Source organism: Dipteris shenzhenensis, chromosome 2 (assembly GCF_047967505.1).
Source record: "Dipteris shenzhenensis isolate YYH24624 ecotype China chromosome 2, Dip_SZ_1.0, whole genome shotgun sequence".
Taxonomy (NCBI): domain Eukaryota; kingdom Viridiplantae; phylum Streptophyta; class Polypodiopsida; order Gleicheniales; family Dipteridaceae; genus Dipteris; species Dipteris shenzhenensis.
This window is the reverse complement of record NC_141597.1, coordinates 58,250,431-58,538,788: the sequence shown is the minus strand read 5'-3', so window position 1 is coordinate 58,538,788 and position 288,358 is coordinate 58,250,431. Positions and strand designations below refer to the sequence as shown.

Here is a 288,358-nt window from a genome sequence, read left to right as displayed (position 1 = left end):
CCTACAGTAGGCTAGAGGACAAAAGAAAAATTTCCAAAAGGTCCCACAATGGAGGGAGAGGGCAGTTGGACCAGAGCAGAGGAGTAGAGAAAGGGGGAAGACCTACAGTAGGCTAAAGGACAAAAGAAATTCGTCCAAAAGTTCCCACAATAAAGGGAGAGGGCAGTTGGACCAGAGCAAAGGAGCAGAGAAAGAGGGGGCAGACCTGCAACACACCTAAGGACAAGAGAAATTTGCCCACAAGGGCCCACAAAGATGCAAATGAGATTTGGGGATGATCTAGGGTGGGTGCACATGGGAGGGTGGTCAAGCATGGGTTAAGGGGGGGGAGGATGGTTTGGGTGGTTCCCAATGTAAGAGGAATAGCCAATAGGGGATCTTTGCATGCCTGCCATCCCTCCACCTCAACATACCATTGCCCCACACAAAGGAGCACTCTCATTGGTACACCTCAAATCCCTCTCTAATCCCTTAAAATTAGGAAACACTAATTGGAGGCCCTTTTGAGACCCCATTTCTCCCCTAATGTTCATCTGAAAACTCTTCTCTACTACCAACCTCTATTCCCTGCTCTTGTTGTTTGCTCTTCTCGACTTGCATAGTTTCTCTTATCACTTGTTGTTGCTGCTGCCTGTGACCTTGGCCATGACATACTTTGATGTTTTAATGCACTGGGAGTTCTTGTTTTTCTTTCTTATGTTCATTTTTTGTGGCTTCAGCTTATCTTTTCATGCTCTTCTTCTACGCTTAGACCTTACTTTCCTTTATTGAGTTATTTTCTTCTACCACCTCCTCTGTTGCCTCTTGCCTTAACGTCACCTCTACACTATTGGAATATGACCCTCATGGGGAGGGGTCTTGGATCTAAGGTTCAAACATGTTGGATGATAGGCTTAGTTGATGTGATCGCATGGAAGCTCATTGGTTGGCTGATATGGAGACTTGCTGGTGATTAGTCTTTGAATGGAAGTCTTGTGATTGGCTCCCACACGTAGTAAGGGCGACTATGGTAAGCATGTAGTAGCTCGTGGTTGCTAGCAAGTTCCAGAGGCAGCATGCAGATGGTGATGACTCTATGTGACTCTTTAGGATCATAGGCAACAAGAGTATTCATCAAAGCACTGAGCTGCGAAGGAAAAAGGTCCTTTTGTTCGAGCAGTTCTTGCTCATGAGAGTCAGCTGTTTGGATTGTTCCTCATAGTAGTTTTGATACAGTAGGCTAGCTGCTCGTGTGTAGCATCCATAGTCGAGTCTTTTGATCTTCATTTGTAAAACTTGCAACAAGCACAGTAGTGATGTGCAGGATGTTTCGAGTCTTGTACAAATTCAATGATGTCCATTTTATATATTTACAAGTCATATTTATGTCACCATGTTCATTTGAGTTAATGCGGGTTGTGTTAATTAACGATCTTTGTCTGCCCTTCTTATTTCATGTGGGAAACCTCCAAATTTAAAGATTGCATGATCTATTGTGTGCATCTAAAAGCCAACAATTGGTATTAGAGTAGGATTGAATTGAGCCCTTTTGTAATTTTGCCTCAGTATTTGGTCGAATTAATAGAGATTTCATTTGAGTAGCTCATGAGGACCAGTCTGAGCATTTGGTCTTCATTGGTTCTAAGAAAGTCAGCCTTGAGGTTTTGAAAAAGATATGAGAATTATAGAGAGTTTTCTCTAGCAAATTGTCAAAGGCTATACATGACTGTAGTGGTTCATGGAATGGATTTCAGCAGAGCAAAGGAGCATGAAATGAACTCAAGTTATGAGGATTTGGTTGTATCCCAGATACATGGTCTTGGATCTAAGGTTCAAACATGTTGGATGATAGGCTTAGTTGGTGTCATCGCATGGAAGCTCATTGGTTGGCTAATGTGGAAACTTGCTGGTGATTAGTCTTTGAATGGAAGTCTTGTGATTGGCCCCCACACGTAGTAAGGACAGCTATTGATAAGCATGCAATAGCTCGTGGTTGCCAGCAAGTTCTAGAGGCAGCATGCAGATGGCGGTGACTCTATGTGACTCTTCAAGATCATAAGCGACAAGAGAATTCTACAAAGCGCTGAGCTGCGAAGGAGGAAGGTCCTTTTGTTTGAGCAGTTCTTGCTCATGAGAGTCGGTTGTTTGGATTGTCCCTTGTGGTAGTTGATATAGTAGGGCAGCTGTTCATGTGTAGGGTCCATAGTCAAGTCTTTTGATCTTCATTATAAAACTTGCACAAGCACATTAGTGATGCGCAGGATGTTTTTAGTCTTCTCCAAATTCAATGATGTCCATTTTATATGTTTAGAAGTCATATTTACGTCACCAGTTCATTTGAGTTGATGTGGGTTGTGTTAATTGACGATCTTTGTTGCCCTTCTTATTTCATGTGGGAAACCTCCAAATTTAAAGATTGCGCGATCTACTGTCTACATCTAAAAGACATCATACACAAGTTTTGTTTGGTTTCTTCTCATGGGCTACAACTTGGTTTGTGCCACCCTGGTTGGTGTGCTTCCTGTTTACTAGTGCTGCTTGCTTCATCTTCTTGGTATGATCGCTTGCTCTTCCCTTCTACTACGTTAGCTCCCTTGTTTTTGGTCCCTTGTCCCCTACCCTTATTGGTTGCTTTCTTTCTCTTTCCATAGAGTCCTTTAGTCTATGTACTTGTTTACTTGTCTCCATATATATATATATGCTTTGTTGGGCTCTTTATATGAATTTATATTTTTATTCACACAAACACACACATATTCTTACATATTCTCTTTTTAGTGCTTTTCCTTAAGTCAATACAGTTTAATGAAAGCGCTTGTCTAGCTAATATTTGGCATTCACCTTACTATACCATTTCTTTATGTGAACCACTTTAGATTTCCCTTATTTATATCTAGGTTAGCTTTAATTAATTAAGAAATTTATTTTGATTTTTGATTTTGTTATAGTTTTTTTACTTATGTTTATTGATTTTACATTTCAATTTATTTTTCTTTTACATAAATCTTATCTTCAAAATATCTCTTATTGTTAATGGTTCAAATTTCTTTTTTTCTTATATTGTCTTCAAACATTTTATGATCACCTTTTATTTGTTTATTCTAACTTTTCTCCTTTTCTCTAATTTTTGTTTCTAAGAAAAAAAGAAAGAACCCATTAAGCCTATTTATTAAGTCCCTATAGAATATTCCCTTACCCTTTCCGATTTCTAGTAGCACCTATGGAAATAGTTATCTAAGTATCTAGTTAATTCTCTCATGGCATAATAACTTTGCTTTTTCCTTTATGAGTTCTTTTTTATCCATTATTATTCCAATTTGCAAGTTATTTTACTCTCTTTATTGGAGTGATCAATTATTTTTAAACCTTCACTAACCCTCTTTGAAATTTTTCACATAGATTCTCTTGGTATGCTATAATAAATCATTTTAGTTTTCCCTAATGGGTGTGGTTAGCTTCAAACCAATGTTAATTTTCACTAATGTTTTCAACTTGGTCAGCTTTAAGCCAATTAATTTATTTGGCCCTTAATTACCACTCAGGGTCGAGGATTATACCCCCCTTTATTTTTTTTTCACTTTCTCAAATTTCTTTAGAATGTAAAGCCCCACCATTTCTTACATTACGAAAGGTGTGTTCTTGTTCTTTGGTAAAGTGATAACAAGCTAGGGGATACATGCATTACCTGTCTACCCAAATTCAACTTCATTGTTCTAATAACTGGTTGGTTTAAATGGTGGCAAGTAAGCGGACCCTGACCTCAGAGCCTTGACTACCTGATGAATTCGACACTTTTGTATTGATTCTTTGCTTAAGTTTGCAAACTCAATATAAAGAAAAAATTTATTGCCAATCCTCTTGCTTTCTTTACAAAATCTTGGATTGCTATAATGTCAAAGGTTACTTCAATTTAGTTTTCCTATAAAAAATTATTCATTTCTTATATGCAGCTTGTTATAATTATCCAAATGATTGAATTAATTGTATGGTTCATTTATTGATGGCATTATTAAATCTAAACACACACATAGGGGGAAGATGTAGAAAGGAGACAAAAAAGAGTAGGAAGGAGAGATGGAATGATGCAAAACGGAGACAAAAAAGAGAAGGGGAAAGTGAAGGGAAAAGAGATAAAAGAGAGAAAAAGAGAGAAACGAGGGTGAAAGAGAGAAAAGAGAGAAAAAGAGAGGGAAGTAGAGCAAATAAGAAAGGCAATTCGAAAAGAGAAGGAAAGATGTAGAAAGGGGATGGAAAAGAGGTGGAAAGGAGACAGAAAAGAGAGGCAAAAAAGGGAGGGAATGAAAGGGAAAAGAGATGCAGAAAGGAGACTAAAAAGAGAGGTGGGAAAGAGGGGAATGAAGGGGAAAGAGAGGAAAGACAAACTTATGAGGCAAAAAAGAGACTAGAAATAGAGCAAATGAGAAACAGAGAAGATAGAAAAAGAGAAGCGAAAAGAGAGAAATTGAGAAAGAGAGAGCAAGAGAGAAAAGAGAAAGAGAGAGAGAGAGAGAGAGAGAGAGAGAGAGAGAGAGAGAGAAGCAAAAGAGAAAAAGGAGGTGGGAGAGCAAAAAATTAGAGGAGAGATAAAGAAAGGAAGCAAATGAGGAAGGCAATGCAAAAAGGTAGGGAAAGATGCAGAAAGGATGTAGAAAAGAGAGGAGCACAGAGAGGGGATGAAGGACTAAGAGAGGGAAAGACAAGAAGATGAGGCAAAAAAGAGAATAAAAAGACAAGATAAGAAAAAGAGAGGGGAAAAGAGGAAGAAAAGAGAAGAGAGGGGCAAAGGGAAGGTGAAAGGGAGGGACTAAAGAAAATAGAGAGGGAAAAACAAGATAGAGAGAAAAGAGAGAAAAGACAGAAAATGAGAGAAAAGAGAAAAAAAGAGATGACAAGAGAGGAAAGAGAAAAAAAAGAGAAAATGAGAAAATGAGAAAGAGAGAAAAAAGAGACGAGAAAATCTTGCAAATGAGAATGAGAGGGCAAGTGCAAAAAGAGAGAAAAAGAGAGAAAAAGAGAGAAAAGAGAGGACGAGAGAGGAAAAGATGCAGAAAGGAGGTCGAAAAGAGAGGGGAAAAGATAGGTAGAGAGAGAAAAGGAGAGCAAATGAGGAAGGCAATGCAAAAAAGAGAGAGAAAGATGCACAAAGGAGGTAGAAAAGAGTGAGGAAAAAAGAGGGGATGAAAGGACAAAAGAGTGAAAGACAAGAAGGGCAGGTGGAAAAGAGAAGGGAAAGACAAGCGAGGGGAAAGATAAGAGAGGGGTTGAAGGAAAAAGAGAGGAAAAGACAAGAAAGAGAGAAAGTGAGAAAAAGAGGGAAGAAGAGAGAAGAAGAGAGGGAAGGAGAGAAACGAGAGAAGAAATAGAGAAGAGAGAGAAAAAGAGAAGGGAAAATAGAGAAAACAAAAAAGTGTTGGAAGGGAGAGAGAGAGAGAGAGAGAGAGAGAGAGAGAGAGAGAGAGAGAGAGAGAAGCAAATGAGAAAGGCAATGCAAAAGGAGTCAGAAAATGCATAAAGGAGGTAGAAAAGAGAGGGGATGAAGAAAAAAGAGAGGGAAAGACAAGAAGGGGATGTGGAAATGACAAGGGCAAGACAAGTAAGGCGAAATGAGAGGGGAAAGTCAAGAGAGGGAAATAGAGAGGGGATGAAAGGAAAAGAGAGGGAAAGATAAGAAGAGAAAATGAGAAAGAGGGAAGGGAAAGAGAGAGAAAAAGACAGAGGAAGAGAGAGCAAAGAGGGAAAGAGAAAGCAAAGAGAGAAAATAAAGAAAGAGTGAAGAGAAAAAGAGCAAATGAGAAAGAGAGAAGGGAAAAGAGAGCAAAGGACAAAGAGACAGAACGAGAGAAAAAGAAAAGGAGAAAGTTTGCAAATGAGAAAGAGATAGCAAGAGAGAAAAAGAAAAGGGAAACTCTTACACAATGCAAATGTTAAAGAGAGGAAAAAAAAGAAAAGAGAGAGAAAGAGAGAAGAAGAGAGAGAGAGAGAAAAGAGGAGAGGAGAGGGAAATCTATTCCCATTTCGTTTGCTAATTCTTAAGGCATTGCAAATGGCCAATATAAAACATAACATGAACAAAAAGGAGAGGAAGAGAAGAATTTCTTACCTAGAGCTCGGATTGCCATGAAAAAGGAGAGATTAGGGTTCCCAGTGAATGCTTAGAAAAGAAAAAAACACACTAGTTTTTGTATGAACTAGTGAAAGTAAAGGAGCATAGGAAAGAAGAAAGCAAAGCAAGACAAAGGAGTAGAGCAATGAAAGACAAAGAAGCAAAGAAAGATAAAAAGCAAAGCAAAGGGAAAAGCAAAGCAAAAGAGAAACAACAAAGCACGAGCTATTTTTCTTCTTGTTGCTTGTTGCAAGAGGGGAATCATGATTCTAAAAAATTATGTTTCTTTCATGAATGTGAAATACTAGAGGGAAACATGTTTGGAGGCTTAGCAAAGAGACAAAAAATCAAATCTAACACCTAGAATACAAAGTAGGATGAAATAATTACTTACATTGAAAGAACATGGAGAAGAAGCTTGGTGGAGAGCAAACAAGGTCAAGAGGGAGCTTGGTGGATGGGGATCAAGGTGAGGAGGGCTCTTAAGGAAGGGGGAGCAAGGAGGAGGCAAGGTACACAAAGTACATGAGGCAAAGATGGTGAGCAACTATGCAACAAGAGGCGATTTTTTTAGAATGAGGTGGCGAAACATGCTTGGGGTTTTTTTGTGTTCCAAAACATCAATATAGTAGTCTTGGTATTTCTGTAAAAAAATTCCAACCCTCAATGTTGATAATATTGATGCTATTTTCATCTGTATATACATATGAAAATGTTGATAGATATACCAATGCAAACAAGATTTTTCTCATATTTGGTTCAATTTTTGCTCTTTGTGGGTTTTGATTTTGATCTTTGGTATGGTTTTGAATGTGAGCAGATAGATAGGATGTGTGGGACTTCATTGGATGAAGGACCAATGCCCCCCGGAGCCCAGAGTGGCTTAGCCAAAGGCTTCCCTATCCTTGCACACATTCCAAGTAACAAATTCAACATTAATACTAGATTGTCATGTGCCAGGGGTAGGCGTATGGGGAGTTTTCATGAGATGATTTTCAATTCTAAATGTTACTGATGCTAGATCATCGGTGATTGAATGTTACTGATCTAGATCACCAGTGAGTCAATTTGTGATTGCATGCATATTGCAAATACTAACATTATTTATACAAAAGCACTATATAGGATAAGGAGGGCACCAGAGGAAACCTGCACATTCCATGGCAACACCTGATGTGGCCATGCAGATGGGAAAATTTAGGAGAGCTTCAAGTAGTGTGGGTAGGAGGCATGCACCATGCTTGCATCCTAAGGATAGTCTCTCAGATATATGAGATGATGATACTCTCCCTGATGCATGAGATGATGCGGGTATGGTTGATGTGATGGATGCAATTTTTAGAGGCACGATGTCACATGTGCACAAGATGTCTGAGTCTAAAGTCATCATGAAAGAATTGCAATCAACACCCTTGTATAATTGTTTTTGGATGTCAAAACTATGGGCTGGCCTATCAATCTTAAATTTGCAAGCAATGTATGGTTGATCAGACATGAGTGTCTCAGCCTTATTAAGGCTAGTGCACTTATATATATTAAATGTTTTGATCTTATTTAAATAATCATAAGTATCGTACTTTTAATGTTATTTGCATATGTGAATTGCAATAGGTTGCTGCAAAAGATGTTGACAAGTGTTGGGATGGATTATAACGCTATCCATGCTTGTCCTAATGATTGTATTCTCTTTCATCATAATCATGAAGATTTTGTTAATTGTGATGGATGGCATGAATCCTTTTGGGTTATGCTTAACATCTTGGTCAACATGGCCCATGCTTTTGGTGAATTACTTAAGATGCCATCATGGCTGACAATAAAGAAGGGACACTTCATGCTTTTCCCTCTCATGCTAGGGAAGTACAAGGCAAATAATATAGACGTGTACATGGCACCCTTGATACATAAGCTTCAAACCCTATGGAGAGGCATATGTGTATTTGATATTTGTAGAGCTCCGAGGCATGCTAATGAAATTTTGATTAGGGGGATTTTAATATGGACCATGCATGACTTTCTAGGATATTGGAAGTACTCAGGTATGGGCTTGTAGATCTATGCATGCCTAATAACCTTTTTATGCTTTAATTTGTGATTAATTGACGCATGTATAATGACCTCTTTATGCATATAAGTCTTCAAACAAGTTGATACCATGCTTTCCCTATTTGTGTTGATTGTTTGAATGCACAACACTCCAAACATCTGAGGAAAGAAGTTTATGAAGGGCATACATGATATATTTTGCTTGACCATCTTGCATGTGAAGGTAAACTTGGTCATAAACCACCTTCTTTAAAGGCAAGTGTGAAGTTTGCTGTTTGATGCACTATTGTAGGTTGTAGTTGCCTTTGCATGACTGTGCTCCTGTCTTTGCCTGAGCTGCCTAGTCGCTCATTCCTTACTACTATTGCATTGAGACTTGGTCACTGCTGTTGGCTTATAACTCATCTGCTTTAGTGTCAAGCTGTGCATTTGTGTGTGGCCCTTGTTGTGATAAAGAGCATTAGCTAGAGTAGACAAGTCAAGTCTCTAGAATAGGATAGGTAGCAGTTTCACTTACATATCTCTCTCTCTCTCTCTCGGAATGATGAAGACTCTAATTAAGAGTGTAGATACAAATAGCTCTCCGTCACACAAATAGACATTGGCATTTCTCAAACAATAGAAATTATCACTCTCTTTCACAATGGAAATTTCTCAATAGGTGGAAGAGTAGAAATTTCTCTCACAAGAAAAAATCTTAAACTCTTAATCCCTAAAACTAAAATTAACCTAGGAGAAAACATAAAATCCTTAGGAATGCCTACAACTAATCAAAGGAGAGCTAGACCTAAGCTTTGATACCATGTAAAATCGAGAGATCGAGCTCCCCTAATCATGAGACAATATCCTAATGAAACACTAATCTAAGGAGGATGCAACCTAAGTGCAAACATGATGAAGAGAGTGCTCATGACATGTACCTCAAGTCAATTAGGTTCCCAGATAGATTAGCTTGGACTCATAAATAGAATCTTGAGTATATGTGCATTTCTCTATTCAACAATACATGATAGGGCTCTTATATAGAGAGAGCCCTTTGAATAGTCAACACTTGTGGGATCCTCTGATCCACATCTCTCCTTGTGGATATCCTTAATCCACATCTCCACATCATGTAGTCCACATCCTAGGGTGGCTACTTTAATTCTTTCCTATACCAAACCTTAGCTCTAATATGTGCTCATGGCACCATATCTCAACATTCTTTGGGTCTAGCCATGGCACGAGAGATTCAACATGATGGTTGCGGTGTTGTTATTGAATAAGATCTGTTTAAACACTAATTAGCATTCCCTCAAGTAAAGCTCAATGATGCCCATGATGCTGTAACATGGCTTATGACCAACCTCTCCACAGGGACACAATCAACATTTAATAGTGTAGCGATGAGTATTCCATGAGGTGAAGTGAATGAAGTGCAAAGGAGAAGTAGGCACAATTGGTGAGCACTAAAGGAACTCATAGCTTGCACAACATATGGGGTTTTCAAACAACCAATCCTCAAAACAACAAACTATGCACTAAGTGCATCAAAGGGGATTATGAAAATTGTGAAGACATTGCAAGTGTGAAGAGATGGGATCCATTGACAAAATATGGAGAGAGGAGAGGAGAAGAGTGGAGATGAGGTGAGAGGGCACAAGTAGAGAGCACACCACAAATGACTAATTGTACACTAGATTTAGTTAAAAATGTAGAATATATACAAACCCGTTTAGATTTAGGGTTAGGGGATTTAACCCTTTGCTTTATAACACTAGTAATATACTAAGCCTCCTCTCCCTAGTGGAGAGAGATAGGCTCTTCGTAGTGAGGTAGTGTCGACGGCAAAGGATCAACGTCATCATAGGAAAAGTTGGGGATGTTGCATGGGGTCAACCTTTATAGATGAGATAGCACATTCTAGTTGAGAAAATGCTCCTAAGATGTAGGATGCCACTGGCTCCATCACACCTTTGCCATGGACTCTACCCCTCAACACTCCATCTCTACTCCACCTACCCCCACTCCCCACCCCTCACATGGCCCCCACCATTCCCACCAACACAACCACCCCTTCTTCTAGCACCATAGGTCCATCTAGGCACTTTTGGAATCCCCCCAATGAAAGCTTGCATTACAATATCAATAACTTAAGGAAAAACATAGAAGGTGAGAAAGAAGTTATCATGATGGGTCGCATGGGACAGCTTTTGCATGTCACATTTGACAGGGAGATTTTTTATGATTAGTACAAGCAAGGTGAAACAAAAAAAAAAGTAGATCTTAGACAATGCAAACATAGGTTTATCTACCATCATACATGCGTGGGTGTATGCATGCATGTGCATGAGTGCACACGCATGTTTTTGTTTGTGCATGTGTGCATGCTATTAGCCTTGCATATGCATGTGTAGTAGGCATGTGCATCTCTTAGTGAAAGAAAGAAAGAAAGTTCATGAAAATTCTTTGAAAGACCAAAGGGTCTATGAGACCGAAAAGAACCAGAAAAAATGCACAGACTGGGTGGAGCCTCTAAGTGGGCATCTACACTCAATACAACATAATCATAAAACACTAGTACATAAAATGTATGAGCCCAAAATAGTCATAAATGTTAAATGAAGGGTTCATAGAATGATGCCAATGTTACCTAAATAAAAGCATCCCTAGCCTTTCCAAATCATTCCATCCTCTGCTTTCCTAGATGAAGAATGTGTTCAAAAATGCATTAAAGTTTCTCCATTTCTAAGGTGATACCAAATAGATTTTACTTTTATGAAACTATGTTCGATCAAAGTGGCGTCTACTAAAATTATTGCAAGCTATCATATGCACTCGAAGCTACAAATGCAACCCCAATATACTAGAACTTTAGATATTTTGTTGCCATCTGGCAGAGTGGATAGAGGGAGACACTGAGAGAGAGAGAGAGAGAGAGAACATACATACATGTATGTACGTATGTATATGTATATATATATATATGTATGTATGTAGAGGAGAGAGAGAGAGAGAGAGAGTTTAAGATATTTATTTATATTTTAATCTTTAGTGTTTTGTATGTGTGTGTTTTTAGAAGTTTGGCTTCAACTAAAATTCTTGAATATCTGTGTGTGCGCTCGCGCGAGTGAGTGCAATTTGGTATGTATGTATATGTTTTTCTCAAATTTTCTTAAAATTCCTGAAAGTTTGAGATTGAGAAATGAAACCATTAAAGCCTATCCGTGATTGCAACTTTGAAAGCCAGCGCAGCGGAGCGGAGTGGGTCTCTACCTTGTCGTAGACGGGTCGGGTTACTTATCTGTCATGGAAGCAAACAAGTTAGTCCACACTGCACAGTCCTGACTCCTCAGTGTACAAAGGACAGAGGCGAGCGATCAATGCCACCATCCATGCATTGGAACTTGGAGCCCTCGATGTCGCACTTCGGAGCCAGGTTGGAGCATTGAAAGTTGAAGGTAGCACTTTGGTGCAAATTGCAATTGATGATACGCAATGGCGAATTGGCGATCGCCACAAGTCTCGCCGACACTGTTGATGGATATCGTTGTCAGCTCGTCACCATGCTCCGAGCCAAACAAAACCATTAATTTGAAGCGTCGTGACGGCGGCACTGAGCAGCAGGCAGCAAGTTATAATTTTAGGCACGAGGCGGCAGTCCGGTGCCCACTCCTTCAAAACTCTCCTGTCCACGGTCTACCGTCCACTCTGCTGTTGGGTGACGTATCCCTTCATTGACATCGTGTTGGCCAAGTGACAAATTGCAAAGCTTTTTGTGATGTAGCATTGTGGCGCGGCTGCTCAAAGTCGAGACTCGTCTGCAGGCCGCACTCGCAGTCTGTTCTTAAAATAATGCAAATCTGGCGGCCCACGGACACTTCTGACAAAGCGTAAGTTGGACGATCATCGATCATGATCATCAGGGTCCAGGGATGATGGATGCGTGACATGCGTCGACCTTCCAAGTTCCCATTGGCCCTGAAAGGCCCTTAATCCTGTAATGATATATTGGAACTGGTAGCTCCTTGTGTTACGTGTAACACTCTACACTGTACAATCCAGAGCGTCTAAAGCTCCTTTTCGATCTAATCATGGGTTGTAATTTGTAGGCCACAAAAAGCTTCTTTTCCAACATTTCAAAGACAAAAATGATACACGATGCTCCAAAACATTAACACAGCTAGGGAGCAACCAAGCCCTGGGCAAGAATAGCAAGAGAAATGATCACCTTGAACGCACCAACCATGTAATTGCCCCATGTCAGGACATCGTTCTTTCTGATTTGAAAGTTAAAATCCCCCAATTAGAGGTTCTCTCCAAACTGGTGCAGACTTGGAAGGGAAAGACAAGAGGAGTTAAATGGACTGGCCTCTGCAGTCTCTATGGGGATGCGTCACTAGGAAGATCTATATGGATTTCAGGCTGGGCTTTTTCTGTTGGCATAGCAGTAGTAAACGAAAACCCCATAATAGTGAGAAGTATCTCGAGGAAGGGATTCACTGTATACAGGCAGATCTCGGACCCAAGATGCAATAGAGATAGCTGAGGAATTTGGCCTCAGCAACAGGGAACAACAGCTACTTGAAAGCACAATACAAAGAATTAACTCCAGTTGGCCAATGAGCAACCAGCTCAGAGACGAAAGGGAATTCAAGGGTTTCGTCAGCTCCAGTGGCAAACCCCTTAACCGACTGACATGCAAAGATTTCCGCAGTGTGAAGGGACCAACAAGGGCAGGGAGCCAATGGAAGTTCCATGCCCCTATGGCTGTCAAGACTGAAAGGAGTGTGGTCTGCTACCCAATCACTTAGACTCAACATGTTGTTATGGAGAATAGCGATAGGAAAGCTGCCAGTTAGAGCGAGGCTCTCAAAATAGAACCCTCGCATACCCTCGAAATGCCCACTCTATAGTAGATTTAGAGAGACACACATGCACTTACTGTGGGAATGCTCTATTTCAAGAGAACTGTGGTCGGCCGTAGAGAAGAAACTATCTGAAATGAGCTGCATATCAAGTTTCACTGGAGAACTGCACTCCTCGATGATAGAGGAAAGTTCAATGAGCTGACCCACTAATCAGTCTAGCCACTCAGGGCTGTAATCCTCTCCATCATATGGAAATTTAGAAATGGAAGAGCATTCCAAAGGCTGCCTTAGGGGATAATGCCGATCCCAATATACATGGAGGAAATTCAAAGGATCTTGACCTCTTTTGGCGACAAGAACGAAGCCTGTAAAGCCATGGCAAGGCTTTGGTAGAAGGAACCTTTGTCTTTTTCATCTTTAGAGATGGTTTTAGAACTATTAGAAAACGGATCTGTCAAGGAATGTAATTTGTTTTTTCCCCTTTTTTCTTTTATCTAATAAAGTCGATACTTTCACCCCAAAAAATATATATATTTCAAAATCGACTACATTGCGATTAACTAGACATTAATTTTTAGCCTGCCCTTTTGGGGAGAACTTAGTGATATGCTAATTTTATTTTTTATTTTTTATTAAACATGCCGATTTGAGACATTAAAATTTAAACCCTACAAAGAGTCATGACCCTCCTACACTGTCTTTCTAAACTCATGTTAGAGAGCACGAGTGAAGAGAAGATGTCTTCTCAACCTCTACTTCGTTGTTTCTTCCCTCCTTGACATCATAGCCATACATATCATAATGAAGTAAAACTGGAGAAGTTATCATATCCACCTTTACTTTACAAGTACATGTTCGACATGTGCTTTCTCAAAAGACTATTCACAAGTTTCATACATGCATAACTAATGTTTAAAAATTCATTAATGGCATTAATTGTGGGCCCTAAAATCCATCATATTAATACCAATTAGTGTGAAGTACAAGTGGAGAAGCCATCTTCTATACCTCTACAAACAAGTAAATGTGTGACATGCTCTTATCCCCCAAGCTCTCAAGAGACTAATCATGAGTTTCGCACATCCACAATTGATATTTATGAATTCATCACATGGAATAATGGCATTAATTATGGGCCCAAAAGCTGTCAAGCACAATCATATGTCACTTGTGCATGCTTATGAATCTATATTTATAAAAGATTTTATGAGCTTCTTTGTCATGGTACGTGCAACTTACAATAGGTTGAAGCTCAATTTGAGGCAACTCACAACTGTTTGATGTCCAATAATGGGTTTGATCCTTTGTAGAGGGAATCTACTATCTCTACTAGGTGAAAAAGTTTGTTGCGAGATATGGGAGTGACTTTTCATAGGAAAAACTCTCTTGGAAGTCAATGTCTCTCGAAAATAGGTCCTTATTTTTTCTATCTATTACCCCTACTATTTTATTAGCATAGGCCAGAAGTTACAACCAAGGATAACATTAAACCTTACAATTTCTTAGAGGGATCAAAATTGCAATGGTTTTAAGTCACAAGTCCATAGACTCCTCTTAGACTCCTATGCTCAATATAAAACCACATCAAATCTTTGTGTTAGGTTTATAGGTTATAATTAGGGATTGCACCCAAGGATTGAAAATCCTCGACCTAGGTTCAAATGGATGGTTTTCTTAATCTATGAAACTCCCTTAAATCTACATGCATAAGGGGTATTGAGTTCATAAGATTTAAAATTTAAGGGATAATAAGTTGGGAGCTATCTCGGGGGGAATGTAGATAGGATTCTATTATTACTATGAGCACATGTTTTTTGTAGTTTTGCAATAGTGAACCCCTAGGGGGAGGAGTCTATTATTATCTATGAGCACATGTAGGTAGGGTTTTATTATTACCTATGAGCACATTTTTTCTGTAGGTTTTTGCAATAGCGAACCCCTAGGGACACTATATTCCCTTAATTTCCATATATTTCTTTGTAAGTAATGTACTTGTCTTCTAACTTTAGTTCACCCTTTTTTCCATGTCAATAAAGTGTAGATCAACAATGTATGGGATTTATGCTATCACAACATTTGGTGTCATAAGCACAATTGTTGTTATTGTGTGTGTGCGCACCCGCACGTGCGTGGCCGCGCACACGCTATGTGCCCACTTGTGTACATGCACACACGCATGCATATGTGCATGTACGTGCACATTCACATTCATGTGTGCCCTCTGTGTGCCTAAGTGCATGCATGCGTGCATGAATGTCTGTGCTTTTGTGCGTGTGCATGCATGTTTGCTTGTTTGTGTGTGTGCGTACATGCATGCATGAGTGAGTATGTGTGTGTGTGTGTGTGTTGTTAAGAGTTCATGCTCAGCATCATGTGATCATATGTGCATAGCACTAACCCAATAGAGTGCTATAAAGGAAAGGGTTAGATGCCTTAACCCTAACCCTAAATGGGTTTGTATATTCTACATTATCAACTAAATCTAGTGTACAGTTAGTCATTTGTGGTGTGCTCTTTAGCTGTGCCCTCTCTCCTCATCTCCACTCTTCTTCTCTCCCCTCTTCATATTTTATCATGGTATTAGAGCTCCCTTGCCTTTTCGCTGAGGCATTGTGACTCTTGAGAGAGTGAGAGTGATTGAGAGTCTGAGAGTCCTCTTGAGTGATCATGAGTTCCTTCCCTTCACTTCTATAGAGAGAATTTCGTCCATCTTAAGAAGAAAATTCCATCCATTGAGAGAAGATTTCCATCCCTTGATTCCTTCCATTGCATTGAGAGGAAATTTATATCCACTATTCTTTCTTTGAGTGTGAGAGAGAGTTCTTTCGATTATTTTATGAGAGAAATCTTCTAAAAGAGAGCATTCTTTGAGTGTGAGGAGTGTGAGTTCATTGAGAGAAAGAGACTGAAATCCATTCAGTTTGAGAGAGGTTAAGAGATATAGTCTTCAAAGGTCGTCAACAAGGACCTTCAAGAGCTAAGGCCACCCAACCTTCAAGGGTAGCTTCGAGCTCCTTCTACAGCAACTTTGTAAAGCCAAAGCATAGTTTCGAGCTCCTTCTACAACAACTTTGCAAAGCCAAAGCCTACAAAGCTTCATCAACCAAAGGGCCTTTCAAAGCTGTGCCTCTCCAATGACCAAAGCAGTATAGCCTCTCTACGGCATAGCCTCTCTAATCAACCAAACCAAGAGACAGTGGCTCCAACGAGCCTGCACAAAAGACGCAGTGATGTAGCTCCTCTAAGATCTCCAAGCAGATAAGATAGCCCACGATTGACAGCTCCTAAGGCACCTCTACAGCATCTACTCCATACGGGTAGCTAGACATGGTGTGATGATGGACAGCTAAAAGCAAGAGCACCTTCAGCAAAGTAGATCAACCTGCATATGCTACAGCAACGACCTCTCTTAAGCCCTCGTAACTCCAGCGACGACTAGAGACTCCAACGACCAAAGCTATGTAGCCAGGACTCTACGAGCCTCCAAAAATGGAAGAAGGCAAGAAGCGACTCCCATGACCTACAAAACATGCAACATAATCGTCAACGAGTAGTGTCAACGAGCCTCGACCGATAGCCTCGAATGCCTGCCTCCATCCAACTATGCCCAGCAACTACCCTTCAACAGTCATGGGCTGCATTCCTGCAATGAAGCTCCAAATAGCAGACAATGGTAGAATATACCCCCATGAGCTTCTATAATAGCCCACACTTAGCCACTGCATATCTCCAATGAGGTGGACCTCCAACCCTTACCCTGCTCCACGCCTCCATCGACCGAGACGTAGTCTACAACTAAGCAGCTCCACCTACAAACGTGAACCTCCAAGAGCAAAGCTACACACAATGCATCACGGACCGAGGCTCCAACAAGCAACAGCGCCTTGACTTCAAATGATGGAGAAAGATAGAATCTTCTTGATTTTTTCACACCTCGAAAGATTCTGTCCATGGACCCTATCCTAAGGGCTATTGACACACAAGTACGATGAGAGAGTTGACATGTGTCAACTCTATCTGCCACGTGGCCAACCTTATCACATGATGCCATGTCACACCTGCGAAACTTGCCATGTCATCACTACCGATGGATGCCACATCATCTCTGACTAGCTAACTACCACGTCTGCCCTATCAATCCATAAGGCCACATCACTTTGGATCAAGTTAACTCGAGTATAGTAACCTTGGTCAGCAAGAGAATAGGGTTGGTTAAGCCAAGCCTCGAGTCAGGTTACCCCTAGTTTGGTTACTCAATTGCCACCTCATGAGTGCCACATGGCACACTATCCCCTTCCAAGCACACTAACCCCTTGCAAGGCACTTCATGTGACACATAGCTACCACCTCAGCACAATGCTCCACAGGCACAATCCCTGCTAGGCACAGTCATAGCATATGACCCCCTGACTGCCACACCATCATTGAGCACATTCGCACTCCTTTTGTCCCTCCACTTAGATTAGGTCGTATCTCTTGATCTAGGAAGAATTTGAGGGCGCTCCAAAAATAAAAAACGATTAATTTTTCATGCTCTATATGCTTGTCACATCATGCACACATTTTGGCAAAAGTATCACTCACTTTTGAGCTTCGCCAACAAAACCACTTTCTACATGCACATCAACCTCTACATCGACGCATCTGACCTAGCACATAAAAAAAGAACCAAAGAAAAGAAATTATTTGCTATTCTTTCATCAATTGATGGTTGGTATATATCTAGATTAAAGTAGACTAATCTCCCCAAGTTGCCAATCTAGGCCATGCCCAAAATTCCCGACTAGTACCTACTCAGAGTCAGTCCATATGCTCACATATGATTTCACATCATCACATTACCTGAAACTTGATGTTCATCAGTTCAGTGAGAAGGCTTCAAAGTGTTTAGAGGCATTGTTGATTGTTCAATGGGCAAATAGCACATGATTTGATTTCACACACACATGCCATTATTGTAAAGCATATTCGGCCATTTCACGGCATTATGCACATCATTTCAGCCTTGTAAAGCCTCTTGGCTATTCCCGACATCATTTGCCACAAGCCTTGTAATTCAGATAGGATTATATATATTGCAGTTCTACCTTCAATGACAATTCAGATTTCACTTGCCACAATCATTGTTTTGCAGTTAATTCAAATAGTGATTTTTCATGACACTTTGAGTACATTTCTTGCACCATGTCTATGACTAGCAACCTCAATCTGGAGGCATTTGCTAAGCTAGACAACTCCAATTACAGCACATGGAAATACTGAATGGAGACCATTCTTGTACTTTAGGACAAGTGAGAGTATGTTGATGGATCTACACCTAGACCATTGGACGATCCAGCCAGCAGTAGCTCTAGTCCACCTATTGTCACAGCAGCAGCAGTAGGATCTATAGCTACACAAACAAATTTTGCACCTATAGCAGATCCTGCCATTGCCCGAGCTCAAGCAGAATGGGATAAGAAAGATAAGTATGTATATCATCTTATCAAGCAGAATGTGCAAGATGTCATGCTAGGCCAGCTCAACATAGTCAGGACATCGAGAGAAGCATGGGATATGTTCGTAGCTCTATACGAGTCAAAGAACACTTCCATGATTCTCACACTGAGAAACCAAAATCAACCAAAGTTCTTGCAACAGTAGTGAAACCGGTCATGCTTATGAACTTCGGATCAAAGACTATAACAATCAACTCGCAAGCAGTAAGAGAGACTATGAATCCAATAAAAAATGTTCAAGTCATCCTGAATGACTAGGAGAGATACAAGAATCTAGTCTAGAGTATTGCCATCCAACAACAAATTTTGACATTGGAAGAACTTTAGTCAGTCTTACTAAAGAACTCAGGACTTAAGTCATTCAAAGCACGCAAAGGTCACTCTAATGATAAGGCATTCACAGCTTCAGATAGAAGTAGAGGTAGAGGCAGAGGTAGAGGCAGAGGTAGATCATTCTAGAAAATTGGTCATCATTAGCAACAAAATCATCAGCAAAGCCAAAATCAGCATCAACATCATCCTCAGCATCATCAACATCAGCAAAGAGAAAATCATTCAATCGAGGAAGGTTCCAAGGACGAGGGAATGCATCCACCAACATGTCAAACCTCTAGTGCAAGTACTGTCATAAGTTTGGACACTATGAAAGAGATTGTTGTAAGAAGCAGTACAACCAAGGCGGTTAGACCAACAGTAATTGAGGGAATTTTCGTGGAAGAAAAAATCATCATGATGGATATTCTATAGTCATAGTCATTTTGCAAATGAACATGGGAATATGTTTCTTGCAAACAAGGAAATGCAAAAGACTCATACAATGTACCTAGACACTAATTACAATCCCAAAGAGGATTTCAACTATCAAGTTGACCAAGTAGAATAGGATCCTTGGTATATCAATAGCAGTGCATCATCTCACATGACAAATCATCAGGAATGGTTCACACAGATGAACCATTAGAAGGTCAAAAGAATGTCATTTACATAGTAGATAATACACTAAATCTAGTTCAAGGGACAGGTGTTATCTCTATGAACAATTTCACTGGTACGAAAGGATTGGTGAAAGATGTGCTCTATGTTTCGAAGCTCAGCAAGAACCTCCTGTTAGTAGGTCAAATGACGAAACACAACTGTTGAATCATCTTCAACGGAGATGAATGCATTATCAAAGGTAAATCTAGATGTCAACTAGTAGCAAAAAGTGTCAAGGAAGGATGCTTGTACAGAATGCTAGCTACAGTATCAGATAAGCATGCCATGTTAGCTCAATCACAACAGATGCCACTATCTGCAAAATGGCAATGAGGTAAGGCCTACTTCATGATGTTGATCTTGAGGGAAGGTGTTGAGAGTTCATGCTCAACATCATGTGATCATATATGCATAGCACTAATCCAATAGAGTGCTATAAAGGAAAGGGTTAGATGCCCTAACCCTAATCCTAAATGGGTTTGTATATATTCTACATTTTCAACTAAATCTAGTGTACAGTTAGTCATTTGTGGTGTGCTCTCCAGTTGTGCCCTCTCTCATCATCTCCACTCTTCTCCTCTCCCCTCTTCGTATTTTGTAATGTTTGTGTCTCAAGGGGTTCTATAAAGCATTCTATACTTCCATCATTTAGGAAGTCTACTATCTACTGATTGTTCTACTTCACAAATGACTATGCCTATGTTTGATGCTTGTAAATAATTCACCTTGAATACTCTATGAATCATTTGGTGCTTCTTTCTTTTGTTCTCTTTCCTAAGGACGATAGAGGTTTGCTATACTTGTATGTTCCTTTTGTTCCTCCATTGTGTACTAGCAAGAGTGTTATTATATATAGCACTGTTGTAGTACTATTTACTATTTGGGTGGATGCATGGTTAGGTGGGCAAAACTTTGAGAGCCTTTGTGCTAAATAGAACCTTGAACTTAGTAGCTAATTGGATCATGATAAATAGAAACTTGAACATAGCACCATAATGAGGCATTTACAAGTGTGAGGCATGTATAATAGTTCAACTCACTCTCCCACAATCTACTTTCTCCTCACCTGAACACCAAACTTCTAGAGAATCCTATCTAAAAGAGCTACTCATACGGCTCTTGGGCAAGGAGGATACAAGTGGAGCCTCCATTTCAAAGAAGGTTTCGCCATCATGTTGAAGAGTTCCATGATGATTATGGCCTTATCTTGACTAGAAATCTACATGAGATTTCTAGATCTAAAGATATAACCAAAGAGCAATTGCTTTCTATGTTTTTTTATAAATCTCCAAAGTCTAGCCACAAGGTGAAGGCTCATTGGGTTTGTTATTGTTTTTTAAAGGAAATAGTATTGCTCCACTACAAAGTATATCAGGAAACTTTGATAAGGGGGTTCACCTTGCGAAGAAGAAAGTTGCAATATGACATTGAGCTTAATGAGAATTTGCTCTCCATCATTATGTAGCCATAAATACCAACCACCAACAATGAGGAGTTAAAGAGAAAACTTGAAATTTGCAAGGTATTAATCATGAATCTATTTTAATCTTTTGACATGTATTGTTCATTGACTACCTCTTGCCAGTAATTAATAACAAGAAACGGGAAGTTGTGAATGTGTATTTTGAAGTGCTAAGTGGTTGTTTTGGTGTGGCAATTAAATTGTGAATACAAAGAGAAATAGCTTAAGGAGGCAAATGCTACATGTGGATTTCTACAAGAAGCCATGCAGTTCAAACAAGCATATGTTGTTGTTCCCTACCCCCTACCTTGTTCGTATACAACCACTTTCTCTTAAAAGTGGCTTATCATTATTGTGGATTTGTTGGTATGTCCTTGTAATCACATGCACCATTTTTTCTATTTTATACAAATGCACATACATGGGGTCAATATTTGCATAATAACTTATGCAAGGCAATTCGACAAGACACCAATATCATGCTTGGATTTAGTATCGCAAAATTTAAGAAGACTCTGACTATGATAGATATGAGTTTCATGTGCCATGTTTCTTGATATGTGCTTTCCCCTTTGTATTACATAAATAGAAGGGGTAAATACCTACTAAATAGTAGTTAACAATGCTCTAGTAGTAGTGCTTACCTATCAATTAGAACTAGCATTAGAACTCTTAGACTAAGGGCCTTTTTAAACCTACCATTATGCTATAATAGTGCATTTAACATAACTATTTTAGCTCTTTTAAAGTCACTACTAGCAACATGATTTCATCCTCATTGGTACCCAATATGCTATGCATAAAGTTGTCTTAATAAGAAATTTTGAATCTTTTTTGGCATAAAATGGTATATCGTTACATCATGATGTCATTCTCTAAGCTTACAAGTTCAATGGCCTCTTCTTTTCAAGGGATCTCAAACAAGTACCCATCTTGTTTTGTTTGTACTTGGTCTTGACCTATTAAAAAACCTAGAAAAAGCCTTAACTAAAGTAGCATTCTGACTATCTACCTTTAAGTCAAACCCTTATTTCCTATATTTCAACTTGTTGCTCTTCACAATAGGACCTTAAAAGCCATTATTTTTGGGGTGCTAGATTTCCAAGCATCTTTAAAATGCATTAAAGATATTTTATATAGATAGACCCCCTTGAAATCCCAATGAGAATACACACACTTTAGTCAAAATCATTAACTAGTCCTTGTTGACTAATAGTGGGAATGGGCCCTAGTAGCTACATATCCTAGGAGTTAGAAAAAGCATAGTAGATGCTATTAGCTAGCACTACAACTATATACCTAAGAGTACTAATATCTATATACCAATATTAAGATAGCCAAGTGCTATGTAAGTCTATCATAACACTTCTAGAATAGCATATGTCCACTACTAGGCATTGCTAACTAGTACCATAGCACTTCTAGAGTAGCATTATAGAACCATGCTAAGATAAACTAGCTACTACAAAGCTAGCATGAGCACAAATCTTCTAGGAACTATCATTCCCAACTTACTCATGCTAGTTCTAACATTGCTAGCACTAGTAGTAGTAGTGCTAAGTGCTAGCATTGGTAACTACTAACCTAGAATTAGTATTGATACTACTAATTTCAAGAATTACTAAGCAAAAACATAGTAGTAGCATACACATGCTAACAATACTAGCTATGGTAGTAGTACTATGATAGCACCACAAGTATAGTCTTGCTAAGTACTAGCATTGCTAACTATCATTAGGAGAGAAAAAGTTATGAGAATGGATTAAGAAGTGGATTTAGTTAATTAGAAGTGAACCTACTATGGTAACCCATGGGCTAAGGGCCCCCAAGCATTGACTCAACTGACATGGGCACCTTTATTTTGAAGTTGGGCAACCTTTGCCTTTGGATGGAGTTGTATGGATGGATCAAAGGCCTGGGATGCATAAAATGGGGTGATACTAAATGGAGGCTCCTTGGTAATCCACAGAGAGAGAGAGAGAGAGAGAGAGAGAGAGAGAGAGAGAGAGGCGAGGGGACCAAGTGTCCTCTAAGAAATATGTAAGATAGCACCTACGATCAATGGTGGAAGAGGTTTTATATTTTATATGGATTTACAGAAAATATACATACATAAGGGGTTTTTTAATCCAAAAAGTGAAAATTTCTATACATAAGGGATACTTGAATCATCTCAAAATTTAAATAAGGTTATGAAAATACATAGGTAGGGGGTCTCTTTATTCCCCCCTGATTGCATAGGATATATGGGGTTTTTACATAGTCGCCCCCAATATATATATATATATATATATATATATATAGAGAGAGAGAGAGAGAGAGATTTTAAATGTTCTTATTTTTTAGTTTTGACAGTGTTTTTATTAAAGTACATTTAGGGCAATGTGCCCTATATAAAGTGCATAACCTTGTTGTCCACACAGCCTATGTTTTTGTCTTCCCTAGCATCCTCCCACACTCATGGCTTCCCCTAGAGAAGCCTTTTCCCAATGTTTCATCCACATATTCCAACTTAGTAGACCAAATTTACCCTATCTTTTGCAAGCCACTCCATATCAAATCACACTTGAGATCTGTCCTTCCTACTGATACTCCCTCTCTTTAGTTTATTGATAGAATTATCTATGGGCAATCTTTCATGATTGCTACCTCCCCTCATCAATGGATCCCATTGGGTATTTTGAGCTCTCTTGACCAAAGCACTCAATTCAAGAAGACTCTAGGTAGGGCCATGGATAATCTCTCTCTCTCTCTCTCTCTCTCTCTCTCTCTCTCTCTTTGAGTACATTATTCCCATCCATAATGCTTCATCTTCGCTCCTTCGTTTGATAGAGAGAGATGTAGGCCTTGCTACTCTCCTTGCAACTAGCAACTTTGATGAGGATGTTGAACAAGAGCCCGAGGGTCCTTTTACATCCACAAGTGGTAGAGCTGGTCCATCCACAAGGGTGGAGTGGATGAGGTAAACCTAGACATAGAACCTGATGAGCATGTTATAGACCTAGCGAGAGAGCAAGCTAAGAGACAGATCATCCTATTAGCATATCTGAATCATGCATACCCATACTTTACCTCTAATCCTGATGAGCCAATAACCAAGCCACATCTGGCATCGATTCATCCAATCACTATTGAGGGTGAGGAATACCTTACCCTATTAGAAGTGATGGAGGAAAACTAGTCTTCGAGAGGATGAGGTACTACGCTAGCTTGCAAATGACACCAGTGAGAATATCATTGACTTTGGTGCTCCCATCGATCAAATAGTCAATGAAATCGAATTCTTTGATGACTCGAGACCCAATAATTTAGAGGCAATCCACTTGACATAGAAGACAATTGAGGATGCTGAGCCAGATTACTATATGTCTGATGAAGAATTCCTGGACTTGTAGAGGTCATTTTTCAGGGACAAAGGTGAAGAAGCTAGTCCTTCAAGTCAACATCAAGTGCAAGACCGACCAAAAAAGGGATTCTAGTTGAACACTATAGATGGCGCCCTTTGCGAGATGAGGCAAAAAAGGGATGTATCCTTGACTACTCAAGATTTAGGGTTTTTTAAATCATTTGATTCCATATCATCCATACACTTCTTAAGGCTCTATTTTAAGTGGAAAATTTCTATCTATCTTCACCCAGTAGGAAACTAAAACTAGGGTTTTGGGTTTAGCATAGCAAAACCCTAAGAATTAGGAATATCTTGAACCTAGATGCTCCTATAGAAAATCTAAACTATGTGTTGTATTTTCAGCCCAGAAAAGGTCCTAGAAGGATGAAATTTGACATCATGCAACTAGGGCCTACCTTTTGCAAAAGCTAAGCCTTGCAAACTATAGGCCCTGGTGGCATGATGTTGGATTTCATGCTTCCAAAGCCTTTTTTGGGCTAAAAATACACCACAAGGTTTGGACGTTCTGTAGCATCACTTGGGTTCAAGGAAATTCCAAAAGAATAATTCTTCCCTTGGTTAGACATCCAAACCCTAATTTATCAAACTAGGGTTTAGGGTTTAGCTTCCAAAAAGTCAATAAATCTAAATTTTTTTAAACCCATGTGATTACTTAGCCCATCTAAAGCATGGGGTGATTTTTGAGACCCAGAAAGGCCGTGGAAGCATGAAGTTCAACATCATACGACCAGGGGCTACTTTTTGCAAAAAGTAGGTCCTCGTCACATGATGTCAAATTTCATGCTTCTAGGGCCTTTCTTGGTCTGAAAACTAAACCCATGGCTTAGATATACTATAGAAGCATTTGGGTTCAAGGAAATTCAAGAAAAAAACGTCTTTCCTTGGTTAGACATTGAAACCTTGAAGTATTAAACTAGGGTTTAGGGTTTAGCATGTAAATAGTCAATAAATCCAAATTCTTTTAACCCATGTGATTACTCATCCCTTCTTAAGCATGGTGTGAGTTTTCAGACCCAAAAAAGCCCTAGAAGCATGAAATTCTAACATCATGTGAGTAGTGCAAAAAGTAGGCCTTAGACTCATGATGTCAGATCATGAAATTCTAACATCATGCGAGTAGTGCAAAAAGTAGGCCTTAGTCTCATGATGTCAGATCTCATACTTCTAGGGCCTTTTTGGGTCCAAAAACTCACCCCATGCTTTAGATTTGTTGAATAATTCTGAATGATCATGTTTTAGGTAAAATTTCCAAAATTTGTATCATAAATCAAGGTTTATGTTTTTTATGTAATATGTTGATTTTTGAATGTGTTGTGGCTAGATGAATATGCTACGTGCAAGGATGGAACCAGAGGATCTTTTGGGGGAGAGATGTCTTCAATCACTCACTACATCGACAAAGTGGATCAACACATATTGGTCTTCCATCGGCAATTATCAATAGATGGAAAGTTAAACATTATGAAGTTTAGGGTCCTTAGTCGGATGGTGAAGATGAATGCCCCATCTATCACACTACAGATCGCATTGTTTTGATTAACCAAAAATGGATCCGAACCCCTCCATAACATCATAGGTGTTGTTGTAGAGCTAGTTGGTGTCACTGATCCCCATGAAATTGGGAATGAAATTGTTCAACCTTTTTTTCTTAGACAAGCTAAAGAGGGTGCAGAGCCTAGCAAACAGAAGCATAGGCTAGAGTAAAATGTGCCTGAAAGGGTTGATCCATGTTATCTCACTCCAAGTCAATAACGATTACAATTTTCAATTGATTTCTTTCTTGTTTTACTATATTCTTTCCTTTCTTTAAATTTCATGTAAGTTAATTTGAGGTTGCAAAATGAATATTATTTTCTTATTTCAAACTGCATGCAAGAAAACTAGAGATTGCAAAGACATAGAGTACAAATTATGTAATAAAAGACACTTTTATTATATTCATAGGAACAAAATACAAGATTGAGAAGCACTCAAGGCGTAGTACACACACCATCCCTAACCATCACCTAAGAAATAGTACATAAAACAAGCCTAAGTACACTTAGGTCTCCTAAGGTGTATAATGAGCTATATCTTTTGCAATCACCATGATCCTGCTTCTGTGGTGGATGGTAGCCAATTGGACATCATCGATGAGGTCTACCAACAAGTAGGCCTTAGCTACATGTTGCAAGGAAAGTAAGGCATCTGTTGAAATACACCAAGGGGCCTCCACGACCCCTCATTTGACGAACTTGGACATAGAGATCTAGTTGAGATCTTGCATGATCTCACGTATCAATTCGGCAAAGCTTGCCTTTAGGATAAGGAGATTGATTGACTTTTGAGACCTACGGTTTCCCTAAAGTGCCATAGTTCTTGGTTTGAACCTAGACTTCTTCATGAGAGGAGGACCTCTTTGGCCTAGAGGTGGTTGCTATGGTATCCTTGGTGTTGGGTGTGGACTCGGTGTGGATGAGGTGGCTATTGTGGTGGAGCTTGTCTCTCTTTTTGCGTGCTTGCTCCTCACAATGGAGTTGTTCATTCAATTGAGATTGCTTCATCCTCTACTCTATTTGTCGCTGGAACTCCTCTTTGATTTCTTCTTCAATCTTTGACTACTCATCTTGGAGATACTTCCTTGACATTAGAATCTTTTTCTTATGTGATTGGTGGGAGATTGGGATAAGGATTGGAGGGGATTGTTGTGGGTGTCCTCATCATTTGATGGTACCTTCTCACCTAGCTTCTTTGCCTTCTTCTTGGTCCTACCCATGGGGGAGGAGACACAGAGGGAGAGGGTACGCAACGGTGGGATGGGGAATCAAGGGCAAGTGGAAGGGCATGTGGGAGTTAAGAGCTCGTAAAACAATGAAATGAAAATAAGATCCAATTCCTTTATATAGCGCTCAAACCCTAACTTCTAAAAATACTTGTTTTTAACTTAAAGTTAGTGCAATGTTGAGCTAATAACTTAGAATTATCCTCCAACAACTCAAAATTTCCCTTTTGTCCTGTAGTACTTTTGCTTTATATAGGGCCCAAAATCGAGCCAAAACCCTAATTCTTAAAATTTCTTATTTTCAACATAAACTCCAAAAGCATAGAATTGGTGCAACCTTGAGCTGGAAAGTTATAGTTAACATTGAATTGGTGCACCCTTGCACTAAAAACTTATAATTAACATCCAATAACTCAAAATTTCCCTTTGGTATTACAATTCATAGCCTTTATACACTGACTTCACTGCATATCATATAACTAAAATTGTACATAAATTCTAAAACTTATGCATGGGCATCCACATTGGAAGAGTCTAAACCTTAGAAAGTAGACCCAACAATATATGCTGTAGTTGTCGATGAAAGTCAAGTAGTAAAGTGAACTCCACCTATATTCTCCCTTCTCTATGGTGGGTTGCACGCCACCTTGCATGATTTTGTCGTACATTTGACGAATTGTATATTCTTCTTTTATGTTCAGTGTGAACATCTCAAATGCAGCCAACCACCAAATCTCCTATTCTGATTGCATGTTAAACTGCCTTGCATCATCAAGCTCAACTTGAAGGTCTGTTATTCTATTCATCAAGGTCAAACTAACTCTTTCTAATTTTTGACCTCTTACTACCTCACTTTCATGAACCTTTAGTATGATCTTTAGTTGACCATTGCATTCTTCCATATGAAAATCATAAAATTTCACCATGGCAAAACTCTTTGAACATCTATTATGAAGTTGTTGTTTACTACGAGTTCCACTTATTTGGATTCTCCAACCTTCCCTTTCATAGCTAGTGTCCTACATACATGTTGAGGCTCGTCGACTAAATCAAGTATACCCAAATTGAGAGCATGCCTTGCCTTATTGATATTGGTTGGTTTTGGAAGTGGGGCTTTAGCAATTGTTCCTATAGAAAGACATGCTTTCTTTAAGCTCTTAAATATGACCCGAGATCTTGAAGTATCACAAACTCCCTATGCATTAGTTAAATTGAATTTCTCCATAACTTTGTTCATTGACTCAGATGTTGTCTCTGATTTTAGACTTTTGAATTTGTATGTTGTATGTCAGACTCCAACATTTTTTTGGTAAACACTTCACACATAGTAGCAGAGTGTTCATCATGGATAGACATGAGTTATGAAACAACCCTACAAGCTCTCACTCGACGCTTTCAGTGACCACTTTTCTTGGATATTTCATCCATCGGATGCAATTTTCCCTTACAAAGCCTTGGACACATAGGAGTATCCTTCATGAATGCTAATGTTTTTTCTAATTTCCTGATCTCATCTTATAGAGATGTGTTTTGGATCTATAAGTGAATTGCATTTTCAGTGCTCTTTCAACAACTGAGCATTTAATGTTTGAGCCTTTACCTATATTTCCTTATTTTTATGCTCTATGCCATCATACCATTTTTCTTTCATAGTCGTATAAACACTTGTAGCTTGCATAGGTGAAACCAAATGTTGATTCTAGGACTCTAGCATTGCAATCATTTTGTCTATTTTGTTAAGCAAAGATTGGTAGTGGATGAAAAGGCTACTTGATCCATGAGCCATCAACCTCTGACAATATCCTAACAAACCATCCTAACCTATGGAGGGGGCGAAGGACCCTTAGAATTCAAGTTCTGCCATTGGTTAGGTCCTCAAAATCGCCCCAAGTTAGAGAGGGAAATGGGAGCAAAAAATTGTTTTAAGCTAGTCAATCCATGCAATTAAGGAGCCTAAAAAGTTTCTAGATCCAGTGGATATATTTTCTCATCTAATCACAAATCTAGATGTGTTTTTCCTTGATTTCAAAGAGCACTAAATCACTTTCACTTGCTAAGGAGGATTCATTCCTCTTTAGAAATGGTGGATTCTCTACATCAATTCGAAAATAGATTTCCACCTTTTTCTTTTTCTTGAGGTCCTCCATGGTTTTATTCACTTTACACCTAACATAATATAATATTGACATTAGCAAAAAACATAACAAAATTAGAATCCCTACTACATGCAAAATCTAATGTTTGAAATCTATAAATCCAACAACACATATACTTAGCATCAAGTAATAAATGATGGTTACCCAAAACAAACATGCTAACATGAAAATAAAAATGTCAATAACATCAACACATATAACATGGTAAAATGACAACACACAAAACTAATATCATATACATAGATCACATAGATAACAAATAGAATGACTTACATGAGAAAAATATAGTAACACACTTAACTTAGTAAATTACATAGAAAAATATAGTAACACACTTAACTTTGTAAATTACATAGAAACAACACATACTACATTTAAATATGACAAACATTGTTAAAGTATTGGATGTAAAATAAATCAAAATTTAAAACAAACTATATTAAATATGCTTTATGAAATTACGAATGCCAATAGCATCAACACATATATATGGTAAAATGATAGACAACAAAACTAATATCACATAAAAAGATATCACACAAACAAATTTAAACAAACTGACTTGCATTTAGCAAATTTAGAGGCTGGCTTGACTTTGTTAATTACAAATAAACAACACAAATGACCTTTAAATACTACAAACATTGTTAAGCTATTAAAAGTAGAATAAATAAGAAACTTGTGATTGAACAATACTTGATTCTTGTAACTAGGGATCTTTGGAGGAAAAATGTGATCAAACTTGCTCTCCCCAGTGGCCCCTCTTGTATTCTAGGATGCTGAAGTTGATGGATCTTGTTCCAAATCAAATTACATGCTCCCAAAAATCTCAAAATCTATTTCAAACAATCTTCTTTAGAAAGCTGTACATAGTAAGAGTGTATGTGTTTGAAACAATTTATTTACTTGAAAAGATACTTAAAGTGACTGCTTTTTTACTGTTGCACTATGATTTCTTGTAAGAAACCCTCTAGGAGCTCACTTCTCACAAAATTTATCTTTAAAAAACAAATCTTTCAACATTTTCAAAACATGTAGTAAAAGAAAACAACTCAACTACACACAAAAAACTACAAACTAACTATTTTTTGAAAGTTGCATCATTAAATCTAAAATCTCGCCATTTTCACTATCTTGCATTGCTACAAAGGATATATCATCTCAAACTCCATGAAAGATGCTTGCATAGACCCCAAACTTCACAAGTGCTTTGAGATAATCCCCCCCCATAGACTAGTGTTGAGAGATGGGCAAAAGAAAGATTGATTTTCATGCATATGCAAGCGTAATGCCTAAAAATCAATCTTCTTTCATCCTTTCTCAAATAATCTCGTCCAATAGCTCCTTCTAGGCTTGAAACAAATTGCATCATTCATGGTTTGTCTAGAACATGATTGACTCAAGTTTCTACATGAAAACAATTTGAGATTGTAAGAGAATCTTATATGAGAGTAGAAGTGGTGAGAATTGAAAGAAAAGCGCCCAGAATGAAGCAAGAAGAAGACAGGGAAAATCTTGTTTAAAAATCTTGAAAGTTTTGAAAGAATGAAAGTAAAATGGGAGGGAAATGCATATAGAGAAGGGAAATGCTGAGATTGTGGCATGAGATTTCATCCCATGATAGGGAGAATAGAGAAATGTGCTTCCCGCTCAAAAGAAATGTAATGATTGCAAGAAGAAAATTCTTGGGAACATAGAGTAGAATAAAAAAGCAGTTCTAGGCATTGGTTATTGAATAACTATGGAGTCGGTTGAGTCTTCCAAATAAAGACCTTCTTGAGAGACTAAACTAGTTGAGAAATTGGTTTGCAACAAGTGAATTCTCATTTGAAATAGAATCTACGTCAAACAAAATAGCCAAAACTGGCATTGTGTTTCTCGTTTTATGTCACCTGTCAAGTCACAAAAGTGGGCCAGGTTTGTCATCACTTGGTGTTTAGTCCCACCAACAATATATATCAAAGAATGAAGTTTTGAATGGAGGGATTGCACATTATTCTTGTTATAAAGTGTTAACCTAGAAACTTGCCCTAAATCCAATTCTATGTCACCCCTCCCTTATAATCCTTACTCCCTCCTCATCCTCTTTTTTTTGAAATTCTTCTCCTTCCCTCCTCCCCATCCTTCTCCTCCCATCGTCCTTTCCCTTGCCACCCCCCCTCCTCCACCAGTCTCTCCCCATCTCCTCTCCTCTCCTTCCTTCCCTCTTTGCCTCCTCTAACTTGTCCCCTTTCCTCTCTTTCATCATGATTTGAACCTGTAGAAATCTTCTACCATGTTTCTCTTGTTGTTGCTCAGCACAATTTGGACCTCTTCCATAGTGTTCTACCAACTCCTCTTGCCTATGTAGGTACCTCCTCTCTAGCCAAAAGCAATATGGACCTTATGTCAATAATATTCTATGCAATCATAGCCTTACCGATGAAAGCATACCAAGAATACAAGTATGCTCAAGTATGAATGAAACATATGTGTGCATCTCTAGTTGTATATACATACATACATACATACATACATACGTACATACGTACGTACGTACATATATATATATATATATATGCATGACCTTTAGTACCATTTGAAACACTGAATTGCCACATGTAACATGACCTACAAGTCGTGCCTTAAACAAGGCTTAAGCCACCCACAGGGCCACATGTTAGAGATCCCACACCTTAACTACCTAGCCACTCTATGAAGGCTATCAAGCCTACTGCACAATCATGGTTTACAATTGTGAGTGGCATAGGAATTAAAGCTAGAGCTGGCATGCCACTTGAAAGTAAATCAATTGGGCATGATGACCAACTCCCATAGTAAGATTCTATCAGAAGTAGGGACATTCAATTTGATTCATTCCCTCATCTAGTGGGGGCATTTGATGGACGACATAAGGGGTCAAATGTTGACATTTTGTTGAGTTTCAACTACCCAACAAGAGCCCAACAATCAACTCAAGTTGCATTTTAGAGCTTGAAAAGTTATATATATGGCATGAAACGGAAGTCCATTGGAGTCTCCATCTCTCCAATCATTAGAACCTTCATTGTCTCTATGATGGAAATTTGGGTAGACATGGGTATATGAGGACTCCTTACAATTAGGTGCATTATATGACTTCCATGTTAGCTACCCATTTGCATGTGGGATTAATCCCTTTATGGCCACTTCTAAATGTCCTCCTCATGTCCTCCAAGAGTGAGGGGCATTTTAACGTCTTTTACCTCCAACAGAGTGCCTCATCTTTACTAAGATATGTTTAGACTTTCGAGTTTAGGACTTAGGGTTTACGGTTTTATCAACATTATCATCATGGTAGTAATATTGTGTGACATTATGATTTGAACCACCTTTGTCTTATCTTTATAATTCAGATGAGTTTACATTAGGGGAATTTTGGGCCCAAAAAGGACCTCATAAGGAGGCGAATAGGGAATGGGAAGTTGGGATTAGTTAATGGGTAATCTCCATAATTTTTTAGGAAAACCCCTTAGTAAGATTCATTAAATGAGTGGATTTTATAGCATCAATCCCATTTGTCACTATTTGCTCTCTTTGATTGTCAAGATGCATCAAAGATAGTATTAAAAATGTGATCCAAGCCAGGACCAGATGGCTCACAAATGGCACCTAAAATTGGGGCCTTAGATCATTTTCCATCTAGGACTTATAGTTATTGCTAGATTTGAGCCATAGTATCTCATCATGCATCTAAAGGTGCAAAATTGCAAGGCTTTTGGTGTGTGGGTGGCATGTGGCATCATCTTGGTATGTGGCAGGCATCTGATGTCTCTGCGATATATACCAATTCCCGCTCGTTGGATGAAAGCCCTCATCCAATTTTGCACGATGAGTGCCATTTTACAACCATTAGATTGGCATGGAGATCTAACAGTTCTAAGGTACTCGAGAGACATACTTAAAAGGCCACCCCCTAAACTCGCACAATCGGGGCACAACCACACAATCAAAAATACTTTAATCGCATGCATTTAGCACCGAATTTACATTGTGGTATATTTTTGCTCATCCAAGTGCCCATGATCACACTGCTTCTTGCTAGCCATTAGATGTTAGAGAGATCTAATGGTTCCAAGGAACCTTATGTGAGCTACCATCATCATCGCGTGATCCATAAGAACACTCACCGTGATTGATTACCATAGACTTGCAACCCCCCATAGCCATTGTATCATACATGCTCCATTGACAAACCAGATAACTCAACTTACTTGGGGTGGGACCATTTTTCTCCACCAATGAGAAGGTCCATTTTTTTCATGCTAGAGCCTTCTCATTGGCCTAAAACTTAATCCAAGTTCTTAAGATCCTAATGCAAGAGAACCTTTTTGAGCCCAAACTTCTCCTAATGGAGTTGAGGGTTTACTTCTTAGGGTTTTACCAATCATTATATCATCATGTTACTAACATTATGTGGGTTATGCTTTGGAGCACCAATGTCTTATCTTTACTGAGGTAAGTTTAGAGTTTGGAGTTTGCAATTGAAGTTTTAGCTTTTATGATTAATACTTAGAAATGATATTTGCATCCTCAATAAGTCCTACATTCCAAAGAATTCAATCTCTATCCCTCTCCCTTGCTTTCCTATGTTATTAGGATCTATGGCAGCTAAAACTTTATCCTTTGATGGTGATGATAATGCGATAGAAGCAGTAGAAAATGTACTACCCATAGATCCCTTAGAAGACGATGAATTTTCTGGCAAGAATTTTTGTCCAATAGTAGATGGACTAACTAGAATCACAATGTTAGTCACACAATGATATGATTGTTAAACTACTAATTATTATCATGTCGCTAACATTGTGTGAGATTATGACTTGGAACCCCAATGTCTTATCTTTATAAGTTTAGTCAGAGGAGGGCTGCGAGGAGACGACTGGATGCCATAGGTACTTCGCACTTTGGTGCAAGCGGACGGTTGGCATTCGAGGCAACTGTGGTAAGTCTACTTCTTCTCATTTAATGTATTGTTCTATTTGTTTTACTACATATTACATGCACTTTATCTAACTCTCGTAAATTGGATCCATAGCAAGCTACGATTGGTCATCTTCCTACAGATACAAAGCCGTGGTTTATTGAGCAGGAGGTAATGGGAGAGATGGTTGATTGGGTTGAGGTGGCTGCTCGCATGGTATAAGTCTACTCCTACTTGTAATCTCACTTTTTAAATTGTTTTATTCTTTAAGTTCCAATCTAATTTTCAATTAATATGGTTCCATCACCGGAGGCGAGCGATCACGAGGGCCAGGGATTAGGTTTGGAGTTTAGGAATTAGGAATTAGGGTTTAGGATTTCATTAGTCATTATTATCTAATTTTTTGTGAGATTATGATTTAGAGCAACATTATCTCATCTTTATTAGAGTTTACAAATTTAGAATGTAGGTTTTAGAGCTTAAAATTTCGGGTACAGGTTCTAGGACTTCGTTTATCAACATTTTTATCTTTTAAACCATAAAAAATACAAAAAAGTCTTTTCACAAAAGATATACAAAACCACTTTCTATCAAATTTTAAGTAGTCTCAATGTTGGTATAGATGCCAAAATTTTCATTGATATATGCCATGATCGTCAACAAAAACATTGATGTTTATACTAATAAAAATACCATGAAAATGCCAATGTTGAAAACTTGGCCACCGATGTTGCACTATTTTTTTTACAAATCATCTTTTTTTAGTTTTAAAAAATCACTAAGTACCAAAAAGCATTACAAATAAATGATAGAAATGGCCTCTTGCATAGTACTACAATCCATCAAAAACTAACTTTCTCGAAGCATTATCAATTTGTAGGGCTTGTATGGTGTATACATACATACATACATCTAGATTCTATGTGTGTGTGTGTGTGTGTGTGTGGAGAGAGAGAGAGAGAGAGAGAGAGAAAGAGAGAGAGCAATGGCTATCACTTTGTCTGGCCACCGGTTTCGGTGGTGTAAATATGCCCATGGATGTTCATGCAGCTATGCCCATCGATGTGGGTAGGGATATGGTCACGGATTTTGTTCAACCAATGCTGGATATGACTTTAAATGCTTAGGAGCTGAGATTGGATGCCCTAGAGTCCCATGTGGTAGAGTCTTCATAGCATATATCAGTGCCAAAAGCAACTTGTGATACTTCCTTTGATTTATAGTTCTTTCACACCCTTATGAAATCGACATTTGACCCATTGCTTCAAAAATTCAGAATACTAGCTATCATTGACAAGAGTCTAAGGGGTTCAAATGTTTTTATTTTGATACTAGAGAAATTGTTCCTTTGCATACTTTTCTAGTAAAACTAATGTTGATTTGATCCTTGTGCCTCACTCTAGACCCTCTTGAGGTTTGCCTTTTACCTTGTAGTCTGGAGTCCTCAGTATTTTGCCAAGAGTTGCTAGTTGAAACTTTAAGCCTTTTCTACTTCATGATGAGTTTTCACCTATTCTGAGGTTTCACACACATTAATATAAAGTATTATTGAAATTTGTGTGTGCATGCACACGCGCGCACACACACACGTTAGTAATGATTGGGAATTGCAAGATTGAGGCGTAAGTAGAGTAATTATTGTAGCTTAATGGCAATCGTTAAACTTGATGAAGCAATTGCGCACCTACTCTCAACAAGGAGAAAAGTGCTTTAAGGACTTTCTCTTTTTGAACAAGTTGAATAAATTCAAAAGGCCTGCCTGGAAGCTGAGAGAAGAAGAAGAAGAAGAAGAAGAAAAAGAGAGAGAGAGAGAGAGAAAGGGGGAGAACAAATTGGGGACCAAAATAGCAAAAAATCCACATCATTTTCCATTCCTTAAAGAGAAACACTTTACTAAAAGCCAAAAAGACATAGTTGGTGCAAATGAAAAAGGTGAACAAGATCATTTTGGTAAGTTATGACTGTCCGAGCTCCAATCATTCCACTAGAATCTTGAAGCGTCTATGTTTGTATGAGTGGCGAGACTACTCGTTAAGAAAATCCGTAAGTTAAATATATATAATATGAAGTAGCTGTTGTGTGTGTGTGTGTGTGTGTGGAGAGAGAGAGAGAGAGAGAGAGAGAAAGAGAGAGAGCAATGGCTATCACTTTGTCTGGCCACCGGTTTCGGTGGTGTAAATATGCCCATGGATGTTCATGCAGCTATGCCCATAGATGTGGGTAGGGATATGGTCACGGATTTTGTTCAACCAATGCTGGATATGACTTTAAATGCTTAGGAGCTGAGATTGGATGCCCTAGAGTCCCATGTGGTAGAGTCTTCATAGCATATATCAGTGCCAAAAGCAACTTGTGATACTTCCTTTGATTTATAGTTCTTTCACGCCCTTATGAAATCGACATTTGACCCATTGCTTCAAAAATTCAGAATACTAGCTATCATTGACAAGAGTCTAAGGGGTTCAAATGTTTTTATTTTGATACTAGAGAAATTGTTCCTTTGCATACTTTTCTAGTAAAACTAATGTTGATTTGATCCTTGTGCCTCACTCTAGACCCTCTTGAGGTTTGCCTTTTACCTTGTAGTCTGGAGTCCTCAGTATTTTGCCAAGAGTTGCTAGTTGAAACTTTAAGCCTTTTCTACTTCATGATGAGTTTTCACCTATTCTGAGGTTTCACACACATTAATATAAAGTATTATTGAAATTTGTGTGTGCATGCACACGCGCGCGCACGCACACGTTAGTAATGATTGGGAATTGCAAGATTGAGGCGTAAGTAGAGTAATTATTGTAGCTTAATGGCAATCGTTAAACTTGATGAAGCAATTGCGCACCTACTCTCAACAAGGAGAAAAGTGCTTTAAGGACTTTCTCTTTTTGAACAAGTTGAATAAATTCAAAAGGCCTGCCTGGAAGCTGAGAGAAGAAGAAGAAGAAGAAGAAGAAAAAGAGAGAGAGAGAGAGAAAGGGGGAGAACAAATTGGGGAATAAAATAGCAAAAAATCCACATCATTTTCCATTCCTTAAAGAGAAACACTTTACTAAAAGCCAAAAAGACATAGTTGGTGCAAATGAAAAAGGTGAACAAGATCATTTTGGTAAGTTATGACTGTCCGAGCTCCAATCATTCCACTAGAATCTTGAAGCGTCTATGTTTGTATGAGTGGCGAGACTACTCGTTAAGAAAATCCGTAAGTTAAATATATATAATATGAAGTAGCTGTTGTGAGATTAAGATTCGAAAGCCTGTGTTTTTGTTTTTATGAGAGTGGTAGCAATCGTGTTCGCCTCGTGATAGCAAGTGTGACGTACGAGTAGAGGGGACAAAGTCCGTCAATGAATGAATAGTGACGAGGAACGGAGCGCTAATGGCAAGAAGCATGCATGGGCACCCCCTCGTGAATACGAGACATTGAAGGTTTTTACGTAGAAGCTAGCGAAATTACAAAGGTCTTGTTATTCTTCTTCAGCTTGGTGTTGCTGCTTATTCTTCTTGTTGCTCTTCGTCGAGCTTAGCTATGGCTTCCTCCTCTGCTCCCCCGTCCACTGAGCTTCTCGACCTCCTCTCGCCCCCTCTGCCTTCCTCCTCCTCCCTCCCTTCTGCCCCTCCTTCCTGGTACTTCTCCCACCTCGACCTCCCCCCCTGGCCTCATGACCCTTCCTCGATCCTCTCTTCAACTACTTGGCCTCACTCCGACCACCTCCAGAGCTCCACCCATCAGCTCCCTCCCCCCCTTCCTACCTCTTCTCACCTCCCTCCCCTTCCCCTCCCTTTCCTTTCGGCCCCTTCCCTACCCAACCTCAACGACCTCTATCCCGGCCCCCTCGCAGCTGGCTTCCCCTTCGAGTTTCCCCTCACAACCCCCCTTGGAGATGAAGTAGCTTTCGCCCGCGCCTGCATCTCTGCTCTTTCTCCCCTCCCCCACCGAACAGGCTACACTCTCTCGGACTTCCTCGGAGCCGGGCGCCGCATTTTTAAATCCAAGAGTGGTGGTTGTGTGCAACGACCCCGGCATGTTGTCTCCGAGAGCCTGCGTCGAAAGCAAATGACGCGCCTGTTCTACACTCTGCGGGCCATGCTCCCCACGGACGTTCCTCAGGTCCTGAGGCATTCTGAGATTTAGTAGTTCGGATGTCTCGGTTCATTCTGTAACAATAACAATTTGACCGTAAAAAAGCCTCACTGGATCGGTTGCCTCTCAGGCAAGGTGCCGGAATAGGGTGTATGAAAACCAGAATTGCTGAGAAGTAACTGGTCACGCAAATGCCTGACCATGCGTTTAGAGATGTTCTGCGTGACCTATTGAATTGAAGGAATCATTCTCCCGGTGTTCTCACGGTAACGCTTAAGCTAGACCAGATCGATATTGCTGTGCAATGTGAATCACAAGAGTAGTGCTAGGCCACACAATATGTATCAGCAAATGGAAAGTCAAATTTGCGATCTGTCTGTGTCTCACTGTTTTGTCTGGGCCTTGTGCAGAACGATCGATGCACCGTCATCGAAGAGACGTGCGACTACATTCGCTCACTAGAGAAACAGCTACGAATGCTTAAAAGGAAGGCGCAAATATTAGCCTCAATTGAAAAATCACAGCCTTCGCTTCAATCACTTGGGATCACAAAAGAATCCCAGGCCGGATCAGAGCCGGAGATCAAAAGGGAACCCGAAACACCGTTAAGCGCTTCCGTTCCCGATAGCCTCGACTTCGAGGCGCCACATGTAGAGACCGTGATTGCAGCAGACAAGAGCATCAACATCATTATTGGTTGCTACGAGAGGACGCCCGGCTTATTTCCCGACATATTACAGATCTTGGAGCGACGTGAGCTGGACATAGTGAATGCGAATCGCTCACAGAGTGGAGAAACTGTACTGTACGCGATTCACGCAAAAGTGAGAATCACTGAACTGTTACTAATAATCTCAACTTTCAACACTACCGGTTTTGCTCATTGTTACTTATAGTCGACATTGTTGCTTTTTTTTTTTTGTATACATTGTAGAGAACAAGGTTTATAGGTTTGTCAACCGAGATGGACATTGCTGCATATTTGGATACATTCTAGAGAACAAGGTTTATAGATTTGTCAACCGAGATGGGCTAAACAAAGATGCATGAAACGCCTGCAGGCACAACATGCAAGTTTCTCGGAGGTAGCTACGGAGGAGCTCAAAGTGGAGCTGTACACGCAGGCAGCGTCTAAGTTCTAACTTGGAAGCTACAATGGCAGCTCTAAATTGCGACCTGGAGCACCAAAAGCCAATAGAGGCGATCCGGGCAGTCTGGTAGCGCAGTCTTCCGTACTCAACAATGTAATTTGCAATATTTTCCAATAATAAAAAATTATAATATCACGTCAGCGTAATAAATTGCAATGGATTTCTCTCTCTCTGTCTCTTGCCCGCGCGCGCGCGCTCTCTCTCTCTCTCTCACACACACACACATACACACACGCTCGCATGCACACACTCATGAGCACGCATGCACGTTCGGAGAGGCACTATCACACATCCACCCAAAAGATAACAAAATTGTAGTTACAAGTGTTGCATCTTGTCAAAGGATAAACAAAATCTACTTGCTTTTTGCCAAGCTAACGTAGTGTTCGAGACAAATCATTCACCATGTCCTTGTAAAGAGATATTTATCTCAATCCGTTTTTAAAAGTGACCATATTTCAAAACTTCCAAATGTGGTAAATAACCAGTGCTCTCACCACTTGCCAGAGACTAAAAAGCATTTCATTAAGCTTGGCTCTCTCACCAAGACTAGTGATTTTCCTTGAAGGCTGAATGATAGTCAAGAATCTCTCGAGCCATTTGTTGATTTTTCACCAAGCACCTTTAATAACACATGCAAATATGTCTCTTTATTTGTCTTACACAATGGGCATAGTGGCAAAATCTTTGAAGGGATTTGAGTTACTTGATCTAAATAAATTTAGACTTTTGTTTTGAAAAAAAGCGATAAAAATAACCTTCTAATCAAGGACCTTTTTGTTGGTAATTAGTTGATTCCATAACATGGCATTTCTTACTAGCAGAAAATAAATACTAGCGTATGGTATATCATGTTGTGAAATGAGATATTAAGCCATATATTGTTGTTAGCAATCGATTCCCCGAGTGTTGGCCATAAAGATTAGAGATGTTTAAGGATTTAAATAGTTTGAATGGATTTAAATTGATTTAAAGTATTTTTAAAATTGTAATGTTTAATAAAAATCCCACCTCACATCTCAATGTTTGTACCTACATGGTAAGAAGTTGGTGGCTCTAAACATAATGATATAATATGAAGTGGGACCAATATTCCAAAATTTGAGCATATACTTAAAATCAAGAAAGAAGGAGCATGTGCAAGGTATCCATCACACACATAAATGCCATCCATGAGATTTAACCATGCCTTTATGGGAATTGGAATTTAAATGCCCTTATCTCAATAAATGCACAATTTAGCCAACTCTTATACTTGCCATTTTGAGTTTACCATTTTTCCATATGATGTTAAGTTCTAATATACCATTCCATTCAAAAGTAATGCTTATTAAGTAGTACTCTATGACAATCATAGTCATTTTTGCTCTGCGATGTATGTGTCCCTCTATCATAAATCATGATATGAACTCGAATCAAGTTACAATTTATGGATACATTATTGTGAAATAAAGGTCCTTAAGAAACTATGTTGAAGGATCTTTTCTTAGGTTTTGATATCTTAACAATTGAGGGAACCATTATAAGAGTGTTAGGCATGAGCTTATAGTTAGTTTTAATGGCCTCTTCCTAATGTAATCATATGACCATTATGACTAGTTATGATTTTGTGAAAAGATGGTCATAACTTAGGATAGTATCCAATCACATCTTGCAACAACATGTAATGCTTTAAATTGATAGAGAGCCGCCCTTACTCGCATGGTTTTATACATAGAAGGCCCTTAGATTAGAATCTTTTTATTTTATTTCTAGAAACTAGAATTTTAATGTTTTAACTTAGAGTTTTCACTTAATACTGTACCATTTAAAGATTCATTTGCACACCATCTTCATATCATATTATGTCAATGATGACCTCATCTCTAATTAATAGAAGCTTGGTATTTTAATAGGACATGGTAGTAGCATCCTTTTTAAGGGTTCCTTTGAATGTTTCCAAGGATTTCAACAACCCATATAGTTTTACAATTGCTACTTAAACTACGTACTCAAACCTATTGATACTTGTAAAAGGAAAATCTAATTTATTTTCATCTTACATATGTAATTTATTTTGTTGGAATCATAAGGGAACACTATTTCCAATGTTAGAAAATTTCAAAAAGTCATAGACTTCAAGTCATAGCTACAAGATGCATGTAATCTATGAGGTGTGAATACAATTAATGTACATAGATTTATTCACTTACATGTGCATTTGGGTTGCCTATGCTTTGGGATTTGCGAAGGCAATCTCGTATTTCCCATATTGCCTAATGGAAAGCTCTCACTATTGAAAGGATGGGTTTGACATGCATCACAACCCCTTGTGTAAAATTCTCATTTGTAAGACAGATCACATAGTAGATGAATGCGAGTTCATAACGTTAGAAAGTGCATTACCTACATAGAGATGATATCTAAAGTGTTTTGACAAAAGAGGAGTCCCATTCATTACCTTCATTATCAGCACAAGGAATTATGTTTTGCATTACTATACTCAACACACCTATATTCCCATCTGCACTCACACTTTCACACATCTATTCACCTTGGACCCATCAATTGCTAAGTATACCGCCTCTATTATTTCTTAACTTTGCAAAGTAGATCTTAATGGACCTACAACAACTACAAGGTAGCTCTAAGGGTATTAAAATCCTAAGTATGATACAAACTTGGTATGATTGTCTTGGAGGTGTACCATCGTCCAAAGAGTGTTTAAATTCAGTCCCATGTCTTTGACATGTGCTTCAATGTACCACTATTTGCATACCAACCTTCACTCATTGGAGTTGCCACGAGTACTAAAGAATAAACTTGCTTTTATCTTTGAAGTGATTGAGCAAACCTCAAAAAGTTATAGTCGATTCTTTAATTGTGTGGAAACTAGTCCAAAGTAGTAAAAACTTCAACTTGGAGTAGAATGGTGACCAGAGGGGAGTCTCCTAGAGATCAAACTGAGTGAGGTCGACTTGTAAAGAACTCCAAGCTGATATCTAATGCTCTAGGCTGGGCCATGGAGTTCAGCCCATGGAGTGGGCAGAAAGCGCCTTTTTCTCTCTTTCCCTTCATCCGGCCTCTCTTTTTGCATCTTTCCCTCTCTTTTCACCTTCATTCCCTCTCTTTCTACATCTTTCCCTCTCTTTTTCTCATTTCCTTCCCCATTTGCACTCCTTCCCTCTCTCTCTGCCTCTCTTTTATCTCTTGCCCTCTCATTTGCTCTCTTTTCCCTTCTCTTTTGCTCTCTTTTCCCTTCATCCCCTCTCTTTCTCCCTCCCTTTTCCCCTCTTTTTTGCCTCCTTTCTGCTTGTTTCCCTCTCTGGTTTTGCTTTCTTTACCCTTCATCCCCTCTCTTTCCTCATCTTTCCCTCTCTTTTCCCTTAATTCCTTCTCTTTTCCCTTTATTCCCTCTGTTTTTCCCTCTCTTTCTAACATTGCCTTCCTCATTTACTCTCCTTCCCTCTCTTTTATCTCTTGCCCTCTCACTTGCTCTTTTTTTCTTTCTTCTCCCTCCATCCCCTCTCTCTCTCCCTCGCTTTCCCCCCCTTTTTTTTCCTCCTTTTTAAATATTTTCGTCTCTATTTTTGCTCTTTTTTCCATTCATCCCCTCTGTTTTCTTCATTTTCTCCTCTCTTTTCCCATTGTTCACTCTTCTTTCCTTTCTCTTTCCGCATGTTCCCCACTTTTGCATTGCCTCCTTCTTTCCCCTCTCTTTTTTGCATCTTTCCTCTCTCTTTCTGCTTCTTTTCTATTTCATCCCTCCTCTTTCCCTTTTCTTTTGCATTGCCTTCCTCATTTTATCTCCTTCCCTTCATCTACTTCCCTTTTCCCCTCCCTCTCATCTCTCTCTTTTCGGCTAGATCAAGAACATGACTACTCATATGAATATGAATATGAAGTTACGATCATAACTGTGATTACAATTAAATGCGATGAGTGATTTTATTTTGTATAAACATGATGCATAGTGCATTAAGTTTAATATGGAAGTGTGTGCACATGGTTAGGATCAAGAGAAAGAATGCTCAGGAGCATGCAGTAAAATTGGTAAGAACCAACTTGAGGGACCTCAGGAAGCTTTCGAGAGACACCCAACATCTCCAAAGAGTTTCACATGAAGGACATAATGGCTTGTGTGGATATGTTCATGCTGTGGTCACACCATCCATGAAAAATACCGATACATAGAGGAGGATGTACAAGAGGAGTTCGCGAGTGAGCCCCCTAGCATAACAAAGAGAATGACAGTACGAGTGACATTAACATAGACTACCTACAAATTGTAATAGCTCATGGCAATCTTCACATGGCTTCTAGGATGACATATCTACTAACATTAACAAATCTCAAATGCCTTGATCTTGAGGCATCTTTGTTACGTGGACCACCATCAATCATTCTTATCGTATAGACACCTTTGTCCTTTCGATTAAATGAGAATGTTGTCTAAGATTTGCTGGTAGTCTTTAATGACAGCATTTTGAGACCCATATGGGGTGACTTTGGTGGTCTCCCATCATGGGGAGAAAGTCCTTGCACAAAGTACATCCCTAAGTACTTTCTCTAAGCTTTGGTGGTGGTCTTAAATGACATGATTTTAAGACCCATATGGTGTAACTTCTGTGGTCTCCCATGAAAATGAAGATTTTAATTAGAAATTAGGTGATAAGTCTAAAAATATTAAAATCCCAGTTTCTCAAAATATTTTGATAAGTGGGACTTTCTATTGATTATTAAAGTACTCAAGGGTCACTCATAAGTATGTAGGTGTAGCACATGGGTTCAATCGAAGGGCTTTTAAAAACCCAACAAAAGGGGTCTTTTTTTTGTGGAAATTTTTTAACATACAAAAGGGGACCATTGAAGGGGGTATTCACAGATTGTACACAAAAAGGGTGTGTCTAATTCATGAAAAATAAACAAACAAGGGCCCTTAAAATGAGGCCTTTAATGCATGTGATATCATGATTTACATATAATGAAGCCTCGATTTAAAGCATCACATGTTGTTGTATGATTGGGTAGTGTGGCGGCATCGGTAATCATCATTGGCACTACTATGGATGTTATCCTTTCTCACATTTAATTGGCCAAAATGTCAACTGTGATGAGGGATTCAATGTAGGGCTACATCATGAAAGTGAAAGTATTTAGAGATCCAACTTGCAGCACTTGGGTTAGAAATTAGAATTGTCCCAAATTGACAAATTTGAAATAGGTGTTGAGCATGCTTCCTCAAAGTGACAACAGGTCCATATGACCATGGCAATAAGATAAAGGTCGATATTGGTGGGTAACTTCAAGGAACTAGGACCTTTTCTTTTCTAGGAAGAAGCTCAAGAGAAGCAACATGGCAAATCCAAAGACAATGTCTTCTTCGTAAAAAGGAATGGAAAATGGAAACGTATCAAGAACAATCTATGTAAGGGTTCTAAAATAAAAAGGCCAGATTTAACAAGAGGCAGAAAGTGTGTTTTAAATATGGCAAACAAGGACACCACTAGAGACTGTCAAAGCAAGAAAGGGGGTCCACAACAAAATGGCTTCATGGAATCTAAGTTGGATACATAAGAAATGAAACATGGAGGGTCTATCTATTGTGTTTTGTCTTCTAAGATAAAGTCAAAATCGCTACCATTTGGTGGTGGTGAAAGTGGCAATAGAGGGGGTACTGGCAAACTGTGTTTTCTTTTATGGGGGACAAGAAACAAGAGAAGCATCCTTCATATGATGCAACAGTAGCTTCACCTTTTCCTAACACTGGGCAAAATGAGGTCATTCTTCTTCTACAACAATAAGTTATCCATCTAAAAAAGGAGAACAGTGAGCCAAAGCACAAGTTCCATGACCTTGAAGAGAGTGCAAAAGTGGCTGAGAGAAAACTAGAATAGGCAAGTCCCACTACAACTCTAAATGATGAACATGTCTTTAGTCAAATGGAAGAGATGCATGAGAAAATCAAGGGAGAGATCAAAGAGAAGCTCAAAGGAGAAGTAAAGAATTCCTTAGATACACAAATGTCTACTTGACTATAGAAGAAAGTTAAAGAGCAAGCTGGCAGACTGTGCAATTCTAGAATGCTCTGGGTTGGAGGTTTACCAAACAATTGGTACATAGAGGAAGACTCTTATGAAGAGACTCATGAGAAAATCAACAAAGCTTTACCCCAAGAGTTGAATAGGAAGACTTAGAGATTAATATTGCAAAAGCAGGAGTGCATGCAATCCTTACCTTCCAGTCAAGAGCTGAGAGAACTTAGGTTGTCAGACAATCGAAAAGCTAAAAGGATTAAGAGTGTGGATGGAAGAGCAACTCACAAAAGATCACAAAGGTAAAGGCGGCCAGAAAAGAAGGAAAATGGGCAGCCTTTTAGGATGGTAAGGCTTTGATCAGAGACTTCAAAGCCAACTCCATGAGTCTTAGTCTATAGCTGATGTATGATTTGCTTTTCTTTCTATCTTAGTTCTTTTGGTTAATCTTTTTTAGTTGAACAAGTTGTATATGTTGGAAGTGATATAATCCAACCATCTTTCTTTTGAAAAAGATAGAAAAAGGTAGAGGAAAGAAAGAAAAGAGAGAAAAGGAGAAGGGAAAAGAGAGCAAATGATAGACTTAGGAGAAAAAAGAGAGAAAAGGAAAGAAGAGAAGAGAGAGAGAGAGAGAGAGAGAGAGAGAGAGAGAGATGCAGAAAGGAGGTGAAAAAGAGAGGGTAAAAGAGAGGGAGAGAGAGGGAAATATGCAAAAATCAGGCAAAAAAGAGAGGAGAAAAGAGAGGCAGAGGAGAGGAAGAGAGAGGGAAACATGCAGAAAGGAGGTGGAAAAGAGAGGGATAAAGAGAGGGAGATGAAGGGGGGAGAAGAGGGAAAAAGAGAGAAAAGGAGAGGCGCAAAAAGAGAAAAGAGAGAAAAAGAGAGGGGGAAATAGAGCAGATGAGAGGTTAAGAGAGAAAAGAGAGGGAGATGAGGGGGAAATGCCCATCTCATTTGCTAATGCTTAAGGCAACACAATGTGAACAAAAATGACAGAAAGAGAAGAGTTTGTTTGATACACGGATATATACATATACATATCCAAATAGTATTTTACTTGATTTTTGTATGGGCATCTTAGTTTCTTTTAGATAGCGATGGTCACCACTCTTCGAGTGTATCCCTTCATATCCACGCATGAGAGATGTGTTAATGTGTATGATGAGAGATGTGATTCTACTATAAGCAAGTCTGAGAGCATATTCTATTGAATGATGATGACTATTTTGGGCTCATACATTTTATGTACTAGTGTTTTATGATTATGTTGTATATGTCTTGGGTGTAGATGCCCACTTAGAGGCTCCACCCAGTCCGTGCATTTTTTTTGGTTCTTTTCAGTCTCATAGACCCTTTGGTCTTTCAAAGAATTTTCATGAACTTTCTTTCTTTCTTTCTCTAAGAGATGCACATGCCTACTACACACGCATATGCAAGGCTATTAGCATGCACACATGCACAAACAAAAACATGCATGTGCACTCATGCACATGCACGCATACACCCATGCATGTATGATGGTAGATAAACCTATGTTTGCACTGTCTAAGATCTACTTTTTTTTTGTTTCACCTTGCTTGTACCAATCATAAAAAATCTCCCTGTCAAATGTGACATGCAAAAGCTGTCCCGTGCAACCCATCATGACAACTTCTTTCTCACCTTCAATGTTTTTCCTTAAGTTATTGATATTGTAATGCAAGCTTTCATTAGGGGGATTCCAAAAGGGCCTAGATGGACCTATGGTGCTAGAAGATGGGGTGGTTGTGTTGGTGGGAATGGTGGAGGCCATGTGAGGGGTGGGGAGTGGGGGTAGGTGGAGTAGAGGTGGAGTGTTGAGGGGTGGAGTCCATGGCAAAGGTGTGATGGAGCCATTGGTTGGTAGCCTATGTCTTAGGACCACTATCTCAACTAGAATGTGATGGATCCAGTGGCATCCTACATCTTAGGAGCATTTTCTCAACTAGAATGTGCTATCTCATCTATAAAGGTTGACCCCACGCAACATCCCCAACTTTTCCTACGATGACCTTGATCCTTTGCCATCGACACTGCCTCACCACAAAGAGGCTATCTCTCTCCACTAGGGAGACGAGGCTTAGTATATGGAGATGCTAGAGAGGCATGAGATGAGCTCATGTGAGACTAAAGAGCTGTAATGCCTCTAGCTGGGAAGGACTCATACTATCCACAATCTCATCACGGCTCATCTGGTAGACACGTGTCAATGGCTTGACTCTGAATCCAAAGATCGACATGAAAACATATCTAACACATACTAATGTTATAAAGCAAAGGGTTAGATCCCCTAACCCTAAATCTAAACGGGTTTGTATATATTCTACATTTTTAACTAAATCTAGTGTACAATTAGTCATTTGTGGTGTGCTCTCTACTTGTGCCCTCTCACCTCATCTCCACTCTTCTCCTCTCCTCTCTCCATATTTTGTCAATGGATCCCATCTCTTCACACTTGCAATGTCTTCATAATTTTCATAATCCCCTTTGATGCACTCAGTGCATAGTTTGTTGTTTTGAGGATTGGTTATTTGAAAACCCCATATGTTGTGCAAGCTATGAGTTCCTTTAGTGCTCACCAATTGTGCCTACTTCTCCTTTGCACTTCATTCACTTCCTCATGGAATACTCATCGCTGCACTATTATATGTTGATTGTGTCCCTGTGGAGAGGTTGGTCATAAGCCATGTTACAGCATCATGGGCATCATTGAGCTTTACTTGAGGGAATGCTAATTGGTGTTTAAATAGATCTTGTTTAATAACAACACCACAACCATCATGTTGAATCTCTCGTGCCAGGGCTAGACCCCAAGAATGTTGAGATATGGTGCCATGAGCACATATTAGAGGCTAAGGTATGGTATAGGAAAGAATTAAAGTAGCCACCCTAGGATGTGGACTACATGATGTGGAGATGTGGATCAAGGATATCCACAAGGAGAGATGTGGATCAGAGGATCCCACAAGTGTTGACTATTCAAAGGGCTCTCTCTATATAAGAGCCCTATCATGTATTATTGAATAGAGAAATGCACATATACTCAAGATTTTGTTTATGAGTCCAAGCTGATCTATCTTGGAACCTAATTGACTTGAGGTACATGTCATGAGCACCCTCTTCATCATGTTTGCACTTAGGTTGCATCCTCCTTAGATTAGTGTATCATTAGGATGTTGTCTCATGACTAGGGGAGCTCGATCTCTTGATTTTACATGGTATCAAAGCTTAGGTCTAGCTCTCCTTTGATTAGTTGTAGGCATTCCTGAGGATTTTATGTTTTCTCCTAGGTTAATTTTAGTTTTAGGGATTAAGAGTTTAAGATTTTTTCTTGCGAGAGATATTTCTACTCATCCACCTATTGAGAAATTTCCATTGTGAAAGAGAGTGAGACCTTCTATTGTTTGAGAAATGCCAATGTCTATTTATGTGAGAGAGAGCTATTTGTATCTACACTCTCAATTAGAGTCTTCATCATTGGGAGAGAGAGATATATATATATATGTAAGTAAAGTTGCTACCTATCCTATTCTAGAGACTTGACTTGTCTACTCTAGCTAATGCTCTTTATCACAACAAGTGCCACACACAAATGCAAAGCTTGGCACTGAAGCAGATGAGTTATAAGCCAATAGCAGCGACCAAGTCTCAATGCAATAGCAGTGAGGAGTGAGCAACCAGGCGACTCAGGCAAAGACAGGAGCAAAGAAGTTGGTTTAGGACCAAGTTTACCTTCACATGCAAGATGGTCAAGCAAAATATATCATGTATTTTCTTCATAAACTTCTTTCCTCAGATGTTTGGAGTGTTGTGCATTCAAACAATCAACACAAATAGGGAAAGCATGGTATCGACTTGTTTGAAGACTTATATGCATAAAAAGGTCATTACACATGCATCAATTAATGACAAATTAAAGCATAAAAAGGTTATTAGGCATGCATAGATCTACAAGCCCATACCTGAGTACTTTCCATATCCTAGAAAGTCATCCATGGTCCATATTAAAATTCCCCTAATCAAAATCTCATTAGCATGCCTCAGAGCTCTACAAATATCAAATGCACATATGCCTCTCCATAGGGTTTGAAGCTTATGTATCAAGGGTGCCATGTACACGTCTATATTATTTGCCTTGTACTTCCCTAGCATGAGAGGGGAAAGCATGAAGTGTCCCTTCTTTATTGTCAGCCACAATGGCATCTTACGTAATTCACCAAAACCATGGGCCATGTTGACCAAGATGTTGAGCGTAACCCAAAAGGATTCATGCCATCCATCACAATTAACCAAATCTTCATGATTATGATGAAAGAGAATACAATCATTAGGACAAGCATGGATAGTGTTATATCCATCCCAACACTTGTCAACATCTTTTGGAGCAACCTATTGCAATTCATGTATGCAAATAACATTAAAAGTATGATACTTATGATTATTTAAATAAGATCAAAACATTTAATATATATAAGTGCACTAGCCTTAATAAGGCTGAGACACTCATGTTCGATCAACCATACATTGCTTGCAAATTTAAGATTGATAGGCCAGCCCATAGTTTTGACATCCAAAAACAATTATACAAGGGTGTTGATTGCAATTCTTTCATGATGATTTTAGACTCAGACATCTTGTGCACATGTGACATCGTGCCTCTAAAAATTGCATCCATCACATCAACCATACCCGCATCATCTCGTGCATCAGGGAGAGTATCATCATCTCATATATTTGAGAGACTATCCTTAGGATGCAAGCATGGTGCATGCCTCCTTCGCACACTACTTGAAGATCTCCTAAATTTTCCCGTCTGCATGGCCACATCGGGTGTTGCCATGGAATGTGCAGGTCGCCTTTGGCACCCTCCTTATACTATATAGTGCTTTTGTATAAATAATGTTGGTATTTGCAATATGCATGTAATCACAAATTGACTCGCTAGTGATCTAGATCAGTAACATTCAATCACCGATGATCTAGCATCAGTACCATTTAGAATTGAAAATCATCTCATGAAAACTCCCCATACACCTACCCGTGGCACGCGACAATCTAGCGCTAATGTTGAATTTGTTGCTTGGAATGTGCGCAAGGATAGGCAAACCTTTGGCTAAGCCACTCTGAGCTCTCAGGGGCATTGGTCCTTCATCCAATGAAGTCCCACACATCCTATCTATCTGCTCACATTCAAAACCATACCAAAGATCAAAATCAAAACCCACAAAGAGCAAAAATTGAACCAAATATGAGAAAAACCTTGTTCGCATTGGTATATCTGTCAACACACCTGCCCTTCTTGTCTTTCCCTCTTTTGTCCTTTCATCCCCTCTTTTTTCTTCACTCTTTTCTACCTCCTTTGTGCATCTTTCTCTCTCTTTTTGCATTGCCTTCCTTATTTGCTCTCCTTTCCTCTCTCTACCTATCTTTTCCCCTCTCTTTTCGACCTCCTTTTTGCATCTTTTCCTCTCTCTTCCTCTCTTTTCTCTCTTTTTCTCTCTTTTTCTCTCTTTTTGCACTTGCCCTCTCATTCTCATTTGCAAGATTTTCTCGTCTCTTTTTCTCTCTTTCTTTCTCTTTCTCATTTTCTCATTTTCTCTCTTTTTTCTCTCTTCCCTCTCTCTTGTCATCTCTTTTTTTCTCTTTTCTCTCATTTTCTCTCTTTTCTCTCTATCTTGTTTTTCCCTCTCTATTTTCTTCATTCCCTCCCTTTCACCTTCCCTTTGCCCCTCTCTTCTCTTTCCTTCCTCTTTTCCCCTCTCTTTTTCTTATCTTGTCTTTTCATTCTCTTTTTTGCCTCCTGTTCTTGTCTTTCCCTCTCTTAATCCTTCATCCCCTCTCTGTGCTCCTCTCTTTTCTACCTCCTTTCTACATCTTTCCCTGCCTTTTTGCATTGCCTTCCTCATTTGCTCCTTTCTTTATCTCTCTAATTTTTTGCTCTCCCACCTCCTTTTTCTCTTTTTCTTCTCTCTCTCTCTCTCTCTCTCTCTCTCTCTCTCTCTCTCTCTCTCTCTCTCTCTCTCTCTCTCTCTCTCTCTCTTTTCTCTCTTGCTCTCTCTTTCTCAATTGCTCTCTTTTCGCTTCTCTTTTTCTATCTTCTCTCTTTCTCATTTGTTCTATTTCTAGTCTCTTTTTTGCCTCGTAAGTTTTTCTTTCCTCTCTTTCCCCTTCATCCCCCTCTTTCCCGCCTCTCTTTTTTGTCTCCTTTCTGCATCTCTTTTCCCTTTCATTCCCTCTCTTTTTTGCCTCTCTTTTCTATCTCCTTTCCACCTCTTTTCCATCTCCTTTCTGTATCTTTCCTTCTCTTTTCGAATCGCCTTTCCCATTTGCTATACTTCCCTCTCTTTTTCTCTCTTTCACCCTCGTTTCTCTCTTTTTGTCTCTTTTATCTCTTTTCCCTTCGCTTTCCCCTTCTCTTTTTTGTCTCCTTTTTGCATCATTCCATCTCTCCTTCCTACTTTTTTTTGTCTCCTTTCTACATCTTCCCCCTATGTGTGTGTTTAGATTTAATAATGCCATCAATAAATGAACCATACAATTAATTCAATCATTTGGATAATTATAACAAGCTGCATATAAGAAATGAATAATTTTTTATAGGAAAACTAAATTGAAGTAACTTTTGACATTATAGCAATCCAAGATTTTGTAAAGAAAGCAATAGGATTGGCAATAATTTTTTTCTTTATATTGAGTTTGCAAACTTAAGCAAAGAATCAATACAAAAGTGTCAAATTCGTCAGGTAGTCTAGGCTCCGAGGTCAGGGTCCACTTACTTGCCACCATTTAAACCAACCAATTGTTAGAACAATGAAGTTGAATTTGGGTAGACAGGTAATGCATGTATCCCCTAGCTTGTTATCACTTCACCAAAGAACAAGAACACACCTTTCATAATGTAAGAAACGGTGGGGCATTACATTCTAAAGAAATTTGAGAAAGTGAAAAAAAAATTAAGGGGGGTATAATCCTCGACCCTGAGTGGTAATTAAGGGCCAAATAAATTAATTGGCTTAAAGCTAATCAAGTTGAAAACATTAGTGAAAATTAACATTGGTTTGAAGCTAACCACACCCATTAGGGAAAATTAAGATGATTTATTATAGCATACCAAGGGAATCTATCTCTTTATGTGAAAAATTTCAAAGAGGGTTAGTGAAGGTTTAAAAATAATTGATCACTCCAATAAAGAGAGTAAAATAACTTGCAAATAGGAAAAATAAATGGATAAAAAAGAACTTATAAAGGAAAAAGCAAAGTTATTATGCCATGAGAGAATTAACTAGATACTTAGATAACTATTTCCATAGGAGGTACCAGAAATCTGAAAGGGTAAGGGAATATTCTATATGGGACTTAATAAATAGGCTTAATGGGTTCTTTCTTTTTTTCTTAGAAACAAAAATTAGAGAAAAGGAGAAAATTTAGAATAAACAAATAAAAGGTGATCATAAAATGTTTGAAGAAAATATAAGAAAAAAAGAAATTTGAACCATTAACAATAAGAGATATTTTGAAGATAAGATTTATGTAAAAGAAAAATAAATTGAAATATAAAATCAATAAACATAAGAAAAAAACTATAACAAAATCAAAAATCAAAATAAATTTCTTAATTAATTAAAGCTAACCTAGATATAAATAAGGGAAATCTAAAGTGGTTCACATAAAGAAATGGCATAGTAAGGTGAATGCCAAATATTAGCTAGACAAGCGCTTTCATTAAACTATATTGACTTAAGGAAAAGCACTAACAAGAGAATATGTAAGAATATGTGTGTGTTTGTGTGAATAAAAATATAAATACATATAAAAAGAGTTGTAAGAAGGTTGGTAGAATTTTATAGAGGGAGTTCAAAAATTTATGTGCTTCTGCATGCTGCATGCACACTCAAAATCTTTGCTTGGTATTGTGCATTGGACCTTTTGCTATAGTGCTCATCCTTTTGTGAATGGATGCTTGTAGCTTGCAAGAGTATAAACCTCACCATGAGTTTATTAATGAGTCATAAATGCAGTGGAGATTCGAGACTGTCGTCGCAAAAATTGCTAACAAGTGTACAACTAAATTGTCACCCCTAAAAAAAAAATTCCTTGACTGTTACACTTCGGAGTCCCACTAGCCAAGGTTTAAATGCACTTATTGTTGGTCTAGATGCATGTCTCCACTTCATGAAAGAGGGCTTCAATATGGTCCTCAGGCAATGGCAGGATCTGCTACTAGTGTAGAAACTATTTGTGTAGCTATAGATGCTGTTGTAGATCCCATTGCTAGTGCTGTGACAACAGATGGAGTAGAGCTACTTGTGGCTAGATCGGCCAATGGTCTAGGTGTAGTAGACCCATCGACATACTCCTATTTGTGCTTCTAGCGCTAGTATTTTTCCAAAGCGCCCACTCCATGGGCGGCCTTTCCATGGTGGACATCTTTGCTTTTCAAGGATCTCAAAAGCTTTAGCCACTTTATGTGGATTTATACAAGTTTTTTGGACATTTTGATGCACAAGAACAAACGAAGGAGTTTGCAGGTTTGGCTTGATTGGAATTGCCTCACAAAGCCTATGGATTATATGCACTTACAAAAGCATAGCAATTGGTTTTAGATGTACTTTCTTGAATCAATGGCTTGAGACAAACACCTTGCAGTATGGATATGGTTCTTCAAAGGAAATTATTGTAGCCTTGGATGATGGTCATGGAGCTACTTGAACTATATTGCTTATGAGCTAGCATAGCTAGGGCAGTAAGCTTCCTGAATAAGTAACATGCTTGTAGTGGTAGAGAATTAAGTGGGAGGTTTTGAATGGTCATGGAGCTACTAAAACTATATTGCTTATGAGCTAGCATAGCTAAGGGATTAAGCTACCCAAATAAGCAAGATGCTTGTCATGGTAGCGGATAAAGTGGGAGTTAAAATGGACAAATACCTATATATGCATTGCTTGACCAATACTAATCTTATAGGTTTCTGTCCATGAGGCACCCTATGATACCAATGCGTAAAATCTACAATGTATTGAAGAAGCTCTTATCCATGCTATAAAGCCCTGGATATTGACACGGGATGAGAAGGCCTTGAAGATACACAACAAATATGTGAAGAAATTTGCAAGGGCTATTGTAAAAGCAAAAGTCAAGGCCAAATTGGCGAGGGTCTAAAGAGGAAAGAAGAGAAATGGATTTAGATTGAGGTTTTACTATCCTTTGGTTATTACTACATCCTAAAGTTGTTGGTAAGAATAAATATCAATTGAAGACCATGGATTAGACCCTCAACATCTTGATAGAAAATTTCGTGCTAGCAAATTTCTTTTGTGTTTAGCATATCCTCCAATCTATATTGAAAACATTATTTCTAAGGAAATCATGTAGTTTGCACCTCTATTAATGTATTCAACGGCCTCTAGTAGGCTTGAAGTAGGGAAGAAAGTTGATGGGAGATTTCTGAAAAGAGGGTCCTTGGAAAAAGGTCTCCAACATACTCAAGGGAAGACACTCTTAGAGCACATTTATCTATCTATCTATCTATAATATATTGACGAGACTATGAGTTTTCTACATTGAATGTTGTTTTGGATTTAATCTCACATGTGCACCATCAATTACCATGTCCATCCTTCTCATTTTGCTTATCTACTTCTCCCCTATCTGTCAATCTATATTTCTCATTGGAATTCTTTGTTTTCCTCTATGATATATTCAAGGATATCTATGCGGTTGCAATGGATTTAAAGAAGCACCTTTTCAAATCAACGATGTGATAGCTTTACTTCATGGCTTGCCACGTGCATCCAACTAGTCCTATTTAAGGGGAAGCCACAATAACCAATATGCACGTTGAAGTTCCAAAAAGTATCAACGAAATCAAACTACTCTGTTGATGAAAAAAATACTTACCTCAATTGAACTCTTGCATGAATAGCATAAACAGTCAAAGATAATTGGCAATATCAAATCCCCTACTGCTCTCTACAAGATCTCTATCTCCATCTCTAAATTCATTGCTACCAAACTACAAACAATTTCCAATCAGGATCAATTGCTAATTTTGCCTCGCTCATTAATTTTTTGTGCATCACGTTTGATTATCCTAAGCATACTTTGATTAATTTTCTACGTATCCCTCCCTTTGCCTCATAGTTTTGAGATGAAGACTGGAGGACAGAGCTCCAAACAGCATGAAGAGGGCACCAACGAAGCTAGTGAGTTATTGCAGATTGAGGTTGAAGAGTTGTGACTTGGAAGATGGAGTAGAAGGAGGTGGCAGTGGAGGCGTAGAGTTTGAGGAAGCAAGTTTGAGGCTTCCTGCTTTCCCATCCCTTCAACTCGGCCAACCCACTCTCCCTCTCCCTCCACTCTTTCTCAGCACTCCTCTCCCTCTCCCTCCACTCCCTCTGCCCTCAGCTGCCCTTGCCTCCACTTTGCTTCTCTTCCTGCCCCTCTCCTTCTCCCTCCCCACTCTCTCCTCTCAGCTACCCTTACTCCTCTCTCCGTTCCCTTCTATATAGGTGTTTCTTGAAAAGGAAACTTTTGGGAACTGATTTATTAATCTTTCCATATCGTAGGTTAATCATCATCGCATGCCCTTCGACTAATTTACTAATACACTATTTTTCAATGTTGTGGGCACCTATCCAATCCATGTGCCATCAAATAGATTCTATGTTGATAATTGGGCATTAGACACTGGTGGCTCTGATGTATTTTACCAGGGGTTTCCACCTTGGATCACTTTCCGATGGTTATGATGATTCATGAGTCTCATTTGAGACGATCCTCTATCGATATAGATGCTTCGTATGCAAAAACCTTACAAAGGATGTGTTATGGGTTTATGTGTCTCATATGCAGGATGGATTACCATCTTCTTCACATGTGGCAGTAGCCCTCTCTGGCCTTATTGATTTTTATCAGGCCATTGATGGTACCAAGAGACATGAGATTCTCAAAGGAAGGTTGGCCTCTAATAGCAATTTAGAAACCCTATAGGGGGAGGAGAAAAAATAGCCTACAATGCTTGGATTCAAGGCCACCTTGCCCTTGCTGGAACAAGGAGCAAGGGTTCATGAGTCATCACGTCCCTACCTTCAGGCTCCTATACCTGTGAGCCTCCTACTTGGGCTCTGATACCATGTTAGAAATCAACCAACAGAGGGTACACACAGTGGAAGACTAATAGAATAGCCCAAGAGCTCACAGAAGGTGTGTGGGAAGTGGAATCACAAACTGCTTAACTTAATGTGAATGGCATAGATGTGCAAGCTCATCAATAGACAATAATCTAGCCATATATAGAAGCTACCAAAACAATATATTTTCATCCAAAACTATGGACACAACAAAAGAGAGATAGATCCAAAGTCCCACCAGAGCATGGTACTTTGATCTTACCACAATGTACTTCTACTATCTGCCGGATATCTCTAGACTTGAGCCCGCGTGCTCCACCTTGAGCGTTTGCAGACTTTCTGCCTAGATCCCTTCCACCTTATTGTCTTTGCACTAACCTAGGTGGAAAACACCTAAGCTAGGTCTGCAGTCCTACAACCCACTTGTCTTCTCTTGGATAGAGGCCCACAGATGGCTGGTCTACTGCTTCTTTTTCTCCGTGAAGTGTTGCTCCAAGTGATGATTTGTGAGGGCTGAAATTCTTGATACCTGCTCATAACATGCCATGTCTCAATATCTTGTTGTGCATTGATGATAATGCTACGCTTGAATTTTGCCCAGGTACGTGCATACATCTTCTTGGCGACCTTGTTTGAGCTTGCTTAGTTGGAGAGCGGGATCATCTTGTAGTCTCTCCGTTTGAAAGCACCTCTTGAATTCAGTTTACAACACATCCCATGTGGCTCTTTCTTCCACTAGGAGGTCTAGGTACCATTTTGAGGCTTCATCGGTTAAGGCCGTGGGGAACCAGGTGACCTTGGTTTCATTTTATTGATCTCCACCTGCTCGGCATGTGGCATCAAAATGCTAGAGGAATCGGGTTGGATCGCCATTATATTTGGGAAGTTCGATTTTGCCCAAGGGGTGCCTACCTTGATTGTTATTATTGTTGCCAAAATTGTTGCCATTAAAGAAATTGTTCCCCTCTGCATCGAGATCAATATCCCCATCATCGCCGGATGATGCATGGCCATGTTGTGGCGTGGAGGAGTCAAAGGGATTCCTGAATTTCAGGGGGGGAATCGGGGTAGAGGATTGTTGGAGGCATTGGTCACAGTGGAGTTGTATGCAGATGTGGTGAGCGTTGGTGTCGGAGGTGTTGGCTGGAGCATAGCTACATGTAGATTTGGAAAGTAGTGGAATAGGTGTCTCTGCCACAAGTGCGGGTGAAGATGTAGTTGTGTTAGGAGGGTTAGAGATGTGTTAGTGTTGTAGGGACCTTCATGTTAATAATGTTCCTAGGGTTGTCCCATGTGTGTACGAAATGTACCAGTGCAAATGGATCATCAATCAGAGGTCACAACAGAATTTTATGAGTGAACTAGTGCAAAAAGGTGCCCAAATGGGGGCACAAATTAACGAGTACTATGGACGCCAAAATGGTGTAAAATGGGTTGGAAAAATGCCCATAGTGTGATGTTTTTATGTGTGAAGCCGTGGTTAAAATGGGGTTCTGTTTGGCCGCCAAATGGATGAGTTAAGAGGGTTTAACTAGGGGTAAAATGGGGTCTTTTTGGTGGGGGGGGTGGTCCCTTGTGTACATCGCTTGAAGTACCTCACAACATCAAGAGAAATCTTTCGATGCTTTGCAACATGCAAGTCCATAGAGTTTGCTTGCAGCTTCATGTTAAGTTGATATTTACATTTTCAAGTTGATAAGAGCCCGCCGTTTGCATGTCCCACATTCTAGTGAGCCACCGGAATGACATTCAGTGCATAGGTTCATCTTGGTATGCTTTTTTACAAAATGAAAGCAGCCAAAGCAGAAACAAGCTCCCCACAATTGTATAGTTGCAATAGTTTCTGAGTAGAGTCCTTTTTTCTTTTGCAGAGAAATGATGGTATTTGCAATTATAATTCCTGAATGGTCATAACATTCAGTGCATAGGTCATACAAGGTAGTCTTCCAAGTGAATGGAAGTCTTGTGATTGCCCCCCACACATAGTAAGGACAGCTATTGGTAAGCATGCAGTAGCTCGTGGTTGCTAGCAAGTTCTAGAGGCAGCATGCAGATGGCAATGACTCTATGTGACTCTTCAGGATCATAGGTGACAAGAGTATTTTACAAAGCACTGAGCTACGAAGGAGGAAGGTACTTTTGTCTGAGGAGTTCTTGCTCATGAGAGTCAGTTGTTCCTCATAGTAGTTGATATAGTAGGGCAGCTAATCATGTGTAGGATCCATAGTCGAGTGATGTGCATGATGTTTCAAGTCTTCTCCAAATTCAATGATGTCATTTTATATGTTTAGAAGTCATATTTACGTCACCATGTTCATTTGAGTTGATGTGGGTTGTGTTTATTGATGATCTTTGTCTGCCCTTCTTATTTCATGTGGGAAACCTCCAAATTTAAAGATTGTACGATCTACTGTGTGCATCTAAAAGACAACATACACAAGTTTTGTTTGGTTTCTTCTCATGGGCTACTACTTGGTTTGTGCCACCCTGGTTGGTGTGCTTCTTATCTACTAGTGCTGCTTGCTTCATCTTCTTGGTATGACCACTTGCTCTTCCCTTCTACTACATTAGCTCCCTTGTTTTTGGTCCCTTGTCCCCTGCCCTTATTGGCTGCTTTCTTTCTCTTTCCATAGAGTCCTTTGGTCTATGTACTTGTTTACTTGTCTCCATATATATATATATATATATATATATATATATATATATATCCATGATGACCTCCAAAACTTTCTCGAGGACTGTCTCTCTTATAACCTTTGACAATACACTGGATATATAGGTCCATGACTTTCTTATGTGCGACAAGCATCCTTCTGACTGCTTCTCTTTCAAGGAATACTTTCGACTACTTCTTTTTCAAGGCAGTGTGGGAGATTTGTGTGAGGAGGGAGGCAGATTGCAAGATGGATGATAGCAATCACTTGAAACCACCTGAATAACTCTCCCATGCTCCGTGATCTCTAGCAATAACCTCTCACAAGCAAGAGTCACAAAAACAGATTGTACAAGATGAATCAAGAGCAGCTGATAGATTTTGAAGGTGAAATTTTTTTAAGACTTTTACATTCCACCGCTGCGGTGGATCATTGATCTATTTAATGCTTTGAAGGTTTTGGTTGCGAGCAACCTTCAAGTTTGTTAGCAGTTGTTACTTTTTGAAATCATATCTCTTTCTCTAGGTCTTGCCCTTTGTGGGCGACCTATTTTTTTCTTGGTTCTGTCCTGTGTGGGTAACCATCTATCTGTGTTTTGTGAACTTTCATTTCGATTTCCACCTCAGATCGGGAGTGAAAAGCCTCGACATGTCTTTTAAAGCCTTACAGAAGACCCCTCAGATGCATTGGTAGATTCGATGTATGCATGGTGCTCACGACTCTCCAATCAATAATCAATGGTTTTGGTTTATGGGGAGCTAATGAAATTCTGAGGAGATTCTATAAAATCAGCAATTAATGGTTGGGAGCTAATGCAGTTCTAAGGTGATTCCATAAAATAGCTACTTTTATGGAGGTTCAAAGGAGCTTGGAGGAGGTTTGGAGCAGGGACCGTACGTAGTGATTACCCGCAGCACAAGGGCAACAATGCAATCTCACAATGGCGTGCGGGAGGACGTGAATGGTCGAGAGCTATCAAATGACGACCACGTTAGCAATGGGGTGGAGTCATTAGATGATGACTGCATGCAGTCTGTCGTGATAATGCCATGTAGCTCAGGGACAGTGTGCCGCACCATCCCACCACATTGTCGCACCAAGCTCCAAGACTAGCTCCAAGACTAGACTATAGTTTTGACTAGCCAATCAAATCACACGAGATTGTCAGACTGCGAAACGATGACACATAGATACGCAAACATGTTGACATGTTGCCGATATGCACACACACACACACAGAGGAGTGTATATGTGTGTGTGTGTGTGTGTGTGTGTACATACATACGTACATACATACATACATACATACATACATACATACATATATATGCATACATACATACATATATATATATACATACATACATACATACATACATACATACATACATATATATGTATGTATATGTATGTGTATGTATGCATATATATATATGTATGTATATGTATATGTACATATGTATATATGTATATATATATATATACATATATATATATATATATATATATATATATATATATATGTATGTATGTATATATATATATACATATACATACATATACATACATATATATATATATATACTGATATATATATATATGTATGTATGTATATGTATATGTATGTATGTATATATATATATATATATATATATATATATATATATGTATGTATGTATGTATATGTATATGTATATATACATACATATATATATAGAGAGAGATATCTATAGATATACATATACATACATATATATAGATATATATAGATATACATATACATACATACATAAATATATATATATATATATATATATATATATGTATGTATGTATGTATGTATGTATGTATGTATGTATGTATGTATGTATGTATGTATGTATGTATGTGTGTGTGTGTGTGTGTGTGTGTGTGTGTGTGTACACCCACACACTCACACACACACACACACACACACACACATATATATATATAACATGTATATATATATATATATACATATACATATATATATACATATATATATATATATATATATATATATATTATTTCTTGATGTAGCTTGATTCATGATGCTTTGTTCTTTGTGTGCCTTTAATGTTTTATGTTTTGTGCTATGGTCATCTCATGCACTTGTGCTTTTGGCTTGCTTACGATAGCGATTTGTGCATCCATGCTTTGCTTTGTCATTTGTTGCAAAGGTCTTACCAATAGATTTCTTTCAATATTGGGAATGTCTTGCATACACTTATTCTAATGTTACAAGTGCATAGGGCTCAAAAATCTGATCACTTGTCCTTTTCGAAATACAGCAGGCAAATTCTTCTTGGATTGAAAGTTATGGCTTATTAAAGTTTGAGGGGTCCAATTGATGATGTGGCAATGTAGATATCTTCACATGCAACTTACAACTGTGCTTAACAAGTGGTTGTCTGTTTAGGTGTGCTAACGTTGATACTAACACGTGTGAAATGATGCATGTGTCCATGTGGCACTTTATTGACCACTCATGTATGAATCTTGGAATGAAGGTGCATGATGTTTTTGTAGGAGCTCCAAAGGACCAGCAAGTTCAACACTTGCGAGAGGAAGATGATGATATTTTCCACTGACGATACTACAAATCGTTGGGCGAGAGGATGGAGAAAGAGCCATTTTAGTTACAGTCATTGTAGTTTTTGTTTAGACTACTTGCCTCGTTAAAGAATTTAGTTTTCCATCTTTGCTACTTTGAGTTGCTGTTGCTTTGAACATTTGTCGAGGTGATCGCTTTGTGTGTAGGCTGTCTCATGTTTACCTTTGCATAGTGCGTTTAGTTTGCATAGCTTGTTTGTGTTTGAGTTGGCCCTCTTGTTACCCGTTGATGGTTGTAGAGTCGAGATTGAGTTGGAGCTATGTCCATTGTTGTGTATTGGCTTTTTTGTTGCTTAGTGCTCCGTCTTGTGCATCATCACAGCTCTAGATGATGATTCATGTGTTGTTCCCTCAAGATCACAGCATTGTAAATGCTATCATTGAGCCATTTCGATGCTGACACTAAGCAACCCTCCTCGAAATTCTAGTAGCCACTTGAGGCAAGGTCATTCAAGAATCGTTTGTTAATCAATCTTGCTTGGTGGTCGGCTTGCATATGGATGTTTGTTTGTCATTGAGTCACTCATGGGTTTGCTTGGTTGTTGATGTGCTTTTATAGTTGTAGTTGAGCTTAGTTGTTGTTGCCTAGTCTTTATTTATTGCTATTCTTCTCCCATTGCACGGGTTGCTATTTGCATTGTATGCTTGGTCGATAGTGTTGTTTGCTAAGTCGTCATAGAGATTGATGTCCTTTGATTGCTTGTATGTCAGGTCTTGGTCGCATTTTTTTCAACTATGATCTTCAAGGGAAAGGACTCTGTATCGCTTGGATGAAGAGGACACACTCTCTTTCTCTAAGGACCATTCACAGTCTCACAAAAGAGTAGAATAAGTCACAAATTTCTCATAAGAGGAATAGAAATGATCATGAAATGAATGGATAGAGATCTCTAAATGGAAATGAACTCTCAACAATCTTAAACTAATCTCGGAGAATGTGAGCAATCCTAATGAATTGATAATGCACTAAAAACTAAGCTAGGGGAGCAAGACCTCGGCTCTCATACCATCTAAAAATATGGATCATGCTCTCCTAATGAAGCACTGATTTAGCAAGAAGATCAAGGGGGATCAAACCATGGGAAGAAACTACATAAGAGACATAGGCACACTTGTGGTATCCTTTGATCCACATATCATCTAGTGGTACTAGGTAGCCCTTACTCCACATCATCTTCTCATGTAGTCCAAATCCTTGGGTAGCTGCTTCTTTTAACCAAGGGGTTCTCCTCCACCACTATTTTGTTTCACTGGTGCTGCTTAAGCCAAAGCTAGAAAAAAATACCATGATACAAAATTGTGGCCAAGTTAGAGTGAATGGACTTCCATTGGTGGAGCAATGATATGCAATTCTCTAATGGACCAAAGTCAACCTAGCTAAATTCTCCCCTTTAGCCTCATTAGACTTACCCTTGACAAGCTTGGTTGAATCCCTTAGGTAGACCTTGAGGAAAATCCATTACATCTTCTATTAACTCAAATTTAGTTTAACTATTGACCCAAGTTCTTGAATAATACAACAAGTAGCTGATTGTCCAAGTGGTCACTCTTTGAGCATCATGAATGGGTACAAGGAAACCACATCTAGAGGCCAATTAGAGTAAATGTTTCATAGTTCATTTTGGGTGGATTTTGAAAAGTTGGTTGGCTATACCACCCAAGTCTAGTATGTCAGGTCTATTTAAGTGTCAAATTTGATGTAGAGTGGGTTTGGACAAGTTGCCTAGGTTTGTCGACTTTAGTCAAATAGTCTAGTGCTATTGAGTCCTAATCTTATCAATCCAATGTAGCTTTGTAGAGATTGGTTTGTGCCTTAAGCCAATGTGAGTGTGTAAGATAGCACCAGCACCATGTTGCATGAGCACATGTGGTTGGAGCTATTTGTAATAGGAATTGAGCCCCTTGATTCTATGATAGTATAGGTGCTTAACTTTCCTTACATTACTCGTTCCCATTCTTGCATTTCTAATCCATTCGTATCCATATCGTTCTACTCATGCTTGCACAACCCCACTTAATATTGATAGTTTGACACCCGTTTCTCTGAACCACACAATGTTTAGGATGTTGTGTGCCAAAAAATTCAACAAGAGAAGGAATCTTCCCAAACCATGCATCGTGTTGCAAGCATTGGGCATTGAGCACTAGATACACTAGTAGGGGTGAGAGAAAAAAACCAGCAACATTTAGTGATCTTGCTAGGGAACACTACAAGAATGAGTAGAGGAAGAGAGGGGATTGAATAGGTCTATAAGTATGAGTGCACAATTCCTAAGAGCAATAGTTCATGATGACGAGCAACAAGTTATGGCAATTGCTTGGTTTGGTATATTATTACAAAATAATAGTTTGAGTTTTTGAAGATGACTTGGAGCTTCTAAAGACCTACATGACAACAAGTGTCTAGACAGAAGATTGTCCTAGGTAGCTTGCGAAGTACTTCAAGCCTTGATCAACATGTTCAAAAAGTTACCAAACGATATGTGGCTAGGCAAGAGGAACACCTAGGTTGAGGTAGAAGGAGTTGGCAGAATTTGGTCCTTTGAATGATTTCAAATCTAGGGATGCATGACCAACAACCAAGAATAAGAGTAGATAAGGACCCTCAGCATAGCGGAGACCCTTGGCATAGCGTAGAGCATGAGGATTGAGAAGACCCAACCTGGTATTTGACATGGAGAAATGGTATTTGACTACTACGCTGAGACCAGGAGTAAACCAATCCTATATTTCATTCAAGATATCTTGAGGAGCTAGCTATATATGGAAGTACGCTCGAGGTAGTGGCATGAAGGTTCCAAGTATTCATCTATAGAGAGCCAAAATTTGGAGACCATCCATGCATCCATGCATTGAGCCACAAGTGCTACCATTGATCAAATAAGCATGCATCAAGTCTAGAGGCAAGACATGCCTGAAACATGAACAAAGACAAGAAATACCTACCTGAGAAGGGAGGTGGTGTAGGTTCCAAGTTGAGCATGGCCACCTAGGTTCTCCTAGGTCTCAAGCCTAGAGTCATAACAAATACGAATTGTGAGTGATATGTGCAACACAAGCCAAGACATGCGAGGTTGAGATGAGCTTTTATGGTGAAAGGTGTGTCCAACCAATGGAGATGAGTGATCCCAAATATCCATGAGCACTTGCTCTTAGATGGGACCATAGACTAGGCATAAGAAAACAAAGTTGAGCACTGTCCTTAGTAATGAGTGCTAATATGGACCAGGGCAGCACCTAGGATATTAGTCAGATCATTATTGAGATGCAAGAAGATGATTTTGGATCACAAAGCGAGTTGAGAAAAAAGGAACCTAAACAAGGAGCCACAAGGCGATGATGAACAAAGTGAAATCTGCATATCTCCGTAAGGTAAAATTTTAGGACTTCTAGAGAACCAAGGATGAAGACCATTTTAGTTACTTGTAGAGCTTCTTGCAAAATTCTCATATCAATGGAGATACAAGTAAGGAGGACTACATGAATGATTTTTCATGTACCTTGGTCAAGACTGCTAAGGTAATTCAACCAATTTTTGATTGGTTATTTTATAGATTGGCTGCACATGACTGAGGCATGTCTCTGAAGGTTTAGACAATAAATTAATGTCTACACAAAGCTGAGTGAATCGAAGCAAAAGAAAAATGAGTCTACTATCTAGAGATTTGTGCTACAAACACACACCCTCATTAACTAGCTAAAAATGCCACATGATGAAAAATCTATGCATGCTTGGTTGATTACAAGTTGCATGCAGATGGAGTTGCACTTCATTGATATTGTGAATTTGACCAAGACATGTGAAGAACTCCTAAATTGAGCTATCAGTTTGGAGAAAAGTGGTGAAGCCAAGCCCAAGCAAGATAAAAAGGGAGGGAGATGATACTTCATCTAAGAAAGATAGTTGATGCTCAAGAAACCTTGGCAAGAATTGCCATTCGAGGGAAGCCCAAATATTCTTGACATGGACATCCTAAAGATGATTGAGGAACCAAGTACTATGATGCATGTTCAAAGTTTTGGCATCGTCAATCCAAGTGTTGGTATGTGTTCAAAGTTTGGGCATGATCACATTGAGTGTTGCCAAGAAATGTAGTGTAGATGTCAATTAGGTGGCAGAGTACACCAAGACCAAGGCTGAGCATCCTTCAAGGCCCAAGCAAGGCTAAGGAAAAGGATTAGATTCTTTTTTTTTGGGGAACATGGTCATACTAAGGTAGAATGGAAGTTATGGTTGGAGCACATCAAGATACTCAAAAGCAATGCTCAAAGATAGGAGATTGATCCCTACTACTAAGTAATCCTTGTGGAGGTGACAAATCCACTTGATGCCAACATTATCACTCGGTCTCAGGGAAAGGTGACCGATTCTGATAAGGGACCTTTCTCTGACCAAGGACATTAAGTAGAAAGCAAAAAAACAAGTCAGCTCTAGGTGGCAAAGGACTTGAAAGGCAAAGCCCTTGTAAGAACAAACTGGTTTTATAGCCACTTTAGCCAAGCAAAGCCTTAACAAGTAATTCCAACTCTGAGAAAAGACAACCCGATAACTCGAGCTTTAAAATAACCCAAGTATGTGACATATTCCATCGTATGAAGTTAAGCCTCACCATGGCAAAGATTTTGTAATTGGCTCCTTTCTAATGTGATACAAGCAACTCACCACCCAACAAACACCCACACCAATGGTGAAATCCTTAGTCATCATCCTAATGATTGATACCCCAATGGGTTGATGAGGTAGTACACTTATTATTGCAAAGATTAAAAAGTAGCAAATACGAGGTGTTATATGGTGACCATACTCTAAAAAACTATAGTAAAGCAACTAAAGCTCAAAATTTTGAATCATCCTCAATTTTGAGTATGAATGGCCTAACAAAAAATAGCTAGAGACCAAGGGCATGCTCTTGAATGTGGTCATCACAATTGGTGATATTCATTATACAATTCATACCATTTTGAGTACAAATGGCCCAACCAAAAGCCAGTTGAAACCAAGGGCATGCTCTTGGATGTGGTCATCACAATCAGTGATGTTCATTATACTATAATTTTTATTATGGCTGCTATGGAAATGAATGACTAACCTTTGTTATTGGGTAGACCATGGTTAAAGAGTGCCAAAGTATTGCATAACTCAGGGATCCAAGTAGATGACTAGGATATTGAAGTGACAATCTTGACTAATCTGATCAAGGTATCGAGTAGCTATCGACCCAAAGACTTGGAAGTGAATGATTAATTTCCATAGGACATTGAGTCCTATCTAATGGGAATGCATATTTTGCCTATTGTTGAGATAGCTCCTGTCCAAGTAGGTTTTGAATTGAAACAAAAGATTAAAGAACAACGCTAGAAGAACAAAAGCATTTGTATCATGAACATGTCACTGAAAAATGTGACTACGAAATGAGAACTAGATGAAGAGCCAAGGATGACTATTACTTAGCTTAGTTTTGGGGTCTCAGGCATTAAATCTAGGAACATCAAAGACACTATACACAATCCTAGTAAGTACAAATACGGTTGGTGACCAGCTCCATGCGGTGAAGAGTCTCTTTATGTAGTATAAGGATGTGTTTTCTTGGAGGTACACTGATTAATAGGGATTTGGTACCTTATGCTTGACTAATCTGCCAACAAAGGTATTACATGAATACAAACTATGCCAAGTAGGTCAAGGCAGAGCTCAATTAGTTAAGTAGGCTTCATCTATGCAATCGATTGGAGCAATTGGATATTTCCAATCACAGTTGTGCTCAAGAAGAATGGGAAGCTCTGAGTATGTGTTGATTACCAAAAGATCAATGCTTAGACAGATCCAATTTCAGAAACTACTTATCCACCAAGAGTGTGGATGCGTTGATGCGTATATCCATTGAGGGACCACCATTAAGTGAATTTGATTTCTCCAATGCAATTCAAATGTGGAAGAACAAGTCGACATATCTTCGGTGAAAGTGCGAGGTAAAGTATTTTATAATAATCGTATCAATGAAATCGCTTGTGCTTACTTACATATATACTAATATGTTTTATTATCATTACTAACATGTTTTCATGTGTGATTGTGTAGGTTGAGCGAAGATCATGACAAGTTTGCATATTGAACTCTCTCTCTCTCTCTCTCATGTGTAAATGTGATGTGTATGTGTGTGGGACTTAGGTATGATGTGTTGTGTTTGTGTAAGATTTAAATGAGTGGTTTTTCTTTATGTTTGATTGCTTGAATGTATGGTTTTTATTTGCTTAATCTAATTTAAAAAATTATAAACATATATGGCCAATGATGAAAAAAATTTTGGAGCCTCAGCTGGTTTTATTTGAGGATCTAATAGAAAAATCATATTTTATGATGTGTTTTGTACCATAGCTCCATCTTATTGTATACGACGTTGTTTTTTGTTCTTCTTATTTTGATCAGTCTTAAACATTAGCTTCTTAGTTATGTATAAGACTTGAGTATGTTTTAGATTGGTTTTGAAGGGATGTACTCTAGAGGATGGAATAATGGATGTGTAGTTGATGGGACTAACGTTGAGGTTCCTTTTCATTTGTGGCTGGACAAGAAGTAGGGAAACTGGATGAAGCTTACTTGAATTTCAATGAAGCACATAGCCAACTAGAAAGAGAAATGTCTACACATGGGAGTACCAACTTTGAGGGCTTGGGAATTAAAACTACCACTTCCCCAAAAGATGTTGTTAGGACCTTTGGTCTAGGAACTTTTACCTTGTGGAAGTATGAATTATGAGGACCATGATGCTGCTGTTTATGATGTTAGTTGTCCTTCTATGGATGCTGCTGGTAGCTTGTTAGCTCAAGCCCTCTATGAAAATCTTTTTGCAATATTCAGCTTTGTCTCCTACTGTGTGGAGAGATTTTCCAAGAAGACATTGTACAAATCCTGTGAAATAATAGAAGATCAACCTTTAACTTTTTTAAAAAAAAACTTGATTTTGGGAGTTGTACTATGGTACTCAATTTTTGCATGTCTCTTCCTCTTCTCTCTTCAATTTCTCTCTACTAGGGTAGATTCTCCTTCAATACCAAATTGGAAAGAAGCCTATCTATTTCTAAGTGTGGTTGGAAACTTTTGTATGCTTCCTTGCTTATGTTCTTTTGTGCATCAAGTGCGTATTACAAGATCTTATGAACGAGGGGAAAAAATAGTCTAGGTGTTGTTGAAGGAGCTAATAGTTCCACCAAGCTTGAGGGGCCAGTTGATTATTGCTTGCTTTGAGGTAACACCTTGAACTCTATGGGAGAATCCAAAAGACAAGGGCACAATCCATCATTCTTAAGATAAAGGCAAGAATGGTCTTGGATCGATATTTTATGTGGGTGCAACGCCTATGCAATGTCACTCAAATCCCCCTTCCCTACACAAGGAAGTGGAAGTGGACCATTTGGCAAGAGCTTGTAGGAATTTGATAACTAAGCCTTGCCCAAAATACTGGAAAGCCCACCTTGAGTTGAAAAGAAGAAGGGTTAAGCTCCATATAAGTGGAGGGCAAAGAACCCATAGCCAAAAACTCAAATGAGGCTGGTCAAGAATTAGGATATTCTTAACGAAGATAGTTAGCAAGACCAATGATAGAGACCATTGAGCTAGCAAATACAACCTCAATATTCAAATTTGAGAATTTTTTGACATAGAAACAACCATTTGTGCAATCTTTTGTAGAGCTTCTACCAAGTTTATGCCATAAATAGGAGAAACACCAAGTATATAAGTTATTCTGGTAAATGATGGAGACTAGTGTCTTACACCTAATCCTATGCTAGAAAACACCAAGCCTAGGTATACATATATTTTTCTAAAATGATGGAGACTAGTTTCTTAGACCTAAATCTACACCAAAAACTTTATCTAGGTTCACTGATGCTCAGTGTCTCAGCACTAGTGACATGTGAACAAGTAATCTTGAAATAAACACAAAATTTGGGGAGTGTTAACGATACTAAGTGTTCATTGCACCAAACATAGGTCAAATTATTACAATATTTGCATCCACCAATGGCCACACACCTGCAGGTAAGTCTTATATTGTCTATCTCAAATTGTTACAATATTTGCATCCACACACACCTACAAGTAAGTCTTATATTGTCTAGCTCCAATTCTAAGCACCTTTCTACTCCAAAATCTATCCTTCACCCTCCTATTGTGGTACTTTTGAGTGAGCTTCAATGGCTTTTTTTGGATTGTAGAATGATGCCACCAGGCACTATTTATATAGGGAATGGGATCCTCTATCGTTTGCTAGGAAAGCCTAACCTTGAGAGGGTTGACTAAACCTAGATCTAGCAAACCTTCTATGCTCCATTGACCCCCTTCTTTGGCCCACTACCTTTCCCTTGTCCTTGACTAATAATGCCTTCTTGGAAGACCCATCCAATCCAATAAGAGGCCCTAATTATTCCCTCATTTTCCCATTTTCTTGGCTCTTCATTAACAATGCTAGCCTAGGTTCTAACTTTTCCACTAGGGTTACTCAAATCCATTCCCAACTTGAATCTACAACTGAGAACATGTTTCCTATGTTATGATCCCGTATTGACATGAACATGGGAGCAAGGGAGGTAATCGCACTTCAAAACTTTGTAATGACATGATCCCATCTTGACATGATCTCATCTTAACATGAACGTGAATTACAAATTGAGGATTCACCTATCATAAAGCATTCATGCATCCACTATCTTTCATGACTTTTCATGAATCTTATATTCGGTTCAATAAAAGGATTCATGAAAGATCATATTCAATGATTTGATTCTTGAGAAATCTGATCATATGCAACGTTATATGTTTTTCTTTTTAAGTTCCACCTAAACCCTAAAAAACATGAATACAAAAAGTGGTGCATCAGTTATCATTCATCATGCATGCAATGTTTGAAAGAAAGGAATCAATCCTTAAGTGAATCTCACAATCACATGCATGGAAAAATTTAAACATAAACAATCAATCTCATATTTTTGCATGTCTGGATCGATTTAAACTAAAATAAAAAGAATTGATTCAAACGTTCATGCATTCATCATTCAATGTTCAAGCAACTTTCTCCCCGTTATAGAGTTAGCTCAAATGTCCACCTCTCAGTAAGTTACCCACTAGTATTATGATTAGTACCCAATTTATAAGGCTCCATATGAGAAGAAAGCATGATAGACACTGTGGATATCGGGAGGGTTCCTAGTCTAGATGTTAGACAGGGTCATAGTTTATGAATCAAATGGTTTTGAGAAGGCATTTGTGGACTTGACATTTAGTCGAGTGGGATAGAGCTTGCTACCTGCCTTAAGGTTAGGTTTGGGGAGAGTTAGCCCCTCTAAGAAGCAGGGGGTCTGAGGTTACAATAGCCCCCCCAGCAACTTCTAAAGGATTGGTAGGCGGCTAGTATGACTGACCCGCTAAAAGGCAAAGCTTTTGCAATGCATTTTCTCCTCTTTGGTCCCCCCAGCAACTTTTAAAGGATTGGTAGGCGGCTAGTATGACTGACCCGCTAAAAGGCGAAGCTTTTGCAATGCATTTTCTCCTCTTTGGTCCAAAGACCAAGGAAGAAAGCAACATTGCAACAGAAGTGCAATCATAATGCTCTTTGAACCCAACCTGATCTAAAGATCTAACAAAGCAAGGGTTCTAAAATTACACTTCTAAATACCTAAAACACATACACATCAACATTTAAGAGGCCATGATAACAAACTTTTGTACCAGAAGCCTATATGCTATCGATATATAAAGTTATACTACTAAGCTTATATCGCTAGGCTTATATTGCTAGGCTTATATTGGCGGTATGTTTTCTAGCTTCCAGGCCATCATTAAACACACCATGATTTCCCATTGCTAGCATGATTTTGTGATCACGCTAGTTAACAACATAAAAGTTTATCCAATTATGTGATTTGGAGATCCTTGACTAAGATGTGTCATAGGCTCACCCAGTCATTATCTTGGACATTATTATCTATTCATGTCGTATCTTTACAAATACCCACCTGGGCAATCCATATAGACCATGTTTATGCCCATGTGGCTTTACAACATGACCACATGGTAGTCCTATCATACACATACCTACTATAGGTGTGAAGCTCTTGGTGCACCCTCATTTAGGACTCAAGGTCAAATTTTGACTCTTCAAGTCTAGCATCTTACTCAATGACTCACGGGGTACCAACACTCCTTCAAATGGGTAATGCTCCATCACCCTCCATATAAGAGCTACTTGGAGCATGCCAAAGAAATTTTTGTGTCCATGTTAAACCTTCTACATAACTAGTGCCCCTGGTCCCCCTAAGGTCCTGCTTTACATTGTACTAAAACAAGTACAGTCATAACACCACGCAAGCGTTTGTGAGGTCAAAGGTGGTGTTTGACTAATGGGGAGGTCCCAAATGGAAGTCTAATCCTCACTTTCTATTTGCATGACAGTGCATGTCAATCATCATCACAAACTTGCCAAAGTCTTTAAGATGCCTAGCCACCTCCAATAAGGCACTATCAAACAAACACCAAGCATATTGGCTATGTTCTTGTAGAAGGCGATAGTCAATGAATAGCTAGATGATGCCTTTCTTGCTACATTATTGGTGGAAGGAGTGATTAAAGGCTTGGTTGAAGAGGATAGAGGATGCTTGCATGAAATGGAGAGAGACCCAATTAGCCCAAGAAGGTTGTCTATCTTCGAGAATATTAAAAGAAAGCATAAGAGAGAAGCAGTGGATAGGATGTAGGATGTGCATGGGAATGTGACCATCAAGCTTTGTATATTGTAGATGCACTTAATTCTGAGCTGAGTGTGATCCAAGTTTGCTTGATGCATGCGAAAAAGGTGTAAGGATATTCCATATATGATATATTGCGACTAGAGTGAGCATGCTCAAAGAGCCACCATAAGAAGGTCTTTTATTAAAAGAGGAAATGTAGGTGAAACGAGTTGGAAATCTAGGAGGCCCTTATGAGCATAGAGTTGGAGAAATCCCTTGAGCCTCTAATTACAAGATGTACTTCGAATCATCTTGAAACACTAAGCAAATATATGCTATGACCTTGGAGAACTTGTTTGTGTATTCTTCCATAGACAATCTTGCCTTCCTTAAATCCTCTATTACAATTTTGTGTGCTTCAATAAATGATGTCCGTTAATGCCCCCAAATATACATCTCTCTAATTGTATGGAGACAACATATACTTGTTTTCTCATCATGCCCATATCTTGTCTCAAACAAAGTACCTTAAAAAATCAGGTCACTATTCTTGAAGTCCTCAAATGATTGAAATAGATCTTCATGTCTGTTGAAAGTGATGTCTTTCAATTAAGGATCATCATTTTGAGATCCCTTAAAACATGAGACATAAAGTGATATTGGTTGCTGAAGGTGCTTTTTGTGTCCTTGCTACAACCTCATGTTTTTATTGAGAAAACCATTCATCAATCCTTCTTTACTCCCACAAAGACCTGAAATAGAAGAGGATTATGGAATTCATCATCTTCTGCTTCTTTACCTCCCTCTTCTTTTTCATTTGATTCCTCAACTTCCCTTAATTTTGTGGCACTTTGGTCCATAAAACTTGTTATTTTGGTCCATTCTTAGGTAAAGGCTTGGCTACCTCACAACCAATTCACTTAGATGTATTTGGTCTCCTATGTATAGGAGTTATCTCTTGCACATTTCCACTCCTCTTTTTCCTATCACAATCGTTGCATATTTTCAATGCTCTTGCCACTTTCAATTACTTGAAATCTTTGTTCATTTTCACTAATCTCGTCTCTTTCTCCACTTGGAAATGCCTTATATATAGCTTTGAGAGACTTTAAGCCATTAGATATTTGTGAAAAACTTCAAGAATACTAAATTAGATCATTGGGTCTCAATTTATGGTACATTTCAAACCTAATGTTTCTACAAGTTGTCTTCATGGTGCACCTGGAAGATCCATCTCCATGTCTAAGACCCCACCATATTTCTAAAACTCTCAAAACTATACAATGGCTTGTTTTTGTTAAATTCTCCATAAAAAACACTTGTTTCTATTCATAAGAATGTACCAACCATGACTAATGAATTTGGTGGTCAAGCTTGTTATTTCTTGACTTTGGTCTACCATTTTCAACAATAATGACAACCAAAATTAGTTTAAAAATAAAAGTGAAGATAACTCCTTTTTTTAAATTGATACTAATTCTTTTTCCAAATAAAATTAAAAAAATCATATTTTAATTCCAAATAAATAAAATGATAATTATTTTTTAAACAATATAGAAGAGGGCTCAACGTTAGAGGAGTAGGCAAGAGGGGGTAGGACGGTGGGAAGGACAAGCTAGAATGGGGAAAGGAGGGAGAGAGGATGAGTGGAGAGGAGGAGAAGGGAGTGAGGAAAAGAAAAGGAAGAGGAAAGGAAGGGAGGGGGAAAGAAGGGGAAGAGAAAAGGGAGGGGAGAGAAAGGTGAGGGGGATGTTGGATAATGGGAAGATGGGTAGAGGAGGAGTCTAGAGAGTAGAAGTGGGTGAGGAGCCTAGAGAGAAGAAGGGGGGAGCGAAAAAGGTAAGGTGGAGGCCAAGAAAAGGTGTTGCAATACCTTGGCGGGAGAGGCCAGGGAAAGGTGAGAGCGAGGGTACAGGTGAGGCTATGTGAGGGGAGGGCAAAACACTTAAGAAGAGGCTATGGGAAGCTAATGGTTAGGCTAGGTGAGGGAAGGGAAAGTTGTTGCACACACACAACACCTTGGGGAGAGGCCAGAGGAAGGTGAGGATGAGGATGAATCTTAGGTAAGCAAGGGAAAGTGATTGCACACACAACACCTTAGGGAGAGGCCATAGGAAGTTGAGGGTAAGGGTGAGTCTTAGTGAAGGGAGGACAATGTGTTGCACTTGCAACACAAGCCAGGGGCTGGTGAGGGTGAGTCTAGGGGAAGGTGACATTGAGGCAAAGAAGGAGTTGTAATGTGAGGGTGAGGCAATGATAGTATTGTAATGCAACACCTTGGAAGTGAAGGAAGTTGAGAGAAAGGAATGATACATTGAGGATTTCAATGAAGGCTAAGAAAGAGGAGGAAGAGCAAAAGAGGTTCCATAAAGGGGGAGGAGGATCACACAAGGAGGAGGAGAAAATGGTGAAGAAGAGAAGAGGAGGAAGCAGGGAAGGAGGAGGGAAAAGAGGACGAGGATTGGGAGAGGAATCAAGAGTGTGTAATGGGGAATGACCTGGTAGGGATGGTTATAAAAGGTATGGTAGGTTTTTCTTTTATGATTTTCACTCCAATTTTAGCTTTTAAACCTTTCTTCCTATGTTTCCCCCCCTTTTATAACAATTTCAGCCTTCTTTTACCTCCAACCTATTGCCGCTTTCAATTTTTACTGTAATCATGTACCAAATAAAATCTTACCCTAACTTGTTGCATGTTATAAGAAAAAATCAAAAGCATGCTACAAGTGAGTTCCTTCTAAGTAGTTGCATAAGCAAGATCTATACAAAAAGATTTTGAAAAAGATTTTCAAAACATAAAATCTATTTTCCCTTCCTTCATCCAAGGTGTTGCACATGCAATACCTTTTGCAGAACTAAAGTCCTCAATTTGCATGAAAAATAATCACTTTGGAGGAGCATTTGATTGTTGCATTGTATGCAAGAAATGAATTGGAAGGATTTGGAGAAAAACATAGTACGGATCCCACAATGGTTTGTTAATTTCAATGTTGTGGTAAGGAAATATGTGTGTAATAGTTACCAATGTGCTTCACCCTAAAACACCATGGAGATATCCACATTGAGACTTTGAAATATTGGAAGATTTTAATACAAGGTCAAGTTAAGGTCTCCAGCACAAAGAACCCTTGGTCAATTGAGAAGGAATTGTAACTAAATCTTATCTACATGATATCCAAGAATCATATTGGAGAAGTATTGGCATAAATGGAAAATTCAAAGGCTATGTTCAAAATTATCCTTGCAATGTAGAGGTAACAAAGCTCACATGGTAAGGCATCTTTGAGAGGAACACAATTGACATTTATTCACCTTTGGAAGTTCACAATACTATTAGATGGAAAGTGGAAGAATTTGTCTAAAGCAACATTTGATGTAGTGGAAGATAGAAGGAGCTTATCATGGAGAATATGACTGTACAAAAGAGTTCTAAATCCATGTCAATGTGTGGGAATATGAAGTCTATAATAGTGATGTGATCACAAGTAGTGAAGACATTTAAAATTCTAGAAGGATGTTCTTATAAGGATTAGAGGCATGGCTTGTGTTGAATGTGATAGCATGATCATCCGTATAGAAGACATATCTTGCCTTGAAAAGAACTCAAAAAGGAGACCATATATGCACGTACTAGCGAGATTGGCACTACTCTTCTCATTATATTGGAGGATGTAGATACTAGAGCAATCAAGTATGGAGAGATAGTTCATTATAATACAATATTAGGGACCTTCGGTGATTGATTGGCACCAATCACTCCATGTTTAAGATTACCATTTCCAAGGTTTACAAAGCATCAAATAGTCATGCGGATTTATCAACATTTACTTTTATGGATGAAGAATCAAAACATAGGCGTTCAAGGGATAATCTATTCATGAGCAACAAAAGAAAGTCGATACATTCAAAAATGCCTTCAAATCATGGCACCAACCTAAGAAAATGGCTAGGAATTCCCAGTTTTACCTAACCACAATCTTGTATCTCAATGTGTTCTTTTTCCTGTGTTGACCACCCACAAAACTAAATAGTGGAGGGTACCCTCCTAGTAAATAAAAAATTATTGCAAACTTTAATACACTTGGGCCTCACAATTTCATAAGAGATATAGTTTGCATATATGCCTCAATGACTCTAAAACATGAATGAATCAATATCACTATTACAAGAGTCTCAAGGGTGACCAAATTTATAGCATAATGAATATATTTTGTCTTGCAATATCCAATCTTAAAATTTTCATGTAGGGCATTGATCAAACCTTGGAGAAGATGTAGAATGACAACCATATATTAATTGATCTTGGAGATTCATGCTCAAGAGAGAATGATAAGTTTTAGGTTGGAAGAAATGAATTAAAATTTACGATATGACCTTGCAATTTTGACAAATATAGTATTATAAAATTCTCTCTACTTGACCATTTTTAGTATAAAACAAGGTGGGAAAACCACTACGGTCCTGCTTTTACTGAAAGTAAGAGTAGTTCAACTTTCACTTAAATGCTAAAAAATGATTAACCCTCTTTTGTGAAAGCTAAAGGAGTTTCCTACTCCAAACACACGTGATGCACATACCAAGAATATGACCTGCAGGATTACCCATCCTTGGGTATCCAATGCTTTGAGTGGGAAGTTTTCGGAACTATGTTTCTTCAATGGAGTACTCAGCTTTGATAACAAATACCTTAAAAAACCTCTTTCTGTTGAACTTTATGAGGCTGTCAAGGTAACATATCATTATTCATGATCAACTTTTTGAAGTGGGCCAGCTTGAACAAAAACAAAGGAATAGAGGGAAAACGGGCCACATTAGTGAAAAAATCAACCACTTGTATAGACCCTTAAGAGGTCCAACAAGGGAACCCATAATAAATGGGGACCAACCTTCCATATTGGATTGGTTATTAGCGTGGCTCATGTATTTATTGGCAAGAACCCTTCCATAACCAAGGTGAGGGTGGGTGGCATTGTTCGTGCAGAACTATATACAATGAACTTGCAACATTTTCATTACACAAGGTAGCCCATAGAAGGTTTTGGGTTTTCTCAACCCTCATGAAGCCACTTGGCCGCCTTGCACAAAGCCACTTGGCAACTTTATTAGGAAGAGCTTTTTTAAAAGCTCTAGCTTTTCTTCTCTTAGGTTCATAAATATCTTGGCCTTATCTTCGCCTTTAAAATAGTGTTCAATATAATAAATGTCTCTTTAACTTTTAAAACACGTTCAATTAGTTCCAAAGTTCTTCAAACTTAAAAAGATTTAAGAGTTGCAAATTTTCATCTTCATGAAGAGTTTCTGGTCATCAGAAGAATTTTGGAAATCATGATGGCAAGTCATGCCCTACTGCTTCTTGCACTCGCTCTAGATTAGTGTCGTAGCCCTGCACCGTACTTTTGCTTCTCCTTCCCAACTTCCTAATGTGCAACAACTTTGCTTTCATCTTTTGGGTTAGAAACTCATGCAGATGTGCTTCGACTAATTTGCCTCCCAAACCTCCTTCCTTGCCAATCGTTGGCCACCTCCATTTGATTAGAAACCCTCCACACCAGTCCCTTCAGAGTCTCTCTAGAACTCATGGTCCTTTGATGAGCCTACGCTTGGGTACCGTCTCCGTTATTGTTGCTTCTACCATTGACATTGGCTAGAGAAATCCAATGACCTTAACTTCGCTTCTTGACCCCGATTCACAACAACAATATATTGTTGCTTCGACTACATGGATATCACCACCTTTATCACATAGTTTGGAAGTTTTTGTGCTTTCATTTGGAAGGATGGGCTATGGAAAAATTTAGTGATGATAGTCTTGCGGACTGGATGAGTTGAAGGGCAAGGATTGGGCTGTAAGCTATGGATGAATGGATTGATTTGCAAGGCTATGTAAAATGCATAAAGTTCAAAGGGAAAAGTTTGAAATAAATCCTCCAAGAGCTTATCGACAGGAGGCACAAATAGAGAAAAGGGGATATTTTAAATGTACAAGCATGATAACTATAATTATTTGCAATACATGTATACATTAGTGCTGGGGTCGCGTTTGAACTTCGGTAACGATCGGAATGGACTACTTAGATTGAAGGTGACGAATTGAGAAAAAGGCCAAAAAAACCACCATCATTTTTTACCCTTTTCTCAGTTCTTAGTCCAGAGAAAAAAGAGTTGAGAAAGGCATGATAGAGCCAAAAGGATGGAGGCAAAGGGCACTTGGTCTTGAGAAGAAGCCATGATAAGGGATTTTCTGAGGAGGGCTAATTAGCTATTGCTTAATCATCGCTTTGCATCAGGTACGAAGGCACAATTGGTTCATTATCGCTTTGCATGCACATTTAGAGAATTGACTATTGCTCTAACTTTGCTCTTGCATATTGTAAATATCTTTGTGCTTCTTGATTGTGTCACACATTACAAGATTGAACTGGACATCATCGACCTTGTCTTACAATGTTTCATTACACACTCTTACCACCTGACAAACATTCGAAAATATAATTTTCTGTCGTCGACTATTACACTATTCAGAACCGATGGACCAATGGATCATTACACCCATACACCACGAGGGAAGGGCCCGTCCTTGAGCACCGCCTCTCCAACCACACACTATGTGGCTGTATTTTAATTTACTTTACACACACGCGCACGCGCACGCGTGCACACGCACACATTACTTGCAGACATCATCGACCTTGTCTTACAATGTTTCATTACACACTCTTACCACCTGACAAACATTCGAAAATATAATTTTCTGTCGTCGACTATTACACTATTCAGAACCGATGGACCAATGGATCATTACACCCATACACCACGAGGGAAGGGCCCGTCCTTGAGCACCGCCTCTCCAACCACACACTATGTGGCTGTATTTTAATTTACTTTACACACACGCGCACGCGCACGCGTGCACACACACACATTACTTGCAATATGGAAAAAAGTATATGTTAAATCAATTAAACTTCTATATTGATGATTCCTCTCTTTTCATGCATGTTCTCGATGCGAGCGAACATTTGGAGTCAACAAAGAAGATAGCCAAATTGGATGTAAGATCGAAGGATGACGACAACGTTATATAGACTGTACATCATTGATAAATTATAAGCTCTTTGAGCATATCTTGAATCATGTCTTTGTTGGGCTTCAATGCCCAAAAGACACAAATATTTTAGCATCAAAAAATCAATAATAAAGCACCAACCTTGACATTTGCAAGGAGGATCGGGTCCTAATGGACCCTCTGTCGTGTCTCATGTCCATAATTTTATCGTGGGAAGCGCTCATGAATGAAGGATACAATGACCTTTAAGTGAACCCGGCCGGGGTCATCGAATAAATATTATTTTCAACATAAAAGGGTCTTCTTCTATCCCCTAATTTTGCAATTACATAAATGTGAACTTTGATATAGGCAATACATAAACACAACTCCATCATTTTTTATGTGGGAACATTAAAAAAGTCTTGTTTTATTGACAAACTTTACAATTGCATGAATGTGAACGAGTAATTCAATCAGGTCTCAAGTACTAATTCAAACGGACACAAAGTAGCTTGCCCTAGGTCAATGCCACTTACTAGTTTGAACCACGCCTTGTGCAATACCCACTTATAAAAAATGTTTTCTCAAATTTGTAAGATCTACAAAATTATAAGCGATTCAGTTATATATTAGCTAAAGATATTTAATCATTCATAAGGCCTGCCCAAGATAAAAAAAGTAAACAAAAAGGAATCCACTAGAAATGGTGTGGAGGAAGCCTTGAGGAGATAAAAGGGGGGGGGGGGGGAGAGAGAGAGAGAGAGAGAGAAGTGAGGGTGTGGGAGAAAAGGTGGAGATTGTGTGTGAAAAGATTTGAGGAGATAAAGAAGGGAAGAGAGAGAGAGAGAGAGAGAAATCAACCACTTTAAAGTCTTCTTGAAGTCCAATGAAGAAAAGCCATTAGGAAAAATGCGCTTCCAAAAAATTAAAAAAATGCCTAATTTTTGGTTTCCCAAAATTGCATCATTGCTAAGGCTACCCAAAGGGCAGGCCAAAAATCTGCAAATTCTCAAGACGTTAAAATTTTTGAAACTCCAAGGTTTGTGATTAGTTGAGAAATTTGTTTTTGTGAATACTCGTGGCCCGTGGGTGGAGTGGAGCTTGCCTATTGTTGAGAATCGAGATTTGTGTGGTAGAAGCACGTGCACGTTTTTTGACTCAATATGAGGACGTGGCGTTGACAGCGTCTTGGTGTCGCGTTCATGGAAGCGCGGCTATGGCATTTGGGCGCCCCTCTTATTCTCAAGCTCCTCTTCTGAAACCCTCCAGCCAGATTGTTCTGCACGTTTCCACCGTATTCGACGCAATTTCATTTACAACAACATACTCTAGAGCACGCGCGTCCACGACCTGTATTTTCAGACAACATCCTTCTTCTTGATGCCCGATTCGGCTGTGCTGATCTTATGCTTGTCCTGGGCTTTTTGTTGGTATGCAGCTAATGGCGGGATGGATAAGGAGGGGAATAAGAGTCAGACTGAGGACTTTGTTTGGAAATCTGAAGGATAAAGTGGCCGTTGCGGGGGCTCGAGCAAGGAGTCGCTTCGCGAACTTGCATGTAGCCTTGATTTGCGCAACGAGCCATGAAGAGGCCCCGTCGAGCCAAAAGTATGTGCAATCTGTCCTGAGAGCAGGCACAGGCTCCCGACTGCGCATGTCGTACTGCATCCGATAGATTAAACAAGACAAAGAATTGGGCTGTGGCCTTGAAATGCCTTACACTGATTCACAACGGTCTTCGAAGTGGTAGTTTCATATTTCAGGACCAGCTTAGCTTTTACCCAGCAAGGGGGGGCCGAAATTACTTGAACCTCGCTAGTTTCAGGGATAAAAGCAGTCCCGTGGCTTGGGAAGCGTCTTCTTGGATTCGTTGGTACGCAAACTTCTTAGAACAACGGCTGATAACTTGTAGGATGGTGGGAAGTTCTTTTTCAGACTCTCAACGGAGTCACAGCAAACTTATTCCCGACAGAGTCTCTGCCTTGGAAAATAATGGCCTGGTGAGAGAGGTTTCGACGTTGGCCGATCTTTTGCAAGAAATTTGCAAGTGTCCTATGAAGGGAAGCGCGGCTAGGAATGAATTGGTAAAAGATGCCTTGCGATTCGTGATCCTGGACGGATTTAAGACGCAGGACGAGCTCAAAATCCGTTTAAGGGAAGTTTATCAGAGGCTTAATAGTTTGACGACTTTGGAAGTTTCGCGGTTTGTGCAAGTGTGCGAGAGGCTCTCCACGGAATCGGTGAGTTGGATCCATCTCATAGAGTCAGGCCTGGCTCTAAATTTGTTTGAGCCATCTCAATCTCCAGAGAAAGTTCTCTTCCTAGATTATGAGCTCACGGAGATGAAGGAAGCACTAAGGGATTCAGTATCTAGCGGGAAACATATGAGTCTTCCGAGTGGTTTGAGGGTTCTGTGTTAACCAGAATATATATTGCAGTCAGCTTATGATACGTGAGGTCAAAATTTGAATTGAGATGTATATATTTTAAATCCTTTTTGGGCTTCTTTGATCTTGATGAGAATTCAAGGGTGTTAGCTTTTTGGCTTGCCCTAGGCAAACGGAAAAATCAGAATTTTTAAAGTTTTTCTTACATGTGAACGATTTAGTGGTCCTGGTGTTCGTGTATTTAAGTGGTTGCATGCAATGTGCGATGGTTAACGAGAAGTTGCACATATAGCAGGTGCATTGAGATGCAAAGTCCCCTGCTGTCCAAGCAAAGTTTTAAGGAATGGCCGCAAGGATGTGTGCAGCCCCGTTTGACAGAGCTATAGGTCCGTGGTTTGCAATTTATTGTTGGTGTCCTGTGTTCCGTTGTTCGGTTCTCTCTTGGACGACGGGACATATTTACTACAATTTAGGAGCAACCTGCAGCGAACCGATTGGCCGGTGAAGGGTTGGAATGCCACAAACAGCTCGCGAGTCGCCATGCGATTGGGAGGGGATATTTTGTACAGCTCGTGGTCGTGTCTCAACCTTGGAGCTTCTAATGGTGAACTGACCGGAACTCTGTCAAATAGCTTCGTAATGCTCATAGAATTCAGGATGCTTGATCTGACCTCAAATAATATGGGGAAATTCCTGAAGTGCAAATTGTGGACCGTAGCGATGGTGGATTCATCGAGCAGATTCAAACCGAGCTAGGGAGTCTTGCCTACCTCGAGATTTTGGATCTTCGTAGAATCATTCCAAATGACTTTGGCAATTTGCAAAGCGTTTGTGTTCTCACTCTCATTGCCAATTTTTCAATCCAGAACAGTTCAGGAAACTGCATCCACTGCGACTTCTTGTACGTGTTTGCTTCCACCGCCCCCCTTTCCCGTGACCTCCCTTGCGTGTTTGCCTCACTCAGTCCCTCCACTTGACTTTACAAACCCTACACAATCCCTGCGTCTTGGATTATCTTTGAAGCCCGAATCAAATCATGGATCACATTCGGAACCATCTCCTTCCCTACACCTGCTACAACTCGCACACCAACCTTTAGGCTAAGAGTGATGGCTGGCAGAACATACTTCATGTAAGAAAGAGCCTTCCTTAGAACAGCACTTCCCAAGATTTTCACCGCGCAGTGTGGTTGCCCAGAGATCCTAGGCGGCTCTCCTTGTCTTTCACACAAGAATTGTAGCAACTAGAAGCAATTTAATTACCAATCTATCATCTTTGACAAAGAAAAACAGATGTGGTATCTGGCCATCTGCGCAACACAACTGAACTGTAGCTCGCCAAGAAAACCTTGATTGTTGGCATCAATCGATCTTGTTGTTTCACCAATGTTTGAACATAAAAATTGGTTTCCTTCACATCTTTAATTCACGTCCTTCCGGCCACTACCTGTGAAGGATCACTTTCTCTCAGTTCTAGGTGCATGAGATTTGACTGCGCTCTTGATTATCGATCATCATCCCAAGAAGAAGGCTCTAACTCTTCTCTCAGCTCCTCCATCTGCATATGCAGTGTTTCCACCACAACATTGTTAAACTCATGCAGAGAATGGAGGACTCCTCTGAGAATCTTTTTTGTGACTGTAAGGTATCTTCCTTCTGCAAATATTAACGACATCAATCCCATTTCAAGCATGTCTATCTTGTTGCTCTTCCATCCATGTTCCAAGCACATTTCTCACCTCATCGCCTATCCTATAGATCTTACGGGAATCCCATTACCTCCCTTGCGTGTTTGCCTTCCCCCTCTCTATTTCCCCTATTGCGTAACCTAGCCCTGTCTGTCTCTCTCCTCGACTCTATCTGATGTGTTGCTGCTTTCATTCCATGACTGTCATAATTTGAGAGCTTAGCCAATACCTCCTTTTTGAACTTCCCTTTGTGTTCTCACATTTTGGGCAGGCCTTACGAATGACAAAAGTCATTGATTCTTTCACTTGTTAGCTACTTTAATGTTGCACACTAAAGGTTTTTGCATTGAAGCATGGACTTTTATATGTCAAGTTCACCATAAAACCTTCTCTAGTGAAAGAGCATCAAATATGCATGTGCATACAACTTTTTAAGCAAGAGCACCATCCTAGGCTTAGGTAATGCCCCTTCATTTGTTGAAGCTACTAGCAATGAAGAGAGGAATGACAATTCTCTCTTGTTAGACCTCCCATTTTAATAAAAGAAAATTCACATTAATTTTTCCTACATAGTGCCTAGTTGTTTATCCTTCCTACCTTGATTCAGTACAAGACTCTACAATTCCATGTGCAGGAAAAGGATCATTTACCGATTCAAAGGTGCATGATATGACATCTATGCATGGAAGGATTTGGTGTGATGCAATCCAAACATAAGGTTGAAGATGATTTTTAGGATCATTGGGGACCAAACTATGAGAAGTGGGATGTAGTAGTAGGAGGTATCTGATAAGAAAAGCAGAGTGATTATATGCTAAACGATTTTTTTAGAAGGGTGTCATTAAATGTGTGTTACATATCTATCTAGACTTTGGATTAAGGTGATCCAAATGATGATGATGAGAATACTACCTACAGAGGATGCTAAAGCCAATGTATAATAGGCACAAGCCTAAGAAAAGCAAGCACACTCTAATGTGTAGCAAGCTCAAAACTGAAAAATCATGAAAGAGCAAGAGACATGGTTAACTATCAACTATGATCCTAGTGCCATGGAAGGCCCTGATGGGACATGAAGATATCTCGTATCTATCTCTATTGGATTGTCTCTCGATGCGGTGAGGGGTGTGGCCCTCGTGATCTCTATATCCAGAGGGCCATATTGAGACAGAGTTGGCTTTGACGGTCTCTGTCTGAGGGGGGGGGGGGGTTCTTAACACTTCCGGAAGTATTACCGGAGGCCTAGGGCCACTGGTGCGAGAAGTGAGTAAGACGTGCCATAAGTGTCACTGTTGGTACGTAGGTGAGTGCTTGTCGATGGTGTCAACTATGTGCAAGCGGTAGATGGTGTCAACTATGTGCAAGCGGTACAAGTGCTGAAGTGATGTGAGCAAGAAGAAGACCAAAGCGGAACAACATCATGAAAGCCATCCCTCGACATGAACAGCAAGGAACTTCAACCACATGACACAGATCCGTTGTACCAAGTGAAGGGAGAGGAGGGGAGGAGAACACAACGAAAAGAGATTTTAGAGTAGCGAGCAGAGATGGGAAGTAGCATAACTCATTAGAGAGCAAGATGACTGATACACTCCCCGAAGATACACACGAGGCGAGCTCTTGACTCTAGCCTCTCACTCCTTCACTCCTGCCTCTTGTCCTTGCCAGAATGTCCCTCCCCTTTCCCCTTTCCCCCTCTTCACCTTCTCCTCCTTTGCTCCACCCCCCGCTACCAATCTCCACACCTTCTTCCTATTGGTTGCCTTCTTGCACCCTTAGCCATCCTTAGCCATTCCACCGTTTGTGGGCCGCTCTGTCCTTGATGGCTTCCGCAACACTCCAGCCTGTCCTGGGTCAGTGAATCCCGTGCTCCATGTGTTCTCCTGCGCTCGTGACACTAGTTGGTTGAGAGGGTTGGTGCACCACCTATGCCTCTTAACTGATGGACTGCTTCCCATGTGCACCAACAGGTGTATCCCGCGTACCATTGCGCCAATACTTCCCTATGATTGACTTTGACCATGGTGAGTCGAGGTTGAGGTTTGGCACTCTTCAGTCATGTATTGCTTCCGTCATGTCCATGTCAAGTCCATGTCATGTCCAAGTCATGTCCATGTCAAGTCATGTCATGTCCAAGTCATGTCCATGTCAAGTCCAAGATGTGAACACATGTGAACACGCTGCGACTAGGTATGACCAAGGTCTAACAACTTGGCATGTTGCTGAGGTGACCATGACGTGACCCAAGTGTGACTCTTGGTGGGTCGCCATAAACTTTGAGTACAACAGATCCCCCGCCACTATCATTCACCGTCCCGGTGAATGACCTAGGATCTTGTGAGAGAAAGTTAAGTGTAAATTACAAATAAGAAAGTGACCTTGGGGTTGACATCCCAAAACTGAAAAGAAAGGGCTCATGGCCTTACAACTGTAAAACTGAAAAAAAAAAAAACTGGCTCATGGCCATACAACTGTAAAACTGAAAAAAAGAAACTGGCTCATGGCCATACAACTCCAAACTCCTTATTTACATGAGAATCCAAATGTACAAAGTTCGCAAAAAGATATGCCGAACTAAAAGATCCAGGAGCTACTGCTTGCTGGATGAAAGTCAGGGAGGGGGAGGGGGTGGGTGTGGTGGGTGTGCTGAGGTTCCGGGGCTGGTCCTTGCCTCTTCCTCGCGACTGTGTCCATGAGGTTGCGGATGTCCTCGTATTTGGATTTATACCTATGGTAGCCAGACCTGTACTGTTCACACCGAGATTTGAGAGCAGCATTTTCATCTTGCAGCCCATGGAAGTTGTCCTGCAACTTGGAATGTGAAACTTGGAGATGGTCTTCCGCCTCGCGAATCTGCTTCATTTGACTCCGCACCACCTCCACCTGTTGATCCACAGTAAGCTTATCCGCAGCCAGTGAGGTGTATCTGTCCTGTAGGGCGGCAAGCTCCCGCTGGCTTTGAGCCTGTTGGGCTGAATGGTGGTCCTCCAAAACTTTCTTGGTGGCTGTCCACTCTGCCTCCTTTGCTACAAGGCTTTGCTGAAACTCGTCTTGCTGAGTTTTCCAGCCAGCTTCCCTTGCCTGTAGAATTGCTCCCCACTCCGCTGTTTTCATTTGCAATGTTGTATCCCATTCTTTATGCATGCTGGCTACCTGCTTCTCATGTTCCAAGCGGAGGTGTTGCTTCTGTGATAGAAGCTTGCAAACCTGACCCGTAGTATTAAAGAGGGAGGCACCCATCTGAATGAAGCTGTCATCTATAATGCGTTGAGCCATATGAAGGGACCTTTTAACCCATGCATACCTGTCCCGATAGGTCATTCGGTCAGCCATGTCAATAAGTTCGCCATATTCCTCGAAGGCCGCTTTCATCCCCTCTTGCTCTAGGTCCTCGAGAGAGCTGCCACTGGAGCCAGTGTGTCGATGTCTAGGTAACAGCTTGGAGCTTGGGATACCTTCTTGTTGGAAGCGATTGTCTCTTGCAAGGGAAGTGTGAAAATTTGGTCCAAGTCCTCCTCCTCCATGCAAACAGGAGACCGCTTCCGCTTTAATGCATACAGCAGCCGTTTGTGTTCCTGGCTCTGTTCCTCTATCTGGGCCTCATGGGTAATCTCCCGAGGAGGTTGCGAAGTAGGTATCCAACATATCATTTTGAGGAAGTGGAGGACAATCCGCTGGAAAAGGTATCTTACCCCTAGCAAAAATAACCTCGCCAGGTCGAGTTTCCAGTAAGTCCTGTCCAGCAGCCTCCATACTTGGTTCAGGGGTCAGTCGTCGAGACACCCGGGGTGGGGTCTTCGCATCACCAGTGGCTCCCAAAGTAAGATTCAAGTTCAATAACCTGTGTCGTTCTGATGCCTCTCCATCAAGAGATTCCAGGGCAGAGGTGCCAGCAGCTGCCGTAACAGTGCCTGCTGCCGTACCTTTTGTGGAGGGATCCCCCTGAGTTGGGGGATTAATGTGCATATCTTTGCACCCTACTGACCCTGATGAGATGATCGGAGGGGAAATGGTCATGACTGCGGGTGAGGTAAGTGGTAATGTCCTGCCATGGTGGGTGAGACCTGAGGAGGGCAGGGGAGTGACCGGAAGAACATCATCAGGGAAATCACAATCTGCCTCGAAGGGGATGGATGGAGAGGCGACTCCTGCATGAGCAACTGATGGCAAAGCTCCAGAGGCTGGCCCAAGAGGGAATGGCTCAGAAACCTGTGCTACAGATGTGGGTGGAGCAAGAGTGGGAATGGAGACTGGAGATGCAGATGTGGAGGGAGCAAGAGTGGGAATGGGGACTGGAGATGCAGATGTGGGGGGAGCAAGAGTGGGAACGGGGACTGGAGAGGAAGAGAGGACAGAGACTGGTGCAGCAGAGGCCGAGGATGCTGGGGCCGCACGAAGGGCCAGTGGAGATGATCTCAAGTGGGGGATCATAGGAGCGGAGGGTGGGCGGTGAGGAGAGGATGAAGTATGTGAAGGTGGAGGAAAAAGTGCAGGCGTTGCAGCCCGCCACTGGTGCAAGAGGTAGGTGAGGTGAGGTCCACAAGTACATGTGTGTGTGCTTCGGCGTGTGCGATTTCGAACAGTGGCCCGGAATGTTGAATAAAAGAGGGATGCAAAATCATACTGAGTGATGGTGAATAGAGCATTAAGAGCAGGACGGATACCTTTCGTGATGTAGTAATGCCCGGGTGCTGAATAGAAGCGAGTGAAGAAGTAGCGTGTGATCACTGCTTCTCTGCTTCCACCTTCCAAAACCTTTTTGCAATCATATCCCCTCCTGTTGGGTTTGCACTGTGAAAGGAATGACAGGAGATGTGGTGAATCGTCGGAAGGAGGCTGAATAGGGAGAGCAGGGAGCCCCATGTACTGTGAGACCAAATTGGGTGTGAGAAGCTGCCTGGAGCCCATGAACTCAAAAGTGCCTGTGACATAGTCGTAAGATCTGATGAATCCTGTACACAGTTCCACATCCACCGGAGGAAAGATGACCTTGTTGAACTCAGTTAGACTGAGGGTCTGGATCTCGGAAGATGACAATACGGAGGATAGTTTGAGGTTCGGATCCATAAGAGGTTTAAACATAACCCGAACGTGGGAGAGGGGAGGGGTGGTTACCGAAGGGCTCTGTATCTCCGTTGGCCCACCCGACCCTTCTGAATGTGGTCTCCGTGCAGAGGGGGTGTAATCTGAGCCCCCATGGTCAGAAGAGGAGGCACTGGAGCTCTGGGAGTGGAAAAGAACCCCCCGCTGCTGTCTTGATTGCGGTGGCTCACCATCCGAGATGATAGTGATCTCCGGACCAAGATGGGAATGTATCACTGATGAAGTCGGTCCTGCTAATGAAGTCGGCCCTACCGATGAAGTTGGCCTTGCTGATGGAAGTGGCTCTGCTGATGAAGTCGGCCTAGCTGATGTAGTCAGCCCTGCTGAGGCTGTAGGCAGGGGTGAGGTCATGTGCACTGCAGAGGCTGCCTGAGACGTCATGGCGGTATAGAAAGGAATGAAGAGCTTATCTCTGGGCAACCTTGGCTTACACTTAGACTTCTTCTCGAGCATGAAGAAGAACAAGAGGTAAAGTGTAAGCTAATGACGAAGCAGGAGAGGAAGCTGATGACGAAGCAGGAAGGTGAGTGATGACAAGGCAAGAAAGGAAGCAGGAAGGGAAGGGGGGCTGGTGACGAGGTAGGGGAGCTGCTGTCGAGGGCTTGAAGCAGGAAGGGAAGGGGAGCTGGTGACGAGGTAGGGGGGCTATTGTCGAGGCGTTGGCAAGCCCACTGAGATAGAACGAGAGAGTGGGGTAGGTGGTGACAAGAGGGGGAGCTGATAGTGATGAGAAGGGAAGCTGATGGAGAAGCACGAAAGTTAGAAAGGAAGCAGGAAAGGAAGGGGCGTGAATGACGAGGCAAGAAGGAAGCTGGCCAGATGATAATCGAGAAGGGGAGTCGATGAGGAGGTCTAGAGAGGAAGCTTGCGAGGTGCTAGTGAGGAGGGGAGCTGGCCAGGTGATAACGGGAAGGGGAGTTGATGACGAGGTCCAGAGAGGAAGCTGGCGAGGTGCTAGTGAGAAGGGGAGCTGGCCAGGTGATAACAAGAAAGGGGAAGGAGAATTGCGATGAAGGTAGGGCTGCAGAGAAGGCGTTGGAGGGAAGGCTGTAGGGTTTTGCAAGATGGCGATGGAGGGAGAGCTGTAAGGTGGCGATGGAGGGAGAGTTGTAGGGTGGCGATGGAGGGAGAGCCGTAGGGTGGCGATGGAGGGAGAGCCTGCAGGAGAAGGAGGGATGCAGGAGAAGGTGTTGGAGGGGAGGCTGCAGGCTGCAGCAGGAGGGTTGCGATGATAGTCTGCAGGAAATATGCGAGGGAGGAAGAAGGAGGGAGGCTGTAGGAGACTGCAGGAAATATGCGATGGAGGGAGAAGGAGGGAGGCTGCAGGAGAAGCGTTGGAGGGAGGCTGCAGCAGGAGGGACGATGCTGTAGAAGATATGCGATGGAGGGGGAAGGAGGGAGGCTGCAGGAGAAGCGTTGGAGGGAGGCTGCAGGAGAAGGAGGAGGCTGCAGCAGAGGGTCGATGCTGTAGGAGATATGCGATGGAGGGGGAAGGAGGGAGGCTGTAGGAGAAGCGTTGGAGGGAGGCTGCAGGAGAAGGAGGAGGCTGCAGCAGGAGGGTCGATGCTGTAGGAGATATGCGATGGAGGGGGAAGGAGGGAGGCTGCAGGAGAAGCGTTGGAGGGAGGCTGCAGGAGAAGGAGGAGGCTGCAGCAGGAGGGTCGATGCTGTAGGAGATATGCGATGGAGGCGGAAGGAGGGAGGCTGCAGGAGAAAGCGCTGGAGGGAGAAGGAGGGAGGCTGCAGGAGACTGCAGGAAATATGCGATGGAGGGAGAAGGAGGGAGGCTGCAGGAGAAGCGTTGGAGGGAGGCTACAGGAGAAGGAGGAGGCTGCAGCAGGAGGGACGATGCTGTAGAAGATATGCGATGGAGGGGGAAGGAGGGAGGCTGCAGGAGAAGCATTGGAGGGAGGCTGCAGGAGAAGGAGGAGGCTGCAGCAGAGGGTCGATGCTGTAGGAGATATGCGATGGAGGGGGAAGGAGGGAGGCTGCAGGAGAAGCGTTGGAGGGAGGCTGCAGGAGAAGGAGGAGGCTGCAGCAGGAGGGTCGATGCTGTAGGAGATATGCGATGGAGGGGGAAGGAGGGAGGCTGCAGGAGAAGCATTGGAGGGAGGCTGCAGGAGAAGGAGGAGGCTGCAGCAGGAGGGTCGATGCTGTAGGAGATATGCGATGGAGGGGGAAGGAGGGAGGCTGCAGGAGAAAGCGCTGGAGGGAGAAGGAGGGAGGCTGCAGGAGACTGCAGGAAATATGCGATGGAGGGAGAAGGAGGGAGGCTGCAGGAGAAGCGTTGGAGGGAGGCTGCAGGAGAAGGAGGAGGCTGCAGCAGGAGGGTCGATGCTGTAGGAGATATGCGATGGAGGGGGAAGGAGGGAGGCTGCAGGAGAAGCGTTGGAGGGAGGCTGCAGGAGAAGGAGGAGGCTGCAGCAGGAGGGTCGATGCTGTAGGAGATATGCGATGGAGGGGGAAGGAGGGAGGCTGCAGGAGAAAGCGCTGAGGGAGAAGGAGGGAGGCTGCAGGAGACTGCAGGAAATATGCGATGGAGGGAGAAGGAGGGAGGCTGCAGGAGAAGGAGGGAGGCGGCAGGAGAAGGAGGGAGGGGAGGCTGCGTATGATTTCGTAGGCTGCAGGAGAAGGAGGGAGGGGAGGCTGCGTATGATTTCGTTGTCTGGAGGGGGGGGGAAACAGCCATAAATATATAACGAAGAGATCCAACTTTAGAAAAGTAAGCCAAAATTAGCATGAGTGGGCTGCAAGATGCGGTGGAGGAGGTGGATGAGCTGATCCCAAGGATCCACGCTGAGTTTAGCCAGATGCTAAATATAGCAGTGGTTGGAATTAGGAGAGTTTAGCCAGATGCTAAATATAGCACTGGTTGGAATTGGGAGAGCTTAGCCAGATGCTAAATATAGCACTGGTTGGAATTGGGAGATAAAGGACAGACGCTGAATTTGGTGGCTAAATATAGCCTTGGTGGGAGGGGGTAGGTGAGAGAAAAAGCGGTGTGGGCAAGAGGAAATATTTGAATGAACACGGTGGGAAAATTGGAGTTTGAATTTTACTCTCTCTCTTGTATAGGATATTGGATCAGGGTGTTATAGAGGTGAATGAGGCTGAATGAGGCTGAAGGAGGGATGAACCAAGGGTGAACCAAGGATGAACAAGGGGTGACCTAGGAGTGAACATGGGTGACAGAGAGGTGAACAGGGGTGACCTAGGAGTGAACATGGGTGACAGAGAGGTGAACATGGGAATTGACATAGGAGTGAACAGGGGTGACCTGGAGGTGAACAGGGGTGACCTAGGAGTGAACATGGGTGACAAAAAGGTGAACATGGGGAGTTGACATAGGAGTGAACAGGGGTGACCTGGAGGTGAACAGGGGTGACCTGGGAGTGAACATGGGTGACAAAAAGGTGAACATGGGGAATTGACATAGGAGTGAACAGGGGTGACCTGGAGGTGAACAGGGGTGACCTAGGAGTGAACATGGGTGACAAAAAGGTGAACATGGGGAATTGACATAGGAGTGAACAGGGGTGACCTAGAGGTGAACAGGGGTGACCTAGGAGTGAACATGGGTGACCTAGGAGTGAACATGGGTGACAGAGAGGTGAACATGGGGAATTGACATAGGAGTGAACAGGGGTGACCTGGAGGTGAACAGGGGTGACCTAGGAGTGAACATGGGTGACAGAGAGGTGAACATGGGGAGTTGACATAGGAGTGAACAGGGGTGACCTAGAGGTGAACAGGGGTGACCTAGGAGTGAACATGGGTGACAGAGAGGTGAACATGGGGAGTTGACATAGGAGTGAACAGGGGTGACCTAGGAGTGAACATGGGTGACAGAGAGGTGAACATGGGGAGTTGACATAGGAGTGAACAGGGGTGACCTAGAGGTGAACAGGGGTGACCTAGGAGTGAACATGGGTGACAGAGAGGTGAACATGGGGAGTTGACATAGGAGTGAACAGGGGTGACCTAGGAGTGAACATGGGTGACAAAAAGGTGAACATGGGGAATTGACATAGGAGTGAACAGGGGTGACCTAGAGGTGAACAGGGGTGACCTAGGAGTGAACATGGGTGACCTAGGAGTGAACATGGGTGACAGAGAGGTGAACATGGGGAATTGACATAGGAGTGAACAGGGGTGACCTGGAGGTGAACAGGGGTGACCTAGGAGTGAACATGGGTGACAGAGAGGTGAACATGGGGAGTTGACATAGGAGTGAACAGGGGTGACCTAGAGGTGAACAGGGGTGACCTAGGAGTGAACATGGGTGACAGAGAGGTGAACATGGGGAGTTGACATAGGAGTGAACAGGGGTGACCTAGAGGTGAACAGGGGTGACCTAGGAGTGAACATGGGTGACAGAGAGGTGAACATGGGTGACAGAGAGGTGAACATGGGGAATTGACATAGGAGTGAGCAGGGGTGACCTGGAGGTGAATAGGGGTGACCTAGGAGTGAACATGGGTGACAGAGAGGTGAACATGGGGAGTTGACATAGGAGTGAACAGGGGTGACCTAGAGGTGAACAGGGGTGACCTAGGAGTGAACATGGGTGACAGAGAGGTGAACATGGGGAGTTGACATAGGAGTGAACAGGGGTGACCTAGAGGTGAACAGGGGTGACTAAGAGTGAACATGGGTGACAGAGAGGTGAACATGGGGAGTTGACATAGGAGTGAACAGGGGTGACCTAGAGGTGAACAGGGGTGACCTAGGAGTGAACATGGGTGACCTAGGAGTGAACATGGGTGACAGAGAGGTGAACATGGGGAATTGACATAGGAGTGAACAGGGGTGACCTGGAGGTGAACAGGGGTGACCTAGGAGTGAACATGGGTGACAGAGAGGTGAACATGGGGAGTTGACATAGGAGTGAATAGGGGTGACCTAGAGGTGAACAGGGGTGACCTAGGAGTGAACATGGGTGACAGAGAGGTGAACATGGGGAGTTGACATAGGAGTGAACAGGGGTGACCTAGAGGTGAACAGGGGTGACCTAGGAGTGTCACCCATGACCTAGGAGTGAACATGGGTGACAGAGAGGTGAACATGGGGAGTTGACATAGGAGTGAACAGGGGTGAATAAATAGAAATTCAACTAATAGGAATGGAAATCCTTATCCAAAGAGAGAGTCAATGTGGATGATATTTCTTTACCCGTGAGCCATTTACAGGTGCTGGTAACTTCTTGCCCTCCAAGGTGGCCAAATAAACCCCTCCACTGGGAATAATCCTTGTGATAAAGAAGGGCCCTGTCCAACCACTGACAAATTTGGGTTTATGTTTCAAGAACTTACTGGAATATAACAAGACTAAGCTGCCAACTTGGAATTCCCTCTTCCTGAGATTTCTGTCATGCCATGCCTTCTGCCTTCTTTGCCAGACTTCCTGAGCCAGGATCGCTTCACGACGATGTTCATCCAAGGCTTCAAGATCCCATAATCTCTCAAGTGTGCATGCCTCCAAGTCATCATCCATCTCTGCCATGACCCTACCATTCGTGGAGGTTGTTGGGGTCTTGTTGAGGAGGGGTAGATGCATGGAATGTCTGGAGATCTACTTGGAGGCTAATAATCTATTGCTACATCTATTGGATGAGCATGTGGAGTCACTTAGTTTGATGGAGTTATTGTTCCACTTTGCTTCTAAGGCTTGCTTCTCTTCCTGTGCTCGTGTGTATTGCTATTAATCTAGAGTATCTTGGCATTTATAACGCATCATAATCTACCTAGAGGGTATCTTTGTGGGAGCATTCAATTGCAAGGGCTTTCTCTGTTTTTTGTAGCTTTTTACTCCAGCTCTACTAGCTAATTTCTATTGCCTTCTAGCCACTTGTTGTTGTAAAGTAAAGGAAATGAGGAACAAATTACAGCAAAATCATCATTAACATGTTCAAAATGAAGCATGAAATGGACATAAAACTGTTGACATGTATCGTGATATGTGGCTCTATCTGCCAGCTCACATAGGATAGGTAGAGCATGTAGATTGTCAATTTGTCTTATCTTGTTTTCTTAGTAGTTGTGTGTTGTACTTAGTGCCCACGTATGTAAGGCACATAAGCCCTCTCTATGTATGCTACATACTACCTATGTCTTCACTTTCATAACATCGTGCAAATCCTTGGCAAAGAATCTCTAGTTTTTGGCTTAAGTGTTGTCCATCATAAATCTCATTAATACACCCCAAGTGCATCTGCATCTCTGTGGTTATTGGGGGGGCTAACTTGAACTGGAGTCCTTAAATTCGTCATCTCTGTAGATAGGGATTTTATGACGCTTCGATGGTCTAGTTTTGAGGACGTCTCCAACTATCCTATTAATCCATATCCATGATCGACTTGTTAGTCTCTATGCTCTAGCTGGTTATGACTTGCTACTTTACAGGATCTAGTTCACATATGAACATCCTTTTATTCCCCCTTTGTAACCTCAGGATGGTCAATAATATCTAGTCCAATAGTAGGGTATATCTCCATCAAGGGTGAATAATAAAGGCTTAAAGTAATTCTATAGCCACATCAAGAAATACACGTTAATGTCAGTATATATATATTTTTATCCATTTGGCTATAGTTGTGAAATATAGATATATCCCTAATAATATATGCGTGAATGTATTAGTCTATATTCAAACCTCTCCATTCTTCCATGGGTCTAGTCCATATCATGGTACACCCTTGGATTATAAACACTATAACCATCCAAACTTGGGATTTCCTCAATACAAACCATAATTGGAATTCTGTGCGAAGGATACTCTAACTCATATTGCTCTACTACACCTAAACAACAGGTATATCCCATTACCGTCCTGAATGGGAGGGTGTATAAATGTGTGTGTGTGTGTGTGTGTGTGTGTGCGCGCGCTCGGGTAGGATACAACACACTAGGTGAGAAGTAGGTCATCACCTAGTGCAATGCCTTACTATCTACCTGAAAGGGATAGAAGTATCTATAAATTTAGTTAAGGCTAGGAAAGAACATGGTTAGAGAAGTAAGGGAGAAGTTTAATTGAGGGAATTAAGAAAATGAGCAAAGGACACAGAGTGAAAGATTAATGATAGCAATACTAGGGAGATGAAGGGAAGAAAAGGGGGGAAGTGGGCTAAATTGAGCATTGTTTGGGTTAGAAGATTTTTTGAAGCAGTGGAAATCAAACACTTAGTGGGAGAGATAGTATTGCTTAAGCAAGCTGCTTAAGCAAGCACTGAAGTGAGTCAAGAGGCAAAAGAGCCATAATGACTGAAATGTTCTATGTGCAACCATCCAGAGTTGTAGGGGAAACATGATTGTGTGTGTGAAGACTCGACAAAACCCCATTTCATAGTGAAATGAAAACAATTTTGGTAATGAATGCAAAAGACAAAACTATTATAATTTAACAAAAAATTCCCAACATGTAGGTGAAACCTTACACATAAATCAAGAGGTGGGTGGTTTGTAAAAGGTTTATAGGATGTATAATAGTACAAAAAAGTATTTCTTTAATAAGTCATAGTAAGCATCACTTTAATTGAAGAGGGGAGTCTGCATATACCTGCCACCATCCAACCAAAAAGATAGGTGAGTGCCAACTTAAACTTAAGTTGGGAAGATAGGTGTCATAAATACCCCTCCCTTGTTATCGAGGTCACAATAAAAATAAACACTTGGACACAAAACCTATCCAGCTTGATGAAAACATATGAGTCGCTTAGGTTATGGTAACTAGATAATTATAGGTGAAAATGATTCATAAAATATAATGAAATAATTAATAATTAAGGGTTAATAAAATGTAGTAAAAAAGAGAGAGACCGAAAAAAGTCACATTAGAGAGGTTAATAAAAAGGAATAGACAGTAATAAAAACAAACAAAGGGTTAAGCAGGCCTAGAAGTAGGTAGAAATAAAGGTAGAAGGAGAGAAAAAATGGATAAAAGGATAAATAATTAGGAAAGGGGAACATAGGAAAGAGATACTAAAATGATTATTAAAGAAAGGTAAGAAGAGATTAATAAGGAGGGGGAGGAGGGAGGAGGGGGGGGAATGGTGGAATAATAACCAAAAGTACGTTAAAACATGGGGGGGGGGAAGTATATGAGTTTTAGAACTTTAAAAAAAGGTTAAAAAGAACTAATAAAAAAGGAGGGGGGGAAATTATAAAAGGGAATGCAGGAGGGTAAGAAAATAGAGAAGTAAATTAGAAAAAGAAATGATAGAGTTGTGTATATAAAATAATAGAGAAGGGAGGTTTTAAGAGTAGTAAAGAAGTGAAAGAAGGAAAAAATAATGAGATAGGGAGGAATTTAGAAGAGGTGGTAACAAGCTAGAATTATAATTAATAGAATAAGGTGAAAAGGGAGGGTGGTGGAAATAGAGTTAGAGGGGGATAGAGGACAAAGTGGCAGTGAAGGATAGAAGGTTCAATTAATAACTGTGAGTCAATGGGTCATGTAATGGTAGTTGGAGGCCAAGAGTGACAAATAGGTGGAGCCCAAGGGTGGCACAATATAACTTAGGCACAATGGGGACATCAGCAGTAGTAGAACCAAAGGGTGCTCATAAGCACGACAGTTTGCCATCAAAGAATTCCACACAGGTCACTGCACAGTTTTGATGACGGGAGGATGGGAGAAGTAAATGTGTGCAAAGCAGATTGGGTGGCAGAATCTGGAGGTTAATCAATGGGACACTCGGGATAGAAAGGGATGACCAGGAGGAGTATGGAGATCAGGGGGTGATTAAATAGAGATGGAGGAAGTACAGTCATAGAAATCGAGATGGCTGAATGAGGAAGATGAGATGAATAGTCACGGGAGACGAAAAGTCAGGGGGTGGGGCAGGGGTAGAGAGAGAAGATTAGAGAGGGAGGAGATTAGTTGGCGAGAGAGTTAGGCTAGTTTGGGAGTAGGGAGAGAAATAAAGGGAGTATAACAAGAGTTAGGGTAGTGAAGTAAGGGAGAAAAAGAAAGGGTGGGTTTAGAGAAAATAAATAATGAGAGGGTGTTATCTTAAGCAAAATAAATTGAGAGGGGGGGGTTTTGTAAAGAGAGAGAGGGGTTTGGAAAGTGAGAGAGGATAAGTAGGGAAAATAAAAGGGATAAGTAGGGGGGTGGAAAGTGAGAGAGGATAAGTGGGGGGGATTTAGATTAGAGAGAGATGACTAGAGAGAGCGGGACGTTAAAATAGAGAGAGAAGGTTTAGAGAAAATAAATAATGAGAGGTGGTTATCTTATGGAAAATAAATTGAGAGAGCGGTGGGAAAAAGAGAGAGGGGGTTGGAAAGTGAGAGAGGATAAGGGGGGGGGGGTTAGAGAAGAGAGAGGGGGATGTTTAGGTAAAGGGAGAGATGATAGGCAGTCAAGAGGGAGGTATTAGGAAAATTATAGAAATTAGAGAAAAAATAGAAAGAATATAAAAAATAGGAAAAATAGAGAAAATGTAGAGAAAATTAGAGAAATTAGGGTACATTTAGGGAGAATTAGAGAAAATAGGGAGAGATTAGAGAGAGAAAGGAAGAGAGAGGAGGGTGAGAGAGAGAGAGAGAGAGAGAGAGAGAGAGAGAGAGAGAGAGAGAGAGAGGGGGGGAGGGGGGAGAAAAGAGGAGAGAGGGCTAAAGAAGAGAGGGGGAGTATGGTAAGGGTTAAAATTGGAGAGAAAAGTCAAGGATAAGATGTTAAAGGAAATAAAATATGTGTGTGTGTGTGTGTGTGAATTCTCATAGTAGCCTATCCATTATTCATCTGTATGCATTATCCTTTTTCCTTATTTTTACATTCCAACACCATGGTATTTGATATGTGCAAGAATCTACCCAACAAATCTTGGATAACAAAATTAGTCTTCCTCCTTACTAATCTAGTGTTGAAATGAATGGGTTCTTTAAACCCTGACTTTGAGCACTTAAAAAGACATATGTACAATCATGCGCCCTTCCAATGCTATAAACATCACAATCATCCACCACTTTGGATGGTCCCACTAGGTTTCTTAAATTATACACAACCTCTTGCAATAGTAAATGGTGTAATGCATGTCATCTTGGATCTTTAATAATGGAAATTGAAACTCTCTTCTTAATTGCTCTCTTCATAGCATAAAATATGTCACTCTCTTCCAAACAACATATCCATAAAGTTCTTACAAAGAGATGAAGATGAAATTAAAAAAACACAAGAGTTACTTTCTAAGAAATGAAACGTACATTTTAAAAGTAGAAAAGAACAAAAGTAGATAGTTTTTAAAAAATACACACCTCTTCCTTGATCCACCTCCAGCTCCCATTAATTGCGTAGCCTATTTATGGTTGTAATTGAGACATGTGCTTTTAACTATGTATGATTTAGAATTAATTGCTTTAAACTCGTGCTTAAGCAACATCATTTATATCACAAATGAGCCTTATTATTTCCCAATCTCATAATGACTTTTCCTTGTCTGTTGTATGTTTTTGGACCTCAACTTAATATTCCTTAGGTTGCCTATGAAGAGAACACATTATTTCTACTAGTTGTAATTGCTTTTCATGCAAATTTTACACAATACCTTAAAGCCTTTCATACGCTTCTTGCATCATATGTAGTTGAATCTTTGCAAATGGGGCTTGGGATTCATTGTGACCAATGCAATTGCAATAACAAAGTAATCCCTGAGGGATCTTTGAATGTGGGAGGTGTACTTCTATGAGGATTCATATCTAATTCAATATTTATTTATCTACATTCTTTTAAAATGTGACTTGACACATTTTCAAAAATGTGAGGTGCACTTTTACGAGTACTTGTAGCCAATTCAATGCTTATTTATCTATATTCTTATTGCCATTTCATTAACAAAATGTAGCACACTCAGATGCACTTTCCATGTGCATTGAACATTTTTATTTTTTGTGGTGACATATTCAAAAGGAGCCATGACAAGATGTGAGAAATATGATTTATGACGTTAATAAATTGAAGCAACAAGGATTAGAGATTATAAAATTTCAATAGGTGAGAAAAAAACGGGTTTGGGCTAGAAAATGATTTTGAAGCATATTTATGTGCTAAGGAAAGGTTTGGGATTTTTTCAAGTCCGAATTGAAAATTTTGAAACTCATTCAAATTTTGAATGAGGTGTCATATGTGACATCTTTTAGGGAAAGGGACCCTCGCATGGAGTAAAGAGAGGCACCTTTTGGGGCTAGGGGGTTTTCCCAAGTGGAAGGGGGATTTTACATTTTAAGGGCAAGTGGGGTTAAGCCAAGTGGGGTGCTTTTTTAAACTCATTTTTAAGGGAGTGATGGGACCTCTCTAGGATTTCTTAGTAACAATCCATTCTGTATGAGGCCCTTTTTGAGTATGAACTACCCTCATGATTAAGCATAAAGACAATTTTAGAAGTGAGAATGAAACGTTATTAAGAGACCAACCATAACAACAATGGAAAAGGTACGCCTCCCTATACTAGAACTACATGTCATTTCCTTAATAGTATCAATGATAATCAAAGCAAACTTTTTATCTATGTAAAGCATTTGTTGATGTCCTAGACAATGTTAGTGAGCTGAGGTTGAATCACACTAACCCTTTGCTCCATCTCAACACAATCCCAATAGTTTTGAGTATGGATGCTACACTAATTATATATTTCATAAAACTAACCAATACACCTCTTATTCTATTATTTCATATTCAAAGGCATGGCAAAAATATTTTCTCTATCAAGTCTCATCTCTAGGTTTAAGCATTAAACGTCTTTACTCAATTGACCTTTTATTGCTCAGCCATGTTCTAAATCCAAGACAGTTGATGTCATCTCAAATCAATTAGTATATATGTTGATTTATAATCTAAAGAGTAGGTAATGCTCAAGTAATGTAGCATTCCATTCATTTGGAAGCTATATAATTATGCATTCATATCCTTGCACATAGTATCTGGTCTTTTTCTGTCTTGTCCATGAAATTTGTTTTTTTGAGAATCCCCACCAAAATTTTATAAGTGCTTAATCTCCAATCTTGGGGTTTTGTCATTTGGTGTACAATAAAGAATTGGTGGACATTGGCCTTGGCCTATTTTGTGAAGTGATGAGTGGCCATAATTCTCCAAGTAAGGTATTGGAAACAAAGGATTACCCCGAGTTTACGATGCTTGAGTGAAACTAACAATTTTAATTTCTAGCTTTCTATCCTTTGGCACATCACATTTCCCCACATGTTTATTGGAGTTCTTGAATATGATTGATTGCCAGCAACAACCAATAGTTAAAATCTTTTGAGCGTGGTTTTCTTAGTAAAACAACTACCATGGGTTAATTATGGAAATCTTTCAATGGGAAATGAATTCCTTCAAGCATTACACAATCTCTATAAAAGGCCTTCCATTCCTTTTGATAGAGTACTCTAGATAATGATGTCTCAATGATGTATATCAAAGGGAATTAAGATGAAGTTCCCGTTTGTACTCATATCCCAATGTTTTAGAGTTTCATAGTGAATAGATAATTTGCTTCACCTCGGCTATTGTCATTTTGTGCTCATAACCCAATGTTTTGGGGTTCCATCATGAATGGATAATTTGCTTCACCTCGGGTGTTCACTATGTGGAAACTCTATATATCACGTGTGTCCAAGGGCTATTAAAAAATGCCCTACCTACGGATTTTTACACCCTATACACACACCTTCTATAGATTTTGAGATGATTAAAGTACCCTTTCTCTATGGATAGAAACCCTTACATATGTATAATCTATGTAAACCCCCAAGAAAATAAAACGTACATGCTACCTTACATTTTGTTTAGTGAGCTTCTTGGGTCCCTTCACACCAAACAAGGATTGTATTTGATCAAAAGCACGTGTGTTGATGGTATTTTTCTCACACCCTTGGTTGATTAGTGAATCCTATGCTAAATGCATAGATGAGTGCTCAATGCTAGACGAGAAGATACCCTCTCTTGCACTCCTACAGTTGCTTGATAAACATTTGCACTCCTATGGTTGCTTGATAAACATTGCGTAATCGTTGCTCGGAATGCAAAGCTAGACATCAAGAGAACTAGCATAAGGATTTGTACTGCGTGGGTGGAATCGTATGGAGATAAGTGGTCAATAATGTGCAAAAGTGATACAAGTTTTGGAAAAACAAAATGAAACTCAAGATGAACACCCACCACATTGGTATTAATAGAACTCAATTGAAATACAAAAAGTGATAGTAGCTACAAACTCAGAACACATACTTCACTCTCACTCGCCTTGGCTTGAGGCACCATACTCACCGAGAGATAGCAAGACTCAACTCTTTTTAGCTTGGATTGATCATAGCAAGACAAAAATACAGTATCCAACAGGCCCAAGGCAATCGAGTCACAAGCTCAAGCCTAGAACTGGTATACGGGAGTGAGTGGTTCCATCTCAAAATCAATTGAATCACAAGTTCAAGCTCATGTGCCTAGAACTGGAATACGAGCGAGAGAAGTAGAAGTAGAATTTTATTATCGTCCTCGGGGGGCCAAAAATGACCCATGGGACCTAATCCTCAGTACAAAAATCTCCTCCGCTGTGGAGGGGTCAAGAATTTTCAAGTTCTTGATGGTATAAAAAAAGACAAGTAACAAAAGATCCCAACACTGCCGGAGATGCAGTGGAGAGAGCTGACGAGATCTGAGTGGTGTCTGCCAGTATCGACTGATAGTCGTCTCCGATGTGTGCATATTGGGGGCAGTGGAGGGCTATATGTGCCTCTGTCTCTACTGTCTCTGCGAATCATAGAATCTACAAACTCTGACATGTCGTGGCAGATTTAGCCAAGCTCCTATCTCTATTGCCAAGGTATGTGACTGTGTGCGGAATCTGGCAATATTCCTGCGATAGAGAAGAGGTGTGGGAGTACTAATGTATGGCTGAGCAGGGGCATCTGGTGTCATGAAAGATGACCAGCATAAAGGATTTATTTGATCTTGATAGTATTCTAGCTTGGTCCTCTTTTTTGCATTCAACCATTGGGTTTGTAGAGTGAATAGTAGGGACAACTGGAATTCTTGCATCTTGACCTTTTCAGGGGGCATAGTCAGGTATGATTCCACTTTCCATCTGCTGAACCATTTCCTTATATCTGTCCCCCATCCTGTGCAGATGATCTTACTTTTATGATTCTTCGGAAGTTTCATACTAGCAGTCCATGCTCTATGTGACAATCTTTCTTTGTACTTCTACTAGGTACTGCATCACTCTGATCAGTGCATGGAATTCAATTGGCCGCCTGCCCATTTCCAATAAGAGGATTGAATAAGGGGTAGTTGTCTTGACTCCTAGATGTCTTCGTAGGAAAGCTTTCTGCATTTTTTCAATCTCATTCCATGTGGAGAGAGAGATGCTGCCCCCCCATACTTCTACTCCATATAACATTGTTTAGACCACATATGCATCAAACAACATATTCCGAATCTTCCAGTTCCGGGTGTCAGTGTGCCTACAGTCGTTTTCAAATTGATAGTACTTCCCCCAACCTGTATCTAGCCTTCTTTGTGCAAATTGCCACCATCTATGATCGGCTAGTATGTCAATTCTCAAATATTTAAAGGTATCGACATATTCAATGGGTTGCCCCTCAAAGCTGATAACCGGGGGATGTTTAGGTTAGGTGGTGCATACTACCATCATTTTGGTTTTGGCAGTGTTAACTTGTAGCCACTTTCCATGCAAAAGACCTGTAGTACATGTAATAGTTGATGCATGAGCGAAAAGAACCACGTCATCTGCATATAAGAGCAATAGTATTGTCCATAGCCCAAGCTTGGGCCCTTATATCCCTTCTTCTACTGCAAATTCATTAATCACAGAGAGAGAGAGAGAGAGAGAGAGAGAGAGAGAGACTCTACCTCTTGAAAAGGCATTATGAACCTATGTTAAAAGCATGCTTTTATGGATCCCCAATGGGCAGTGTCTACATCCCCCACTTTAGGGGGCTCTCTTTAGTAGGGGCTTTGCCTTAGTTCCAAACCTACTATTTTGAGTGCGTGTGTGTGTGTGTGAGAGAGAGAGAGAGAGAGAGAGAGAGAGAGAGAGGGGTGAACACCACCTTGGAGATAGTTGATCATTGAGAGTGACTTCATGAAAGATGATGACAAGCTCCATGTAAAGACTAAAGCAAGATTTTTCAACACACGCAACAAGTAAAGAGACGTCACACAATGCTGATGGACAATAATCTCACCGTGGAGGACAAATACCATTCTGTAGAGTGAGACAACCAGAGAGCACCAGGGGGTGTACCGTGCCACAAGTATACATATTATCGAAAGCCGTTATTGTTTGGCCATTCCACAGGGGAACGAAGACTCTTCAACTAGACACGTCCTCTGGATTTTGACGTTTTTAAGGACCCCGTGTTGGGTTCCCATTACCATTGCAACACAGTGTTAGACTCACGCTACCGGCATTGCTCTGGGGTACGGATGAGCTGCTATGTTCGATCACTCTCTCATGTCAGCTCAACTAGTAGAAAGGAGATGGTGCAGGAAGTGTTGAGGGATGTTCTTGATGGCTGAATTCAGCGACAGAGAATTGGGAGCAGTACTGCTGGGCATCGTGAGCCGAGGCCAAGCACTCATTGCGGAGCTCCTTAGGCTTGCTGATCATGTGCCTGCTGCCTTTGATGAAACCGCTGAGTCACGATACGCTCCTCTTCTCTTTGATTTCAAGTAAATATACTTATTTTCTTCCAGGTTATGCTTTTGCACGGTGATTTAGGCGTAGCACAAAACATGCTCTGTTCGAACGAACAAAAGCACATGCCCAAAAACGGAGACGAGAATAGTACACTGCATGTACTACGCTGTAAGAACCGACAGAACTGTTATACGCTTTTGGCCCCCCTGTTACTCTCACATTTTTAATATTTGGGGCTACAAAATGTGAAGACTTGGGAAATCTTAGTTCTAACTTCACATTTTAGACTGTGGTCACATGTGCCAAATGAGAACTTACTCCCTTGCTTTGAGAGAAATCAGAAACGCTTCTTTAGAATCATTTGCAATTTTATCAGAGGCTTTTTGATAAGATATTGCTGGATCTTTATACGTCAGGTCTGACATCAACAGAGATTTCAATCCGACCTTCTGCCTCCTTGCATTCCTCCATCTAGAACCGCTTGAGAAACTCACAAGAATAAGTCTCTTGGGAGATGAAGATGCTGTTCTTTCGTTGTCTGACTTCTATTTCGAGGAAGTAGTGAAGTCCCAGATCAGTCTTCTCGAACTCCTTCATCAAGAGCTTCTTGACTAGCCAGATCTTCTCCTTGTGATTACCTGTAAGAATCAGATCGTCAACATACAAGATTACGATCAACCTCCTGTCCCCCTCTGAAAAGAGATACAGTTTTACATTTGATGGACTTCGAAGCAATCCGCTTTGTTGAGGAAGTAATCAATGAGTTGGTACCATCCAGTTTCAGCCTTCACATAGCTTTCTTTAGTCTGCACACCTATATACCTGTACCTGGAACATGAAATCCCTCGGGCTGATCTAAACTTCTTTCTCTAGGTTACTGTTTAGAAACCAGACTTGACTTCTGTCTGAAAAAATGGACCATCCGAAAATGGGCAGCCAATGCTATGACTGTTCGTATGGTTGCCATGTGCTTTGGGGCAAGTCTCATTGAAGTCGAGACTGTTTGCCTAAGCATAATCTTTGACTTGGTTTTGTACTTGTCCACTCTGCCATCGGATTTGAAGTTTGCTTTATACACCCACTTACTGCTGATTAACTTCCTTTTGAGAGGTCTATCAATCAAGTGCCGAGTGTGGTTCTTCAGAATGGCATTCATCTCAGCCTCTATGGCAACCTGCCATTCTAGTATATCTTTTGCTTCTTCAAAAGACCTTGGCTCCACAATCTGAGCCACGAATGCAAAGTTCACGATAGGATTCTTTGATGTTCACTGAGATCTTCACCTCCCAACTTGACTCTGGAATGTGTGCCCTCGTACTACCTTAGAAGCTTCCTCTCCATTGTGCTGGGATCTTCTTTGGTGATTCTGGTGCCTCTGCCTCAGACTCTGACTACTCCTACTTGATAACCAATCTGGGTATCGATCCGGGTACCATTGGAGCTTCATGTGTTGCCACCTCTGGCTAAGGCTTTGTCTCCTCAAAGACAACATCCTGGCTTATGAGGATTTACTTCTTGTCTGAGTCCACTCTTCAATAGGCTTTTCACTCCTTGCTATACCCAACAAATACACACTTGCGGCTCCTGGAATCTAGCTTCTTCCTTTCATCTCTATGCGCATGAACAAATGCATTAGAACCGAAAACTTTCAAATGTGAAATGATAGGTTTTTTTACCATAGTAGGCGGGTCATATCTACAACTGCCTTGGCCTTCATCCTTTTTTAGGATGTGTATGGCTCACGAATTGCCTCACCCTAGTAGCCCTTGGTAAGGTTCTTCCCCCTCATCATATATATATATATATATATAGAGAGAGAGAGAGAGAGAGAGAGAGAGAGAGAGAGAGAGAGAGAGAGATCACACGGTTCTTCCTCTTGCAACCCCGTTATGCTGGGATATGCAGTCTAAAGTGAGCTGTCGACGAAAGAGAGAGAGAGAGAGAGAGAGAGAGAGAGAGAGAGAGAGATCACACGGTTCTTCCTCTTGCAACCCTGTTATGCTGGGATATGCAGCCTATAGTGAGCTGTCTCTTCGTCGAAAGCTTCTGAAGTAAACTCTGCCCCTCTGTTGGTGCGGAATATCTTTACATCTTTCCCGACATTGGCTCTTCATTCATTGAACTTGTCAAAACCTTGTGAGTTTTTAGCTAGATAGAATTCGGCTACAATCATCAATGAAGGTCAGCAAATAATGTGACGTTGCGAATGACCGAGTTGACATTGGTCCATAGATATAGGAGTGAACCAACTCTATTAGAGCTTTGGCCCTAGATATGGTCTTCTTTGGGAATGAATCTGCTGGAAAATGTAGAGGTAGGTTGCTTACTTAGGGCCAACACTATTCTGCAACGGAAGATGATCCCTGTGATCACGAAACACTTGATGTGGAACACAACTCAATCCGTGTGTTTATAGAGAGAACACTTTAGATATGGAGAGAATACACATAGATAGTCAGCCAAATAAAATCTCATAAATTGAGTAATGCCCAAGGACAAAATAGGGACAGAAATTGTGATGAAAACCTTCCGCAAACAAGCGCTTAGGTAAGCCACCAAGAACAGGCTCTATTTGCTGATCCTTCTGTCTTAGACCCTCCTAGATCACTGTGTGTCTCTGATGGATTTCAGTAGCTACTCTAGGTTTAGCACTCCTTCAAAATTCTGCTCTGAAGGTGTACAGCAGACAAAGCCTTCTTGCTGCACCCTTATATTCTCCTACAGTGTGTAGGTATGCACCTAGGTACGCTGTAGATATTATGGACTTCTGCCCTGCAAGAACACTCTATGCTGATGTAGATCCTCTAGGCTTGCTGCTGCATTTTGCCTGGTCTGCAGGCTGGAGTATGCTGGAGATATGCTCAGGACTGCTTATGATGAATTATCAAATGACTACAGAGGAGGCATTAATATAGCCCTTGATCTAGCCGACCCAGTCCGGACAAACTGGCTGATCCAGACCTGACAGACTGGCCGACCAGTTTGTCAGCCAACCAGGTCTGTTCTGCAGACTTGGTCTGCTCTGTGCTGTTGCAGACAATTACTGCCTCTGCCTATAAATAGGCCTGTTGCAGGCCCTTTTCTGGGCCTGGACCTCTGCCGCTCCTGTGCAGCCGGCGGCAGTTCTGACCTGCTGCTATCAGTCTGCTTCTGCACCGGCCTGTTGCTGTCCGTTTTGCATTGGCTACTGCTGCGCACGGCTCCAACTCTTGTGTACCTGCTGTACCAACCTCAATACCTTCATCCTTTTGACCTGTCAATAGATCTAGGTGCTGCCAATGTGGCAGCCATGTTGCTGCCCCGATGGCCTCACCCTTACTCCCTATAGTCCTATCAACCCATATATATGCTAAGGTGTCAACCCCCTGAGGTCTTGTCATTTTGGGGCCCACAAGTGGGGCATTGACCCAATTTCTCCAACACCCCCCTCAATGACATATTGTGGGCCCAACACCATCTCTATCAAAGAACTGTTTCATCAGCTCCTTTGCAGAAGCAGTCAGGAACATGTCAAGGATATTTTCTTGATCTGGTCTTGAATCCTACATCTCTAGTATCCCAAGGAACTTTCCTGCATCTCGAACAACTGGGTCCAGCCTGGAACATTGGTACACTCTTTGGTTCAAGTCACAAACACTTTGGTTGCTTTAGTAACCCAGGGCACCAACAACAGTATCGAGTGGTTCCCCTTAGAGGATAGGGACTGACCAAACCTTGCAAGGTACCAATGATCCAGTGTTTGCTTTAACTTGACCTGGGGGAGTTCTCTTTACTTCCAGAACTGTTTCCATTGGAGCTTTCACACTAGGCATTGCGCCACTTTGAGGTTGCAAGTCCCGCACCCACTCTGTAACTGTGTCCCTAACCTGTTCTTGCCAATCGATTGGCTTCTTGATCTTCTTGTTTGGTCGGCCAAATGGCAACGTGAGACCCAACAAAATCTTCATTGTCATTGTCACTGCACTGGTGGTAGCGCCAGTGTCAACGGGTTGGGAGCTATTGGATCATCGATGTCAATGATTTGCACATTGTGAATATGAGGTGTCGCAAGCACAGCCACGGGAATATGGGCATGCAACCATGATTCCCCGCACAGTGAGATCCTAGTGGCTGGTCTATGTAGATCCCCACTGGTGAGAATCCCTCCAGCCAACTCTGGAGTGTGTCTATCACCTGTTGATATTTCGGATCCTTCGTCTCCACCGTAAAGGTTTTGACAAGATCATCGTCTGGTCCTTTCAACATCATGCAACTAGGCCTGTCTGGAGAAGCCTCCTGATCACCTCCGTCGACTAGCAGTTGCTAATCTTAAGGATAATCTTCCAGCAGGCGTTGAAAGCCTCTGCAATGAGAGACCCCCCTCTGTTTGTACATAAGGTTTTCACCCTCCACTCTCCAATGGGTTCTCAGCACCTGTACATATACTGACCCAAAGGAATTTATTGGAATCTCGGGAATTTTTTAATGAAAACACATATCTTGGATGTTCAATGGGGTGATGCTTGGCACTGGAGCAAGCTAGGTACCTACCAGAAGTGTCATCTCAATCCTCGCTTTTGTGTTAAGTATGTGCATATGCTCCCCTCGGTGACTTCAAGCTCCATCTATGAGTGAGCCATTTCATCTTTGCCAGTGGTATTGAATGTCACAAGGGCGTGATGTGAGAGGGACCTTGGGAAACTAAGGGGTAGGGCCTTGGGATGTGGGTGTGCTAGTTTTCCCCCTAGGGATTGGTGCCTTGGGGGTGAATTTTTCAAAGAGGGGGCAAAATACCCTTAGGACACAAGTTTGTCATTGGTTAGAGGGGGGAAGGGGCAAATTAAGGCCCTTGGGGGCAAGCTAACACGTGGGCTACCACATGGCATGCCCATGCTTTTGGTTTTGGAAAGAAAGGCCTTGGAAGGCCTCAAGGAAGAATAACGACGGGATGGTCACGTAGAAGGATGACAGGATATCGCGGGAAGAGCAGAAGACACACCAGATGGATGGCTATTGTCGTACGGCTGTATGGAACACTTTCTGCTGCTGTCATACAGTTGGATGGGGTGGACAATCGTTGCTGGTACGGAGAGGTATGGCCCGTTGTACGGAGCATTAAATACTGCTGAAAGGGCTGTGTATGGATTGTGGCGCATCCACCTATGCCTATGGGTACGGTACGGATTGGCACACATGGAGTCAAACTTCCATACAGCAGTACGGACTGTACGGACAGCCCGTACACTGTAATTAATGCATGCTTAATATGGGTGTATGAAATGTGATTTGCAAGACTGTGTGCAGGTTTTAGGCTGTTGTACGGCCACAGTAAGCTGTTGTACGGGCATGGTCATTGCTGTACGGACAGTTACCAGCGTGGCAGCGTGAAGAAGTTGTCCTTCCGTTGGTTTGCTTTAGCTCATGTATGAGCTGAATACTTTTGAGTCTAGGCTGAAGAAGAAATCACACATGCTTTGTTGTGTTTGCCATTTGCATGGACTGTTTTGGAGAAGCCCAGTTGGCAGATGATTCTCAGTGAATGCTTGCAATTTTGAGATCTGTTCATTAATGCTTTCACCCAATGCTTCGATAATCCAGTGAGCCAGTGGACACATTGCCTGGGTTTGCAGCCATTGCCAGTCCCAAATAGACCGTGGGAGAGCATTGCCATGGATTTCATATTTGATCTTCCTAGGACACCTACGGGGAATGATGGTCTCTGGACTATTATATGCCGGTTCAGTAAGCAGGCACACTTCATTCCAGTAAGGAAGAAAGTCGCAGCGGATCACATGGCAAGGTTGTTCATGCAGAACATTTTCAAATATCATGGGATGCCTCTGTCTATTGTGAGTGATAGAGATCCGCGTGTGACGAGTCTCTTTTGGAGAGGGCTCTTTGAAAATATGGGCACCACGTTGAGATTTTCATCTTCTTTTCATCCTCAGTCTGATGGGCAGTCGGAAGAGGCTAATTCCACTGCTCTTGATTTGCTGAAATATTGTGTGTCTGAGCATAAGACACAATGGGAGCAATATCTGCCCTTAATAGAATTTGCTTACAACAATATTGTGCATACTTCCACTGGGAAACATCCTTTTGAAATAGTGGAAGGGGGCAGGAAAGTTCCGCCTATCCTGCATACTAAGGATAAGATTTTTTGAGGCTGATAGGTATGGTGAAAGCATGGATGTGGCGTATAAGAAGGTGAAGTAGGCTCTCCAGAAGACTTAGGCAAAGCAAAAGAATGCACCGTCGTGAATTGATATTTAATGAAGGTGATTGGGTTCTTTTGTGCTTTGAAAAGGCAAGGCTGAAAAAGAAAAGGGGAAAAGACCGGTTGTTTCCCAAGCTTAGCATGAGATATTATGGGCAATCCGTATACCAGTTGCGGAGAGTGTTCCCAGACTTTAATATTGAGGACACTGATGCCTGAAGAGGGAAGGAATGTCATGCTCAAGTTGAGGTAACATGACCTCGGAAGGGTCAGTGGACATTTTCCTTTAGAGGATCAATGTTTGTATTATATTTATTGGGCTTCATGTAAATGGTCAAAGGGATTAATGTCAAGGTCCTTGATGAGGGTGACAGGGCACGGACTAGATGGGTCTAAGGCTATGGGTCTTAAATGCATTTAAATGTGTAAATGTGCCTAGGGGCAAGTGAATTAATTGATATCCGAAGAGAGGGGTATAATGATGCATTTAAGAGGTATCCTAGAATGAGGACATGTGGCAAATTAGATCCCTCTAGGGAATTGTGGGCTGTGTGGACTAAGCATGCGGGAACTTTAACGTAAATCTGTCGTGGGCTTGCTCTAGAGAAAGGCTGGGTGGAACAAGAAGCATGCCATCACCTATGAATCCAAATATCACGTTCAGTTTTCGGAAAAGAGAGTGTAGGTGTTTGATAGCTGCTTATGCTTGGGCGCTGATGATGACGTAAGTGTTGCTTTGCTTGCTAAGTATGTCTTCCTTTTGTTTTTCAAAAAAGTTTTTGTTACCTCTTTTTCTTCTGTTTCGTTTTCTATTTTATTTTCTGTGTAGATTTTTGGACTTTAGAACAACAAAAAATCTAAATTTGTATGATTGGACATATTCTAGTCTTACAAAGGTATATATAGTCTTTTGTTGATGAGAACATAAAACTGCAAAAGGGCACCCTGTTTTCCAATGAGGAGTCAACTATTTATCTCTGTGCTTTGTGTTAGCAGATTGGTACTCTCCCTGATAGCAATGTTCCTTGGGCATCTCGTGATGCAGGTATTTCAAATCTCCAGACCTTTATGAAGAGCGTGTGGAAACAAGCTCTGAATTACTCTCCTTAGATGAAGAATTTCGGGAGAATTTTTCACATGTGCTGCACCGTTTCTACATGCTTTTTCATGGATTTGTGAAATACTATGAGGATTTATTACGCTACTTGGAAGATCTACAGGTAACCTGTCTCTCTTGATTAACTGTACATTCTTCCTTAGATTGTATCTTTAGCTAGCATATTCTCAATAAGTCATTCTTTATATTTTAATTCCTTTCCATTTCATGTGCAGTCGGTAGATTCCCAAATATGTTTGAAATATTTGTGAAATCAACATTTGTTTGTATGCAAACAATTACACTGGTTATTGTTTTACTTATGCGGTTCTCGTAATTCTTTCTTCACAATGTCAGGATGGAGCATATATTCAGAGCTCTGTTGAAAGTGTTCTGGAAGATGAAGATGGTTGTCAGCTGCTTGTCGAAGCCATCACCCTCCATGGAATCTTACTTTTTCTTTTGGAGCATAGGCTTAAGGGAGATTTGCGAGAAAAAATCATTGTTGCGTACAGTAGGTGCAAAGGCACATTGGATTTACCGAAGTTTGATACAGTCTGCACTCTTTGTCGTTCTTTGCCTCCACAGTCACAATCAGCACTGACTTCAGTCACTTCTTTTGCTTCTTTCTTTCAATCTTCATTACTGCCTGTTCCAGAAACAATGCTCTCAGTATACAAACCAGAAGACCTTTTTGCACGTCTTCCTTTACCAAGGCCTGTTGTTGCCACAGTTATTGGAAGGCTACGTGCAGATGATCTATACCACCAAATCCGTCACTATCCAAATCTAGAACATCGATGGGTAGCATTAAATGCTCAAGCTGGTTGTTTATGTGTGCTGCTGTATCATTTTCCAGATCTCCTTCAAACTGACAGTAAGATGATGCATGAAGTAGTGGAAAAGTTCTTCAAAGATAATTGGGTGATCCCCATTTATATGGGATTTACAGTGGATCTATCAGTTGTATGGGATAGATTTAAGGCGGCTAAGTTCTCTATTGCATCACTATTGGCTGTAGCAGCAGCTAGAGATATAGTTCACAAGCATACTTCAAAAGTAAGTCGGCTGTGTCAAACTAAAGTACCCTTGGGAAAACCCTATTTCAAGAACTACAACAAGCAACAAACAATTGAAAGAGAACATGACAGGAGGCTTTCCGCTATTTACTCATCTGAATTCCATATGCTTCCAAGTCCCTGGCTTTTGGGTCCTGTTTTACTCATATCTTTTTGAATGTTTGCAGGTCATAGACATGATTTCTGAGCTGAGTAGCTTCCTTTCAGAAGGAGTACTAACACAGGACTATGTTTTAAAGAATACTCAACTTCTTGTTTCTTGCTTGAGGAACTGCAATGTCACTCTTCGGTGGCTTCTTTTGCATCGCTCTGTAAGTCATTGATAATTGTAACCAAAAAATTGTGCAGTTTGTGGGTTAGTATTTGCCAGATATTTATTTTGTTAGCAGACAAGTACAAATTTTTCTCTCTGTAGAAAAAGTACGCCATGTGTGTCTGAAAACAACAAAAAAGTATGCCATGTGTGAATATACGAATATGTGCATGTGTGAGGGTGTTATGTGAATCTGTGCATGCTTATTGTTTTGTGTATGTATGCACTCACATGCATGCACTGGCACGTATACAGGCGCCATCGCATGCATATATGCACACGTACTTGCATATGGTTCATAATATATACATGCATGTGTGTGTATGCACTGTGCATGCATGCACATTTATGTATCTAAGGTCATGCATACATAAACGTGCATGCATGCACCTTTATGTATCTATGGTCATGTATGTTATTTGTATATATCATGTAATTGGTGAACTTCTGTAGATGTTCCTCCCCTTGTCTCTCTCTCTGTCCATGAAGGTATCACAAAGGCACTTGCGTGTGTACACACACACATAGGCAGGATTGATCAACAAATTTTTGGATAGTGCTCACCATAAAATTCACTCACGATTTTTGGACCATTGTTCGTGGATGTATAAGCCTTATTATACATCTTTCTGTGCTGTGCTGTCAAGTAATTTGTGCTGTATTTTTGCAGACAGCTAACCGAAAGCTGCGGGAGTTGTTGCTTTCAACTGGGGAGACCCAGGGTGTTAACGAGGACACACTTTTCTCCCTCTTCTTGGATACCTCTAGAGTAAGTAGGAAAATTTTAACCTGTGATATGCTGTATGTTTAAGCAATGTCTGAGACATATTGTTAGTCTTCTAGATAATTCTTACTCCAGGAAATTGTAGAAAACATATGTTTTGAGAGGCATGGTGTAGGAAATTGACCGATCGTTCCCATGGGATAGCAGCGAAAAACTCGGGACTCGAATCTCGAAAGCTTCTCCCCGGTCCCACACTCGACCGGTACCACAACAATACAATTGAACGACGATGCACACATGGAATAAATTCCGGACTCCAAAATAAGAACTTTACACCAAATCACAATGTGGATTACACACAGCTATTAAGGAGCTTTAATACTTCTGACCCTGCAGGAATAAACAGCAGCACTCTAGTTGCAACTAGGAAGGGATGGTGCAGATTTTGTGCATCTCTGAACGGGACTTCAGTAGGATCCTATGTGCTCTCTCAACCTTGTAGCTCCTTGGCTGCTCCAGCTCATCTTGCAAGGGCTCTCGTTGTGTAACTTCTCCACATGCCGCAGCGCCCATCCTCTTGCTGCTATTGTGCACATTCTCCATGCTGCTGCAACCTGACTCTGGACTTCCACTTGCGGCTGTGTTTCGTCTGTCGAGCAACATCTAGTCATGCCTTCTCTATTGAGTTGAACTCCTCCCCCATCCTGGTCCTGTAGTTCAATAGTGGTGTTAATCTTTGACCGACGCCTCAAATCACTCCTAGTAATCACATAGATTATCCCCTGATTTCTAGCCTGTGACTCAATCTTGAGTCAATTCTCTAATTCTCTTCGAGATACTAGCAGGGTTTCCATGTCATGTGGGCCCAATTGGGACTCTTGCCTTTTGAAACCAAGTCCGGGTACCTATCCGGAACCAAGTCTTGGATGCCTATTTGGGATCTAGTCTGGGTTTCCTATCTAGATCCTAGGTTGTATTGCCTATTTGGATCAGGTTTTTTGCGATTGCTATGCAACTTTCGTTCTCACAATAGATCTCCAAAGCTTCATGACTTTGGAAGACCTTCACGTCTTCCAGCATCCAGCTGAGCCATAAAGACTCGCATGACACCATACACACCGATTTGTGCTCTGCCTTTGTTGGAGACAGATCAATTACGGACTGCTTCTTGCTAAGCCATGAGATGGCGCTAGCACCTAGCATGAGGCAGCATTCGGAAGTGGATCGTGGTGTGTCCACATCTCTGGCTTGGAAGTCGATTCCATTTCAGTAGGTGATTCTATATCCGATGGTACCCTTCAAATGAAAAGGAAAGTAACACCAATAGCAGCCTGGGCTTGGTCGAAATCCTCTTTATTGAGGATGAAGGCTTATGCTTTGGATGCCTTCACCCTCAATAGTGGAAAGGTTGTGCACGAAAGAAGGATCGTCGGTTGATTGAGATGGTGGTCTCAAAATGTGACGTGGAAATAGAGGGAGTCCTAGAGCCAACCAATTGCAAATTTAGCTAGCGGGATCTTCTCAGAGGTCAGGACCTCTGTTGTTGCATGGGTCTGTTGCTAAGTTAGTGGATAATGCACCTGATAACATTCTGTCTAAGCCTGCAACAATGGGCTATGGAGCTTTTACCCATACGGAGTTAATTAAAATGAAAGGGCAAGTGGCCAATCATGATGTTATTGTGTTGTTTGGCTTGGCGTCAACACACAATGTAATTAACTCTAAGCTTGTGAAGAGGTTGGAACTAAAAACTAGTCCATCTGACTATGCATATCCAGTCAAGATGACATATGAAAGTTCTATTGAAGTGTGGGACCAAAGAGTTATTCAGTTACAACTTCAAATTTAGGACTATGCAGAGAAGCTAGATTTTGAAATGACCAGGCTTCCCACATAGATATGGCCTTGGGAAAGGCATGGCATTCCAAGAAGAATGCAACTATTGATTGGAAAACTAATATGATGAATAATGTGCAATCATTTTGTGAGGCGAAAAGGACTTGTCTCAAGGACTGTTAGTTTTCGTGATGGAAGTTTGAAAAACCCCGGAAGAATTTTTATTTCTTTATACAACATCGGTAGAGTCGATTGAGGTCCGTCGACTAGCACTGACGCTACCCAAGATGGAGAAGTGTAAGTTGGCTGATCAGATTGTAAAGTTGTTCTTTGATTGTTTTAGGGATGAGTTGCCTTATGGGTTACCTCCAGAGCGGAATGTTCAACAAAAGAAAATTGAACTTATCTTAGGGGCGGAATATATAAATAGGCCTCCCTATAGATTAAGTTTTACTGAAGAAGATGAGGTGTGAAGAACAACTAAAAGAATACCATAAATTGGGGCAGATTCAGCCCAGTTTCTCCCCTTTATGTTCGCCAATAATAGTGAAGAAAAAGAAAGATGATACCTTTTGTCTTTGTATAGATTGAACAATATTGCTATTAAGCAAAGGTATCCGATGGTTCATATTGATGATTTGATAGATGCATTACATGGAACCATAATTTTCAGCAAGAGAGATCTTAAGAGTGGCTACCATCAAATCCGGATTAGAGCAAGGATGTGCATAAAACCGCTTTTAGAAGCAGGTTTGGACATTTCGTGTTTTTGGTAATGCCATTTGAGCTTACCAATGCTTTGGCTACGCTTGTCATGCTTATGAATGACTTACTATGCCCATATATCGGGAAGTTTGTAGTACATTTTATTGACGATATTCTTGTTTATAGAAAAAGTATTGCTAAACATCGTGAATACTTAAGAAAAGTGCTCGATACTTTGAGGAAAGCCAATCTTTATGTGAATAGAAAGAAAATTGTGCTATGCATGGTGAAGCTTGACTATCTGGGATTCATTATTTCTCTTGATGGGGTGGAAATGGATTCGAAGAAAGTCACTGTGATATTATTATGGCTTGCTCCTCAGAATCTGACTACGTTACGATCATTCTTAGTATTTGTCCCGCTATCGAAGACATATCAAAGGATATTTTGAGATAATATGGCCTTTGATTGAGCTGACCTCAGAGAAGTACCTTTTGTGTGCGGATGGAATCAATAAGAGAGTTTTAACGCCATAAAGAAGGCCATGGCCTTTGGTTCGATGTTAAAAGTTATTGATCCCGAGAAACTGTTTTTCCTAGAAACCGATGCAAGTGGCGTTGCGGTAGGGATGGTTCTTCTTCAAGAGGGAAGGCTAGTAGCCTTTGAAAGCAAGAAGCTTTCTCCCTCTCAATGAAATTGGCGAATTCATGAATTAGAGTTGTATGCTGTTATTCATGCTTTGAAAGCATGGAGGCATTATTTGTATGGTGTAGAGTTTTAGGTGGATGTCAAGCACGATACTCTGAAATATTTTTATAAACAACCTGACTTGAGTGGCTAGCGAGGTGGGCAGAGCTCATACTTCATTTTAATATGAAGGTTTGGTACCGAAAAGGGAAGGAGAACAAGATTCTAGCCCATGGGTGGAACATCTAGGTGTTGAGAAGACATATGATCTCGTGAAGTGAGATTTCTTTTGGACAAAGATGGAAAATCGTATTTAAAATATGTGACATGACGTTTCTCGTGTTAAGTAAGGCAGAATGGGTGAAGCCACTTGGCCTTTTATAGTCCTTGGAGATACCATCAAGTAGATGGGAGAGCAGTTCCATGGACTTTATAGTTGGTTTGCCTACGACACAAGGTGGATATGATTTTATCCTTGTTGATTGACCGTCTTACCAAGATATGGTGTTGGTTGTATGGCATGGTTTACCTCTATCTGACGCAACCTTGCAAGGGTCAATCGGCATTTTTTCTTTAGAGAACCGAGAATTGTAAATAATCTACATTGCGCTTTATGTAAATGGTCAAAGGAATAAATGTCAAGGTTGCTTGGTGAGGGTAAATGGCACAGACTGGATGAGTCTAAGGCCAAGGGTATTAAATGCATCAAATGGTGAAATGTGCCAAGGGGCAAGTGAGCCCACATCTCCCTAGGTGAGCCTAGATGCCACACATGTCATCTCAATCTAGGTCTTATCTTTCCTCTCTTGGGATATGTGTCTAGCATGCATGAACAAAAAAATGTTTGTATTGTATGTGGAATGTGACATAGAGGTTAGCTGGGAGGCTATGACTTGCTTGAGCCCATGGTTTTTCTTGGGTTTTCATAGTATTCAGTTTTCAAAATTGGATTGGCTGTGACAGTCTTCATGTCGCAACTCCAATCCCATTCCATGCTAAGTTCCCTAACCTAGGATCACCATCTTGAATAGGCATCACACCACAACCTACACTCGGAGGCTTCACCTCATAGAGTTTTAGTGTACCACATGCATTCAAAAGGAGAGGTATTTTAATTCAACTTTAAGAAAAAATTCAACAAGATTACAATAACAGGAGGGGTCTTTCAATTCAACTTCAGAAAAAAACCGGTCTTTCTTTCATATGTTATTTATTTTGACTGTCAAGTAAGATAGTACCTTTAAGGCTTTTTTCTAGTAGAGTGTCCATGATATGTGGAAGGTATTTGTTCTAGTGTCAACTTCCATTGCATAGAAACAACAAATCAATGTGACATGACTCATGCTGTTTTCTTGTAGCTTGAATTTGAGCTGAAACATGTGTATGGGGATCTTCTAGATGGAAAAGAGATACGATGGCAAGAATGCAAAAAGAGAGCTGCTGATCGCATGCAAGAACTTTCAGATTTCTTCTCAGGCTCTCAGGTATGAATCCTTTGATGGATGTCACCCTTTTTCAAAATCACACTTGAGGTTCTTGAATATATTGTTTGCTTGGCAGAATAATATTGTAGTTGAAGCTTGGGTGAACATATTATGGACAAAGTCACAAGAAATGTTTTGTCTGTTTTTGTGGTTTCGTCATTTCGACACGTTTCGTTTCGTCTTTTTCAGATGAAACGGATAGGTTTCGAATTGATACTTATTATATACAAGGATAGGGGCAAATAAGATATGTTATATTCAAGCTTAGATTAAACAAAGAGAAATACAAATCAAGATATCTAAAATGGAAATTCAAAATACCAACATATTCTTCAAATTTATTTAAATTCAAGCTTTCAATCTCCTTTCTCAAGTTCAGATATGTTTCAAAATGAGACTAAATACAAATAAGGATAGGGGCAAATAAGATATGCTATATTCAAGTTTAGAGTGAACAAAGAGAAATACAAGTCAAGGCACCTAAAAAGGAAATTCAAAGCAAAAACACATTCTTCAAATTTATTTAAATTCAAGCTTTCATTCTCCTTTCTCAAGTTTCAACTTTAGACCATCTAATATTTTTGGAGCATGTGGATTCTAAAAAGAATGGGGGACAACAATGTATTTTGATTTGAGTGAAACAGAGGTTTCGTTGAGAGCATCCTGTTTCGAAACGTTTTGTTTATTTTGTCGTTTCGAGGTTTTGATAGAACGAAACGCTGAGACAAATGTGACAAGTCCTTTTTTTTGCATGATGGAGTTGATGGTTTCTATATTCTTGTGGTGTATTAATATCTCGAGCCCTCTAGAAGATGTTAATCTCTCTCATGGACGCCTCTGGCCCGATTTTCACGATGCGACCAACAATGTAGGCTGCCTGAGTAGGGGATATGTCGCACTTGCTAGGCTTGAGCAATGCTTTCTCATTTCAGGATCCCCAGACGAGTCTCTTCTCTTTTACTCCTTAGTCCGTCCAACGGGGGATATATGGCATCCCTTGTTGGGGGGCAGACCTATCAGAGATAGATTGGGGCTTGGATGTAGAGGCTTCAGGTTCTCCTGCTGTCATAGATTATCCACAGTAAGCCTTATGTTCCTTATCAAATAGCTATGTGGCTGAGTTTGGAGCATCTCCACTGTAGTTTTTCCAGCTAGATAGCCCAGACTAGCAGGCTTCAGGGAGATGGTGGATCTGAGGACCAAAGCGAGAGACTTGGCAGACTCGCCAGCAGTTGGAGGCAAAGATTAGACTAGGGGACCTTCCTGTTATGTCCATGATTGGACTAACAAGGGCCTAGGCTTAACTAAAGACAAGGGTAGGAATAACCTAGGATTGTGACCTGAGTTTAGCATGGATGAGGTTAGATCTTGTAGAAAGGCGTGGCATGGCTGAGCCAAACTTGGCAAACTGTGGCCCCCAAGTAAACTAAAGTCACGTTAGGGCATGCATTCCAAAGTTAAGGCTTACTGCTAAAGATAGCCGGGCCTATAAATATAGGCCAGGGGCTCATTATCAATGGTCCCGAGGAGTGCACTCCTTAGGACGTAGACCTGCTGGCCTGGGAGCAGTAGCTAGAGGAAAGGGTATGTGGTATGAGACACATGTTTGGACTTCGAGGTTGGTAGGCTCTCTGCAATGGTCTAGACCTCTGATTTGGGGGTGGCTCGACATACTAAGCCTACGGCTAGGAGGTGATCTGCTAGCTCCTACCCTTATGGGTGGGGTGCCATCATTTTCACGTAATTACTGGGGTCTCTCAAACCGACTGCTTGTGTTGCAATTTTTGAGTTGTCAAGATATATGCTTTGTAAAGTTTGATTTAAATTCTATGTTTGGCTTTGATTGGCTTGGATTTAGAAGGCTGCTGGCCTGTGTCACGTTGACCTATCTCCTGTAGTGCCTTGTGGACATAATTTTTGCCATCATGGATGTGCTATCAGCTCTTAACTGTATTGTATTGATGAATAAAGTAACGGCTCTCTTTTTTCTTTGTGCATTGCCCTTTATTATTTTTAGTCCTGTAGGCTCCCTTTCCGTGTTTTCACTTCCTGCTCTCACATAGTAGATTAGTGGGTTTTCCATTGGATTTTCATGCTATGTACTGTTCCTTTTTCATGTGCTCAATGTAAATCACTTTAAAGTCCCCTGCAACGTATGCATAATGTTCCTTTCACAGTTGATTGACATATAGGCATTCAAACTTTGATTAAAGACCTCTGCTGGCGTTAAATAATAGACTGAGACATTACCCCATCAGAATTGGAGTGTCTGCAGAAAGAGCATGTAGATTACTCATCATTGAGTACAGGGATTCATTTTCATAAGCTCAGATTTGGGTGACGTACATCTATTGCAATCTTTGTTGTTTTGGACATTGCATATACTTGCTTGTGAAGGTGAAGAGCACCGGCCCTTAGCATAACTTTTTTACGCAGCCTTTTCTTTGGCTCGCATGTGCTGTTTGCCATGGCTGTTAGAGACTCTGATCTTTCAGTACTCTTTGCTGTTGTCTTGTTGCAGCAAGTAGTCTCCTAGGAGAGTGAAGCAACTGTGCACTGAAGATGCTGTAATGAGACGTCTCCTGCTTGGCTTGTGATCCATGAGTTTTTTGCTCTAGAAAATTTTAGTGTATGGAGACTGCTGTCTGTGGTATTTCAAAATATGTGAACCTTGTCTTTTCTCAGAAGAATGGTTAGACAACCAACCTTTGAGTGTTAAACTACCTCATGCACTCGGTGTCAACCCTGCTGTTTGAGGATGATATAAAGCTAAAGGATCAAGAAACTACTTTCCTTATGAAGGGGACGACTCCTATTTGAACTTTTATTCTACAAGTCATTTTGAAGACTGTGTTTCCCCTCTTGTGTAGAGAGAATATTCACATTGTATTAGCACTCAAGTTTGCCTACTAGCTGCTTTCTTTCATGTTGCTCACTGGATGTTATGTGACCATGTAATAGTTTTAGTACGATGGCTATTGAAGTATCAACCTATTCTAGGAGGATCAGAAAGTAATTCTTTGAAAGCTGTTTTGACTTGTCTGAAGTTGTAATGCACAAATTAGGTTAATAATTCCCGGTGTATGAGTCTCCATGAAAGCTGTATTGACTGGTCTGAAGTTGTAGTACACAAATTAGGTTAATAATTCCCGGTTTATGAGTCTCCTTTATAACACCTAAATTATTTTAGCACAGAATCAACAAATTCATCGGTTTGTGCAATTCCTGTAACTATGCAGGTTTTATCCGTGAAAGCGAAAGATGAAAGCTTGCAACGCTGGTTCTTGGAGATGGTTGCCCAGGTATGGAATTGTGGTAAATGACAGACCCTTGTTTTGCCTCAAATACATTGGCAGTACTTCAAAGTTGAGTGAACAACTTGATAAATATAATAAGGATAGACTATAACATAGGAGGAACTTATACATAGCTAACAAACAAAAATGGAGATGATCCAAAGAGAGAACTTAGACAGGCACAATATGGAAGGGAGATTTGTAAAAGTACATCAATATAGATGGTGAAGAATGTAAGCACATTATTAAAAGCAAGGCAAGTCTTGCAAACGGTTTTAAGAAGAGAGGAATACTGAGCTCTAGAGTCTTAAAATTTGATTTTGTTAAAAACTACTTGTTTCAAGGGTCTGGGATCCTTATTGTGCGGGTCAGCCCCTTGCTTTTCGTGCGTTTGAGACTCCATGAGCAGGGGTTTGTAAGAACTATACCGTAGCAGGTATGCCTATCCATGATACTGTAAAAGGTGCTTGGAGGCCACGTTTTGTAAAAATCATTCACGATGCTCATAAGTCTTGCAAGAACCCTCCTAACCTTTCTCCTATATTTTCTCCCCTAGGAAAAATAACCTTTTGTATTAAAACTCAATAACACGATACAGAGTCATTTATTCATGATGCGCTTAGTGGGGATGTCATAGTAACTACTTGCGTGATGGAGTGTATGATTTTCAACCTTATGAGTGACTATCGTGAGATTGAAACTGCATGTTTTCGGATTCATCTAGATATATTCATGATGCACTCACAAGAAAGGAAAGTATGGCTACCTTGCTCACTGCCTATGGTAACCTGGCATCAAGCTTCATTAAAGAGCATGGCTAAGATTGGAGCAAGTATCAGACACCATGAGTAACTGAGTTAGGAGTTTTGCTTGAAGGTCTTTATTGTTAGATCATGAATAGTATGAAGTGAACACACCCTTGGAGCACTTTTCTCGCCCAAACTGAACCCCAACTCAACCGTGACCATGGGTCGGAATTGCCTCCACTAGCCAGCCTAAACTAGGCCAGCAATCAGTCTAGAATCTTTTCTCTACTCCTCTCTTGGGGTGGGAACACCCTCAAAGAAGCCCTCTCTCACTATGAGATGCCATAACTTTAACAAGAAGTTAAAGGGCTAGTTACATGAGGAGGTGGAGAAACTATGAGGATGTGAAGAACCGGACTTCTCAAGAATGCAAATGTGTGCAATGCCTGCATAATTTGAATGCCAATCGGCCCTCTATTGGGGTAAGAGCACCCTTGTGAGAGTACTTGTTTCTCTTTTGGACCTACATGCAAGGTGGGAGAGAGATGGTAGATGAATGCAGGTCAATAGAGAATGCTACGAGAGATTCACAACGAAGGGTGCTACCCTTTGATTAATGTCCCTTGAGATCACTCAAGTTCCATCTTCCCATTCAGACCTACCCTTAACCTATGACCCAGTACCATTCAATCACTCTAATGCACCCTCCCCTTTCCTCTTGCCCTTAGGACCTAGACATGTGGGTGCACATCTTTATTAATAAAATAAGTGTTACATGTCCAAATTTGATGCCGTGTGAAGCAGTGGCTCCAGCTTGATTAGCCCTATCTACTCAGATGATCCAACAATTTGGTTGGTGTCCACCATGAGTCAATTACGTGTTACACCATTGGCATATAATATATAATAATGTTCTTCTATATACTAGTCACGGATTAGTGATTTCTCTTGTCATGACACTCCCTCTTGCTTGAATGGGCAGAAGTCCTCTTCTACATCCTCTGTTGTCTCCTTCTCTTGCATACGCTTTCTCCATTACTTTTGCATTTGCATTGTCTCTTCATAATCTGCAAATCGTCTTCTCTTGATAGTACAAAATCTCTTCTGAATCAGAACTTAAATTTCATCTTCAAGTTCTGGTTTCTCTTGATGCTGAATCTTCAAAATGCAGAAGTATCACTGCAATGCCTCTTCATTATCTCTTCATGCTCAGAATCCTCTTCCGAATCCATGTTGCTGAAATTCCTTCAGAATAACATGCTCAAGAAGCTGAAACATATTCTCAACAAACTGGTAAGTATTAAAAAGGTTCTTACCCAAATGTGTTATTGAACTAGGTAGACCTTGGCCATAGATGATTTTGTGATGGAGAATTGCTTAGTGTATAGAAACTATAGATCATCACTCTCTTTTTTTCCAACTCTTCTATTTCTGCCCTATTCATCCTATGAGACTCTCTACATGGAGGAGAAGATTCTTTATTCTCTATCCATTCTCCATATTGAATATATATCTACTCTCTATCCAATTCACAAATCCATACACCAATGTTGACTGAATGGATAGCATTTCCTTTGGTTTTGTGTGGAGTGCAGATTCCTGAGATGAGGAGGTAGAAGCTTCACCCTCCTGCTTGGATGCTTTACCTTTCCCTTTTACAAAATCGGTCTTGGCAATTTTGGCTAATAGAGTAGGACATTTATGCAATGGGTGCCTTGGCTTATGTTTCTTACATCCGAAACATTTATCCTCCTTAATCAGCCTCTTCTTCTCTACAATAGCTTTCTCCTTTCCTTTGTTGAAGGGTTTACGAGGATTTAATTTCCTCTCAGCAATCTTGGCTGATTAAGTGAGGTTTCTAAGGGTGGTTGGGTTGAACATTTTAACCTCATACTTCACTTTTGGACGTAGGGCTGCTCAACACTTCTTTCTTCCATCATCCTCACTCTTCTTAGGTAATTCTAAAGAGAGTTTCCAAAACATGGCTGTAAATTCAACGTTATTCTCGTTATCAAATTGCCTAAACCTTTCCCAACGGAAGGTCAATTCTTCTTCATGCCTCGGAGGCATGAAAGTGGCCTTCAACTGCTCTACAAACTTGGACCATTGGAGAATAGGCTCTTTTCCCGTTTGTAATAAAGACCACCACATCAAAGCATCCTTTTGTGGATGCAATGTGGCAAGAGCAAGCTTCTCGTGATTGGTCTTATCTTGATGGGCAAACTATAGCTCAAAATGGCGAATCAAATGAAGGATTTTATCGTCTCTCTTGCTCCATCATATTTTGGGGATTCTATTCTCTTGGGGTTGGAATTTGGCTCTCTCCGAGGGGGTTCTTAAATCTTCATCCCCAAAATTCAGGACTCTCTTAGTCCTTAATTTTGTCATAATGGATTGTTCAATCATATTGCTAAGCTCACAAACCAACTTATCAATGGGAGACTCCTCTCTTGTTGGAAAGGTCACCTCCCCATCTGTAAGCCCCCAAATGAGGAGAGCGTGGGGGAGGGAGACCTAGGGCAGGATGTGCCCAAGAGAGAAGAAAGAGAGGGGGCTGCCACATGGGCAGCACCTCACATCAAAGACCATGGAAAATACCCAGAGCTAGGATGGATCTGCAGCAGCAAAAGGCGAAGCAGTTAAAACAGACTGGAGGGGAAATAAAACAACTAAGGCTTCACGTCAACGACGGAAATTCAAACTGTCCACCGCTCTCCCTTGTCCACAGCTCTCCCTCTCTCTCTCTCTCTGATCATACATTAGGGCCCAGGACAAATTGTCGGGCTGGACCCCCCCGAAGGTCTTTATTACTTTCAGAAAAAAAAAACTGTTACAAAAGTTCAGCAGGAAGCTGTCTCGTAAGTCTCTCCCTCTTCATACGTGAAAAGAAATCCTTCTTTACAAGGGCTTCAAACCCCATTCAAATTGGCAACATGCCACTTGTCTACAATCTAGACTAACTCTTATTACAAGCCACTTAGGGCCATTCTGGAGTCTTCAAAGCTCTCGGTCACACGAACCGCTTCCTAGGTGCTTGTCAGGCTCCCACTTCGCTTAGGAAAAATAATCCTTGCCAGTACCTGCAACAATTAATTAAAGCGCACCACCATGGTACCCATTAATTGTTAGCGCTTTGCATGCAAATAACACACTGTGGACTAATCCTAGTCACGGTGGGCGTCCCCACTGAACACATGTGCACATCTAAACAAATATATATATATATATATATAAATATATATATATTTTCTCTGGTTGACCGGAGTCAACACTCTTGATTATAATTAAAGAGCTTCGACCCAAGGTCAGGGCGCCTTAATTATAGCCAAGTCTCTCCAACCGAGGTTGGCACATCTTGGTTAACCGGGGTTAACCCCTCTTGGCGCATGCCAAGTCTTGTTGACCGAAGTCAACGCTCTCTGACCATAGTCAGGTTTACTTGACTAGAGTCAAGTATCTTTGACCGTAGTCAATCCTTTGACCATTAAAATAACTCTTTGACCGTAATTAACACATAAAACTCTTTAATTATGATCAAATAAATGGTCAACTGTACTTTGACTTAGGATATTTACATTTGGTGACATCCCCTCGGCTTCTATTCAGTTGACCTCAACTGAAAAGCTTCCTTGTAAACATCCAAAAGCTGTGGATGATCGGATAACATGTCTTCGTCCATCCACTTGGCATCTAATGCCGTATAATTCTTGAATTTTACAAGATACCTGTAAAATTCTTTACCCTGAGGGCCTTTACGTACAATATGGTACACAATTTGCTCTGGCTGAAGGACTTCCTCCAGCTCATCCACTTCTGGTGGATCTTCTGATACTGGTTCTGTAGGCTCTGGTCCCTGAAATTTCTTTAGAAGACTCACATGGAATGCATTGTGAATCCTCCAATGCTCTGGCAATGCTAATCTGTATGCAACCTCATTTATTCTTTCTGTAACCCTGAAAGGGCCATAGTATCTGGGAGATAACTTTGCATACACTTTCTGTTTGCCTTTAAACTTGCGGAGCCTAGCTTTTTCAAACTTTAAAAGTACCCAGTCCCCTTCCTTGAGATCCAACTGTCTCCTATGTTTATCTGCAGCCCTTTTATGTTTCTCTTGAGACCTTTCAATTGCTGTCCGGACTTGGCTGTAAGCTGTCTGGAGGTCTCTTACAAACTGATCAGCTGCAAATATTTCATCTTTAGTCCTCAATATAGGTGGCAAAATCACCTTCCCATATATGACTTCAAAAGGGGCTTTCCCTGTAGAGCTATGTACTGTATTATTGTAAGCAAACTCTACTAACGGTAGGTACTTTTCCCAGTCTGAACTTTGGTCACCCACGTAGCATTTCAGCATATCCAAAATGGTAGAATTTGCTACTTCACTTTGACCATCTGTCTGGGGATGGAAAGAAGAAGAAAAATTCAGATTCGTCCCCATGTTATCAAATAAAGCTCTCCAGAATAGACTGGTCATTCTGGGATCTCGATCACTAACAATGGACTTAGGCATACCATGATGTTTAAAGATCTGTGCCATGAACAGCTTAGCCATATGATCTGCCTTTATGGTTTTGCGAACCGGAATGAAATGAGCTTGCTTGCTGAATCTATCAATGATAGTCCAAATCCCATCATTCCCTGACTTTGATCTCGGCAAATCAAAAATAAAGTCCATTGTAATATTTTCCCATGGTGCCTGAGGCACGGGAAGAGGCATAAGTAGGCCAGGTGCCTTCTGTCTATCATACTTCATTTTCTGACACGTAAGGCATTCAGTAACAAACTGATGTATATCTTTCCGCATTCCTGGCCAAAAGAAATACCTCTCTAGTGCTAGAGTTGTTGCTGTAATTCCTCTGTGTCCAGCATAGGGAGGTGCATGGCATTCCCCCAAAATCTTTTTTCTCATCTCCTGGGTGATGCATAGGCAATCATCTTTCATTAAATACCCATCTTTCAGGGAATAGTGACTGGTGGATTGCCCTTCTTGCATCTGCTGTAAAATTTCACCAAAATCAGAATCATGAGCATATTGTTCCCTCATGCCTTCCAGGTCCTGATGATAAGCAATAGTGACATTATTGACCTGGGGTCTTCGGGACAAGGCATCTGCCACTCTGTTCCGAATTCCTGGAGTATGGACAATCTGAAAATGATACATTGACAGCATGTTTGCCCATTTCATATGCTTCTCTGAAAGCTTGGTCTGAGTCAAAAAGTACTTCAGACTTTGGTGATCTGTTTTGACAGTAAAATCTGCACCCAAAAGATAATGTTTCCATGTATGGATGGCATGAATTACAGCCAATAACTCTTTCTCATAGATTCCTAAATATCTTTCCGCATCCCGAAGTCGTCTGCTTTCATAGGCTACTGCATGACCATTCTGATGCAATGCAGCCCCAACACATTCTCCACAAGCATCGCAATCCACATCAAAAGACTGATACAGATCCGGAACTACCAGAATGGGCTCTGTAGTCAACTTTTCCTTGAGTGTATTGAATGCTTTCTTCTGGGATAATCCCCATGTGAAAGCTGCATTTTTCTTAGTGAGGTCATGTAATGGAGCTGCGATATCAGCAAAGTGTCTGATAAATCTTCTGTAGTAAGAACACAAGCCTAAAAAGCTTCGAACTTCATGCACAGTTTTCAGCTCTGGCCATTCCTGAATGGCACGGATCTTCGCTGGATCCATTTGTATCCCATTCTTGGATATTATATGCCCCAGATAGTGGATTTCTTCTAGGAAGAATTCACTTTTCTTGCTGTTAGCATAGAGCTGATGATTTCTCAGCTCTTGAAACACTATAGCAAGATGTTCTCTGTGGTCTTCCTCTGTCTTAGAAAAAACTAAGATATCATCAAAGAAAGTACCCGTAAAATGCCTGTACTTCCGGAAGATGCGATCCATCATTCTATTGAATGTGGCTGGAGCATTTGTCAATCCAAAAGGCATCACTAAGTATTCATACAACCCGAATGTTGTGCGGAATGCTGTCTTATGCACATCCTGAGGCTGTATCCTCACTTGGTGGTAGCCACTCTTTAAGTCTATCCTGCTGAAAACTGAAGCTCCATTTAGCTGATCCAAGACATCATCAATACGCGGAATAGGGAATCTATTCTTGATGGTCATTTTGTTCAGTGCGCGATAATCGACGCACATACGGAATGAACCATCTTTCTTCTGTACTAACAGTACAGAGGAACAAAAAGGAGACGAGCTGGGCTGAATCAAGCCTTTGGACAGCAAGTCCTGTACCTGAGCCATAATCTCCTCTCTCTGAGTCGCACTGACTCTATTAGGGGGTCTGTTTGGTGGCTCACTACCAGGCATTAACTCTATCTGATGATCTTCTGGTCTCTCTGGGGGTAGCTCCCCTGGCAAAACATCAGAAAAGCAATCTTTAAAGTTTACCAGAAACTGAAACCTATCTTTGTCTGCATCATTCATTTCAGCATGCATATCATTCTCTTTTTCTTTTACAAAAACCATGTACGCAGAAATTGCAGACTTTATTGCTTTACCGCATGAAACATCAGATACAATGGGGATAGTGTCCCCTTTATTCCTGGCAATTACACGCTGATTTTTCCCCCTATGTACAAATTCCAGCACTCTTTCAGGAAGAGTCAACTTCACTGCCTTGCGGTGAAACCAAGGCATCCCCAAAACTACATCATAATGTTTCAGTGGAGAAATGAAGAAGTCTTCCTGATCCACATAACTCTGAATATGAAGACGGAGCTTCCCTATCAAGGGAGTAACTGGCACAGGATTCCCACAAAACATTTGATCGGCATCCAAAGCCCTGCCTAGCTCTTCCGTCTTTATTCCCAGCCTCAGGGCTAGATCCTCTGATATGAAATTATCAGTAGCCCCTGGATCAAATAAAATCAGCGCTTGCTGGTCTCTAACTTTGCCCCATGATAGCAGCAATTCTTGTTCTTCTGGGTTCAAAGCATGACCCAGTATATCAGGAATACCCCCCGCCATTGGCTTTTGCGGTCCCCGTGGCTTCTCTGCCTCTTTTCCCTTCGATGATGAAGGCTTTTCTGGGCACTGGGCAGCCACATGCCCCTCTTTACCGCACCTGAAGCATTTCCCATCTCTACGGAATTCCGCTATCTGTTCAGGGGTAAATAGAGATTTGCCCTTATAGGTCTTCGAGAACTGAGTACCCCTCGGCTTCTGAGGCTGAAACCCTTTCTTTTCAGCCTTAGGGGACTCTTTCTTTTCTGATTTTTGAAAATCAGTTTTCTTTTTATCAGCACGTCCTGCATGCAAGGATGGCACTGTAGATGGATCTTGTAGCGGCACAAGACTCGCTACTGAGGCTGAATGCATAAGATCTTGAATATTCTTTGCCCCCAAAGCATTTACTACTGCCTGAATTCTTGGAGTGAGACCTGCTCTGTACTTCCTCATCTGGGTACCTTTGGAGATCTTTTTGAACGGTGCAACCTGCAAATAAGCATCCCAGAACTTTTGGTTGTACCCATCCACTGTATCTCCTGCATCCATGTGCAAGCTGTCCCAGTCTTGAAGAACATGGTCTCTAAACTGTTTAGGCATGAACTGTTGGTAGAAGGCTTTCTTGAAGCCCTTCCACTTTCTTGGGGCTGATCCATCTGTGGTCAGTGCACTCCACCATGCACTAGCCGTTGCTGTTAAATGTAGGCTGACCATTCTTAACTTGGAGGATTCTGAAAATTTCTCAGTACCGAATGCAGCATCAAACTGTCTGATAAACTGCAATGCTTTGTCTGTATGACCATACTGTCCATTGTAGGTCATAAACTTAACAGATTTTCCTCCCTCTTTAAATTCCCTGGTCGCTTTGGAAGATTTTCTCTTCCCAGACTTCTCGTGTTTCCTTCTTTTCCTGGATGGTTTATCTGATAAGGAAGAAGAAGACATAGAAGTCGAACTCGAGGTAGACGGTGATGGACTAGGAGATCGGTGATGACGCCTCGATCTCTTTTTACTATGGGACCGTCTCCTATGAGATCTATGAGATCTCTCTCTCTCAGACTGTACACGAGAGTGTGCCTCTGGCATTGGCACGTCATATACTGGATTAGGCATAGCCTCTGCTGGAAACAAATGCTGAGCCCTGGGATCCCTTTTAAGATTTTCCAGTTCTTGTATACGAGTGCGTACCATTTGTTCAAATTCTTGTTGAGATTGTGGCACATTCCTCTGTCTTGGATGCACATCCCTATCTTGAGAATCCCACTGGATAGGTGATTGATCCATATTCTGAGATCTGCAGATTTTTCTCACACTGTGCAAGTAACTAATGCACACTACCTTTGCTTTTCCAACAGAAAAGGTACCTCAACAAGAGGTGTTTTGCATTCACAATCTACGCCAGTACGGGCTGTCAGTTCAAGGCATGTACCCATACAACTGTCAAAGCATTATCAACTATGTTGCCCTTTTCTGGCTGCTGCAGATGGCTTCAAAAGGCATCTGTTTTTCCCTCTTTTTACTGCTCAAAGGCATGCATACTCCTTTTTCTGCAAAGCTCTGTTTTCCCTGCTTTTCTCTGGTTTTCTACTACTTTTCTGACAGTAAAAGTCTGACAGGCAGGAGAAAATTGATAGCCAAAACTGTCTCTGCAACTGTCTCTTTTTTTTTTTTTTTTTTTTTTGGTGAAAACAGTAACCAGATGAAGTAACTGCTAGTTAGTCTAACCAGACTAACTGGTTCTGGTTACACCAACCAAACTGATCTGGTTAGGCCAGATTAACTGGACCAGAGTTGAACTAGCTAGATACTGGTTCAGCTAACCAGAGTGTACCCGGGTTAACTTAACCACGGGTCTGCCAGGCTGGCTGCCACGTCAGCATCTTGCAAGACCTCTGCCACGTGTCTGCCTAGGTGGCACCCTGGCCACGTCAGCACAGCCAAAGGTTTCAAACCTTGGCTATGCAGGAAATCATCGCGCGTCGCGCCTGCGCCTTGATGACCATCGATCTAAGCCTTCACGAAGATTCGCTGAAGGTCTTCGTCAGCATCTCTGTTAGACAGCGGAATAGCTCACCGCGCATTGCCTTCACAAAGTCTTCAAGGATCTGCACGAATTCCTTTGGGCATACCATCCAGCGACCTCCCTGATACTCCTTCGCCAATTTAGAGACCAAGAATCACCAGAATCGCTCCCATCTGCGCTTACTCTCCGTCAGGGGTATCACGCAGCCGTCTGCTCATTGATTCGTGGTCACGGAACCTCTTTCATTGCTATTGGCAATTCAGCAGTTGCTTAGCCTATGAGCGCTGGCGTCGAGCACACGCACTGCGCCTTGTGTGCCAGCGTGACGGTGTCACCAGCCCAGTCAGCGTGACGGTGCACTTCCGACACCCCTTTGCTCCTGCTCACAATAGCTTCGCTGCCCATGCGATGGCCTGCGGTTCTTTTCTCTTGATCGCTCCCACCATGGAAGGTAGGGAGATCCTAACGCTCTGATACCAATAAAACAGACTGGAGGGGAAATAAAACAACTAAGGCTTCACGTCAACGACGGAAATTCAAACTGTCCACCGCTCTCCCTTGTCCACAGCTCTCCCTCTCTCTCTCTCTCTGATCATACATTAGGGCCCAGGACAAATTGTCGGGCTGGACCCCCCCGAAGGTCTTTATTACTTTCAGAAAAAAAAAACTGTTACAAAAGTTCAGCAGGAAGCTGTCTCGTAAGTCTCTCCCTCTTCATACGTGAAAAGAAATCCTTCTTTACAAGGGCTTCAAACCCCATTCAAATTGGCAACATGCCACTTGTCTACAATCTAGACTAACTCTTATTACAAGCCACTTAGGGCCATTCTGGAGTCTTCAAAGCTCTCGGTCACACGAACCGCTTCCTAGGTGCTTGTCAGGCTCCCACTTCGCTTAGGAAAAATAATCCTTGCCAGTACCTGCAACAATTAATTAAAGCGCACCACCATGGTACCCATTAATTGTTAGCGCTTTGCATGCAAATAACACACTGTGGACTAATCCTAGTCACGGTGGGCGTCCCCACTGAACACATGTGCACATCTAAACAAATATATATATATATATATATAAATATATATATATTTTCTCTGGTTGACCGGAGTCAACACTCTTGATTATAATTAAAGAGCTTCGACCCAAGGTCAGGGCGCCTTAATTATAGCCAAGTCTCTCCAACCGAGGTTGGCACATCTTGGTTAACCGGGGTTAACCCCTCTTGGCGCATGCCAAGTCTTGTTGACCGAAGTCAACGCTCTCTGACCATAGTCAGGTTTACTTGACTAGAGTCAAGTATCTTTGACCGTAGTCAATCCTTTGACCATTAAAATAACTCTTTGACCGTAATTAACACATATAAAACTCTTTAATTATGATCAAATAAATGGTCAACTGTACTTTGACTTAGGATATTTACATTTGGTGACAGCAGTAGCCAGCACAAGGGACCCAGAATAGGAGGCGATCACATGGCGCTGACATCTGCAAGGTGTACGGCTCTGTACACTGCTGGAGAAGAGCCTGGCAGAGGCGCAATAATGGCAGGATGTGCAGGATGGATAAGCGCAAATGTGGAGCAGGTTTTGGGACTGTTTGGAGGCCTTGGTTTAGGGCTGGAGAGTGGGCACCCAGGTGTCCAGAAGCAGCAGCAAGGAGGGCTGCAAGGGACTGACCCTGGGGGGCATATTTATAGCCCACACAGGTTGGCCAGGCAGGCTTATATAGGGCTGGGCCCTTGCCTAGATTGGAGGGCCAAAGGCCCTAGAAGTGTGGGGCCAAAAGCCCTGGGTTGTGAACCCTTAAAGGGCTGGACCAGCCACGGTCTGGTCGGCCAGATTAAGGCAGGCTGGTCGGTTTTTTTGACAGGCCCCTAGGCCTATAAAAGGAGAGGCTTGATGCCTCACAATATATCCAGCAGCCAGCAGTTCCAGGGCAGAAAGGAGCAGCAAGAAGCCTACTCTCTGGGCCTATCTACAGGAGGTGAGAGAGTGCAACAGGTGCTGCAGACTTAGCTCTAGGGAGAGGCTGGACCTTGCTGTCTTCTAGGGCAGCAAGGTGCTGAGATCATCATACCTTCTGGAGCAGCCATTCACAAGCAGGTTGGAGTAGTGGAACAGGGATCTGTGTGCTGCAAACAAAGCTTGGCAGGGGCTGCCCACCTAGGCTGATTCACAGGCAGTAAGGTGGAGAAGAACACACTGGACGGAAAGTCTACTTACGCTTGAGGTGGAGCATGCAGGCTCGAGTCTAGAGATAGCCGGCAGATAGAAGAAGGACCTTGTGGTTAGATCAGAGGACCACACCATTGGTGGAACTCTGGATCTATCTCTCTTGTATTGTGTCCATAGTTTTTGGATGGAAATATATAAGTTTTGGTGTCTTCTATATCTGGCTGGTTCATTGTCTATTGATGAGTCTGCACGTCTAATCTATGTGATGCACATTAAGTAAAGAAGTTTGTGATTCCACACCTACACCACACTGTGTGAGCTCCTGGGCATTACTATAAGTCTTCCGCTATGTGTATCCTCTGTTGGGTCATTTCTAACATGGTATTAGAGCCCAAGTAGGAGGCTCACAGTTGTGGGAGCCTGAAGGCAGGGACCTTGCTGAGGGATGGCCCTGATTCAGAAGCTCTTGGGAATCGACTTCCACGACTGGAGGATTTCGCCCTTGTGAGAAGGAGGGTGACTCAGGTTCAGTCAGGTGCGTTTAAAGTTTGCGGTTCAGGTTATCTGGAGATGTACTTTTGTTGCAGACCTTGCCAAAGGAAGGACGGGTTGAAATAGACCCTCAGAGCATGGTGCCTGGAAGACTCCGGGTTATTCACTCATTATGAGGGGGATAATTGGAAGATCATAGAGGCTGGGTTGCTCGAGTTCGAAGGCGGGAACGTGACTGAAGGAGGTGGTGCCAGGAGGTGCTACCAAAGATGGACCTGTGTACCAGGATGGTGTGCGGAAGCGGAACCAGATCCGGTGGAGCAGGAGCCACTGGATGAAAAGCCAGGAAAAGATTTTGACATTGAAGTGTTCCAGAGGACTACGACCAACGAGTTATTGGAGCATCCTCATTGACGTGTTGGCATTGGGTCGAGATGTGTCGGTGAGAGGGGATGTTGGAAAGGTCACCTCCCCATTTGTAAGCCCCCAAATGAGGAGAGCATGGGGGAGGGAAACCTAGGGCAGGATGTGCCCAAGAGAAAAGAAAGAGAGGGGGCTGCCACATGGGCAGCACCTCACATCAAAGGCCATGGAAAGTACCCAGAGCTAGGATGGATCTGCAGCAGCAAAAGGCGAAGTAGTAGCCAGCACAAGGGACCTAGAATAGGAGGCGATCACATGGCATTGACATCTGCAGGGTGTACGGCTTTGTACACTAATGGAGAAGAGCCTGGCAGAGGCGCAATGATGGCAGGATGTGCAGGATGGATAAGCGCAGATGTGGAGCAGGTTTTGGGACTGTTTGGAGGCCCTGGTTTAGGGCTGGAGAGTGGGCACCTAGGTGTCCAGAAGCAGCAGCAAGGAGGGCTGCAAGGGACTGACCATAGGGGCCATATTTATAGCCCACACAGGTTGGCCACGTAGGCTTATATAGGGCTGGGCCCTTGCCTAGATGGGAGGGCCAAAGGCCCTAGAAGTATATTGATGAGTCTGCACATCTAATCTATGTGACGCACATTAAGTAAAGAAGTTTGTGATTCCACACCCCACACGCACACTGTGTGAGCTCCTGGGCATTACTATAAGTCTTCCATTGTGCGTACCCTCTGTTGGGTAATTTCTAACATCTCTCCCTCTTGCACGTGGATTATAATCCATGTGTACGGGGTTTTGAGTTAAGGCGTAAATTCAGCGCCTTGCTCTTGGATGGACTTGTTTCTCCTATCATTTTAAAAGGAAAACTCCCAATCATGAGGTTCTTGTAGGAGAGACAAAGGTAATTCTATCATGGATTATCATACTCAAGATGTGCGTAACTCTTATCTAAACTATCCTCTTCAGGAGGAGGTGATGGTTTTCTCTCCCTATCCCCTCTTGGTAGTGGAGGAGAAAGGACAAGTGCATCTCCCTTCCCCTTCCATTCTTTCCTTTCAGTAATACAAGGGAGAAAAAACCTTGCTGTAATTTCAGAAAAGGGGTTTATTTTGCAGCAAAAAGTCGTGTTAGAGAGTTGGTGGTACTTATCCGACTCCCGCTTCGCTTGTGTCAAAAAATCACTTTAAATGACATCTTCTTCCTTCTCTTTTGGGCTCTTCTTCTTGTCTTTCTGCTGTAAACTAGTACACTCAGTTTGGACTACTTGTTTTGAGTGGATTGAAGCTCTAAACACACTAAAATCACCCCTTAAAATCTTATTCCAATCAGACTTCCCGTCGGGGAGAACAGGGGGTTCTCTTTTCCTCACAGTTTAAGGGTAAAACAATATGCTAGCCAGATATGCTGCCCACAGGTAGTCCATATGCTTCCCCAAGTGGCAGCCCGTCCATGGCTCCATGAAGGGCCAATGTGTAACAGTCCAATGTGGAATCTCTCACATAGCAGGCTGCATGAAGTGCCCACATGGCACATGCATCAGCCCATCATCTAAATAAAAATATGGATCTACAAATGTCAAGCCCTGATGTCCTCCTCATATATGGGCTTACGTGTGGGACATTGGCATTTCTACTTATTTGTCCGAAATAAGTTAATCTCAATTGGACAATCAGCAATCATGACAAGGCCACAAAAAGGGAGCAGGACTAGAAGGGGAGATTCCTCATCAGTGTTCTTAGTATAGAACTCCTCATCAGTATATAATTAGCTTTGCAGAGGAATCCCATCCGTCTCGGGATCTAACACTCTCTCAACCTACTAGCTTAGCAATCTTGGGGCAGTTATTGCTTGCAAGCTCCTAGCATGGATCTTTTCCCTCTGGCTGCTCAGACAAAGGAGCTCACCTGGTCATCTCTTGGTGTTCACTTTAAAAGAACTCATCCAGCAACTGGAAATCCGGCTGGAGGGTTTTTTCTTCTGGTTCCTTTCATGATGTTTCTAGGAAGAAGATGTATCCTATTGTGCTGTTACATCGTGTTTGTGCTGAATCTGGTCTCTAGTAGATGGTAACTAGACTTAGATTTTAGACTATGACTGTCAGCTGGAAATGAATGAAAGTGGTGAAAGCAGTATGAATAGACATGCGTGGACAGATGAGATTGAAAGTGTAGTGGCTTAACTCGTAGTATCTCTTTTATAACAGTTCAATCTTCACTCGAAAAACAAATCCAAATGAACTCAAGAGCCACTCTCTATGTAGAACATGGATGTGAAATACAGCAATATGCCATGATAGGAGCACATTTTTCAACAAATTGGAGTTAAAATATATGTTGCAAGTTCTTTTACAAAATATATTGTACTTGGTTATCGTAGTCGTTTAAAGAGATTCATGTAGTACATGAAGGGGCACACATCCCACATCTTACTTTGCTCTTTGTAGGTACGTTCATTGGATTACAAAGAAGCTTTGAAAACAGGAAGAAATGTGCAACACATGATATCTGCTCTACGGGAGGTTGAGCAGTTTCATCAGGTAATGGCTTCTTTGATCCTATTCTTTCTTTATCCTTCCTGTCAGACAACGCTAGAATTACCATATGCTTAGCTGTTTACGATTGTAAACTACTCTGTAATTTATCAAATAGAAAAGACCTATTATTTATTCAATTGTATGAATCATATTGTGACCTCTTTCAAGCTGACTTATATCAAAGATAGGCTGACATTAAATTCTGAATGTTTCTTCATTTTTACTTCTTGTAGATAGAAGGAAGCTTACAATTAAAGCAACATCTGTCTGAGACTAGGGGCCATCTACGAGAAATGATCCAAGCACTAAGTGTGCAAGAAAGCATGCTTGCGACAATATCAGTGGTATTGCTTTATTCTTTCTTTGAGTTTGATGCATGATTGCAATTGACAGAACACTAGAATGCAATAAGGACTCTGCACAAGAATAGTAAAGTTGACTTTTTCTTGTGTACGTAGTAACTGATGGAATAGGTCGGCTGACAGATGTTTAATAATAATGTTTCGCCCTTTCAAAAGACCTGCTTAAGGAACAACAAAGTGCAACTTGGAAGTGATAAATAATAGAAAACATATCCATGAGCAAAGACCAAGATGTTGGAATATGGAAAAAGAACTAGAACTAGAAACTGGAAATGAAATGACAAGATTGAAAGACAAGAAATACCTTGAGAAGAGTGTAGACAAGACACAAGCTAGACTTATAGATTACAATGATGTGACCCATTGAATATATGGGCCAAAGTACAAGACATAAAGCAAGAGTGCTTATGGGATAATTGTAGAAGTGCCACATGGCACACACTCAAGACATAAAGACTAGACTTAGACTTAGACTTAGACTTAGACAAATGTAGACTAGGAAATAGTACACTTAGTGTACACTTATCTCCAACACCCTCCTTAAGTGGACACTAGGAGTAAGACAGAAAGACAAGACTAGAAGACAGACATAAAGACTGATAGGCTGAGAGACAAGATAGAAAACATGACAGACAAAAGATCCTGAGACACCCCTCCTCAAGTGATATCCTCATATGGGTCCACGAGGGTAGGGACAAGATGGATCTAAAACACAGTCAGATTGATAGACAAATAGACAGACAGACAAGACTAGATAGACAGAAGACTGACTGTAGACAAACAGAAAGACCAAGGCACTAGAACCCCTTGACCTACATCATCGGTGCTCAAGGTGGTAGACAAGACATAGAAGTAATCAGAAAGCCCATTTCTCATCATGTGAGGAAGGAACAACAGGATCAGCTGATGGAAATGTTGCAGCAACATGGGCTGAGGTAGATGCAGGAGCTGATGTAGAGGTTTTGAGTAGCAGTCCCTCTCCCGGTGATTATCACGGCCACAAATGGTGCATGGATGAGCCTTGAAACAGTCCTTCTCCACATGATTAGTTTTGCCACAATGGGTGCAAGGCTTTCTTACCTTAGAACTTCATTTCTTTGCTAAAAATGCAGTGTCAGTTACCTTTCGTTGTTGAGTTCTTTCTTCCTCTTGGAGAGCATTGATGATACCCTCAAGAGAAGGATTATTTTGATACTTGAAGGTAGTGACAAGAGTAGCATAGGAGTCAGGTAAGCTTTTGAGAAGCACAGCAATAGCAATATCTTCGGAGATGGGAGACTTGACTGACGCAAGCTGAACCATAAGACTGCGAAGATAATTGACATGAGAGGCTATAGTAGCTCCTTCCTCCATATGTAGATCAAAGAATGAGATCATAAGTGCAATCTTAGAGTTTTTAGATCGGGCTCCAAAACGGGTATCCAAAGTGATCCATGCTTGAGGAGCAGACTGTATGTCAGAGATGTGATGAATGTAATCATCTCCAAGGCCGAGCAATATGATAGCATAGGCTTTGTCGTTCTTGGCAGTGACAACTTGCTCAGATGGACCTTCGGGAGCAACACGGTGAACAATGTCCCAAAGACCTTCTTTCATAAGATGGCACTTGATTTTGATTTGCCAAGTATGAAAGTTGGACCCATTGAATTTGTCGATAGATATGAGAGACTGAGAGGAAGATGCCATGTGGGAAGGTCTTACCTCTTGCTAGGATGCAAGGGCAGTGTCTATTCCCTTACAATATTGCAGAAATAAATGAGAGGAAGAGATCCCAGAAGCCGGTTCTCTCACTACTTTGTCAGGGCCATAGCATATGACAGCCCATCGAAGCAGGAGGAACCAGCAAAAAAGGAGAGATTGTTCAGCAAACTGAAAGAGGCAAAAGCTCAGTACCTTAATCCCGGGCAAAAGTAGAAGTGTAAAAAGAGCGCAGTCGAGGAGGTCGAACAGATGGAGCTGGAGAAGTCGGCCTTTGCAAGTACAGATTCCGTACAGTCATACGGACTGTACAGACAGCAGAGTACGCAGTACGGGCGGCGGAGTACGTACGGGCGGCGAAGTACGGACGTCGTACGAAATACGGGCGGCGTACGGACAGCGGACGGCGTACGGATAGCAGGACTGTGCAGATCTGGCGTGACAGCAGGTGAGTGACAGCAGGACTGCGCAGATCTGGCGCTCAGATCTGTGGCTGAACTGCGCAGATCTGGAGCGCAGATCTGAAGCGGGATACACACAGATCTGGCGTACACACAGATCTGGAATACACACAGATCTGGCGCACAGATCTGGAGCGCAATGACGGGGCAGATAGAGGGGAAAATGTGAAGAGGGAGAAATCTGAGAAGAGGGGCAGATCTGCAGCGGGGGAGAGATCTGAGAAGAGGAAGACTGAGGGGAGAGAAGAGGGATCAACCTAGCTGTGATACCATGTTGGAATATGGAAAAAGAACTAGAACTAGAAACTGGAAATGAAATGACAAGACTGAAAGACAAGAAATACCTTGAGAAGAGTGTAGACAAGACACAAGCTAGACTTATAGATTACAATGATGTGACCCATTGAATATATGGGCCAAAGTACAAGACATAAAGCAAGAGTGCTTATGGGATAATTGTAGAAGTGTCACATGGCACACAATCAAGACATAAAGACTAGACTTCGACTTAGACTTAGACTTAGACAAATGTAGACTAGGAAATAGTACACTTAGTGTGCACTTATCTCGAACACAAGAATTATCCCCTTTTGGAGTGACACACATCTTGGGATTGTCAAGGGGAGGAGCTCAGTACAAATGCCAAGTGCTTCTTACAATAATTTCCATGTTGCACTGATTGCAAATTGCTCAAACGTGAGTGAGAAATACAACATTGCTCACCACATACACACTTTATTTTTTTTGGGTGAAATTTTTTGAGACTTTATATTACTGAGTAACTATCCCAAAAAGTGATGTGCCAAAGTATAGGGGTGGTGAGTTGTAAGAGCAAATGGCGCATCATGGCAGCCCAAGGTTCCCTGCATGAGTTGCAACATCATTTTTCCCTTATGGGCAAGAATATGCACATGAATGTTATGAATATTCAGACCCCCATGCATCTTTGGCGAACATAGATGCTGCACTGAAAGCAATCTCAAACTTTTTTTGCCATGTTTTGAGCGCCAGAAGGTTTCCATAACTGTGGACATAAAAGATATAAGATCCCCCTTGCTAAACATAATCAAAGGCAAGTAGAACTGAATATATGCCAGCAAAATTGATTGAACAATTCGTAGCCTGACATGCAATGGCCAAGTTGCTAATTTTCAGTATTCAAGCTTTTTCTTCAGTTTTGCGAGTATCCAGAAAAATAATCCTCAGCTTGCAGAAAGGGTTTGCACATTGAGTGGGCGCAAAGGAATGATGAAATTCAGAGGCGAAGACCCTATAATGGGCAAAAAAAAGCGGCTGATGGCAACCCAAAAAGGAGCATCAAATGCACTTATCTGGTTGCCAGAAAATCCTGAGAGGCGCAAGGCTAGGGGTAGATGGAGTAGAAGGGGTGTAAGAGCCCCTCTTGAAAAGGTAGGGTTGGAAGAGGATGAAGAACAGCCTAAAAATGGGATGGCACAGGCCCAGAAATGAGCTGAGATCCAACCAAAGCGGCTCAAAAGGGAAGGGGATAGGAGGAAAGGGGCGACCAGGAAGAGAAGGGAGAAGGAGGGGAAGAGAGGCAGGAAGGGGGGGATATTACTGCTACTTAGCGCTAGTAAAAATTATGTCAAGAATGTACAGGGAAATCAAATATAATGCAGATGCCAGTAGTGTGACACCATGGATATGGAATGCTCAACATTACTCACATTCCAGAAAGATTTGGGAAAATCTTCACCACACCTTCCCAAGGATATGCCTCTTTTTCTTTCTATGAGAGGTGCTGAAGAAAATCAGTTAAAGTGCTCAATCTTAGGTCAAGCCACCTTCAGCAGCAGATTCATACATGCAAGAGTGACATCCCCATGCCACCAGATGGGCTATGCGGGTGCACATTACAAGTAGCTCATATTTTATTCAGTGTGCTCTAGACACCCATTCAATAGCAAAGCTTCACATTGTGTGTGTGTGTGTGTAATGAAGGGGAAAAAGAGGCCAAGTTAGAGGCCCTTTAGGTGGAAAATGTGGAGGGACTATCTCACTCACTCTCTCTCTCTCTCTCTTCCCTACTCCCTCTCAATCTCTCCCTCTCTTTCCTACCTCATTCTCTCTCCTACCCCTTTTCCCATCCCTCTTCCCCTCTCTCTCTCTCCCTTCTGCTCCTCTATTCCCCTTTCTCCAAATCCATCCCTACCCCCTTCTCTACATTGGTATCAGAGCCCCAACTGTGGCACCTTTGCTTCCACTTTCATCTTCACTAAATTCCCAACAGCTGCTACGCCAATGCCAACGACTTAATGCTTACACATGCGTTCAACCAACGTCAAACCTTGAACGCCGTCAAAACAGAGCAGAGCAACCCCAAGCAGTCACGAACAACAGCCAGGCTTGGATCATCGTTCGTCACGATCACGAACCAGGCTTGGATTATCGTTCGTCACGATCACGAACAATAGAGCTATTCGGTCGCTCAGGCCCTCAGTCCGTTAGCCGCCATAGCCTCCCATCCACTTCCGTCAACATACGCCCAATACTATGCTTGTGCATGCCTCTTATGCCATAAACAACTACTGGCAGCGGGTAGGAGGTTCTTGCTATTTCGATGGAGCACTCGTGTCCCTACTCCCCCGTCGTCCCTGCTTGCCTTAGCCAGCCAGCATCCCTGCTTCACTGTCGTCCCTGTTTCTCAGCCAGCCATGCCATGCGCCACATCTCACCCCGCCCCATCAGCTATGTCAACACCTCTAGGGCATCTAGATGTCTCTGTAGTCCCTTTGCCGAAGATGATAGGAGGACTATGTCATCCGCATATAGTAGAATCTGTATCATCAAGTTTGCTAGTGGTGCTCCCTCGCCTCCTAGGTGGTCTATGAAAGATGTAATCTCATCAATGTAGAGCCCAAAGAGAGTCGGTGAGAGAGGGCATCCCTGCTTTACTCCGATCGCGCTCTCAACCCAGTCTAATAGGCCTCCTGGGACACGAACTCTTCTTCTAACGGACTCATATAGGCTTACCACTCCCCAGATCAGAACCTCTGGAATCTGCATATCTTGTAGTCTCTTGATCATGCGGGATCCCGGGCCTTGCCTCCTCAATCATAGCCCTCAAGGTGAAGATGTGGTCTAGAGTGGAGTGCTGTCTTTGGAAACTTGCTTGCCCTAGAGCACGCTGCCCATGTGCCTCTGTATGGCTGTTGATCTCCCTCTCTAGTATCGATCCATAGATCTTGGCCAACGTGTGGCTAATCATGAGAGTGCGATAGTTCCCAGTATCCATGGGGTTGCCTGCCTTGTGTATTGGTACTATGGTGGTGGTACTCCATGAGGGTGGGAAGCCGTGACATGGCGTGGTTGAACATCTGTGCGAGTACCGGAGCCAAAACCTCCTGTCCATGATCAAAATGCTCAGTCCGTAGTCCCTCATGGTCCTGTGCTCTCTGGTTATGAAGCTGGCTGAGTGCAGCCTGCACATTCTGTGCAGTGAACAAGTGGCAAGTGGTGGGCCGGGCCCGGCATAGTGGACATATCAGGTGGTGCCTGCATCGGGACATCATAAAGAGAGCATGCATAAGTGTGCCAAACACCTGGGTCTGTAAAGGGTATAGGTGGCTTCTCCTCCGATAGAAGCCCCCATCCAATGGTGGGATCCCTCCCTCGAAATGAACTGATCACCTCGTCCATTCTATGGATGAGGAATGCCGGCTGCTTATGACGTGTCAGTCGCTGTGAAATCCGCTGTCCAAGCAGTAGGGCTGGAAGTCATTTTGCCAAGTTGCTCACATAGATGGGGTCCAGGGCACGATCAAAGTGAACCTGTACACGAGTGGGCATGGGGGGGACCCTCTTTGTGCTGGCATAGTGGTAGAGATACAAAAGGCTAGGTACGAGTGATCAGCACCGGCCCGACACCGTCATAATTCACCCTCTTCTTTATCTTCCTTTTCTTTCTTCTCCCCCCGGTCCTGATCTCCTATCTCTCGGATGATCACCCTACCATCTCTGTATGCAGCCCATTTCCCTGCTTTTCTTGCTGCCATGACGTGTACCATACCTTCCCTCCGGTGTTCCTGCTGTAGGAGGGTGAGGTCATCGTCCAGGTAGATCCGGGTTCCTTTCAAGGTCACCCTTGTGCTCATGAGGGTCTTCCTATTCATGGCTGTTCGGAGCTTGATCACAAGTGGCCTTGTGGGTGCATCGGGCTTACCAACTCTCCAAGCTTTCTCACATGTCAGGTTCACACCCATTTTGGTGAACAAAGCATTTGCATCTGCCATAGGAGTATCTCCTATTGTGAGGCCTTGGACTAACACATTTATAGCTTTATTGTTTCTCCTTTTATCCTTCTCTAGAGCATCTGAAATGAACTCTTTCTTGGGGACAACAGTACCTTTCTTGACCACATCACTCCATTCCAAGATTGCAGCTTCTCCTTTCTTGATTTTCTGGGTGAATTCAGCATGTTTACCCTTCATAGTGTCTTGCAAGAATGCCAAGTCTTTTCTGAGTTTTTCATTCTCAGATTTCAGTTCATTTATGATCTTGCATCCTTCTTCTGACTTCCCCTTTGCCCCTTTGAGCTGCTTCATTTGTTCCCTAATGATGTTCAGCTCCTCATGTAGGGATGGCTGGAGCTCCCCTTCATCTCCTTGTGTGTTTGCTTTCAATTTTGCATTCTCGTCTTGAAGACTAATCACCTGAGCTTCCAAGCTCTCTATCTTGGATGTAAGAAAACTGTTTTTCACATCCATATCCCGTATCATGTCCATCTGCATTTTCCCAAATTGTTTTGCCCATTTTGCATGCATTTCTTCTTGCCATCCCTTCATGTCGTCATTCATTTGAGCTCATCCTTCTTGTATTCTTCCAGTTTCGTTTGTAGGCATTCAATTTCAGCATCTTGTAGCTTACATACCTCTTTGATAGTAGATAGGCATGCTTTGACATTCCCATCCTCTACTTTCTGCCCTTTGGTCCAAATTAAGCTGTATTTTCTGTCCTTGTCCCCTTTGGTTTTTCGATCGGGTGAGCTTTCCACCGCCTCTTCTTTTTCTCTGATTTTTACTGATTTTTTCTGCTCTTTGGACTGCCCACCACCTAAGGGCTGCCCATAGCAAGTATTTCTTGACTTGATTCTTGATTTTTGCAGGTCAGGAGCTGGTTGGAGCAGAGGTATAGGGCTGGAGTCGAGGCATGAGGGCTGTAAGGGCTGTGAACCTTGTCTCGGTGGCAGCCTCTTGACGTTGGCGGGTCTGGAGCAGCGTGAGCTTAAACACTAGGTACAGGGGGGGCCTAGTAGCCTGTGTGGCCTGCGCAGGCCCTTGTGGCCTGCATTGCTATATCGGACAGAAGGCGGGGGTGGCACGATAGAGAGGCGTAGTAGATGGCAGGGGTGGCGCAACAACAGGTGGTGGGGTGGCGCAGTAGGTCTAGGTGGCCCGATGGCCTGTTACCAGTTGCGCAGCAGCAGGGAGCCCACACGGGGGCTAGGAGGCAGCCCACAGGGGCTGGGATTGATCACGCAGGCCGGATGGCCTGTTACCAATCGCGCAACAATAGGGAGCCCACGTGGGGGGGCTAGGAGGCAGCCCACGGGGGCCTAGGTTGATCACGCAGGGTAGCAGGCAGCCCGCGGGGGCCTAGAGGGGCTGAGAGAGAGAGAGAGAGAGAGAGAGAGAGAGAGAGAGAGAGAGAGAGAGAGAGAGATGGCGTCTCCTTTTTGTTGTAGGTCTATTTAGAGTCCTGCAACCTCTTCGAACCCGGTCTTGGGTGCCGTGCCTCCCTTGGAGCCGCCTTGTCTAGGGTCCTATGCCCTTCTTGCAGCCCCTTCTAGGATCCCGCGCCCCTCCATGGACCCCCGTCTAGGGTCTTGTGCCCTCCCTACAGCCCCATATAGGGTCTTGACTCCGTGGGGCCAGCTGATTCATGCTATTTGGCTAGAATAACTCAGTGACCATGCTCTGAGTGGAATCTGGATGTACACCCTGATCTTGCCTATGTGTCCTAAGCAAATGCTTTGGGTCTCGAACGGCCTCATGAATGAAGGTGCCAGACACCTCTGATTTGGGTAAGACATGGAATTGGAGAGAGGGCTGAAACCATACCTGAAGAGACAATGGAAACAACCTCGGATCTCATTGTACACAGGTCATCTAAAAGCGAAGTGCTCCTGTGATTCCATCTCTTGCCCATCACATAGTACAATACAGATATGACGCTCTCTAGGTATGCCCGCAGCCTGCCCACTCTTAATGCGTCGTCAGTGCGAAGAGACATGAAACTGCCTGATCTATATCCTCAAGCAATGGAGGACGTAGATCCATATATATCCATGTGGGCCAATGAAGCCCTCCTTTGAAAGCCACAAGCAATGGTCCCTGTACAAGCTCAGCTTCACATGAAACTCACTGGCCAGCTAGGTCCTGAATGTGTGTAGCTGTAAGTGATCCTCTCAGATAACCTGGTTGACCTTGTAATATGTGAGTGGAGCAGGGGGGCCTCAATGCTATACTGAAAGGGGGGTAGTGGAGCCCTAGGCTCTTAAAGCATCTGCGTGTACATGCATACAAACACCTTCGGTCACTCTCAGTTGCCAAGGTCATGGTTGAAGATAGGGCCAGCCATGGTAGCCTGCGTTGGCCTGAAGTATAAGAGCCATAGTCATTGACTTTGTAGAGATATGTGATAACGTGGAATGCTGCATCAAGCTGTAGTGGGAACCCTTTGAACTCAGCGAGAACTATCTGATGTGGGATTGACGACTTACTACAGATCATCAATGACAGCAAGTGAACATGAAGCCTCTGCTCTCGAGTCCAATCTGCTTGTGATAAGTGGCCCCCCCAACAAGGACTGCCATACATACCTGTTGGATGGAGCAAGGAGTCGAAGAGAAGAGACTTGGTCCGGGGATCCTAGAATGCCAGTGAAAACACTGCTGCTTGAGTCTAGCAAGTGCAGCATATCCATGATGCGACAAGCTCTATCCAATGTGTAATGCTTTCTGTGCATGGCTGCTCGGGATGTGTTGAAGATCATGACCTTGGTTTTGCCAAGGTTGGCCTTCAAGTCATGTCTCGTAGAATGCATGAAGTGCATCCAAGCATTGTTGGAGTCCCATTGCTGAGGATGAGAGTAAGACCAAATCTACATTCAGCTCACTGTCCAAGTCCCCTTGTCTCTAAATGCTATTCATGTTCAAGTATTTCAATGCATGTGTAGGATAATCATGTGAATTTATTTTTCATGGGGTGTGTGACGAGTCAAACTTTTGTGACAAATTCGAAGATAATTGTAAGTGTATGAAAATTAACTTCAAGTGGGATTAGTGAACATTGATTGGGCAATATGCTTTAAGTGCATGGCACTGACATAAGTTCTTTCTGTTCCATAGAATACTGTTTTCAATTCAGGAGTCCGCTGTTCCTTGTTCCAAAGTACCTTGAGTGTATGAAAACCTCATTTGTAGCGCTTGATCTTGAATGTCAGGTAAGTGATGCAGCATACGCATGGGGTCTGGTTGGAACTTTCACAAAGCAAATCCATGTCCGCATAAAATCAGACACTTCCACAGTTTTGAAGCTTCAATGTTTATTCCTTAAACTCCGGTCCATCATGGATATTCCCCTGCTCAGGATATCTCAGTGTGGCAGGTTGGTTGTATCTTTTTCTAATCAGAATGTTGAGTGAAATCTGTTATTCGTTTTCTTGGCTGGCTATTAGGGCATTGCATTCGCTTTCATGCTTGGGATTTTTATCAATTATATATTCGATACGATACTATGGTCTCCACAAGGTGTGAACTGGTCAAGTACAAAATATGCTCCACGTAGGCAGCCAAGGAAAACTGAGCTCAAGGCATTTGCCAAAATCTGCTCTAACTCAGCTAGTTCCCCCTCTGGAGTGCATGCTTCGATGCATACCCTGAGACCTTTTTTATCTCTGTTTTCACTGTTTAATCTCTGTTGTGAGATCAACTCCTTGAGGTGGGACTCTTGGGCATAAGCCATTGTCCTAACGACAATGCTGCCCCATTTAGCTACCCTTATCATTCTCCAAGTACAGCGTGGGAGCTCCCAATAAAAAATGGTGACGATGATAGGCTAAACCTTTTTGTAGTTGGTCTCAAATGCTCAGTTTCGGTCCTCCTGTTATTTGTAATTGTTGCAATCAAAATGCATTTACAAGGCAGGCATGCACAAATTGTGAGTGTATCCTTACCAGACAGCCTCTAAATAGAAAGTTGTTACAGGAGGAACCCCCTCAGAAGCCAAACAAAGCTCTTTGGACTGTTGCATGCCTGACCACCTTCCAAATTGACTATATACTATCAATCTGGAGCGATGTTGACCTGCGAACATGAAGGTGCAACCATCACTGATTCAGCCACTGCCATCCATCGGTGGGAGTTAATGTGACGTTGTGGACCCTTGTCCCTGGTTGATGTGCAAGTGGAGCCTGTTTGTCTTGGGGACCCTTTGTGATGCTCTTTGACTGACAGTAGGGGGAGGGAATGTATTCCTATGGGTGGGAAAGATGTCTCGGGGGAATACAACCCTCAAGGCACAGACATGGGGGGCCAAGGTTGTCCAGCAGGAGGCAGGTGCCATGGCAACATGCATGTGGGGGGTGCAACGAGTGCAGAGAAGGGGGAGGGACAAGCACACAAAGAGAGGCAAAAAAGGCCTATGTGAAATACTTCATGTGATGTATTAATGAGAGGCCCAAAGGGCCTATGGGAACAAGTCAAAAGTTGATCATGGATAGAGCCTTTGGTATGGGAGCTAGAAGTCTTTAGCACACTGTTGGATGGCAAGCCTTAAATGATGCACGCTGTGTGCAGTCTGCAATCAACCTGAGATGTAACACTTCTGGAATACAAGCTTGAGCATTGTCTTTTTATTTTCGATTGCTATTATTTCGTGCAGAAAGACAGTTCATTGTTAAGCGTTTCATTCTGCTTGTATATCGTGCACTAGGCACATATTCATAAAGTCAAATTCATCGCACACCCCTAAAGATCTTATGAAAACTGAAAGTGAACCGAAAAAGGAAATGCCCACTTTGATTGTGTGTGTAGTCCCTGAAGGGGATCCTATCAGGTACCAGCCCTGAGTGATCTGAGCTCTGTGCAGGCTCAACTTGGGTCCTATTGGGAGTCGGGATGTCTCTGAAACATGGTAGTGGTCTGCTTGTAGGAAAAACTTGTGGGTGTTGTGAGCCATCTTGGAGGTTTGAGGCTGTAATTAGGGTACCTCAAATGGAGCAAGAGCTTGGAGGTCCTGTGTCCCACTTCTCTGCAAATCTGGTATCTCTAGAGCACATGCTTGCCATCTCGTGCTTGTACTGTCTACTGATTGTGGGATCCTCTCTGACAAAGAAGAAATTTGTGATCACCTATTGTCAGGGTTTGTGCAGTTGTAGGTCTCATAAGTCTATGTCCATGTCTGTTTTTGTTTGATACAAAGGTGCAACTTGGTCTGGGTAATGTCCATGTCTGTTTTTCTTTGATACAAAGAGGGGAGTGCAGCATTTGTTTGGGTAATGAATGGTCAGTCTCAGATCTTGGAGTCTGTGGTCGAACAAGCAGAGACATCAATCTTGGATCTGATAGTACCTAGGACATCTCAATAGTATATGCTCCCTCTGATAGTACCTGGGACATCTCATTAGTATATGCTGCCTCTGTCTCCACTCATGTGTATCATATAAAGTGCATAGTCATGTGGCATCAATTCCACACCTTGACTTCTAGGGGATAAAGACACCTTAACACGAGTATCTACCTCATGTGAGTATAACATAAAATGAATAGCCACAAACTACAGCAGTGTCGTGTGGAATCAATTGCACACCTTGATTCCTAGGGGATATAGTCACCTTAACCAAACGTAGAAGCTAGAGCCCAACTCCTCACCGAATCCGTTCACCTAGCTGCATAAGACTCATTCTCTTACACAATCAAGGTGTCTTTGGAAGGCCTACGTTGACACCCTTCTATGATGCGTGCACAAGATGTAGATGACATTCCCCACTCTACCAGCTCCCTGTTCGTCACCACATCACACGTGAAAGAGGCCACTTCAAAACTAAGGATTCCAGAGCCAAGGTTCATGAAAGCCTTCAAGTGATACTCCTAGCTCACCGTCAAGAAATGAGTGCTCTGATCTTTCCAAATGATTTGTGAGGCACTCACAAAGTAGGAGACCCCACTGACTCAGGTAACTATCAGCCATCAGGGTTGGCCACTTGACGGCCAAGATGTATGGATCTACATTGATATACATATAAATGAGTCTGCTGAGTGAGTAGGCTTGAGGTCCACTGGAAGGCAGGCTTTGTATCATACCACTCTAGCTGAGGGGTGGAGCCACTAAGCAGGCATCAACGCCCATGATGAATACAAAAGAAAACCCATAAGCCTGATCATAACGGCGTCGATACATAGAGAGAAAACTCATTGAGCTCATGAAGTGGGGGCCAACGGGCATCAACCCTAGGAGGGGGGCGTCAATGTATATGGTTGCTTTATAGTTGAGCTTGTAATTGCTCAACTCCAAGCTCTTGGCATTGCAGATGATTCCAGTGAAGCCTAGAGGAACTTACTGCAAAATTCCCAAGCATAAAACTCTTTGCGGGAAAGTAATTGGTTGTAACAGATTCCCTAGTCCAAGCGGGTTGACCTCGCATTTTCCTAAAATGAGGGTGTGCCGTTGCTGGTTTTCTCTGTAGTTTTCAGCTTCTCAAAATCAGACCAGTCAGTTGTGTCATCAAGGTTACTACGTGGGGCTGCTCTAGAAGTGAGACAACTTTTACTGAGTTTAAAGGCTATGTATCGTGCTGTTGATTGTCCAAATAGCCGTATTCATCCTAAGAATACTTCAGGGAAAATTGCAATGCTGTCTTGGTAAATTTGACAGCTTGCATAGGTTCGTTAGATTTTGACAAGCTATGGGGGATCTATTGACTGTTTTTCTTACTTTTTTGTTGTTTCATGTAAGCCTTGGAGTTTCTCATCAGTAGCTATCCCCTTTGCTTATAAATTTTGATTTTTTTGTTCGGAGGGAAGATAGAGACGTTTCAAACTGTACCCAGATCTGAATCGGTTTTCAGATGCCTTTATTTTCCATATTCAATGGATAATCGGCTTGTAAAGAACTCCAGTAAATAATATAGCTTGTATACTTTGGTTTTGAAAGATCCGCCACTCATGTCTATGAAGTTTCTAAGAAAATATTAAGGATACTATGTGCTGTGAGCACAGGTATGTTGCAGATTATATTGACAAGATTGCCACACACTTTTGAAGCTAGGTGTGAGATCGTTTGTGAGTAGAGTTTTTATTCTACAGTAACAAACAAATTACTTTTTGCGTGACAGAAAGATGATGAGAAAATTTGACCTTTCAATATTATCTCCAAAATCTTTGAAATTTGGCTGTTCTCTTTTTAATTCCTGTCTTGGATTTTTTGAGCTGCAGTGAAGATCTCTTCTCAGTGTCAGAGTACTATTCTTCAGAACTGATAGCCTATGTACGTACTGTGCTGGACATTATACCGGTATTGTTCTGCCTATTTGTTTGTGCCCTTTTAATTCAAATTTTGAAGTGTCCTTCTGTCTTTTGTGCACCTGGTTACTTCCTCTTTTGTAAAATGTTTCTTGCAATCGACTTGTTTGCAGGTTAGCATATTTAATATTTTGCAGGATGTTGTGTCAAGGCAGACTCATCAGTTGTATGATTTACCGGGCCGTCTAGAAAAAGAGAACCTTCGAGATTTTGCGCAGGTATAGGGCTTTTTCATGATCCAATGCTTGGCCGTTTACCTGGAATTATGCAATGGTCACGAAACCTTTAGCTGTACATATCATGCATTCCTGTTTGTTGCAACACAGAATCACAGAGGTATGATCTTGTGTGGTCTTTTGCAGAGACTACATTACCAAAAGTCTTATAAATTAATTTGCCAGCTCTGGAAAGAATAATGTTTTCTACAAATTAAGGCTTTTTATCAAATGCCTGATATGTATCTTGCAACTGGTGAAAGGGGTTTCCGTGTGTGCATGAAGATTTGTATTAATATATTGCTTGAAGGTGAACCACATATGGTTGAAAGAAAGGTCTTTTTGACTCATGTATAGCTATTATGCAGCTTGATGATCGGTACTTGCTGGCCAAGGAAACCCATCGAGTTTCAATCCTGTCTCAGGTATTCTTTGTAATTTTGAATGGTCACTACTAATGGCTGATTGAAGAGAACTTTATCAATTTTGTATGCTCATTTAAACCCTTACCCTCCATCAACTATGTGTGGTACAATGCTTTTTGTTTCTATGGGCACTCATGCATTGTCTAAGAAATCCAAAGGCAGTTTCAGGCTGAAATACTCTTTGTACAGGATGAGCGTATTTCGATAACCCTACTTATTCCCTTCAATTGGCATTTCCTGGCAGGCTTGCCACATGGCTCGATTTTGTCAACATACATGAACAAATTTGTTTTCAAAGCACGTGTTGAGGTGCACCCAATGACGTATTGTACCACTACGATGAGCGAACTTTATATGAAACGTTAGAGGCAATAGTTTTAGTACAAGGTTGTTACAACACCACATATTCTCAACTTCCAGAGATGTTCAAGGCATCAATGTAGTTCAACTTGAAGATTCTCTCGAAATAAAACCTATCTGTCCATCTGCCCTCACGAGTGCATGCGCGCGTGCACACACACACACTTTTTTTTTTTGGTGAAACCAAGAAAATTATATTATGAAACATTCATTTACATCAGGGTAGTACTCAAAAGGAGAGCCAAAGCCCTATCCATCAGAAGCAGTAAAAGAAAAGCTGAATACAAGAAACATCCTAATCTTCCTCATGTAAGGCATCATATAAAGACTGCCGCAATGAGGCTCGGAAGAACTCATAAGGATGCTGAAGGGGAGAATTCAGATATGCTTGATTGCGCTGCAGCCAGAGGGTCCATAAGGCCCAGTATCTGATCCAGTGGAAGAAAAGAGAATACTGTGACAAAGAAGCTGATAGTTTGCCATACATCCAGAAAAACCTGTAGAACCTGTGTGCTGGAAATCTGAGAGATAAGAAATAGGAGATTTTGTCTAGAAGGTCTCTGGAATATGAACAAAACCACAATAAATGCAGAATAGTCTCAGAAGTAAGGTGACATCTTGGACAAAGAGGTGAGGCTATCCGTCTTTGAGCCAATTTCACTCCCACTGGAAGAATACCAACAATACATCTCCATAGAAAGAGTCTTTGCTTCAATGGCATTTTCAACTTCCATATCAATTGCAATTTTCCTTTCCACCAGGCTAATGACTTGTTCAGATGCCATAGAGAATTAGCATGATGGGCAATCCAGGGGGGAGGTAATATCAATCGATAAGCCTGTATAGAAGTCAATAAATGCAAAGGCCTAGAGGATATGCTTGGACTTGAAGACTGAAGGTGCCAATCTTGAAGCCTGTCTCTTACATTCAATGTCGGAATCGGAACCAAAGGGAGTAAGAGATTAGCAATAGCTTTCCAAATAGGTCTATGATGCATCCCCAGATTGTATTGTCGACATGCTACTGGAAAAGTGAGAATATTTCCTTGCATGTCTGCCACGTCATCAATGAACCGGATACCCAATTTCATAAGATTGTAAGCTCTGATGGGTTGTTGAACATCAAGGGGAGAGGAAAACACAGCACTCCAATGAATACTTTCCATTCTGAGTGAGGAAGCTATAGAAGCAAGATGGGGAGACCATTTGATGTGAGAGAGTACTTGCTTCCAATCCTGAATCAAGGAATTAGAAAATGGACAACCAGGGATTTTACCTTGAAATTTGCCGAGTACTACTTCCGATGGATCAACTAGCCAATGTCCATAAGCATTTGTGCGCATCTGACCACACAAAATTGCCAACATGATAGAACAAGGCTGCTCTTGTTGAAAAAATGTCTTGAGCATAGTGATCTTTCTTGCCAACACATGAAATTTGATGTTTATTATATTCAAACGACCATGCATTCTTCGTGAGCAAAGCAAGTCCATTTTCAGCAACCGTAAAGCTTTTTTATGAAGCTTAGTTTTCCAAAAAATCTCCATGGCTTGAGACATAAAGGAAGTGAGATCTCGAGATGACCAATGTAATAGAGGAAGGTAGAACTGGACATAAGCTAGAACAATAGACTGGACAATTCGAAGCCGTACATGCAGAGGCCAAGTGGAGATCTTCCAATATTCTAATTTGTCCTGAATTTTGTTTGACACCCATGAAATTTGTTGCTTATTGCTGATTTTCCAGCCAATGGGATAGCCCAAATGTCTTACTATGTTTTCCGGATAAATAATCTGGCCACAGGATAGCATGCCAGTCACAATGCTTGAGAGGCAAGAGTTTTGATTTCTGAAAATTAATTTTAAGACCAGCTGCCAACCCAAAATCTGAAAGGGTATCCATCAAGAGGCGAATCTCCAAAGGACTGTTCTTTGGCATGAAGAATGGATCATTTGCATAGGCCTGTGCAATGAAGGGTCGTGAACCAAAAATCTGAAGCCCCTCTAACTGTCCAGTATCAATCATGTGATCCATATAAAGAAGCAAAGGATGTGAAGTGATGACATAAAGCAAAGCACTGAGAGGGCATCCCTGTCGAACTGAACGTTCGAGAGTCGAAGACTCAGACAAATGATTCCCTATAAAGCATTGTGCAGTGGAATCTGAGTAAAGCCAATATATGACATTAACTAGCTTTGGCCCAAAACCAAGTTTTAACATGATTTGAGAGACATAATCCCACTGTACCGTGTCAAATGCCTTCGCCACATCCACTTGCATGACCAACACATCTTGATCTGAATATTTTGCATATTCCATTGCAATGGGAGTGTTAGAGATATTGTCATGTATATGCCGTCTTGGAACAAAACCATATTGCCTGGGATGAAGTCCATCATGAAGGATATCCTTTATCTGATGTACCAACATTTTGGCAATAAGTTTGTATATAACCGGCATCAAAGTGATGGGCCTCCAGTCATCCATAGTCTCACATAGAGGTTTTTTGGGCACAAGCTTAACCAGACCATGCTTCCAAGCTGAGGGAAGATGTTGATGCTGCCAGGCTACATTAATGAACTTCAAAATTGGACCCTTCAATTCAGCCCAAAAGGCTTCAAAAAATTCAACCGTCAGACCATCCCAGCCAGGGGATTTATGTTTACCCAAATGCTTAAGGGCTTCATCCAATTCAACATCTAAGAAAAACATTTCCAGCATTGAGGCTTTTTGCAAAGAGACAATAGGAGAAACAAGCTCAGTAAATCTGTTCCGAGCCAATGCAACCTGAGGTGTAGAAGAAGATGGCTGAGAAAAAAGAAGCTGAAAACGATCCAGACATTGTTTTTCTAGCTGAGATAGAGTCTGGGTCCAAAGACCGTTTGGTTTCCTGACCCTCATGATAGATTGGCTTTGTCTATGTGCATGTGATTTCGAGGAACAGCCCTTATCTAGCATAGGTTTAACTCTGGCCCTGATCTGCCATTTGGACAGCTTGCGTTTATCATTGGCATCAATTATGGAGGAAGCACAAGACAATAAATGCTGCTCAGAAGCAGATAGAGACCTTTGATGGCTAATCTGTACCAAATACTGCTTGTATGATTTTGCCCACTGGATATGTTGTTTGGTTTCTGCCATGTACCATCTTCCATATTCCTTAAAGACATTTTGAATACGATGTATAAAAGAGATCCAAGTGAAGTCCAGATCCTCCTGAGCATGGGATAACAATGGCCTGCAAGCCAGTCTGATCATATGCTGGAATTTTTCATGAGAAAGATATAATTGATTGACCTGTAAATTTCTAACTGAAGAGAGCTGCAAGTCATCCAAAGGCATTCCAAAAGAAAAGGTGAGCCAAAGTGGAGTGTGATCAGATAATTGTTGTGAATAATCAGTCCACATTTGACATGTATATTCATCATATTGCTGAGCATGAATGAGATAATATCTATCAAGCCTGGCCCAATATTCTGTAAAAGCATTATGATGATATGTAAACTGAAGGGTGAGTTGCTGTCCATAAATCTGCAAATTGAAGTGATGATGTCATATGTTCCCATTGCTGGATTTCAGAGGGCAGCATATGGGATTTATGCGTGGTATTGTCCTTCCAGTGAGGAGAATTGTTGAAGTCACCACAAAGTAGAGCATTTGAAGACCAAGGATATTGCTTTATGGAGTTCCACATTTGAGCTCTGGAAGCTGAATTTTGAGAGGCATACAAAGATCCTATTTCAAAAATCTCTCCATTGATCATACATTGAATAATCATCCATTGTCCACCAAGATCATTATATGCTATCCAGGGTTGCAGATCATGTTTGGCTAAAATGCACAGTCCAGAGAATTGTTCAGATCCTGAATAAAATATATCATATCCAAAAAAAAACCCATGCTGGCCAGCAAAAAAATGCTGATTATGCTCTTGCAGACACACAACATCTGGATGAGTTGTATTTATATAATGCCATAGAAGCCTCCATTTATTCTGGTTGCAGAGGCCCTGTATATTATAGGAAATACATTTAAGAGAAGCACGCATGAAAATATATACAAGAGATGAACGGTCCTCCAAAAGAACGGGAGGCATCAAGCCTCTGCCATTGCCACAGGGTCTTGCTGACCCTCAGCATCCAATTCCCTGATTATATCATCTTCTTCACAAAAGGGAAGAACTTTCTTGATTGCATTAACCCATGCGTTTGAGATGGGGTTGCTTGAAGAGGTAGAAGATTGTCCTGGAGAAGGAGCAGAGGCATCCCAATTACGAGATTGGAGAGGTCTTTGTTTGAGAGGCACCGTCTTCTTTGCAGTCTGCCATCCCTCATGAGAAGATGAGTTATTTTCCCCTAACTTGCTTTTTCCTTTATCCTTATTTTGAGCTGAATTGCTCCCTGTATGAACTGAAGGCTTTACTCCTTTAGCTTCAATCTTTTCCACATATGTCTTCTGACCTCCTTTATTAGATGGCAGAGGAATAGCTGCTGGAGGAGGAGGATGAAGGATAGAGGGACACTCCGAAGCAAGATGCCCAAACTTGTGGCAAGAGAAACAAGCTCCAGCAAAAATGCCCCATTTTAAAGTGAAATATTTCTTTCCCAAATTAACACCCTCAATCTCAATTGCAATAGAGGAGGGGGTCGGTCTATCAGTATCCCATAAGATGCTAAAACAATTTTTATTACCTGTGGGACGAGGGGGACAGATCACTTGTCCCAATGTCAGCTAAACCTGGAAGCTCTGTTCTCATGTAATCTGGAAAATCAACCACTTCAACCCATACAGGGCAATGATGCTTGATGAGGTTCTGATAGTCCTTATTAGGGGACCAGGGCATGATATGCACCATTTGTCGACCAAAAAATAAAGGGGACATTTCCAGCATCTTTTGTTTTGTCAAGGCATCCAAAAGGTGAACTTCATAAAATCCTCGGGAGGCAAAATAGACTCCTTCTACATAACATCCACCTAGAAGAGAATTCACCCATTGTCCCACATCATTAGCAGAGGGTATTTTGCCTGGGAAAAAGATGATAACTGCAGTTTGAGAGAGCTTCTTCAAAGGATGCACAAGAGAAGGCAACTTCATTTTGTAAGTGAGTTCCGGAGCAGGTAGAATCCATTCTCTTCTACTTTGTTGAAAATCATCATTCAACATGTTAAACACATAGGAAGCATCTTCAGATGAAGAAGCCATGGGGGGAGAGGTTTCCCTTGATTGTCTTGTGGGTTTAGGAGAGAGTGCTCTCTTGACATAATACTTGCTTGCTTCTGCCATGGAGGCTAAGGGATTCAACAGATATCAAACAGAGATATTCAGACGGGGCACGAAGAAGGGCTGACAGGCTGTACGGACGCTGGACTAACGCACTGTACGGACGTACGGAGAAGCTAACGGACTGTACAAGCTCATGGAGAATATCTCGATAATTTGTCAAATCAGACCTGCATATTTTTCAAAATTGCTAAAAAAATTGATTGGGGAGCCATATATGCCAGGAACTTTACCTTTAGCCATCATGGTCATTGTGTACTTCAATCCAAATTGTGAGAAAGGTCTCAAAAGTTGCATTGCTTTGTGCAGAAGGATTGATCTTTGTAAATTGGAAAAGAACACACTGACTCTAGATTTCTAATTAGGAGGGATAGTAGGACGAGAACCTGCAACACTAGCTAAGTGGTCAGTGAACACTTTAGCAATATTATAGTCTCCACATATTTGATTAACAGGTTGCACGAAAGGACTGACAGGCTGTACAGGACAACTGACAGGTAGTACGGGACAACTGACAGGCAGTACGGGAAATTTGACGAATGTACGGGAAGATTGACGGTGACAGTACGCAGGGACTGTACAGACTTAGGGAAGGAAGACTGCAGGAAAGGAACGGTCGTGCAGGTAGGAACGGAGCCCTGTTCCAAGACGAGTAGGTAAGCCAACCTGGCGCGGTATGCCGTACGGGAATTGTACGACGGCTGTACGGAAGGACGGACGGGGAGATTGGCACCACGCGATCTCAGACAACGCTGATCGGCTTAGGTAGCGAGCACTCAGACACTCAGGATCTTTCTCTCCGTATCACACACACAGTATCACACACACACCACACACACTTTTTTTTGTGAAACCAGTAACTATATTATTAACATGAAATCAATGTACATGACATTAGACTCCAAAAGAGAGCCTAATGGAAGAACTCAAAAACAGTCAGAAAACACTTCAAGGCTAGTAGCATCCAAGTCCCTCGCAGCATAACTGTCATATAAAGATTGCTTGAGGGACATTCTGAAGAAAGCATATGCCTGAGGAAACTGTTGTTCCATCCTAGAATGCAATCTCTGTGTCCAAATAGTCCATAGAACCCAAAAACGAGCCCAGTGAAAGAAAAGGAGGAATGGAGACATTTGAGATGAGAAGCATCCAAACATCCAGAAGAGTTTCCCGAATCTGATAGAGGGAAACCGAAGCCGCAGCAAATGAGAGACATGAGTGATCAATATCTGAGAGTGCGGGCAAGACCATAACAAATGGGGAACTGTCTCTCGGTGATGAGAGCAACGGGGGCAGGAAGGGGAAGCAATGCGACGTGCTGCCAATTTCACCCCAATGGAAAAAGCTCCCACTATACATCTCCAAAAGAAAAGCCTCTGTTTCAATGGCAATTCAGCTTTCCAAATTTTCTTGAGTTGTGATTGCCACCAAGATAAAGGCCTATCCAAATTCCAAAGAGTGTTGGCATGCTTATCAATCCATGGCGGTGGAAGAAGAAATCTGTAAACCATCGAGGAGGCCAGATTATGCATTGAAAGTGAACAGGTAGCTGGAGATAAGGAAGTCAGCTTCCAGTCCAGTAATCTGTCTTGTACAAACAGTGGAGGAACAGGAACAAATGGCTGCAACATAGTTGTAAGTATTCTCCAAATGGGCCTATGATGCAGACCCAAGGAGGGGTCAAACAGTTTTTCTCTGTTCAAAAGGCAAAGCCCTGGCTGTCTCACATGGTAATGCTTCTTTTCATGTGCCTTTGTCCTCTCCACCTCAGGGGAAGGGGGAAAAAAATTTGACTGATGGATGGCAAACTCCTCGCAAAGTGATCTCCCCCAGGCGACCTTTGCCTTCTCGGACTTGGAGTGGTGCATCCTCTCATGGGAAAACACCTGCTGAAAACTCTGGTGTTGGCTTGACCTGGGCTGCTGTGACTGCAAATCGGACCTTGTTTCCTGAAGAAGTTGCTGCACTTTTGTCCTCTCCTCAGGCTGATGCTTCATCCTAGGGCAGAGGCCCGGACATTGAGGTGGAAATGCAGACGTAGACAGCCCATTAGTTGCTGTACATACCTGTCCCATAACTGTAAATATGCTTGATCATCTGAAGTGTGTTACTCTCAATGTACAGGGAATGTGTGATGGTCGCAAATGGAAACTGGTCTGGATGTATATCAGGCAATTGCAGCCTGATATAATTGCTTTGCAAGAGCATAATCAGCATATGTATGCTGGTCAAATAGGCCATTTTGCTGGTTATGATATCTTCTATGCTGGAGAGCACTCCTTTTCTGGTGTGGCTTTTTTGGTAAAGCTCGACCTTCAACCTGTTGTGGCTCTCAATGATCGCCATGGTAGATGGATTATTGTTCAATGCCTTGTTCAAGGGGAAATTTTTGAATTTGCATCGGTTTATGCCCCCCAGTCTTCTCGTGATAGAGCTTTGATCTGGGCTGCCATGCATACTTATCCATGGCGACAACATGCCTTCATTTGTGGTGACTTTAATAATGCCCCTCAATCGGGTGACAACACCTCAGGCCACACTCATATGCTTCTGAAACACAGGCATGGTCTGATTTTTTGCTTCAGTTGCGCCTAGTTGATCTCTGGAAGGAATTACAGCCCATGCTTCCGGGTTATACCTTTCAGCATAATGCTCAATCTTCTTATCGGGCACGCTTGGACAGATGGTATTAGATTGATCCACAGCATTGTGATGCCTTTACTTGTCAAATTTGGGTTGATCATGCTTTCACACATTCGGATCATGCTCCTCTTTGGTTGAGGCTTTCCTTACATGAATTTCCCGCTGACAGATTGCCTCTTGCCGAAGGCTTTTGCTGATTAATAATAGTTATCTGGAGCATGCTGACTTTAAAGCCTTGGTCTCTGATGCTATTCAGCCTCTCTCTCGTGAGATACGCATTGGTTTGGATTATGCCTGGCAAGCTTTTGTTACTCGGATGCAAGCAGTTATTCGAGATTATGGCAAATCCTATATGCAAGCCACAAGGGAGACTGTAGCACATGCCAAATTTAAATGTCACAATTTGACTGAGCTTGCTCATCTTCACCCTTTGTCTTCAGAGGAAAGCATGCTCTTATGTCAGGCTCAATTCTCTCTTCAATCTAATGATCGCAGAAAGCTTGCTAAATGGGAAACTCGATCCAGACAACGGGCATTTTTGGATAAAGGCTGCTCTTCCAAGCAATTTTTTAAGAGTTTACACTACAAAGGACAGGCTGCCAATATCTGTCGGATCCAGATGCCTGATGGTTCTTGGTCAAGATCTTGTTCAGAGCTTGCTGATTTAGGTGTGCAGCGCTTCTCCACTCATTTTGGGCATCTGGATACTCTTTCTCCTCGGGTTGTGTCTGCACGTCAGCTTCCTTTGCAGCATGTTCATCCAATTCTGTTTGATGCTCAGGCTTTGGAACTTGAACATCCCTTCACTGAAAGGGAATTGTTTGATGCACTGAGATCCTATGGCAGATGGAAATCTCCAGGATGGGATGGTCTCACTGTTGAATTTTTTCTTGCATTCTGGGATCTTCTTAAATTCACCTTGCTGCAAATGGTAAATACAGCATGGCAAAATCAGCAGATGCCTTTGTCATGGAAAAAGGGTCTTCTCAAGCCGATTCCAAAAAAGCAGCTATGTGATTCATTGGGTGATTGGAGGCCAATCACACTCATGCCAGTCATTTACAAGATCATTGCCAAAATGGTGGTTGATCGGATTAAAGGTTATTTGCATGATGGGTTGCATCCCTCCCAATATGGCTTTGTTCCACGTCGCCATATCACAGATAACATTGCCAATGCTTATATTGGGATTGAATATGCCAAATACACGTAGCAGGATGTTCTACTCTTGCAGGTAGATATTGCAAAAGCCTTTGACACAGTTCAATGGGATTTCATCTCACAAACTATGCGAGCTTTGGGGTTTGGACAAAAAATGCAGCATGTTATTTACTGGCTTTACAGAGATAGCAATGCGGCTTGCATTATCTCTGGGGATATCTTGGATGAGTGGACTCTTCGTTGTTCGGTCCGCCAGGGATGCCCTCTCAGTGCTTTACTGTATGCCATTGCTACTCATCCTATGCTGCAATATATTGATCATCTTGTGGCTACAGGATCACTTCATGGCTTGGAATTGGATGCTAATCGCAGCATGGTTGCTCAAGCTTATGCTGATGATTCTTTCTTTACCGAAGAATACGCCCCATGATCTTGGTGCCTTGATGCAGGCCCTCTCTATTTATGGTTTGGCAGCTGGTCTTCATGTTAATTTTCAGAAGTCTAAGTTACTCCCTTTGCATTCCAAAGACTGGCATAGTCTATTATGGCGTGGGGATATCATTCCACTTACTCAGTTTGTTCGTCATCTTGGTTACCCTTTGGGGTGGGAACTCACTCGCCGACAACAAACTGATTGGGTTTTGGCCAAGCTTCGGAAAAAGCTTGAGTATTGAAAACTGGCAACCTGGCCTTTGCATGTTCGTCTAGTGCAGTCCATCCTTGTGGCATATATTCAATTTTACTTGCCATTGATCATGTTCACTAAGGCAGATCTTACATCTTTCATGTCTGTCTTTATGGAACTCTTCTGGTGATCCAAACATGGCAGAAAAAGTCTCAGGTTGCTTTCGATGCATCACATTTGTTCTCCCAAGATGCATGGTGGATTGAACATCATGGATATTCATGTGCATATTCTTGCCCACAGGGGGAAAATGTTGCTGCAATTTATGCAAGGTGATCAGCCTTGGGCTCTTATGATTAGGACTCTTGTCACTCATATCAGTATCTCTACGTTTGGTCATTGGCAACTGGATCACTGGGATTTCTTTTTTGGCTGCACTGATGGGACTTTGCCTGGATGTCCTTTTGTCTCCCGCTTGCTTCTTGACTGGAAGCATGTTCTTTCTCATCTGGAATGGAATGGACGGCAATCTTTGCTTGGGAATTCCTTGAGAGTTGAAAGCATTCACTGGTCGAAAGTCTTTCAGCCTCCCTTGGCTTTACAGGAACCTCGACGTTCCTACTTTGTCTCGTGTTAAAGGCATCACCTCTGTTGCTGATGTTATAGATGATGCTGGTACTGTGCTCCCCTTTTCTCTAGCAGCCACTACATATGGATTGGGCTCTCATTATCGTCCTTTGTGGCGACAAATTACTTCTATGCTTTCGCCCTTTGTTCCGATTCCTCCTTTGGAACTCTAGGACCGACTGGAAGATTGGACTTTGACTTCTCTAGGGTCCTCTTCTCGTCCTTTGAGGCTATCTCAGATTACTATACTTGCATTGTATAAAATCCTTTTGCCTCAACCTTGGGTTTCAGAGAGAGGTGATTCTGTTTGGCGAATGCATCACCCAGCCAAGTGGTGGAGGAAAAGATTACAGCAACTTTGGGCCTATAAAGTACCGCAACAGGTTTTCATTTGGCGAGTTCTTTTGGGAGTGTTTCCATCTGGACAGCTATCAACTCATTGACACATTGCTCCTGCACTTTGCCATGGATGTTCTGCTTCTTCGGAGACTGTGCCTCACTTGTTTTGGCATTGTTCGTGCTCTCGTGAGTTTTTTTATCTGCTTCGACTGCAAGCGAGATTCCTATCTGTTTTGGCATTGTTCGTGCTCTCGTGAGTTTTTTTGGCACCTGCGAGCGAGATTCCTATCTGTTTCGTCTGGGAAGTTCTTCTAGCTATTTGGGTTTCATCCATCGAGATCGGAGTTTCATCTTTTGTTCATTTGGGTTCGCTACTGGGCACTATGGACTTTATGGACATATAGGAATTGTAAAGTCTTTGGTGATCCTACTTTCTCTTTGTTTGGCTTTTTTAGGCGTTCTCTGCAGCAATCTTTCTTTGATTGCTTGCAGACCCGCTGAATAGATCATGAGGTCTTTTTGGCATATACTGAAATTTTCAGTTGATGTAATTGTAGAACCTTTCTTTGAGGTTACTACACATATAATATAATCAATCAATGATTTCACCCAAAAAAAAAAAGTGTGTGTGTGGGTGTGTCTGTGTGGTGTGTGTGTAGTGAGAAGGTGTATGTGTGTATGTGTGAGAGGGTGTGTGTAGTGAGAGTGGTGTGAGGGAGAGAGCCCTTGCTCTAGCCTTCCCATCAGCTCCGGAGCCTTCCCAAACCGGCCAGTTTGCTTCAGCTACCTGTTGCGCTACTTCAGACCTCAAAAAATGGCGTTTTGGAGCATTGAAGACCTGCTGTACAGCCTGCCATAGTTCCGTACAGGTGTACGGCCTATACGGCCTGTCTCGCCTTCTTCAGGTTGCTGTTTTCAGTTGACTCCCTGCTCTTTGGGTCGATTTTATGCAGGGTTTGGCTCACGGACTGTTCTCTACGCTGGTTTTGAAGGCTCTCTGCTCCCCTCTCTCTCCTCTTGGGTTTATGGGTCCTGTGTACTCATCCATTGCCAAAATCTTCACTCTTTTTCTGAAATTTAGTTCATCTGGGATTTTTAACTGGTTTTTTTCTCTTTTTCTTCTACAGATCTTGTCTTTTCTTTTCCTTTGATCCCTACATCTCTCTTTCTCCTTCTTCTCCTTACAAATATAGTATTTTCCTCTTCTCTGTGGGCTGTTTTTTTCTATACTATCATTTCTCAGGCACCTCCTTTTTTGGGTTCCATCTTCTTTCAAAGACATGGCTGAATATTCCTATGAAAAAACTTTTCAAAAGGATCGATCAGTTCAATGCAAAAAACAAAAGTAGGCAGTAAGGATTTGCAGACACAAGGAAAGAGTGGAAAGACTCTATGCCATCGGTTGGTCTCATGGTTGAAGTGAATGAAATTGTGGATCCAGTTAGAGAATATGCCAAAAATGCAGTTATTTTATTTTTCTGAGGTTTGATGCCACCTGCTGTAGAGGTAGGCAACTGGTTGACCTGCACACTAGCTGGCTCATTTGTTCGAAAGGTACACTATGCAGCCAGAGGTTTTTTTGAGGTCATTATGGTAGATGAGATTCACAGGCAAATGCTTTTGGAACATTCGCCCCTCTTTTTTGGGCAGCAAATGGTGCACGTTTTGCCATGGTCACCCACAAGGGATTTTTAGGCTTTGATCCGACATCGATGATCGGTCTGGGTTGAAATTGTAGACTACCCGCAATGCATGGCTTCACTCTTGCCTAAAATTGCAGCGACTTTAGGCAAAGTGGTTTGCCCGCCAAGGCCCAATGGCAACTCAAATCGATATCCCACACCAGAGTCTTATTCAATCACGGTGAACAATGTTGACATGGGAAGTGTTTTTTATAAATTGAAATGGGGATTATTTGCAGGGGCTTGCTTTGATTGTAAAAAATTTGGGCACATGGCTTCGTAGTGTCCAATGAGTGAGCATAAAATGCCTCCTACCACTTTGCTTGTTCAATTGCCCACTAAGGATGCTCCTGCCTCTATTGGGAATAAAAATAAAGGTAATAGACAGTTTTTTGTGAATCAGGATAAAGGCAAAGCTCCAGTGGTTTCAAATGGGAATGTTTCTTCCCCTTAGCCTCCTGCTATTCAACCCTCAGCAAAAGGATTGAAACCTCCAACTGATGGATGGCAAAGTCCAAGAAAAGTTATTTCTGTTCGACGATCTCCACCCCCTCGCACTTGGAATGGTGCATCTTCTAGTGGAAACTCCCCCGAGGTCAATTCAGGAATTGGGATCATGTGGGCTGCAGTGACAGCTAGGAGAACCCTCTTCCCTGAAGAAAAAGTTGCTGCTTTGCTGTCCACTCCTCAAGCGGATATTTCTTCTCAGGGAAGAGGCCCTGACCCTGAGGTAGAAATGCAGGGTTGACATCCTGAAGGTTGCTGCTGTACATAGCTGTTAAATATCTGTAAATATAACTGCTCATATCAAATGCTTTACCCTTAATGTTCAGGGGATGTGTCACAGTAGGAAATGGAAATCAGTGTGGCTGTATATCAATAGATTTCAGCCTGACATAGTGGCATTAGAAGAACACAATCAACATGTCTATGCAGGAAAGACAGGTCATTATTGTGGCTATGATATCTTATATGCCTGGGAGCATTCTTTCTCAGGTGTAGTCTTTTTGATCAAGCATGAACTTCAGCCAGTTATTGCCTTAAATGACAACCAAGGTAGATGGATTATTCTTCAATGCATCATTCAAGGTGAGGTGTTTGAATTTGCCTCTGTCTATGCATCTCAATCTTCTCGGGATAGAACTGCAATTTGGGATGCCATGCAACAATATCCATGGAGATATCATGCCTTCATATGTGGGGATTTCAATAATGCTCCGCAACAGGGTGACAATACATCAGGACATACTCATATGTTAACTCCTGAAAGGCATGCATGGTCTCAATTACTGATGCATCTTGATTTGGTTGATCTTTGGAGGGAATTGCAGCCTTTGTCACGAGGCTACACCTTCCAACATAATGACCTTCTTCTTATCAGGCACGTCTGGATCGCTGGTATAGTGTAGCTCCGCAACAAAATGATGATTTTACATGCAAAATGTGGATTGGCTATGCCTTTGTGCATTCAGATCATGCACCTTTATGGTTGAGGTTCTATTATTATGATATGCCAGATGATAGACTGCCTCAAAGGTGACATCTGATTGTGAACAATAGCTATTTGCAGCATGTTGTTTTCAAGGCCATGGTTACTAAAGCATCTCACTCTCTGTCTTCTCAGAGCCATTTTGATATTGATAATGCATGGGATTCTTTTGTTTCCAAAATGCAAGTTGTAATTAGAGTTTATGGCAAGTCTTACATGAAGACTCTGAGAGAAACTGTTGCTCAGGCCAAATTGACTTATCAAGACCTCACTGAACTCAGCCATCATCATCCATTGTCTTTGCATGAGCAAACAACACTATGCCAAGCCAGACATTGTCTTCAAGTCAATGATCACAGGAAACTGGCTAAATGGGAGACTAGAGCACGACAAAGAGCTTTTACAGATAGAGGTTGCTCTTTCTAAAGACTGGCATAGTCTTTTGGCCCAGGGAAATTGTTCCAACTTCTCAATTGATTCGACATCTTGGCTATCCTCTAGGTTGGGGGCTCACTCGTTCTGAACAAACTGATTGGGTGCTCACAAAGTTGAGGGCAAAACTTGAATATTGGAAGCTTGCAACTTGGCCATTACATGTTCGTTTGCGAATAAGGCAATCCATTCTGATAGCATACATACAATTCTATGTGCCTCTCATCATGTTCACTAAGGTAGATCTGGTTTCCTTTATGTCTGCTATCATGAAAATTTTATGGTGTTCAAAAAATAGTAAGAAAGGTCTCAGATTACTCTCTATGCATCGTCTCTGCTCTCCAAAGATGCATGGGGGACCTTTGGCATTATAAAGTCCCTCTTAGGCAACGGCTTTTCCTTTGGCGAGTGATACTGGCATTTTTCCATTTGGGCAATTACTCGCGCATAGACATATTGCTCTGGCTGTTTACCACAGATGTCTACATTCTGCTGAATCTGTGCTTTACATCTTCTGGCACTGTCCACACACTTGTGATTTCCTCGCTCTCATCCGACAGAGGCTTTGAGCGAGGTTTCCTATTGTTACGTTTGGCAGGTTCTTCTGGTTGTTGGGAGTTAATCCAGCTAGACAGGGTTTTGATTTATTTTTTGTTTGGGTGCGCTACTGAGCACTGTGGACTCTATGGATGGATAGACATCATAGAGTCTTTGGTGATTCTCTTTTTTCATCTTTTTTTTTTTTCAAACGATCTCTGCAGCAATCATTCTATGATTGTTGCCAGACTCATTTGATTGATCATGATGTATATACAGCTTATACTGAGATTTTCAGTTGAGTAGTAGTTACTCCACTTTGAAGTAACTATGAATGTAATTATTTTACAGCAATAAAATATTTATTCTCAAAAAAAAGAAAAGAAAAAGTGTGTGTGTGTGTACTACTCGTGTCACTTGATATGCCGTATGTCAATCTGACCCTTGGGGTGATTACTGGTCAGGAGTATCAAAAGGTTTAGAAGGTAGACCACCCATGACCCTATGTTGTTGGTAGGTGTTTGTAATTAAGTAGCATACCCCCACATGTATCCACCATGGATGGAGGGAACGCGTGCCACATGGCACCATATCATTGGCCTAAGCTAGGTGGCTTTGCCATGTGTCACATAGGCACGCACTCAGCACCTCACATACTCTAGAGGAGCTAATCAGATTTGAGTATTGCAGCCATGCATGTATGTCAATGCATTTTGATTGGGCGCATTGTGTCAGAGCCACATTGAAGGTTTCCCCTGATCATTTTGGGAGGTCAAAGGGTGGCTTCTCCTTCATGCTGCCTAACCTCGCTTAGACTATGCTATATATGTGGATTCATTGTTGTGAGCACCTTGGTCATTCCTTCCCATGGACTGGAATGTCTCCTCTCCTGATGACTCAGTCATTCCTTCCTAGGGAATATATGTGGATTTAGTGTTGTGAGCAGCTAATGAGTGGAATATTGCCTTTCTTGATGACTAAGTCATTCCTTCCTAGGGAATATATGTGGATTCAGTGTTGTGAGCAGCTAACGAATGGAATGTCACCTCTCCGGATGACTAAGTCATTCCTATCTAGGGAATATCATGGATTTTCTAACAGATCGTCCTTCAGTTTGTTTAACAGTTTCAGTCTGGCAACCATCGTTTATTGAATAATTAAATTCTGCCTTGGAATTTTAAAAAGGGGTTATGTTTTAAAGAAAGGAGGTGCAGATATATTTACACCTATCATTTATGGTTTCATGGTAGTTTTGATGGCATCTTTCTGCAGGGTATTATGGCCATGACAAAGACATTCATTGGAGCCTTTGAATTGGTACGTTATTGTTTTGTTTTGTTTTGATTTTTGGTGCGTTATTGTCGTGCAGTCTTAATTGTGTTAGTGTTGTGATGAGTTTGAAAGCATTTATTTTTCACTTTGTGTATATGAGCAATTTCAATCCCATTGTCTTGGTGAAGAAAATACATAATGTCATTCTGCCTTTTTCAGTGATTTTATGTTTGTATGGATGCAAATTCACATCAGGCGAAGTGGGAATTAATTTAAATTGGGCTGGTTTTCAGGATCCCAGACAGCTTCTTGAAGAGGGGATTCGCAAGCAGTTAGTGGATGAACTTGCACAGAAGTTACACTCTATTTTTAGATTTTCAGCAGCTGGTGTGGCTTTTTGCAGTTGAGATGTACACTTTCTAAAATTTGCTACTAAAAACTGCATGCTTTTATCTTCATTGAGTTTGTTTTTCATGACAGCATGACCAATGCTTTGTAGGGCGGGGAGATGAGCTGGAGGAAAAGTTGCATGAAGCACAGTTCTATCTACTGTCTCAGCAGCGGCTGATGGAGTATTTTCAGGTATGGTAATTGTAACATAATCCTTGAAAATGTTGCTTTGGTGTAATTGTCTATAATGTCTACTAAGACAAACAGTATGGGTATTTGCTCTCCTAGATCATGCTTTTGAAGCAGATTAGCTAGTTTGGTCAGTGACCAAACAAGGAATTTTTTTGTTTGCTATGAAATTTTAGTTCTTTTGGCATTGTTTGATGATTACTGCTAAATTCTAACCTTAAGCAGCCTGTGGGTGCATGAACGCATAGCTTTGCTTGTTTAATAGACATGCCACCCCTCTGTCAGGAAGGCTGCCATACCCGATGTGATTACATGTTCAATCTGCCACGCCCTAGAAAGAATCTAGACGGAGCATTGCCAAATCCTCTATGCCATCCAAAAGCAATGTACAATGTGGCCTATCAATGGCATGTACTTCCTCTCCTTATTGGCTCCAGCAAAGAATCTACGGGGAGTCCTTCATGAGTCACCAACAAAGAGAAATAACAGATGTTCCTTGGCTGGAAGATTATCCCCAATTGAGACCAGAACGTGGTAAGGATCGTGTGCAGCAGTTAGTGCTCCTTCCTTGGATTTGAACTCCTTACATAACAAGGAAAATTAGGTATTACTTTCGACGGTTTGGTTTAATATAATCTATCTAGATCTGATTGATAGAGCCTTCCAAGGGACTGGAAATTCTTCTCGTCAAATCTCCCTCTACTGAGGAAGAAGAGCTTTCTAGGAGAGGTGGTCGTGGTTTATGGCTCCAGTGGTGAAAACTGGCATGGTGCCAACAAATGTTGCTCTTGCGAGGCAATTAGTTGCAAGCATGTGGCAATGTGGGTGGTGATGGAGAAGAAGGGTATCCACACTATTCTCTTTGATTGCCCTACCAAGACGGCCAAAAGCACTTTTTTGTATCCCCCATATCCCCAAAGATCTTATCTTCACACGTCACAACCTAGAGTGAGAGATTGTGAAAAGGGCCATGAGGAGCATTCCTATTTTAGAAAACTAACCTATCCATTGGCCCCCCTTCCGTGAGACCTTTGGGATGGCTGCATCAATCTTGTCAAAAGCCTGCCTCTCCCCTGTCATATGTGGCTAATGGCCCTTGTTGCTTCTCGAGCTGATGCGGAGGACATCACCATGAACCCATAGATCTCGAGCGGCCTAAATAAAGTTTTCTCACCTTCTTTAAATTCAACTTTTCTTCTATGTGGATTCACATAACTTTCAGCTCTATCTTGGGCATGCTTCCACATTTGATGCATGTTTTGATTTGGAAGCAGCTCTTGGATTCTTCTTGCAAGCCGTTGAGGATTGTTAGCTAGAACATTGAGGATCTTGGTCTTGATCTCCATCGCCACTGAAGGCAAGTCATTCGTAATCAATGATCCTGGGGTCTTAGTGGGACGGATTGATATTCTTTTTCTTTAGGAACACAAACTGGATTTTAGACATTGCAGTAAGTCAAGTCAAGTTGCTTTCAGGTTGTACTTTTGGTCTTCTGCATTTCGCACCAGGGGAGGGACTTGCATTTCAGTTTCAGCCTCCATTCTCCCCCTTGTGGTGGGCCATGGTATTATCATTCTATCTAGGGACAAGTGGATTATTTTGTTGATAGATTGATGCAAGATTTGCTTCGTCATTTCACACCAGGGGAGGGACTTGCATTTCAGTTTCAGCCTCCATTCTCCCCTTGTGGTGGGCCATGGTATTATCATTCTATCTAGGTACGAGTGGATTATCTTGTTGATAGATTGATGCAAGATTTGCTTTCACAACCTCTATGCTCCTAATAATAGAGGGGAAAGAGTTCTATTTTGGAAGGAGCTTCTCTCTCGGGTCTGTATTGCTGATTCTTGGGTATTTGGAGGTATCTTCGACATGCTGGAGTTCCCTACAGACAAAGAGGGGGAAGGAAAGGTGGCATTCACTCTCTTGAAAGAGATTTCTAGGATGCATTCGTTCTTCAATTTAGAGTCCAAGATTAGTGGTCGATGATGCTTTTCATGTCGTGCCACAATTGCTCCTATTTTCTTGGTCCATTAGGAGACGCTTGAGTCTCATCTATGCATGGATTGATAGATTTTATGTGGATGATTGGACATTGGATAGAGGTGGTGCTATTTGCATTGCCCTGGCCCCTTGGGTATCTACTTTTGACAACTTTTTAGATCTTTGAGCCTCACACACATGCTCAATGTGCCAATAGTAGGGTTCCAGATGTCTTCTATGCAGAGGAGGATTTGAGGGTGGCAGTGATGCATATTTGGGAGTCTTACTTGCAGAATGGTTTGTGTACACCTTAGTAGCTCTCCATGGTATTAATAGTTTTTATCTACCTGTCGACATGATTTTCTTGGCATCCTTGTAAAGGGAGGAACAAAAAAGACTTTCAGATACCCGTTTTCTTGAGTGTAGGCCATCTTCTCCCGGTCGTATTGATGCCCTTTGGGCCCTGGTATGTGCCATGTAGCTTTAGTTATTGGCACTTACGTCACCTAGTACTTTTAGTGTCTTATGACACCTAGTACTAGTGGTACCACTAGGACACTAGGTCCTAGGGTTCTCTTTTATAGTACTTTGTACTTTCATTTTTATTATTCTAGTTGATATGACGGCTTTCACTTCTTGCTCCGCTCTTGTGCATCCTTTTGCTTCCGTGAGCCTACAGTGATATCAGAGCACTTCCTTCTTGGACCTGCTCCTAGCTTCCTGCTTCCAGCTCCAGCTCCCTTCAGCTCCATCGTCAAGCTCAGCTACCGGACGTCCCTCACAGCTCCGACGCGACCCCGCGACCTGTCGTCCTTACAATTTCCATACAGCTGTACGAATTTTCGTACGGCGCGTCAGCTATCAAAAAGGGAAAATTTTCCCCCTATCCGTACGGCCGTCCGTACAGCACGTCAGAAATTTGCCCGCACAGTTTCGTATGGTCGTCCGTACAGCCCGTACTTCTGCGTCAGATTTGACCGCACAGTTCTGTCCGTACTGTTTTGTACTTGCAGGATTCATTTGCAGGCTCAGCTGTGCATTTCGCCATTGTTTGGCTTCGATTAAGGGAGCAGACCTTGCAGTAGATCTGCAATTTTTGGTGATATTTGGGCCTTTTGCATTCAGGCTACGATTTTGTAGGTAGATTGCAGATTTGCAGACAATTTGGGGCTTTTCTTGAATTTGCCCCATTTTTGGCTCAATTTTGCTCTACAAATTGGGGCTTTTGGGTCTATTGCAGGCAGATTGCACAATACTTTCAGATTTGCAGTGAATTTGGCAAGAAATTGCAGGCCATTTGATCACATTTGCAAATTACAGCTTATTTTGGGCCTTTTTCAGATTTGGACAGCAAGTCCTATTTTTTTGCAGCTGCAAGCCTTGAGGCTATCTTTTGGGTCATTTTGTCAGTGTTTTTTGACTTGTCCCATTTGCAATGGCTGGCAACAATCATTATTTATTTGGCTGTTACGCTCAAGTCGAGGTAACATGATCTCGGAAGGGTCAGTCGGCATTTTCCTTTAAAGGATCAATGTTTGTATTATATTTGTTTGGGCTTTTTGTAAATGATAAAAAAGGAATAAAGGTCAAGGTCCTTGGTGAGGGTGACATGGCACTAGACTAGGTGGATCTAAGGCTAAGAAACCTAAATGCATTAAATGTGCCTAGGGGCAAATGGTTTTAATGATATCCCAAGAGAGGGGTAAATGATGCATTAAGGAGGGACCCTAGAAAGAAGACATGTGGCATACTAGATCCATCTAGGGAATTTTGGGGCTTGGTGGAATTTAGTAGGCAGGAGCTTCACGTAACAATATGATTTTGCTGAGAGCTTGCTACCAGCGAGGTTGGCTGGGAGGAAAACTGAGGTGCCTATGCCCGTGAATCAAGAATCAGTTAGGAGCAAACAGATTAAGTTGTGTCATTTGCTGTCATTAGAGAACTCTCTAATACTGTGAAACTCATGTTATGCATAATGCGGGACAACGCATCAGCAACTTTATTATCCTTCCCTCTTCGGTACCGAATCATCAAATTAAACTCCTGCATGAGTTCTGCCCACCTAGCTTGGCGGCCTCTCAAGTCAGGTTATTATCAACAATGTTTTAGAGTATCGTGATCAACATCAACATAAAACTCTGACCCATACAAATAATGTCTCCATGTTTTCAGAACATGGACAATATCATATAACTCTAACTCATGAAAAGGCCAATTTCGTTGAGAGGGAGAAAGCTTCTTGCTTTCAAAGGCTACTGGCCTTCCCTCTTGGAGAAGAACTGCTCCTACAGCACTGCCACTTGCATCGGTTTCAAGAAAAAATGCTTTCTGGGGATCAACTATTTTTACAATCACGGGTTACCTTCAGGACTCCTTGACATCGCGGGAAGGGACTAGCTATTGTAATCTCGTGGTGTCGTATATTTCGTCGTTGATTTGAAGGTGTGGAAGACGAGCAGTGCACGACGAGAATCACTTACGCGATAGCTTAGACAAATTCGGTATCCGATTACCAGTGCGTCCAGACTGAAGAAAGTGGTGATTGGGCATGGTCTCTTAACGATTGTCAAAGCGAAGCCTCAACTACGAGCTGGCAGGATACGTCTGCAAGCTCTGCCGACAGCAGCCTTATCAGTCAGTGACAGGAATCGAGTGAAGGATTTTGCACTGTATGTGTAAGATACACTAAAACGCGACGCGAAAGATCTACAGACACAAGGTCTATTAAAAGGGCATCGTGATTACCTGGGGGAGATATGCTAGCCTACACACCTATCTTGACGCGATCGAACCAAGTATTGGTTTAATGGTTTCGTTACTAGTTTCAAAGTGTATAACGAAACCGAGAAGAGATGGATAGAAGACCAAATGCTGGTAAGCCTCCCTGCTGATTTCGTAAAGCACACGCTGTGGTACTAATGCAGCCCAAGAATTGCTTACCACGATGCGAGTGGAACATGCAGCAAGAATTATAACCAGGGAGCTCTCTATGCCTTCTAAGTTTTGTTGGAGATCATGCTTGTTTATTTGCCTCCGTGTTTGAGTCAATTTGGATTGCAGGAGTTTTCCCTAGTACAGGGAAAAGTGGTTTTGGTTACAGTGTGATATATGCTTGGTTAGCTATAAATTTGGAAGTTGGACTTGTGATTTGTAACACACACACACACACACATCCATTGACCTTAATGGAAGTAGAGGAAGAAGCTTCTAGGATGGATCGCGTAGAGTCGGGAGTCCGGCCGACCCCGCAGGTGTCGTGCCCAGCACGTCATACACTGTCTGGCAAAATTGCAATGTTAGAGGATGCCTTGCAACAGATTTTAGCGCAGCACTTACAAATAAATGTAGGGCAGTCTAAGCTCAAGAAAATGGTACATAGTATGTGTGCCAGACCATCTCGTGAGGAGAAAGGTAAATCACCGATGGAACTGGAGTCCAATGTTCGTACGGTCGAGCCTAGGAGGGCTAAGGTGCCTAATATTTCCAATTATAGGCCAGAAAAGTATTCTGGTCGGATGTCTGACCGTAGTTCCGATATCATTGAGACGTGGTTACACAAATGGGACAAGGCCTTCGCCATTTGTGAAATCAAGAATGATATGAAGAAAATCCGTGAGGCCACCCATATGTTTAATGAGGCAGCGGATAGGTGGTGGATAAAACAACAGAAAGATGGAGTAGCATCCACTACTTGGGAGGGGTTTAAAAAGGAATTTAGAAAACACTTCTTATCTCCTGACGAAGCATCCCGAGCTTGGGATCAGTATCGAAACCTTCGTCCGACTAGTGGCCATGGGTAATCGAAACCAACTACTCCTTTGATCAGTCAGTCACTTTCCTTTTGCAAGAAGAGCTAAGTCATGCTAATAGGCAAGCTACTATTCCTGATCATGCATTTGCTTCAGAGCAGAGAGGAAACAGCAAGGCTTCCAAGATGGGCAAGCCTAAATATGCGCCTAATAGTGGCAATTTTTCCAATGCATCTCAAAATACAGGAGATAAGTCAAAGAAGAAAAGATGCAACTATTGTCGCAAGCCAAGGCATGATTTCAGAATGCAGGAAGCGCATTGCTTCGGAGAAAAAGAAAGCAGGATTGACAGTCAATGCCTCAAATGCAATTGAATCCCATGAGCCAACAGATGCCTCACATGCACATGCTCTCCAAGATGATTGGGCATGGGCTGTCCATTGCTCTTTTGATCCCTCCAAAGTTGATGCATTCTTTTCTGCTAATGATGCTCAGTCTTGGTATTTTGATAGTGGTGCTTCCAAGCACGTCACCTCTTGCAGAGAGTTGTTTCATTCCTTAGCTAATGTACCTTTAGGGGGGACTGTCACATGTGCTAAGCCATCCTGTCACTTTGACAAATGTTCTTTCTGTGCCTGGAATCGAAGTCAACTTGAGTTCAATTTCAGCAATTGCCACTTCAGGTTTCAGAGTGATATTTGATGGATACAAATGCTTAGTATATGATCTTCGTGATGACAATGCCATAGTTCTCACTGGCATTTTGCAAAAGGGCCTTTATCACCTTGATCATGACTCAGCTGCACTTTCTATTCAAGCATTTGCTATTTCTTTTTTTTTTTGGGCAAAAAAGAGACTTCTATTAAGTAAGAAAGAAACTCACTAGAGCAAGCTCTGTGCAGAAATACAACATGCTAAGCATGTAATAAAAAACACCTCAGAAGAATGAGGTAGAAAGAAACCAAGGCTGAGGCTGAAAATGCCAACTCAACCCTGTAGAAGTCTTAGCAAGGAAGGGAGAGTCTCTCCAATCCCTAAAAAAAGTAACTCTCCTGGAGGAGGCTTCTCGAGAGGATCCCTGCATGGTCGCCCATATGGCCATTAGAGTGTGTACTGTATCTGTCCAAGTACTGGCCAATCTCTTCTGAGAAGGGTGAACTTGAGAACCCTCCATAGCCTCAGAGCATCTGGCGCTCGTCTAGTAGCTCCACTATTCACAGTCTCATAGACCCATCGGTCTTCCGAAGACTTTAATAAACTTTCTTTCTTTTCTTTCTTTCTCCAAATGTGCCATGCTGCAATGCTAGCTAAAACCTCCCATGGAGAGTCAACTAGGAATGAGCAGCCCTGAAGAGAGTGGCCGGAACATCCTCTAAAGAGTACGACTCCACAAGGTACCGTCGGATGTGAAGAGTCCAAGACAAGTCATGTCTCTCAAAGAAAACCTAGAGCCCTGAAAGAGTAAGCCAAGCCACTGATCCCCAGGTCATATAGTCTACAGATGGGCCAGTTATCATTTATTGTGACAACATGGGCAGTAAAACTTCGCAAATAACAAGTATACTTCATAAATAATTATCTTCAGATTCTCTCTCTCTCTCTCTCTCTCTCTCAAAAGAGCTCTCAGATATCCATATTGTGCACACAATGCACACACATATTACACAGTTGAAAGAGTAAAAAGATGCATCACGTAGCCTATAGATTGAGGTTTACAAAGACATAGATCTTCCAGTTTACAAATTACTATTAACTAATTAGTTGCAAGTGCATATGGTTGCTAGCATATGCCATGGCCCATAGTTCAAATAATAAACTTTTAACTTTATAATTCAAATTTTAGAATCAAATTTCAAGATTCAAGATTCAAGGTTCAAAATATAACAAAATGTATTATGTATTACTGTTTACATCATACATGTAACATGCCATAATGATATACTGGTAACTGTATGGTGTAAACTGTATACATAATCAAAGCTTGTCGCCTGCAAGCCAGCTGCTAACAACTGCAGTGTACACAGTACACTCTAGAGTAGAGGGTACAGTAGAGAGTAGAGGCTAGAGGAGAGTAGAGGGTAGAGTAGAGTAGAGTAGAGGGTAGGGTAGAGTAGAGGGTAGAGGGTAGACCGTAGAGGAAAGTAGAGGGTAGACCGTAGAGACTAGAGTAGAGGGTAGAGTAGAGACTAGAGTAGAGGGTAGAGTAGAGAGTAGAGAGTAGAGGAGAGTAGAGGGTAGAGTAGAAGGTAGAGTAGAGGGTAGAGTAGATGGTAGGCACTAGGAGCAAGGCAAGCAATGGAGCGGCGCAGGAGAGGAGCGAAAAAACGAAAATGGCGGCCAAATTTAGAAAGAAACCCGTCGCGGCGGATTTTTTGACAGCCAGACGTTTCGCCCTAACTGCTTGTTTCGGACGTTTCTAGGAAACGTTTTGTCTAGAAACGTTTCTTTGTGTTTCGGTGCCCCGAAACGCGTTTTTTGGTGACACTGCTCCAACCCCTACAGCTGAGTTGGAATTTCCTGGCATTACTGATCGTGTAACGAAAGAAGGGGATGCCCTTCTCTGGGTGCCCTTCATCTATCCACTCCCATTCCCTAGGGTCCCACTACAAAAACTTAATTCGGACACCTCCAGAGAGCCACAGCCTCCATGAGCCCAGGGCAATGAGTAGCGGGTCAGGATCCAAGTACCATTGTGAAAGAGAGCCATGTTCCATGAAGCCCACTTTCCTAACTGGCTTAAATGGTACCTCCAACAGTATACCGTCTGTGGACTTGGACAGCTGGCCCCCCCAAGAAACATCAAAGACTAGGGCATCCTCATGTGTGTCACGTAAAGCAATCACCTGCAAAGGAATGCCCAATCTGGAAAATGCCCCCATCCATGTGGAACAAGTAATAGGCATGTCATCTGTGTCCACCCAATCCAAGGGCAAGGCTGCATCAATCTGTTGAACTCTCCCTGCACTCCCTCTGAGATTATGAACCAGCTAGGCCTGTCGGTCTGCAAGAAGCCTCCTAAAGGCTTTCCATGCTCCCACAGTAGATGCAGGGCCCCTCTCCCTTCTAGGCCACTGCATGTAAAGAGAAGCTTCAAGTGGTCTGCCATGCTCATCCGAAATACTATCGTGCGACATGATAGGCTGCTTTTCAATCTCTTCACGGGTGGACGGGGGAGTCCTGCGAAGAGTGTTCCTGAAGCTGGCCCATGCTTTCAGGATATCAACCATAAGAGAGGAAGAAGGAGATCTGAGGTGGATTGTGGTGAAAACCCATCTGGTAATGTGTATCCAATCATCTCCTGAAGTGGGCATGCGAGAATGTATGCATCTGATAAAGAAATTCTTCCAAGGCTCTTGCCTGGGCATAAGTCCTCTCACAACGACCTTGCAGAGTAAGGCTTCGCACTGTAGATCCGGGTCCATGATATTCAAACCCCCTTCTCTTGTAGGAACAATCAAGGTCTCCCAAGCCACCCTGGCTGTAACATCAGTTGTGCCATCTAGACCACTCCATAAAAAGGTTCGTACGTGCCTCTTGAGCTGAGTGATACAATTCCTAGAGTGGCACCAACAAGAGCATACAAACCATGCTATGGCTAGAAGAACTTGGTTAACCACCACCACTCTGGATGCCAAGTCAAGTTTGACTGAGCTCCAAAAAAGGAGCTTTCTCCTGATGCTCTCCAACACCGGAGTAAAATTTTGTGAAGGAGAGATGCCCACCCCGACCTCGCAGCCCAAATATCTGACGGAGACACCCCTCTGTACCCAAGTGAAACCAATATCATCACCCCAATCTGGGGTGTCATCATCGCAAATCCAAAAACCATTGGATTTATGCCAATTAATGTGTGTACCTGCAGCCATGCAAAATAAATCCAAGGCTGTCCAGAAGGAAGTGAGTGTCCCGGGGGAGGCATCCAAAAAAACAGCTGTGTCATCTGCCAACTCACTATCTAGGAGCTCTTCTTCCTGGCGGAGAGGAAGCCTCAGCCCATAAATATCAGCTTGAGATCTAAGGTAGATACTCATAGCTTCCGCCACAAACAGAAAAAGACAAGTTGCAAGAGGACATCCGTGACGGACTGATCTACAGATCTGAAATCTGTCCCCTCTTACCCCCCCCAATAAGCACCTGGCTATGGGCTGATATGTAGAGAGAGGATACTCCTCTAATCCATGCATCTGAAAAACCAAAGCGAGATAGAGTACCCTCTAAAAAATCCAAGTCTACTGTGTCGTAAGCTTTCTCAAAGTCCGAGAGTAGAATGGCCAACCTCTGGCGGCTCTGCATGGCCCATTCTGAAGCCTCCCAAAATGAGAAAATGTTATCGAAAATACTTCTGCCATGCACAAACCCTGTCTGTGTGTCATGAATCGAATATGGAAGAAAGACCTGTAGCCCCGTAGACTGATGTTTTTCGCGAGAATCTTGTACAAAGTGCCCAATAGAGCAATGGGTCTCCATTGTGACACTAGATTCCTATTACCCCCCTTTGGGATGAGATGAATGAGACCATGTGTAAGTGAGTCAGGCATCTCACCAGCGTCCCACACGCCCTGTAGGGTTGATGTAATGTGATCACCAATCTGCTCCTAAAAAGTAATAAAAAAAGAAGGGGTAAGTCCCAATCGTCTACATAAAATTTGTCAATACGTGCATGGATGGGCATGTGTACTCTCGCTCTAGAGGGGGAGATAATACCATGACCAGCAACCAAGGGGAGAATAGAAGGAGAGACCGAAATGCAAGTACCTCCCCTTGTGCCCATAGCAGGCGACTAGAAGGTATGTCCTGAAAGAAGTTTGCCATACTTAGAGCAATCAGTGGCATCCAACTTGTGTTCCTACATAAAAAGGTTATCAATAGCATCTCCAGTGACACTTGGATGAAGTTGATTCCCGATCAGTTGCCTATGGCGACGGTGTGGAACTCCGCCTAGGCGCTATATGTTCCAGCTGACTATCCTCATCGACAGGAGGATGCTGGGTGGAAAGGGTTACCCGACCTAGTAGAGGAGACCAGCTTCCCCTTGGCCGAAACACTCCTCCTGAGGGTAGGAAACTCAACAGGTAAAAGGATCCCCACACTTGCCGAGGGGGAGGCCCTATCGAAAGGAATCCCAATGACCGGGACACCCCTAAGGTGGAGGGCACAAACTCCTTCTCATCCATGAAAGTCGTCGAATCTGCTAGTGCCGAAAAAGAGTTCGTGAGAAGCGAGGAGTGCGAAGAAGACCTGCACTCGTGAAAGATGGAGGAGGAGGACCTGCCAGGCCTCTATCAGTAGAACTGGAGCTGGGGGCTGAGGAGGCCTGTGGCTGGGCTGAAGAGGAATCTGGAGTCCTTATCTGTGCATACATTCCCTCGGTCATCCTGATTGTGATAGGAACAGTCTGTGGGGAAGAAGTATTGGTAGCCCCCTCATGATCAGAAACCAAAGTGACTGGGGCTGGTATTGGTGCATCTAAAGGCCCCTCTTGATGTGGAACTGTAGTGTCTAGGGCTGCAGCCACATCTACCTCTGGAGTCTGGATGACATCTGTTTGAACCGGATCAAAGGTCTCCTCCTGAGGTAAGGGAGCCGCTCTGATCGCTCTCCGTCGTGGTACTGGGTGTGCTGCGGGCTTTGGGCGCCCTGCTGGCCCTAGTGGTCCTGGGCTGCGCGAAGCAAGGCACCTTGCTGCTCTTGCTGGTCCTGGAGTGCGTGGTACAGGGCGTTGGGGAGGTGTAGTCGGGGTACTACGTGAAGGAACCGCACCAGAAGATCTCTTGAGTCTTCTTCTCTTCCTTGGGTAATCTCTAGCAAAGTGTCCAAGGGTCTTGCAAATCCTGCACTGGTCCTATCTACCTGCAATCTCGACTCTTTGTCGAAAGAGAGAGCCATTTGGATGTTGAAGCATGATGTGGTCGTTTGAGATGTTAGGGTCAAAGACAATGACCCTAACTCGAGGCACCCTGTTTGCTTCGACTGCCTCTGCCAAGGAAGAAGGCATGCCAGGAAGGGGGGAGATCTCAGTGACCACTCCGAATGTGGCTCCGATAGTAGCAAGAAGTCGATGGTAGACTTGAGGAAGACCAATAAATCTAATGAACAGTGATGTGACATGACTGTCCTCCTCGACTGGATCAAAGCCCAAGGTGTAGGGCGAAAGAAAAACCCTCCTCGAACCCAAAGCCAGAGGATTAGCTTTGAGAACAAGGGCTGTGGACTCGTGGGAGTCGAAAATCACTTGGATGAATCCACGTCCCAAAAGTCAAACATCCCTGAGGTGTGGGGCAAGATCTCTTGGTAACGCCGCCAGCATCCAGTCTCTAGCCTGTGATCTGGAAGGGTGTGACCCAAAGATGCGGGCGAAAAGTGATGTGGAGCCCTCTAGTTCCACATTTTTCTTGAGCTGCTGCAACTTGTCTTCTGAAAAAATGACGGTTCTCACGGCCGGTGGAAGTGGACGAAGATTGGCTGAATGGGGATTCATTCGCCAATGGATGTGAAAAGGCTGATTGAAACATTGAAAAAGCTTCGTCCGTGAAGTTGTTGCCAAGGACGCCTTGGAACACGGGCGCTAGAGGAAGGAGAACATGAGAGGGTAGGAGAGAGGGGAAGAGGAGGAGAGGAGGCGGGGGGGAGGCTGCGGGGGGGGAAGAGGAGAGCGAGGGTAGGCTGCGGGGGGGAGAAGGGGGCGGGGAAAGGTTGCGGGGGGTAGGCTACGGGTAGAAGGGGGCGGGGGGTAGAAGGGGGGGGGAAGGGAGCGGGGGGGAGGGAGGAGGGGGACGGGGGAGAGGAGGCGGGGGGAGGCAAAAGGGAGCTGCGGGTTAGGAAGGGAGGGGGCTGGCGGGGAGGGGGAGGGGGCTGGTGGGGAGGGAGAGAGTGGGCGGGGGAGAGGAAAGGAGGTGGCGGGATGCGGGGGAGGGGGCGGGTGGGAGAGTGGGCGAGGGGGCTGGCAGGGGGGAGAGGAAAGGCGGGTAGGCAGGTAGGGGGGGAGAGGGTGGGCGGGGGAGAAGGAGGGAGGGGGCGGGGGTGGAGGAGGGGGGTGGGGGGCTGGCGGGGAGGGAGGGCGGGGAGGAGGAAGGGGAGTGGGAGGGTGAGGGAGGAGGGAGAGGGGGCTGGCGAGGAGAGAGGGAGAGGAGGAGCAGCAAGGGGAGGGAGAGGGGGGGCAGCGAGGGTGAGGGAGAGGGAGAGGGGGCTGGCTGAGAGAGGAGAGGGGGGGGGGCAGCAGCTCACGGGCAGAGGAGTAGCTGTACGGGGAGAGGAGCATTTGGTATTTCAGATTCACAGCTTGCTGAAACTCATCTTTGGCATGAGAGAATGGGTCATCTCAATTATAGAGCTCTTGCCAAGTTACATTCATAGGGCATGGCAAATGATGTACCTCAACTTCACACAGATTCCAAACATGTGTGTGAGGGTTGTCTTTTGGGTAAGATGCATCGGTTTCCTTTTCAAAAGAATTGTCCAAAATTCTCACAAAGGAAATCGCAGCTTGTGCATAGTGATGTCTGTGGCCCAATGAGGACAAATGCCATTGGGGGGTACAAATATTTTGTGACTCTAATTGATGACTTCACAAGATATTGCTGGGTATATGCTCCCAACAACAAGGCATTGACTTTGAGGAGACCTTTGCTCCCACTTCCAGGATTACTATTATTAGATGTGCCATTGCCATTGCAGACCATCACCATTGGCAAGTGCACCAGCTTGACATCAAGACTGCCTTGCTTCATGGGGATCTGCAAGAAGAAGTTTATGTGACACAACCTCCTGGCTTTGAGGTTGCTGGCTCTGAAAACAAGGTTTGCCGGCTGAGAAAAGCCCTTTATGGTTTGAAGTAGGCACCCTCCCTTTATGGTTTGAAGTAGGCACCCCGGGCATGGTATGCTAAAATTTATGCACACTTACTGTCCCTTGGTTTTCAGAATAGCCGCACAGAGCCCACTCTTTATATCCGTGGGAGTGGATCTGATTTTTTAGTGCTGATTTTATATGTGGATGACATGCTGATCATAGGCCCTGATACTCAGCATATTGCAGCTTTCAAGGCTGATTTGCAGCAAGCTTTTGAAGTGTCAGACATGGGACAATTGCACTATTATTTGGGCATTCAGTTTGCTCATGTTGAGGGGGGTATCATGATGTCACAGTCCAAGTATATTGGACAGCTCCTTGATCGTTTTTAGTTTGAGGATTGCAAGCCAATCTCTACTCCAGTGGACCCTAGCTTCAAATTTTCAGCTCATGATAGAAGCTCACCGTGTGATATCACTCTTTACCAACAGGCTGTTGGATGTCTCATTTACTTATTCCACACCAGACCTGACTTACAGTATGCAATATCCGAGCTTAGCAGGTTCATGCACAGGCCTAGTTCACAGCATTGGCAGGCAGTGAAGAGTCTTCAGATATCTCAGAGGCACTCGGGATTTAGCCCTCTTCTATGGTGATGAGGGTTCACTTACCATGCATGCTTACACGGATAGTGACTGGGCAGGTTGTTCCGACATCAGAGTGTCACATACCGGCAATCGTTTTTTGCTTGGTAGTTCATGTATCTCTTGGCTCAGCAAGAAGCAACCAACAATTGCCACATCTAGCTGTGAGGTTGAGTACAGGGAAGCCTTCACCGCTACAGTAGAGTTTGTCTGGCTTCGACAGTTACTTACAGATCTTGGTATTCGCTAGACATCCTCCACTATGGTCTACACTGACAACCAGAGTGCTTTGGCCATTGCGCGTAATCCAGTGTTTCATGCGCTTACCAAGTACACTGAAGTTCATTATCATTATGTCGAGAGCGGTATCAGCAGGAGACATAGAGTTGTCCTACCTTCCCACAGAGGACAACATAGCCAATATGTTTACAAAGGCACTTCCTCGTCCCAAGTTCGAAGTCTTTTGACATTCTTTACACTTGGTTCTCTTTGTTACATGATCTGGCATATCTTGTACATTCATAGGTGGCTATATCCTTTTGGATGAACATGTGCCACCATGACCAGAAAATACCAGGTATTCTGAGACATTTCCAAAATACTTCAGCCCATACCATGGAGGGGGGTTTGTAGGGCATCTTCTCTTGGTCGTATTGATGCCCTCTGGGCCCTGGTATGTGCCATGTAGCTTTAGTTATTGGCACATAGGTCACCTAGTACTTTTAGTGTCTTATGACACCTAGTACTAGTGGTACCACTAGGACACTAGGTCCTAGGGTTCTCTTTTATAGTACTTTGTACTTTCATTTTCATTATTCTAGTTGATGTGATGGCTTCCACTTCTTGCTCCACTCTTGTGCATCCTTTTGCTTCCGTGAGCCTACATTGAGTGCCTTGCTGCAGCAGCAAGGGCTCAATCCTCACATAGATTCTCATGGAAAGTAGAGCTGAGTGTTCATATCATTCACAAGAGTCTTTTTGGATTCAGATGGGAGGAAGATTCAATCATCACTATTTCTCTTCTCTTAGTCCTAGACTTCAAAATTAATTGACTCTGACAAGGTCTTGGAATCAGACCTAGATATCATCATGCATATTTCTTTGGATTTTAACACTTCCCTCCTTACTGCAGCTTCGGGCATGATGGACAGAAGTAGTGCCTGTTTGAGGGTCCAATACTTCTAGTGTTGGCGAAATATGATCTCTTGATGCATCTTTCACCAACATAGAATTCATGAGTTCTTTCCTGGCCCTTTACAAGGGTAGGTGTCCAAGTTCAAATGATGTGAACCCTAAGGGGGGTTGCAGGAATTTGACAAATTAGCGGAGGACGATCACACTTTGGGCATTGCATATAAAATATTAGCAAAGACACTCGATCGTTGTTTGCAGCCTTTACTTTTGTCTTGATTCACGAACACATCCTAGCTTTGTGCATGGGTGCACTGCATCTTTCATAATATCTTATCTTTTGGGAGGCCTCAAATTTGGCAAGCAAAGTGGCTAGGACCTTGCTATTCTACTATTAAACTTTAAGAAAGCTTCTGATAGAGTAGATTGTGCCTTTTTGGAGGGTACACTGCTGCATTTCGGTTTTTCCAACTCATGGATTTGAGGGGTGTCTTTTCTTATAAATGAGCCCATAGCTAGGTTCTGTTTGCTCATGTTGGTTCCAATCTGCTGCATCCCTCAGCTTAAGAGGCCTATTAGAAACGTTCATTCGAGTGGACTTGATGGGCCCTCAGACACGAGCCAGTGTGGGTTGGGAGACCTTGATTCTTCCAACCCAAGAGGGAGGGCTAAAGATTAGTAATTTTAATTTGCAGTGCGAAGCTTTGCTCTGGAAGCTTGTGGGTCAAGGGGACTATGCTCGGTCAGGAGCCTTGGAAGGATTTTTTTTCTTCAATGAACTAAGTCTTGCAGTGCTTCTTCATGCAATGATTGGATGAACAGCACTCAGCGGTTTGTTTCTTTTGCAGACATTGGATTGTTTCTTCTGCAAACATTAGAGGATGCCTCCCTCATCTCGTATGGCTGCTATTGTCAAAGCTTGGCGGAGTTTCATGTTTTCTTTATAGATTGCAAGATGAGATTGATATAGAGGGTCTTTCCCCCAAGATGAGAGTGGCAGGCCTGTTGGTGCCTCGAGATATACGCAGCGGTCCAGATGGGAGAGAGGTCTTGCTTCTTCTCTTGGTTCTTGGAAGGTTTTCAAGGATCTTCTTGAAGATCACAGATTTCAGCCAATTAGTCAACTTAGAGAATGGTAGGAGGATTGCTCAGATAGATGTAGCTATGCCTCTAGAGTGGGGCTTCTATAGATGGGGGACATCATAGAAGTATCAGATGGAATGGGTTCTTTTCAGGCACAGGAGTTTCTCTTTAGGTCATAGGCCTCTTGTGGGCCTCTTCAGTGTGCAGTCTAAGGGCATGTTAGTCAGTTGTCTTCTATGCACACTTGGAGCTAGTCGGCTTTGTGGAACAATGCTATTTCTTCTAGCTGGTATGTAGATCCTCATTTGGAAGATTTCCCTCTTGGTACTTGGAGGATTTGCTTTTTGCGGTGTCCCTATAAAATTTCTTCAATGGCATCCGGGCTACGGGTGTGGATTATAGTAGACAATCGCACCAAGCCAAAGGGGATTGCTTTCTTTTTTTTGACGACTAATGCTAGGAGGTTTCAAAATGCCACTAGGGGTTGGAGGCCCTCCAGAGGTTTTCAGATTCCTTGGAGATTTAGAGAGATTTTTCGAGGAGACTCTGAAGTTCCTTCACGAATAGGAAAGTCACTCTTTTTTGCTGACTTTCTATCCAGGGAGGGATTGTAGTGAATTCGGAGGGGCATTTTCAGAGCTGACCCCTTTGTCCTCGGTGATCCTCAGCTGATGAGTCTATGCAGCATTAGTGGCCTTTGGGAGTGCAAACAATCCAGGATCATGTGGACTAGGGTTGCAGATATACTATGCAGGTTTTCCTCCTTGCCTATCTTCATTACTTGGGGTTCCGTGGCTTGGCTTTCTCTTACTGCGCCTCATGTTTTTTATGAGAGTTAGGTATCCTCTTGGGCTGCAGACTTCAGACCATCCCTTCTTCTCAGTATAGACTTGCACATGTATTGTTGGATACTTACTGTGAGATTTTATGGCCTGGCATGTTTGGAGAGCTAGATGCACAATGGGTATGGCAGGTCACAGATGGCTGTAAACTTTTTTCCCTAGAGACTCAGGTTTGATCTCAGACTTTTAGAATTCATTGTAGCGAATACCATACGTGTCATCAATAAGCTCAAGAAACTCATGTATGAGTTTACTTTCCAATGGTTTCAGGCTGCGGCTTGCCCCCTAGAAAGCCCGCTCAGCCGTAGCTCTAAGTTCCTTATCAAAAAGCCGCTCAGCACTAGCTCTTAGTTCATGCGGGGTGTGCATGATGAACACAAAGCGAATAAACCCCAACCTTTTTAAATTTCAAACTATATGGAACTCACAACCTTAACTTTCATCTAATCTTTTTGCTTAATTTTGTCACTTGGTCGAGATCACAAAGCAATCTCACTACCTCAAAGCTTTCCCTCCCACCTGAAGATGATGGGCAAACTAAGATGCTAGCATCACAGTTTGACATCTGTGGGTGACCTGTGGGAGTTTATGATGGGAGGTCAGTAACTTCCTTGATGGGTATTTTGCTGGAGTAGTGATATTGCTTGGGGCGTGGCTGTGTAATCGTCTTCTACTTCATGGAGTGCAGTATGTAGTGGTGTGATGCACTGCCTCCTTAGTTTTTATCGGACACTGCAGGGGATAGAGAGAGGCAAATTCCTCATATGTAGGTAGAGATAAATACATGGGTAGAGATGAATTAGATCTCTTCACATGATGTGTCTAATATAAGACAAGACAGTAGCTCTTCCACCCTTTCTTTGGGAGCCTATATATTACAGTTTTAAAGATGGAGCTTGACTCTTTACAAGTATGTTGTAGATGGAACTTGGACGTAGGATAGATAGATTATGCCATGGTTGGATTACAGTTTATGTGCCACATGTTTACAAGGATGCCCCGGCAGCTGAAGAGGGAGTAGTAATATTGCTTGGGGCGTGGTGGCTGTGTAATCATTTTCTATTTTTTTGGAGTGCAGTATGTAGTGGTGTGATGCACTGCCTCCTTATTTTTCTTGGACACTGCAGGGGATAGAGATGGGCCTGTTTTGGCTCTCCATTTCTTGTTTGAATTTTGTTATGTTCCCTCATATGTACATACATGGGTAGAGATAAATTAGATCTTTTCATATGATGTTTCTTGATATAAGACCAAGACTGCAGCTCTTCCTCCCTTTATTTGGGAGCTGATATATTGCAGTTTTACAGGGCAATGGGGGGTTAGTTAATTCTCCCTTGCAGTGACAAATGTTGACTAGGACGAGATTGTCACACTAAACATCGTAAATCAAAGTGTGTTTTTTGGAGAGCTGATATATTGCAGTATTAAAAAGCAATGGGGTGTTACTTAATCCTCCATTGCAGTGGCACATGTTCTCTAGGAATAAATTGGCATTGATACAGTCAACATGGTAATTGTTGGCATGTGGACAGGATTATGTGCATGTTCATGGGCTTCAGCTTTGGCAGGAGGAATTCACAAGAATTATTAACTACAGTGTTGAACAGGTCAGTCTGTTGCCCGGTGTAATCTGAAGAAAGCTGCTCAGTCAGAATTTGGTCAATGTACTCTTTATACAGAATACTGTGATGTAATATTTATTCAATTTTGCGGCAGGAATGCAATCATTATGTAAAGAGAAAGGTAAAAAATGGGAAAAGCTCCTATGAAACTAGTGCAATGCCAATTTCACATTATCCTGTTCCAGGCAAAAAGCACAGCAAATCTCCTACATTCATGGGTATGTTCTGTTGATGAAACAAACAATAATAACTACAGACTGTCACTGCAATTTTAGATTTTGTTAAAATTCACCTGTGATAATTTGTGTCCCTGCTTATCCCTTTTCTATCATAGATGTCTGTGATCCTTGCAGACATAAGTATTTTTGGGGACAGCTGTATTTTTTGAGAAGGTGCAACACAATATCTAATTAACACAATTTGAAACACAATTTGTAAGAGTCATGTTTAATTTTGTCTTGAATGCCTTTATACAGCATTATTAATGTAAATCTATTCGAGTCTTTCTACATGCCAATAACATAGTCTCCTTGTATCACTTCTTAATTTCTGGAGATGTTTTTAGCAAAGGCAAATCCAGCCAAAATGGATTAAGTCATAGTCTATTATTGGTACAATATTTCTGAGTCCTTCTAGATATTTTTGTCACATTGTTGTGCATCAAGAGTTGTTTGGAGAAAAAAAGGTATGCCTGACCTTGACATGGACCTTAAAGGCCATTCAGGTATGCATCAACAATTATAAAAAGCATGAAATTGCATGGATAAGCTACATGTTATTTTGCTTATTCAGATATGATTGTGAGATGAAAGTGTAGCTCTTTAAAAATAAAACTATAATTATTTGGAACTAATTTCCTTTTCAATGCATAAGGCATGGACATAATTTTGAGGTAAAGCTTGCTATATCCTAGAAAAAGCTAAGCATTATTTAGAGTTGGAAATCTAGAACTGAGATGTGGTTCATGAGGATATGGTCTAGGCGTTTTTGGCAATAAATTCATAAATAAGACAGTTAGGTCTATACAAGTCACGAGCACTTTATTTGTGTAACTGCTTGGGAGGGCCATCTTGTAAGGGGGATGGACCTAGATGCCAGTTTGAGATTGGTCAGCCAAGTGCTTTCATGTCCATGTGTAACTGCTTGGGAGGGCCACCTTGTAAGGGGGATGGACCTAGATGCCAGTTTGAGATTGGTCAGCCAAGTGCAAGATAGCTACCTATGATCAAGATTTAGTGGTGGGGGTTGCAGCATCGATCTCTCCCTAGCACGGCTTTGAAAAGTGCTAGCAGCAGTTTCGAGAGCAATCTGTTTAGGTTCAAGATAGGAGAGTATGCATGGTAGTTTGTTGTCTTTGTTTGTCATGCTTTTACCCATGTTTTTCCTCCCAGCTGTCTTTCCTTGTCCTGTAAGGTTGGGCTTAGCATTATCCAGTTTGCATGATGCTTTTCGCATTGGGGTGGTGTTTTCTTGCTTCAACTGTATTTTTTGTCTCAATTGGGGGTTTGTTCCACATTAGGTGAGTTCTTTGGCTTTTTGTCTCTATGTGCTGCAGAAAAAGATAAAAGAGTGCCATCAACCTGAAGTACATCGCTACAGAAGCAATACCTTTGAAAGATATAAAATAAGAACGCATGGGTTCTTGTATAGCCAAAGGAGGGTGGAATACTTTGGACCAATAAATATTCTCAGCCCTCAAGGAATTTCCCAACAAAGAATCCCTGCCATTCCATTCCAAGTGGGATAAAATATGCTTCCAATCAAGAAGCAAACGAGAGACAAAAGGGCAGCCTCTGATCTTTCCTTGAATGGAGCCAAGTAGAAAATCCCACCGTATAGGCTGCCAATGCCCAAAGCAGAAGTATCAATATGCAACAAGAGAGAGCGGATCATGAAAGCCCAAGGCTGCTGATCCCGTTGCATAAACTACAACATCATTTTTCCCCTGTGAGCAAGTATATGCGTTTGAATATTGAGTATGTTCAAACCCCTGTGCATCTTTGGAGAATAGAGACGATGCATACAGAGTAGTCTGAGACTTTTCTTGCCATTTTTTGAACGCCAAAAAATCTCCATGATACCTGACATAAAGGAAACCAGACCTGCCTTAGTAAATATGGTGAGGGGCAGATAGAATTGTATGTATGCTATCAAAATGGGTTGTGTTATCCGCAAACGAACATGTAATGGCGAAGTTGCCAGCTTCCAATATTCAAGTTTTGTCCTCAGCTTTGTGAGCACCCAATCAGTTTGTTGAGAACGAGTGCGACCCCAACCTAGAGGATAGCCAAGATGTCGAATCAATTGGGAAGGTGGGACAATTTCCCGAGGCCACAAAAGACTATGCCAGTCTTTAGCATGCAATGGCAATAGCTTAGATTTCTGAAAATTCAAATGAAAACCAGCAGCTAAGCCATATGTGGAAAGAGCTTGCATAATCAAGGAGAGATCTGAAACGCTCAAATTCTAATCTCTGATTTCTTAGCGTCGATTCTCGGGTACAATTACAGGCGATGGCATCCCGAATATCCTCCCAGCCTCTCTTGTAGATTGCATGCACACAAGATACATAATTTATTTTCTTCATGCCTATCCACAAGCCCACAAATCCCTAGATGGTTCCCTCCTGCCACATGTCATCATTTTAGACCTTTAGCTTGGTACACCATTTACCTCTCTCTTGGGGCACAATTAAAACATTTGCCCCTTGGCATTCTTACACATTTAGGTGCACCTAGGCCTGAGCACTCAGAACCACCTAGTCGATGCCAATACACCCTTACCTAGGACCTTGGCAGTTACTTCCCTTGACCATTTAATTTACGCACATAAAATATTACAGAAGTTGGTCCTCTAAGGGAAAATGCCCACTGATCTTTCCGAGGTCATGCTATCTCGGCTAGAGCATAACATTCCTTCCCTCTTCAAGCATCAGCGTCCTCGATGATGAAATTCTGGAATGCTCTCGGCATCTGATATACGGACTCCCAGGTAGCCTCCGATAAAGGTAAACCATGCCATGCAACCAACACCGTGGGTGTCTTCTGATTGCGTACTTGCATTATTCCTCGGTCCAGGATTCTTGTTGGTTTGCGTCTAGCATTATCCTCTATCTCCAGAAATAAAACAATACCCTCAATCAGTGAGTCACCAGGGTGTAAAAACATCTTTAAACGAGAAACATGAAACACGGGATGCACCCTACACCCTTGTGGCAATTCCAACTTATAACAACCTTGTCTATTCTTTTCAGAATTAACCACGGCCCACAATACCGAGGTGATAACTTAGCACACTCTCCTGCAGTCAAAGACTTAGAGTGCGAAGGAACTCTGAGAAAGGGGAGGCGGAAGCAGAGAAAACGAAAGAGCCATCTATCGGAGCAGCAGGAAGAGGGGAGGAAGAGACATCAGGAAAAGATTGTACAAGACCCTGCGTGAGAAGAGCAAAAGGCTGCAGAGACAGAGGGGAAGACGAATTTGGTATGGAATCTGGCTATATGGACATGGGAGCAGGTATAGAAGAAGGAAAAATAACGGGTAAAGGAACCTGTACGGAGGGGGGAGCTTGTACGGATGACCGTACAGCAGGTACGGCCTGCGTAGGGGCAAAGGAAGGGGCAAGTGCTGACGGAAGATGTACAGGGGCTGACAAATGGGGTACGGATGCAAGCGCAGGAGTAGGAGCAGCAATAGGCTGCGGGCAAGGTACAGGGACAGGTGAGGGAGGGACTGAGGTCGCCATCGCTCACACAACACTCACACACACACACACACACACACACATTTTTATTTTTACTTTTAGTGAAAACTTTGAATGCCTTATATTATAAGATAGCTATGCCAGAAAATTGGTAAGCTGAAAGATTACATCAAGAGAAAATCTCCGTGTAGGACAAATATACATCATGATCTATGCAGGGAGTTTGTAGACAATCGAAGAGCAATTGCTGCAAAGAACGATGGAAGAAAACAAAAGTAGAAAAAACTGGATCACCAAAGACTCTGTGGTTTGTATCTTTCCACGGAGTGCAAAGTGCCCAGTAGCAAACCCAGGTAAAGAAGAACTCAAATTACGACCGTTGAGGATAGATCCCAAACAGCCAAAAAAGCTTGTGAAAAGAAGCCTGAGGAAATCTTAATCTCAATCTCTGCCGAAGGTTGAAGCTCCGTGTCTCGGGGTAGTGCCATAAATATGAGATACAAATTCCCTCGGAGCTAAAGACTTACGACAAATAGCTGGAGCAATATGTATGCATGATAAAAGCTGTCCAGATGGAACAACCCCCACCAGAACATGCCATAGAAAGACATGTTGTCGTAGAGGGACCTTGGAGTGCCAAGCCTGTTTCAATCTTTTTCTCCACCATTTGACTGGACAATGCAAACTCCAAATCTGATTAACCTTGATGCCCAGGGTGGAGACAACATAACTCTATATAAAGATGAGATTGTTATATGAGACAGCTTCAAAGGACGAATGGACGAGTGTACTGGAAGAGTAGTCCAATCTTGAAGCCTGTCTTGAAGTTACTGGCTGAAGCATCCGAGTAATGACATGCCATGCAGGATGATAGTGCATGCATAGTTGTGTGTAACTGCTTGCATTCTAGCAATGAAAGCTTCCCAAGCATAGTCAATGCGAAAGCGAGACTGTTGTGACAAGGGGTGGACAGCATCATACACCATGGCCTTCTATGCATCATGCAGCAAATAACTATTATTGACAATGAGTAGTCTTCTTTGTGTAAGCCGATTACCAGGCAAGAATGTATAAAAGCATAATCCACCCATAATTTAGCAGTGAGACAACCATAGTGCTGAGGATTAACCTTGTACTGACGATCTATACGAGCCGGATAAGAAGACTGGGCATTATGCTGAAAAGTATAGCATGGCAACATTTGTTGTGATTCTTTCCAAAGGTCAACAAGACTGAGCTGAAGTAATAGATTCGACCAATGATGGCATTCGGAAGCCAACTTATGAGTATGGCCAGAAGTATTATCACCATGCTGAGGAGCATTATTAGAATCTTCACAAATAAAGGCATGTTGTCTCCAGGGGTAGCCTTGCATATCAGCTCAAATTAAACCTCTACTGTGAGAGGATTGAGGTGCATAAACCGAGTCAAATTCAAAAATTTCTCCCTGAACGAGACATTGTATGATCAGCCATCTAGATGCCTTGGCTATCATTGAGGGAGATAATTGGCTGAAACTCATTTTTCACTAGAAAAGCTACACCTGGAAAAGAATGCTCACCAGCATAAAATGTCATACCCATCAAAATGCCTTTAATGACCAGCATACATATGCTGGTTATGTTCTTGCAATGCCACTATGTCAGGCTGTAATTGATTGAGATAGCCCAAGACAAGTTTCCATTTCCTGGGATCACATGACCCCTGTACATCGAGAGTCAAACATTTTGTATGTGACAACATATTTACAGAATATGTACAGCTGAGAACCAGAAGTATCAATCTCAGGATCCGGTCCCCGCGACCCTGAGAAGATACAAGTGACTATGGAAAAGACAAAAGACCCATAATTTCCTCTTCAGGGAAGAGGGTGCGACTTGCTGTCACAGTAGCCCAAGTAATACAAACTCCTGAAATTTCTTGAGGAGGATGACAATTCGAAGATAAACCATTCCATGTACGAAGAGGGAGAGGTCTTGCCGTCACAGCAGCCCAAGTAATATAAATTCCTGAATTTTCTTGAGGAGAATGACCATTCGAAGAACAATTCCATGTACGAGGAGGGAGAGGTCTCCTTGCTGTCACAAATTTCCTTGGACTTTGCCAAGTTTCCTTCAAAGTCTTTTCCTTTACTTTCGATTGAGAAGTAGAAGGCATCAAAGAAGAGGGATTTCCATTTGACACAACCGGAGCCTTTTTCTTATCCTAGGCTGTAGTAGCAGGCTTGTTTGGCTTTGTTTTAACCAGAGAAGAGGCAAGAAAATCCTTAGGATGCATTTGAGCAGGCATGGCATCTGGAGGCATTTTGTGTAAAACCAGAGGGGATTGCGAAGCCATGTGCCCAAACTTCTTGCATTCATAGCAAGATTCTGCAAGTAATCCCCATTTAAGCTTATAGAAAGCACTTCCCATGGCAACATTGTTGATAGTAACAGCATAGGATTCTGGAGTGGGATTGTCTGTATCCCACAAAATACAAATTCTATTAGAGTTGCCATTTGGCCGTGGTGGACACACCGCCTTGCCATAGAAGCTGCAATTTTTTGCAACAGAGAAGCAAGGCATTGAAGGAAGTCCACTACTTCCACCCACACCGGACAATGATGTCTGATCAAAGCTTGATAATTCTTGGTAGGCGACCATGGGAGAGCACAAACCATTTTCTATCCATAAAAAAGAGGAGAATGTTCCAAGAGCATCTGCTTATGCTGTTCATGCACCATAATAACTTCAAAGAAGCCCTTGTTTGCATAATGCACTTTGTGTACAAAACAACCACCTAAAGTGCGTGTCAACTAATTTCCCACATCAACTGCAACTAGCATACGGCTTGGAAAGAAAATAATCAATGCATGCTTGGCATATTCACACATTGGATCCACAATACCATCAACCTCCATCATTATCCCAATGGTGGGAGGCTGGAGCATTGTCTTTCCATTCCTTGCGAGTATCTTCAAATCCCTCATGCATCACATCATATACCAATTGGGCCTCCAAAGAGGCATGCACTAGGTCATCGTGACCCGAATCTTGCTTCTGCTTCTTGTGCATATAAGTCTTCATAGTAGCCATTAATTCCTGTATAAACGGAAAAGACCGCAGAGACGCAGACTTTCAACAGACAAGCGAAAATGGAGGGAAAAAAGTCCATGCTGGTGCAAAATTGGTGGCTCACCATGTGCAGTCTGCCTTGTCCTTAGCTTCTTGCATGTTTGCTAAGTCTCATTGGCCCTGCCATGCCCATCTATGATCTGACACGTCTCCTTTCTGTCTAGCTAAGCATCCTGCATCCACCATTTGCCATATAGCTCTGCCATACTTGTAATTAAAAGCTAGCATCTATGATGTAAAAATGGACAGTGTCTTTTCTTTATGGAATTGTAGGCCGTCAAAATAATTGCCTTGAATGTGTGGGTGCTTTTGCTGTTTCATAGTTTGGCATCTTTTAACCGTAGAGTAGTGATCCCTTTTTCCCTTAAATGCAATGCTCAGGATGTATCGTACGAGAAATCCTTTTTTTAACGGATCCATCACGCTCCATGTACCTTGCTCCAATGAGTGGGTGGTATGCTCTTTTATTCTTTTTCCTTCTTGAACAACTTTTTGATCTTCCTGTGGAAAAGTGGCTGAGAAGGCAGCTTAATAAGGACAATAGAGAAAAGGTAGCGGCAGGATGCTGCTGTGGGGATTAAATTTTAAATTTAAGCATTCTTATAAGTAGGCAGATCTGTAGGTTTGATGCAGGCGGACAGGAGCTTGTGGGTTTGCGTACTTTTACAGTATTGAAGGAAAGGTGAGCTGAAAATTTTAAGATCAATTTCTGAAGGTTTTCCCTTGTTGTTTTCTTTGACTCAACTTGAAACTTCCTTGTTTTGAGCGTCAGTGTAAGATGTATGAAGTTTGTTATAAGATTTCTCCTTTACTTGAGTTATACCTGGTTCAAGTTTGTGATGTAGTTTGGGAGGTCACATGGGCTTCGCTAACCCATGTCTTGAGCAGTTAGTGTAAGCCATATGAGATTTGTCCCTTGAGTTATAGGTTGAAAGTTTGCGATGTACTTTGGGAGGTCACATGGGCTTTTTCCATGTATATATTGCATGTTCTATTGCCTGTTTTTTTGCAGCTTGGGGGCAGCAGGCATGATGGGTATTGACCGCATGTTGAGTTTTGATGCGACGAGCAGCCTTCAGCAAACTCTGAGAACATTGCAAAGTCAGGTTATTTCAGACTTTGTTGCCCTCTTTCATTCACGATACTTTAAAAGACAGAGGACATTTATTGTGTATGAGAATGGAAAGCACACACGTCAAACCATGCCCCCCCCCTTCTTTAAAATAGAAGAACTTCTATTAAGTACAACAAAAAAACAATAGTCTAGGATAAACTCGTATAAACTGTGTTATGAGAACCTCATGCAAAATTATGCAGAATAGTAATGAGGATCTTGCAATGCAACCAATCCAGAGAGTGGAGACTTGTGGCAAACTTTTCACGGACATAAAAAACAATTAGTTTAAACCTTGTGCGATTTTTGTGCTTATCCAATGGTGGTTCATATGGATGTCCTTGTCCGATGTGTTTTCTTCCTTGACATACGTATGATCCACGTGGAATGGGGCATATTGCCTTCCCGGCACCACATACAGTACTGTGTGAGAGAAAACGTAGGCAACATGGCAACCTCTGTCTCCCTGATGTGCAGTCCCCATATGATCTAACCCGGTGTAGATATGTGATGGTCTGAAAGGCTGCATCTAGCTGGAGTGGAGAAGCACCAAACTCGGCTTGAGTGATGTGATGTGGTACAGACTGTTTCCCCCGGATCATCCGTGAGAGCATGAGGATGTGCAGGTGCTCCACCCGTGTCCACTCTATCTCTGACATGTCAGGCCCCCAACAAGGGCTGCCATACATACCGGCTGGTCGACCAAGGAGTCGAAGAGAAGAGCCTTGGTCCGAGGGTCCTGGAAGTGGGAGTGGAAGCATGGTCTCTCTAGCCGAGCCAGTGAAGCGTATCCCCTACTCAGTCTGGCCTGCATCGTTGGTCTCATCGTGAAGATCGGGCCGGAGAAGATGACCCCCAAGTAAGTGTATGAGGATACGATCTCAACTGGTGACCCACCTAAAGTAAAAGTAAACTGATTCCGTTGCATGTTTGCTCGAGAGGTGTTAAAGATCATGACCTTGGTCTTGCCAAGCTTGACCTCCAAATCATGGGATAAACAGAAAGCTTGCAGTGCATCCAAGTGTCGCTGGAGCCCGTCAGGTGTGGACAACAAGAGTGCCACGTCATCTGCATAAAGAAGAATCTCGATGATCATCCCGGCAAGTGAGCAACCGGTCCCTCTGGACGCCCCCATGAAAGTCTCAAGCTCATCGATGTAGAGGCCAAATAGGGTCGGTGATAAGGGACAACCCTGTTTGACCCCTATGGTACTCAAGATCTCATTTGTCCAACCTGCGCCTGTCTAAACTCGGCCTGAGACTCTCTCATATAGTGCCATGATTGCCCAGATGATCTCCTGATCAAATCCCAGTGTCTGTAGGCGTGTGATGAGATGAGCTCGAGGTACTGTGTCAAAGGCTTTGCGGAAATCCACAAAGCAGCAATATACGCGCTCCTTCCATGATCTGGCCTCCTCAATGACACTCCTGAGTGTGAGTATGTGATCCATAGTCCCACGGTCTCGCCTGAAACCGGCTTGACCCTCTACTTTGAGCCCTCTCATCTCTGCGAACAGGCTGACCGACGCATCCAATACGGCTGCATAGATCTTGGACATCACATGTCCAATCATGATAGTCTTGTAGTTACTTGGGTCCATGGGATCCCCTACCTTGTGGATGGGGGTGATGGTTTTGAGTGTCCAAGTGCGGGGGAAGCCAAGGCAAACAACGTCATTGAATAGCTTTGCTAGGATCGGGGCTAACTTGTCGATCCCATATGCGATAAACTCAGTGCATAGCCCCTCATGATCCTTAGCTCAGCCATTGTGCAATTTCAATGTTGCATCCTTGACTCCCCCTCTGGTGAACAACGTGCAAGTGGTGGGGCGAGGTGTGTGTATGAGATATGGAGTGGGCTGGTGTGGGACATCATAAAGATGGTGTGCATACGTGTGCCAGACTCTCGTGTCGGTGAGGGGTGATGGAGACCTACGCTCAAGGAATCTCCGCCAAAAATCCTTAGAGTTGTTGCTGTACAAGATGTGCAGCAGCAGCTCCTCATTTCAATGAAGAAATGCCTGCTTCTTTTTTTTTTTTTTTTCCATGAAAAAGACTTCTATTAAGTAAGAACAAAAACCCGCGAGAGCAAGCTCAAAGCGGAATACATCATGAAATCATGAGGATAATAAAAAACCCCCTCAGAGTGAGGTGGAAAGAAACCAAGGCTGAGGCTGAAAGTGCCATCTCAACCCTGTAGTAGATTCAGAGAAGAAAGGAGAATCCTTCCATTCCCTGAAGAAAGAAGCCCTCCTAGCTGAGGCTGCACGGGAGTCCCCCTGCATACCCGTCCATACGGCCATCAGAGTGTGTACGATGTCTGTCCAGATACTAGCCAATGTGTGCGAGGGATGAACCTGAGTACCCTCCATAGCCTCTGTGCATCTGGATCTCCAGATATGCCAGGCTGCTATGCTCGCTATAATCTCCCAAGAAGTATCCACAGAGGCATGTACAGCTGTAAAAGGACGGTGTGTAACCACATCCAACGAGCAGAGCTCAACCCGATGATGTCGAACTGAAATGGCCCGGGAGGAGTCAAGTCCCTCATAGAAAACCTGAGGTCCTGTAAGAGAAAGCCAAGCCACCGAGCCCCAAGTCATAAAGAGTGGAGAATGGGCAAAGTGACTGAAGATCCTGGCTATCCCCATCCAAATCAATCTCGCCTGTCTGCAATCCCATAAGCAATGCTGAATAGACTCCGAAGCAGAAAGGCAACGAGGGCAAGTAGGGTCGGCTCCGAATCTGGACCTCCAAAGGTTCACTGCAATCCCTCCATGAATAGAAAGCCAAAAGAAGATAGTGATCTTTCTATTCCTGTGGGATTTCCAGAGCCTCCTCCAGAAGTACCTCTGCTGATCCGCAGTAATACCAAAAGTCTCCCAATGAGGAACTCTGGAGGGTCTCCAACCTCTGCTACTGAGCTGAAATCTCCTGGCATTACTGACCGTGTAACGAAAGAAGGGGATGGTCTTCTCTCGATGCCCCGCGTCAATCCACTCCCACTCTCCGGGGTCCCACTGTAAATACCTGATGGGAACTCCTCCATAGAGCCAAAGTCTCCAAGACCCGGTGGAGAGTAACTGGGGGTCAGGGTCTAAGAACCACTCTGAATCTGATCCGTGCATCAAAAGGCCTACGACCCTGATAGGCTGAAAAGCAGACTCAAGCAATATATCATCTGTAGATCTGAGCAACCAGCCTGCTTCTTTTGACGTACGAGACGTTGGTACTTGCGTACCGTGTCTGGTGTGTTCGGGAGGTGACATCTGGTTTCAAGTCGGAGCTGTCGGCGATAAGCCTTGCACTCCTCATCGTACCAATTGTTGCAGGGTACAGAACCAAGAGGTGGTGGTCTAGTGGACCGTGTGGTGTGGGGAAAGATTTGGAGGGCAGCCTCGTGGAGTATGCGACTAATCAGGGCAGCACAGTCCTCTATGAGTGGTATGTGATCGATGTAGGTTAGGAGTCTGTTTAGGCGTCTAGAGTAGGCCGGTGAGAGGCTGTTATCAAAGTGTATGTCGTGGTAGTGCTTCCTATGTGGTGTGGCTAAGCATGGGGTGGCGATAATGAAGAATAGATATGTGTGATCAGCTCCTGGAGGGAGTGGTGCTACGGTGAAGTCGGTGATACATGAACTGAAGGTAGGGGATCCCATGATGTAATCTACTACACTAGTGCCCCCCCTGTGTGGGAAGCAAGTAAATCCACCTGAGGAGGGCCATAGGTCAAGCCCGTTGTAGATGATGAGATCATGCATCCTGCCCAGATCAAGGAGCGCGTGTCCATATGGTGTAACAGGCCCGTGTCGGTCCGATGAGGTCCTGGTCATACCTGCTCCATCTAGGTCCATCTCTGAAGCATGCCTTCATCAACGGGACTGGCATCCAGAGCAATTCAAAGTGGACGGCTTGTGGTCAAAAAACAATATTAGCTCGATACATTTAAGATGGATGGGTACAAAGACCTGCCGGGATCCCTTTAACAAAGGCCTTTCAAAGATCTGAAGGTGCTCAAAGGAAGAAATTTGACGGAAATAATTTCATCGACAGAATCTCCTTTTTTCTTGTCAACAAACTTGAATAGATAGTAATCTGTTTTAGGCCATTCTAGTATATTTTTTCAACAGACTTCAATATTGGAGGTCACTCTAAGCTTCATTGAAGGTATTCCATCTATTTTGAGTAGTCATAAGGCCACATTAGCCTTGCCTTATTTCCCTCTACCCTTGCCATTTGGAGGCGCTTTTGTGCTTTTTTGACATCCACAAGTGCCTCGTAGTGAGGGCTTGTGAAGACATGCATTATTTGTGTGTATTTACTTAATCATCAAGAGCCAATCTCTTACAATTGCGCATCTTTGTTCATTAATTAGTTGATTCTCTGTTTTCATAGAAGAAGGACAATACACATTACCAGTTGTATTACGTGGGCCTTCTTTCACCCACTTGATCCTCATCATCAAGATTTACCCATGTAATCATCTAATATAATACCGTGTTATCCTCTCAGATACTCAGCATTTTTCATACTTCCCCTTTCTTCATGACTTGGGGCTCGGTGACATGGTTATCCCTAACTGGGCCCCAGGTGTTTTATGAGGATGAGCCTTCTTCTTGGGCACTCTCGATCCGCCGACAGGTGATAGAGCCCTGCTCTCTTCAGGATGTACCACATATTCCTTTCAGAGCTTCACATGTTTCAGTGGACACCTCTTGGGAGATTTCGGCTAGCATTTCCTCTTGGCACATTTGGAGAGCCAGATGCACAGAGGCCTTGGGTGACACCCAGATACACCCATCACGAGTGTTCACGGGTATTTGGAGTGACACGGTTCATACTTTGATAGCCATATGGGCTAGCATGTAGGGCCCTCCAGAGGCAGCCTCTTCTAGGAGGACTGTATTTCTTCGAGTTTGGAGGGGTTCTCCCTTTTTCTGGAGGTGGCTACCGGATTGAGATGGCACTATCAGCCCAATCCTTTCTTTTTGGCTCTTGAGCGTTTCATGCATTGCATGGTGTATCCCATATTCCCATATGGAGCTTGCTCTAATGGTTTTCTTTAATACGTAATAGAAGTCTCTTTTTTGCAAAAAATAAAATAAAATCAGGTAGAGGCCAGTGCAGACCTGGTTATGAAAGTGGATCAGTCGAGAGAGTAGCACAAAGCCGTGCCTCTCCTGAAAGAAGCCCCCTGATCTCATAATAGACTGGACAAGTACATAGGAAATGCTCCTTTGTCTTGACTTCCTTTAACGTGCATAGCCTACAGATCCACTACTCCCAGGTTGTGCTTGCAACTCTCCCTACCTCGATCCTCAGCTAACCAAAGCATGCACAATGGAGGTCCAACCTATCTCAGCTCTCCTTTGCAGGGTTCATGAGAGCGGAGGTGTCACTCGTGTGTGTGTGTTATATAAGGGGGTGGGGTTAGAAATCAAGGTAGAACAGTGCTACCTACCCTCTATCATGTGTCTTAACTAGTTTTTATCATCATACTACCTACCATTCCAACATTCAAAATATTATTTAAAGGAAAAGGCCACCTTCGTTAGGTGTAGAATATCAAAGCAACATGCACGCTATACAAAAATACACCATGGGTTTTTTGATAAATCTACCTATGTAGTAAAGAAGGGAGGAAAACAGAGGAAGGCCAAACATACTATTCTTTACCAGATGTGTGTGTGCGCACCAAATTGATTTGGTTAAAAAAGCTCATGGGTGGCTCCTCGGATCTAGAGATCACGGAGTCCAGGGCTCTTGCCACAACGAGAGATGACACGACAGATACACATATGAGATATCTTCACATCTCACTAGAGAGCTGCAATGGCACCTGGTTGTGTATTTTAAGTACTAGTTTTGAGTTTTGAGCTTTGAGGTTCTTAGCACATCACTCAGCAAGGACCCTAGCAAGTCCTTTGCCTTAGCCCACAATTTCTTGTATGAGTTACTCTTTTCATTGTACTTTGTCTCATAGGTCGGTGAGGCTTCCTGAAGACGTTAAATACATCTTTGTTGAGATTTCACCTAGAGTGTGATTACTGAGTTTTTCTAGGCAGATAGCACAGAACAGCAACCCCCAGGGATATGGTGTAGCCGAGACGCAGAGCAAGAAACACGACAAACTCGTCACCAGGTCGATATAGAGACATGGCTTAAATTCACGTGACTAGAGACATGGCGGACAGGTGTGATAGTGGCACTTGTCAGACGTAGGGCCACGGCTCGAAGACCATTGCAAACCACACCCAATGATCATCGCCAACATTGGTTGTATGCCACCACAGCCTCGCACCTCATCGGTGTCTCCCGTGGGCTTGATTCCTACACTAGCATCCAGAGGATCAATGCAGTGATGCCATACCACAGCTTTCGTACATGTGACATGGTTATCCCCAATTGTTATTGTTCCAAAGAAAAATGGGAAACTGAGAATATGTGTTGATTACAGAAAGTTGAATGCAGCAACCATCACTAATCCATTTCCTCTTCCATTTTGTGATTCATTGCTTGATGCTATGGTTGGACATGAGATTTACATATTTTTAGATGGTTTCAGTGGGTATAACCAGGTCAGAATGGCTCCAGAGGACAGAGATAAAACTGCATTTGTAACAGAATGGGGTGTATTTGCATCCAATGTCATGACCTTTGGATTGAAAAATGCACCACCCACTTGCCAAAAATATATACAAGAGGTATTTGCAGAGTACCCGACCTCATTCATGAAGGTATTTCTGGATGACTTCTCAGTATTTGGAAAAAGGTTAGATCATTTGCATCACTTGTCATTATGCTTTGCTAAATGTAGATTTGCTGGTCCGAGCTTAAACCCAGCAAAATGTGCTTTTGCTGTCAGTAGAGGTATTGTCCTCGGACATATTACCTCTCCATGGGATCAGACATTTTTTATACTATTGTTTTTATGTTTATGTTGTACTTGTCGTGGGTGTACATGCCCAATTAGAGACTCCACCCTTTGAGGTGATTGTATGTGGTTTTTCCTGTCTCATAGACCCTTCTGTCTTTTGAAGACTTTTGATAAACTCTCTCTCTCTCTCTCTCTCTCTCTCTCTCGGGTAATACTATATATTACTGAATGAAAAACCTCAAACTACACACACACTTTTTTTAATAAAAAAAGTGAAATCTTTGAGTACTTTATATTACAAGATAGCTAGCCAGAAAAAACTGCGGAAATAGTACATCAAGGGAAAATGTCCATGTAGGACAAATATACATCCTAATCTATGCAGTGAGTTTGTAAACAATCGAAGAGCGATTGCTGCAAGGAACGACGGAAAAAAAAGAAGAAGAAAATACTGGATCACCAAAGACTCCATGATTCCTAGCTTTTTAGAGAGTCCAGGTGCCCAGTAGCGAACCTAGGTAAAGAACAAATCAAAATCTAAATGTTCAGGATATATCCCAAACAACCAAAAATGCTTGCAAAAAACAGCGTGAGTGAATCTCAATCTCAATCTGTCACGAAGGATACCCAAGAAATTATGTGTCTCAGAGCAATTCCGAAAGATATGAGATACAGACTCCCGGGGAGCTAAATACCGATGACAGATAGGAGGAGCAATACGTCTGCAAGATAAAAGCTGTCCTGATGATACAACCCCCAGCAGAACACGCCATTAAAAAAAAACCTATTGGCGTAAAGGAAGCTTAGAGTGCCAAATCTTCTTCAATCTCTTTCTCCACCATTTGAGTGGATGGTGCAATGCCCAAATCTGATTAGCTCTGTCTGACACCCAAGGTGGTGATAACAAAACTTTATATAAAGAAGAGATTGTTATATGAGACAGCTTCAAAGGACGAATAGATCAGTATAAAGGAAGAAGGGTCCAATCCTGAAGCCTGTCTCAAAGCTCTAAAAGCGGAACTGGCTGAAATGGCTGAACCATTCGAGAAATGACCTGCCATACTGGACGATAGTGCATGCCCAAACCATATTTGCAGCAGTCAAAGGGAAAGATAAAAGAAAATAATGTCATCATCATTGATAACATTTACAACAACTGAAATCCCTTTTATGTTAAGAAAGTAAGAGCGTCGAGGCTCCTGCAAAGCCAAGGGAGTAGAGAAACCGCGCGACCAATGGATGCTCTCAGCTCGCAAAGAGTTACCTTGTAAAGAGTCTCTTCCATTCCATGCCAAGTGTGAAAGAATATGCTTCCAATCAAAAAACATCTCGGAAACTATAGGACAACCTTGGATTTTGCCTTCAATGCAGTCCAAAAGAAAATCCTTGACCAAATGCAGGAGTGGTGATGTGAACCAATAAGGAACGCATCATAGCAGCCCAAGGCTGATCATCTTGAAGAAACTGAAGCTTTGTGAGCTAAAATGTGCACACGTATATTAAGAATATTCAACCCTTCATGCAATTTGGGTGAGCACAATCTCTGTACTGGAAGAATCCGCAAGCTTTTCTTCCCATGCTTTGACCATCAAAAAATTTCCATAATGGTGACATGAAGGAAGACAATTCCTTTTTAGTGAAAAAAATCAATGTCAGATAAAACTACACACACACACACTTTTTTTTTTTTGGGTGAAAATATTGTTGCTTTTATATTACAAGATGAGCATCCCAAAGTAGGATATGCTCAAAATACATTAAGCAAAGATGTCGTATGACAAATATACATCCTAATCTAGAGACCCTGTTTGCAAACAATCATAAAACGATTGTTGCAAAGAGTGCCTTAAAAAAGAGTAAGCTGAGAAAGTCGGGTCACCAAAGACTCTATGATTTCTGTCCTTTCAAAGAGTCCAAAGTGCCCAATATCGAACCCAAATAAAGAAAAAAACAAACTGATGTCGAGGGGGATGTATCCCAAACAACCAGAAATACTTGCCAAAAGCAAAGCGTGGAAATCTGGTGCGTAAAGTTTGACCCAATAATGCCAAGAAATCACATGTATGAGAACAGTGCCAAAAGAGATGAGACATTGTTTCCCTAGGAGCCAAACATTGGCGACAAAGTGGTGGAGCAACACAGCGTTGTGCCAAAAGCTGTCCAGCTGGAAAAACTCCTAATAAAACGCGCCACAGAAACACCTGTTGTCGAAGATAAATTTTTGCTTTCCAAACCCCACTCAATCTTCTTCGTCACCACTTCGCTGTACTATTCATATGCCAAATTTGATTTGCCCTCTGTGCAGCCCAAGGCAAAGGAAAAAGAACTTTATAGAGCGCTGAAATTGTAATAGTGAAGAGCCGCAAAGGATGACATGTCGATCCTGGCAAATGAAGAGTCTAGTCGTGCAGGCGATCCTCATCTTCCAAAGCAGGTACATGAGTAAAATTCTGAATCAAGGAGATAATCTTATGCCAAACCGGACTATAATGGAATTCAAGACTATATTTTGCACAGTAGCCTCAGGGAAAGAAAGAGGGGTCCCATCATCATGAACAATATCTGAAACCAAAAGGATCCCCTTTAGACTCAAAAAATAAGACTATTGAAGCTCTTTCTGTTGGAATATGGAAAAAGAACTAGAACTACAAACTGGAAATGAAATGACAAGACTGAAAGACAAGAAATACCTTGAGAAGAGTGTAGACAAGACACAAGCTAGACTTATAGATTACAATGATGTGACCCATTGAATATATGGGCCAAAGTACAAGACATAAAGCAAGAGTGCTTATGGGATAATTGTAGAAGTGCCACATGGCACACACTCAAGACATAAAGACTAGACTTAGACTTAGACTTAGACTTAGACAAATGTAGACTAGGAAATAGTACACTTAGTGTGCACTTATCTCCAACACTTTCAAGGCCAGGGGAGGGAAAAAGACCTAAGACCAATGTATGTTGGGGTAAAGGCACTATGGCCTCCCAAGTACAGTTAGTACACTTAAGTACAGTTAGTACTTTTATTTGTTAAGTACACTAAGTACGATGTACTTAGTGTTGTAACCTTATCCTTTCATATAAAAAAGGTTGACTGTGTGCTAGGGGAGGTACACACATATTTTTTATCCCCACACCCTTGTGTCCATCCTGCTTGTGTGTCGGTGTGCTCTTTCTCTCCCTCGCCACAAGTGGTATCGGAGCCTGCCTACCTTTCTCTCCCGTCCGTCCAGCAACAGCGCCAGCAGCAGCATCGATCTGCTGCTTTCAGCGGGGGCCGACAGCATTCAGCGCTTCCAGCGCCATCAGCCATGGAGGCCATTCGTCGCCAGTAGCAACGCTACCAGCGACGCCAGCAGCATCGCTACCAGCGACGCCAGCAACGACGCCACCAGCGACGCCAATAGAGGCGACGCCACCAGCGACGCTAATATAGGCGACGCCAGCAGTGACGCCACTAGCGACGCCCACATAGGTGACGCCAGCAGCCAAGCCACCAGCGACGCCAACAGCGGCGTCGCCAGCTGCAACACCACATACAGGCGACGCCTTCAAGGCCCAACATCGCCCATACAGGCGACGCCTTCAACAGGTCGCCAATTCGTGGCATAGGTGACGCCACCAACGGTCCGACAAGTCGCCACACAGGCGACTCCTCCAACGCACATCCAAGACAGCCCGCTAGGCCTACGAGCTCTCGTCAGAATTTTTCTTCAACTGCTCCGGCAGTGTTATAGGTACAGGTGCATCCTTCGAGCTCATTGTGAGCATTACTGGTATTGGGGGAAACAGATAACTGTCTATGCCTACTGTGTGAGGAAATCCTCAACATTGAATTGCAGAATCAAGGGGCTTTTGTAGCCAGTGCCAAGTATTGGCTTGTATACGCATGCATTGCGTTTATCCTCCTATTTGGAGTTGATTCTTGCAGGATTCGTATGCATTTGTTGATCCACGGGACAGTAGAAGCTACATTGAGTACTACTTTGTAGACTTGAGCACTGAATGTGCCAGTCAAATTGGGGGTTTTGCAATTGGATGCATATCAGTGCTGGGGGAAGCAATTTAAATGCCTTACAGTGGTCAGTGAAGCAGTAAATGCACTCAAAATTCTGAGAATTTTGCCTCCAGTCAAGGGGCTTTTGCCTAAATCCTACTCTAAACTGTGTTATACAGTTTTAATGGTATCTTGAAGCTTGAAGTTGACAGGTTTGAACAGTCAAACAGCCATTTACTGATTCTGTACTTTCTGGTACAGTCAGGTACTGTTCTGTGTCAACTGTGGGGCTGATTACAGTCATTGTACAGAAGTACAGAGTGCAAAATACACTGCTGTTTTTTCACTGTAATTGCAGGGCAGATGCTGCTTTAATATCAGAGTATTGCTGATTGTACAACAGTGCATTTAATGATGCAAACACAGTTGCTGTTCGGGTACTGCAGCAAGCAGTAAACAGTTATAATTTTCTGTTTAATTGGGAGAAATATTTGCAGGTGCAGTTCCTGTTGTTCCGCTGCAGGAATTAAATTCTTTGAGCACATTTCAAGTGCCTGTGTGCACTTGGTTTGCAGGGAGTTAGGCACCCAAGTGTGGGTTATATTTCTTGCTGATTGTAATGGCTTCATCCTCGGAATCTTCTCTTTTCAATATAAAAAGTTGCAAGGTGCTGCTAACTACCCGATGTGGAAAAAGATGGTCCTGAATGTGCTAATTTTCAGGCAGTTTCATGCTCCTATTATACACAAAGGTGTGAAGCCCACTGGCACATCTGATGATGCTTGGGCACTAGCTGATCTGTCAGCAAAGTCCATAATTGAATTGTCACTCCATGAGAGTGTTGTTTGGAATGTGGATGGTGAAAAAACAGCCTGGGGTGTGTGGAAAAAGCTAGAGGACACATATGAGTAGCAAAGTGTAGCCACAAAGATATATTGGTTGCGCAAGTTCTTCAATCTGAAGATGAAGGAAGGGACCTCCATGGATGCACATCTCAATGAGTTTAATTCAATTGTTACTCAACTTGCAAATCAAAAGTATGTGGTGGATGAGGAAACCAAGGGTATGGCACTTTTGATCTCTCTTCCTGAAAGTTGGGATACATTCACCACAGCTGTAACAAATGCAAACACTTTCATAAGTTTTTCAGATATCACAGGGCTGATTTTGCAAGAAGAGCAGAAGCTGAAAGCTCAAGATGCAGTAAAGCCTAACAATGCCTTAAATGCAAGGGGGAGAAGTCAGCAAAGAGGCAAATCCCAGGAAAGGGGAAAAGGGAGGAGCAAGTCCCGCTCCAACAAAGATGTTGAGTGCTACTACTGTGGCAAAAAGGGACATACCAAAAAGCAGTGCTTTAAACTGAAAAATGATAAGAGAGACAAAGCCAAAAACACTGATGCGTCAGATGCAAAGGCAATTGTACCAGTAAGCAATGGCAAGAGCTTCATTCTACACACGGTTATGACAGTGAGGGAGAGGTTCTATTTCTCTCTACTTTGGATGCTCATTCTCTCCATGCAGGAGATTTTGCAGACAGTGTGAAGATTGAAGAGCTTCATTCTACACACGGTTATGACAGTGAGGGAGAGGTTCTATTTCTCTCTACTTTGGATGCTCATTCTCTCCATGCAGGAGATTTTGCAGACATGCACTCTTGGATCATTGACTCAGGTGCCTCATTCCATGTTACACCTTACAAAGAATTGTTTGTACAGTAATGGAGTCGTTTTTCTAGGGGATAATCATGCATGCAGTATTGTCGGTGTTGGAGATGTCAGGCTTGTATTTGCTGATGGTACTCAGCTTATGCTTCACAATGTCAGGCATGTACCCGAAGTCAAGAAAAATCTGATTTCTACTGGCATGTTGGATGATGAAGGTTTTGTGACCAGCTTTGGTCATGGTTTCTGGAAGGTCACCAAAGGTGCCCTGGTTGTTGCCAGAGGCTCTAAGGTTGACACAATGTATACTCTTCATGCTAAAGTATGTAATCATGCTGATATTCATGCCACCGAGCTGCCGAATATTTCTATGTGGCATAGCCGGATGGGACATATGAGCATAAGTGGAATGGAGCAATTGGCTCGCCTTGGCTACCGTCTCTTAAATTTTCTGATTTAAAGTTTTGTGAGCACTGCATATATGGTAGACAGTTACAGTGTCCTCATAAAAGAAGATTAGGACATAAAGATGCTCAACTTGAGCTTGTGCATACAGACGTGTGTGAGATGCCTAGTCCTTCACTTGGAGGTGCACGGTACTTTGTCACATTTATAGATGATTCCACAAGGAAGGTGTGGGTGTATCCTCTTCGATTGAAGAGTGATGTCTTTCCAGTGTTCCAGAAATGGCTTGCTATGGTTGAGAACCAAACAGGCAGAACACTGAAGGCTTTGCGGTCAGATAACGGTGGGGAGTATATGTCTAATGCATTCAATGCATTTTGTGATGCTAGAGGTATTAAAAGAGAACTCACTGCTCCTTACAGTCTAGCGCAAAACGGCACTGCAGAGCGTATGAATAGAACCATACAGGAAAAGTCCTGCTCTATGATGTCACATGCTGCTTTACCTCATGGATTTTGGGCTGAGGCTGTAAAAACAGCAGTACACCTCATCAATAGGTCACCAAATAAAAGACTAGATGGCAGAGTGCCAGAGGAGCTTTGGACAGGAAAACCTCCTTCCTATAAGCACTTGAGGGTCTTTGGCTGCACTGCGTACGTGCATATATGCAGAGAAGATCGCAGCAAGCTTGATCCTAAGTCTCTTAAATGCATTTTTCTTGGATATGGTGACTAGTGAGATGGGTTATCGCCTATGGGATCCTGTGAATAAGAAGCTAATACGCAGCAATGATGTCTTATTTGATGAGTCATGTATGTTTAAGGCAGCAGATAAGCCTTCTGATGCTTCAGAGGTTGACATTGATGACTCGAGACATCCTGTACAATTCAGGCAGGCTGCGAATCAGCCACAACAGCAGCGTAATCAGCCAATGCATGATGCTGCAGCAGGTCCAAATGGACAGCCCGTAGTGGCGGAAGATGTCCTACAGGATATGCCACCTTTGGAAGATCTCCTAGGCATAATTCTGCAGCCTGATCTACTGGAACAGCCACCTGTTTTAGGAGAGCAGCAAGCTGGACAGCAAAACCAATGGGTCCGAAGGTCCACTCGACAAATGAGGCAGCCAGACAGATTTGTTCCAGGGGCAGATTTTATTATGCTTACAGACTGTGGAGAACCTTCCTGTTACAAGGAAGCCGTGCAAATGCATGATAAAAGGCTATGGGAACTAGCCATGAAGTCTGAAATGGACAGTCTCCATAAAAATGGTACTTGTGAATTGGTGCAGTTGCCTAAGGGCATGAAAGTACTGCCATGCAAGTGGGTGTATAGATTGAAAGTCACACTTGGAGCTAAGCCAAGGTATAAAGCCAGGTTGGTTGCCAAGGGCTTTAAGCAGGAGTATGGTGTCGATTTTGATGAGATCTTTTCTCTAGTGGTTAAGATGACCACACTCAGGATTGTACTTGCTTTGGTTGCATGTGAGAATTTGGAATTATGCCAAATGGATGTGAAGACAACCTTTCTTCACGGTGATCTTCATGAGGAGATCTACATGCAGCAGCCAGAGGGATTTGCAGTCAAGGGCAAGGAGTCACTTGTATGCAAGCTTAAGAAGAGCCTTTATGGGCTGAAACAGGCACCCAGGGAATGGTATAAGAAATTTGATACCTTCATGAAGTCCCAAGGTTTCAGGAGAAGTGATGACGATCACTGCTTATATACCAAAAGGGCTGCAAATGGCAGCTTAATCATTCTCATATTATATGTGGATGACATGCTTATTTCTGGTAAAGCTTGTGAGGAGCTTGATGACCTTAAGAAAAAATTGCATGAGGCCTTTGATATGAAGGACCTTGGTGATGCAAATCACATACTGGGAATGCGGATACGGAGAGACAGGGGACAGCGTTTGTTGTATTTGTCTCAGACCGAATATATTGGCAAAGTATTGCACAGGTTGCATATGGAGGGGGGGAAGACCCTTAGTTCTCCATTACCTCCATATGTGAAACTCAGTGCAATGGACAGCCCACACTCAGATGATGATAGGGCTGAAATGGCCAAGATTCCATATGCTTCAGCTTGTGGCAGTCTCATGTATGCCATGGTTGCTACCAGACCTGATATTGCGTTTTAGTGGGAGTGGTTAGCAGATATATGGCAAATCCAGGCAAGAAGCATTGGAAAAGGTATCATGAGATACCTGAAGGGCACACAGGAGTTGTGCATATGCTTTGGCAAGCGAGATGCAAAGGTGCATGGTTATGTGGATTCAGATTTTGCTGGTCATCCAGATAACCGGAAGTCTACTATTGGTTATGTTTATACATTCACTGGAGGTGCCGTGTCATGGATGTCAAGGATGCAGCAGTGCATAGCCTTGTCTACCACGGAAGCTGAATATATTGCAGCCACAGAGGCATGCAAGGAGGCCTTATGGTTATCTCGGCTAGTGGGAGACTTGGGCATTACAAGAGATATTCCATTGTTGCATTGTGACAGTCAGAGTGCTATTCAGTTGGCACACAATCCTGTCTTTCATGCAAAGACTAAGCACATTGATGTGAAGTATCACTTCATCAGGGAGGTAATAGATGATAAGCTGATTCAGCTTGTCAAGATTCACACAGATGATAATCCAGCAGATTTGTTGACAAAAGGCTTGCCTGCAGAGCGGTTTGCACATTGCCCACAGTTGATGGGTATAGGTTGAGCCTCATTTATTTTTACTTGAGGGCATATTGCCTTTAAGTGGGAGGTTGTTGGGGTAAAGGCACTATGGCCTCCCAAGTACAGTTAGTACACTTAAGTACAGTTAGTACTTAACCAAGAGGGTAACCAAGATGACGGATCAACTGAGTAGTTTGGATAATATCACCCAGCCATAAAAGAGAATGCCAATCTCGTGAGTGCAGAGGCAAGAGCTTGGACTTCGAAAATTCACATGAAGACCATAAAGAGAGAGCATGCATCAAAGAAGAGAGATCCAGCTGAGTATTCCGAGGAGTAAACAAGGAATCATCAGCATATGCCTGAGCAATCATAGTACCACTCCCTGGAATTTATAATCCATGAAGCATGTCCATGGCAACCAAATGATCCATATATTGTAGCATAGGATCACACACACACACACACACTTTTTTTTAGTGAAAGCTTTGATTGATTATATTACAAGAATAGTCACCTCAGAAAAGAGGCCCTAGAAAATACATCAACTGAAGATCTCAGTAGAAGCCAAATATACATCCTGATCTATCTGGCGAGTCTGCAAGCAATCAAAGAAAGATTGCTGCAGAGAATGCTTAAAGAAAGCAAATTTTAAAAAATTGGGATCACTAAAGACTTTACAATTGCGGTCTGTCCATAAAGTCCAAAGTGCCCAATAACGAGCCCGAATAAAGAAAAGATGAAACTCCGGTCGCTGTGGATGAAAACCAAAGAGCCAGAAAAATTTTGCAAAGAGAAGAGTCGGGAATCTCGCTCGTAGCCTCTGTCGAAGAGAATCCAAAAACTGTCGAGAAGACAGGCAATGCCAGATTAAATGAGGCATAGTCTCCTCAGAAATTAGACTCCGGTGACAGAGAGCAAGAGCAATGTGCCTTCAGGCCAGCAACTGTCTAGATGGAAAATTTCCCAGAAGCACTCGCCATAAAAAAACCTGTTGCCGAAGTGGAACCTTGTAAGCCCAAAGTTGCTGCAGTCTTTTTTTCCACCACTTAACTGGCCGATGCATTCACCAAATAGAATTACCCCTCTCTGAAACCCATGGTTGAGGCAAAAGGATTTTGTATAATGGAGGCACAGTAATCTGAGATAGCCTCAAAGGACGAGAGGAAGACCCAAGGGAAGTCAAAGTCCAATCCTCTAATCAATCCTGGAGTTCCAAAGGGGGAATCGGAACCATAGGGGAAAGCATACAAGTGATTTGTTGCCACAAAGTACGATAATGAGAACCCAAACCATAGTTTGTGGCTGCCAGAGAAAAGGGAAGCATAGAGCCATCATCATGAATAACATCAGCAACAATATTGATCCTTTTAAAATAAATAAAGTAGGAACGACGAGGTTCCTATAAAACGGAGGCTGGAAAACTTTTGACTAGTGGATGCTTTCAGCCCGCAAAGAGTTACCCATCAGAGATTGTCGACCGTGCCATTCAAGGTGAGACAGAATATGCTTCCAGTCAAGAAGCAAGTTGGAGACCATAGGGCAGCCATGCAAAGTGCCATCAATGCACCCAAACAAGAAATCCCACTGAGTGGGTTGCTAATGACCAAAAGCAGGAGTACTGATCTGTGTGACCAGAGATTGAATCATGAGAGCCCAGGGCTGTGTTAGAATTATAGATATAATTCAGCGGTGACCAATGTAATATAATAAGCTAGTTAGGGGCACTTTTCCCTCTTTATGAGGTTTTTCCCCCTAACCGCAGTTAGTTCACTAACTATGGTTAGTGACTACTAAGGTTTTGTCACTAGGACAAAACCTTATCTTTCTCTCATTGAGTTGTACTCTCACACTCTTCTATTGCAACTCAGCTTTCAGCTTCCAAGCTTCCAGCTCTCACTCTCTATTGCTCTCTCTCACTCACCATCTCCTCACATTTGGTATCAGAGCGGGTTCAAGAGCTCCGTACTCCCTGCTCCTTTCAGCTCCTGCTCTTTGCCTTCAGCTCCAACCTCCCCGTTCAGCTCCAGCTAGTCTGCGACACCTCGTACGTACAGTCCGTACGACTGTATGGAATCATGCCGTACAGCTTCGCCGTACAGCTCTACTCCCGTACAGTTCTGTACCCCATCGTCGTCCATATAACGCCATGCAGACCTGCTCGCCATACATCGTCGCCAGACTGTACGGTTAGCCGTACAGTTCCATACAGCTCCCGTACAGTTCCGTCGTACAGCTCGCCGTAGTTGACCGTACTTGCACGTACATACTGTCCAACAGGTATCCGTACGTGTTTTCGTACAGGTTATTTTTTTCCGTACAGTACCTGTCTATGTACCTGCTCATCGTACCATCTGTACCATCCATACAGTGCCGTACCAACCGTACGGCACTTCCGTACTGTTTTTAGTACAGTGATTCCGTACTGAATCTGCTTCCGTACAGCAGGTAGTCCCTTGTTTTTGTACAAGAGAACTAGCAGGTGATCTTTGGCATGCAAATTTTGCAGACAGCCATTGTTTGGCTTAGTATTCTTGGGAGTACATTTGGGGCATTCTGTATGTTGCAGACATTGCAATCATTGTGTAGTTTCGGAGCTACATCTGGAGCAAAAATTGCAGATTTTGTTTGAAATTTGGGGCTTTCAGTTCTGCAGTACAATTTCTTGAAGAAATTTGGGAATTTTGTGATTACACTGCAATTTTGCAGTAAAATTTGGGGCTGCATTCGGCACTTATTGGCATTTTCTTTTGGGCCAGATTTGCTCATATGGATGCATAGTATATGCACATGAGTCAGATGCATCTTTTGATGCTTTGAGCTTTGAGTTTTGGTGATATTTCACTCTATTGTGGCATATATATTTGGGTGCACCTGGTATTTGGTGTGATTCTCTCTTGTAGGCACTAGCATTTGGGATTTTGTTTCATTTGCATCACGGCATCCTCTTCCATGTCTGAAAAGGAGTTTTTCAGCATTAAAAAGTTTGATGGGACAAACTTTTCTTTGTGGAAAGAACAAATAAGGGATGTGCTTATTCAAAAGAAGCAGATTAAACCCTTGGCAGGGATTGAAGCTAAGCCTGCAAATATGTTGAGGATGATTGGAATGAGTTGGATGCATTAGCAAAGTCTACTATTAGACTTCATCTTGCAGAGTCAGTTTATTTCACAGTAGTAAATGAGCAGACTACGGAAGATTTGTGGAAGAAACCGTGTGCCACTTATGAGAAGGAAACTGCCTCTAATAAAGTTTACCTCATGAAGAGGTTGTTTGAGCTGCAGATGAAGGAAGGGGTCTCCATTGCTTCTCACTTAAATGAATTCAATATTATTTTCAGCCAGCTTCAGGCTCAGAAAATGAATTTTGATGCGGAGACTAAGGCAATATTTCTCTTATGTTCATTGCCATCCTCATGGGATACCTTCCGTACAGCTGTCAGTAACTCTGCATCTGGTGGAGTACTGAAATTTGATGATGTTGTGGGTAGCTTGTTGGCCGAGGAGATTAGACGGAAGTCTATGGATGGCAACAAGCAGGATGCAGCCTTAAATGTGCAAAGGGGCAGATCACAGTTCAGGGGGAAGTCCCAAGAAAGAGGGAAGTCTCGTAGCAAATCCAGAGCACGGAACATTGAGTGTTACCATTGTGGCAAGAAGGGCCATATGAAAAAGGATTGCTACAAGCTGAAAAGAGAGCAAAAGGATAAGAAAAAGAATGCAAATTGGGGTGCAAATCAAAAGGAAGAGAGTCCAAGGGAGGACAAAGGAAAAGTGAAGATCGAGGAGATCAATGCAGTCACACATGATAGTGACAATGACGTTCTCTTCATGTCTAGTTTATCTGCAGAGTTGCTTACCACTTCAGACGATGCATATTCCCAGGATTGGATTTTGGATTCTGGTGCTTCATTCCATGTTACTCCCCATAGGGAATGGTTCTCCACTTATGACAGTGGAAAGACAAGTTGTGTGCATCTTGGAAATGACTATGCATGTGACATAGTGGGAGCAGGTGACATAAATTTTTCTTTTGCAAATGGGTCTGCATTTGTTTTGAAACATGTGAGACATGTGCCTAAGCTGACCAAGAGTCTTATTTCAGTGGGTCAGCTAGATGATGCTAGCTTTCACACCACTTTTGGCTTTCAGAGTTGGAAAATTCAAAAGGGCTCTATGCTTTTGGCCAGGGGTGCCAAGTGTGGGACTTTGTATCCCTTACATGTATCAGGGGTATTTGATCATGTTGTTGCAATAACCGAGCAACCAAGCACTTCTTTGTGGCATTGCAGGTTGGGGCACATGAGCCAGAATGGAATGAAACTCTTATGCCGTTTGGGTTATGTACCGCATTTGAGTTTCTCTGATTTTGAATTTTGTGAGCATTGTCTCTATGGGAAGCAGACGAAATCAGCCCATAAAAGAAGGGGAAAGAAAGAGTTTGAAAAGCTTGATTTGGTGCATTCAGACGTATGTGGTCCCATGCCTACACGGTCATTAGGCGGGGCTGAATACTATGTGACATTCATTGATGAGCAACTAGGAAAGTGTGGGCTTATGCTATAGCTCGGAAGAGTGATGTGTTCCACGTATTTCAGAAATGGCTAGCCTTGGTTGAGAATCAGTCAGGTAGAACACTTAAATGCCTACGGACTGACAATGGTGGAGAGTATCTCTCTCATGACTTTCAGCATTTTTGTGATACACGTGGGATTAAGAGGGAGCTCACATCCCCTCGTACTCCAGAGCAAAATCCAGTTGCAGAAAAAATGAACCGTATCATTTAAGAAAGGTTGCAATGCATGCTTTCCAATGCAAGTCTTTCTGGTGGTTTTTGGGCTGAGGCAATGAAGACTGTAGTGCATGTGATCAATAAATCACCTAGTAAGAGTTTGGATGGTGGTATTCCTGAAGAGGCATGGAGTGGCAAGAAGCCCTCTTACTCTCATTTGCGTATATTTGGGTGTGAGGCATATGCACATGTGCCAAAAGAGCTTCGAAAGAAGCTAGATCCTAAGTCTAGGAAATGCATCTTTTTGGGTTATGGTGAAAGTGGAGAGATGGGCTATCGTCTCTGGGATCCAGAAGCAAAGAAGATCATACGCAGCCATGATGTGGTCTTCAATGAGAAGAAGATGCATAAGGCACCCATAAGGGATGTGAAAATGAGGAGAATCACTTTCCAGGATGTGAATCCACCTACATATGTTGATAGACAGCAAGCTGTCCATGCTCCAAATGTGCAAGAAATGGTACCACCAAGTACTCCCACAGGTATACAATCAAGGGTAGATGATGGATCATCTATTGGTGGAAATGATGAGCCAAATGTGGCTGATATGCAAGTGGGACAGCAAGCTGAAATGCCCTTGAGAAGATCATCTAGAGTGTCTAGACCGCCTGATAGGTTTGTTCCAGGGGTAGACTATGTGATGCTTACTGATTGCGGGGAGCCTTCTTGCTACAAAGAGGCTATGATGCGTGAGGATCAACGCAAGTGGGAGTATGCTATGCAATCAGAGATGAGTTCACTTATGAAGAATAAGACTTGGGACTTGGTTTCTTTGCCACATGGAAAGAAAGCATTGCCATGTAAATGGGTCTACAAAATGAAGGTCACAGGTGATGATGTGCTAGATACAAGGCCCGTTTGGTCGCGAAAGGGTTCAAGCAAGAGAAGGGTGTGGACTTTGATGAGATATTCTCTCCGGTTGTGAAGATGACCACACTTAGATGCATGCTTGGACTAGTGGCATCAGAGGATATGGAGCTTATGCAGATGGATGTCAAGACAACTTTCTTGCATGGGGATTTGCATGAGGAAATTTACATGATGCAGCCGGAAGGCTTTGAAGAAAAGGGCAAAGAGCATTTAGTTTGCAAGCTGAAGAAGAGTCTCTATGGTCTTAAGCAAGCACCTAGAGAATGGTATCATAAGTTTGATGCTTTCATTCGGTCCCAGGGTTTTAGAAGGAGTGAAATTGATCACTGCCTCTACACTAAAAGGGCTAAGGATAATAGCCTAATAATCTTGGCACTATATGTGGATGATATGCTATTGGCTAGCAAGAATACTTATGAGCTATATGCATTAAAGGCCAAGTTGCATGAGGCCTTTGATATGAAGGATTTGGGATTTGCAGGTCATATTCTTAGTATGCGCATCACGCGTGATCGGAGTAGGAAACTCCTTTGGCTTTCACAAAAAGAGTATGTTACAAAAGTATTGCAGTGTTTCAATATGGAGGGGGGGAAGGCAGTGAGTACTCCATTGCCTCCATATGTGAAACTGAGTCATACAGATAGTCCCAAATCAGAAGAGGAGAGGGCCATGATGGCCAAGGTTCCTTATGCATCAGCGGTTGGGAGTCTTATGTATGCTATGATAGCTACTAGACCAGACATTGCATTTGCAGTGGGAGTTGTTAGCCGGTATATGGCTAATCCAGGAAAAGGCATTGGGAGGCAGTTAAGTGCATCATGAGGTACATGAAGGGTACCAAGGAGATGTGCATTTGCTTTGGTAAAGGAGACATCCAAGTACACAGATTCAGACTATGCAGGGCATGTGGATAGTAGGAGATCCACTTTTGATTATGTGTTCATCTTTGCAGGTGGTGCAGTGTCGTGGATGTCTCGTGCACAGAAGTGCGTGGCTTTGTCTACCACAGAGGCTGAGTATGTTGCAGCCACAGAGGGTTGTAAGGAGGCTATATGGCTTGATCGGCTAGTGGGAGATTTGGGGATTCATACAGGTGTACCGACATTGCATAGTGATTCCATGAGTGCTATTCAGCTAGCGCGGAATCCGGTCTTTCATGCAAAGACCAAACACATTGAGGTCAGGTACCATTTCATCAGGGAGGTACTTGAGGACAAGCGCATAGAGCTTGTCAAGGTTCATACAGATGATAACCCTGCAGATATGCTGACGAAGAGTCTACCTAGTCAGCGGTTTGAGTATTGTCGTGTATTGATGGGCATTGGATAGTATGCTCATTGGTTGTTCTCCTTAAAGGCACATTGTCCTTTAAGTGGGAGGTTGTGGGGGTTAAAGGTCACTGTGCCTTTACCCTAGTTATGTACAATACTCAAACACATATATAAATGAATGAAAAAGAAGATTAGGGTGGTTCTGCACCCACCAAAACTTGTGGCTCTCTGTCTCTCTCTCTCTCCCTCTTCTGTTCTTGCTTCCGTTGAGAGCACTCTCAAATTATTGTATCTAGTTTTTCCAGTCCCACAAAACCTTCGGTCTTTTGAGGACTTGTATCTTTGCATTGGCATATTGTACTCATCCCCCCATTTTGCACCCAGGGGCGGTTTCCTTGCATCTAGTTTACTCTGTATTTAGGCTCAGATTTGACATTATGTACTTTCACTTGCATTGTATTGCGTAGCACTTAGATGATATTCGACGATGCCTCTTCTTTGTGGCACGTTGATTTTGTGCTATCTTGTATGCAGAGTTCTTTATGTCCCATGGGCCCATTTTGGCCTTTAGTGGACAATAATACACTTTCTTTCTTTCTTTCTCTCTCTCTCTCTCTTCCTACACCCAAAACTCCTCTCCCTCTTCCCTTGTCCTTTCGCCTCTGATCTCTCTTCTTCTATTCTACTTATGTCCTCGCCTCTGTCTTACAAACTTCTATCTCCTCCCTCCTACATCCTCTTTCTTCTCCCTCTCGCCACAATGTCCTTCCAGGATAGACGCGGATTCACCTACCCATGCACTGATGATCTCTATCGGGAAGTTCTTGGTCTCTTCACATAGACTCCGCATTGAGAGTGGCAGGGCATAGAGATCACCCGAGGAGCATATGCACCTTGCATGACCTACAGGAGATAGAGTCAGAGGAGCATTTCGTTTTCCGATCCCCAATGTACTATGAGATTCGAGGTTGCTTCTATTGTCTCTTCAAAGATATCCGATATTGATGTTTACGATGGTATCATTGATGTTATTATGGCTATGTAGCAGTTAGCATTCAGCATGGGTGTTGATGCTCGTTTACTAGCTCCCCCACCTTCAGCTTGTTTGTATCAGGTTTCTCATAGTCTCATAGACCCATCGGTCTTCCATAGACCGTAATAAAGTTTCTTTCTTTCTTTCTCTTTGTTTCTTCCTATTCTTCCTCCTTTCCCTCACCTTCTACAATCTCTGCCGCTTTCTACTTCACATTCTCTCACTACTATGTCAGTACGAATGCATCTGCTCAATAGCTCCTTCTCTCACATGACACCATCACCAAACTAGCAATGAAAGGAGCTGTGAGATTATGTATTGCTGGCAGAATTCTGTGAACTTTTCAAAGGATCTTATATATAGACTGCTGTGAATCTTTATTCTACTCTTGCATGTTTTTTTAGAAATGATGTAAGTTTTACTGATTTATCATAGAACCTTTGAGAATTTATATACAGATAGAAAAAAGGAGTTAATGGTTGGTCTTGTACAATGTTTGTAAATGCATCACTGTCATTGTGATCTCCAATTGCTCCAACAGGTAGACCCATCCCTGACACACAGGCTTGAGGTTTTGGAAGGCATTCTGGCACCTGCCTCAGCTGTACCAGATGGAGGAATATCTGTGTACAAAGAGGTATAGGAAACTGAGGAAATTAGCTTGATTCAGTATAATACAAATGAAACTTCTTGGCACTGTCTAACTTGTGAATGATTGCAATTAAACTTTAAAACATTGTCAACTAGAAAGCTTGTTAGATCAACGAAAGTGCAACAAAAAATGCTTGTTTCAGCTCTAACAAGGTTTTCCTTTGAATCTCTGCTTTGGATTATAAGAAGCAGCTAGTTGTGAAGAACATAGCTTGGGAATCTTGCGTTGAGACCCTTGCACACGTTGGGCGACTGCAGCTACTTCGCTGCCTAATTTCTTCACATTTGAATGCTGCTGCAAAGGTATGGCCATTTCTCAACCTTGTGCACCGTACTAGTCTGAAAGTGGATTCTTTCTCAAAACCATTTGATCATCTTTCAACCATAAATTGGAAACCGAGAAAATTGCTCAATAGATGTTTCCATTCTTATGATAACAACCAATGTCCCTCTGATATTTCTCGTGTCACTAATAACTATGAGCTGTGTGCTCATAGTTTGGAGCAGCTTTCAGTTATACAACTCCTTGTAGTTAATAGTGTTTTCTTTGAGTCACCCCCAAAAATCACTGAATTTTATGAGCATGTGCGGGACATCTCTGATGAATTATGAGAGCAGTCAGTACACAACGTTGGAGAAATCTTGAGAAACCTGAAATGAACTTGACAAACTGTGAAATATAAAAACACTAAGGGTTTTGTCGGAAACTTTAAATCCTAGACTAAGATGAAGGGTTAAAACGCTGTGTGGATGATGCAAAAGATATTATTGCACTAACCTATGGAGGCCTAAACCCCTTGATTTAATCTCTTTTCCCATAGATTCTGTTGGGTCTTCAATGAACATTCATATCATAGCTCGCATGAGCTGGTTCTCCTCCCCGCACAAGCTGCCCCTCCTCCCTCTCAGCCTAGCCTCTCCTCTCAGCCAAGCCCCTCCCCCCTCTTAGCCCCTCAATCTCTCTCCTCCCCCTCAGCCTCTCCGGCTGCTACCCTCCCCCATCCTCCCTTCCTTGACTCCCTTCCCCCGCCTCCTCTACCCGTCCACTTCAGATCATTTTTCAGTTGTTTTGTTTGTTTCAAATCCTCACATGAGGAGTCGCTCTGTCAGTATCAGGATTCGAGATGCATTCTACGCAAAGAAGGGCCTCACAGAGGCAGTGTTGCAGACCTGGGTATCTCACATGCACGATGGGCAGCTCTCCTCGTCAGATATAGCAACAGTCCTCTCAGATATTGGCGACTTTTATCACTTAGTTGCTCGGATTAGGAGAGTGAGATCCTCAGGCGAGAGATAGGTATGCGCCAGCAGTTGACTGCTCTTCAGAGGGAAGAGCAGAAGAGGCCTACACATGCTTGGGTTTAGGAGCGCCTTTATGCAGCAAGGGCTCAGCAACAGTCTTTGTTAGATCAGAGAGCATACTATGCCTTTCATGCCAGGGAGTCATTTTGGACTCAGACGGGAGGTAGGGTCAACAAGCAGTTCTTTTCTACTCTTGGCCCCAGACATTGTAAGAACAGCGTTTCACAGCTTGTTGACTCAGTCGGAGTTTTACAGACACATCCAGATATCATCTTGCAGGTAGCCACAGATTTCTATGCCTCCCTTCTTACAGCAAATCCAGACACTCAGACCAAAGATGATGCTCGAGTTGTAATTTGACAGCCCTTTCTTCCAGATCTTATACATGATATGCAGACAGGATTTCAGGAGCATCTTCGATAATATCTTCTCATTTTGGGAGGCTTCTGAATGGGCCATGTATAATGGCCATAGGCTTGCCATTCTACTCCTGGACTTTGAGAAAGCTATGACAAAGTAGACTGAGGTCTTCTAGAGGGTACCCTCGCTCACTTTAGATTCACAGATGCATGGATTAGAGGGGTGTCAGCTCTCTACAGATTAGCCCATAGCTAGATTCTCATTGGTGGAGTTAGGGGAGAGAGGTTTCAAATTACCAGATCGCTCCGTTAGGGATGCCCTTTAGTCCTCTTTCTCTTTTTATTTGTGGCCGAAGCTATGAGCTACTACCTTAGAGCTTAAGCTGATATTATAGGGCTGAGTCTTTCGTTAAGGCAGGAGGATGAGCTATTGGATAGTGAGTTGGCAGATGATACGGCTGTTTTTTTAATGTCACACCGCAGACACTCACCTCGTTCAGGACAGCCTTGGATTTATTTTGCACTGGAGCAGGAACTCACATTAATTGGAACAAGTCCAATCGCTTTTGGATTAGTGACGAGGACACTCCAGATTGGAGGATTGACATAGGATTCACTTGGATTCAGAGGGGTGTCATCAGGTACCTAGGATGGCAGGTTGGGGTGGGCATCACTCCAACACAACAGTTTGCTCCCGTGTTGCAGAGCATTAGGAGGAAACTCATTTTTGGAGTTCTGCGAGACTTGACCTTGCATCCAGAGTAGTGATTGTGAACCAGGTATTATGGCTACTGCCTGGTTCGTTGGCTCTTATTGGTGCAGATCTAGAGGTTGTATATCTCATCTCATGAGACGTATCAAGAACGTTCTTTGGAGTGGGTTAGATGGCACCTCAAATGTTGTAGCCACGGTGGCTGTACCAGAGCTGTACGGCAGGCGAAATTGTACGGCGAGCACTTGTACGGCGATGTACGAAAATGGCGACACTTGTACGGCGATGTACGCAAATGGCGACACTTTGCGTCAGAATTCCGTACAGTCGTACGGACTGTACGGACAGATTGGAGCAGACTGAAAATCGAGGCTGAGTGTTGGAACTGAAGGGAGCAAGGAGCTCAAAGCTCTTGGACCTGCTCTTATACCAAATGAAGGAGAGGGAGATAGTGAGAGCAAGAGGGAGTAAGAGAGTAGGAAGCTTGGAAGCTGTAGTTGCAATAGAATAGAGTGTAAAGAGTACAACACAAAGTGAGTAGGATAAGGTTTTGTCCTAGTGACAAAACCTTAGTAGTCACTAACCATAGTTAGTGAACTAACTGCAGTTAGGGGGAAAAACCTCTAAATGAGGGAAAAGTGCCCCTAACTAACTTATTATATTACATTGGTCACTGCTGAATTATATCTATAATTCCAACAGATCCATCCTCTCTTTTTATTACCGCACACAAGGCTCCCAACAGACTAAGGCTGGTGCGTTGCTAAACAAATGAGTTGTGCAATGAAGCGATGAACAGCCAAATGGGCATAGCATTCGTCAATCATGACAATCACGAACAAGTTCACCAACCACCCGCAATCTAACACTATGACAGTCTTTACGATGTGAACTCCTTCAAGCTGCAGAAGTTAGCGGTAGAAGAGGCGGGAGGGACGTGAACAACGAAAGAGTTTATGAGGGAGATATTTGACGACCGACAAAAGGAAATAAATGAGCACCGTCGCTCCAGTTTGACTCCATAATCTCTTTCGTCCAATTCATCACGTGCACTACCCAAACACGTCAACCAGGTACGTAAATTCATAGGGTCTTACCCCCCTTCCTTGTACGTAATAGCTCTGTGCACTCCTCCAACAGAACTATGGCAGCAGCAAGAACGCTTCACCACAATCTTGGATCGACGATCACCTTGACCGCTCTGATACCAAATGATACAACTAAACCATTAACTTCAAACTTTTCCTGCAAATCACGGGCATAGGCACAACTATGTTCCACCCAGCCAACCCCTACTGTAGCAAGCTCCAAAAGATACGTAAGTAGGAAAAACCTACATGCTACACATAGAGCCCACATATCCCTAGATGGATCTAGTCCGCCAAATGTCATCATTTGAGGGCATCTCCTAAATGCATCATTTACCCCTCTCTTGGGATATCATTGAAATCATTTGCCCCTTGGCACATTTAATGCATTTAGACCCCTTAGCCTTAGATCCACCTAGTCTTGTGCCATGTCACCCTCACCAAGGACCTTGACCTTGATTCCTTTTGATCATTTACGTGAAGCCCAAACAAATATAATACAAACATTGATCCTTTAAAGGAAAATGTCCACTAACCCTTCTGAGGTCATGTTACCTCGACTTGAGCGTAACAGTTTCTTAGAGCTGCCTGATCACAGAAGCATCTGAACAGTTTTTGTAACAAACAGTGTGGCCGTGCCTGCTTGTATACTTGAGGCATATTACATGATAGTTTGTTAATTCATGTTTGAGGTGGCTCCTTGTGATTATCTCATGGACTGTCGATTGTATGTGTGATATATCAAATTTGCATTACGTAAGCCCCTCTTGCATTTGTGTTATCTCTCATGTCATCCGTTTGTGTGACTGTATTTGCATGCTGTTTGTGTGTTATTGTCTGTCCATACACCATTTAAAAACATGCTTTTATGAATGCATGTTTTTGCTTGATATTTGTTTTCCTGATGTGAGGACTATTTCAGGTGGAATCAGGTTTGGTCTCATGTGCACTGGGGGGCATGAACAAAGCTGTGCTTTCTGAGATACGGAAGTGTATCAGGGTAGTGTTCCTTTGTTTGTTTTGCAGTACTCATTCAGTAACTTAATTGGACGAAAGCAAACTGGAATTGGATGTTTTTTAAAGGACAAGTGATAGATGAAATGTGCAGGAGACCACAGAAGGGGATGACTGTATTGAAAGCTTTTTAAACGATCTATGCAAGGAGCTTCAAATATGTGGTCTGAATTTTCCAATTCAGACAGTCTATATCACGGCTGCAGCCCCTGAATATTTTGTGCTGATTGTCTTTGTCATCACAATTTCACAGGTCTTTTATATCCAATTTCAAATATCATTAAGTTGTAATGGGCTTTCCCTTTCTAGTTTGAAAGGAACTTTGCTCACCTTCTGCTGTTGGTATCATAAGGCTATTTCATTTTGGTTCAAATCAGGCTTGAAAGATAAAATAGCTTATAATAGTTCAATTCAAAATCATTTAGTCAATCATTTGCATGCTAGCTTATGACTCTGCAATAAACACTTCTTTTTCTACTAACTGATTCATGGTCTGTTTGTTTTGGATTTGAAATGTAGCTTCCGCGCTATGTGCTTGACAATCACTTAGGTACACTGGCAAGCCGTATGAAGAAGGCTGTGCTTGATTTTTGTCCACTGGTAATGTTCTGTTGCCTTACGTCCATAGTCAATGCTTGGATATTCAATCCACTCTTTATCATTTATCTTCCTGATAAGGTTCACTTGTGTATTGAGAATGGAAACACGATTGCCCTATTTTAGCCCATCCTATTATCTTTATTTCCAACAATCGACCTTCAGCAAGCATGGGGACAGTTTGGGGGACTATTTTGGGAACACCAGGAAATTACTTGCTTGTGCGACTATATTCTATAACAAAACATACTCATATTTTTGTAGCAAAGGCTAAAAAGTGTTTGTAAGGATTTTTGGGATATTTTTTGAAAAAGAAATGATGCACAACAGGGTAATACAGTAAGCTCAACTTAATACTGGTATTACAGCATGGCACAAACGCTGAAATATGGCATTGAAGAGTGGTTGCAGTGAAAACTATCAAGAAACATAGCACCAGAAATTACCAGATTAACTCAAAGAAAAACATCAAACAGTGGGAGGAGCTCCTGTCTGCAGCTGCCCACCACCGCCCGTTGCCATCACCCAGCCCCCTTGGCAGCGCTTCGCTCCCTTGGCCGCGCCCAGTTGCCTTGGCCGCGCACGCCCCCTTGGCAGCGCCCTGCTCAGGTCGCCCTGCTGCCTTGGCCGCGCAGGCCTCCTTGGCAGCATCCTGCTCAGGTCGCCCCCCCGCTTCAGCCTGTCTGCCTGCGCGTCGCGCCCCCCCTTCAGCCTGCTGTTTGGTCGTGCGTCGCGCCCCCCCTTCAGCCTGCTGTCTGGCTGCACCAGGCCGCCTTTCAGGCCCCCTCCCTTGCTGATTGCCCGCCCCCCCTTGCTTCAGGTTGGGCTGTTTCAGGGCCCTCTCCGGGACTGTTCGACTCGTGTTCCGGGGAGCTGAGATCCTGGGCTGTTTCCAGGCATTGGCGGAGCTGTCTGCTTCAGCTTTGAGTGACCGGTTTGCATCCCACGCAGGCTGAAGATCGGAGCATTCATTATACAGGTTTTTTGGGGATTTACTTGTGGTTGGTTGCGAGTTCTTGGTGGGTATTTTCAGCAGAGGTAGCTCCTCCCCTCAGGACAGCGTAAGCTGAGACAATGGAGGACACTAATGCCACTCCCGTCGCCGAACCTGAGGAGATCGAAGTCACAGTTTCTTTTCCTCCCGACATTGTGCAGATGATTGAGGTAGCAGAGGAGGGTTTTCGTTCGACACACATCATTGGCTTTCTACCTGGTAGAGGCCAACAGTTACGTGATTGGGTGTACACCAGCATGGCCTCATTGGGTGTCTCAGTTACGGTTTTCCGATTGCTTGGCAGAGGGTACTTTTCTTTTGGCCTTCAGTCTGCAGAGCGGGCTCAAAGAGTACTTATGAGCTCACCGATTCAGTTTCAGAGCAGAGTCATCCATTTGTGGCCTTGGCGGAAGCACTTCAGTTCTACTTCCCGGGGACCGCGACAGGTCTCCTTTTGGATGCTTTTCCCTAGACTTCCTGATGAGGTCAGCTCTTGTTGCAGAGCTGTGGAGCATATGGCTAGTGTGGCAGGTACAGTCATCCCTTCAGGTGCTAGACTTTCCTATGCTCAATCACTTACTCACAGATGGCAGAGAGTTGAGACACATGTGCAGGAGACCCCGGAAAGGGGAGATACAGAGGACCATCCGCAGGCAGGTCTTGACACTGTGCAGGAGATGGTAGCTCAGGGAGTTGAGACACACGTGCAGGAGATCCCGGAAAGGGGAGATGCAGAGGACCATCCGTAGGCAGGTCCTCACACTGTGCAGGAGACAGTAGCTCAGGATTTGATGACTCTTGACACTTCTACCCCGGAGGTTCAGATATTGGTTTCTGAGACAGTTATCCAGCAGGAGACTGCTCAGGCTGCAGTTACGGTGATGGATGCCTCTTCCCAACAGTCCATTGAGAGAGAGGTTTTTCACGACACAGGTCAGAGTCAGAGCCCATCCCAAGATCTCATGCGCCTATATGAGGTTCCCTCGAGACCTCTTTCTCTTCCCCGCCGCACAGTACCTTCTTTTGTTGCTATGAGGAGCGTCCTGCCTCGTCCTCGCAGCTTTTCACTCCTGGTTTATCTAGATCTTTTGCAAGTGCGGTCACAGATTTCGCTCAGTACCCAAACAGGCGTGAGGGTTGGGAGATCCTAGCAGATGAGATCGAGCGAGATTTTCAGTCACCCATGCTTACAGGCACCTCGTCGTAGATTCTTATCTCTCCCTCTCACCTATTCCAGGTGCAGAGTTAGGATGGCTCAGCCCTTTTCAGCTCTTCTGACTCCTAGACGTGACCCCAGGATGGTTGACAGAGATCTGCCCGTTGAGTTTTTGTCCTTTTTGGCTCGAGAGGTTTCCACAGACTCCCTCACTAGATTGGAACTTCGTATTTTGTCGATGGTCAGAGGAGGTAGAGGAGTACTTGGGATCTGTTACTCTATCCAGAGAGGGGCACATTCTTCGTTTCTCCGCAGGCAGCTTTCGTTCTCGGGGGAGCGAAAGCTGGTCAGCGGAGCTACTTGACAACGAGATTGCTAGACAGCTTTTGAGCATGACTCAATTTTCATCGGTTCACCGTATTGTTGGCTCGCAGATTCATTCCTGCCCTAGGACTCTTCGACCTGGCTTTGGTAGCTGGGCCTTTCTGTTTCTGTTCTTTGAGGTTCAGGGAGACTTTGATTTGCCCAGGAGTGCTGGTTGGTTTGACTTTCAGCTCCTCAGTTCGCGCCAGAGTATTATTCCCTTGGATGGAGCCATTTTACATGAGTTGGGGCAGATTTGGAGCTTGATCAGAGATCAACTTTGGATTGCGCCGTCAGAGAGAGTCATTTGTGCCGCTGCCACTGGCATCCCCTCACTTCCATCCGATGTCTAGGTTGTCCATCATTTCTTGGAATGTGAGAGGACTAAACGGCCGCAGATTATCTCAGATGCAGATGGTCGTAGATCGGGAGTTCCTAGATTGTAGTTGCTTAGGGACTTCCTTCGGTTTATTTCCTCAGGGTCCCCTCCAGACATTGTGCTTATCCAGGAGCATAAGCTCTCCCAGGACAGGATTGATAGATGCAGATCCTTACTCAGAGGACAGAGGCGGACATATTGGAGCCCAGCAGATGGTACGAGGGGAGGGGTTTGCATTTCAGTTTCAGCCAGGTGGGCCCCAGAGATCACCCAAGAGGGTACTCTAGTGGAGAGCAGGGCATGCTATGTTATCTTCAGATTGAGAGCACAGCAGTTGGTGTTCTCAATCTGTATGCTCCCACGGATCCAGCCCGCAGACGTGCTTTTTGGAGACAGCTCAGAGAGTCCCTTCCTCAGGCAGACACCTGGATTGTTGGAGGAGATTTCAACATGGTTGAATTCTATGAAGACAAGTCGGGCCAGACAGAGGGTGGCCTTTCTGATAGGGAGAGAGTGGAGTGGGATAGTTTTGTTTTGCATGCTGGACTTCATGATGCAGCTCGATTGGACGACTTTCGTCACTTGGCTGACAATCTTCAGTTCTCTTGGTCCGGGGTTTTCCATGGCTCTCTCTCTTTGGTCAGACTTGACAGGTTTTATATTGGCCAATGGGGCCAGGCCAGAGGAGGACAGATTGGGATCCGCTCGGGTTATGTTTTATCTAACCATGCTCCAGTCCTATTACAGATTCTTCCTACCTCTCGATTGGAGAGCACAGGCTTTGTGAGAGTTTCGGACTTTGTTTTTCAGGACACAGAGTTCGTGGAACGGTTGAGAGAGGCTTGGTTGTCAAAGGACACTCCTGTGGATCAGGGCTGGTTGATGTGGGTAGAGAGGGCTTTGGCTAGAGTCAGCATGGCCTGCCAGTTGAGGGCAAAAGAGGAGAAGGAAAAGCTCAGAATCAGAGATCGGAACGCAAGAGCGGAGGTATCCAGACTTCAGAGCTTTCCTCATTCTCTTTTCATCAGAGGGCAGCTTTTAGAGGCTCAGGAGAGACTAGAGGAGATTCAGGGCAGAAGGGTCAGTTCAGGTTTTACTCCCAGCAGACCTTTTGGATCCAAAAGGGGGATAGATGCTCTAGAGAGTTCTTCAGGGCAGTGGGTCAAAGACACTCTTCGGACAGTCTTCGTAGACTTGTGGATGAGGCCAGGTCTCTTCAGACGGATCCTCAGCGTCTTGTTGAGATCACTTTTGATTTCTATTCCATTCTTTACACTGCCGATCCAGTCATCGAGGAGATGATCAGAGCTAGAGAGGAGATTTGGAGTCATGTCCCCCAGATGGGTCTCAGACAGGATGAGTCATGTTTTGGATAGCCCACTATCACTCCTGGAGATCACGGATGTGTTACATGAAATTCCCAGAGACAGATGCCTGGGGGAGGACGGTTTGTCACCACTTCTTTTTAGAGCTCTCTTACGATTGGGCCTCATCTACTTTATGCCTTTTCAGAGGCTCTCGATGCAGGATCTTTGGGCGAGACATTATGCACAGGTATGATTTGTCCCATTCCGAAAGGGGGAGACAAGACAGTCCTATGTAATTGGAGACCCATTACACTTCTAGGGACAGCCTACAAGATCCTAGCAAAGACCTTGGCCCTTCGTTCAAAGCCTATGCTGCCAGATATCATCAGAGCTACTCAGACAGGATTTGTCGAAGATCGGAGTATCTTGGATAATATCTTCACTTTTTGGGAGGCCACTCACTGGGCAAAGGAGAGTCAGCAGGAGATTGCAGTTCTCCTTCTCGATTTTGAGAAGGCTTATGACAGGGTGGACTGGGGTTTCTTGGAAGGCACTATGAGGAGGCTAGGCTTCAGTGATAGATGGATTTTATGGGTCTCCTCACTTTACTCTCACTCTTCTAGCAGGATGGTGGTCTGTGGAGGCAGAGGACCGGCTTTTCAGCTATCTAGATCGATACGACAGGGATGCCCGCTTGCACCTTACTTTTCCTTTTCGTAGCGGAGGCTATGGGATACTTTATGCAGGCTACCAGTCATGGCACTTTGGGCCTTCATCTGCCTATCCGGCAGCAGCAGGAGCTTCTGGACACTGAGTTTGCTGATGATACGGCACTAACAGTCAGAGGAGATGCATATAGTCTTGCTACTGCTGCGGATTCAATTGACAAGTTCTGCCTAGTCTCAGGGGGACTTGTCAATTGGAACAAATCAAAAGGCATCTGGACTGGAGCTCAGTAGGATACCCCAGCACGGGGAGGAGACAGAGGCTTTGTATGGATACCCAGAGGCACCTCCACGAGATATCTAGGCTTCCAGGTTGGCATTGAGGTGTCCCCAACGCAACAGTTTGCCCCAGTTCCTGAGAGTATTCGGAGAAAGCTAGCCTACTGAAGTACGGCTAGACTCTCTTTGGCCGGAAGAGCGCTGGTACTCAACCAAGCTCTACTAGCGACTATGTGGTACATTGCGTCATGTTGGTGTTTTCATGCTGACTCGATTCGTCAGGTGAGGAGATTGCTTCGGAACTTTCTGTGGAGCGGTGGTGATGGTTCAGAGGACACTAGGGCCAGAGTTTCATGGGATACTATCACTTTACCTTTTTCGCAGGGAGGACTTGGGGTTCTGGATCCGGAGATGCAGAGCAGAGCCCTTTTAGTCAAACTTCTTGTTAGAGGTTCGACTCCAGAAGATCAGCCGTGGAAGCAGTTCCTACTGCATGGGATTCACCAGTGCACCCCCAGAGCAGCAGGTCAGTGGGCAGGTAGAGTCAGTTGGATCTTCCTGACGGACCAGCATTCTCAGCCTTCCTCACCACTTGTGAAAAGGCTTATTCAGATATGGGATCATTTTCGACAGCACCTCATCAGAGCAGTTCCCTCCTCCAGAGAGGAAATTGCCCGACAGCCACTTTACCATAACCCCCTGGTTCGGTACCAGGGATCTTCCCTTGGTACAGAACTTAGGACTCCCTTGGCCAGATGGCATGCTCAAGGGGTTGTGACAGTCGGAGATTGGTTCAAGGGAGGTGTGGAGATGTTAGAGGAGGTGATCAGAGATAGACATGGGCCACTTGGACAGATTGCTGCCACCAGATTACTGATCATGAGTGCTATTCCTCAGGAGTGGAGGGATATACTTACAGATCCAGCTTATGTTAATCCCATTTCTACTTGGTCAGGTTGTTTTAGTGAGGCTGGGCTATGCATTGGAGTTCGTTTAGGACCGGCACCGTTTATTTATTTTGAGACGGACTCCTCTCAAAGATTGTATCCCACTCAGCCCCTGGATCATCAGGAGCTTCTTTGGCAGAGAGTCAGGGTCATTGGTTGCCTGGGTAAGGAATGGGCCACAGATCTCCTTCCAGGTTGACCATTGCAAAGGATATTAGATGGAGACTTTGGATTTTTCAGGGTCGACCTCTTGCGGAGCTTGACTGGGACCGAGGTGAGTGGGCATGGCCTACTCCGGTGGCAGGCGTTCGTCCTCTTCCTTTTTTCCAGTACTCGACGAGGGCAGGTTACAGGCTTCAGCAGAGAGACTCTCATCACCTACCATCTGCCTCCCAGCATTGGCACGCACAGGGACTTACTGTAGAGCTCTTGCTGAGCTACTGGACCCACTTTTGGGGCATCGGTAGAGCCAGGAAAGTCTCCTACTTTCTTTGGCTTACTATACATAGGGGCATACCTGTGGGTACTTGGCTCCAGCAGATGGGTAGACCCTCCTTGTGTATGCGTTGTCAGCTTGCAGAGGAATCTAGCAAGCATTGTTTATGGAGTTGCACCAGCTCTAGAGTGGTATGGACAGGTATCTTCAGGTTGTTCTCATATGTTACATCTGAGTCCTTTCTAATGACTTGGGGCGCTGCTCTTTGGGGGAGAGGATCTAGAGCCTTTACTCTCTTTGAGTCAGAGCCTGGAGACCACGGTTTCCTCATGCAGCATCGCCAAAGACGGGGTCCCACGGAGGCCAGCATCATGGAGCCGCAGGATTTACTTTTGGTACCGGTACCAGCTCAGGATTCCATGCCTACTTCAGCTGGAGGGTCAGCCTGGGAGGTGATTTCCAGCATTACCCTATGGCGGATATGGTGTTCGCGATGTTCTTTTGTCCTTGGGGGCCATTTATGCACAGAGGCTGACACTCTCGCTTCCATTTGGGTTGAGATTATCTTCACTCTCAGGAGTCAGTGGGAGCGGTGTACAGGCACCTCTCTTTGGCAGCTCGTGGGAGACTTATATCCTTCATGAGGACATGGGACTGCTCTTTATTTTTTCACTTGACCCCTTTTGGGATGTCGTGGCATTTTAGACCACCTCCATGGCTTTTTTGCCACATTGTTGAGGCTAGGGATAGAGTACTTTCTCTCCCACCTGTTGTATGATTTGTTTTGAACGGAATATATCACTCTTTTCTTTTAAATTACCAGATTAGCTTGTTTTGGAAACAAAACATTCACATTAGCTTGTTTTTTGGAGCTTTAGGAAATCTGCAATGTTTGTTAGTTGCTAGACAATCAATTAGAGACACTGGCAAGCCGTATGAAGAAGGCTTTGCTTGCTTTTTGTTGGCTGCTAACGTTTCTGTTGCGTTCTGTACTTAGTCAATCCTTGGATTTTCAATTCACTCTTTAGTAATCATCTTCCTGATAACCACTTGTGTATTGACAAGGAAAAAACTTCACTGGACATTGATTTGTTTTAATCTATCCTATTATATTTTATTTCAAACAAACAAGCTTTGGGAACAGATAGGGGGACTACCTTGGGACGCTAGGAATTAAGATGGTTCAAAGAGATCTGATGTTAAGCATATACTTTGACTTGCTTGTGCCACCTTATTTCATAAGAAGTATGAATTAAAACATGATCATATTTTCTAACAAACAGGCTAAAAAGTATTCATAAATCTTTTTGGGTTTTTTTCCATGAAAAAGAAAGAATGCACATTTTAACAGGGTTTACCACAGGATGCTCAGCTAGATACTGAGGTATTACAGCATGGCGCAAGCACTGAAAATGGGATTGATGAGTGGATTCTCTAAAAACTACTGAAATTCAGAGCTATCAAGAACCATATGACCTGAAATAACCAGATTAGCAAGTTTTGGGAATAAAACCTTCACATTAACTCAGTTGTTGGAGTTTAGGAAAGTGGTGAGGTGTGATGAATGCCCCTTAGTTGACTACAACACAAATGTATAGCAATGTAACAGTGACCACAAAGGGAGGAGGTTCATCATGAGAAGTGAGCAAAATCTCTGTACCATTGTTATTGCACATGGTGTTTTGATACCAGCCAGGCCTTGGTTGAGTATCCTGCTCCTTAGGGGCTCCTAGATTGGGGTGCTCAACGTTGTGCATCAAGGGATCATGTTGCTTTTTGGAGAGAATTTGCAGATGGCTGCCACGAGTGGTTCTAGTATAGTAGGAGACTTTAACATGATAGGACACCCTGTTGTTAACAGGGAGGGAAGGAAGCTGCGATCATGCCACAAGCTAGGTTAGTGATGTCACAAATTTGTGACATCTCCCAAGAAAGAAAGATAAATCTTCTATTTTGACTCCAGTCAAAGAAAGTTGACTTCGGCTATCTAGAACAAGTTTTATTTTCCTTTGAGTTGCATTGGTTAAAGAACATCGTGGGGACGCCCGCAAGGGACTAGGATTAGTCCCAACAACTTTAATGCATGCATTTGGCTAACCTCTAATGGATTAAACTGTTGGATATTGTTGTGCAAGATGCAGGACTTTGGAGAGTGCTTAATTCCCCACTTTTTGAGGGGAAAAAGCACAAGACAAGTGGCCCCTCATTGAATGAAGGGCCCACTTGAGTTAAAAGCAAGAAAAGCGCCTACCTTTATGGACACGCTTCTATTCTAAGCAAAAAAAGCAGGCCCAAGCTTTTGAAAAGCACATGCTTCTAGCTGGCTGGCCTGGTATATAAATTAAGGGCCTCTAGGCTCTCAGTTGTATGGAGAATTGTACTCAAATTCTGCTCGTTTCTGAGCCACTGTGTACAAGGAAATTTCTATTGCAATAAAGGCTTTCTTGGGTGGGGGGGGGCAGCCCTTATTTATGCCTATTGCCATCTTCTTCTCTTATTCCCTCTCTCTCTACAACGATTCACTTCCCACCTCATCGTTGAGTTTCCCACGTGCTGCTCGGAGTTTTGATCTTTCAGACGGAGTTCATCCCTATATGCAATTCGCCCCAAGGTGCTACGAATTGATTTCTCTTACTGCTATTTGAGTTCCATCCTGTTTTAGGGCCCATTTCCGAAGTGTGAACTAACCAGACTGTTGGGGTTTGACTATGGGAGCTGAGTTTGAGGGTGGTCAAGCTTGTATGATTCAACCAGATTCTTTTTTTTTTCCAAAAAGAGACTTCTATAAAGTATTAAAAAAAATGTTAGAGCAAGCTCCATACAGGATACACCATGCAATGCATGAAAAGCTCAAGAGCCAAAAAGAAAGAATTGGGGCTGATAGTGCCATCTCAATCCAGTAGAAGCCTCCGAGAAAAAGGGAGAACCTTTCCAAACTCGAAGAAAAACAGTCCTTCTAGAAGAGGCTGCCCGTGAAGGGCCCTGCATGCTAGCCCAAATGGCTATCAAAGTGTGAACCGTGTCAGTCCAAATACCCATGAACACCTGTGAAGGGTGTATCTGGGTGCCATCCAAGGCCTCTGTACATGTGGCTCTCCAAATGTGCGAAGAGAAAATGCTAGCCAAGATCTCCCAAAAGGTGTCCACTGAAGCATGAGAAGCCCTGAAGGGAGTAAGTGGTACATCCTAAAGAGAGCAAGGCTCTATCACCTGCCGGCGGACTGAGAGTGCCCAAGAAGAAGGCTCACCCTCATAAAACACCTGGGGCCCAGTAAGGGATAACGATGCGACCGAGCCCCAAGTCATGAAGAAAGGGGAAGTATGAAAAATGCTGAGTACCCTCGCAACCCCTTTCCAAATAGTCCTCGCTTGACTGCAGTCCCAAAGGCAATGTCGCACTGACTCCTTTGCAGAATGACAGCGAGGGCAAGTGTGATCAGCCCCAAAACGTGATCTCCACAGGTTCACTACAATCCCTCCATGAATAGAAAGCCAAAAGAAAAGAGTGATCTTTCTATTTCTGAGGGATTTCCAGAGCTTCCTCCAGAAATTCCTACACAAATCTGCAGTGATGAAGAAGCTGTCCCAATGGGGGGCTTTGGAGGGAACCCAACCCTTACTGTTCAGCTGAAATCTCCTGGCATTACCAACCGTGAAACGAAAAAAGGGAATTCCCCTCTCTCGGTGCCCATGATCTATCCACTCCCACTCTCCTAGGTCCCACTGTAAGCACGGATAGGTGCACTTCCATACAACCACAACCTCCAAGATCTCAAGGCTAAAAGCAGAGGTCGGGGTCTAAGTACCACTCCAAGCCCACTCCATGGTCCACAAAGCCAGCAATCCTGACAGGCTGAAAGGCAACCTCTAGAAGAATATCATCCGTGGATCTTGAGAGTATACCTCCATCCCCAATGTCAAAGACCAATGCTGAACCTTGCGTGCTACCCCTCTGAGGTGACTCACGGACTGCAGTCTCTGATCCTCAGGTAGCCTGATAAATGCCTTCCAAGTACCTACTATGTAGGCGGGGCCTCTCTAGACCACTGCATGTAATGGGAAGTGCCCAGTGGTCTGCCATGCTCATCAAGTATACTATCATTCCAAATGACCGGCTGCCTATCAATCTCTTCTAGGGTAGAGGGCGGAACCCTTCGAAGAGTGTTCCTGAAGCTCCCCCAAGCTTTCAAGATGGCAGACATGAGAGGAGAAGCAGGAGATCTGAGAGGGGCTGAAGTAAAAATCCATCTTGGGCTGTCCACCCAATCATCTCCCAAGGTTGGTGTGCAAGCCTGAATGCGTCCCAAAAAAAAAATCCTTCCAAGGTTCCTGCCCAGGCATGAGTCCCCTCACCACCACCTTACAAAGCAATGCCCTGCACTGCAGATCCGGGTCAATGATGTTAAGGCCTCCTTCAAATGTAGGGAGAATAATGGTCTCCCAGGCCACCCTCGCTGCAACATCTGCTGTGCCATCAAGTCTACTCCATAAAACATTCTTGACTGGTCTAGTGAGCTGAGTGATGCAATCCCTAGACCGGCACCAGCAAGAACACACAAACCAGGCGGTGGCCAAAAGAACCTGGTTCACTACCACAACTCTAGAGGCAAGGTCAAGTTGGGTTGAGCTCCAGAAAAGTAGCTTTTTCCTTATACTTTCTAGTACTGGGGTAAACTGCTATGCTGGAGAGATGCCCAACCCTACTTGGCATCCCAGATATCTGACAAGAACACCCCTCTGAATCCATGAAAAGCCAAGGTCAGCTCCCCAGTCTGGAGTTTCCTCACCACTGATCCAAAAGCCGAAGGATTTATGCTAGTTAATGTGTGCCCCTGCAGCTGAGCAAAAAATATTCAAGGCTATCTTGAAAGAATCAAGTGACTACGAAGAGGCCTCAATAAAAATAGCAGTGTCATCAGCCAACTCGCAGTCAAGAAGCTCCTGCTTCTGTCTCAAAGGCAATCTCAACCCAAAAAGCTCACCCTGAGATCTAAGGAAGATACTCATAGCTTCTGCCACAAAAAGAAAGAGGAAGGGGGCTAAAGGGCATCCCTAACGAACTGATCTGGAAATCTGAAATTTGCCACCCCTTACCCCTCCAATCAAAACTTGGATGTGAGCTGATCTATAAAGGGAGGACACCCCTCTAATCCATGCATCTGAAAAACCAGAACGTAGAAGAGTGCCCTCAAGAAAGCCCCAATCTACTCTGTCATAGGCTTTCTCAAAGTCCAGGAGTAGAACTGCCAGTCTCTGCCCGCTCTGCATAGCCCACTCAGTGGCTTCCCAAAAGGAAAAGATATTGTCAAATATGCTCCTGCCATGCACAAAGCCTGTCTGAGTATCATGGATGAGGTCTAGAAGAAGGGGCTGCAATCGGATGCTGATTGCATAAAGTGCCCAACAGAGTGATGGGTCTCCAATGGGATACAAAATTCCTGTTGCCACCTTTCGGGATAAGGTGTATGAGTCCCTCGGTCAGTGAGTCAGGCATCTCACCCGAGTCCCAAACGCCATGCAGGGCTGAAGTAATAGGATCACCTATCATATCCCAAAAGGCTATAAAGAAAGAAGGAGTAATACCATCGGAACCAGGGCATTTCCCCTTATGAAGGGCGGAGAGGGCAGACTTGAATTCTGTGTTGGTAAAGCATGCATCAAGTAAGCATATCATCTCTGGTGAGACCAACACAGGTAAACTCTACCAAACTTCCTCTCTAGCCACATCTGTGGCTTGTGTGTCAAAATCTGCGGAAAGGAGGGAGACATAGAAAGCTGTCGCTAAGTGCAAGACGGTATTCGAATGAGACTGCAAAATGCCGTCAGAGTCAATAAGCTGCCTGACACTCTCTCTGGGACCAAGTGTAGAGAAAAAGTGTTTATTGACTCTCCCTCCCATTTGTATCCAAAATGACTCCCGTGCATGGAAGGCATACTCTACTCTCTGATCAAGCAAAGTCTGCAGGTGAGCCCTTGCCGCAGCAAGGCGCTCATGTATCCAAGCATCCGATGGTCGTCTCTGCTCCTCCCTCTGCAAGGCTGCCAACTACCGGCAGATACCAACCTCCCGCCTGAGTACCTCACCTCGCCGAGCACTAGCAAAGGAGTGATAAAAGTCGCTGATACTGGCAAGTGTTGTGGCCACATGTGAAGGACCGGCCACCCCCCCTGCATGTGAGAAACCCAGATCTCCAAGACTGCCTCTGTGAGAGTCTCATCTGTGTATAAGGCATCGGGGATCCTAATACTGTGAGACCATCCTCTCAGATGGGCCTCTGAGATGGACAGAACTACTGGAAAATGGTCAGAAGTGGAAACACCAGGTGCAATGCAAGCTGTCCTCCCTCTATTAAGAGCCCAGGCATCCACATAGAATCTGTCAATCCGAGCATGGATAAGCATATGCACCCTATGGTTCGACCATGAAAACAAAAGTGACTGAGACTGAATATGAAATGCATCATTTGACCAAACATCTCTGCCACTGAACCTGAATAAGAAGGCATCCCAAGCTGCTCTCTCGAGGGAATGAATACCACCTTCTCTGCCCCCTTGCTTATCAGAAGGTGCCTCAACCATGTTGAAGTCACCTCCAATAATCCACGAATCTGCAATGTCAACCCACAAGAGCAACTCTTTCCAGAACAGAACACGGTCCCCTCTGTTGTTCCGAGCATAGAGGTTGAGGAAACCAACCTTACGTCCATCAATCAGAAGTAAAACCCACTGGGCCCTGGAGGGGGTTATGATGCCGTGTCCAATGATCAGAGGGAGTTCCCAAGGCAGGAAGCCAAAAAGTCCGGCCTGAAAGAAGCTTACCTGACTTGAAGCAATCTCTGACATCCAATTTGTGTTCCTGAAGAAAAATAATGTCTAGGGAACCACCTAAACACCTGGATGGAGCTGATTCCTGATCAGTTGTCTGCGACGGCGATGAGGGATTCAACCAGATTTGGGACCAAAGATGGCAAATATAGTAGATGGCAGCTGAATACTCTCGAACTGAAGTGTGTCTGGATCTTGAAACTCCTCCTTTGGGCTGAAGGTTCGCCGACTCTTCCCAAAAATGGTAAATATTATAGATGGCAAGTCAAAACTCTCAAACTGAAGCATGTCCGGATCTTGAAACTTTCTTTTGAGCTGAAGATTCGATGACTTCCAAATCGCTGATGTCCTTGCTCAATTTGACGATTCTTTCTATCATTGCCACCAAGGAAAGTGGCAAGGTTGTGCTGTGACACCACTCAAAACCCACTCGCCCTCAAACTGAGCTCCTATAGTCAAATCGCTGCGGTCTGGTTAGTTTGCACTTGGGAAATGGACTCGAGAACTGGATGGAACTCAAATTGCAGCAAGGGAAATCTGTTCTCAACACTTTGGGGCAAAGTCACATATGGGGATGAACTCTGTCAGAAAGCTGGAAACTCCAAGCAGCACGTGAGAAACTCAATGATTGAGTTGACAAGTGAATTGTTGGAAAGGGAGAGGGAGAGGGAGAGGGAGAGAGAGAGAGAGACAGAAGGGGGGGGGGGGTGGGGAGAAAGAGCAAAAGAACACAGCACTAGGGGCCAGAAATAAGGGCTGCCCCCCCAAAGATCTCATTGTACAAGGCAGCTCACGAGGGAGCAGAGTCTAAGTATAGTTCTCCAAAAGCCACTAATCGCGCATCGGGCTGGCTCCCATCTTCACCTGTCACACATTTACCTCCGTAAGAGAAGTGGGGATGAAACCAGCCTTCACTAATTGTAGGGTGGTAGAATCCACTTTAACCACAGCATACACAGTAAATAATCAGATTATGAAGCACCGCAGATTAAACCACAAGGAGCTAGAGCACTCCTACTCAGAGAAAAGACGCCGATTGGCCCCAAACACTGGCGCCCCTTGCGGTATTTCTTTAATATTCATGTAAATCCAAGAGGCTGATTACAAGGTCTCCTGAAAGCTGCTCCACATGCAAACCAATACCCACAGACTTCCAATATCTGCACATCCTGCAATCCGTGCTCAACTTTATATGGCGAATATGCATCCAATAACTAGGCAATCACGCACTCTTCCTTTCGACCAAGCATGCATCATGACAAGGGCTTTGCAAAAGGTTTTTTTAAGCTCAACCAAGCTTTGAATCAGTTTGGCTTGATTTTTCGTCTTGCATGTTTTGAAACATTTCAAAAAAATAAGGGGTGTTTCAAGAATTCAGTTTGTTATTTGAGTCTTAAAAAATGCAAATTCTATGCCCCGCATACTATAGTATGCTGAAACTATGCAAAATGAGCTTAAAAATGATAAAATGCCTTCATACAGGCCCAATGATTTTGGAAGGAGTCTAGTCTGTAAGTTGTTACTAGTTAGTTCTTACAGAAATCTAGATACAATTGAAATTAAGTGTGATCTTTGAACTTTAAAAATTAGTAATATAGAGACTAGAATCTAGATCAAAGTTTAAATTTCGAACTTTTAACAAAAGTTTACTGAAAGATTAATATCTTAGATTTCGGTAAATACAAGGTACTCCACGTATCGTTGTGGTTTTGAAACGTTTCATTACCAATGAAACACATTTTTCACTACGAATTGATTTCCCTTGCTGCACCTTGAGTTCCATCTAGCTCTTGGGCCCGTTTCCTACGTGCGAACTAACCACACTGCTGCAATTTGGTTGTGGAGCTGAGTTTGAAGGTTTCAAGTGACATTATATGCAGAAAGATATGGTTGGACTTAATCACACACTTTCTAAGTTCTACATTTAAACATGTAGATTACAAGGGGGACTAATGAATCGACAATAAAGCATAGATATTGGTGCTCAAACATTTTTCTCTTTTATGTGCTTCATGGACAAACAATCTTTAGCAAGGCTGATATAAAGAGTGGGTACTATCACATTGGAATGCGGATTAACCATCGAAGATGAAGTCAAAACTCAATTTAGACATCATGTGTTTTCACTGGCTACTAACCTGGAAGGGTCAGTTTGATGCAAGGAATCCCATCTGAATTTGATACAGTCCCTTTAAAGAATAGTCCCATGTGCAGTGGGACCCAGGGGAGTGGGAATGGATTGATGAAGGGCACCGAGAGAAGATCCTCATTGGGATAGTTTTCAAATTTATGTAGAGGTGCGAAAAAACTTTTGGAGGAGGCTCTAGAAATCCCTCAGGTTTAGAAAGATCACTCTCTTCTTTTGGCTTTCTATTCATGAAGGGATTGTAGTGAACCTATGGAGATCGAGGTTCGGAGCTGACCCTACTTGTCCTCGATGCCACGTAGCAGTTGAGTCAGTTCAGCACTATCTCTGGAAGTGCAGACAGGCGACGACGATCTGGAAGGGTGTTGCTACGATCTTTAGCATATTTCATAGAGCACCCTCTTCATGACTTTGGGATCAGTGGCATGGTTATCTCTTACTGGCCCTCAGGTGTCGAGGGATATGACTCAAACTCAGCCTTCATTATACGACGACACCCTGTGGAGTCATGTTCTCTCCAGGATGTTCCCTTCACTCCTTTCAGAGCTGCTCATGCCTCGGTAGACACATCATGGGAGATTCTGGCTAGCATTGCAGCTTGGCATATTTGGAGGGCCAAATCATGGGAGATTCTGGCTAGCATTGCAGCTTGGCATATTTGGAGGGCCAGATTTACGGAGGCGATGGAGGGTTCCCAAGTTCACCCTTCCCAGTGTATGGCGAGTACATGGAGTGATACTATACACACACCGATGGCCTTCTGAGCGAGCATGCAGGGATCCTCCAGAGCAGCTATAGCTAGGAGAGAGACTTTTTTCAAAGTTTGGAGAGGAGCTCCTTTCTTCTCTGAGTCTCCTTCAGGGTTGAGGTGGCATTTTCAGCCTCCACCTTGGATTTTTGTTAGCTGTTTTTGAAGTAATCTTTTTGGGGGGGAAAAAAAAGAATAGTCCCATGTAAGAATCAGTGCGGTCAAAAGCCGGTGGACGATAGTTGAGAGAAGTAATGAAGTAGCTTGTGCTGATTGCCAACATTATATTGCATGGGTATTTGAATTACATAAGGATTATCTTTGAAGATAGCTTTTGTATTCCTACTCTAAAGGTATGCCAAAGCAGTATCCATCCTCTAGCTCAATTTAGTAATCCTAAGAAGTACGTTTATAAGGGAGCGAGGAGGAGACGCTAGGGTGAGATGTGTACAAGAAGGGGAAGGGTGGCTAGGGGCAGGTGAGGCTAGGGACATGTTGAAACAGCAGAGAGCAGCAGCCACCAGGTTCCAAATGAACTTTAGAGCAAATTAACTTTTAGGATTTGCAGTGAAAAAGCGTTAAAAAACCAGAATATTTGAGATTGAGGGGGCTGGATGGAACAGCCCATACAGATTGTACAAGCTGAGAGAGGGGAGGAGGGGCTAGGATGAGGTGCATACAGGAAGGGGGAAGGGTGCCTAGGGGCAGGAGAGGCTACCGACAGGTTGAAACAGGAGGATGGAGAGCAGCAGTCACGAGGTTCCAAATGAGCTTTAGAGCATATTAGCTTTTATGATTTGCAGTGAAAAAGCGTTAAAAATTCAGAATCTCTGAGACTGAGCTGGCTGGTAGAAGGCTGTAAATATGAATGCAGCTACAAAACATTACGCATTGTATGACAATATTTCTTTAAACGAGAAGTGGAAATAGACAACATTCCATGTAATGTAATACACACCGCCTTGTAGTTTAGTCCATCGGATCCCTTGAGCGTAAGAAACCTTTCCATGATAGCCTGTCAGAGCGAGCATTGTATTGGGTACAATACCGTTTTGTCTAGCTTGACCTATTTTTTTAAAAAGAAAGAGTGATTATTCCATTCAAAACAAATCATACAACAGGTGGGAGAGAAAGTACTCTATCCCTAGCCTCAACAATGTGGCAAAAAAGCCATGGAGGTGGTCTAAAATGCCACGACATCCCAAAAGGGGTCAAATGAAAAAATAATGAGCAGTCCCATGTCCTCATGAAGGATATAAGTCTCCCACGAGCTGCCAAAGAGGTGCCTGTACACTGCTCCCACTGACTCGTGAGAGTGAAGATAATCTCTGCCCAAATGGAAGCGAGAGTGTCAGCCTCCGTGCATAAATGGCCCCCAAGGACAAAAGAACATCGCGAACACCATATCCGCCATAGGGTAATGCTGGAAATCACCTCCCAGGCTGACCCTCCAGCTGAAGTAGGCATGGAATCCTGAGCTGGTAACGGTACCAAAAGTAAATCCTGCGGCTCCATGATGCTGGCCTCTATGGGACCCCGTCTCTAGCGACGCTGCATGAAGAAACCGTGGTCTCCTGGCTCTGACTCAAAGAGAGTAAAGGCTCCAGATCCTCTCCCCCAAAGGGCAGCGCCCCAAGTCATCAGAAAGGACTCAGATGTAACATATTAGAACAACCTGAAGATACCTGTCCATACCACTCTAGAGCTGGTGCAACTCCATAAACAATGCTTGCTAGATTCCTCTGCAAGTTGACAACGCATACATGAGGAGGGTCTACCCATCTGCTGAAGCCAGTACCCACAGGTATGCCCCTATGTATAGTGAGCCAAGAAAGTAGGAGACTTTCCTGGCTCTACTGATGTCCCAAAAGTGGGTCCAGTAGCTCAGCAAGAGCTCTACAGTAAGTCCCTATGCGTGCCAATGCTGGGAGGCAGATGGTAGGTGATGAGAGTCTCTCTATTGAAGCCTGCGACCTGCCCTCATCGAGTACTGGAAAAATGAAAGAGAACGAACGCTTGCCATCGGAGCAGGCCATGCCCACTCACGTGGGTCCCAGTCAAGCTCCGCAAAGGTCGACCCTGAAAAATCCAAAGTCTCCATCTAGTATCCTCTACAATGGTCAACCTGGAAGGATCTGTGGCCCATTCCTTACCCAGGCAACTGATGGCCCTGACTCTCTGCCAAAGGAGCTCCTGTCGATCCAGGGGCTGAGTGGGATACAATCTTTGAGAGGAGTCCGTCTCAAAATAAATAAAACGGTGCCGGTCCTAACTGAACTCCAATGCATAGCCCAGCCTCACTAAAACAACCAAGTAGAGATGGGATGAACATAGGCTGGACCTGTAAGTATATCCCTCCACTCCTGAGGAATAGCTCTCATGATCAGTAATCTGGTGGCAGCAATCTGTGCAAGTGGCCCATGTCTATCTCTGATCACCTCCTCTGACATCTCCACACCTCCCTTGAACCAATCTCCGACTGTCACAACCCCCTGAGCATGCCATCTGGCCAAGGGAGTCCTCAGTTCTGTATCAGGGGAAGATCCCTGGTACCGAACCAGGGGGTTATGATAAAGTGGCTGTCGGGCAATTTCCTCTCTGGAGGAGGGAACTGCTCTGATGAGGTGCTGTCGAAAATGATCCCATATCTAAATAAGCCTTTTCACAAGATCCAACTGACTCTACCTGCCCACTAACCTGCTGCTCTGGGGGTGCACTGGTGAATCCCATGCAGTAGGAACTGCTTCCACGGCTGATCTGCTGGAGTCAAACCTCTAACAAGAAGTTTGACTAAAGGGCTCTGCTCTGCATCTCCGGATCAAGAACCCCAAGTCCTCCCTGCGAGAAGGGTAAAGTGATAGTATCCCATGAAACTTTGGCCCTAGTGTCCTCAGAACCATCGCCACCACTCCACAGAAAGTTCCGAAGCAATCTCCTCACCTGACGGATCGAGTCAGCATGAAAGCACCAACATGACGCAACGTACCACATAGTCGCTAGTAGAACCTGGTTGAGTACCAGCGCTCTTCCAGCCAAAGAAAGTCTAGCCGTACTCCAGTAGGCTAGCTTTCTCTGGATACTCTCAAGAACTGGTGCAAACTGTTGCGTCGGGGACACCTCAATGCCAACCTGGAAGTCTAGATATCTCGTGGAGGTGCCTCTGGGTATCCATACAAAGCCTCTGTCTCCTTCCCATGCTGGGGTATCCTGCTGTGCTCCAGTCTAGATGCCTTTTGATTTGTTCCAATTGACAAGTCCCACTGAGGCTAGGCAGAACTTGTCAATTGAATCCGCAGCAGTAGCAAGACTATATGCATCTCCTCTGACTGTCAGTGCCGTGTCATCAGCAAACTCAGCTTGACCTATTTACTCAGCTAGGCTAAACCATTGGCTTCAACCATAACCTTATGTCACACTTAGTAAGTGCACAAGGTGGTTTTTCATCCATACCATGGTTTTGGAGCCTTGGGAGTCAGGACACACACTCCTTCAACTAAAGTTATGTAACCAATTTTCACTAACTCCCTCAAGGATCTTTAATTCCACACATTTGGTGATTGTGGTGCTCATCCTCATTGAAAAAATCAGCATACTTGGAAAGTTGATTAAAGACTTTTACACAATTGTCTCTCTTTTTCCCTACTTACATTAATGAGTGCCAAACCTCTCTAGACATAGCTAATATTCATTGTAAATTGTGGCTCCCATCTTGTTACCCATCGGGTACTGTTTTGGGTTAAATCTTTGGGTCGTTGATCCAATTCACCTTATTTCTCTAGCAATACAACCTATCACAATGGCAACTCTGATTATTGAGGGGTCATCCTGTTCGAGAGGTGTAGTTTGACAGTAGAGAGTGGTTTTGACCTCAACAAACTCAGTAGCCCAAGCTAGTTCCCTTTTTCTCATACACACCTACCATTGGTAGGCGATTCCAGAAAGCAGCCCATAATGGCGGAGAGATTGGTTGAGCAGCACATCCAAATAGTGGTCCTCTCCAAGATTTGAACACTGCTGTGGTCCAGCAACCACTGACCACAAAAGATCCCATACATCTATATGGAGGCACCGGACACCTCCCAATTGGTCCACCACTCAAGCAAATGGTTTAGATGGTATGTGCCACTCATACTCATCAGACATTCTAAAGTCCATTCAGCAGCTTGTGTTGATGCCCGATTGCACAGGAGACCTTGATGGCATGATCTGAAGTATTTCATGGCTATCATGTACATGTCAAGAGTCCAACTGGGGTGGTTACCTGGCTCACAAAGTGAGTGTAAGCTTTCAAGTTGAAGAAGAGTTGGGATTCCCCAAACTAAATTGTGAGTGGTGACTCGGTGGTGCACAAGGAGATTCCATAGGTCACTACAATCCCCTTCATGTTGCCCATCCCGCCTACCTGAGGATGATGTCCATGAGATAGTTGCAAGCATCACACTTGGATAAGAGATAGTGGCTAGGTATCGTCTAGACCAACAGGCTTAATTTGAGAGCAAGGTAAAGTGGCTTCTAGTAAAACTTCTAAGTAGCATAAGCATTTTTGCAAGGCTTTGTCTTGCAAGTACTTTTGATCTTCACAGGAACCAAAATCCTATGGTGGTATGGTCTTGCATGCTCATTGTTAGCGCTTGTGCAGGGGTGACCCGCCGACCAAGCTTCATGACAAGCGCGCTGTAAGAAGATGGCCTCTCCTTATCGTCAGCACCCTGGTGCATGCTGATCTATGTATACATTTTTCAAAGTGAGATATAAAGTGGTTTTCCTCCCCTTCTAGAAAAATGGGAAAAACAAAAGTACAAGCTTTCCATTCTCTCAGCTTATACGATCTGTATGGGCTGTTCCCTCCAGCCCCCTTGCTTTCCACGCTGCTGCATGTCAGCCCTCTCCCTAGCCCTCCCGTGCTCTCATCCCTCCCCTCCCTCAGCCCATACCACCTGTATGGACATCTATTTTCTTCTTATGCTTCCTCTTCCTCTTTGACTTACTGTTCTCGTCTTCTGAATCACTTTCAGATTCGTCACTTTTCGATTCTATGTCGTCATCCGTGTTACTGCTGAATTCATCTGTCTACTGTCTGAGTCATCATCCTTGGATCAGATCCGCACCTTCGTTCTGCTCTTTTGGCGGCATCCACCAATTCATTAAAGCCATTTGGGCCTTGGATCTCCAATCCGCTCACTGCACTGTGGATTTCTTTCGGTAATCCCTTGCAGACGTACTTCGCCAACGTCTCGGTTGTGGGTCTTTCCACCATATCTAGCCGGGCGTTGAGGTTCTGGAACTTCGATGCATAGTCTTCCACCATCAGTTTTTTCTGATGGAGCTCTCGCAAACTTACTGCAGATATCATATTGCATGTACACCACACCTCTCCTCATGCCTATCCCACTGCCTTCTCTTCCCTCCTCCATACTCCACTCCTCCACACCTCCATCACTATCCTGAGCCCCCCTTGCCCTTTTGTAGCCTGTCTTTTAGCTCCCTAAGGTCTTGCAAGCAGCGGATTGGTCTTTTACAAGCCTCAAGTAGGCCTTCCACTTCAAATTACTAGAATGACCATGAGAGCATTCTATTTTCTGAAGACGAGTTGTAGCAGCTCTAGAAAGACTTTGAAGCTAAGAGTACAAGCACTCTCTTTGCATGTAACCATGGCTCTCATCCTTCCAAAAGCCAAGCGAGAGATTCTATGTTGGCCGGATCTTTTTTTGCATGCTCAGGATGTTCGACTTTTGGGGAGGGGTTTCTTGCAGGTTGTTCTTGATTCCTCAAAGATTGCCTCATCAGCATTTGGCAGCTAGTCTCCTAGACCTTTGCTCCAGAAAATTTTATGTTACTCCCTTTTCCTTCAATTTATGATATGGTTGAGGAAGACAAGAGAATTACCTGCATTTTCATTAGGTTCCTTCAACTTCTTTAGGTGCCATTGCTACTGAGGAAGGCCGTTCCCTTCATATGGAACGTGGAATGACAGAATCAAGTTGGGGAACATCTGCAGATGTAGGCGTATAGAAATGGTTGGGAAACATGAACGGAACGTTCTGTATGCCATTCTACAGAATTTGATGGTCAAAGAGCTAGTTCGTCTCTTTGTGAGCCCATATGGGGTAGCCTGGGTAGCATCGAAACAAAGGAATAGGCTTGGGACACAAAGGGACAATGCCTTGTTTTTTTTTGTGCATGCAAACTTGCGCTCTCTTGAGTGGCTTTAATCATGAGGAGTTCACTGGATGGAAGCCAGAGGAGGATCAAATTAGTGAGGGTACAGTGATTGTTGATCTTGGGGCTGATGGGGATGATGTGGAGGATGGAGAGGAGGCATATGCTATTGAGCATAGTAGCGGAGATGCTTGTAGGAGCCCGAGTCTCAAGAATTCTCTTGTTGAGGGCCTTTCTAGGTTACCTCGCTTTTTGTATTCTGTAATGCATTTAGCAATCTGTCATGTATGATCATGAATGGTGACAGATGTATCATCTATTCTTTGGGCTCCTTTTCCCTGAACCTCGGTCCTTTAGATGATTTGTAATTTACTTCTAAATTTTCAACATGGTGATTGGTTTGTCAGTGAATGTTAGAAAAATATCAACATTTGTAGTATTTACTATTAACTCAGAACTTTGAACTTTGAGGTGTTTAGATTGTAGATCAAATGTAAATTATAATCTATTATACTATACGTGAAATTCTATATTTGTATATTTCTTTTTGTAATGATTTATATTTGTGTGATGATGTGTATTATGAAGTGGCGATCTATCTCATTTGTGTTCCCTAGGTTTTTGCCGTTGCCGTTATGGTAAGGGTCGATGTTCCGCTCAGAGTACTAGTTTCGGGTAACCATGTTAGGGGTACCATCATCTTCCTCCTACCATTGGAGCCCTTTTTGGTGTGGTGAGAGATACTTCTACTTCCTGGATTGCCCTTTTCAGTGGTGGAGGCAGTAAAGATGGATGGGGTGCCACGTGCTCATGCTCCTTCACGGTGGAGATTAGTAGTAGTGTGGGATGATAGAGTTGCAGCTACAGATCTAGTACACTAGAATCCCCACAATTCTCGGCAGTCACCCGCCCCAGTAGCAACCTTTTTTCTCCCTCTGCACAACAAGTGCTTCCCTCAGGAGGACTCCCTTGACCCTTGCTCTAGGAGTTGGGCTCATTGGTATCCCTTCCAGGGCAGAGACTGTGGATTTACATGATAGGGCTGCCACTCCTTCTCAGGCAGTTCCTTCATTTAGAGTCCTTTTCATCTTGTGCAACATAAATGCCTTTACTCCCTTAGCTCATTGTGGAGACTCTACGGAGATTGTTTCTTCCTCCCTTTCATCCCTCCCATTGTTATGCAGTATTGGATGGCAAGTCCCAACTCCCCATCACCTTCCATTGGACAGCACGGGCAGGCGGTTATTCTTTCTCTAGCAGACTTCCCTTGCCTTACTAAAGGCAGGATATCAGGTACGAATCTTCCAATACTAGATCAGGGAGTAGTTGTAGGCTTCTTCCTCTTTTCGATGAAATCACTAGCTGAACATTCAGGGTCTTGGCAGTATTCCATATCATTGCTGTAGATAGCTGATACATAATGAGCTTCATCCAGTTGTTGCTAAGGTCCCCATTGATATCTCTTTATCCAGCGACACAAGGTAGATGATAGGAATTGCAGGAAGTCAATTTTAGCCACTATTCTCACTCCTGTAATCGATTGGCCATGGCATTATGGGTCCATCTAGATCTCAGCGGATCATCGTATGCTCGTAACAACAAACGGAAACATATTGCGTTGCTCTCTTGGGTCCCCATAAGTTAATTCCTGGATCATCTGAGATGACTCCAACATGGTGGAGCTGCCCACATAAAAAAGGGGAAGGAAAGGTGGCATTCACTCTCTTGAGAGAGCTTTCTGGTATGCATTGTTTTTTCATTTAGAGACGTATCAATACTCTCCAAAAACATTGCTCCCTTGGGAGTAATGCACATTACATTTCGAGGTTGTTGAATTAGAGGGTAATCCACATTTATAAATCAGTCCACAATTAGGTTCTTATCGGGGCTTGAACTCCATGCTCACATGGGCGCATCACGATCATCACCCGAGAATTTTTATGCCCTTCTATTGGAGTCTTTTGAGCCGCAGATTGAAAGTAAGTTGGACCTACAAATGTTGAGGCATCATTTCTCATGTGTAAAGAGTGAGTCCATCCTCAGTGTGCACACACACTTCCATTTTTGCACTTAAGTGCATCAACATCAGGACAGACATCAATCACTTTAGAACTAAATTTATTCTTTGTAGTGGTATTTTCACTGAGAAGAAAACTTTCACAGTGTGTTCTGTATTTATATTTGACCCTCTATTGTTTACTAATGATGTACACTTTTTAACCATGGGACATAAGGTGGTAGGTTTGGTGACATTGTTTCATCAATTCCACCCATCGTACACAGCAAAGTACATACAGGTGTGCTTCCTAGAATCAAATTCCGCTGAGAATCTAAGTTCTTGATTATAATAGTGATATTAATGGCCAAAAGATGGGCTGCAAATAGATGCTCACAGTTGGTTTTCCTGTGCAGTACTTGGGACAGTATGTGAGGGCCCATATTGAGAACATTCCAGTGCTCAATGAGCTCCCTAAAAAGGTTCATGAAAGCTGCTTTGAGGTGAGTTTGGGGGAGCGGTTATCTTTTCTAGGCATACAATTAGGCATGGATGATAAGTTCAATTGACCCTGCCCTTTGGATGACTTGTTCTTCTGTTCTGAACGTTCAATATAGTCCAATCGCTGCTTTTCCAATCTAATAAGAACTGCTTATTTCAATTTCTGCTGTGCTGCAATGCAGGTCAACAAAACATTAACCTGGATTTTTGTTCTATTGCGGTTCTTGAATATGCCGATTGATGTGGCAGAGGCTTGCTTGCCCCTGGCAACCTTGAGTACCGTAGCCATCTAGAGAGGTTTCATGCTTCCCACTACTCCATATTTGTGACCAGTGGGCATTTTCTTGAAACTGTAATGAGATGATCCTTTGGTCACTCAATGTCTGAGCACATTGTTTAGATTTTCAAGTGGATAAATGATTGTTCTTTTCGTTGTACTTTTAAAAATCAATATAATTGGATTGTTTTTCTTGTCAAGGACACGTGCATCAGCAATCCATGTATAGCTTGTGCTGTACTAAAATAATAGTTCATGCTATAAAGATATGTAGGAGCTTTAAATGTGAATAAGGTGTGTCTTCAAGGAAATTGCAAAAAGATCTTGCCACATTTCAAGAGACAAAAGATCTTGTCACATTTCAAGAGACCTTGAGTCTCTGAAAGATTTAGATCAGCTACATTTGACACAAAGAGAGATTCAAGTGTGTGTGTGTGTCTCTATGTGCATTCTCTTGGAGACCTTCCTATGGAATGAAATACTGCTTTTTACCTAGGAAAATGTGTGTGTGTGTGTGTGCGTGTGCGTGTGCGTGTGCGTGTGCGTGTGCGTGTGCGTGTGCGTGTGCGTGTGCGTGTGGATTCTTGGCTATTGTTTGAGGGAGGCCCACATTTGAGCTCTAGTCACAGAAGTTTGTGAGGCATAAACAGACGCTATTTCATAGAGAGTATCCTGCCAGGTGCACCTGATCACCATCCATCGACCCTGAGGATCATTGTGGGCCACCGTGGGCTGTATATCATGTTTTACCAGCATGCAAACCCCCGAAAAGTGCATTGTACCAGCATAAAAAATATCATAACCAGCATAGTGGCCTTGCTGGCCAGCCAAGAAGTGTTGGTTGTGTTCTTGTAAGGAGATCACATCGGGATGCATTCTATGTACATAATGCCAGAAAAGTCTCCACTTATTGACATTGCAAAGACCCTGAACATTGTATGTAATGCAAGTAATTGAAGTAGACATAAAAGATATGTACAGTCAAACCAAAAGACAGAATAGAGTGTAAACTGTCAGGCCTCAGCCATGACATCAACATCCACCTGGGCTCCTGGATCATTAGCTCTATGATCCTCATCATTATCACATACAGGGATGCCTCTTTTTAGCACATCAACCCACAGTTGAGAAGCAAGGCTGTCAGCAGGGGAAGAGGTCTGACCAGGGGTAGAAATTGAAGCATCCCAATGGCGAGATTGTAGTGGACGTGGTTTGAGAGCAAAAACCTTTTTGGGTTGTTGCCAGGCACCCTGGGGAGAGACATGAGAATCTGAAATTTTGCCCTTACCCTTATCCTTTTGCTTAGCTGAAACCTGAAGTACATTTTCTTTGGAAGGGACAGATTTGAGAGCCACATCACCCAGTTTGGTAGGCATTGCCTTAGACCCCGAGGCATAAGTCGGAGGAGACTTTAACAATTCGCCTGTCTCGCAAGACAATACTACTCATCGCTCTCACATGATCCCCACTGAGTTCCGACATTGGGAAGATATGCTCTCATCTCTACATGCAGAAGATCTATGGCTCTCAACAAGGGACACAGATATGGGTTATACATATCATCACAATGCCTTTACTCATTACTGGGCTCGACTTGACAGATGGTATTTGCTGCATGCTCAGCAGTATGCTGATTTTACATGTACTTTGCGGATTGATCACTCCCTCCTGCTATCTGATCATTTTCCAGTGTGCTTGACATTATCAATAGCACGTCTGACAGATGATATGCCTTTTTTTGGTCATCGCTTGCTCCATGTTAATAGTGCCTACTTGCTTCATCAACAATTTCAGAACATGGTGAGAGTGGCTGTCCGTCCCCTCCTCTTACATGCTCAGGAGGATATGGATTTTGCTTGGATCAGTCTTGCTCATCGCTTACAGGCTGTTATTCAAGACTACGGACGGAGTTACATGGAAAACCTTCGGCTCAAGATAAAATGGGCTCAATCCCACAAGCAGCAAATGGATGCAATCAGTTCTCATAGGCAGCTTACTTCTTCTGAACAGGATTCTTGTGCTTATGCGGTTCATATCATCCATCAAAATGATCTTCGCAAATTAAAGAAGTGGCAAATCCGAGCTCGTATGAAACCCCTTTTGGATAAGGGCTGCTCCTCCAAAGCCTTTTTTAAAAGTCTCCATGCGGATAGGCGAAAGGAGGATATTTGCAGGATCAAGAAAGCTGATGGCACCTGGACCACTTCCAAATCAGACTTGGAATTGCAATGTTCTAGTCATTTTCAGCATCTCCTTTCTTCTCAACCTGATCATTTGATGCAAGTAAATGCAGCCAGGTCTCAATTCCTTATGCATGTTCAGCCCATAGTATCTCGGGAACAGGCCCATGCATTGGAGCAGCCTTTTATGCTTAGTGAACTGGAAGATGCTTTGAGTCATCTACGCAAAAGCAGCTCCCCTGGTTGGGATGGACTGACTGTTGAATTCTTCCGTGCATTTTGGGGTGATCTCAAGAACACTCTCCTTCTAATGATCAATCATGCTTGGGCAGAACAATCTCTTCCTCCATCCTGGAAACATGGCCTAGTAAAATTGATTCCCAAAAAAAGGTTGTGTGAGACTATGGCTGATTGGCGGCCTATATCCCTCATGCCTGTCATTTACAAACTCATTGCTAAAATGATTGTCCTCAGGGTTCGCTTCCTCTTGCAAGCAGGACTTCATCCTAGACAGTATGGGTTTGTCCCCAGAAGGCAGATCACTGACAATATCTCCAATGCCTTGCTTGCGATTGAGTATGCCAAATATTCTAAACAAGATGTTCTCATCCTGCAAGTAGACATTGCGAAAGCTTTTGATACTGTCCATTGGGATTTCATCTCTCAAACTATGCAAAAATTGGGATTTGGCCCTCGACTTGTCCACATCATTTACTGGCTTTATTCTCATGCCACGGCACAGTGCTTGCTTGGTGGTGGGTTGTCAAGAACCTGGACTATGACTCGCTCAGTGAGACAGGGTTGCCCTCTTAGTTCCTTACTGTATGCCATTGCTACCCATCCGTTACTCTTGCATATGGACTATCTGGCAAATACAGGACAGCTTCATGGCTTGCAAATTCCAGGGGCACAGTCTTTTCTTGCACAGGCCTATGCTGATGATTCATACTTCATGCCAAGGAATTCTCAAAGTGATCTTTCTCGTTTGATGCATACACTGAATGATTTTGGCATAGCTGCTGGACTGCATATCAATTTTCAGAAATCAAAACTTCTAGCTTTGAAAGAAGCTGATTGGCATGCACTTTTTTGGCCAGGCCACATTATCTCTTCCCTTACTATTGTCAGACATCTCGGATACCCCATTGGCTGGAATATTACTCCGCAACAACAGCTCAAATGGGTGCTTCAAAAGATCAACAAGAAGCTGGAATACTGGCATTTGTCCACTTGGCCTCTACATGTTCGTCTCCGGATAGTACAGTCCATCATTATGGCATATGTGCAATTTTATTTGCCTCTTCTTCCTTGGTCTTTCAAGCATTTGGCTTCCTATATGTCCCAAGCTATGGAGATATTTTGGAAAAGCAAATCTCATAAAAAAGCTTTGCGACTACTACCTATGCAGTCTATTTGTTCACCCAAGACTCATGGGGGGCTGAATATTCTCAATCTCCAGGTTCATATGTTGGCAAGAAAGAGCACTATGATTGCTGATTTTTTTCAGCAAAAACAACCATGGGCTATTATGTTAGCAGCTATGTGTGGAAACATGGCTTCCCCTGCATATGGGTATTGGATTACAGATCATTGGGAAGCAGTTTTATCTTCCTTTCAGGGAAAAATTCCTGGTTGCCCTGTTTCTACTGCTTTTCTTCATGATTGGAAGAAAATTCTTTCATATGCAAAATGGACAGGTGCTTCCTCTCATCATGGTAATTCTTTTCGATTGGAAAGTATCCATTGGAGCAAGGTGTTTGCATCGCCTCTCGCTTTACAGGCACCTATCAAAGCATATAATCTCATGAAATTGGGCATAAGATTTGTTGGTGATGTTGTGGATCAACAAGGCTATACACTTTCATTTCCACAAGCTTGCAGGACTTTCTCCCTGGGTCTGCATCATAGATCCATTTGGAGAACACTTTCAACTATGTTGCAGCCATTTGTTCCGGTTCCTCCACTGTTTGCACAGGACAGATTAATGGACTGGAATTTGACTTCCATACCTCCTGCTACCCATACGCTCTCAATACACAATCTGACCTCCTCGAAGGTTTACAGATTTCTTCTTCCACAGCCATGGATTGACAAGCATGCCAACACTCTTTGGAATTTGGATAGGCCTTTATCTTGGTGGCAATCCCGACTCATGAAAATCTGGAAAGCCAAATTGCCATTGAAACAGAGGCTATTCTTTTGGAGATGTATAGTGGGAGCCTTTTCCATTGGGGTGAAATTGGCAGCACGCCGCATTGCTTCTCCTTTCTGCCCCCGTTGCTCTCATCCCCGCGAGACAGTTCCTCACTTATTATGGTTTTGCCCGCACTCTCGCACATTGATCACTCATGTTTCTCATTTACTGCGGCTTCGGTTCCCTTCTATCAGATTTGGGAAACTTTTCTGGATGTTTGGATGCCTCTCATCTCAGATGTCTCCATTACTTCTTTTCTTTCATTGGACTCGCTTTTGGGTATTATGGACCATCTGGACACAGAGACTGCATTCTAGGATGGGTCAACAGTTTCCTCAGGCATATATTTTCTTCAGAATGTCCCTCAAGCAATCCTTACATGACAGTCTTGCTGCAAGGGATTTGGATGCTACTAGCCTTGAAGTGTTCTCTACTTGTTTTTGAGTTCTTCTATCGGGCTCTCTTTCGGAGTTCTTTGCTAGTGTGTGGGAGTCTTCCCATATTGTAAATTTATGAGAATATAAATACAATGGATTTTACCAAAAAAGCGTGTGGATTCTTGGCAGTTTCTGGATTCTCTTCGACAGAGGCTGCTGCAAGCGAGATTCCTAACTGTTCTCTTCAGGAAATTTTCTTGGCTCTTTGGTTTTCATCCACAGCGACCGGAGTTTCATCTTTTCTTTGTTTGGGCTCGCTATTGTGCACTTCGGACTTTATGGACAGACCGCAATTGTAAAGTCTTTAGTGATCCCAATTTTTCTTTGTTTGCTTTCTTTAAGCGTTCTCTACAGCAATCTTTCTTTGATTGATTGCAGACTCGCCAAATAGATTAGGATGTATATTTGGCCTACACTGAGATCTTCAATTGATGTATTTTCTAGCGCCTCTTTTTTGAGGCAACTATTCTTGTAATATAATCAATCAAAGCTTTCACTATTAAAAAAAAGTGTGGGGGGAAGCAAGGCTAGCCCACTCGTGGTGTTCATGTATCTATCCAAACTGGATGGTTGCCTATCAGTATGGCAAGACATTCAATAAAGAAAGATTGGCTCAGAATAAGAAGCAAAAGCAGGCTCTGGATCAGGATGATCCTGCGAATTTATCTCATGAGGCACAGCTTGTTTACGAACTCATGCATGAGGGGTTCGAAGATACTCGCAAGATTGGAAGGAGCCTTCTCCTACACTTGGTATTGCTGTTGGATGGGATGATATTGTGGATCCTATAAGGGAATATGCTTTGATTATCTTTTTTCGTAGATGTATGCAAATTGCTACAAATTTGGGGAATTGACTGACACATACTTTGGGTGGATGCTTTGTTCAGAAGGTCCATTATGCAGCCCAGGGTTTTTTTGAAGTAATAATGACAGATGAAGCTCATAAATAAATGCTTCTAGAGCATTCTTCCCACTACTATGGGAACAAATGGTACACTAGACTATCCTTTATTGATTTGCCACTGCTGTCTGGTTTGGGTTGAAGTGGTGGATTTCAGCCAATGCTTGGGAAAACTATTGCCAAAAATCGCAGCTTCATTGGGGTATTCACCTACGCAGAATCGAAACTCAAATAGATTTTGTATCTTGTGGGACTCGGACATCCCCACGCCAGAATCATATTCTATCACGGCGAATAAGCTTAAATGGGGTCTATTTGCAGGAGTTTACTTTGAATGCAAAAATATTTGGTTACATGGCCTCGCAATGCCCCTTGGCTTTACAGAAGATGCCTCCTGATGCTATTCCTATCTCTATGCCAAATAAGAATGCATTGGTACTTTTCGGATCAAAAACAAAACGTGTAAGCCTGTTCTTATAGTCCAGGATAAAGGAAAGGCTAAGGTCGTTCCTGCCTCCAATGCTAACTCTCAAATGCACCTTGCAGCTCAAGGATAAGCAAGAGAAAAATCCTCGAATGAAGGTTGGCAAACCTCGAGGAAAATTGTCTCATCTTGGAGGTCCCTTCCACCTCATACATGGACCGGTGCTTTCTCTAACGGGCACACTCCTGTTGAGAACTTAGGCATGGGTATTACTTGGGTGGGAATCACTGCGAGCTGCACTCTATTCCCAGAAGATGATGCTGGTCTTTTATTGCCTGGCCGCAAGATCATGCTTTGGATCCTGAGGTAGATATGCAATCTTGATTGCTATTTTGGGTGTTATGGTTTGTTCATACTTGTAAATTTGTAAATATGCTGCCATAACTATAATGTTTTGTGTAATTTGTGCAAATGGAAGATCTTATGGGCATATGTCAACAAATTGCAACCTCATATAATGGCCTTGCAGGAGCATAACTAGCATGGTTATGTGGGCCAGACAGGGCACTTTTTCGGTTATGACATTTTTTATGCTAGTAAAACTCCTTCTCTGGAGTTGTGCTTCTTGTGAAACATGATCTTCATCCAGTTGTGGGTTCTAATCACGGGGCTGGTCGTTGGATAATTATGCAATGTCTTGTGCAAGGGGAGAGATTTGAATCACCTCAGTCTCTGTTTCTCAAACCTCTCATCATAGCAAATTGATTTGGCGGGATATATTGAATTATCCTTGCCGCCAGATCACTTGATAAGATTTATGGTTGTGACTTTGCTCAACATTTTCGGTATGGTGATCCTCCATCACAAGATTTGAAATTGGAAGTCCAATATGTCACTCCAATTCTATCTCCACAATAGGCTATGCAGTTTGAATTTCCTTTCATGGACAGGGAGTTGAAAGAAGCCATTTGAGCATGTGGGAAATGGAAAAGTCTTGGGTGGGACGGTCTCATGTGGGGTTTAATCTACAGTATTGGGATGCCATTTTCGTTGCATTACTATATATGGTTAATCATGCGTGGGACACTCAACAAATGCCAACCAATTGGAAGAAAGGCTTGGTTAAATTCTTTCCCAAAAAGCATTTATATGAATCTTTTACAGACTGGAGATCCATTACTCTTATTCATGGTGTGGCATCTATAAGGTGGTTGGTAATATGATTGTGACTTGGCTCAAAGACTTTCTACGTGATGGTTGCATCTTGCTTAGTATGGTTTTATTTCCTGTAGACGTATTACTGACAATCTTGCAAATTCCTATGTGGGAATAGAATGTGCAAAGTATACTAAGCAAGGTGTTCTTTTTTTACAGGTGGATATTGTGAAAGCTTGTATATCTTGCAAATGCCTATGTGGCGATAGAATGTGCAAAGTACACTAAGCAAGATGTTCTTGTGTTAGAGGTGGATATTGTGAAAGCCTTTGATACAATACAATGGGATTTTATTTCATAAACCATGTAGGTTCTAGGATTTAGGAGGAAAATGTAGCATCTTATTTATTGGTTATATCAAGATAGTCAAGGTGTTGGCAATGATCCAAAGAACTACCCAATTGAGGAGAGACATCGGTGAATCATAGAAGACAAGTTTTCAACGGTCCAAGATCCAGACAAGGAGCTTCTAAATTTGATCACAATTTAGATCTACCTCTTCAGCCTTGCCAAATCGTTTCAAATTTGTGAACAAAGCACAAGTGTTTCGATCTACACGGAGTCCCTAAATTTTGGCGAAACTTGGAGTGGACAACTCAGCCACGTATTTCACAGCGAATTTCAAGTTCAGCACAGCCCTAGCCCCTAGTGATCTGATTCAGCTCAGTTGGTTGTTCCAACACATCAAATTGTTTTGCTGATTTACTGCAAAAATAATTAAATTCAGCTCAAGATCTTGGAGTCATTTAAAGTTTGATTCAGTCTTGGTGGTTTTCTTCTCAACGATCCAGTATTTTTTTGATCAATCTAGCTACGAAATAGCTTGGGCTTGATCTCCCAAGCACATCATGACTTCTGAACGTGGAAGCTCGGCCACCAAACAACCCAGGCAGAGAGGTCTTGTAATAGACAAGGTTGTCCACTGAGTGCTTTATTCTATGCCATAGCTACTCATCCATGCTACAATACATGGATCATATCGTAGATACAAGTGCCTTACATAGTCTGCAGAAATGATGAAAGGAATCTTTCATGCTTCATGCGAGCTTTATAGTTATATGGTCTGGTTGTAGGTCTACATGTCAATTGTCAAAAATCTAAGCTTCTTCCTCTTCATGAGAAAGCTTGGCATTGTTTGTTATGGTCAATGGACATTGTTTTACCCATGCAGCTAGTGCGGCATCTTAGTTACCCTTTCGGATGAATGATTACTCGCCATCTGCAAGTGAACAGGGTACATGACACGCCACCAAGAAGAAATTGGAATACATATTGCCAACATGGCCTTTACATGTTCGATACCACACAATTCAATTGATTTTGGTTGCATACATCCAGTTTTATTTCCCTTTCATGATGTTTGCCAAGCAAGACATTCATGTTTTATGTCTACTATTATAGAGCTTTTTTGGCGGTCGCACTTTCGTCAGAAAGCCCTTAGGATGCTTTCAATGGATCACCTTTGCATGCATGAAATCCATGGGGGATTGAATGTCCTCAATATTCACATGCATATTCTAGCTCAGAAGGAAAAAATTATGGTTCAGTTCATGTAGGGTAATCAACCATGGACTTTCTTATAGGTCACTTTAAAGGCAAAGTAGGGATGTCCTTTTGTCTCTCATTTGATTGCTAATTGGAAGCATATACTCTCCCATCTTAAATGTTGGCAAAAGTTTTTCTTATAGTGGATTATGCTTAGAGTTCTTCCTTTTGGACAGATTTTAGCTCGTCATCATATTGCTCCTACCACTTGTGGACGATGCCTGTTTATACAAGAGTCTATGCCTCTCATCTGTTTTGGCATTGCCCAAAGTCCCATGATTTCTTGTTCTTGCTACAACAAACAGCTTCATGCTCATTTCTTCCTTTGACAAGAACTTCTAGTTGTTTGGTTTTCATCCTATGAGGCAAGGATCTGATCTTTATTTGTATTGGCTCACTATGGACCCAAAGGAAGGACTGCAATCATGGTGGTCCTTGGCTAAATATGAGTTCTTCCGTGCATCTTTACAATAATCATTGTATGGTTGTCTACATGCGCAGGGCATAGAATATCTTGCCTTCTTGTCCCATAATAATGTCTTTTGATGTTTGTAGTTATTCGTTCCTTTCTTTGGGACTGTTTTTGGTAATATAATGACAAATGGATTTCACCCCAAAAAGAGAGAGAGAGAGAGAGAGAGAGAGAGGTGTATACACATACACATACATGCGCACATCAGAGTCATGCATGTATGTGGCATTGCATATATATACTAAGAGAACATGAGCTACTCGGAAGAATATACAATTTAAATCAAAATGAACGCTTTTGTTTGTGCATTCCATACGTTCACATAACCAACATAGGTTTCTAGCTTGGAACATATCCCTTTGATGCCAATTTTTATAATTGAATTAACCTGCTTGCACATTGCTACCCCTAATGAACGTGCTTGTGCATTGAATTAACCTGCTTATGCATTTTGAGTTTTCTAGTTTTAGCCATCAAGGCAATATCATCCCAACTTCCAATCTTCTTACTTAGTCTTTTGGTTTTCTCAGTGAGACGAGGTAACCATGAAGTTGAGTTAATGTAGGAGGATGCTCTCTATAAGAAAGTGTGGTGATAAAATTATCCCGTGAGTCTAGAAGACTATTTAAATGAGCAACTACTAATTGATTTGATAACTGACATATCATAGAGACTATATAAGTGTAGTGTGTGCCTTAAAAGGCAGTTCAATTAGATGCAAGTAAAGTAGTTAAATAGATGGTTGATGCTTTTTATATTACTCAACCAAGTTGTCAAATAGAATTAGGCATGGTGTTTGTTCTTCATAACATTTCAGTTTTTAGCAATGTTATTTAGAATCCCTAGATACCTTTCCATAATTTATAGAATAGGTTGCGTTGCATCCAACGTGTTTCTTGAGCAACTTGTTGGATGTTCTAGTAATAGGTCACATCTAACACACCCTAGATCTCTAAACACAAGTTGGATGCTCTATTTTTTGTTTTTTGTTTGTTTGGGAGGAGGGGGGAGGCGTTCTAAACCCTGTCCCTTCTCTACCCAGTCCCTACTCTCCATCGCCCCCTCTCCCCCTCCCCCCCCCATCACTCAAAGGGATTAATTATTGATTGAGCAGCGTGTTTCGGAAGGAGATACAGTATGATATCCATGAGACAATCAATCAATGGAACTACTTGTTGGTTGAGTTTTGGTTGCAACCAAGCTATGGCGGCACAAGAGCTCTAAACCGTTGTAGTGGTTGACCATTGACCCTAATTGACAGTGTGAGGTTGAACAAATCAATGAGGTGGTTGATTGTTGATTGAAAACCAATGAGTTGGTTGATTGTTAACCCTAGTTTCCCAAATAAGCAAGGTGGTTGACTTGCAAATCATAATGCATGCGAAATCGCCTCGAAGCTCTAGAGATATTGAAGACTTGCGTCCCTCTCCGTAGGACTTGAAGCTCCTCTATCATAGTGCTTCCATTTATATGTGCATGTTTATAACCTTATATTTTGTAGGTAGAAGGAAGAAAACCATAAGGTGTACCTTCTTTACAATCAACCATGTGGGAATGTTATAATTTACCAAAACTATGGGCCATATTGACCAAGAAGTAGATTGTAATTCAAAAGTATTTGTGCCATACATAGTGAGTCCAAGGCACATGTCATGTGACTCCATTGCAAAGTTCGGCCATATGTTATCTATGGTGCTTCCATGCTACACAAGCTACAAAAGTCCATAGAGTTTAAGGAGTGAAAGAACTCAAAGAACACCATGTTAGTAATTATGCTATGGACTTGCACTTGGGCCCTCCAACACTAATTGTGCCAAATTTCAAATGCTCATGCGAAGCCTCAATCAAAGTTCAAAAAGTAAAGACTTGATAGCACGGTCTTCTTGAGGTTTGATCTACAAGCTCTCAATGGGATGAATAATGCCTTTGAGGTCATCGGTATCGATAGATTTACAACCTCCAGTCCAGCATTAGTTAAGCTATGGCTGATGTTAACTAAAATGCATAGAGATGGGAGGGCACGGGCATACCCCTTTACAAGGAAGCTATGGAATTGTCTATTGTTGGGCAAGATCCCACAATATTGAAAGAATGGGTGGATACAGAGGCCTCTATTGCAATTGTGTTGTACCATGGTCAATGCGGATAGTTTTTTCTACTAATACATAGCATTGTGGTGAATAGGAAACCTTTTACTACTATAAGTCTTGATTCTAACTTGGCATCTTTCAAACTCAAAGAAGTATGTTTCTTTGAAGGAAGCTTATTCTATGAGTAATTTACTACCTAACATAGAAGAGGGCTTTGCATGGAAATGTTGTTAATGTTTTTATAATCACCGAAGAATTGAAGGGAAATCTACTCCAACAAAGAAAAATTGAAGAGAGAGAGAAACAAGCGTGCAAAAGCTGAGTACAATGGCGAAACTCCCAAAATCAAGTATATGCAATATGCTAAAAATTAGAAAACCCATATAAGATATAGGTAGTTAACCCCATCCAACATTCTCCTCCAATGTTCTCTTACACATGTGGACTGGCCCTCATAAATACATGGATTCCTATCCTATGTGCCTAACTCTATGCTCTATGCCTAACCATGGTTGGATGCAGTATGGACCCACTTAACACTTGGTCACATTCTACCCACACTAGACTTCGTTTTTACGTCGGAAGAAATTGTGCGAGATTCATCTACTTCATACTTTCCATCCCCATTAGAATTGCCAAAGTGGATGCTACTTTTTCTTCATTCTATCTTGGGTGTGTCCCTTGCTAGGCTTGTGACTCAATTAAATTACTGGGAGTGGCAAGAAGAATGGGGAGACCCACAAGGCCCTAATGGGTTCCTCATCTTAATTGGTGGATTATGCATGTGTAAAAGACTGCAAGGATTACCTCATTACACTATTGTAAATGGAAAAATTGGGTCTTGCACACCATGCTTGTAAGATGATGCACCAAATCCTTATAATATAACAATCCCCTACTTTAGCATGGATACACATAATAATAGAAGAGCATGCCAAGTGGGTATGATGCCAATATTTTGAGACAATAATTATGTTGGATACAGGGCCATAAGTAAGAAAAATGTATAATTATTACACTAGCACATTAGAGTCGTAGCAAACACACATAGCTACCATGATGAAGCACATGCTACTGATCATTATTCCTTAATGTAGGAGTTACATGCTCTCTACACATGATTTTATTTTTTTAATAATTTAATATATTACTCACCTAGCACATGAATATGTATTGCTTCTTTATTTGACCATAAAAAATCAAAAATCTATGAAGTTTGTACTACTTAACAGACTAGAACAAGGGAAAATCATTTCCAATTGGCATCTATCATCAACTTGCAAAGAAGGAGAAGAAGGAGAAGAGGAAGTAAAAAGGAGAGATAAATGAAAGCCCCTTATCTAGAGGGTTCTATCTTATTTATCTTGGATTCCATAACACTATTTCTCAAAATTAGAAAGACCCCAAACCTCTGTGGATTGGAGACCTTGGAGCTTGTAAATTTCGGAAATGCCACTTGACTAACACTTGGCTATTCTTGTGGCATCTTCAATCGGCCTCTAATTGTAAATTCTCAAGTGGAGAAGCAAGTAGATTTGGTAGATATGTCATAAGTATTTGTTGCACTCCATTGAACTTCCAAAAAAATCATCAATCAAATGTCTTAGGAACCGTCTTGACTTGTGACACTTCTAATATTTTTCCTTAAGATCTCTTGTCTCTCTTAGTATTTATTCTGCGGCCTCAAAACATGGATGGAATTAGGATGGTAACTTGGCAATAGCCATTTGTCTCTCATCTTGGACAATGGCCTCAAGATTCTTGAAGTACAATGGAATCTAGGACTGGAAAGGATGGAATGATGGCACGTTTCCTTAACCCAGTCATCCCCAATTGGAAATAAGGTGGGAGACTATAGTCCACTAGTCTAGATTCACCATCCTAGTTTGTGCAAGGGTTATTGTTCTCAATGTGAAAATGCAGATCGTGCTCTCTTAGTGTAACACGAAATCCCAAGAAGATTAAGGGAATCAAACCATAGAAGAAACTACATAGGTGCTTCTTATATAGAGAGAGCCTTTTGAATAGTCAACACTTGTGGTATCCTCTAATCCACATATCATCTAGTGGTAGCCCTTACTCCACATCATCTTCTCATGTAGTCAATATCCATGGGTGGCTACTTTAATTCATACAACACCATATCTTACCTCATACACTTGCCTCTAATTATATGCACATGGCACCATATCTCTCAACACCTCCCCTTGGTGCCATGATGCATTGGCTACTACAAGATGGTCAGATGTGAGTCTACAAAAGTCCATCACCTCCCCTTGTGCATACTTGCTACTTAAGGTGGTCAAGGGTGGTATTACAACATGATCAATACCTCCCATGGGTGCTTACATTGCTACTCTCAAGTGGTTAGGTTTAATACTTGGAAACCAAGGTCTACTCATGTGGTGACCGCCTACAGGTGGTAAGGTTTGGTTCATAATACATTCCATTGTTATTGCCTTTTTGCTATATAATATATATAATATATTATATATTATATATGCATATGCACACACACACACACACAAACTAATAAATTGTTGATCTACGTTATGGGGTAAGAGGGCATGGCCCTCAACTTTGTAAGGAGCTCCAGTAATGGAAGTAGATTATTGATCTAAGTCATGGAATCCATCGTCTCCTTTTTCTTTGAGTCTTCTTTGGACTTACCATTGCATTGTTTGTCCGTGTACCTTTCTATAGTTTTCAACCCCTTCCAATTTTGTCTTGGTTATGTTTCATAGACAAATAAAAAACAACCTATGCATGTTTTGTTATCTTCTAGTGAAATAGAGTACAAGGCACGTAAGTCTAAAGATTGTGAAGTAAAGGGCCAACCTATGCATGTTTTGTCATGTTCTAATGATGCAAAGTACAAGCCATGTATGTGTGGAGCATGTGAAGTAGTGGGAAGTTACACTATACAAATATTCCTATGATAATTAAATTTTTATTGCAATTGCAAACAATCTATTTTTTCATGCATGTAGGATAGGGGTAAGTGAGGAAGAAGTACATACACACTAGCAGCTAATTATACACGTGAAGGAAAAATACTCATGTATATATATGTGATTAATAACTTCAATTAGTCCACTTGCAAGTTGGTTTTGGAGTATATGCACTATGAATTGTAGTTTAAAGTTATTTTAAGTTTTTTAGATGAAAATGTTATATACTATGGCATCAAAGTGAAGAAAGAACAAATCAATGTAGTATGAGCATTGAGCATATGTAGTGGAATAGCAGTTCTACATATTGTACAACTTAATCATAACATCCCTACTTAAATTTTAGGCTACATTGGAAAATACTAACCTAATGTCAAACATAGTTCAGTTTGTTGAAATAAAAGTGGCTTTACAATTGAAGATATCTACAATTAGCAATGTGACAACTTCTCCCTTGATGAATTGATAATACACCTCAATTGGTTTTATGAAACACTAGGCTCTTAGATAAAAAAGAATATCAATTTTCATAGAATTATTCTAAACCATACTACTTCACTTGCAATGTTTGTTGAACCTCTACTTATATGTTTATTGCATATAAGGGCACAACGGGCTCTTTCTTTTTGGCATGATAGCTATGCTTAGCCATAGAAGTTAAAATTCATCTTGTCATGTTTGAGATTATAATCAGGCTTGCCTTTATGAAATGTCAGGCCTAATGATGTTTAAATAAATCAAGTTGCTAATGAGCCATCTATATTGTTGATGATTTGTATTAAAAGATCTATCTTAAGCTATTGTCTTATGTTGGATTTCATGGAAGTTGGTAGCAATTTATAGTCGTGCATATAAAACTATTAAAGACTCTCTAGTTATACAATCCCTTTATCAAAATTATGCCACTTTTATGCCTTTAAAATAGAGGATATTTCAAAAAAATTCATACGAAAAACTTGTATGTGATTTTCTCTTTCACTAAAAATAAGTATACCATCTAAATATGACAATCAAGCTATCAACATAAAGTACAATAAGGTAGAGGTGTTGTGTCTTTTAAGTAGATTGATGGATTTGAATTAAAAGGTTGGAAGATTATGTATTTTAGCACTCCTCTCCCTTGGTGCCTATCTCAATCCAAGGATTTGTGTAAATCGCAATCACCTCTCCCTTCGTGCCTATCCCAATCCATTCAAGGATTTGTGTAAACCACAATCACCTCTCTTATCCACCTCTCCTACCAATTTAGTATTATAAGTGCTCCCTCATCCCCTCCCCCTTTGGGATGTCACTCCCCAATCTCAAGCCCCATCCCATTTAATGCCCCTCCCCCTACCCCCTTTATTTAATTAAGCCTCTCCCCCTCCCCCCGCACGAGAATAATTAATGCCCCTCACCCTCCCCCCTTTATTTAATTCATGCTCTCCCCGTCCCCCCTCTATCCCTAATATTTTGCCATATACCACTCCTCCCCCACCACATGAGACTTTTTTTTGGGGGGGACATATACCACTCCTCCCCCACCACGTGAGACTAATTAATTAATAGCTGTTTGTTATTGATTGGGGGGGGCCTATTCACAAAGTACATTTGCATGTCCTTTAACCCCACACATTCTTTTGATTGGATCATTTACCATTCATCAATGCATTTTCATGTTCGTTTTATAAATTGGCCGATCAAAGTGAGAAGCTAATGCAAATTCTAACAATACTTTCTTTGCAATCGGTGCAAAGGCTTCACATTTTCTATTTCATACTCTTGCTTATGGCTCTTGACAACTAACTATGTGTTGCATATGTAAACCTTTTTGTGGAGGTGAAGCTTACTTTTGTAACCCATTCAACCAATTGGCTTATTTTCTCATACCTCACCATAGCGTTTTGCTATTTAGTTTTGTAAGTCCATCTTTCTAGTTGTTATGCTTACATAAAAAACATCAACGGTTATTGTGTTTGCATGTGATGGGGTAGATAAGGGTGATTGGATATTCACCACATCTCAATCAAATCACATCTTTTACATTCTGATAATAGCCTTGTGGAAAGTTCATCATCTTTGCCAAGATGGGCTATGTAAATAGTGGTAGACTCACTACTTTGTCCTCATGGAAGGCTTGTTGTCTTTGAACAAGATGATCAAGGGTTGGAGATGAGGAGTCCATGGATTGCTAGAGGCATGCCATGCCTTCCAAAGCCAAGATGAAAAACTTAAGATGTCGTACTAGATTGATTGGGGATTTTATTGATGTTTTCATGTTTGCATTAATGCACCATTCACAAACATTGGTCCCAAATAGTGTGAGAATAATTAGTAACTTGAAAAAAACAACCAATTATTGGATAACATTAATGCCATTAATGGACCTATTATCGATAGTAATTGGCCTATTATCAAAGGTAAAAGGCATAGTATTGGCAGTAGTAGACCCACTACCATCGATAGTAGGCCTATTGCTAGTGGTATTAGGCCTATTATCGACAGCATTATGCCTATTACCAATGGTATTAGGCCTATTATCGATGGTAAAAGGCCTATTACTTGTGGTAGTATGCCTATTATCGTTGACAATAATGTGGCATGTATCAACGATAATATTAAAATTTATCCACTTCTTTTTTACATCCAAAATGATTGCGAGAGTCGTAAGCACTTTTCATTTGGCAAGGTTGTAGTCCATAGCTCATGCACCTAGTGTGGTGAGGTAAGGTGGACCATATTTGAGTCACAAGAATCTAAGGGAGGAAGACTGTGTAAGAGAGTGAGTTTTCATTATTTTTGGATAAGTGATCAACTCTAATATCTTGCATGTTGGGGCCACATTTACAAGACAATGAACATGATTGTGAACATGTTTCCAACATCTATTTTTCTTGAAAAGTTAAATTGATTTCTATTGGAAAGATTGTAGTCCATAGCTCTTGCACCTAGTATGGTAGGGTAAGGTGGGCCACAATTGAGTCACAAGAATCTAAGAGAGAGTATTCATTATTCTTGCAAAAATGGTCGACTGCATTGCATGATGGGACAAATTATTTACTGCAATTGCAAGACATTGCATGAATGCAATTGTGAACATGGAGTGATGGGTGAGGTTTCCAACATTTGTTTTTCTTCCAATGTTAGATTGGTTTCTTTTGCAAGATTGTGGTCCATAGCTTCCGCACTAGCTAGCGTAGTGGGGTGAGGTGGACTACAATTGAGAGGAAGATGGCAAGAGAGTGAGTGCTCATTGTTCTTATAAAAGTGGACAATTGCATCAACTTCTTACATTTTAGGGTAAGGGTTTCCCACAACTACAAGACAATGAATGCAAATGTGAACATGGTGTGATGGGTGAGGTTTCCAACATTTGTTTTTCTAGAAAATTTAGATTGGTTTCTTTTGGCAAGATTGTAATCCATAGCTCCTACACCTAGTGTGGTAGGGTAAGGTGGACCATAATTGAGTCATAAGAATCTATGAGGGGAAGACTATGAGAGAGTGCGTGTACATTGTGCTTGCAAAAGAGTTGCAAAAGTGGTTGATTGCTCCAATATCCTGCATGCTGGGTAAGGGCGCTCTGACGCAGATTTGCGCCCCTTCTCCTCAGTGGACCTTCTGTGGTATATGACCTTTCTTTTGACTACAAGACAAAGGGAGGCTTCCAACATGCATTTTTCTTGAGAAGCTAGATTGGTTTCTTCTGCAAGAGATTAGTTCATAGCTCTTGTATCTAGTGTGTTAGGTAAGGTGGACCACATTCGAGACGCAAGAATCTAAGAGAGGCAGATTGTGAGAGACTAAGTGTATATTGTGCTGAGGAAGACTATGAGAGAGTGAGTGTCCATTGTGCTTGCATAAGTGGTTGACCGCTCCAATATCTTGCATGTTGGGGTAAGGGTTTACCACAACTACAATAAAAAATGTGATTGTGAACATGAAGTGATGGCTAAGGTTGCCGTGATGTGAACATGGAGTGATGGTTGAGGTTCGTAGGATTTATTTTCTTATTGAAAAGTTAGATTTGTTTCTTTTGCTTGGATAACATTTGATGATGCAATGGTCAATGCAATGGATTCAATTGGATTGCTCTAGATCTGATATTTATGGTGAGCTATATGAGATTGTAACTTGTGTGCACTTATTTTGTGTGTGTGTGTGTGTGTGTACACATGCGGGTGTGTGCATGTACATGCACACATTCCTATGTGCATCTCCATCTACCTTGTAACTTCATCTTGTGCAAATTATTCACGTGTGTTGCACATAGGCAACTAGGTCTTTCCCTTGAAGTCAAGCACTATATTTCATCGAAACCATCTACCCTCCTGGCCAAAAAAGTAAATGCACTCCACCACATGTAGAGTCGTAATTTGATTCGCGAATTTTGCTGCCCGTCCAAGTTTGGGTGGGTAAGACCCCCCCATCCATGTTCTTGGGCGGGGGATTTCTTTATTCAAAATATTTATCAAAGTCCTCCACCTCACGCTACGTAATTGATTTTTTGACCACCAGCCCCTCGGCACTGTATATGTACAATAGCCAGTTTATTTGGCTTAGGCGGGTGCTCTGCTGTGTAACTTGCCAGCCTTAGGATGGGTTTACATGCTCCAAAAGGTGGTACGAAGGGTTGATGTCCTAGTTTGGATCCATGAAAGCCTCCACCTCCTTCAATTGCTACATGATTGGGCCATTCCATCTCTTCCAAATGCTACACATTGGTGACATAAAGTAGCCAGCTTTATGAGTGGGTTAGCAATCGTGAGCTGCCAAGGGCTTGAACTTTTTGGCTGTATAAACTCCGTTTTAGTTTGACAAGGTGGCTGGCTATTGTACACTTCTACACTTCTGAGTTCCAAGGTGGCATACTGGATTATCGCTCTTCCTTTCTAGCTTTCCTCCCTTTTCCTCATTAGGTAAAGCCAATTTCCTTTCTTACTTTCCTGCGAGGACTCCTTTTCTTCAAGGATCGAGACCTCCTGCCTGGGGAATTTATCACAGAGGGATTTCTGAAAATGCACTTGATTTTGCACTTTCTTGCAGATTCACGCCCAGTTACAAGTCTTAGAGACGAGCTTCTCGCAGGAAAATGGATTACGTCGGTGAGGATACTAAGAAGAGGAAGCTCAATGACGACAGCAACGGATTGGCGCCTGCTCTGTCCAAAGATGATCTTAAGATGCTTTTGGATCCTCTCAGCAAGGAACAGCTTGTGACCCTACTTGCTGACGCGTAAGTCCTCTAGACCCGTTTCCCGTAAGTCCTTCACGAACACAAGATTTTAAAAACTCCGATTTTCAATCTCCTTTTAGACATTTCGAGGTCGTGGTTTGAAGCTTGACTTTCACTGTCCTTGCCCGGAATAGCTTTGATTGTACCCAGAATAAATTTTCCTCCTTGTTAGAATTCTTGTAGTTTCATTGGTCTGTGTTGGGGATTGAATTTGTAAATTGAATTATTGAATCAACGTGCTAGGCTTGGGGAGGCAAACGTTGTTTCTTATCCGATCAGAAATATGCCCATCCTCATCTTATTTAAAGTGAAGACGTGTTGCAGTACAACGTATATCGGTTTAGGTATAGTCATTGAAGCGGTGACAGCAGCAGGCGGGGTGAGCCTACCATGGAAACTGTGTGTTGCTTTTGTATCTAATCTGCAGAAGTAGATCATCCAACAGTTATCTCTGTTGCACTTTTTCACCTTTTGGAGGCAAGGTTTGTCATTGGCGTGGTTTAGTATGGAGAGCCTGAAGTTCTGTTTTAAGTTGGCATGGCTGATCTATTGTTTGCTTGGCTGGATATTGCATTAGTGAATGGATTGACTGGAGATGCTTGTGGTTGGTATTATGCAGAGGTTCTCAATACCCTGCGATTGCAGATGATATTAGGGATGTTGCAAGCAAGGATCCTGCTCATCGGAAGCTCTTTGTGCGTGGGCTGGCTTGGGAGACTTCTTCACAGGCTCTGCGTGATGTGAGTGCATGGGTGGTGTGCTTGCTTGTCTTTTGTCTGTGTCAATGCTGATGAGTATGATTTGAACTGACCCTTGGCTTGTGTTTTACTTGAACCGAGAAGTTCTGGAGACAATGACTGCATGTTTGTAATTGGTGATGCTGACTCTGGTAGACATGGGATCTTATGTAAGGGGCTTGGCTTGAGGCCTGTTATTATGAGAAGGCCAGAAGTTACTACGACAGAGGGTCCTGATTGAGTGCCGAAGAGATAGGTGGAATAGTTTATATTGACTTCAGCTGCTAATTCTTTTTCTTTGTTTTGTTTTGTTTTGTTTTTTGTTTGTTTTTTTTTTGTGTGGGGGGGGGGGTGGGGGGTGGGTCTGCATCAGGCTTTTGAGCAATATGGTGAAATCGAAGAGGGTGCAGTCATTGTTGACAAAGCTACTGGGAAGTCTCGTGGATTTGGCTTCATAACTTTTAAACATATGGATTCAGCGCAAAGGGCTTTAAAGGAGCCAAGCAAGACCATAGATGTGAGTGTTCTGGTTCTTTTTAAAGGGAGTGCAACTTGAATGTATTGGGGCCTAGTTTCAAATATGTATGACTCACTTGCTGCTATTGGGAATTCAGGGACGCATTTCTGTTTGCAACTTAGCAGCTACTGGAACAATCAATCCCACTGCCGCAGTCGATCAAGCACAGAGGAAGCTTTACATTGGTGGCTTGTCCTATGATACTTCAAATGAGACATTGATCAGGATCTTCTCTCAATATGGTGAAATTGAGGAAGGGTCTGTGGCTTATGACAAGAATTCCAACAAGTCAAGGTAACCAATTTTCAATTAATGAGACAATTTGGATTAATTCAAGGTTTGGTCTGAGGAACTGATGCCTTTTCCATTTGATCGCTAGGGGTTTTGCATTTGTGACCTTTAAAAGTGTTGAAGCAGCCAGAAGGGCCATCGAGGATCCTAACAAAAATATTGAGGCAAGATATATAATTTTATCTCCAGCTGTTTTCAAATATTAGTTGTACTACATGGGCGTGCTTAATCTAACCTAACAGAATTAAGTGTAGCGTGGCAACCTGTAAAGTAATGTGTTTTTTTCCAAGTTTTTGGGCAGTTCTCTCTCTCTCTCTCTCTCTCTCTCCCCCCCCCCCCCCCCCCAAAAAAAAAAAAAACTGAAGGGGATAATCTCTAGCAGGGCCGCAACGTCATAGTGAAGCTTGCCATTGAAGGTCAAAAGGATAAAGTTCCTACTCAGGTGGCCACTCCACAGCCAGTGCAGATGGTCTCTCAAGTGCAACCTGGATACTCAGTCAACCAAAACTTAGCAAGCTACCCGAGGCCCCAAGTACAAACTGCTACAGGTCCTTCCATTGGTTTTGCTGGGTATCCTCCAAATTTGGCTGCTGCATACACTGGACAGCCTGCCTATGCAGGATTGCCTGGTGCTCAATACGGAGCTGTTGGGGCAGCTGGACAATATGGTGCTGCCCAGTATGCACAATATGGAGGTGGCTATGCCAATGCACAGGCTGTTCAACCGAGTCTGCATTCAAGCTCGACACCTGCTGGTGGTGCATTGCCTACGTATTATGGTGGTGCAGCTTAAGATGTGAGCAAGCCTGACAGAAGACCATTGTCCCAAGGAGCAAGAATGTTTGTTTTGATTCAGTAGAAGTTTCCAGCATTATCCTGTCAAATGGCTTCTGTACCACGAGGGACTGACTGACAGGTTATGCAGGTTGACCGAGGCAAGTGCATATGCTGAACTATGTAGCTGATCAGGTTTCACCACTTTTTTGAATCCTGTAGAAGAGGATTTTAATCTTCTTAACGTATGCATCTGGTGGGCATGGAAGGTGTCTACTTGATGTGCATATTCGCAATAGCAATGATTTCATTTGAATTTTAACAAGGTGGTCACTGATCTCATGAAGGTGTTCTTCCCTCGCATCATGGAGACGTATCACCATTATGAGCTTTTTAAGGCACGTGCAGACCTTTCAGTCAGCCTTGATGAAGTGGCAAAGCATTTTGGACCAGGATTGTTTGTAGCACGCTCATATTTGGAGGGGATGCAGGTTTCTTTTCAGGTGCATGACATGTGTTCTGCTTTAGCGTATACATCCTATTGAAAGCTCAGTGCATTCTGACCTATCAAAATGGTGCTTGAGGGAAAATTGGTATGGGAAAAGTCTTTTGTGATGGTTTTAAAAACATGACTTTGCGAGGAGTTCTATTTCTCTGATGTTCCCTTCACTTTTAAGTGAGATTTCAATCTAGAGAACATCAAATATATGTCCGTGTATCTGGATATTTGAGTTTTCTTACTTCCCTATTGCATTGTGATTGGTACCATTCAATTAGGTCGGTTTAGTTGTCACTTGAGCTACCAATAATACTTTTTTGCAGTCTTTTTCATTTATGCCAGTGTTATTAGTTCTGAGCTGAACTGCACCTTTGTTGAATTCTCTTTCTTTGCTTGTTCACTGTGTTACTTACAAGTCCATTGTTTTTCAGCTCCTTCCATTGCTCTTTTCAGTATTTTGAAAGTGTAATACATACGTGTAGCTTTGCTTACCAAGGCATTCTTTTTTTTGTTTCTCTCTTTTCCTCTAGATGTAGCAAGTGTCTCTTACAAAACCCCCTCCCCTTGTCTCTTTATAGGAGATTTTTAACTGTAAAATTTGATGTATTCTAGTTTTATGGTGTGTGTGTGTGTGTGTGTGTATAGAGAGAGAGAGAGAGAGAGAGAGAGAGAGAGAGAGAGAGGTTTTCTACTGCTTGCTTTGTCAAGTCCTTCTGGTTGTTTGGGGTTCATCCTATCAGGCAGGGATATGATCTTTTCTTCTCATATGTAACTTTGTGTGGGGCATTATCTTCCAAATTTGAAGAGTATGTCTTTCAAATTTTTCCACTTACCACTTCATTTATAGGTTGGCTTGAATGTCTAGTGTACCATTTGGTGGTTCCTTACTAGTGTACCATTTGGTGGTTCCTCATTAGTAGCTACAATTTATAAGTGCTTTCCATTCACCTGTATGGGCTTCCATTCCTGCAAAAAGACTTTTAACTCTTGTCTATGTTATCTAGTATTGTATGATGTACCAGCATTGGAGATTGAAACATGGGCTCATTGGGAGATCTATGACTAGTATTGTCATTCATTTTGGATCTAACATTCACTTCCACTTGAAAGGTTTTATCCTATTGGTTGTTCTCATATTTGGAAAGAAATCTTATAAGAGGATCAAGGTATACAGCGAGAGAGCCCCTTCACCATAATTCCATCTAGTGATTCTTAAAGGATCTCTATTATGTATCTCTCATAAACCCTTACTGGCTCTCACTTAATTCCTCCAATAGTTTGCTCATCTATAGTTTCCATCTACCTTTACAAAAGACCCTTAATCTCAATAGATTATTTTGTACATAGCTTTACCTAAGGAGAGAAGGCCTCTATTTTTCGATAATTGATTTCTTAGTGAAAAGGTGGAGTATACCAATCAAGCAAAGGTCGAAGAAATAGCTTCAAAATTTCATGCAAAATGCGGGCTTGAACTCAAGACATCCATTATTTGCAAGGCTAAATGAAGATGTCGTAAAAGAAGTATAATGGTATTAGAGGGAGGGGATGCCAGAGGAACTTTCATTAATCACTCTCTTCTTTACCCTTCCCTTTTTCACTAATACATTTTTGAATTCTTTTCATTTGGGACTTGGTAAAATTTAGTCCAAATAGAATTTTAAAACAAAAATACAAAATAAAACTAAAGAATAAGTAAACTATAAAATAAAAAATGATATTAAAAAAAAGATAACATAGAACAACTGGTTTTAAACTACTAAACAAAATATTTAATAAGTACCAAACCCATTTTATAAAAAAAGAGAGAAGGTAGAACAGCCCATTTTAAACTACCAAACCTCCATGACAAACACTTCCTTCTCAAAAACAAGAGTAACTATATATAAAGCACTATACATAAAAATATGAAAATCAAACTTGCATTAAACTCCCCTTCATCATGATGTAGAGAAACATAAAAGTATGAATTAAAGTTCCAATATTCAGGATGTTTGTCGAAGTGTAAGAGTCTATTTATGATAGATGCCCTATGAAATTCAACCCTACAATCAATATCAAACCTTTGCATCAAAATTGGCAAGTAACACCCCATCTTTGTCCAAAGTATGTTGGTCTTTAAATTACATACATTTGCAACAATAGTTAAATATATGACTATAGTAGTAGACCCCCATGCAACTACATAAATATTGCTATGGCACTAATTGTGGTGTAACCTTGTCATAGTAGTAGTCCAGGATAGAACTTTAGTGGAGTCATAGTAGTGTAGTGCTAGTGTTGTAATGGACATATAGGAGTGATACAATACTCTTGTATCCAAATACAATGCTAGTGAGTCCTGTGATATTGACATAATAGTACTATGATAGTGGTATAACACTGAGATAGTGCTATGGAATACTGTTAGTAATACAATTGTATTGTGATAGTGGTTCTACTAATGACCACATCAGAGCTTGAGGAAGACCAAGGATATCGATCCAATAGTATTGTGATAACAGTTCTACTAATGACCACATGGGAGCTTGAGGAAGATTGAAATAAGGATCCAAATCGATGCACGCTTGCAAATGAGTGGACGTGTTGCTTTTATAGTCTTTTGTCCAAATTCTCCTACGTAGGATAGGGATGATAAGAAGTAGAAGGAGGAGGAGAGACAACAACAAGATGATAGGGTAAAAGAAAAGAGGGGGATGAGAAGAGGGAGTTCGAGGAGCATATGGGAAGGAGAAAAACAACAAATGTAATAAGAAGAGGAGGGGAAACAAGAGGAGCAAGAGAGAAACATGAGGAGAAAGAGTAGCACCACAATAGGAGGGAAGTAGGAGAAGGAGAGAGGGATGCTAAGAGGGAGTAGTAGTAGTATTAGTAGTAGTAGTAGCAACGAAATGGGGGAGAAGCACTAACAATAAGGATGAAAAGTAAGCAGAAGAGGAACAATAGTAGCAATAGCTCAATTTGCCTGTCCATGGCGAAGTATGTGAACCACTGCTAGAGGACACTACAGGTCCACTAATATTTTGTGATTGCTGCTGTGAATTCTGTGCAGCATTACCATTTTGTGCATCCACATCATCAATCACATTTATTGGTTTATACCAGCTGCTCATCTCATAAAAAACATCTCTGCTCACTGTAAACTTACGAGTAGAAGGGTTATAGCATCTATACCCTTTTTGCTGCAGAGAATAATCAATAAAGATGCACTTCTCAACTTTTGGATCCAACTTGGATCTCAACTCATTTGGCACATGAACATAGGCAATGCAACCAAAAACTTTCAAATGAGAAATATCTAGTTTTCTACCAGTATACGTCTCCTTTGGCGTCATGCCATGTATTGCTGCAGTGGGAGTCCTGTTCATTATGTAGACTGCTATAGCAACTACTTTAGCCTAATAATAATATGGTAGGTCTTTAGCGAAGTACCTGAGAGAGAGAGTTGCAAGAACTATCGTGAGGACTGAGTACGTAGATTAGCCGATTGAGAAAGCACGTAGATTAGCTGGCTATCGAAAAACTAAGAGCAAAAGTTAAAAGCACGGCTAACAGCCAGAAGAAGGGACAAAGCCAGAAGGTGGATGAAACTTTAAAGTACCAACCTCCCGTGGAGTCCAGTACAAGTAGCACCAAACAAGCAAAAACGACTATGGTTCAAGAGTAAAGCGAGACAAAAGTGACAGAGGAAAGCAAATCATGGCTTAATGAAGTGGAAAAAATGCCCCAAGAAGGAGCTGTGTAGGATGAGCAATATAAGAGGCTTGTCTACGTAAGAAGAAAAGGAAAAGGTGACAGCTTTGCAAGCAACAATCATAAGGAACCAGAGAGCTAAGAGGAAGCCATAGTGCTAGGGATCAGCCTCGTACAAAGAAGTAATAGTAGCAGAGAGCTGTAAGGGGCAGAGGAGAACACAAGGGAAAGCGCAATCAATCTCGAGAGAAAGAGCTGTAGTACCATACCGACATACTATGTAAAGGAGCAAGATTATCTTTGCCAAACAAAATGAGGGAAACTCAAGAAGGAGGAGTTGGCCGTCAAGCAAAGCGTAAACCCAAAGAGGAGTTAAGTTGCTACATCTCAGGCAACCAAGCAAGTGTCGATAGGCATAGAACAAGAAGGTAAGCGAGATAAGAGACAATAAAGTTGAGAACCACGAAGTAAGGAGATTAGCGAGAACAGCGCGGTGGATGAGAAGAGAAGCGAATGACAGCCTTTACAAGCCAAGAGAAAAAGCCACCAGAAAACTTACAGAAACGTGAAGAGGTAAGCCATTAAACCAAAAAAACTCATCCTGAGAGAGAAAGGGTCATGAAGACAAACCATGTACAGTCATGAAGGGTCGGAGCGCAGCAAGAAAGAAGATCAAAAAAGTGATATTCAAGCTAAGGAAGCCAAGGCTACATTGGAGGAAAAGGATACTGAGTGTGAGTAAAGACGCGGAAAAGAAGCATGCGCTCAGTAGTTTTCTTAGGCAGAATAAGGGCACATAAATCGGGAGTGGTAGGACGGCATTAGATAAAGAGCATAATGCTCTATCAAGAAGAGCGAGTAGAAAAAGGTCATGTACGAGGGGAGTGGGTAGTGGTGGTTAGAGGTTGGGTAGTTGGGTAGGGGGAAATTAAAGGTCTATTACTATTATAGTTAGTGATCACATGGATAGTTAGTTAGCAAGAATAGGGGGTTAGGGAAGGTAAGGGGTTGGTTATGTGAATGGGAAGCTTAATGTAGGGGTAGTTTCTTTTAGAAGGGTCTATTAAAATCATTAAGAGAGATTTTAAAAGGAGGTTTTAGTTTTTTTTTTTTTTTAAGTAAAAGGAGTTGGAAAAAGGAAAAAATAGTTTGAAATGAAAGTATTCAAAGGGTTTCTTAGGGACTAAAAAACTAGGCTAGAAAGGGGGAAATTATTAGGTAGGGAATTATTAAAATGAAAAATAATAGGGATAGCGCTAACCTTACAAATTTAGCTCTAGGAAGGGTCATGAAGACAAACCATGTACCGTCATGAAGGGTCGGCGGAGCACAGCAAGAAAGAAGATCAAAAAAGTGTCATTCAAGCTAAGGAAGCCAAGGCTACATTAGAGGAAAAGGATACTGAGTGTGAGTAAAGACGCAGAAAAGAAGCATGCGCTCAGTAGTTCTCTTAGGCAGAATAAGGGCACATAAATCAGGAGCGGTAGGACGGCATTAGATAAAGAGCATAATGCTCTATCAAGAAGAGCGAGTAGAAAAAGGTCGTGTACGAGGGGAGTGGGTAGTGGTGGTTAGAGGTTGGGTAGTGGGTAGGGGGAAAGAAGAGAATACATATATTTTGATTGTAAGAATGGCTATGTATTTTACTAATATATACATATATTAGTAAAATACATAGCCATTGTTTTGATTGTAAGAATCACTAGATGCTCATTTTATGTATGGCATGTTGCCTACTCTGCTATTGATGTGTGGCTTCTCCATGAGGTAGTAAGATTGAAAATAAAAGGATACAACTTCACATGGCAATACCAACTTTCAAATGATCATATGCCTGAATGAACAAACTCTAAGTTAATCTAGTGAATACGTATCTTTTTAGTGTAGTTCACAATAAGTGCCAACATGTGGGCTTTCTTAATTTTTGAATTAAGACTAATCTAGCCTTGTGATGATGATCCATTCAGTTATATCTTGTCTTTTTATTATCAATGACACACAAATTCTATTTGTATTTCAAATTTGATTCGCTTGAAACTTAAAGTGATGATGGGTAGATGTGTCATCATTTCAATAAATCGCATTATAAGGGAATCAAGAGCAATTGATCAATTGGGAGAAGATGGTAATTGCACAAATCTACAATCCTAATTGTCTTTTTCCCTCCCTAGATGTTAACATTTTCAAAGGCCATGAATGTTTGGGAATTCCAAACTACTGCACAATTCCAAGCACAATTCCAAGGTAGCATGTAATTTCAAAAAATGTGCTTTTCACACTTGTCATGGCTTTTCTTGTCAAGTTTTGTACCATCGTCTAATGACAATTGAGAGTTTGGTGGCTATCCTATGATCATAATAGTTTTTATAGCTTAACTAGGGTGGCCAAGAATTGCAAAACGAAGCCTTTATTCTTAGATAGAGCTCATCATTGAACAAGCTCCTGACCCATAGTCTACCTATCCTGGGAAGCTCCTTGTGCCTTAGATCTTAACTCCTCCTCTTACCCATGTTATTAAAGCTTCTAAAATACGTGGTAACATCCATTAGATATGGTATGAAATATCAATATGATGTCATATGAAAAAACTTTAGGTATGTCAAGTACGTTGTCTTTGCAAATTATTCTTTTCTGATCCAAAAAAGAGGGACAGAAGGTAAGGGGGGAGGAGAGAGAGGGCGGGAAGGGGGGGCTAGAGATAGCATTTTAGTACCTATAGTATGAACTCTAACCCCAAACCTATCATCGTAGTCCACATGATAGAAACACATAATTTAAAGTTTGAAGTATAAAGTTTAAACCCACATATTTATATCAAGAATCAAGATTCAACCTTCAAAATAATGAAATTAAAACATTAACTCTACTATAGTCTATCTAACATAAATGAAGCATTGATCAATGATGACAAAATAGATATATAATGTATCATGTATGATGTGATACATCTTATATCTAATGTATGAATGATCATGTCAAATTCATCGAAAAACTCAAAACTCATGTGGTAATGGACATGAATCAAGACTCCTCTTCTTCTTTCTCTTCTTGAGACACTATAAGGCACACGCCATTTTTCGATAGAAATACCGACCTTTTTTACACAAAAGTTTTTTTTTGACGGGTGCAAAGGTCGGTTTTTACGTCGCTATTAACATTGGAAAAGAAATGTCACTATATAAACATCGCTATATAGTGACTCTGGTAAATGTCACTATATAGTGACACTAGTAAAGCATCGCTATATAGCAACCCTTAATAGAACTTTAAAAAAACATTAGTGGGGCTAAACAAGGCCACAGCAAGCCCTGTTTTTCCCCACTAATGTTTCTTTCTTAGGGATTAGGGTATTATCTTTTCAATTCATCGATGATTGCCTTCTTCTTTTCGTCATCCTGGTACCTCCAGTCAGTAGCTATGCCGCTCTTAAAGTGGTGGCTCATGAACTGCCTCATGGTGGCCAGCACTTCTGAGCCCTTTTTATTTTCTATTATCTCTCCACCCCTAGTGATTTGATAGTACAAGTCCTCGAGTGAGAAAGGAGGAGTCATGGGAGTGGCAGAGCTAGAGCGAGGGGTGTTACTACAAGCGCTTATGAAGCAAGGAGTAGCAGAGGGAGTGGGAGAGGGCAAGGGACATGACTAGTACTAGGTCTCATGACCAAGTGGAGACCTATAGGGATGTGAGTGTGCTAACTCATCTACATCTCCCGAGTCAACACAGTAGCCTCGACCCTTCCTACTCTTCCTTCACTTACGATGGGTATGTCCAGGTGATGACCCCTCGGTTGAAAAAGCTAGAGGGGATGGCTATCAAGTAGGTCCAACCGTCAGTGTAGGAGAGGGAATAGCTTAGGTCCTTGGGGATAGCAGAGAGGAATTGTGTTGCCTCCACATCGCTCATCTATGTGACACACTCGTCGGAACTCCTGGTGAAGCCATGGGATGCTAGCAAAGGAGTTCCCCAAGGGGTAGTCACAGTGCCAGGCCTAAGAGAAGTCGGGCCAGGGGTAGTCACAAGGGTAGGCCCCTGAGGAGTTGGCTAAGTGGAATCAAAGTCCTCCAGAGAGTAGAGATCATGATGTCTCCTCTTATGAGAATTTTCGTACTCATCGGATGTACGACGTGATCTCATGTCTAATTTGGGGGCATTGGAGAAATGCACACACAAACATGAAAACAAAAACAAACTCAAGAGCAGGTAAGATGTAGAAAGACAATTAATTACTTAAGACAATTATGAAATTCAAACTCAAGAAATTATGAAAAGACAATTAATCACTTAAGAAAATTATGAAATGACATCAACGCAAAAAGGACAATTATTTACTTAAGACAGTTATGAAAAGCCAGTTTTGAAAGGACAAATATTTATGAAAGACAAGTGGAATCCAAGAAGGTTTTCATATATAAAAAAAATCGCCAAAAATACTATTATTAAACAAGAGTTGTCATGTACAAAAAGAGAGTGCAAAATATGTCTCCAAAAGTATGCTTAAGCAAAATTTGTCTCCAAAAGAGACATTCTCCAAAAATGCCAAAATAGTGGAGGAGGTCTATTGCTTTGCATTACTGTGTGAGGTACTTTCCTCCTCCGAGCCGCTTGGTGGGTCACTCCGGACCTCATCCTCCACTTCTTCTAATATGAGGTCATCCTCTTTAGGGATTACGTATTGACTCTCCATCAAAGCCTCCACACAACCCATTATGTCCTTTATACATTGATCTTTGGTGCTCCAGTGGTCGTGGCAATCTCTCCAAAACCTATGGATATCCCATAGGTTGTGTTGTGCATTCCTCAGTCGCCCCTACTCCATGCACCTTCGGCTTGGACCCCACCCAAGCGAATGCACTTGGATGTTGTACTTCACCCAGTTATTATCGTGCGCAATCTTCTCTTTTACATGAGCTAGCAAAGAAGAGATGTCTCGAATCACCCCAACGTGGGAACCGGGTCGGGGTTTTGGGAGGACAATCGTGGGTGAGGACGTGGTTGTTCCATTTAGCATCTGTTTGAAAAAAAAAGAGCCAAATACGGCTAAGGAGCAAAAGAAAAAAGAACCAAATACGGTTAAGGAGAAAAGAGAGAAAAGAGAGGGGAAAAGAAGAAAAGAGTGGAAAAAGGAGAGGGAAAAAGAAGACAAGAGAGGGAAAAAGAGAGAAATCATATGCTTATGCTTATGCATGAGCATATGAGCATATGGTCATGCATAAGCATAAGTATCTAATTTAGCATATGCTTATGAAAAGAGAGAAAAGAAAATGAAAGAGAGGGGAAAAGAGAGGGAAAAGAAAGAGAAGGAAGAGGGGAAAAGAGAAGGAGAAAAGAGAGGGAAAAAAAGAAAAGAGTTGGAAAAAGAGAGGGGAAAAGAAGAAGAGAGGGAAAAAGAGAGAAAGCATATGAGCATATGCTCATGCATAAGCATAAGGATCTACTTAAGCATATGCTTATGAAAAGAGAGAAAAAAGAGGATGAACGAGAGAGGAAAAAAAGAGAAGAAAGAGGGGGAAAGAGAAGGAAAGAGGGAGAGGAAAAGAAGAAAAGAGAGGAAAAAAGAGAGGGAAAAGAGAGGGGGAAAAGAGAGAAAGCATATGCTTATGCTTATGCATGAGCATATGAGCATATGCTCATGCATAAGCATAAGCATCTACTTTAGCATATGCTTATGAAAAGATAGAAAAGAAAATGAAAGAGAGGGGGAAAGAAGAAAAGGAATAGGGAAAAGGAGGAGAAAAGAGAGGAGAAAATAAGAAAATAGTGGTAAAAAGAGAGGGGAAAAGAAAAAAAGAGAGGGAAAAAGAGACGGGGAAAAGAGAGAAAGCATATGCATATGCTTATGCATGAGCATATGAGCATATGCTCATGCATAAGCATAAGCATCTACTTTAGCATATGCTTATGAAAAGAGAGAAGAGACGATGAAAGAGAGGGAAAAAGAGAGGGAAGAGAAGGAAGAGGGGAAAACAAAAGGAAAAGAGAGAGGGGAAAAGAAGAAAAGAGAGGAAAAAAGAGAGGGGAAAAGAAAAAAAAGAGAGAAAGCATATGTAAATAAGAGCATATGAGCATGCTTATGAAAAAAGAGAAAAGAGGATGAAAGAGCAAGGAAAAGAGAGGGAAAAAGGAGGAAGGAAGAGGGAAAAAGAGAAGGAAAAGAGAGAGGGGAAAACAAGAAAAGAGAGGAAAAAAGAGAGGGGAAAAGAAGAAAAATAGAGGAAGCATATGCGTATGCTTATGCATGAGCATATGAGCATATGCTCATGCATAAGCATAGACAAATGCATATGCTTATGAAAAGAGAGAAAAAGAGATGAAAAGGGAAAGAAGAGAAGGAAGCAATTGAAAGAAGAGAGAATAAAAAAGAGAGGGGGAAAGAAGAGAAGAAAGAGGATGAAAGAGAGGAAGAGAGAGGAAAAAAGAGGGGGGAAAAGAAGAAAAGAGAGGAGAAAAGAGAGAAGAGAGGATGAAAGAGTAGAAGGAAAAGAGAGGAAGAGGGAAAGCATATTCTTATGCTTATGCATGAGCATATGAGCATATGCTCATGCACAAGCATAAGCATATGAGCATATGCTCATGCATAAGCATAAGCATATGCTTATGAGCCCATGCATAAGCATACACAAAAGAGAGGAAAAGAGAGGGGAGGAAGAAGAGGAAATAATAGAGGGAGGGAAAGAGGGGGGAAAGAGGGAGGAAAAGAGGGAAAGAGGTGAAGAAGAGGAAATAAGAGAAGAGAGGGGAAGAGAGGGTACCTACACTGATCACTGCAGCTAGCACTTAAAGAACTAGCTACACACCAACGCAAATCACGAAAATAAAAATAGAGAAAGAGAGGAAGCGCTTTCTTACCTGAAAAAATCCCACTCAGTGTGTCGTGGACTAGCCCTACAAAAGAGAGGAAACATAGCATTTTTCATATAACTAGTTAGAGAAAGGAGGAGTTTAGAGAAGCACTTTCCAAAGGGATTGGATTGAGGGGACAAGCATAAGCCTACAAACAAGGAGAAAGCACGAAAGGAAGGGAAAGAGGAGGAAGAGAAATACCAAAAAGAGAAGAGGTGGGTCTTCTTTCTTTCACCAAATCTTGTTTTTGTCCTTCAACTCTGAAAATCAAGCATGAAAATTAGCACATAGGATTAGTAATGCAAGGAGAAACATGCTTCAACACTTACAAAATGAAATCTCACAATAATGAACCTACATTGCTTAAAGAGACACCTTCTTGAAAAACTTCCTTTCACACGAGCAGAGAGGGAGAAGGGTGGAGAGGGAGCACAAGTGTTGGGAGAGGGGCTAGGTAAGGATGAGGAGTGTGGGGAAGAGGTTGGAGGAAAGCGAGGTCGTTGAATAGAAGGTTGGAGGAGAGATTTTTGCTTTTCTTGCAATAGAGTTGTAAAAGATGGCGTCGTGCGGGGTTTTGAGTTTTTGCCCCCAGTGTCACTAAATAGCGACATTGGTAAGTCGCTATATAGCGACACTTATATCCTAAAAGTGTCACTATATAGCAATGGAACAGAGCATAACATCACTATATAGCGACGGTTCATGGCACTTAATCTAAGGAGAGAAGGAAGGAGCTCATCGGTGGCTATTTTTTGGATCTTAATGGATTTCCTTGCATTTTGTGTTGTGAATTTGGAGGTGTGCAGATGGAAGGGATGAGTGGAAGGTCGTCAGATGATGCACTAACGCCCAAAATCATAGAGTGGCTTACAAAGAGGTTGTATTATCATTGCACTCATTACAAGCGCGAAGTACAACATCAATGCCATATTGTCATGCACCACTTGCGGATGTATGGGGAGGAGCCCACACCAGTACCCACCGTTGGTAGTGCACGTGGTGATGGATCATCGTTGGTAAGTCAATGCTATTTGAGTTCGTGACAAACACGACACGAAACCTTGAGACAAGATCGTATATTTACACAAAAGCTTGAGATAGGATGAGAGTGGCGAGGGTGTGCGTATACCTTCACACTTTGAGCAAGAGGATGGTCTCCCAGATGTGTCAAATGATGACAAGGGTATGGTGGACATTATGGATTCTATTTTTAGGGGCACTACATCACATGTACATGTGATGTCCGAGCCTAAGGCCAATATGCAAGAGTTGCAATCAACACAATTGTACGAGGGTGCTAGGATGTCAAAACTATGAGCTTGTCTCTCAATCTTAAATCTACAAGCAAAGTATGGGTGGTCGAAAACAAGTGTCTCAGCCTTAATGAGGTTATCTCCCGCATTAATTTATCTCATTATTTGGATATTGTTTGTTTTGAGAATCATCATAGTTTCTCATTATTTGAAGCCTATGTATGATTGAATTACAATAGGTTGCTCCAGAAGATGTTGCCTGCACCAGATACCATGCCCGTATCAAGAGATCAAGAAAAGAAGACGCTGACAATGGTGGGTATGGATTATGATTCCATCCATGCTTTTCGTAATGATTGTATTCTCTTTTGTTGTCGTGAGCGTGGAGATTTGGCTAGTTGTCCGGAGTGTGAGGAACAATGATATAGAGATGACTTGCAAGGTGAGCAGATCTCGGTAAAGGTCTTGAGACACTTTCCCATCATAGCTAGAATACATCACATGTTCTGATGCAAATCCATAGCGGAGTTGATGACGGCATGCTACACATCGGTCCACTGATGACACATTGAGGATTCTCGTAGATTGTGCAACTTGGAAGCAAATAGACAATCAATGGCCAGACTTTGTGAGGAAGCCACACAACTTACATCTTGGGCTTGCCATGGACGGCGTGAACCCTTTTGGGTTATGCTTGTTGGTCGACATGGCCCATAGTCTTAGTGAATTACAATATCCCAACATGGCTAACAATAAAGAAGGGACACCTCATGCTTGCATTGCTTGTGCCAGGGAAGTACAAGGCAAAAAATATGGACATGTAAATGGCACTTTTGATAGAGGAGTTACAGATCTTATGGAGAGGAGTCTGGGTCTTTGATATTTCCAGAGCTCCTAAACATACCAATGACATTTTGGTCAGGGGAATCTTGATGTGGACCATGCATGACTACCCAAGATATGGAGAGTGTGCAAGTACATAGTTGTGTCTTTACATGTATAATATATGATAATGCTTTTATCGTGGAGGCCAGCTTGATCCACCACCACCATATTTAAAGGCAAGTAACTAGATTCAAGCTTGGAGGGGGAATGGAGAGGAGCCTCCTCTTGGTATGAAGAGGCTATCCATATTTCATGAGCTTCCTTATTGGGGTCAATTACAAATCAATCATCTCTTGGATCCCATGCATATCTTCGAGAATGTAGGGTTTACTATTTGGGCACACTTGGTTGGTTCCAAAGATTGGAGACGAGTGTGAGAAGACTTGCGTGCTATGAATAGGATGCCCCGTTTGTGGTCCCAAGTGCATGTTCGTAAAGTTGTCCTCCCAAAAACAACATAGATCCTCTCCAAGAGAGAGGAGGCAGTGGTTAAGGTGGACATTGCCTCTTTTCGAACACCAATAGGGTACATGCGTTGCTGAAAGGAGCATTTTCAAAGGAAAATAAGCTTAATGGGCTCAAGTCCCATGATTGGCACAAGTTCTTATAGGTATTCTAAGCTGTAGCTAGGATTAGTCTACCGATAATCGTGATGCGCTAGTGTAATTATGATTATGTTATATTATTGACATGACTTCTTTGTTGCTTGGATAGTTCATTCTCCCAATTACAGTGAAAGGGTGCTTACAAGAAGATGTTAGAAATGCTGCATTCAAGATCAGTGGTATTGTAAGGTACGCTTACTATATCAACTCGCATTCATTGCATTTTCTTCAATTTAAGTTGAATAATCTGTAGACTGATTATGAATATATCTTACATGGGCACGTGAAATAGGTGGATATCTCAAAAAGAGATCTCCATATTGAGCATTGAGGGGCTAGGGTGGACTTCATCGAAGCTGTATGCTTGCTTAAGAAGCACTTTCCCTCAAGCATTATGACAACTCAGGTGCACTTGCTTGTGCACATAGTTGATGAGGTGGCCATCGCAGGTACCATTCATAGTCGGTGGATTTTATTTCTTAAGTAGTCTACAAAAACTTTGAAGGGATTTGTAAGGTAGAGAGCAAGACTGAAAGCAAGCATGGCAAAGGGATGGCTTGTGCAAGAGTCATTAGTAAAAATCACGGAGTTTCTTGCATCCATGGATCTCGATATGCCACAGACTTGGCATAATAAGGATGATGATCGAATCATTGGTGAGGTTTCCCAAGGAAAAGGAATTGAAAGAAAGATGAGCGAAGAGCAAATGGAGAAATTCAATAAGTTCTATATCCTCAATAGCAAGGAGATGCAGAAGTGGATTGAGAGATATGAAGTGGCCAAAGTAGACAGAATAAATGCAGGAGGAGATTCAAAGTAATGTACAGGAGATCGCAACCATATCCATGGGATCTTGCCCTTCTCCCCACTCACATGTCACTTGATTTGCTAAAAGTGGCTCTATGTAAAGCTGAACGTGATGGACAGACAATAAAGAAGCGTGAGTGAGAGTTATCATCTGGATGTATGATGAATGTAAGTTTCTTAACTCTTGACATAATTAAGTAATTATTTCTGGCAATATACAATATAAAATAGATGCATCCTCATTGTTTTAATGATGCTCTTTTGCAGTACAAAAAGTACAGTGCCTTATGGTCATATGGACGACATTTTCATGTGGAACGCATCGATTCAAAGAGAGTCACGTATGATTGTGGAGTCATGGCTAACTTCACACAAGATAACCGAGCAAGTGCTTTAGATACCAATCTTCTCTCCTCGCAGTTGGATTATTATGGGACCATACGCGAAATCTATGAAATTGATTTTAGATGATTTAGTATTTTCATTCTTGATGTAAAATGGTTTAGAACTATTTACAATAGTCCCCATGCAATAGTGAGGAAAGATAGTAGTGGTTTCTTTGCAATAGACTCCACCAAACTTTGGACCAATGAAAGTGATACTTTTGTTCTTCCCGAGCATTGTGAGTAGGTGCATACTAATGATTTAATTAATCAAAGCTTTCACTTTTAAGGATCAATTGGTACATGTACTTAAGCATAATTTCATATAATTGATGGCATTTGGCACCCATCTTCAATATAGGTGGTTTTTCATCCGAATCATTCTGATCCAAGATGGTGGTACGTGATCCAAGTTGCACCACGAAGTAAACAAATTTTTGAAGATAGAGGTGTGGATATGGATGTGCCACTACCAATGCTGGATCCAATTGACCCAGATGGACCTAGCAAAGAAGATGAAGATCACAATATGAGCCGAGGAAGATATGCATAATGACATCATACGGGAGGAAGATGGAGATCACGATATTAAGGAAGAAGATGACGATCATCAAGAATCACCCGACATTATTGAAGAAGATGATCAAGTTTTAGGTGAACGTACGATGCCAGAGTACAACGATGATATAGGAGATCAACTCGATATAGGGTTGGAGATAGACTTGTTTGGCACGCTAGACTTGGCTCTGAAGCTGTTGATGTAAATGCTCTTCATTGATTTTTTTTTTTGTCATTTGAAAAAACTATCTTTAAAGGTCAGTATGGGGAAAAACACTCTTTGTAAAACATTGCTATAGGAAAGTGTCTCAGAGTCGCAAGTCTGGCAAACGTCGCTATATACCAATGTTTTATAAAGGGTGCTATATAGCGACGTTTATAAAACGTTGGTATATAGCGACACATTTTTAAACCCGCTTTACTTACCAACGATTAGCACCCCACGTGCACTAAACGTCGATGCTTAACCATCGGTATAAGGCCCATGTGTAGTAGTGAGAGGAGGATGTGGAGGTAAAGTCTCTATCAACGATGGTATTACCATCATTGTCATACTCAACCTCATGGATCTCTATCTCTAACCCAAGCTTCTCATCCTCATCCTCTAAGAATGCATCCTCTAGGGGTAGAGGTGTCTTCTTAACCTCTACTACAATCCATATTGAGGAGCTACCTTGACATGTATATGTGTGCTAAATAGCCCGAACTAGAACATAC

General features: G+C 42.3%; 4 protein-coding genes across 11 annotated transcripts; all 4 read left to right on the top strand.

The window, feature by feature from the left end:
- Positions 1 to 37,670: 37,670 nt before the first annotated feature.
- LOC147905053 (uncharacterized) lies at positions 37,671 to 39,540 on the top strand. The gene is made up of 3 exons (XM_087397264.1): positions 37,671 to 38,283; positions 38,667 to 39,080; positions 39,318 to 39,540. The coding sequence occupies exons 1-3, from the start codon at positions 37,702 to 37,704 to the stop codon at positions 39,396 to 39,398; spliced, it is 1,077 nt and encodes a 358-aa protein (XP_087253390.1). The 5' UTR covers positions 37,671 to 37,701; the 3' UTR covers positions 39,399 to 39,540.
- Positions 39,541 to 80,849: 41,309 nt separating this feature from the next.
- Positions 80,850 to 82,152, top strand: LOC147905052 (putative clathrin assembly protein At4g40080). The gene is given in 3 exon segments (XM_087396650.1): positions 80,850 to 80,981; positions 81,068 to 81,297; positions 81,299 to 82,152. Coding segments are annotated over 2 exon segments (978 nt in total). The 5' UTR covers positions 80,850 to 80,981; positions 81,068 to 81,070; the 3' UTR covers positions 82,050 to 82,152.
- Positions 82,153 to 103,828: 21,676 nt separating this feature from the next.
- LOC147905051 (uncharacterized) lies at positions 103,829 to 257,904 on the top strand. 5 transcript variants are annotated; one of them, XM_087389688.1, is made up of 30 exons: positions 103,829 to 104,490; positions 111,700 to 111,874; positions 112,108 to 112,809; positions 112,997 to 113,140; positions 113,813 to 113,911; positions 118,453 to 118,578; positions 121,818 to 121,880; positions 137,104 to 137,196; positions 137,427 to 137,537; positions 147,179 to 147,342; positions 151,170 to 151,248; positions 151,370 to 151,474; positions 151,840 to 151,896; positions 168,344 to 168,388; positions 168,637 to 168,730; positions 168,843 to 168,925; positions 187,675 to 187,749; positions 187,859 to 187,982; positions 194,962 to 195,034; positions 195,203 to 195,262; positions 195,593 to 195,686; positions 219,818 to 219,913; positions 220,114 to 220,230; positions 224,311 to 224,388; positions 224,497 to 224,655; positions 224,922 to 225,002; positions 249,638 to 249,700; positions 249,816 to 249,902; positions 250,083 to 250,197; positions 257,690 to 257,904. In XM_087389688.1, the coding sequence occupies exons 1-29, from the start codon at positions 104,321 to 104,323 to the stop codon at positions 250,191 to 250,193; spliced, it is 3,528 nt and encodes a 1,175-aa protein (XP_087245814.1). In that variant the 5' UTR covers positions 103,829 to 104,320; the 3' UTR covers positions 250,194 to 250,197; positions 257,690 to 257,904. The 5 variants fall into 5 exon arrangements, with proteins under 5 accessions (XP_087245814.1, XP_087245823.1, XP_087245838.1 ...); XM_087389697.1 differs by lacking the exon at positions 257,690 to 257,904 and adding an exon at positions 255,118 to 255,136; XM_087389679.1 differs by lacking the exon at positions 257,690 to 257,904 and having other exon boundaries at positions 103,830 to 104,490; positions 250,083 to 250,368.
- Positions 257,905 to 269,431: 11,527 nt separating this feature from the next.
- Positions 269,432 to 272,897, top strand: LOC147905050 (UBP1-associated protein 2C-like). 4 transcript variants are annotated; one of them, XR_015542613.1, is made up of 8 exons: positions 269,432 to 269,486; positions 269,614 to 269,802; positions 270,422 to 270,542; positions 270,913 to 271,056; positions 271,154 to 271,350; positions 271,436 to 271,511; positions 271,730 to 272,725; positions 272,763 to 272,897. XR_015542613.1 is itself a non-coding variant. In XM_087389668.1 (8 exons), exons 2-7 carry the CDS (start codon positions 269,660 to 269,662, stop codon positions 272,138 to 272,140), a joined length of 1,092 nt encoding a protein of 363 aa, XP_087245794.1. In that variant the 5' UTR covers positions 269,432 to 269,486; positions 269,614 to 269,659; the 3' UTR covers positions 272,141 to 272,143; positions 272,273 to 272,897. The 4 variants fall into 4 exon arrangements, 3 of the variants coding, with proteins under 3 accessions (XP_087245794.1, XP_087245785.1, XP_087245774.1); XM_087389668.1 differs by having other exon boundaries at positions 271,730 to 272,143; positions 272,273 to 272,897; XM_087389659.1 differs by having other exon boundaries at positions 269,656 to 269,802; positions 271,730 to 272,897.
- Positions 272,898 to 288,358: the final 15,461 nt, after the last annotated feature.

Bases quoted from the DNA above. Each gene is read 5' to 3' on its own strand.
- LOC147905053 (XM_087397264.1), top strand. From the start codon at position 37,702: ATGGCTTCCTCCTCTGCTCCCCCGTCCACTGAGCTTCTCGACCTCCTC. The intron at 38,284-38,666 runs GTCCTGAGGCAT...GGCCTTGTGCAG, and splicing joins TCCCCACGGACGTTCCTCAG to AACGATCGATGCACCGTCAT. The intron at 39,081-39,317 runs GTGAGAATCACT...AAACGCCTGCAG, and splicing joins TGTACGCGATTCACGCAAAA to GCACAACATGCAAGTTTCTC.
- LOC147905051 (XM_087389688.1), top strand. From the start codon at position 104,321: ATGTTCTTGATGGCTGAATTCAGCGACAGAGAATTGGGAGCAGTACTG. The intron at 113,912-118,452 runs GTAAGTAGGAAA...GTTTTCTTGTAG, and splicing joins TCTTCTTGGATACCTCTAGA to CTTGAATTTGAGCTGAAACA. The intron at 224,656-224,921 runs GTCTTTTATATC...TTTGAAATGTAG, and splicing joins TTGTCATCACAATTTCACAG to CTTCCGCGCTATGTGCTTGA.
- LOC147905050 (XM_087389659.1), top strand. From the start codon at position 269,660: ATGGATTACGTCGGTGAGGATACTAAGAAGAGGAAGCTCAATGACGAC. The intron at 271,351-271,435 runs GTAACCAATTTT...TTTGATCGCTAG, and splicing joins AAGAATTCCAACAAGTCAAG to GGGTTTTGCATTTGTGACCT. The intron at 271,512-271,729 runs GCAAGATATATA...AATCTCTAGCAG, and splicing joins ATCCTAACAAAAATATTGAG to GGCCGCAACGTCATAGTGAA.